General features: G+C 35.5%; 22 protein-coding genes and 1 long non-coding RNA gene across 49 annotated transcripts in view; 13 read left to right on the top strand and 10 right to left on the bottom strand.

Moving 5' to 3' along the window:
* The first annotated feature begins 48,630 nt into the window (after positions 1 to 48,630).
* On the top strand, positions 48,631 to 95,005 carry LOC143221895 (uncharacterized). Its single transcript, XM_076447540.1, has 6 exons — positions 48,631 to 49,378; positions 56,002 to 56,319; positions 58,305 to 58,526; positions 61,188 to 61,408; positions 69,346 to 69,496; positions 88,953 to 95,005. The coding sequence occupies exons 1-6, from the start codon at positions 49,372 to 49,374 to the stop codon at positions 89,243 to 89,245; spliced, it is 1,212 nt and encodes a 403-aa protein (XP_076303655.1). The 5' UTR covers positions 48,631 to 49,371; the 3' UTR covers positions 89,246 to 95,005.
* Positions 95,006 to 95,200: 195 nt separating this feature from the next.
* LOC143221897 (eEF1A lysine and N-terminal methyltransferase homolog) lies at positions 95,201 to 113,538 on the bottom strand. Of its 8 annotated transcripts, none has more exons than XR_013011890.1 (5): positions 112,929 to 113,534; positions 112,728 to 112,853; positions 101,638 to 101,827; positions 101,468 to 101,538; positions 95,208 to 101,346 (listed from the first exon to the last, which is right to left on the bottom strand). XR_013011890.1 is itself a non-coding variant. In XM_076447547.1 (4 exons), the coding sequence occupies exons 1-4, from the start codon at positions 112,996 to 112,998 to the stop codon at positions 101,338 to 101,340; spliced, it is 195 nt and encodes a 64-aa protein (XP_076303662.1). In that variant the 5' UTR covers positions 112,999 to 113,538; the 3' UTR covers positions 95,201 to 101,337. The 8 variants fall into 8 exon arrangements, 5 of the variants coding, with proteins under 5 accessions (XP_076303662.1, XP_076303661.1, XP_076303659.1 ...); XR_013011889.1 differs by lacking the exon at positions 101,638 to 101,827 and having other exon boundaries at positions 95,208 to 100,046; positions 100,396 to 101,346; positions 101,468 to 101,547; positions 112,929 to 113,532; XR_013011888.1 differs by lacking the exon at positions 101,638 to 101,827 and having other exon boundaries at positions 95,211 to 100,046; positions 100,133 to 101,346; positions 101,468 to 101,547; positions 112,929 to 113,532.
* Positions 113,539 to 114,844: 1,306 nt separating this feature from the next.
* On the bottom strand, positions 114,845 to 119,579 carry Naa60 (N-alpha-acetyltransferase 60). The gene is made up of 2 exons (XM_076447542.1): positions 119,149 to 119,579; positions 114,845 to 118,366 (listed from the first exon to the last, which is right to left on the bottom strand). The coding sequence occupies exons 1-2, from the start codon at positions 119,393 to 119,395 to the stop codon at positions 117,789 to 117,791; spliced, it is 825 nt and encodes a 274-aa protein (XP_076303657.1). The 5' UTR covers positions 119,396 to 119,579; the 3' UTR covers positions 114,845 to 117,788.
* Positions 119,580 to 120,916: 1,337 nt separating this feature from the next.
* On the bottom strand, positions 120,917 to 121,958 carry LOC143221739 (protein C19orf12 homolog). The gene is made up of 2 exons (XM_076447211.1): positions 121,504 to 121,958; positions 120,917 to 121,415 (listed from the first exon to the last, which is right to left on the bottom strand). The coding sequence occupies exons 1-2, from the start codon at positions 121,664 to 121,666 to the stop codon at positions 121,153 to 121,155; spliced, it is 426 nt and encodes a 141-aa protein (XP_076303326.1). The 5' UTR covers positions 121,667 to 121,958; the 3' UTR covers positions 120,917 to 121,152.
* Positions 121,959 to 128,442: 6,484 nt separating this feature from the next.
* On the top strand, positions 128,443 to 136,391 carry Rasgap1 (Ras GTPase activating protein 1). Of its 2 annotated transcripts, none has more exons than XM_076447204.1 (15): positions 128,443 to 128,597; positions 129,533 to 129,653; positions 129,745 to 130,014; positions 130,287 to 130,443; positions 130,669 to 130,856; positions 131,201 to 131,536; positions 131,941 to 132,142; positions 132,236 to 132,454; positions 132,529 to 132,643; positions 132,721 to 132,865; positions 133,134 to 133,175; positions 133,263 to 133,369; positions 133,455 to 133,698; positions 134,237 to 134,578; positions 135,835 to 136,391. In XM_076447204.1, the coding sequence occupies exons 1-15, from the start codon at positions 128,543 to 128,545 to the stop codon at positions 136,235 to 136,237; spliced, it is 2,946 nt and encodes a 981-aa protein (XP_076303319.1). In that variant the 5' UTR covers positions 128,443 to 128,542; the 3' UTR covers positions 136,238 to 136,391. The 2 variants fall into 2 exon arrangements, with proteins under 2 accessions (XP_076303319.1, XP_076303320.1); XM_076447205.1 differs by lacking the exon at positions 128,443 to 128,597 and adding an exon at positions 128,623 to 128,880.
* Positions 136,392 to 136,435: 44 nt separating this feature from the next.
* Positions 136,436 to 146,271, top strand: LOC143221737 (uncharacterized). 4 transcript variants are annotated; one of them, XM_076447207.1, is made up of 8 exons: positions 140,929 to 141,382; positions 142,695 to 142,892; positions 142,981 to 143,412; positions 143,490 to 143,782; positions 144,084 to 144,189; positions 144,434 to 144,508; positions 145,146 to 145,703; positions 146,113 to 146,271. In XM_076447207.1, exons 1-7 carry the CDS (start codon positions 141,331 to 141,333, stop codon positions 145,685 to 145,687), a joined length of 1,698 nt encoding a protein of 565 aa, XP_076303322.1. In that variant the 5' UTR covers positions 140,929 to 141,330; the 3' UTR covers positions 145,688 to 145,703; positions 146,113 to 146,271. The 4 variants fall into 4 exon arrangements, with proteins under 4 accessions (XP_076303324.1, XP_076303322.1, XP_076303323.1 ...); XM_076447208.1 differs by having other exon boundaries at positions 140,930 to 141,382; positions 145,146 to 145,699; XM_076447209.1 differs by lacking the exon at positions 146,113 to 146,271 and having other exon boundaries at positions 136,436 to 141,382; positions 143,505 to 143,782; positions 145,146 to 145,687.
* Positions 139,155 to 156,823, bottom strand: LOC143221736 (U2 snRNP-associated SURP motif-containing protein). Its single transcript, XM_076447206.1, has 20 exons — positions 156,633 to 156,823; positions 156,437 to 156,476; positions 156,232 to 156,348; positions 156,045 to 156,141; positions 155,576 to 155,890; positions 154,899 to 154,963; positions 154,123 to 154,288; positions 153,815 to 153,978; positions 152,135 to 152,194; positions 151,480 to 151,523; positions 151,256 to 151,360; positions 150,938 to 151,165; positions 150,318 to 150,560; positions 149,996 to 150,182; positions 149,729 to 149,915; positions 148,781 to 148,914; positions 148,616 to 148,704; positions 148,364 to 148,523; positions 148,134 to 148,282; positions 139,155 to 147,841 (listed from the first exon to the last, which is right to left on the bottom strand). Exons 2-20 carry the CDS (start codon positions 156,458 to 156,460, stop codon positions 147,562 to 147,564), a joined length of 2,814 nt encoding a protein of 937 aa, XP_076303321.1. The 5' UTR covers positions 156,461 to 156,476; positions 156,633 to 156,823; the 3' UTR covers positions 139,155 to 147,561.
* An 802-nt stretch (positions 156,824 to 157,625) lies between these two features.
* Positions 157,626 to 162,960, top strand: Rb (adaptor related protein complex 3 subunit ruby). 3 transcript variants are annotated; one of them, XM_076447574.1, is made up of 11 exons: positions 157,626 to 157,839; positions 157,942 to 158,121; positions 158,417 to 158,492; positions 158,573 to 159,154; positions 159,237 to 159,533; positions 159,630 to 159,897; positions 160,430 to 161,149; positions 161,456 to 161,752; positions 161,835 to 162,106; positions 162,179 to 162,543; positions 162,635 to 162,960. In XM_076447574.1, the coding sequence occupies exons 2-11, from the start codon at positions 157,988 to 157,990 to the stop codon at positions 162,780 to 162,782; spliced, it is 3,159 nt and encodes a 1,052-aa protein (XP_076303689.1). In that variant the 5' UTR covers positions 157,626 to 157,839; positions 157,942 to 157,987; the 3' UTR covers positions 162,783 to 162,960. The 3 variants fall into 3 exon arrangements, with proteins under 3 accessions (XP_076303689.1, XP_076303688.1, XP_076303690.1); XM_076447573.1 differs by having other exon boundaries at positions 157,626 to 158,121; XM_076447575.1 differs by lacking the exon at positions 157,626 to 157,839 and having other exon boundaries at positions 158,106 to 158,121; positions 158,417 to 158,505.
* Positions 162,961 to 163,123: 163 nt separating this feature from the next.
* Rpl6 (ribosomal protein L6) lies at positions 163,124 to 164,737 on the top strand. 2 transcript variants are annotated; one of them, XM_076447576.1, is made up of 4 exons: positions 163,124 to 163,255; positions 163,718 to 163,918; positions 163,996 to 164,269; positions 164,350 to 164,737. In XM_076447576.1, the coding sequence occupies exons 2-4, from the start codon at positions 163,718 to 163,720 to the stop codon at positions 164,694 to 164,696; spliced, it is 822 nt and encodes a 273-aa protein (XP_076303691.1). In that variant the 5' UTR covers positions 163,124 to 163,255; the 3' UTR covers positions 164,697 to 164,737. The 2 variants fall into 2 exon arrangements, with proteins under 2 accessions (XP_076303691.1, XP_076303692.1); XM_076447577.1 differs by lacking the exon at positions 163,124 to 163,255 and adding an exon at positions 163,274 to 163,294.
* A 2,232-nt stretch (positions 164,738 to 166,969) lies between these two features.
* Positions 166,970 to 186,688, top strand: LOC143221915 (uncharacterized). Of its 2 annotated transcripts, XR_013011892.1 has the most exons (6): positions 166,970 to 167,183; positions 167,439 to 167,680; positions 167,925 to 168,302; positions 168,389 to 168,583; positions 186,180 to 186,470; positions 186,533 to 186,685. XR_013011892.1 is itself a non-coding variant. In XM_076447578.1 (5 exons), the coding sequence occupies exons 1-5, from the start codon at positions 167,143 to 167,145 to the stop codon at positions 186,302 to 186,304; spliced, it is 981 nt and encodes a 326-aa protein (XP_076303693.1). In that variant the 5' UTR covers positions 166,970 to 167,142; the 3' UTR covers positions 186,305 to 186,688. The 2 variants fall into 2 exon arrangements, 1 of the variants encoding a protein (XP_076303693.1); XM_076447578.1 differs by having other exon boundaries at positions 186,180 to 186,688.
* Positions 168,318 to 176,483, bottom strand: LOC143221916 (uncharacterized). The gene is made up of 4 exons (XM_076447579.1): positions 176,315 to 176,483; positions 169,406 to 169,725; positions 169,036 to 169,268; positions 168,318 to 168,971 (listed from the first exon to the last, which is right to left on the bottom strand). The coding sequence occupies exons 2-4, from the start codon at positions 169,609 to 169,611 to the stop codon at positions 168,802 to 168,804; spliced, it is 609 nt and encodes a 202-aa protein (XP_076303694.1). The 5' UTR covers positions 169,612 to 169,725; positions 176,315 to 176,483; the 3' UTR covers positions 168,318 to 168,801.
* A 1,120-nt stretch (positions 186,689 to 187,808) lies between the features above and the next one.
* LOC143221917 (radial spoke head 1 homolog) lies at positions 187,809 to 196,257 on the top strand. Its single transcript, XM_076447580.1, has 6 exons — positions 187,809 to 189,495; positions 190,774 to 190,993; positions 191,750 to 191,976; positions 192,065 to 192,172; positions 192,842 to 192,988; positions 194,907 to 196,257. The coding sequence occupies exons 1-6, from the start codon at positions 189,445 to 189,447 to the stop codon at positions 195,063 to 195,065; spliced, it is 912 nt and encodes a 303-aa protein (XP_076303695.1). The 5' UTR covers positions 187,809 to 189,444; the 3' UTR covers positions 195,066 to 196,257.
* Positions 196,258 to 196,742: 485 nt separating this feature from the next.
* LOC143207505 (uncharacterized) lies at positions 196,743 to 199,482 on the top strand. Its single transcript, XM_076421063.1, has 4 exons — positions 196,743 to 196,895; positions 197,698 to 197,841; positions 197,922 to 198,062; positions 199,198 to 199,482. The coding sequence occupies exons 1-4, from the start codon at positions 196,827 to 196,829 to the stop codon at positions 199,336 to 199,338; spliced, it is 495 nt and encodes a 164-aa protein (XP_076277178.1). The 5' UTR covers positions 196,743 to 196,826; the 3' UTR covers positions 199,339 to 199,482.
* On the bottom strand, positions 199,187 to 202,965 carry Mrpl50 (mitochondrial ribosomal protein L50). Its single transcript, XM_076421061.1, has 5 exons — positions 202,805 to 202,965; positions 202,583 to 202,683; positions 200,519 to 200,721; positions 200,313 to 200,432; positions 199,187 to 200,224 (listed from the first exon to the last, which is right to left on the bottom strand). The coding sequence occupies exons 1-5, from the start codon at positions 202,877 to 202,879 to the stop codon at positions 200,091 to 200,093; spliced, it is 633 nt and encodes a 210-aa protein (XP_076277176.1). The 5' UTR covers positions 202,880 to 202,965; the 3' UTR covers positions 199,187 to 200,090.
* Positions 202,966 to 203,036: 71 nt separating this feature from the next.
* On the top strand, positions 203,037 to 248,204 carry Skd (mediator complex subunit skuld). 2 transcript variants are annotated; one of them, XM_076421059.1, is made up of 17 exons: positions 203,037 to 203,179; positions 228,116 to 228,449; positions 232,244 to 232,412; positions 232,535 to 232,680; positions 234,032 to 234,461; positions 236,912 to 237,061; positions 238,370 to 238,937; positions 239,024 to 239,230; positions 239,703 to 241,415; positions 241,485 to 241,827; positions 242,753 to 243,048; positions 243,127 to 243,318; positions 243,751 to 244,062; positions 244,578 to 244,916; positions 245,244 to 245,528; positions 245,619 to 245,890; positions 246,384 to 248,204. In XM_076421059.1, the coding sequence occupies exons 1-17, from the start codon at positions 203,111 to 203,113 to the stop codon at positions 246,514 to 246,516; spliced, it is 5,958 nt and encodes a 1,985-aa protein (XP_076277174.1). In that variant the 5' UTR covers positions 203,037 to 203,110; the 3' UTR covers positions 246,517 to 248,204. The 2 variants fall into 2 exon arrangements, with proteins under 2 accessions (XP_076277174.1, XP_076277175.1); XM_076421060.1 differs by lacking the exon at positions 236,912 to 237,061.
* Positions 248,205 to 253,074: 4,870 nt separating this feature from the next.
* On the bottom strand, positions 253,075 to 258,394 carry C1galta (Glycoprotein-N-acetylgalactosamine 3-beta-galactosyltransferase 1). 2 transcript variants are annotated; one of them, XM_076447459.1, is made up of 7 exons: positions 257,818 to 258,394; positions 257,296 to 257,450; positions 256,444 to 256,538; positions 255,800 to 255,975; positions 255,519 to 255,726; positions 254,848 to 254,986; positions 253,075 to 253,917 (listed from the first exon to the last, which is right to left on the bottom strand). In XM_076447459.1, the coding sequence occupies exons 3-7, from the start codon at positions 256,490 to 256,492 to the stop codon at positions 253,371 to 253,373; spliced, it is 1,119 nt and encodes a 372-aa protein (XP_076303574.1). In that variant the 5' UTR covers positions 256,493 to 256,538; positions 257,296 to 257,450; positions 257,818 to 258,394; the 3' UTR covers positions 253,075 to 253,370. The 2 variants fall into 2 exon arrangements, with proteins under 2 accessions (XP_076303574.1, XP_076303573.1); XM_076447458.1 differs by having other exon boundaries at positions 253,076 to 253,917; positions 256,444 to 256,544.
* Positions 258,395 to 258,665: 271 nt separating this feature from the next.
* On the top strand, positions 258,666 to 260,926 carry Trs20 (trafficking protein particle complex subunit 2). The gene is made up of 3 exons (XM_076447460.1): positions 258,666 to 258,801; positions 258,985 to 259,218; positions 259,326 to 260,926. The coding sequence occupies exons 1-3, from the start codon at positions 258,712 to 258,714 to the stop codon at positions 259,422 to 259,424; spliced, it is 423 nt and encodes a 140-aa protein (XP_076303575.1). The 5' UTR covers positions 258,666 to 258,711; the 3' UTR covers positions 259,425 to 260,926.
* On the top strand, positions 260,752 to 264,620 carry LOC143221856 (beta-1,3-glucosyltransferase). 3 transcript variants are annotated; one of them, XM_076447457.1, is made up of 11 exons: positions 260,752 to 260,888; positions 261,032 to 261,110; positions 261,171 to 261,280; positions 261,350 to 261,532; positions 261,602 to 261,732; positions 261,825 to 262,005; positions 262,427 to 262,562; positions 262,643 to 262,790; positions 262,879 to 263,155; positions 264,113 to 264,273; positions 264,357 to 264,620. In XM_076447457.1, the coding sequence occupies exons 2-10, from the start codon at positions 261,038 to 261,040 to the stop codon at positions 264,266 to 264,268; spliced, it is 1,395 nt and encodes a 464-aa protein (XP_076303572.1). In that variant the 5' UTR covers positions 260,752 to 260,888; positions 261,032 to 261,037; the 3' UTR covers positions 264,269 to 264,273; positions 264,357 to 264,620. The 3 variants fall into 3 exon arrangements, 2 of the variants coding, with proteins under 2 accessions (XP_076303572.1, XP_076303571.1); XR_013011872.1 differs by lacking the exon at positions 264,357 to 264,620 and adding an exon at positions 263,684 to 264,027 and having other exon boundaries at positions 260,785 to 260,925; positions 264,113 to 264,252; XM_076447456.1 differs by having other exon boundaries at positions 260,785 to 260,925.
* Positions 264,533 to 275,912, bottom strand: LOC143221855 (peroxisomal acyl-coenzyme A oxidase 3). Of its 3 annotated transcripts, none has more exons than XM_076447453.1 (12): positions 275,564 to 275,912; positions 267,422 to 267,601; positions 267,221 to 267,343; positions 266,998 to 267,156; positions 266,624 to 266,771; positions 266,261 to 266,551; positions 266,035 to 266,198; positions 265,716 to 265,959; positions 265,403 to 265,636; positions 265,173 to 265,327; positions 264,809 to 265,102; positions 264,533 to 264,735 (listed from the first exon to the last, which is right to left on the bottom strand). In XM_076447453.1, exons 1-12 carry the CDS (start codon positions 275,564 to 275,566, stop codon positions 264,643 to 264,645), a joined length of 2,088 nt encoding a protein of 695 aa, XP_076303568.1. In that variant the 5' UTR covers positions 275,567 to 275,912; the 3' UTR covers positions 264,533 to 264,642. The 3 variants fall into 3 exon arrangements, with proteins under 3 accessions (XP_076303568.1, XP_076303570.1, XP_076303569.1); XM_076447455.1 differs by having other exon boundaries at positions 267,422 to 267,568; XM_076447454.1 differs by lacking the exon at positions 275,564 to 275,912 and adding an exon at positions 267,632 to 268,117 and having other exon boundaries at positions 267,422 to 267,568.
* Positions 269,780 to 275,531, top strand: Ir68a (Ionotropic receptor 68a). Of its 3 annotated transcripts, XM_076447451.1 has the most exons (9): positions 269,780 to 270,090; positions 270,359 to 270,539; positions 270,743 to 270,891; positions 271,637 to 271,945; positions 272,029 to 272,131; positions 272,490 to 272,773; positions 274,151 to 274,489; positions 274,572 to 274,953; positions 275,021 to 275,531. In XM_076447451.1, the coding sequence occupies exons 1-9, from the start codon at positions 270,044 to 270,046 to the stop codon at positions 275,303 to 275,305; spliced, it is 2,079 nt and encodes a 692-aa protein (XP_076303566.1). In that variant the 5' UTR covers positions 269,780 to 270,043; the 3' UTR covers positions 275,306 to 275,531. The 3 variants fall into 3 exon arrangements, with proteins under 3 accessions (XP_076303566.1, XP_076303565.1, XP_076303567.1); XM_076447450.1 differs by having other exon boundaries at positions 269,780 to 270,539; XM_076447452.1 differs by lacking the exon at positions 274,151 to 274,489 and having other exon boundaries at positions 269,782 to 270,539; positions 275,021 to 275,524.
* Positions 275,913 to 276,613: 701 nt separating the features above from the next.
* LOC143207381 (uncharacterized) lies at positions 276,614 to 278,387 on the bottom strand. The gene is made up of 2 exons (XR_013008662.1): positions 277,263 to 278,387; positions 276,614 to 277,152 (listed from the first exon to the last, which is right to left on the bottom strand). It is a non-coding gene; the product is annotated as an uncharacterized LOC143207381 (long non-coding RNA).
* Vap (RAS p21 protein activator vap) lies at positions 278,136 to 284,657 on the top strand. 2 transcript variants are annotated; one of them, XM_076420761.1, is made up of 15 exons: positions 278,136 to 278,786; positions 279,206 to 279,387; positions 279,810 to 279,991; positions 280,083 to 280,480; positions 280,699 to 280,844; positions 280,918 to 281,251; positions 281,404 to 281,747; positions 281,839 to 282,030; positions 282,303 to 282,452; positions 282,538 to 282,586; positions 282,679 to 282,897; positions 282,974 to 283,206; positions 283,287 to 283,428; positions 284,005 to 284,145; positions 284,259 to 284,657. In XM_076420761.1, the coding sequence occupies exons 1-15, from the start codon at positions 278,739 to 278,741 to the stop codon at positions 284,334 to 284,336; spliced, it is 2,838 nt and encodes a 945-aa protein (XP_076276876.1). In that variant the 5' UTR covers positions 278,136 to 278,738; the 3' UTR covers positions 284,337 to 284,657. The 2 variants fall into 2 exon arrangements, with proteins under 2 accessions (XP_076276876.1, XP_076276877.1); XM_076420762.1 differs by lacking the exons at positions 284,005 to 284,145; positions 284,259 to 284,657 and having other exon boundaries at positions 282,974 to 283,211.
* A 2,325-nt stretch (positions 284,658 to 286,982) lies between these two features.
* Positions 286,983 to 288,358, bottom strand: part of Ras85d (ras-like protein 1) — a 2,540-nt gene continuing 1,164 nt past the window's right edge. For all 3 annotated transcript variants that reach the window (XM_076420793.1, XM_076420792.1, XM_076420794.1), the window contains exons 3-5: positions 287,816 to 287,959; positions 287,427 to 287,633; positions 286,983 to 287,315 (exon numbers count right to left, since the gene is read on the bottom strand). In XM_076420793.1, the coding sequence (XP_076276908.1) occupies positions 287,211 to 287,315; positions 287,427 to 287,633; positions 287,816 to 287,959 (456 nt within the window). In that variant the 3' untranslated portion in view covers positions 286,983 to 287,210. The remainder of the gene's footprint in view (positions 287,316 to 287,426; positions 287,634 to 287,815; positions 287,960 to 288,358) is intronic.

Here is a 288,358-nt window from a genome sequence, read left to right as displayed (position 1 = left end):
CCTTTTGTCGACCGTCCACACGGAAGAGAAAAACGCCTTCTGGGCTTTCAGCACCGACCTTATCTCACGCGTTCGGTAAACAATCTCATCCGATTCTTTGCAAATTTCCAACGAACTTTATGTTGCATAATTACCCGACAGCGAATTTTATGCATTTTTTAAATGTTATTTTATGCATTTATTAGACGAATTCGAGGATACTGCTATATTATTTTCAATCTACTACATATTATAAGAAAGTATTTCTATTTAATTGCAGTTTCTTGCATTTCAGGTAGAAAACTTTTTACATATTATTTTATGCATTTATTAGAAGAATTCTAGAATACCCTGCTATATTATTTTCAATCTACTACATATTATAAGAAAGAAAGTATTTCTATCGAATTCGAGTTTCATGCACAATTCGGGTAGAAAATTTTTTACATATTATTTTATGCATTTATTAGAAGAATTCAAGAATACCCTGCTATATTATTTTCAGTCTGCTACATATTATAAGAAGGAAAGTATTTCTATTTAATTCCAGTTTCTTGCAATTCAGGTAGAAAATTTTTATTTTGTAAAGTGCAAATTTTCAACAGTATTTAGATGATAATGTGACCATTTTTCCAATTATTTACATAAATTGAAAACAATTTTAATAATGGTTCTAAATTCGTCTAAATTTTTTGAATGCCTTCATAGTATCGTATTTCATCTACAATGAATTAGAAAAAGCGGTTTGGAACGACTGTACACGATATTTTGTGGTAGTAAGATTCCAATTTTTCTAAACAATTCTTTGCACATTCATTGCACATTTATTGCACACTTACTGCCACATAAGAGACATATGTAGGAGACATGTCGCGCGTAACTGTCGCCACGATTTTTCAGGCACTTCCGGTAGCCAGATAAAAAATGTTTGGAAGAAAATTAATTGAAAGAAGAAATTTGTTCATCAAAAATCAAGTTCCACTGTCATTTTCTAAAATGGCTTTAAAATGAATTTTTTAAAATAAAGATTTGATTCTTGTTTGTTGCAGGTGATGCAGAAAATATTCATCTTGTATAAATACTAAAACTGTTCATACTTAAGACACGAGTTAATAAATATCTTTTCCACAGATTTATAAAAACGAATTATTCGCTGATGTATCAAGTACATACACTGAATTTGATTAGGACCATCGATGTATGAGAAAATTATAATATCACTGCGATGAATTTTCTACAGTTTTCGTCACAATAAATAAATAATTTCGTTTTTGTGGAATGTTTGTAATCGAAACGTTCGACGCACGATTTCAGTTTTAGTTGACTTATCAGTTCATTTAAAAAGAAAGTGATTAACTCGTTAAAGCGTTCAATAGAGAGACGCCGTTTTACCTGCACAGTTCCAATGTGTTTTCGAGAGAGTAAACGAACGAATCACTTTTGTGAATAACAGAGTGTACGTACGGTAGCTCAGATTTTATGACACCAATTACGAGCCTCGGAGAACTTAAGTGGTCATAAGTCGACCGGTAATTGAAACGATCGTTTTTTCTACAAGTAACTGACACGGGACGCAGATTGCCTCTAATCAGTAGCAATGTTGATTAATTTCCGGCAGGATGAAACGGCTCTTCGAGGCTCGCGCATGGACCACGAACTTTATTACCGGCGGACTTTTTTTCGATTTCAAAGGTGCTCAATCCACGAATAATAAAAATATATCTTTTACACCGGGGCAGGCTTTCTTTTCATTTCTTCGCGCCATTGTCGTGAAATTGATTTCATTAACTTCGCTGCAGGTTGAAATATTTTCTCAATTAAGTAATTATACTTCGATGTTGCTTTTCTTTGTCATCGAGACGATGCCAGATTATGTTTTTCGTTTATGCAACTGCATTTAGTAATTTATGGTTGCAATAAATGTCGAGGATAACAAGCTACTCGTTTATGTGAAAAAGGTTTCTTTGCACTTGAAAAGTCAAGCGACTTTTAGGATAATCAACATTTAATGTTTGAAATTTAATGAAGTCGTATAGTTCCAAATGTGTAAAACGTTTAAAATAAATTGTTTTTTTTTTATTTGAATGCATTCTCGGATTTACTAACTTTTTACTGATTAATTTACGAATTGTTTATTTCAGAGAAGGAAATATTACTTCCTATCAATCTGTTTTTTAAGTATAGCACGTTTTCAAAACAAGATAAGAAAAGACATAGAGATTTTGGGATATACAAATAAAATTATTATAAACTATTTTTAGTGTATTGGGTTGGCAAATACGTTCATTCGGTTTTTGTGATTTATTCCAGCCTAAAAAACCGAACGAACTTATTTGCTAACCCAATAAATAAATATATATTATAAAGCGATTAAAATTATTTCATGTTAATGGCGCAATTCCTATTTGAAAAATACTTGTTTAAAATATAATCTCCTTTCACTCAATCATTGTAAGAATCTTTTATTTTGCATAGAAGTCCGCAGTCTAATTATCCATTACCTAAATGGAAACCCAGTTATGGGTTAGGTGGGTTTCAGTACATTACGTCATATAAAAAAAGAAAATTGATTCCATTTTAAGTGTTTTATTTGAAATTGACTTCAAAAGACAGTTCCTCGACTGCTACTTATTTTAAACAATGTTGTTTACTAATTATATTAATTATACCTCTCGAAGTTTGTTATAATTTATATTTGTGGAACTTATATCTGTCTTTAACTAAAAGACAAGACAATTGAATACGTAAACAAAGAACCAAATGCATACAAAAACCCATTTTATTTACATTTCTCTTTCTCCGATGTCGAGGCACACTCAACAAAGGAATGCAAAGGGTTGAATTTGCGAAAAAAAGAAAATTAAGCGAACATTGTTCTATTTGGAAATGACAGGAGGCGCTTTCGATTCTTTCGGACAATAAAAAGCACCTTAAAAATCTGCGATAAAACCATTAAATTGATGGGACCCGTAATCTTTTCGTCGCGTGGTTGATGGATGACAGGCTACTGCAAACGTGTTTAGTGGCCAGATGATTATGAGCGATAGGAAACGTCCCGAACGTGTTGTCAACTATATTATTTTTGAGTTCGGTTGACAAGGAGACAGTTTCGTTTTGCACCTTTAACGTCTTGATCGTGAGAGGGAGCTTCACGGGTGTTTGGTGGAGAACGGTGATCGAAAGAAAACGAAACGAAACGGAACCGCGTGGACGAAACGCGTACGGTTGCGTGGTAATTAGAAACGCGGCGGACGCTTGGTAGGCGTAGGCGATAGCGATCGCACACGAGCCAGGACGAGACGCGTCTGTCCGTGAATATTCAAGCTCCGCTATGCTTCGCAGGATAGCGGTCACCTGCCGCACAGGTGCCCCCTACTCCTTCGCTACCTCGTAATTCAACCTTCAGGGCGATCCTTACCAGCAGTCACTTCCAGGTGTTGAACAGAGAGCGTACCCGATTTCCGCTTTATCTCCTCTTTGACCCTCCGCTTATCTATTTCGTTGCATCTCGCCCTCGAGTCCGTTTCGACGTACAGTGACTCCCATTAATATTCGGACACTTTTTAACACGCATCCGACCGGCATTCTTTCTCTCTTCATCCTTATAAAGAGTCTTCCGTTAACAAGTGCTATTTGGAATTACAAAGAACAATTTTTTACCATTTTACTAACCACGTGTCATAGAGAGACAACTCTAGTCTTCACTAAAAAACGGCGCGAAATTTATAGGTTTTGCACTCGAAATTCACTCTCATGCGAATCAATTTCACCCATTCGGTATATTTAAAATGAATAATTTATTTATTTAGACATGCGCGAACGGTGTCATTACTGCGAGGGAAACATAAATAAGACTCGATACTCAATATGCTTCAATAAATGCATATGTAAGTACCTTCATCTTTAAATTAATCAGGAAATGGCTACAATGAATATACATATGTACAACTTTTCATACATTACAACGTTAATGAATCGGTAATTACATTTAAATAAGTATTTGATGTACATCTTTGCAATAAATAAAATTCTGAATTTTACGTTTTGATTTGATTTTTCTTAGGAAAACGTACTTAAAAATACTTTACTTGTAAAAGGTTGAGATTGATTTGCCAAAGGGTGAGTTTGGAGTGCAAAACCTGTAAAATGACACCTTTCAATGGAAGACTTTTTGCAAGGTATTATAATTTTACTAAACATATGTCGCAGAGCGACAACTATAGTCTTCACAAATCAAAAATAGCGCGAAATTTAAAATGACACGTCTCAATGGATAACCCTTCATGAGGAGTTAGGTACTTGAATAAATTTTTCTGCCTTTTACTAACAAGGGAAGGACCGAAATTGTTCATATCATTAAAACTATTGTGTAACTACACCTAATATTTTGCATACATAATCAGAGATCCATATACCATCATCTCACAAAAAATTATTAAAATCGAGGTCGGACACTTGGGGTCCTTCCCTTGTAAGAGACGTCTGCACCCATACTACCTGTAAGGTACAGCGGTAGCTTAGACCCATTTTTTAAAAATTCATAACTCTCGATTAAGAACAATGTTATCGTAAAATGTTACTACATGTTCTAAGGCTTGTTGAAAGCTATTGAAAACAAGTAAAAATGATTTTCTTAATAATGAAGTCGAGACGTGAGAGTGGTAACAAAACACGGATTCAAAATTGAATACAAACTTGAGACTCAATTTTTCTCACAAATTTTGTTGGTTCCTCGATGATGTTTTGTAAATCGAGGCCTTCTAAATGTTGCAATTTACCGACGCATGCACACACGCGTCCAAGCAAGCGTATACCGGGTGATGCAAATTTTATTCTTTGGTAATAACTTGCCCCAATGTAAGAACAGATTGCCCCACAACGGACAAGAAGCTCCGCTTCGCACAACGACGAATATATGAAAAAATATAAAAAACCTATTAAAATATTTTAATTTTAAGGCCGGAATTTTCAAATATAATTGTAACATTAAATTACTCGTTTTAAAGATGACTATACATATCTCTATTCTCTATTATAAGAGAATAATACTAAAATTTCTACGGAATTTTATATGTACTTCTTTCAAATCAGAACTCTTAGCCCCGATCTTCCCTACGCAGCCCCTGAACGAGCCATCGGCCGCTGTCTGCCGTTTCGTGTGATCATCTGCTTCGGATTCTTAGCGCCTACACGGGGATGAAGAGCGTAAAGAAACAACTGTTTGGCGAAGCACGCTGCTGTATATTTTTCGGATTACTCTGTCGAGTTACTTTTTTTCCCTCGGCAGGATTAGTAGGCTGCCAGGAGAGTAGAGGATTCATAATCCTCTTTTACCGACTTTGTCCTTCCGTACTTGTGATCCTTTACGGCTGGTAGGTGGGTACGAAGAGTCGGGTCTACAAAAAATTAGCATGCATATCGAGAGAGTGCCGTTAGCCGGTTTCGTAAAATCGTAAATACTTCTTTCTGTGTACACATTTTCACACATTCACTGTTGATCCGACAGCCATAAAAATCCCGCGAAACCGAAGCAACTTACTTATCCCTTTGCAGTCGAACGTGTTTCCGGTCATTCGTTCCAGAACCCGTATCGCCATCATTTAACACGGTTGCACGTTAAATTAATAATTTATTCATAATCTCTCGAAATTACCGAGATAGTATTTACTTTTGATGTAGTGGTACGTGAATGTGATATAAACTACGATTCGGATTCGTAAATTCGATTTCAGATCAAATCTCTTCACGGAGAATTAGATGGGATCAATGAAACGAGATATTGAAGATCAAGGTATGTACATCTTTTAGTTTACTGAATTGAGGGGGGAAAAGTTACCGTCTCTCTGCCAGTGCGGGATCAGTCACGTGACATTGTGACGTATGCACGACAGAGACGGAACGCGTCACGTGACCGGGCGTGGCGGAAAAAGAAACGTAGGGAATAGCGTCGAATTAAAACTAAATAAAGATTCAAATAAAATTTGATTTTCCGCAGTGCTACTTTCAATACAATTGGCGTAAAAATAATAATATTAGGTTGGGGAAAAAGCAATCCATCATTTCTCCGCTTGAGATAACGTAAAAATAATGGATTTCTTTTTCCCCAACCTAATACTATGTGAACAATTCTGTGTTACTCTCGTTGAAAGAGATTTTTGTATAATTTACGAATTATAATAATCATCATCACTTTCAAAATTCCTTTGCATGTCATTTAGTAAACTAATTGTTCCAACTTCTCAAAAAAAATCTGTTATTGAAGAATCTATTATTACATATTAAACAAATAATCGTGATTTTAAGTGTCCGAACATTTTCCTGCGATTCACTGTACGTAAAAAAAAAATATATAGAAGAAAGCTCTTTAAAAACCACGCTTACATTAAAATGTACTAAAAAAGAGAAAATAATCTTTTCCTGGTTCTCCCAGAAACTTAATATAAATTTAAATAACATCGTGACATCAGTGACTATAAAAATAAAAGCGTTGAGCGCCCACGAAGATTACGTCAATATAGTTTAGCACACTCCACGCTTTTATTTTTATAGTCACTAATGTGTCATGATTGTATTTAAATTTATATTAAATTTTTTGGAGAAGCAGGAAAAAAATTATTTTTCCTGGACAACGTAGTAATAAATTATTATTAATAGAGTAAAAGGGGATCCTTTATTGATTGCTAGAAGTGAACGCTATCGATTAAGCTCAAGTCCTCCATTGATTATGTAAATAAATATAGCAATGAAACCAAATACATGGACGTCATCGGATAAGTAATTCAGAGTGGTTGGAGACCGATTTCAAGTGCAAGTTATCATACAAGAGAATGATTGCGCAATTTCATTTTCCCCGGCAGGAAGACGGTACAAATACATAGCAGGAAACTCGTAAAACTCGGAGTAGTCCGTTCGTTTTGATCGAGGCCGTTACACAGGTTCTTTGTAATTCAAAAGTAAGAGATCTAATAAGAGTCTGAGACTCGATTTCATATCGGACGACAAATTGTCATTGTCCGAGCACACGTTTCGCGTTTGTCATGCAAATAAGTTCGCTATTAATGTTGTAGAGAAACCGAGAACAGGGACGCCACACAGTGGTCCAAACTGCCGATTTAGGAGTGCAAAAGTCAAAAAACCAAACATGAAGTAGGCATTTAATACTGTTTCTTACATCAACACATAAGTCTGTAGAAGCTGAAATCGACAATATTACTTCTCAAATCAATTATTGTTAAGTGTGGCATAGGTTGAAAGTAGCAGTATGACAAGTACATCGATATAAAGGACATCCTTTTCAACTCTTATTTATTGTCTAGAACGATAATATTGATTTCTAATTATAATAGCCGTGTTCAGAAGCATTGGGAAGATATGAAAAAAAATATAAAACAATTTTTCGGAAATGTTTAAGTAATGTTCCTCAAGGAAGTATTAAGAAATTTATTTTTTAAGTTTGTTGTAGGAAATACTAATGGTATTCGCCCGTATTCGCGCTAATTTTTGCATCAATATTAGGAATGGAATATGTAGTTTATGGTTTCATCAAATTTATTAGCAGGAAATTGCAGATTAGCAAGTCATTTTATTTTCTCTGAAACAGTTCGATGACGAGTGCGCGTGGAACGAAGAGGTTTTAAGAAATTCATTTCTTAAGTTGGTAGGAAATACTAACGATACTCGCCCGTATTCGCGTTAATTTTTGCATGAATATTAGGAATGAAATATGTAGTTTATGGTTTCATCAAATTTATTTGTAGAAAAATGCAGATTAGTAAATTATTTTATTTTTTCTGGTACAGTTCGATGACGAGTACGCGTAGGACGTACATATATAATAGACGTACTATTATAATAATATATAATAGACGATTAATAGACGTATTAGGCAATAATGTGCAAAGAATGCCTGGTGTTGTGGCATTGTTGTTGGAGGGCCGATTGGCAGTTCTTTTTGCGAGTCGTAGAGAGCGTAAACAAAAAGAGATTGATTTTCTATTATTATGGGCCTTCCACATGAATGTTTCCCATTCTTATTGTGTCGAAGAGATCGTTAACAGCTTAGATTGTGTTAGGTTATATAATTATATCTAATTAGATGTAAATATAATAGTATAACTAGATATAAATATTGTTTTGTTTTTATTTTTATTATTATTGTGTTTTTTATATGTATTATTATTGTTGTTGTCGTAAATTTCATTTCTGAAAATTATACTTTTGTAAAAAATGAAGAATTGTGCACAAGTTTTTCTTTTCTAACACTGTACATTAAAACTGGCATTATAAATTGAAATATGTTGCTTCGTCTTTGCTATATTTTAAGAAAAAAAGATATTTCAAAAAACTTACGGAACTCAATTAGCCTTCTTTATACTTATCTAATGTGTATAGAATACATGTAACACAGAATTATCGATTATTAGAAGCGTTTAGACTTTTGCACTCCTAAATCGGCCGTTTGGACCACTGTGCGCCAGTCCGACGCACGCGGATGCATCTGTAACAAACGAAGTGGTGCACGCCGAACGCAATTTTCTTATGCCGAGCCACGTGCCCGCCGTGTATGTATAAGTTACGAAACCGTACCTTCCGAGTCAACTATATTAGTGAATTGCCCGTATTTCTCCTGCCTTATGTAACCGTTGCGAACGCGTTGTAAGGAACATCTACACGACACACGGTTCATTCTTCGTTGGGTGTTACCCTTCTCAGCTCACTTCCTCTCACTGTTGTCTCTCCCTCTCTTTTTTTCCTTGCGTTCACCCCCGTAAAGTTAACCGTATTTGTACACACAATTTTTCGTCCATTTTCTTTCCCAACAACTCCGTAGCATTTTAACCCTTTGCACTCGCACCTATTTTAACACGAAAATTAAATATTTCTCTCCGACCTAGGGTAATTATTCGATTTTTTTCATTTTATGGATATATAGAAATTGATATAATACCTTATGCAATATTTAAATGTTTAGTAGGGGTGTGCGAGATTCCCGAGAATTTTCGGGATTCCGAGATGATTCGGGATTTCCGACAATGTGCGGGATATAGAATAATATTTGGGATTCCCGAAAGTATCGTTATTCGCAATTACTTTTTACGATATTACTAACATAAACATTCCCGACTAATAAGATATGTAATCTTCGAGAAGACAATGGCTCAGATTCTTGTAATTATTGCAAGTATGGAGAAACTTCAAAATGTCGGGAATCACGGAAACTGCGAGACTTTCGGGAATGATACATATACTATGATATAATACAATATAAACATTTATCATATAATATAGCGCTGCTCATATCATATAATACAATTATTTGAAAGGAATAATATTATTTATAAAATTTAAGTAAATTTATATAGAATTAATATTATTTGAAAGGAAAAAAATTATTTATAAAATTTAAGTAAATTTATATAAAGTTAATATTATTTAAGAGGAATAATATTATTTATAAAATTTAAGTAAATTTATATAATGTATAGCTAAAAAGAAGAAAAAATTTGAAAACAGGTCCGATCAATTATAGAAACACGGTAGTAATACCATTTATATGTATAGATAATATATCTTGTGATATTCGAAGAATTTTTAGGAAAGTGGGTATTCACACCATTTTCAATATACCATCATATTTGAAAAGATGGTTCCCCCCTATAAAAGATAAATTGCCTTTAACGAAAAGTTGTAATGGTTTATGAAATACCTGCAAAAGTTGTAACTTAACCTCTAGGCACTTGGACACACGCATGACATTTTTCAGACGCAAAAGTGTCTCTTTGAGAATGATCCACATAAGGATCGAAACGTCGAGAAACATGTTTAAATAATTGCAAATTTGCTAGTTTCTATAAATGATCGAACCTTGCGCCAAAATCATAAAATTTATTATACTCAATTTTCGCGATCGAGAAGAATTCACCTCTAATATAGCTGCTCTCCTTAATTATTGCACCTCTGTTGTCATCACTTTAAATTCATGTAAAATGAGAATTTATAATAAACTAAACTGCATAATAAATCTCTGTAAGCATTAAGGATATGTTTAATCAAACTTCGTCGTGTGAATGTAAAATTGTTTTTGCTTTTCGAAACTATATTATTTCGAATAAAAATGAAGAAAGGGAATCAGGTGCAGTTTACCGCATTAGTGAACTAATTCTGGTCACTACCGACGACTATGAGTGACGGAGGAGAGCTTGGCGCCTCAATAATGAAACTAAATGCGATCGAGCGACACTTTCTTCGAACTGCATCTGCATTTAATAATTCTTATTCGGGATCACCTGGATATTACGTGTTCCCGATTCATAAACGCAGGAAAAATTCCACGCGCCGTCGCGTGGACGTGCACGCACCATCGTGAAACATACCCGTTCCCGTCCCAGACATGCTGCATTAATGTCAGCAAAGCGATTCCTCGTGTGTCCGTTTCACGAATTAATATTCCGCGAGCATTTTATCAAGATTAACACCGAGCAATCCGCCATTCAAATTATTCCGTTGCCTTTCATCGAACTCCGTCGCGTTTATTAATTCGGTCTTAAATCTTCCGACTTTTTCTCCACTGTGACAAATATTACATGTTGACCAGTATTATTCTTTTTTTTGTTTGTTTGTTTGTTTTCCGATATGTCAGTTCAACTGTCAGTTGAAGAGAATATTATCGTAAAATCAATAAGAATCGTGAAATATACTTGAATACTTCATTTAAATGATATAAAGAACGTTCATCACAACAGGATTCATTTAATATTCTTTCATTCGTTCTTAAATGCATCGTTTATAAGTACATAAATCAACAGCATAAATAATTCAATAGTAATCTAAATTTTAATTTGATTCTCTAAGCTGTGCAACAATCTGTATAATTATTATCTTTGTTTCGTTTATTAGGTAAATTCGAGGACAGTGTAATTTTAAAACTGTATGTACCTTCAAGTAAATAATTCATTAATATTCACAGTAACGTGTAAAGTCTTTGTCCTTCCTTTTTCATATTTAAAATTTATTTTATTAATCTACTGTATGTAAAATTGTATACCTATTATTATTTTTCATAACTAATTTTCCAAATGTTTTGTACAAGATAATTTGAAGAATTAATTACTAACCAGCATCGTACCTAATCATGATACAACAATGTTTATCTATAATGGCAAGTATAAATTATAGAAATATATTTACACGTTCCTTATTAAAACGTAATCATTCCACAAAATCGAAGAAATTTATACAATGAAACAAAAACTGGGAAATTAAAATTTATTTAAATGATTGTTCTTTTAACCCGCCTTTATATCTTTAATTTTTAAATCGGCACAATCAATTGCCAACGTAGGCAAGAAAATGTAAACTAAAAGAGGAAAATTTTTATATATGAATATTTATAATATTGTCTAAACACCGTGCCTGCAAACATAAGAAGCTAAACAGCATTGCATTATGAGTCAAGTAGTAGTATAAGTCAACGATTATAGTGAATAGACACCGTTTTTATTAGAGATCGCGGTTTTAAACGTGCTAATTTAAATACATTGTAATTGAATTTCGTAATTGAATTACATTGTATTTTATATACACAGAATTTGAATTACTTTGTAATTGCATTACATAATTCGAATCTTTTATGAGCGTAATCGTCAATTATATCGTAATATCAGAATGGAAACGTATAATATTTCTTGTAAATTTACAAACATATTATAATACTGTTACATTTTGTTTGTAAAGAAAAAAATTGTTACCTATGTACATACTAAAACTAAGTCGACAGATTATTTAATAATTTGCTAAGAGTACACAATAATTTTTGCTTCTTGAAGAAATTATGATCGTTAATTTGTTTGCACGTTTAAACTAGTTTAAAGCGCTAACTACCTGAACAAGAACAACAATCATAAAATAATATTTATTTTTTCCTTCAGGCTAAAATAAGCGATCAAATACTTTTGGGCGTTACTGTATGTAAGTACATCGACAGTTATAAGCGTTACACCTGCTGGTTTTATGAGAAAAGGTAAAACTTAATCATAATTATTCTGCCCATCATAATTTTCTACGTGCACGTGCATGCAACTTTGTCTCGCTGAAAACGCGATACAAATAGTTCCAATGAATACAAACTGACAAGTAAATATCAATATCCTCCCTTTGTTGTGACTCGAAATTAAACTAAATAAACTAAGTAATATCTCGTTAAAGCATCTGCAAATTTACAGTAAACGCAGAATATCTTCTAGTTTTAATCAAATAATTAGACCAATGCACTCGTTAAAAATGTCAGACGTTTATACGAGAAGAACCGCCATTTTTATGGTTCACCGTTTAGTTTCTGTACGATCACATGTATTTTATGGGGCCCCTAGACGATCAATAATATTGTCAAAAAATGTAGGTTGACAATAATATTGGAGCTCCCGAATTAACAATTAATTAGTTAATTGACAATGCGTTTGAACCCCTGCTAAAGGTCAATATGCCCTTTCAATGCGCCTCGTCAATCAGAGTTGTGCAGAATTACAATTGAATTACTCCAGGAATTATTATAATGAGAAAGTAATTGAATTACATTGTAATTCAGTCTTATTGTAATTTGTAATTCAGATCTTCATTCAATTAAATTACAATATGTTATTCGTAATTGCAATTGGAGTACATTTATAAAATACTCTGTAATTAAATTACAATTTAATTCGTAATTGCAATTGGAGTACAATTATAAAATAGCGTTACGTATGTTGAGAGCTGTATTTTAATTATATTGTATTTCAATTACACATCTGATCAAAATATTTAGTAATTGAATTGATTGAAAGATTTGAATTATGTAATGCAGTTACGACGTAGTTGAATTACTATATGTATAAATGAAGTACAATGTAATTCAATGGTGTAATTGAATTACAATGCAATTGAATTAGCACAACTCTGTCTAGGGGCCCCTTTATAGCGTTCGATTTGGATAAAATCCAAAGCGCGTTGATTTAATGGAGAAGATTAAATTTTGTACAATTCACAAGAAAACCACGATGAAAAGTATTTGGTCGAATTCTAACTCAGTGCTCGAACGCTCGTGAGTCATCGTGCTCGTTATTTAAAGTTTACATTAAAATAAATGAACGATACTCGAAGTGTAGTAATCTGGTTGAACCGCTATAAATAGAAAATCGAATGCGCTGTTCAACACGTAACCGAGCCATTTATTATTTAGAGATGATAATATATTCCGCTGTAACAGTATAAGTTAGCGTTTTTATGGATTTCGCGGCATTGACAAGATTGTAATCTTTACATGATTAGCACTAAGAGACATACATACATATCGAGGCAATAACTGTGTCCACCTTGAGTATTTCCGTGTAGTAATATGAAAAATTGGTATATAGTGAAGTGGTATTGTAAACGTGTAAAAAGATGTAAACACTTATTACATGCGGGAAGGCCTAGGACCTAAGATTCCGCTGAGCGTAGGGTTGGTTTCGTGCTGCGGTGAAGCAATGAACAAGAGAAAAGCAGAAAAGGATTTAATTAGAACTCATTTATTCAGACGTAGGTGTAGTTGCTGCTTCGAAATGTGTCACTGGGCCATTTGGAGACAAACTGCACAGCTGACTTTATGTGTACGGCACTGCCAAAAGTGAGGGTCGTACAGACAAGGTCAACGAACTGCACAGCTGGTGGTAGATAACAACCGCGAGCTTCAAATTGACACGTCTTTAGAGATGTTCTCTCTACCGCGGTTCGAGCGACACTGATTGAACGCAAGATTTTTACAAAAGTGTTTAGATAGGGGATTATGCATGTCGATTAGTGGGGTAGTCCGATAAAAAACAGAACACGAGAGGGACCGCTATGAAACTAGAATTTATTGCAATCACATAACAAAACATCGTCTGTCCTTCTTTTAGAAAGTTTTTTAAGAGAGGTATAGGACAACAGAAACTCATGAACACCACGCCCACTTGACATTTGTACCTCTTGCTGGGTAAACGGATAGACCTTTTTTTCGAACAGTTATCTATCGACTCTACGTACCAATACCGTAACATGTGTTTCGCCATAAATTCTAGTCACACAGCGATCCCTCGGGTGTCCTGTCTTATGAAAATTATTTCAGTAATATCTCATTAACTATTAGATTTCAGATATATAAAGTGAATACATTTTTACGCAGAATTTGATACTCTATCGATAGAGGATACAAAAGGTAGGTCTTTCCATTTAAAGAAATCAAGGTGACCTTGAAATCTCTGTAACGCCTTCAGGCGTTTATAAAAAATGTTTACGTTACAATATTTTCTTCTCTACTGTGCGAGTTTTTTTATATATAATTTGTTCATATTACAAGTAATATTCGAGATGGGTAAAGTTATTACCCCACCCTATACAAGCGTTGTGTTCAGAAAAAAATAAATTTTTAACAAATACCACGTTTGTAAAACGGACTAAAACGTATAAAATAATTAAAATAAAAATATATTTTTAACGGTAACGGTTGTAACGGTTAAATTTAATAGTTTATATCTCCTAAACGCATAGGCTTTTTAAAAAATTTGTTTCTAAATATCGCATTGTCACCCAGTTCTGAGCTATGTTTAACATTTCAAGTCACTAGCTCATCGGAAAGTTAGTTTAAAATCAATTGCAAAATTTGTACCGAATAGACAAACGGACAGACAAGAAAGCGAGCTAATAAAAACGTGGTAAAAAGGCAGTCGGAGAGCAGCGCACCTCCATCAAGAAGGAATCAGGTGGCAGGCTTGATCAGGTAGCCTCGGTACGTTTCGAAAATATGTGAAAGATTTGCATAAATCATCAAACGCAAAAAGGTAGGATCCCAAGACGCGGCGCGGCGGTAAATGGGGGTATCGGTTAGGATACGTGTGTAAAATGTCAGAAGAAGGATGGCGGAGTGTAGGGATGATGTGTCTGCTGCCTCGATATCCGTATAATCGTTCGGTTCTTTTAGCGCAATTAAAATCGAATGGCTGCCGGGTAATATTACGGAAGCTATAATAGATTTTGATAACTAGGTGCGCACCATTATAGAGATTTATATGTCCGAATACAGATTGTCGGGAGGCGAGCATGATCCTTTATGACGGTCGATGATCGCCGCGTAAGACGATAATTAGCTGTACAATAACCGTGGTTAAGTATACACTCGGCCCCGGATGATTTTTTTCATTGTTCTAGCGGTTTCTTTGTTCGGGTTCGCGGCTCCCGGCAAAAAAGCGTCGTTGATGCCCGGCGAGCGGTCGTGGTATTTAATTAGTTCCTTTTAACGACACGAAAGTACAGAGAACGGACGTGTAACGCGAGCGCGCGCGCGCGCGCACACGCTCTTGCCACCGTCCCGCGCGCCATCACCAGGAATCGTTTAAATCAAGGGGACTTATCAAGCTGTGCGGCGTGTACCGTCGAGCATTTAGTCGAAATTAGCCGTGGCGCGGCTCATTCCCGCCTCGGGGATAAATCGGCGAAATCATACACCTCGGTACATTCAATTACCCGAGCCAGTCCACGGCTCTCTTCCTCCCTCTTCGCGCTGCTCTTCTCGCAATACGCGTGGCTTTAACTGCCGCCTTAACCTTGCTAAATTTCTACGCAATGCTCCTTTTATCATCGGCTCGTTTCAACCCCGATGTATCATTTCCTCGAAAGGATATTCTCATTTTTTTCCTTACTTCCAAGAGCCGAGCTGAGCGGCGCTGCAAAACTGTTTCAAAACCGTACGGCATACTGTGGGTACTTGGACCGAAAAGTCGATCTCAAAATTTTGGGCAAGTCGTACAATTTTTGCTGTCCGGCGTAGTTGACACAAGATTTACGGGACACGTTATTTTAACGGGATCTAAATTTTTTAATTTACGATTAGAAATTGTGAAGATTCATCCGTGAGGATTTCTTTAACAATTTCATGTCTTTGCGAATATACAGGGTGAGTCACCAAACGTTTGTACCTCAAATATCTTTGTTGTTTCTAAAGATACGTAAAATATGGTAAGGACAAAGTTGAATGGTACAATGGGGCTGACACGATGCCAACAAAATTTTGTTTTTATGTAATTTTTTTTAGAGATATGAAGATCACCTTCATTTTTTTTTAAATGGAATGTCCTATTTTTTATACCATAGATCGATAGAGTATCAAATTCTGAGTACAAAACTGTTGACCTCAACAGGTTTGAAGAAATTACATATTATTCAACTTTGAGCGAATATTGTGAAGTTATTATAAAAGATATTGAATTGATGTTTACAGAAAAAGATTAATTAATAATACCCAATATTGATACTGGTCTGTCTCTACACTTTACCTACCGGAAGCCTATTAATAGGATTTTCGATAATTGTGATGTGCCAAAGGGAAGCATAGACATTTTCTTTTACATTGTGTAATCTTAAATGAAACTATTAGATGACGTTATTGAGGGTGACTTGTTAGTTCACAATGAAAATTGCCGTTGCTATTGAAGGTGCCATTAAAAAGTGTTTAGCTATATGTACCATAGATTTTTCAAAATTATATAATAATCACCGGCCGGTAATGTGTTAACCATATTAGTTTACGAATATAATTTTTCTATCAGAAAGAAAATTTTGGATGTTTTCAAAATATTGCTGTGTCCTAACCCCTTAATTTAATACAATGGGTATCTTAATTCAATAGTTGGTTACAAACTACTTCCCGCATACATCTATGCACCCGTTGTGAAAATGTATTATGTACATGCTCTGCTGGATTCCAATTATCTTCACAATTTTACGAATAGCATAGAATAGAAATAAATGAGATCTATATTCGTTTATTCCCTTAAATTCTGGGCTAGAAGTCGATAAGACTTGATCAATATACAATAACCCGCAGGGGCGGCGGACCATTTTGATAGCATATAATTGACGATCCCTAACACTGTTCACAGCTTTGGTGAATAATTTCTTAAATATATTTTTTTGAAGATATATCTTGTAGACGCATTAGTCTTTCTGATGTCCCCAATGTAATTCATTTAGTTTGATTGGCAGAAATTTAGTACTTAAGTGACGATTTTTATAGTCTGGGACGAAATAGTTCCAGGCACTACCGTCAGAGGATTAAACAGTGAAACACTGTAGTTAATGTAGTTAATGCGAATATAATTGTATGCTTAACAGATGTCTTGATAGTATGAACCCTCAATTGGTATGATGACATATAATCAAATTGTGTAATCCAAACGCAATAGCAGAATTTGCTGTGGATTTTATGCACGTATGACAAAAATAAATAAGCCAAATTTCAAATGTTTAAAAGTGCTAGAAGAATTTAATGAAATTGTTATTGTATATTACTTTCGATTTCATAAGGTGAACAAAAGAGAAAATATATTTTCTTCTAACTTCAGTTCCTTACAATTGTTCTGAACAATTTTTATTTTGCGCAAAACAGTCTAGTAATTTATTCCGACTCGAAATTTCAGAGTGTGCTGGATAAGAAGAAACTTCATCGTCGTTTGAGCAACACGTGGTCGAACATTGCCTCGCAGCTACGTGACTTTGCGGTTTCTCGGACCAGTAAATGGTTTTCTCTCTAATTGATTAACTGATTACACAGTCCAACCGAAATTCACGCCGGTATTAATAAGATTAAAATGAGCGATCGATATCTTCGAAGCCAGTCGTGTTACAAAAACAGTTTACGGAATGTCAACACATGGTGCATCAATACATGGGTGCCAATATACATATTTTGTTAGAGTTTGTAATAATCGCAGCAAGTTTTAATAATGATTAGATAAGGTGAATAGCAGTAAATATTCTGATGCTTTTAAAACGAAGAACAACTTTTTCAATATTGGACCATACGATTTGGACAAGTTCGAACAATTAGTTTACTACAGTGATGTGAAAACAATTTCTTTATGTGGGCATGTGTTGAATATTTAAAAAATACGTGTTGTAAATCTGTATGAGTTATACATATTATGAGAAGTACAACGTTTTTATACTGTAAACAACTTTCAGTATTTTTTCTATAATTCCGACCAATTGAAATTTATCAAAAACATTCAAGTCGTTCAATATTTAAAAAATAGGTCGGTATGTTCAATGAAAAGGAAAGCTGACTTTCATGTAACCTTTATGCGTCTACTCATCAAAAATCTATTTAGACTATGTATTTAGATCACAGATAACAACCGAATATTCAGGTGGCCTTGTTTAGGCAAGTTAGCCTGTATATTTTTATTTTGCAATAAAATGTGTAAACATTTAATGTTACTAATAGTAATATTAGTCGATAGTCAGCTTCTCCTCATACCGTTCTTCACATAACTTTTTCCATGGGAGTCATTAACAAAATCGGCTGTTGTGCCTTGTCCATCAATTACATTTTTATAGGGAGTAAATCATTCATCTTTCGCCGGTCATTACCATAATGTGTATTCAAAACCTTATTAACATCAGATAATTTTTCTTCTTTAATTACAACTCTCTTGGGGGAAGGGGGAGGGGAGTATGCCATTACTGACTTGCATAAACGCATCGGTTTTTCCTCTTTCGCACACTCCTGCATATCCTCCGAAATCAGTTTTATATTTTGCTGTAAGAACTTATATGTTATACATTTTACTAAATCACGTTTTGATATCAAGCGATTCTTGATTTTGCATATCTGACATATTAATTTTGCATAAAGATCCGCTGTCTACTAATTACTAACCCATGCATCAATAACCTGAATTATCATTTATTGATTTTATCAAAAAAATGTCTGAAATTAAATTTATTGTATCCGAGGGAGCTCATACTATACGCTGCCATTTAGGAAGCTCAAGGTCACCTAGAAGTCTCCGAGAATATAAGGCCTCAACCCTTTGCAATCCTTTGTCGAGTATGGCTCGACATCAGCGAAAGAAAAATATAATTAAAACAGGTTTTTAAATGTATTTGGTTCTTCCTTTGTCTTATTTTTTAGTTAAAAACAAATATAAGTTCCACAAATATAAATTACAACAAATTCAGAGAGCTACATCCAATACAATTAGTAAACAAAATCGTTTAAAATAAGTAACAGTCAAGGAACTGTCCTTTGAAGTAAATTTCAAATAAAACAAGAGACGAATCCAAAGACATGAACTTCAAAACGAAGCGAAAATGTGTGGCAGAGTATGTTAAATTGATGAATGAACTGCATTACTTGTTCCCAAAGTTTCCGTTTAAAAGCAGCTGAGCGAAATCTTATATGAATTCTATTAAATGAACGTAAAATCAGAGTCAGTGGGCGACAGGTGGACTCCTATTATTTGAATCACCCGATTATGTGAACCAACTTGTATCCCGACAGAGGTTCATATAAATTCTACTGTATCGTTATTATATTTACCTAGATTTTACTTGTGGGACTGGCCGAAAAAATTCCGGATTTATCCGAACGGCCCTGTAAAAGCAGTACGTCGGTCTACATTAAATTATTGACGGATGGTTCGCAGGAATTTCGGGTAGAGGAGCATGTGCACGGGACGTCGATTTCATAACGGTGAGCTTAAGTAAGCGTTTTAATGGGCATCCATATCTCCCAGCCATCTGATCTTTTACGGTCCTGCACAGAGATTTAAAAGGGCGGGTTCCTTCTGCCCGCTCGTCCAGGAAGCATCCCGGATAACAGCTGATCCCTCCATTAATAGCGGCCCTTCTGCATTCCTTTTATTAAGAACCTCACCTTTCAGCACAGAAATGACTTTCTTCAGCCAACGAAATTTAAATGCTCGGCACGTGCTTCGAATTAGATGATCTTTCAAACTCCGTTCCCTTTGTGACGTCGGCAGAAAAATAACGGTGGCGCGGGATAGTTAACGAAGTCGCTCGAAATGCATGCCAAACATTTAAATCATCGTCTAAAATTTATGCTTTGAATTTTCCGCCCGTGATAACATCTTTTTTTTCCAGGAGACCTTGACTTCTAATTCATTATTTAAAATATTGCGCATTTGCACAGTGTTTTCGACTTGTTAAAACTTTTCATAAAATTAAATACGTTCAATGAGATTTCGATTTTCGATAGAGATAGAGATTTTATTTATGACAATGAATAAGTAGGTCGAATGCAAAATAGTCAGACCATTTAGAGGATTTGTATTTATAAGATTAGAGGATTTAAAAATACTATTGTATTACTCTTAGCTCGCTAAAGTCATTAGGAAAATAAATAAACAACTAGCTCTTGTATGTGTGTTGCGATGAACGTTGAAAATTTTTATTTTGCAGTCCACTGATGAGACTCCGTATTTTTCGATTCCACTTTCTATAAATTAACTCATATTTGTTAACTTATATACTTATACACCTGCCAAGGGGGAACCCCCTAGTAGTGGGGATAAAAAAGTCACATCATCCGCATACCCGAAAGTCACATCAATCGCGGGAACACTTTAGTAGAAATTGACAAAGTATATTTTATAGATTATAATATAAATATTTTGATTTTTTATTATATTTTATAGATTTATGTCGGCTGTACAATTTCGTTTAAGAAAGTTATTCCGAAAAAATCCTTTTATTTTGGAATAGTCTTGAATTTTTGTAGGACAAGGCCATTGGACAATATTTACCGCAACCTATAATTATGTCTGTAACCAGAGTTATTCAAATAAAAATTTTTGCCCAACTCTGGCTCTAACAACTATAACTTTGTTTAAATATTCGCCTTTGTAAACCTATGTACTAACTCTTCCAGTCGCTAACGATCTCTATAAATAAATAAATTAAAAAAAGACTGTTGGACAGAGTGCATCGTCTCGTTGCGCCCGCGTATCTACCGTGAGTGTAACAGTTGGTCCTTGTAATTTTGCACGAGGTCATTCACGAAAACGAGCAAGAGACTTTTACGACTTCATTCATAGCTCGCAGGTCCCTCTCGGCTTAACAGATCCGAGAGCCGAAAGAAGCGCGAACGCTACTACCCTCCGTTTAACCCCGAAGGTTCAATTGTCAATGGATGACGAAGGTGTAATTTCACCCTGTGAATTGCATCGAAACCCTTTACCGCTGTCTTCTTAATTACCTGCGAGGTGAGTATTTCACCGACAACGATCATGTCGCCTCACTTCCTTGACGAAGTTCGTCACCTTTGCATTGGTAACGTGAGCGGAAATCAATAATGAAAATGCAATTAATGTTCCATGTTCCATGTGCACGTGCAGTTGCCTAGATTTTCAATTATACAGAAATAATCCAAATTTTTAAATAGAAAACAAAAAAAAAATGAAGAACGAGTACATATAAGGCTAATCTGAAGCCAAATGAAGCTGCAAGATAATAGAATTTCATGTAGTTTTTTAATGGTTTTCTTAGTGGAAATAATTTTCGATTATAAGGAAACAATACGAAATTTTTCAACAGAAAAGCAAGATAAAAATGAAAAACGAGTATTGTATTTTGTAAAGCTAATCTGAAGCTAAATGAAGCTGATAATACAATTTCATTTATATTTTTATTTCCTCAAATAATAAAATATTCCATACACGTGCAAAGAAAAAAATGGTAGACCTCTCTATTCGTAAGGAACAAATTACTTAAACCTGTTACGGCTCTCGGAAGAGTTATATAATTTAAGATTTTATAAAAAGGGAACAAATATACAGGGTGCAACGAAATGTTTGGTATTGGCTGGCATAGACGTATTCTACATGTTCGGATCAACGAAGATCTGTAAACAAAAGTTGCTGCAAAGTTGTCCTTGATCATGTATTTTACATATGTACCTAAGAATGTGTATTTTACCTACCTACCTTAAAAAAAAGTTTGACCTTGAAATTCAAGGTCAAGGACAATTTCACACACTGCAAATCAGCTACAATTTTCGTAGATTTTTCTAAAATATAAAATTGCCTTCATAAAATATAAAAATCCAGTTAATTTGATGCGAAATAAAAAATGACCAGGTTAATCGTAGGAAATACGAGTTAAATGAGAATGTAATTTCCTCTTTTAATAATTATCATAAGCGTAGAAAAATATTAAATTCTTCTAACGTCATAAAATCCATGTTTCCTATAAAAGCATAAAATCCGTAGTCAGCTTATGACAGAAATGAGTACATAGGTGAATTGCAAAGACATTAGAAGAAATTCAGTACAACGATTATGTCATTAACGAAATCCAGTTTCAAGTCCTGGATGGTACATGACTTCATTTGTACACATCGAAAGGATACTGTCCGGTAACGAACATTAAGATAACAATAAAAATAATTATCGAAGGGTACGATATTATTTATATGTCACATGAAATTAAGATACTCGACAAGGGCAGTGACGAAGCATGGGACGGGGCCGGTATCGCATACAACGTGTTGGAGGGACGGCAGATACAAAGAGAAACATAATTTTTCCAAAAGGAATTAACGGTGTAACATGTGACTGAGAGCCGCGTGGTCAGTTTCCGAAGTACAAGCATATGCATCTAGGTCGGCGTTGCTACACATATGTACAGCTGATCGCAATCTGTTGGCGTTGGATCGGCAAAGGAAAACCTCTCATTAGAGATCGAGGCAACGAGCGGTAGTGTCTCATTAACAGACCCTCAATCGAAGCGGCGCGGATATCTGCTCGTGCCTGGAAAAGAAGCTGAATGGTCAGGTGCAACCTGAAAGCGCATGCGTGCAGTTGGCTACATAATCCTCTTCTCCATTTTGCTCGATCCTTGCAATATCGTAACTTATTCGGTTTCCTTCCCTTTTTTTTTCGCGCTTGCCACGCAATCGACCTCGACGTCGCATGTTTCGGGAAGACCAGCTGAGTGATACTCTTTCGCTGCGAATTTTCTCACTTCGATCTATCGCAACTGATAGGTTGTACCAGCGCCCGCTCTAGCGGCTACGTCGCCCCGGACAAAAAGACAAATTGCCGCCCCTTAAGAATATATATATTTTAAATAAAAGTACATATTTTTGATCTTCAATAAAAATCAAATCATTTTATTTAAATTTTAATAAAAGCAAATTTTCTATTAATTGGGTATTTCACACATCAATATTTTTCTAACAGTTACAGCCAAAATGGCGCCCCTAAATTTTCGCGCCCCGGACAAATGTCAAGGTTATTCCCCCTCCCCCCCCCTAGAGCGGACCCTGATTGTAATTGCGTCTCTGCCGTTTGCAAATAGCTGTTGAAACTATTGTTACGAGCCAAGGTTCAGGCAACGATGCGGGAACCGAGGGGAGTTTGGATTTAGAGATTTTTGGGTCTAGGTAGGAAGGGTACACGTAGGACGAGCCAATGTCTATTTCACGCAATTAACAATTAATCTCCTAGTTTAGTCGTTAATTGCGGTTAACGATTAAATCTCTACTTTAGTCGTTAATTGCGATTAACGATTACATTGCTTTCAACTGTAATCGTCAATCTGATAATTGATTAATGATTAATTTCGAAATGAAATACGGAATCGAAACTTATATGAATACTGACAAAAATGTAATTGAGGTTAGGTGTATTGTCATTTGGTCTATAATATAAACTCTGTTTACGTGCTTTTATGTTTTTTTTCCGATGATTTTTTTTTTTAATCAACGATTAACTTCATTAATCGATTGATCCAGTCGTCGATTTTTCGATTTCTTCTTTTAATCGACGATTGTCGATTAACTTAATCAATCGATTGATCCAGTCGTCGATTTTTCGATGATTTCTTCTTTTTCAACGATTGTCGATTATCTTCATCAATCGATTGATCCAATCGCCGATTTTTCGATGATTTCTTTTTTTAATCGTACACATTAATCAATGAATCATGGTTAAAATTTTATTCGATTAATGCCCAACTCTGGTGGAGACGCCGTGAAGTCGAGGAATCGTGTTACGTTTGGTGTCACTTCAATGGGGAAGATCTCACAAATATGTTGCTCTAGAAGTTTCGTGCAAAAATAATTCAAAGGTCGTGTATTGAGACGTTACCGTGCATTGTAATCAGTATTCACAACAAAGCGATTCTTGTAACATTGATTATGCGGTTATCAATTCGATCATGCTTTCGCCGTAATGCATGCACTCATCGAAGATCGCGTTCCCGAGGGATAAATCATGTATATGTAGACATACGTATTTCTGCAGTCAGAGAATCGGCGCGGAATGGGTATCTGGTGAAAGAGGGCACGTTGGATTTTTCGAATCCGAATGTGCGGATCGAAAGGACCCAACAGGCATACGAACGAAATTATGGAAATTGGTCGGCGAGCTGTATGCGAGCGTCACGAGGTGAGCAGACGACGGCAAGCACGTACAGGCGGTAGACCACACCGTGTATCATTTGCCATACTGAAATCATTATGCGGCCCGAAAACGCGGAACACAATTTTGCGGACATCTACTTAAGTGAATTCGCTTCCAATTAAACGGTACACGTCCACGTTGATTCGCGGTGGCGGCGGCATGCCGCGTTGCTCTACCAAGTAGCGTATGATCATAATAATTCGCATCCTTCTCGCGATTTAAATTCTTGCGAGGCTTGTCCTCGATATCAACTAAACGGAGTCCGTGTGATTCGACGCTCGCTTCGAATAACGGCCGAATGATCTTGTCAATGTGTCATCATTAGGCTGCCGATATTTATGCAAAATAAAGATGATCTGTGGTTGTGGGAAGCAGGGATTAAATATACACTGGTGGTCGAAATGATAAGGCACCTCAAGGTTTTTAGCAATGAACATTCGTTTGTACATTTATACACGTAGAAAGTGAATACTGTAATGTCTTAATTGACTTATATGATTATTATCCGCTTATATGATTGGCGGAAATGAGTTTTGCTATTGAAATTCAATAGTATTAAATATTAAAATAAGTTCATATGATATTGGCACTATTTTCAATAGTATATCTTATTGAATCAACATATATTTTTTTTGTTTCGACAGGATGTTTTTCTCAGTGACACGATGCGAGTAACATTTTGGCCCCAAACGTTTCTCGTACACCAAGATGATAACGAAGATTGACGATTGATAAAAAAAAAATGAAGAATCGCGACGATTCAGACAATTTCCTTAATCTCGTTGATGTACAATGTACATATATCGGTCGCGTGGCTGCACGTGCGCTGTCGCGCTCGACCAATGCCGACCTCCGACAAAATAGTCCGGCACGATGTGCTACCGATGCGCACCTTTCAAGTTCGCCGTGCAGCAGAAACGAGAGAAAAAAGTGGTGAACTTATTGAACGTGGCCATACCGTTAGAAGGTTGTACGAATTTTTTGGCCTTATTGAATTAATGACACAGCCGAAAATACCGAAACATCATGCCAGCCAGTAGCAGCTCCGGGCGGAGGTCCTACCGTGGGCTTCTGGGGTCTTTGTTCCTGCCTACTGCCTGTTTGCACAGGGTGTGTAAACACTGGGAGAGCATCGCTTTCGAAATTATTTAGCTAAACCTCCTGACTATTTAGTTAAACAGTCGAAGGATTCCACAAATATAAATTCTAAGGTTCTTTAACCCTTGGATGTCGGACCATTCTTCTAACTCCATAATTGATGTTTGGCACCATTGGCTGATGTGTTCATCAATTTTTTAAAACATAGTAGCTCTGAAGGTACAACTTGCGGACGACTTTAATCTTTCTGTTGTTGTTAATGCAGTTGTGATACCCCGGGTCAAAATAGACCCGGACTCCGCTGTCGGAGGGTTAACAAAAACAATTTTGTAATTCTCTATCGCAAAAAGGCGGTCATCTGAGTTACTTTATCCTCAAACATTTTTTCGGATAATTTGTCTTTTCTGTGCACCAAATGCCTTGATTTTCAAAATATTCAAAGTTGAACTTTGAGATCTTTTGCGATAGGGTATGGGGGTAAGTAGTACATGTTTTTGAAAGGTGTGTGTCTAAGCTTCGAAACGCAGTTAGTGGCAATCGTTTGAAGCGTGAACAGCAGTCAATTTTTCGCGTGAAAAATGTCGACTTTTGTTCCAAGCAAGCAGCATTTGCGGGAAGTCATGTTGCATTATTTTGTTTTAAAGAAAGATATATTTACTATATTATATTTATTATATATTTACGGGGACGATGCTCCTTTTAAAACCATGATTTCGACGTAAGGGCAAAGATTACTTGGCAGCATTACTTGGTGGAAATCTACGTCAAACATTTAAAGAACTGTCAATTGAATTAAACGTCGATCGAACTACTGTTGGAAAACGTTTACACGTTATGGGTATGGTTTATACGCTTCTTTTCAACAAAAAAGGGCGGAAACTTATTCCCATACCCAATACAATTTTGAAAATAAAGACGTTTGATGCAGAGTCGCTAGATGAGGAGAAGAAATTGTCTTCTCTCTGCCATTATCAGTTTTGTCACTTGACACATAGGAGACGTGGGGAAATGGCGTCGTAGAAGGGGAAGGTAGAGTGGGGGGGCACACAAGTCTTAAACGACACTGCATTCACCGACGTATTTACCAATTTTTTAATTAATAGTTTTCACTATGCAAAACTCTATTGTTTAGTTCATCAACTTCAACATGAAATTCGACGTAGTTACATAAAGGAAAAGAAATATGTATTCGGAGGCCGGAGAAAAGCCACCCGCAGACTTTCAACGACCAGTTCATTATGTGTCCGCATTCGGGAGCCATCTCGTCCAATTAAGACATACGAAACGCTGCCATAATGATGGTTCTTTTACGGAAAATACAAGCTAATTCACGCCGCGAAAAAACTGGTCCTTATTATTTTATAACCGGTGCAGCAGTCTTCCGAGCGTAGAGCACGCGCGTCCCGCGTTTGAGAAAAACGAGCGACTAACGTTGACAATGTTTCCTTGCGAAAAAGTTTAACCGGGACGAGAATGGACGAAAGCGCGGCAAATGAGTCGAAAGAGAACGAAACACGCGCGTATTGATAAGCGGCGCAATTCGTATCTTTACGGACTCTCGTAATTACACTTGTCATGTCTATTTAAAAATGAATGTCTCTTACTCGGCCCGCTTAACTGTCTCGAAAGGCGGACCCGAACGGACCAGCACGGAAGTTTCTCTCTTCCTACGTACCGCCAAACAAGAAACGTACATTTTTCTTTTATCTCGTTATATTCGCATATATTTTCTTAAAGATGACTTTATCAGAAGATGCTCGTTCTCGTCGCAAGAAATTCTGTAAATAACGACAAGTAAGTAGACTGCGGAGTTTTGTGTAAAAGTTCTCTGCATACATTGCACGAAAATGGAGCCAAATAATAAACTGTGCTCTTACTTTAGTCATTTTAATATGTATGTATGTTGAAAATTACTGCTTTTAATTCTGTCTATTTATTTTTGTGCATAAAATCCGTGAAGCTTAAAGTAAATCAGTAGAATACAATGCAATAAAAAAAATTTGACATTGAAATTCAAAGTCAAGGACAATTTTGGCTGTCAAAATCTAACATTTCTTTACACTCTGTACATAATGTATTTTCCACGCTTATATTAGCTTGCCGAGTTGTCGATGTATGCGTCAAATCTTGTAATCGAATTTTAAATCACTTCCCGATGGGCTAGAGACTTGAAACTTTGAACATAGCTCAGAATTGGATGACAAAGCAATATTAAAAAAAACAAATTTTTTAAAAATCTGTGCGTCTAGGAGAAAAAAAGTTTTAATATTAACCGTCTCACACCTCGCCGCGTTACGCTCGGTAATACGTGATCGCGTTCAGCGATCCCCACTCCGAGCGCCAGCGCTCCACTACGCGCTCCCACTTCGACTCATCCCCACTCTATAAATAATACTATACAGGGTGTCCCAAAATTCCTTCAACAGCCGGAACAACAATAAGCCGCGGATAACATTTTTGCAAAGGAAAATGTTACTTCAAATGATCTGAAGAAGCTCCCATTTCCGGCTGTTGATGGAATTTTGGGACACCCTGTATATAAAAGCGTGGAGCGCTAAACTATATTGACGTAATCTTCGTAGGCGTTCCACGCTTTTTTATTTATAATCACTAATGCCTAAAAAAATTATTTTCTCCTTTTTAGTGCATTTTAATATAAGCGTGGTTTTTGAAAAGTTTTTTTATATATATATTTTTCTGTGAATATACTGTGAATGAATGCATGAATGAATGTACACGTGTAAATAATTAATATACTCTTAACTTATGTAACGAATATTTTTAACTGGTAGTAGCAGTACTAATTAAATTTTGTTGCTTTTGTGGAAATTGTTAAGGTTATGTTTCATACGTAAACATATAAAACTGTCTCCATTATTTACAAATAATAGAGAGAAATCTAAATAAATCCAGTCTCGTAATTTTTATAAAACAACGTATATAGATCAATCACATTTTGTACGGTTAATGTTAATAATTGCGATGTTAAGAATAATAATAAATTATTTTTGAATTCTGTAAAGACATTAGGTGTACAAATTAATTCGTGGTCCTCAATTATATCCTACTCGTCTGTAGGGCTCGATTGATTTGTTTACTTGTTTCTTGAGCCTGTTTTGCATCACTCTTATATTCCCCATCAGTGTCAATTTCCGTCTCTTCTTCGGTAATTCGGATTCCTTCCGATTTCACATCGAGCCCTGCGCAATCGATCAAGCTGTTTCTTTCGATTGCTTTCAATTAAAACGGAATGGGCCGAATGGCTGTCGACCGTGTGGGCACGCTCACCTGATTAACCGCCCGAAATCATCGAAGCGGATCTTACGGTTTACCTGTACAGTTGGCCGCATCAACGTTGATGTCCGACTTTATGTTCACAGCTGAGAACTTTGCTCTCGTAGTTTTTTGTGCAGCCTGTTCCGAACGTACATTATACGCGCGCACAGTTCTTACACTTTACGAGCTTGCTTGCTTGATTAATTACCAAACAATTAATTCGGCAGTTTTATATTAATTAACAATGAAAAGTTCGTTTCTTTCCCGTTTTCCCGATTATAAATTTAACGTATGTAAATATAGTAATGTATAATATAATGTATGACTGCGGATCTTTATGCATTTCTGGCTTATGAAAATGTTCAAAAATTTTTGTACAATTTTTATTTGTTTTAAAAGTTTTAAAAGTTCATTTCTTTTTCGTTTTCACGACCGTAAATTAATGTTCGGAGAACGTATGTAAATAAATAGTACTATGATTAATATAACACAATATGTATTATATATTGCGTGTAATGTATAATGTACTATTTAAATTTTGTTTCTCCTATTTTTGTATTGCTTTCATGGGTATTGGCATGACAGTCGACGTGTTGATAATATTGGAAAACGCGTTAGGAGACAATTGTAGAAAATGATGACTACACACAGGGTGGCCGAAAATCCGTAGACCATTGAAAATTCGAATTTATTCTCGTAAAAGAATATATGTGAGTTCTTAAAAATAATAAGATCATTTGAAAATAGTTTAGAGACTTTTGGACCACCCTGTAATTGAATAAGAGTGCAACTTTAACGGCCAGTGTTTTATAATATTTTCAAATGGAGCACGAACTTTCCCAATCGTCTAAAAATAACGAACGAATCCTTCATAGAACTTTTCCGTGGAAAATCAGAGAGAATTCTAGACTCGGTAAAATAATTCGAGGAGTATGCCGAGCACACTGTACGTGTGCAGCCAAATCGGTAGACTCGACCGTTATGTGGAGGCATACGATGCTCCCAGTTCGACGTATTAAGTGGAAGCACACACACCGGCAGGAGACAAAACACCCATGTGTTTTCGGGTTGCTCTGCTTGCCAGATGACACCGAGCAACTCTCTATCCAACGATGGCACGCTGCCTCCGACGAGCACACGCGCGCAACATACGGGCCCTGAAGAAGGCCCACCTTCCCTACCAGTCTTCTCCTTCCCCTACCTTTCGCGTGTGCCCATCGCGTGTCTCCCAAATCGTTCTTCCGGCCCCCGGAGAATCTTCTTCCGGGATTTTCTGACCGTTGACCTATCCTTTTCCCTGTCATTAGGTACTCTTTTTTTTTTCTTTTCTGCCACTAATAGATGTCGGAACTAATACTTGTACGTAGGGTTGCCAGATCTTCTATATTCGTAGCAGTACCTGTCCACTTAATTTGAGTGCACCACTCGAGTATCTCCGAGATTATTAATAATATTGGAAACTGTTTCAAACAAAAGTTATATGGTTTCGTAGGGAACATAATTCTATGTTAATAGTTGTTACAAAGGTGGAGGAGCAGAGGTCACTTAAAATTTTTTTAACGAATATATTTTAATACCTCGATCGATGCAGTTCGTTATTTCCCATGAAATATGATTAACCTCATATCGAAAAATGTTTCAAATAAAAGTTATATGGTTTCGAGGGTGAAGGAGTAGTCTTGAAATTTTTCTAATGGAGCCACGTATCTCTCAATACTCCAATCGATGCAGTTTGTTATTCCTAATAAAAAATAATTAACCTTCTCACATAAAAAAATCACTGGTTGATATAATATTAGAATTCCAATTTCCCTTCTAATGGGACACCCTGTATCACCAAGATCGAATTGCCACGTTATTAAATAAAAAAAAAAGCTTCGCGATGGAAGTTTGTCCTGCCTCCTCCGCCCCGTGCTCGACTTAAAGAATATTTATGTTAATGTTGATTAAGAACAGGTGTAAATGTTTGGACGAGTCTCACAGTTTTACGATCAAGCACAAATCATCCTCCGCGCGGAGTGAAGTGGTCGGTTGACCCTGACGTTTCTAACGGTAATAAAGGCGGTTCGCTATCGTCGGACAAAGCGACAGTAAAATGTTACTCGAAACCAGTACTCGCGAGTCGCCATAAAGCGATAAATGAATAATTCCCGAACTCGGAAAACGATTCCCCGGAACGGGGTAATGCTCGCCAGCAAGTGACAGCTTTACTTTTGTCGAGTTCACGTGGCTCGGAACAATTAAGATCGCTGGTAAAGAACGGTCCCGGTCGACCAACTTCGCGATGGCGTCTCTTATGGTTCGCCGTACGGCACTCTGTTTTATTGTTGTCTTTTGATAGTATCGACACACCGTTCTGCAAGCCGACGCGCGAATGGCTGCGTCACTGCCATTTAGATTGGACAGATTACTCGTAATCTACAGCATCGAACAAGGATGCGCGTTTTGCTCGACTTGCCGTCTATAAGGAACGTGACGCAATTGGGGTAAATAAGGATGATCGTAAAATGTTGTAGACGACGACGACGGTATATCGGAGTTGAAAAACTCTTGCCGTGGAAACAGCAGCGTTTCTCGCTTTATGACAAGTTCATTTACGGTCTCAGACCAGCGTCGGGTAAAAATTTAATCAACGAATTGACGAATATATTTCTACTTCGATCGTTAATCGCAATTAACAATGAAACTTCTACTTTAGTCGTTAATTGCGGTTAACGATCACATTCTTTTCAATTGTATTCGTCAATCGGATAATTGATTAATGATTAACTGCTGAAATTTCGAAATGAAATACACTCAGTACAATAAGTCTTTAAAACACCCTTTAAAACAGAATAACTTTTTTATAATTGTGCTGTGCGAAACTTTCAGAGCATGTGTATAACTAACATAGATCTACGAAACATGTATTTTAAATTTTCATCAGGGACCCAAATAAAAAAATTTTAGAAAACCCTTCTTATATTTTTTACATGTAACCTGATCAATTGTAATGTTTGGAAAATCTTGTTTGCACATCGTGTAGTAAATCAATTCTTCTAATTGCTTACAAAATATCACAGGTCATTTGGTATAATTATAAAAAAAGTTATTCTGTTTTAAAGGGTGTACGGAGACTTATGTTACCGAAATGTAAACTAAGTTTTACCTTTTTAATCGTACACGTTAATCAATCAATCCTGGTTAAAATTTTAATCGATTAATGCCCAACTCTGTCTCAGACAAACGGGACGTTTTAATCCTCTTCGGATCAAAAATATTTTAGCTAAAAATCTTAAAATTTGTGTGTAGCCTAATCTTTCTGAGAGTGATCCTCTTCTTAGACTTCCATTGCTTAATATTTTACAGACTCTTAATTATCATCAATCATAGTTGAATAACAGAGAGGATTGCAATTCTGTGGACATGAAGGAAACATATTTTAGTCCCAATTCACTGGCCCGGTACTTATGGCAACGGGATACGAGCAAATTATTATCCGTCCACCCTTCTATTCGCGAGTTGTCCGGCGATTCAACTCCCAACTGTTGGTTAATAATAATCCGAGCACGAGTTGGTGGAATCCCTTGGAAATATGGCGCGGCTGGAGATAGAGACCGGCCTTCCAAACCGTCGGTTGAAGTTTCAGAACTGGGTGTAGAGTGATGGGGCGTAACAGTGTTTTACGGTTGGTTTCCATTGTGAATCGTGGTGCTTCATTTAATCACCCTGCAGGGGATGAACGAGCGGCGCGGCGCGGCGCACACGCCTGCCAGGCCCTCTTCGGAACGTAGGTGCCCGTTCCGTGACACCGGCTCGAACCAGCTGCTGTTGTCGCCAGGTTAAGTGCTCGCCAGTCAAAACGCCACGATTTCAAATCAACTTCGCTGTATAGTCCGTTACTTTTCTTACCTTTATCGTCGACCATGTATGAAATTACACAGTTAGGACCTCGCTGGTTGCACGAAACCGAACAATGCGTGCAGAAAACGTGGTGCAACGAAAGAGGCGACCAATCAGGCGGTTTGTAGCGTACATCTTATTCTATTTCTAGTACCCACCACAATCCCCACCACTTCTAACAACCAGGGCTTCGGAGTCGGAGTCGGAGTCGTGGAGTCGGAGTCGGAGTTTGGGAGTAATTGCTGATCACTGGAGTCGGAGCCGGAGTAAGAAAAAGCTATACATCGACTCCCGGAGTCGGAGTCAGAGTCGAAAAAAAATATATCGACTCCGACTCCAACTCCAACTCTTTTGTTTATAAATCATTAATAGATATGTATACATAAATAAATTGCTAATATTCGATCTACAGTATAGACGTATTGTATATGTATACATCTACCTCGACACTATGTAGAGGAGAAACAGTTAAAGTTATGGTAGTAGTATTTTCAAACTATTGCCTGAAAATGAGAAAGTAACAGTCGTGTTGTGTTGTATGTTGTATCAGAGTTATCTGTTCCATATTCTTAGAATTTATTACAATATTTCAACTATTTATTCAGTTTTATTACAACTCTTAATTATTTTGAGTACATATTTTTTCAATTTGTAAAGTCGGAGTCGAAATCGGCGTCGGAGTCGGAGTCGAATTCGGAGTCGGAGGTAAAAAAAAGAAGAGTTGGAGTCGGAGTTGGAGTTAAGAATTTTTTCTACCGACTCCGAAGCCCTGCTAACAACTCCTGATGGGGATAGCTAGCATGCAACGAACGAGGTCTCCCCGCAATAGACGAGGTTGCAGCGAGTGAGTTTATACTGGATCTATTTAGCTCCTAATTCATAAATACGATTCTATTTTATATCTATTTTATTTATATGATTCTATTTAAAATGTAGCCTAGTTCTATTATAGCCCAGATTCAAAATTCTACTTTGGCATCGAGTACTGTATAATTATATCTTTGACGAGCGTTCTATAAAATTCGGTAACTCAAGTTCTAGTTGGCCAATCGACTTGAACGAACCAACATTCTTAAAATCCATAAATTATTTCTTATATTTTGATCGTGCTAAATGCCGAAAAACATTTTGAAACCTCGACAATTTGGTCCGGACCATAATCACGTCTATATTACCAGATTGCGGATGTTTATGCAATTTTCAATTTTTCTAGACAAATTTTAAGAAAGTGGCACCAAATAAAGTTCTATTTTCATTGGTGATAACATTTGTGGGTCCAAAATAAGTAAAAATCATACGAAATTCAGTCGTACCTTGTATCCCAGCAGATTTTGAACATTTTCAAAAGCTGTAACAAAAAGAAAATATATAACTTATATAATTTTGTTTATGTTTACTCGCAAAAAGTCACACGTGTAATTGAAACAGTGATGAATATATGTACGAAATCTGAACGCAAAAGGTTCGACAGCTCCTCCGAAAAAAATTCGTAAAACTTCACGCGGGGAGGCGGTCAGACTGTCTGCTTAACAATAAATATTGCAGCCGTGAGATTTTGGTAAAAGTGGCGGCAAAACGGATCGGTTCGAGCGTGGTGGAAGGCGTCATTTAATCGGCGCGGTGGCAATGTCCGCGAAGCCACCGGGGATTCACATTGACAGTATGTGTGCGGGTGTAGCATGTGGTTGCACGAGGATCGGTGCAGCTGCCGATCCGGTGTCCCTCCGGTGTGCAGAGGGACGCGTGCCCCGTGTCCCGTATCTTTTCGGTGCAATGACGTCAACGGCAACGCACTGGCTACACGCACGCACACTGCATACGGTGCATCCACCATACACCTAAACACGGGCCGAGCACGGGAACCTTTTGAATAATGCATAGCGCATCGGGGCTACGAATGGCCAAGATTTTCGGATGCTTCTTTCTCGATAGACACCGGCACCGAACAAACCGATCGCAACTTTCGCGAAAATCATCGACGCATTGTTCTCCTGTCCACGCATCGACACCTTGTCGCAACTACACGACGATTTATGCATATCTAAAAAATCAATCAGGTTTCGACAACGCGTAAGGGGGTAGACTCCTTTTTCCAGGATTGCAAGGCTGTCGGATTCGCCTTCTCATTTCTCGATAATACAAACACGGGGGTTTTCAGTAGTCAAAAACGCTAGATAACAGATCGATCTAGTGCGCTATCTCCCTCAAATGTTCTATTTTTTCGTTCACGAGGCGTAATTTGCATTATTCGGAAGCATACAACTGCGCGTGGTGACGATAATGTATTATAATGTATATATAATGTATTATATAAGATAATGTATTGATAAAACTATGGTTTTAAGAAGCAACCGCTTGTGTTTTATTGTCAAGTTATTTAGTTAATCTATTCAGCTATATCTAGTTAATATCTAGTTAACTTATTTTCTGATTTTCATTGAAGATTATGTTGTAAGAAATAATTGATTGATACAACAAGCTGTTTTCGAAAACAGCCGCTCGTGTTTCATTTTCACCAACTTTCGCAGTCATCTAAGGAAATAGTAACAGACTATATAGTGAATTTATTGTTTGATTTCCATTGAAAATTACGTTGCAAGGAGTAATTGTTAGTTGTCCTTTATCTCTTGCTCTTATTCGAAATAGGGACATGTTAATCCCTTGCTTGTTAAGAATTTCTATTATTATTATTGTTTCTTCATTGTTGTAGTTTCTTTATTAACATAATCGCCATCCCTTATTCATAAACGCCTAGTTCTATTATAAAATAAAATTCTACTTTGAATGACAAAAGCAAATCTTCTTGTCTCCGTGACGACTATTTCATTAACTGAAGAAATTGCGAGGGTTAATCGAATATCCGTACACGCTAGATAAATTCGATTTTGTGTGCAACGTAAAGGGTGTAGGCAGAAGTTTTTGCACCGGAGTGTACACAGTGCGATTATTATTCAGCGGAAAGCAGCGAGTGATCAGTAACAAATCTTACAAAAGAAGTAATAAAGATCATAGATGAAAGCGATAAGGAAGTAACAAGCACGGGTCAGAGGGAAGAGAGGAGGGGAAAAGAGAAATTGCAGATTTCGGTTGAAGAGAAACGCTGCGGATACGGTGGAAGAAGGAGGTAGAAGGGGATATTCGAAGCGAGAGGGAACGAGATAGGTGATGTGCGTGTGTTGGAAATGGGTAGTACAGAAGGGAGTAAGAACAAGGAGAGCCGGCAGTGGGGATGATTCGAAGAGAGAGAGATAAAGAGGGGAACGAGTGGGAGAGAGAGGGGAAGAAAGGAGCATGTTTTCTGTGAGAAATGTGGCGCGTGCCGGCGCGTGCCCCGTAGTCACGTGCTGGCCATCATTGGCGTAGTTCGCGCCATTTTCTTCGCCGCGTGCTTCTCAACGGCTCATTTTTCCCTCGGGTTTAAGCTTTCACTTTTCAAAATCGTCGCCGCGCGGCATCGGACGCGTTACTCCGTCCATTTTTCAATCAATTCTAACGATAAATTAATACTAAACGCACCACTTTAGTTTATACAATAATTTCATATTTATTATTATTTTATTTTAGGTTATATATGGATATACTGCGTATATTGTTTTGTCTGATATTATTTTATGTTATTTCATTTCATATTACATTTTAGAAATTATGTTGACAAGGCTAATAAGAATTATCAGTACAGAATGATCAATTATATTTTTATTTAAACTCTTCTCCTCATAATTGACTCAGAAAATTGTTATTTTGCATAAAAATCCGTAATCTACTAATAGTAAGTAGATTTTATGTATTTATGACAAAGATGAGTAGACGAAATGCAAAACAGTAAAGGCATTTAAAGGATTTAAAAATGTGATTGTATTGTTTTCTTTCTATTGCGTACTTCTGTACCTCGGAATTTAAACAGACAGTTCCAATTTTGCATGAAAATCTCCGCAGTCTGTTAATAAGTTAATTTCAAGATACATTGTTTTTTGTCTACATACTTTTATTAGTAATGACATTTTTATCTGATGTGACAATAATTCCTCCAGAAAAATCGACCCCTCCAGAACACACGTCCGTTCGTGCAGTTTTAAAAAGATACAAGCTCGAGAATTGATAATAATTGAACTGACATGTTTCGAGAATCTCCGCCCCGTGTGCAGCGTTTCGAGACGATGCGGTAGATAAAATCATTGCACCGGCGCGGCGTAAAGCCGTTATCGCCGAAGATAACAGGTTCGGGATTGATGGAATCCGTGGAACCACTAATCCCGGCATCTGGCGATTGCATCAGAATTCAGTAGATAATTCCGTGTGGGACGGAATGACAGGTGGTACGCCAATGGACGATCTGCTAACCGGGCAAAGGGAAAGGGAAGTCGGGTGCGCTAGGCTGGACTCGTCGCGTCGCGTTGCGTCGCATCGCGTCGGGTGCATCGGGTGCGCGTTCCGCTTGGCGCATCCTTCATGCACGCGCCGCGCGCCTTCTTGACCGTGCGTGACCACCACATTCTTGATAAATTTACGCCATCTAACTCCGATGCGTTTTCACCTTCGCTTCATCGAATAATCGAACTGAACATGCACGCTAACGAGCACGTTACCGGAGAAATGTGCCCTGCGATGTCGAGCTAATTACACCGGAAACGGCCAATTAGACGAATTCGACTAATTGAAAGGATTCTCGGCCGCGTGCTTCGTCATTTCGATCCTCCTCAACCTCCCAACCAGGTAACTCGATTCCTAAAATATTCCTACCTGTAGTGATATTTTATCGATCATTTTGTGAGCAGTCTTTCCGTTTTCTATTTTGTCTTTGCGTCAACATATTCGGCAATAATATTTTAACGTTCATATAATATACTATACTTGATTATACATATACAGCGAGGGACTAAAGCATTCGTACACCCTTTAAAACAGAATAACTTTTTTATAATTGTACCAAACGACCTGATTTTTTTATAATCAATTAGAAGCATTGGTTTACGAAATGATATGCAAAACAGATTTTCCAAAAATTATAATTTACTTCACTCTTCTTGTTACCCAATGACACAATTTTAGGTGGGGTTGGGTGGCGTGAAAAAAATATCGCAAAAAAAATTTCATCAGGTATAGCTATGGTCCACCCTAATGTGGCACGTCTTCCCGACGTCCGATTGATCTAAAACTTTGGATATATCATTTTTTCATGAAATGGAACGTGCCCGAAATTTCATGGTCGAAAAATAAGGTCCACCCTAATGAAGACCCGCATCGATTGGTGCATAAAAAATATACAGTTCTGTTCAAAAAACCAAAACTGCCCTTCAAATCTCCTAAACACCTCCACTCATGTTGAAATTAACCCACCCTGTTGAAATTAATTATTTTCCTTTCAATTTGTGCTCCCTCCCCCAATCTGACGAGTCCACGTTGCACACAATAAATGGAAAGGACAAGTGAGTCGAAATATCTTCCCGAGTACTTATGTGACCAACAGGAAACGGTCGCAGATCGCGAGCCGCACGATTCCAATGTCAGCCCCGATCTGTCCGTTCGGTCGCCAATAATTACGGTTGACCATTAATTACCTCTCGCACACCTACTTTTCCTGCCGTTCACTTCGCTGCAGCTGGAACTGAAGCAGCATCGGATTAAACACATTTCCGTGAATGTGTATCTTTTAAGCGCACGATCCGACTACAGTCGTCTTTCTCATAAACCAAGTTTGTTAAACAGAGTGAAGTCGCTTAACCATTTGCATTCTTTTGCCGAGTGTGACTCGACATCAGATAGAGAAAAATGTAAATAAAACGGGCCTTCAATTGTCTAATTTTCAGTTAAAAACAAAGATAAGTTTCGCAAATATAAATTACAATAAAGTTTCAGATCTATATATTTAACATAATTAGTGAAGAAAATTGTTTAAAATAAGTAGCAGTCGAGGAGCTGTCCTTTCAAGTAAATTTCAAATAAAACACTTCAAATATAGTTCGGACTTGTTGTTGCCAACAAAATTGAAAAATAATTCGGAGAATGGCTGAATGGCCCAATAGTGTAATATTGCTTCCCATTTTTTTTCAAATGTTGCATATACAATGCCATTTTTTAAATGAAATTATCATAGTTCAAAGGTTGACAATTTCTTTAGAATGGGAGTTTTGTAATTTAGATCGTCTGTACATAAGCATCTTAACGAAAAAATAAATAAATAGATAACAATTTAAACCTGTTGCTGAAAGATTATTTCAAATCGAATATGTCTCTAACTGTGGGTCGAAATGGACCCAACTCCCGCCATCCGAAGAGTAAGTAACGCAACGTATACGTATATCTACGACACATATTTGCGAGAGAGAAAGGCAAAAAAATGAAATTGATTTGTAATCAAATTAAAGCATTGGCAAAAGTTGCCCGGGCAGAGTTGACGTCACGAGCGCAAGCTGTTCCGTGATAATTGTTCGTACTCGTTAATTATTCCTTTTACTCCTGAACCTCACCCCTCAAGCTGCACTCGCTATTAGGTATTCTTCTTTGCACCTGCATTTTAAGCACCGTTTGGTAACGATCGCTGTGTATCTCGGCGACAGATTAAAAGCTTTGGCCCGAGCCAATTCTGCGTGTACCATGCATTGTAAAAAGATCCGTTTACCGTTACCAAATTAGCTTCCACGAATATTCCGCGTCGTCTACGTCAGCACCTTCGGCTACGAATTACTATATGTATTATTCAGTCACAGAGTTGGGCAAAAATATTTAACACTAAACCTACCGCTACCGGTCAAATGACCGGTTTTATATTATTCATCTTACAATTATTGAAATGATGAAGTTGCTTACATGGAAATTGAGCCGATGAGTTTCATTATCCAAGCACACATTGTCACAAAAATTGCACAAAATCGAACTAAATAGAGCCTTGTCCTTTTTGTCAGCTGCAAGTAGGTTTAGTGTTAAATAAAAATTTTTGCCCAACTCTGTTCAGTCGGAGCAGTACAAAGATTATATCGATACGCATTTTTCCGAGGATACTTATGCAGGTCAAAAACTGGCGACACGTTTTCCGTCGAAAATACTCCAATTTGAATCGTCCGTGAAAGCATGAAAACATTTTTCTCCTGATTTTATTGCCACGTTTATATTAACTTGCCGTGTTGTTGTATGCGTCAAATCTTGTAATCGAATTTTAAACCTCTTCCTATGGTCCAATCTTGCTGGAATTTTGTATACACACTTGCTTCCGATGACAATAAAAGTAGAAAATGAAATATATAAAGAAAACTTTTTAAAGACCACGCTTACATTAAAATGCACTAAAAAGGAGAAAATAATTTTTTCTCTAGTTCTCCATAAAATACCGAATCCTGTTAAATGATTAATAATATTTTTCCTCAAAATTTTAAGCAATTAGTTCAAAATTTCTTCCGTTATAAAATTAGTGTCGGAACAGATGGAAAAATTTAATATAAATTTATATAAAATCGTGACATTAGTGACTATAAATTAAAGTGTGGAGCGGTATAATAGTTTAGCGCTCCACGCTTTTATTTTTATAGTCACTAATGTCATGATTTTATTTAAATTTATATTAAAAGAAGTGTGGTTTTAAAAAGTCTTTTATATGTTTTTCTATCATAGATTTGAAGATTGAATATTGTTCTTTACAACTTTAAAACTTCCTGGATTCACGGTGTATTGCTTCGACGCAGAATCGAAGGATAGCTATAATACAATACGTGGACACAATGGGAAGCAATCATGCGTGCTAATTAAGAGAAAATTGATCGCGTTACACCTGGCCCGCGCGGGATATCGGCTTGGCGCAGGTAGAGCGCGTCGTGTAGCAAGTAGCAAGTGAGGTGTACGTTCTCGGTAGCCAGACAAACACCTTTGAAGGCTCTCGATGCGCTCTTTCCGCTCGATTCCGAGACGCTCGAGGAGGGACTGATTTCATACATCCTTTCCAAATGTCAGGAAAGTTTGCGGTCGGATCATGAGAGACGTCCATTCATACGGGTCCGGCGTGCGGACACGCAACGTGCCAAAACTGTCAAGACGCATGTCTGAAGAAACAGCTCGGCCGATATACATGTTTCTTTGAGGGACGAAAATCCTTGGACACTCAGGAAACGACGCGCGGCGCCGGTTTTCACTTTTTCCAAGTGTGCGAGAGCCCGAAAATTTCGGGTGCTCGATGCTTCAGTCGGGTCGGAATTGTTTGTGTCGGACCGGGTCGGATTCTCGAGAGTAAAAGGTATACCAGGTGTGTTACAAAAAACAATATATAAAAAAAACTTTTTACAACCACGCTTATATTAAAATGCACTGAAAAGGAGAAAATAATTTTTTTCCTGGTACTCCCCAAAAATTTGATATAAATTTAAATAAAATCATGACATTAGTCACTATAAAAATAAAAGCGTGGAGGGCACACAAAGATATCACGTCAGTATAGTTTAGCGCTCCACGCTTTTATTTTTATAGTCCCTAATGTCATGATTTTATTTAAATTTATATTAAATTTTTGTGGAGAACCAGGAAAAAAATTATTTTCTCCTTTTCAGTGCATTTTAATATAAGCGTGGTTGTAAAAAGTTTTTTTTATATATGTTTTTATTTTCTACTTTTTAGTCTTTTTTAAATGGAACACCGGATATAATAATACTGGTATGAAATAGTAAGATATGTGGAGTCCGAGAGACGACGTCTCCTTATGAAGTCCGAAATTGTAGGAAATGGAACTGCATAAACGGAACTCCACATTGACAATGAGCTCCTTCGGTGCGAAGTGGGTCAGTGGAGTGGGGATGAGTCGGAGTGGGAACGCGTAGTGGAGTAGGGAGCGCTGGCGCGCGGAGTGGGGATCGCTGAACGCGATGACGTACTCCGAGCGTCGCGCGGCGAGGTGTGTGACGGTTAATATTAAAATTTTATTACTCCTAGACGCACAGTTTTTTTTAAATTTGTTTTTTAATATTGCATTGTCATCCAGTTCTGAGCTGTGTTTAAAGTTTCAAGTCCCTAGCTCATCGGGAAGTGGTGTAAAATTCGATTACAAGATTTGACGCATACAACAACGACAACATCGACACGGCAAGCTAATATAAGCGTGGTAAAATAATAAGAATTTTAATTTTTCGGAAAAAATGTTATTCATTCGTCTACATGAATGTTATCCCCTTGAAACTAGTCTCCATTAGATGCTACACACTTATGTCAGCGCTTCTTCCAATATATTGGAAGTTATCCAGTATATTGCCAATATATTGATGGATTTCGAATTTCTTGTACTTTTGTCTCCCATTGTACCTCCAGAACATCCTTAAGGTTTTCTTTATTTTTTGAGAACAGAAAAAGATTACACGGGGTCATGTCTGGTGAATATGGAGGCATCATTGCAGTGTTGATTTTGGCCAAAAGATCACACGAAGAAGCAATGAAGTGTGAGCAGGTGCATCGATCGGATCCATTTTTTCAACAAGTAAGAAATCGAAAGCTGACAATAGACTAAAGATTGAATACGAAAACCAATGTACAGACACCTTCCAAACATGTGTACCAACGCAACAAAAAAAAATGGCGTAAATCGGAGTAATACAACCGGCGAAATTACAAAATTATTATTATTATTATTATTATTATTTATTATGAACGGACCGAGGTCCATTTACACAAATGTGTACAATATAACAAAGACTTAACATAAATTACTAAGAAAGGACATGCATAAAAAAGAAAAACTGTTGGTATACATAGAGGTACCGATATTATAAGTTAATCATGCGTAATTTTTTTTTTTGAAAGTGTGAAACGACCCATTAAAATAATCTATACTATTATTATAGAGTGTTGGAGTTCGCAATAATTCGATTTATAGGATTTTTCAATCCATATGTGGATTTGCATTTAAGTGTTTGAAAACCTGCTCGAGATCTCAAAGCACGTTCAGGTGCATAAAAATTGATTTGCATAAGGAGAGAGGGACAATCTATATGGTTATTAATTCCCGTTATTTTTCCAGCACACCTCGTACAGGCGTTTAGATCGAATAAAAACCCCTCGAAAATCCTGGCCCGAAATTTTCGAGCTCTCGCGGGCCTCTACGTTTTTCTACGTTTGTGTGGCGGACAATCGGCCGTTTTCCCGTTCGGTTGGTACGTCCACGCGGACGTTGGAACGTTGAAACGTCGAAGAAGGTTCGACGCCGCGCGCCGGTCCGATGATCCTCCGGATACGATCGTCTCATTCGAAGCACACTTGTTGAAGAAGCCGGCGCGGCTGGGCCCGGCCGGTCGGCCAGGCGCACGCACGCACGCAGGCACGCACCTTGGAACCATCGCAGGTGCAGTTACCTGCTGGTCGAGTTCTTTCCTCGTCCCTGCTACGGCAGCCAATTATGCAAGTTTCACTTATCCGAAGTAACCAGGTAGCTCGTTATCGCGAGACGCGAGACCACGAGTGGGTTAAGGACATCGGGACCTGCTTTCAATACATTCCTCGATATACGCATTTGCTTACTACAAAAGCACCACCCCGGTTCCGGTAATAACCCATTTTTCTCTCTTCTCTTTCTTTTTCCCCGTTTCGTTTCGTTTTCTGCGGTTTTATTGCGAAAGCGTTTTTCCTTTCCGTTTGCTCGCTTTATTCTCACAGCGAACTGATTCTTCGCGTACAGGATGTTTCGGATGCGCACCTACCGATCTCACAGAATGAATGGACCTGTTTCGCAAGCTGCCCCGAGAAAAGTAATCTGTTTCTGCGTGTCAGACAGGGGCAGGGAGCCGAGCGGTACGTAATAGCTGTCCGCAACGCTACAATCAATCTGATGTAACCCAATAATATGTATCTGGGTATTCGGAGTCCTGGAGACCGCCACTGTTCTTCCTGCCGAGAACGGACCGCGCACCCCTTGTCCACAGGTAGATATAATTATCCCGAAGTCTGTATACTTGCGGCAGAAGCTCTGGACTTCTATGGCGGGACAGGTATAACATGAATATATGTATGTATGCAGAAGGAGGACAGTCTATTTTAATGCGAGATCAATGGAACACATATACACATTATGATCGCAGATGAATAGGAAGCGGGGCAAATTCAAATGGGTGTTTAGCAGCCTTTCAGCCGTAGACAAATATCCTCCGAATTATGCACATAACTTTCAGTTGAGTCGATTTATTCATGCCCCTCCTGGACTAATTTCTATTGTCTCGTTTACTTGTATAACCTTGTCTAGTTAGACTGCGGATTTTGTGCGTTTTCGACTAACAAGGTCCAATTCGAAACAATGAAGGTGTTCGAGGAGTTTAAAACAGATTAGTAAGCAGCATTTGGTTCATTGCTGGCCTCCATTGTTAAAATGTTCTACGAAATGTATCTACGCTATGAAATACTGAAATAATTTAGCAGAAAAAAAGAGTCAAGGAGTCTCTAAATATTATGCTGTGTGTATTATGGCTTCAGATAACAAAGTATAATGAAATTAATTTGACTATCTTTAAACTGCACATACCTAAACAACTTATTCGAATTGTTAACAGAGAAAATATAATTTTATTCCATTGCTGTTTCTTATTGTTGACTTTAATTTTGTTTTGCAAACAGATTCTAGGAGAGATAATTCTATAAAAGATAATTGAGATTCTGAAAAAGGAGTTGGTCGCTTTCTGAATTAATAGAGAATGTTCGTTAGGGATAAACGAATGAATCCGTTATTCGTTAAATAATAAACAATTCATTATAAAAGTCACCTGTGAGTGATTGATTTTTAGAATTATTCAACCCCCCCCCCCCCTAAAGTGTCAAAACTCGATTTACGGATTTAGACCTGTAAGCAGAAGAGTACTGTGCATAATTCATGTGGCACATGCTGTAGATATTGTAGTTACCGCCACTTATGTAACGATTCCTACCATACGTTTCGCATTGTGCTGCCGGATTATACTCATTAACTTTCGATGTACAAACGCTCGCCTGCAGCCAATAAATTCTGTCGCAATACATTGAGATATTTAAAGCGGACCATGGCGTCAATAATAAATGATCGATTTACCGGCGTTGGTGCCGCAATTTATGCCGGGGTTTATGTGTGCATTGTCGTGTCTAGCTTTTGCCCGCGAACGTCCCGTCGTCGAGACACTCGTCACACGGAAATAAATATTCATCGGTTACAATTTACAAGTATATTTCCATTTTCCTGAAACTATTACGCATCATTCCCATTTATCAGATCAGCCAGTGATAAATCAACGAAGAAAGGTGGCGTTCTCGTGTAAAAATATGTTTTGCGACACCTAACCGAGCAACTTCGCCATGTATCGACATCGACCTCGTAATTTTAGAGGCCTGACTAAAAGATACGCGCGTTTGTTGCACATTAACACCTTCAAAAAACAAATATACACAAATATTAACTATTAACCAGAGGTGGGCATTATTTGGCGAAACAAATATTTCAAATACTATTTAATATTTTAGATTTTATTTTGCTTAAAGAAAATATACTATTTTAAATAAGATATACAATTTCGAAAATAAAATATTTCTATTTTAACAATCTGTGAACCTCAAAATAAAATATTTCTATCCTAACAACCAGAAACACGAAACAAAATATTTTACTTTTTGCATTGTTATATTATCGTTAAGAGACGATTTACACTCATAAATGTATTGAATTCGAACCATTATTTTCAGCAATAATATATAAAATTGAAATTGAAAATATAGACAAAATATAAATATTTTCAATATTCTTCAAATAAAATACTATTTTCAAAAAAATTACTGCCTCAAATAAATTATTTTATTTCCACAAATTACTGCGTCAAATAAATAATTTTATTTTCAAAAATTATACTGCAGCAAATAAAATGTTTTATTTTCAAAGTTGTACACATACTTTAAAAAATAAATAGGATTATTTACTATTTACTATTTAGAATGCTATTTTTCCCAGCTCTACTGTTAACACTAAACCTACCACCACCGGACAAAATGACCGGTTTCAGATTTTTTATTTTGTAACTATTGAAATAATAAAAATGATTTCATAAGAAATTATTGCATAGATATATTTGGTAGAATACGTAATACAATAGGAGCCGCACAAAGTCTAAATAAAATTAATCTTGTCATTTTTATAAATAGACAGCGGATTTTTATGCAAAATGAAGATTTTCTACACGAATCGCAACAAACCGGAGTGATCTAGACATTTATTTTCTTTCTTAATGTGTTCAATAGGTTGAAAGTAATATAAAAGTATTTTCGAATTCGTCTAATGTTTTCAATATTTTAAACTACACCTACCCTCTTTTTGACACTGGAAATTACGAAAACCCTTAAATTGTTCTAAATACTAATATATTTATATTTAAATAATAATATATTTGCGCCGCCTCCGAAAAGATTGTATTGTATTTAAGTTCGTGTGGATTCACATATATTAAATGGAAATTATTTTATACTTTTTAGTGCGTTTTTTCGAAGTCGGTTTAATTTTTTTTTTAAAAAGTTTTTTTTATTTCACACGCGACGTCGCGTCGTTACTGTTCCTAATGTCTAACATTCAGCGGAGTTCACTACGGTATCACCACCCTACATTTTCGCAAATAAAATCATAATTAATAAAGAAATGTAAAATCTTTTTTGCACGGGACCATCCCGGGAACATACTTTACAAGATGCAAAAGGTTTCGTTCCGATTGGTCCATCCATCTCGACGTAATCGGTGAACATACATAGAAAAAAAAGCGAAAAAAGGCACATACAGATCGAATTGAGTAACCTCCTCCCTTTTCGAAGTCGGTTAAAAATTGGGTCGATTCATGGATAGCGTGAAAAGATGAAGCGTTCTTCCGACGCGGTATCCGGATGCTGCCAGAAAGATGGGAAAAAGTAGTGGTCAGCGATGGACAACTTATTTGGCGGAGACTTATTTGTGCTCCCAATATGTTCTACTAATATTTATAACTAGACTACTAATGTTTATGCATTTACAGCAAAATTGAGTAGAAGAAATTCAAAATTGTTGGAAAATATTAGAAATTGAAGATGCCTCCTCTATTAAAATCATTAAGGGAAGCAATAACGTTCGATTCCGTTTCTATTTCTCGCAATCGATTCAGACAATTAATTTCGCATCACGATTCGCAGTCTAATTATTATGTTGCAACTCAGATGCTGTTTACCAGCCCCGGCCTCCCTTACGTTGCATCCTAGCGGAAGGGTTCGCCGCGTTTGTTCGGCGCGCAACGCGAAAACGCGGAGGATCGCGTACGCCAATGGTCCTGACCTACATCGGGACAAAGTCGGTTGTAGAGTCGCAACAGTTCGGCACGGCTCCCATTCAATACACATGTATTTACGACGCGGTGTCGCTGGGAGGCTTCAAGGTCACCGATTGGTGCCCACCTAATCTAGATCCGACTAGGACGATTCACGGGATCATCGAAGGTGGATCCGATTCTAGGAAGGCGGTCCAATAGAACGTGTCGAGTTAGCGCAGACGCACTGGCGGCTCTCCTTCCTCGCGGGACTCCCGCCGAATCAAATCTACTCGCGACGCTAGTATGCGCGCGCACCTCTCTCGCTTTACCATCCCGGCTGCCTATTGGTCTCACTGAGTCGTCCTTCTCTCTCCCTCTCTCCCTCCCCCCCCCTGTCTCTCTCGATCCGTCAACCAACTTATCATTATCCACATAATCATATCGCACACCGACTAGTCTCCTCTCTCTATCGTGATCCTATCGCGCGCCATTTTCCGCTTGGTCGCTTCTCCTTTTACCACCTTTTCAGATTCATTGCAATTCAAACGGCTGTTTATCTCTTTGATTAGGTCGCTTTGGTCTCGAGCTAGATCTAAACCTTTGGGATAATGATCGATTCTTCCTGTACGGTCGATGTTGCGCAGTGATACTGATGTCACCACGATATGTTGACTAATTCGAATTTTTTGTACGTTGTGCGTATGTTGTAGACTTTCTACAACGAGGTGTTTAAACTTTAAAGCTAATCGTCCACTCGTCCCAACAGTTCATAACCTGTTTCTAATCAGTTCAGAAAGAAGAAGATCTAGACCAACTTCAAATGCTTTCTGAAGTTGAATGCTCCCCAAGTTAATCGTCTATCTGAACAGTACCTCATCCCAACAAATCATAAGATTCGCGATGTAGGTGTCCCCAAAGATGATCATCTACCTTGACAGTACCTTACGCCAACGGTTCATAATCAGTCCACAACCTAACTCGGATCAAGGACTTCAAATTCCTGAAGTTTGATGCCCCCCAAGTTTACCGTCTGCCCCTACCTCACCCCAACAGATGATCAGTTCATAGCCTAACTCAGACCAAGGTCTTGAAATGCTTTCTGAAGTTGGATGCTCCTTAAGTTAATCTCGTACCTGAACAGTACCTCATCGCATCAGTTTATAATCAGTCCACAAAGCTGCGAATACACTAGCAAGTAACTTGTGCCATTGTCTTGCAAGAGCAACTTGCAGAAGCGAGTCACAACTTGCTAATGTATTAAGTTGTCCGAAAAATGTTCCTTCAATGTTGCTAAATAATGCGATAATCTTTACGTTAACGTTTTAGTACTTCCCAACACGAATTTGCATTGTGTTTGGGATTTGGGACAACCAAATATCTATTTAGCAATATTAAAGGAACACATTCCGAAAGAAACTTTTGCGGCAACCTAATACATATTCGCACCTTGAACTCCGTTATCTAGACGTCGCCTAAGATAATTGTCCACCTTAACGGTAGCTGTCAACATTTCATGACGAGTCCATAACCTAACCCAGGCCAGGGTCTTGAAATGCTTCCTAACCGTCTACCTCAACAGTACCTCATTCCATCGATTGGTAATCAGTCGATTAGCTGTAGGACCGGTGGGATACAAAGCCCGCTACGTGTATTTGCGGAAGGACGGCGAGGGGAAAGCATAACCGAAAGAAAAAGAAGAAGATAAAGAAGAAGAAGAAGAAGAGGAAGAATAGGAAAGAGAGTGTTTCCTGGCACGATCCAGGGAAGGCAGGGATGAAGCGGGTGCCCCACCACCTCGACGGTTCACGTGGGCTAAAGTTAGTCGCGTGTGAGCGCGGTAGGCGTGGCCTCCAGGTAGCGGAGACGTGCTAGAGAGTGAGGTGCCGCAGGTGAGAAGAGAGAAACGGCCGGGCACGTAAACGGCCGAGCTGCCGACAGACCACGACGCGCGCTCCACGCGAGACCGTGCGTGTACCCTCCTCGGCCAGACCGAGGTCAGTCAGGGTCCTGCTCTTCGACAGGACACTCCGAGAGAGTATCTCTTCCTGCGAATCGAACACACCGGACAGCTGTCAACCTTACCTGCTGCTGTGTTGCTGCTATTACATCCTCCTTTCTTACGATCCTCACCACCCCCACCATCCCCTCGTCATTTTATCGAATCCCTCTCGGATCAACCCGAATCCGCTACCCGCCGCAATCCCCGTTTGCGACCCTCTTTCCGGAACAAGTGTCGCGGGTCACAGTACCAAGATATACACCTTGGCGATCCGAGGATCTTTATCGATCCGGAGCAACGAACCGAACGGGTTTTCGACACGTGCGCCTGGACCCAGGCTACCCGCGACCTTGGCGAACCACGTGGAAAGAAGAACTCGCGAACAGATATATATATATATGTATATATCTATATACTGTATATCTCCGAGAACTACCTGTCCAGTGAACGGAGAACACCGACCCGACCGTCGCGCGACGCCGGCTCCCTGTCTCTGTGTAATTGATTGATTGTGCTAAGATTTTTGTGCGCGCTACCCACCGAATCGCTGATCTAAGTGTCCGCAGACTTACGGTGGAGTTACGGGCCCTATCCATGAACTGTCGGAAGATTTAACGCCAGCACGACGATCAACGAGTTGGACGCAATGTGCGGTGAGCTTCTTCTACTCTTCTCTTGTTTTGACTACCCTTCGCACGCTGAAACGCCAGGCACCGGCTTAGGACCGTATTTCGTTGGGGGATTCTTTCTGCTTTTACTGTTTCGCACAGACGAATATTTTCAATTTGATTTGAAACTTGAGATCTTGATCGTGGACTTCGAATTCTCTTTTGGTGAACTCGCTGAAGATTGGAAAGACGAGGCAGACCTTACGCATCTTTTACCTTACAAACTGATTGTCGAAGTTCTCCACACGAAATAACAAACGTGTGTTTGTTACGTGTATGTATTATTAGCGATTTTTATCGTAACATATTTGACAGTGTCGATTATCGAATATTGATATTAATCCTCCGAAGAGTATCTAAATCTGACCAAGAGTATCTAAATATGTAGTCAGTCATGCACTCAATTTTTTGAAAGTAATAATAAAGCTTTTGCATTGGGAATAACACAAAGAGTGCGGCGTTTTTGCAAGAAGTACCCTTAAAAAATATGTTATACACAGTTAACAATTAAAAGCTGTAAAAACAGTCAATTATACATATAATTAAAAAAAAACTCGGCCGATCGATGGTTAAAAATATGATCTAGAAGTGTCCAGTTAGATAACCTGTATACGCAGTGCACAATTCCATAAATGTCTATCGGGAATTCGATTCGAGCTTGAATTACAAAAAAATTACCATACGAGACTATTTGTTTAACTGTCCATGTACTAAAAGTAATTTGTGGTCTTGCATTTACAAGATACAGGCATTTACAAGATAGTAGCCGTGAAACATGTTCTTTTTATTTTAAACAAGCGTAAAATAGACTGAAACACTAGCAAGAATAAATATTGAATTGAGAGCCGAAGTCCAAGACACAAAGTATTTTACACTTCGGTGATAACTACTTTGCATGCACTGCAATAATAATGCTTTGTGTCTATTATAGAAAATATTCATAAATAACATTTATGTAATAGAACTAAGATTATTCTAATACACACTGGATTATATCTTCATTGAAAACAGTAGATCAAAATTAATTTATTAACAGAAACGTATATTTCCATGTAGACATCTTGACCGGACTGCTACGGCAGAGCCTGGGTCTATCTTGACCCAGAATATTAAAAAGTATTATCTGATCACTCAATTTGTGGGGATTAAATTAAATGAACCAGCTGTTACATTAGGAACAACAGACATGTTTACAAGAAATTTCTCCGAAAATGTTTTACGAAAAGTTGATAAATAAAGCAGTGAATAATCATCAGTTATACAGTTGTAAGGATGGTCCGCATCAAAATATTTGATGCGATTAATATTCTTTGCAAAAATATCTTTCAGTGGTCTTAACGATAACGGCTTAGTAAACAAATATATTTTTGGAAAAATCTGTAAAGCGATTTTAAGTTGAAATCACTACAAATCTACATCGTCGTTAGTTAACCGTCTGATGATGGAGCTTGGGTCCATATTCACTCAGAGTTAATGTTTCTTCTAAATTTTCTAATCTGATTCTAGAATAAGATTAATGGTGACCTGAAAAGGTGGATTCAAAAATATATAAAAACAATTGATTAGAATACAGCGAACCTTTATGCAAAATATAAAAATGTTCTGGAAATAAAGCGGAAAAAATTTTTTAATTCTTCTAAAGTTGTTACTGTTTTAAAATGGCATAATGGCAAAATGCCATTTTTACCGTGTAACCACGGTTGCTATAAAATCGTGAAAAGCATCCTTGCAACGGTTGAGGTCTACGCGAAAAATGCTACTAACCTATTTTGTTCTTTTATCACTGTATAATATACAAGCAACATATAATATAATGTGTGTGTGTGTGTATTATATGTTGTCATATAATGTATGCTATACTTATCACTGTATCTTTGCTAAACGAAGCAAAAATAGAACATTTAAAATTCCCACGTATTCTTAATTGTTGCTAAACGTTATACGTTTGACGAACGTCGGTTTTCCTACGTCATACAATTGTTTTCCACTCGAGCAACTTGAAATTCTCTTCGCTCGAGAAACGTGTTTGAAGAATCTGCTTCGCAGTGTCAGATTTTAACGGATAAGTTGTCCTCGTTATCGAATCTTTCGACGTCCCGAATCGTCTGCCGGGAAAAAGGGAAGAAACATTGACAGTTACTCATATTGAACACTTGTTTATACATTTTTCGCCGAGCGTCTATTGATACCACGTCGCATATCCGTCTGGTCGATTCATTTTGAATCTTAAAGATTTCCAAATGTTCCTTGTTACATTCCTAATTAGCAGGTAAATAACGCGTCATTAAATCGACACGAGAATCTGTTCCCAAATATTGTACTTTCGCAATTAGATCACGGGCTGCCAAAAGAGAATATGTTTAAATATACATAGACGGTGTCCGAAAAAGGTTGTACTCCTCCGCGGCTTTGTTAAGGAGTTGTTAATGAAAAACACGCACCAATCAGAGCATAGGTCGAGCCGGAATCCGTCCGCAATGGCCCCGATGTGATTGGTCCGTAATTTTTCGTTAATAACACCTTAACAGTGCCGCTGAGAAGATTTTCATGAAGGAAAAAGCTCCTTCAAATGACCTCAGGAATCCCTTTCAGGGAAGTACACACTTCCGGGACACTCTAATCTAATAGTACATACTATAACTCCAAAGTTATCGCGCATTCTCAATTTACAAACGTCACTTATTACAAGTCGAGACAGGGTAATTTGCATTTTGTTGACTGTATAGAAAACTTGTACTACTGGATTATTCAAAAGATAATATTTTGAAGAATATTGAAATTTGTTTATCGGTGACATGCCACAATCCGCCTTCGAATTTGTTTATCGGTGACACACCACAACCCGCCTTCAAATTTGTTAAAAGATTGACACCCGGCTCGACTATGCTTCTGCTCGTAAATACGCGCGCATAACAGGTTGCAATATGTATTGAGCGTGTCGTCGGTATACGAAAAAAAAGTGAACCGTAACGTTCTAAGGAATAATGCGTGGCATGTTCATATTGGCGATAAACAACGGCCGGTGATTGACATCAAACTTGGGTATTACGTTCCGTTATCTATGCTAAGCATAGAGCGTCACATGTACTATATCTCCCATAGACGTGTTTGCAAATCGCATTACAGATTTATTCAAACATCGAGCCACGATTACTGGCCACGCATATGCGCAAGTACGCTCGTTATCTATTGCCAGAAAGCCTTCGGCATAATTACCAGCGTGTTCTTGGTAGCTAATACTGCGGAGCTAACTAGAAAATTCTTTCTTTCCTCAATCGTTTCGATGAATTAGCAATAATAAAGGGGGTCCCAACGAGAGTGGAATATTTATATTTAAATTCCGAAGGTAGACATGTGGGAATTATGTATGGAACAACACATCTGGTAAATACCATACCAGAATATTTAAGTGAGGAGGGTAGAGAGGATAATTAAAAGCTCTTAGCACGAGTTAGATGCAGAAATGCAGAAAACTGGAATAAACACTGGCTGGAAGACGAGGAGAGAGGATGCGACCTTCGCGGGGACAATTATGGAAGTCTGGAACACTTGACAAGAGAATGGAGGGTAATGGAGGGAAGGATCAGGATTGAGAGAAAAAAGGAAGCATAAATCTACCAAACTGAAAACAAATGTTAGGGTATAGGGAAGGGTGCAATAATTAGGTTACGAATAGTGTAGGTCAGAGTAGGAACGAGTGAGACAGGCAGAGAGAAAGAGGGAGGGGGAGAGAGAGAAGGTATGATCCGATTGTGTGAATAAGATAGATCTACAAAGTTAACCAAGTCACATTTCTTAGCTGTCAAGCTGAAATGAAGCAATAATAATAAAAATAATAGTAATATAATATTTAACTATGCAATCTAATCATCGTTTCGATGAATTAGCAATAATATACAGTCGGTTTCATAATTAACGGCTTCTAATATTTTTAATGTATGATTATTGAGAATTTAAAGATGACAGAGAAGAATTATTCAACAAATTTATTTCTTGTTACTTTTATGAAGTAATGGAAAATAGACCCAGTTTTAGTGCTCCGTAAACCAAGTGTTAATGGCGTACACTTTAAATCTGAATAACTTTTTTATAAATGGACCGAACGACCTCAGTTTTCTGTGGGAAACTGGATGAGTTAGTTTACTAGACGATATTTGATAAAAATTTTTAATAAGGAAAAACTTGAAAAACTTGGTTTTTACAACTTTTTTATATGGGCTCGTAATGAAAATTTTATAAATGTGCTTGGTAGATTCGTATGAGTTATGTACATGCTGATAATTTTATCGAAATTCTGAGACATCGTGAATCTCACCATTTTTAATCGTTAACGAACTCGTAAACCATTTGACCAATTTCGATGAAATTTCCAGCATGTACGTAAACTCATATAAACCTTTATGAGCTCAAATAAAAACTCTGTAGAAAAGAACTTTTACCTTTTTTTTTGTAATACAGACTAAACGCAATTTTTCCGAAATTTCCATTACACATCGCCTAGTAAACTAATGCATCTAGGTTGGTGATAAAATGGAAGTCGTTGAGTCCATTTACAAAAAAGTCATTTAAATTTAAAGTGCATGCCATTAATTATCAGACTGACTGTACATTGGTATTCCTACATTCATTTCATCTTATCACTGGTTTGAATTTTCTTGTCTAATTTTTATTATAAATGCCTAAAATTCGCAATCTCGGGGTAATCGGAATTGTTGGGGGTGCAGACAATTCACAATTTAGTTTATTCTATTGTTGAGGGGTTGGAACTGGTCGGTAAGCATTGTCCACTGTAAAGCGCGTAATAACTCATTAGAAATAAAGCACGATGTACAATTACACCTATTTTAACGTGCAATCTGTTGATAATTCCGCCTCGTGTGGCTCAAATGGCTACACGCACGCGCGTTTTATAGTATACGTTGTGTATAATTCATAGGCTTCGGCCGCTGGACATGGAAGAGAGCGTTTGTGATTTTCTCTATAAATCTGATAGCCTGGCCTATCTGTGGCTCACTGGAATAATGCATAAAAACAGCGGAAACTTTTAAATACAGCAAAAGCTCGTACTGAGACTGCACATGACCGTATTCCACCAGCGACAAATATGTTATCGTTATCGCTATAATTGCGGATTTTTATGCAAAATTAAAATCTTCTATTGTGACAAACAGAAATGAAAACTTTAAATTATTACAGTAGACTCATATGGAACGCAAGTAAAAAATTGTTTATGCAAAACTATATATACAGGGTGTCTCAGCTGAAGGAAATATCTCCTTTATTTTTAATGGCACAACAAAAATATTTGTGGCATAATTTAAATCGTATCGAAGCAGGAATATCATAGAAGAACAATTTTTTTGTCCGGTTATTTTTTCAGTTTTTTCAAGATCATCGTTATTTCGGGAAAACTTTTTTTTTATTCCATCTTGTTAATGACTTGAGCATATTCAAATGTATTTTCTCAGCCGCTATAAGATGGAAGAAAAAGAATAAGTTTACCCGATAAAAAAATAACGATGACCTTGAAAAAATAACCGGACAAAAGAAATTGTTCTTCTATGATATTCCTCCTTCGATACCATTTAAATTATGCCATATGTATTTTTTGTGCCATTAAAAATAATGGCAGTAAATGTACAGTAAAAATAAAGAATTTCAAGAAAAGAACCGACGATTTTTCAAGTAATATCCTTTGTTTGTTAGAGGTTTTCAGTTTTATGCATTTGGTAATCATTAATTTGCATGGTTTTGGAATTATTATTGCATTTTAAAGCGATAAGATAAAGCCTTCTCCGAGCGATGAATCTCATATACTATGTAGACTAGAAATGTTTATGCAAATTCAAGTGGCTATGGACTGATTCGCGAAAGCGAATGGAAATGTAGTTTCCTTGCAAGCTCATCAGATATGCACTTTTAACGACGAATGTGCACAATGCAATGATAAAACCTAAATTTCCTTTAAAGCACTCTTATTTCCGTTCGTTCGACCCCGAAAAAATATTAATTCAGTCTTTCTTCGCATAATGTAACTTTCTTCTCTACGTATAGTGTTACTTTTTTTTATCCTCCCTATTAGGGGGTTCCCCCTTGGATAGACAGTCGCGCTATAATGTAACACGAGCCTATATTTTGGTTTTAGATTGAATTTTATTGGGCCTAATTTGTAATATAATTTTTTTATGTTTCTAGCGAATTTTAATAAAACACAGCTAATTTACGTAATAATTCAATTTACCGAGTATAGCGCAACTGCAAATATTTCTTTCCAATCTTAAATTACATACTTAAATCTATCTCGAGAAATTTTTACAAAATTTTATAACAGTAGAGTTCTCACCCCCTAACTTTGATTGCTATTTTCATCCCCTTAACATGAACGTCAGCGGCTAAATAAAATATGTGTGAAATATTTTTCAACAAACTATACCGTGTACGAATTTGAATAAAATCGGCGTGTTACACTTTTACGCAAGGGTTTAATTCTTTGAAGTCTGCTTTATGCTCCGCCTATTCATTGTTGTCAGAACTGCGCAAAATCTAGTTTAGTAATTAGCTGTCATAGTCGTAATGAAATAAGTGTTATTGGTGGTTTTGTGTATCAGAAACGGTACCACGGACTTGGTACATGAAACCAGAGCTTCATTGTACCGGTGTTGGAGTTCCGGCGGGTGCTTTGTCACCCCCAGCTACACTTTCACCGCCTAGTAGCCCCAGTGCAACTCTGCCGCCTTCTCCTTGGAGTCCTGGTGCAACCGGAACCGGCTCGAACACCACGACATCCTCCAATCCGTCTTCGATCTGTTCTTCGGGTATCAATCAGCCAACATCGGACCGCTTCAGTGCTTTCACTCTCGTCTCGACGTACAATCCCGAGGCGAGACTCCAAACTCTGCCGCCCACAACAACCACCGCCACGCAAGGTAACATTCGTAAACCGCATTGTCGTTTAAACAATACAGGATGTCCCAAAATTCCTTCAACAGCCGGAAATAGGAGGTTCCCGAGATCATTTGAAGCAATATTTTCCTTTACAAAAATGTTATACGCGGCTTTGTTTAGGAGTTATTAACGAAAAACACGGACCAATCAGAGCGCGACCTAGACGCGAGTCGGCACAGTCGGCCAATAGACAGTTGGCGCGCCATGACACTAGGTCGCGCTCTGATTGGTCCGTGTTTTTCGGTAATAACTCCAAACAAAGCCGCGTATAACATTTTTGCAAAGGAAAATATTGCTTCAAATGATCTCAGGAATCTCCCATTTCCGGCTGTTGAAGGAACTTTGGGACGCCCTGTATATTCGTGACATTTTTCTGATTAAAATCAGTCCGAACGTGGCATATTTCGTGCCATATTTGCTTGTTCAATTCACGATTATCGTGGAATCTCAATTATCCGAACAGGTGATATTCGAATTTGACATTATTCGATTGTAAACATCTCGGTTTAAAGCGACCCATAAGTAGGAGTGGGATGAAGCACCTCGCAAACAGGTTCAAACCTTGATTGATGGAATTCGAACTCTCTATAAGTACTTCGAAAAAAAAAATAGTACTCCCAAGTATACTCGAACCTTTGCCAGACAGTTTCGAACCCTTTACAAGTAGTTTGGTAAACGGAAATAATACTTGCAAATATGTCCGAATATTGGTCGAACAGATTCGAAACTTTTACGAATATCGTACCGGAAACTCACTGATTTTTCTAATCATTATTGTTTTTACCTTTAAAATCAATTATGTTGTCCTCTAATGCATAATTTAATTCAACATGTATAACTATAAGTTATCACAATCTATCGGAAATATTATTCTTAAATAGTTACGAATTTAATAAAGAAAATGCTTAAAACCTACTATGCAGTTTTGATTTCCAAGATTCGAGTACTACTTGTGAAAGTTTCGATTACTTTCGACATCGAAGTACTTATAAGTATCTTTTCGAAACTTGTAAGTACTCATTCCGAGTACCTACAATAACCTATAATAAATATAAATATTTATTTTATATTTTTTATAGAGTAAACTGTAAAAAAAAGATCGTTATTGATCGCTTCTGTTATACGCTCTATACATAAGTTTTAATTTTAGTTATACGTCAATGCTTAGCACATGAATCTCCACGGATAACATCGAATGAAATGCACTCATTGTTGACGTGATGCATGGAGATTTTAATCAAAGCATTTATACATATATTCAATAAACGATTTATACATGTGTTATGCGTATAATATCAGTATATGTTTATCGAAGACTACTAAAATAAATCTCTTACGTTAAACGTTATAAGAAATAATTTTAGATTTGACTTTTTCCCGTATTGTTTAACTGATTTTTACATACTTATACGTTTATACTTCGTAAAAGTTGTTGAAAAACGGTTACAGTTATTAAATAATACAAGTTAATAAATTCATTAAAAACATGTTCGTGCATCGTCAAGTAGATTAAACAAATGTTACAGGAGAGTCATTTGAAAATGACCTAAAATTGCCAATTTTTTTAACGCGAATCACCAACTTAGAAATATAAAATAAATTGTTGTTATTTAAATACTGTGTTAATCGTCATGTACATTAGCTATAAAGTACACCACAAATTATATGTATATTTATTATTACACATTTTTTATAAATATATTGAGTACACTACTCAACTTTTAATTAATGAATGAACAAGCTGTAATTGAATATAGTAAAAATATTTAAATGGTCTGAGAATGTCAATACTTTTGTTATTATTGTTATTATATAAATAAAAAACATTCTGTTCAGTTTCCGTCCCTTGCAACTAACACAGAAAATGTCTGCTTGCCATAAAGATACAAATAATGAGTTCAGCTCGTGAAATGTAGAACAGAGTCGATTAATAGACTCGTGAAAACCGAAATTTTGTGGGTTCCAGAATTACGGTGTGGTCTAATGTACGGGGGTTATGGTTCGGGAGCTACTACCTGGTGGGCCCGACACGTGAGCCTCTTGTTACCCCATTCTCTGCTTCCACCCCCGAGGATTCCCACCCAGCAAACCACACCAGTTACAAATTGTTCACCTATCCATCTGGAACCCCTCAGCCCATCCAGACCGGGATCGCCTCGAGGATGCACACCGGAAAAAGCTAAATTCGGTAAGACCTCTCTACAATGAAAATTCTTAGCAACAAACACTAGTATTTTTAACACGTTCACTGTCAACATCACGCATGGAACTTTTTCCTTCACGTAAGAAAAATCAAATTAAGGGGGTAGACTCTTTTTTACAGGATTGCAAGGGTGTAGGATGCGCCTTCTCATTCCTCGATAATGCAAACGATGGGATTTTTCAGTAGTCAAAAGCGCCAGATAAAGCCCTCAAAAGTCTGTTTTTACGTTTACGAGGCGTAATTTGCATTATTCGGAAGCATAAAACTACACATGTAGCTATTTTCATAAAGCTGCGACAGTTACATGCTGCCAAATAATGCAAATTACGCCTTGTAAACATAAAAATAGGAATTTTGAGAGCGATTCTGGCCTAGATTGATCTTTTATCTAGCGTTCTTAACCACTGAAAACCCCTATCGTTTGCATTATCAAGAAATGAGAAGGCGTATCCCGCACCCTTGCAATCCTGGAAAAAAGAGTCAACCCCCTTAGTGCGATGCATGCCGTTATTTAACCCTCGCAAGATAGAGGCTTGTGGCAACCATGGTCGGATTTGTTCAAATTCTTGTGCATAAATTTTTTACATATTTCTTTATCTAGTTCTTTGGCATCCACGTTGATCTTCTTATTAGATCTACTATAAATAGTTACTTTGGACTGAGTACTAGAAAACAAGAATTTAGGTAGAATGTTTGTAACTCAGGGTCGAAATGAACCCAAGTTCAGTCATCCAAGGGTTACAATTGTGATGTAGAGCAGTTTTCTGTGACAAAGTTCAACTTTTCCTTCAAACTTGTCTGCATTTAATGCTTCTTAGGAATATACGCATCATTTTCTATAACACGATTACGCCATCGGTCTGCATAAACGTTCATGCGAAATTTTAAAGAACTTGGAAATTAATAAAAACAATTACAAAAACTTAAATGCTCATGATCCACATTATATTAATTGCCAATCTAATTTTTAACCAGCAATGTCTTACGTGACAAATTATTTCACCGATTAATTTACACTCATTTAATTAAATACCGTCGTTAGTATTCCATACTAATCGTAAACTAACTGATTAACCTAAATTGAAATTTGATAGAATTAATTCTGTACGATTATAAATATTATTTAAGATGTTCTACCAGTTGTGGCCTTGTCTCTAAAAATATTTTGAAAGAAGAAATGACCCCGCTTTGCTAGTAATTTGCAAGCCACACACTATCATGCTCAGTTTTTATGCATATCGTTATCAGCAAGAAAGCTGTAATTTCCACGACGACAATTTCGAATCCTTTCCGCGATGACACGACGTTTTCGATTTTGATAATTGTCAGCGATTACGTGACGAACTTTCCATGTTGCCTGCGATAGATAGCTAACAAATTACGTGCCTGTTGCGATAACAAACTACGTTTAACAGCCAAGACTACCGGCAATTTTCGTTTTCCATTGTTCTATTTTCTATTAGAATAATATCGAATTTTCAAGAAGGATATACATAATACTGCGATCGTGTCAGCGAGTGTGTTACACTAGATCTACACATCACTAAAATTAGCTACTTCATGTTAGTTTATATGCAGAAATACCAAGAATTTATTTATTCAGATTTTTAGTACAATCTAAATCTATTAAAAATGTTTCAAACGAAAACTGCTTGATATCGAGTGGGGAATAGAATGTGATCGTTAGACTGCGGATTCTATACAATTATAAACAATTAAAAACAGTGGAAAGACTAAAAGATTAAATTCATTGAAGAAAGATAGAAAAGTCTCTTCTTCTACTTGCAATCGATGCAGACATTTTTATTTTGCATACAAATCTAGACTAGTCATCGATGTAATAATTAGTTTTTTAACGTCTCGCTATTTTATCGAGATACGAAGGTGATTATGAGGTCTCGTATTACAATGTGTATAATAAATAATAATAAAAAACCGTCAAGACTTTTGGGGTGAAGAACGTCTAATAACCGAGATACTCTTTGCTCAATCTTCAATGTAAGCAATGACTCGAAAGGATCAAAACTGTGCAGACAAAAAGTCGATGAAGTTGAAGAGCATTCCAAAGAGAAAAGAATTGAATAAATTCCGTATTAATAAAGGGTGTCCAAACGAGAGTGGAATATTTAAATTCCAAATAAAATACAGTTTCTTTATTTACAACCGAAATTTTTATTTAATCATAAAGTTGACATGTGGGAATTATGTATGGAACAACACATCTTTCGACGAAATTTTCAAACACATTTTGGCATAATCTCCTTCTTCAAGGCTTGGGTGATCGTGGGCTTGTTCACATAAACTTTTAACTTCGAAAAACTCCAGAGAAAGAAGTCCAAAGGCGTTAAGAGAGTAGACTCGTTCCCATTCCTCGATAATGCAAACGACGAGGTTTTTCACTAATCGAAAGCGCTAGATTTCCACCATTTTTGTTGTGTCGAATAGCGATTCATTTTTAATAGTGCGAGACTGTCTACCATTGAACTGTGATAATGGCTTGACTCTCAAAGCACAGCAGCATAAACGGCGCGAAATTTAAATTTCCCGCTCTTGTTGGGACACCATTTATGTCTTTACAATTTGAATAATTCTTCTGTAATTAGTTGTTAGTGTTAAACATGTGGAACGTTTCAATGCGCGTTTCAGAAGACGAGGCGCCACTGAATTTGAGCACGAAACCCAGCGACATTTCGTCGACCGTGGAGCGTAAAAGTAAAATCTGGTCTCCCGGTACTGTCTGCGAGAGGGAGGCCAAGGAAACCAGGGTGCCATCTTCGAGGAGTCCGTCCGTGACACCTGTGGTTACCCGGCAAATGCACCATCATTCGCCACTGACACCGCCATCCTCGTCGGAAAGAACTTTTCAGGTAAGTCTCATCTATCTTTCATAGGTTATTACACATTGATACTCTGTCGTACCAACCTCTTGACAGAATTCGTTATAACTAGCGGATTTTATGCACTTGCGGGAAAAATGGATCGGTGTAATTTAAAATAATAAAGATATTACGAGAACTTAACAATGTCGATAAACTTGAATGACAAGAAATACATTTCTTGAAACTTAATAAAACCACTAAAGGGACAAATAAATTCCTATTTGGTTCCTACGTCCTGCAAATTAATTCAAACGATTTGCATTTTGCATAGAAATCCGCAGCCTACTTAATAACATTTTTAATACACTTTAATATTAACAGAAACTTTTATTTTCGGGGACCAAAAATAACAGTTATTCTAAAATTTTCTACGATAAAAATCATTAATAGAAAGTTGATTATTATTGAAATTTAAAAAATTCGAAGAACAAAATGATTAAAAAATGTCGAATTCGATGTGATCGAATTTCTTTTCACCTGTTCATAATAATTATTGATGAGAAAATTCAATTTGGTTGCTTATTTATTGCTTATTTAGAGCAAGCCTGTGACATTCATTGAGAAGGTTTCGTACAACAAGACGAATCAACAGACCACAAGAACAACACAAAATCTGTTTGTTTGTCACATTAAATTTTGATTGTAGCGATTAATTTTACGAATAAAAAATGTATGGAATAATTAATTGTCTACCATTTGAAAGTTGTAGTATTTAATAATAACTATTACAAGTTTCCTTCGTCAATAACTGTTATGAGCGCGATCGAAATAAATTTCTCTCATTGATAACTGTGATAAGTGATCGAAATGAATTTCTTTCAACGATAACATTTATCAGGTCATTAAGCATGAAACTTGACAAATAAAACACAAATTTCAAACACATTTGTCAAGTTCGATGAAATACTTGTTACTCTATGACTGTCTTTCTTTTTGGTTATAACAGTTATGGTCCCTGTTTATTTTTTATCATTTTCTTTCCCTAGCTAAATGAATTAATTCAGTAGCAGCAATGTATCAAGTGTGCCGATTGAATCAATTACGAAATTATTTTTAAATATTCCTCCACCATTTTGGAATTATGATAAAAATGGGTGGGTGTAATTTGAGACAGTAGAAAGCCAAAAATAATTTGATAGTGTCAATATATTGCTTACAACTTAATAAAACTGCTAAACAGAGAAATAAATTCCTATTTGGTTTCTATGTCTTGCAATCAATGCTAACGATTTTTATTTTGCATAAAATATACATATATGTGAAATTGTTTGGTTGATAAATAGAGCTTACTTGTAAATAATTTAATATTCTGTAATAAAGAAGAAAGTCGTTGGAAAAAATTGAACCGAGCCGTGAAGTAACTAACCGTTGAATAGTTTCGGGGAACGCCATGCAGGTATCGCTCCGGGAAATCTTGGCCGATCACGTCAACCAACTTGTCTAAAATAAATATTGGGGATTTCTGCCTTTCCATGCGTTCTCCGCTTTACGAGCTTCTGTTACTTCATTTTCGACCTCGTAAACCAGACCACGATCAACTGGAGTCGCACGCTATAGTAACTCCGATTTAAACTTCATATTTTCCAGTAGAACGTCGTAAGTAGAGAGCAGATTTTAAACATTTATAACAAAAATGAGTAGGTGTAATTTAAAACAGTACAAATATTAAACGAATTTAAAAATACTGTTATATTATTTTCAACCTATTAAACATGTCAAGAAAGAAAATGAATTTCTATTTCAAACCAGTTTGTTGCAAACCAGGTAGAACATTTTTATTTTGCATGAAGATTCGCTTCAAGGACAAAATCCGGTTCCATAGGTTCCAGGCTCGGGTGCACACATTTATTTAAAACAACAATTTCGAATGACAAATTATTTCAACTAATTTATTATTTTTACTTTACGAACAAGATGGCAAAAGTAATTTTATTTTGTGTGAATTTCAAATGCACAATTTCTAAATAATTTCTGATTTATTGTAAATATATGAACTTATTCAATTCTTCATGAAATCATTCAAATGAAAGAAGAAGTAAATTAAAACAAAAATGTATTCAATAATGTATTCACTGTCCCAAATTTCACATTTTTCATATAAAATGCACATTTTGTTATAAATATTACTCGTCAACACTGCGATGCATTCGAAATGAAACGAAGCAAGTGAAACATTTTTATTTTGCACGAAGATCCACAATCGGCTTGTAACAAATGCACGAATGACATTGCTGCAACTTCATTTCTCTAATCGAGACGGACACTGACACAACAAAGACGAGCACTAAAAGGCAACCGTGTCGGGCGATTTGATGATTTGATGAACTTTCGATTTCTCGCTCGCCATCCAGGAAACATCGCGCATTAAACATTCCGCGATCCATTGAAAGTACACTTCAATTTTCTAATTGAAAAGCTACGTGTTCATCGATTCTGTAAAGCGGACAGTTGGCGTCTCACACGATTCACGCATTTATCATATTCAATGGGCCGCAACAATTTAAAAAATGAAACGCGCTTTTTGAAATATTGTTTCACGCATCCGAGAAAATTGCCGTTTAATTGGTGACGTGGGTTTAACGCGGGGATGCATGTCCGGTCGTTGTTGCACGTGTTGCCGACACGACGCGCGACGACTCGAGGGGACAGTCTCACGCAAACGATGCAAGATTTAACAAGTTTCAAGAATTTTTTTCTGGACAATCGTACGTCTAATGTTACCATTTTTTTTTTGTAATTGACTTCGCTACTATTTCTTTGTACAGAACAATTTTTTTTATAGTTTTAACCCCTCAGTCCTTTCAGTGCAATCCCCTCATATGGGGATTGTGAAATCCATCAATTGAATTTGTACTGTTTTAATCCCCCTAAATTATATTTGAATTCTTTCCATGAAGTTGTTATTGTATTAAAGAAACTTTCATGTTTCTCTGTGTGGTCCGGATAATCGAGGTTCCATTGTACAAATATAATATTAAACGTAAATGTATCCTACATCTTGAGGATCCATTTAAGGGTTAAATAGTTCGACTCAAGACGATCCATAAACAATCTACTGTACTAATCAACAGATTGAATCCGTTGTGATTAAATTATTATTTTATTAGACGAACCTCCATGTTTTTCTGCTTGATCCGGCTAATCGAGGTTCCATTGTACAAATATAATATTAAACATAATTGAATCCTACATCTTAAGGGCTCAGTTCAGAGTTAAATGGTTCGACTCAAGACGATCCATAAACAATTTACTGTACGAATCGACAGATTGAATCGATTGTAATGTTCTGTTAGACGAACCATGTATGATTCGGATAATCGAGAGTCTGCTGTACCTAATAGAAGAAAGAGATCGATTTTTGACCCGTCCAGGTGAGACAGCCCCCTTAATAAGTGATTCGGCCGTGGAAGAGGGATCCGTTTCGTGGGACCCGGGGTTCCGTCGAATCGGGTATTTGCATACGAAGAGAAATCCGACGGAGTCACGCGATGGGAGTTTCGCGGTGGCGCAAGTGCCCTAAAGTGTACCGTGAAGTGTCGAAGAAGGAGGTCAAGCGTTTGACGAATGTCGGAACTCGACAAAAGGCAGAGCGGCGCAATTACGGCTGATTGAATGGAAGTAGAAACTTGCTCGGCCACAGTTTTACGCGCGACACGTAACAGCCAGTGGACATATTAGGATATCTGGGGCACACGCGCGTCATACGATCCTGATTCCGACCGACAAAAGCTCTCGCACCCTACCTCTCACCCCGTCCGGGAACCTGACCCTGTATCTCTCTTTCCGCCGGCACCTTCAAATTTTTATCGAATCCCGCCGAGTATTCTCGAACGGGGGGGACCCGAGAGAGAACTCGAGAATCGAGAATCGAGACTCGGCACAGAGCGGAATACGGAAACACGGGAACCGGGCAATTGCCACTTTGCCGCGTTTCTTCGCGTGAAAGTGATACTCTGCTATCATTCGACCACGTTTACGTTTCCTCTTGTCCTCGTGTGAAAGTTTAGGGCTGGCCGAACGGACAATTTCGGACTTTGAGGCTACCATCACGCGAACTTTTTCAGACAACCATTTTGTATCGCATGCTTGCGTGGCTAGGATCACAATATTAACCCTTTGCACTTCTTTGTCGAGTGTGACTCGACATCGGAGAAAGGAAAATGTAAATGAAACGTGTTTTTATATGTATGTATTTGGTTCTTCAATTATTTAAGTCGTCTTTGTAGTTAAAAACAAATATAAATGACAACAAAGTTTCAGACAGCTATATTTAACACATTACCGACCGGTGATTATTGCATAATTTTGAAATATCTATGGTACATAACTGAACACTTTTTAATGGAACCTTCAGTAGCAACAGCAATTTTCATTGTAAACTAATAACTCCCACTCAATAAACGTCATCTAATAGTTTCATTGAAAACTGCAATGTAAAAGAAAATTTCTGTGCTTTGTTTTGGTACAGCGCAATCATTAAAAATCCTATTAATAGGCTTCCGGTAGGTAAAGTGTTGATATAATTAATAAACAAAAATGAAAAACTTAAAATAGTTGCCAACAGAATTGAAAAATAATTCGTAGTGCAACGTACTACAATAATTAATGTTTCTTTGTCCTCGGTTTAAAAGCCGACAAAACCGATAAAATTTGCAATCCTCATTTATCTTCTTCAATTCTGAAAGATCGAGCTCTTTATTTTAATTATGTCATTAACGACTATAATTATCGTGTTCAGCAGATAAGACAGTCCTTGAAAATCAATAGTATAATTATGGCATAAGCATTCTTCAGGAACGAGTTAATTTTATGAATAAAATGACTATGTATGACGAGGAACTAAAAAGAATTTTATTTGAAAACTGAAGACAATACAGAACAACTAACTATAAAACAAACTTTGACTAAAAAGAAGATTTTATTCTGTATGAAAGATTTTACTTGAATATTGCGGAAACAATACGAACCTGTAACATTGTATACAAAAATATTGTTACTCTGCCAGCGCGTAACAAAATAAACGAGTAAAAAGAATAAATAAAAATAGATTTCGAGTAAAAAGAGATTTAGGATAAAAGAAGATTTTTTGCAAAAGAAATTTCATTTTAAAATTGGAATCAACTCGAAACCCGTCGCATCGACTGCAAAAAATATTACAATGCAAACGCGTAACTAGTAACATTCAGTACAGGGAATGTCTTGCAGCATCTTTTTTGAAGTGTTTCGAACTGTGTCTCGTCCAGCACAGTGGTGCATCGCGTTATTCCGAATGCGGCTCGCAATGCAGCGCATACTGCATTTGGACGACATCGAAGAAGTACACCGAAACTCGTTCGCGTGTCCCTTTGGGAGACCGCAGGACGTGTAATGGCTCCTAAAGAGCTTATAAATCGTCAATTCCGTAGTTTCTTCTCGCAGGCACGGCTGATCGCGCAAGAAAACACGTCGAGTTTTGCTCGGTTTAATTTCCTTTCGGTGCATTTGATATTCGAACGAGACAATCTTAAGCGCGTTACATTCGAATTAAACGGTACGTTATGGCTGAACTGTAAAGCTGCAATTTATGGAAATGCGCCTGAAAACTCTAACGAACCTTCGATAGATTCTTCTATCTTCGCCGTACTACACGAAAGCTTTAATAAGTAACACTACGTTACTTTTCATCGCGTTTTCCTGTTCCCCTTCCTCGAAATTGTATGTCGATTTGCATACAGATTTACAATTACCGACTATTGTCTTCGTACACGATACTGTGCTACACAATAGAATGTAACTGCATCGATAAAGAATTTCCTGGCGTCGCACATTTTTGTTTGATTAGGTAAACGAGTGACTAGATTTTCATTTCCAGACTTGCAGCGGACCCAAAATATATTTGAACACTAAAATGATTCCCGAGAAATATTTGAACTATGATATTTTAGTTAAAAAAAATAGTACAATTGTTGTTGACCCATTTTAAAGCTTGAAGCCTCTGCTTTCGCACAGCATTGTTCATTTTTTGTTCTACGATTCCCTTCTACGATTTCATTTCGTTAATTCATAATCAGTGTTTCATTTGATATTTACTTCAAAGGACAGTTCCTTTTGACTCCTACTTATTTTAAACAATTTTGCTCAAACTTTGTTGTAATTTATATTTGTGGAACTTATATTTGTTTTCAACTAAGAAATACTGCTTAAATAAATAAAGGAAGAACCAAATACATATAATATATGACTTTACATGATGAATTTACAAAATTCATATGGAAACACGTTTCATTTACATTTTCCTTTCTCCGATGTCGAGTCACACTCGACAAAGGAGTGGAAAGGGTTAAAATAACATACACTTTTGATTTCATAATGTTATAGCCGACGTTAAGACAACTTCAACGACCTACTGCGTTGGGGAAAAAGTAAATTCAGTATTTTAAGGTGAAATAAAACCGAAAGTTCTTTATTCAAGCGATGAACTTTAATCAGTAAAATATTTTCTTATTTATTCTTTTTGGCAAAAGATCATCGTACAAAAGGGAAAATATCTTATTCATTAAAGTTCGTTACTTGAATAAAAAATTGGGCTTTATTTCACCTTGAAATACCGAAATTACTTTCTTGCCAACCCAATTCTATATTCTTACGAGACTTCGAGCCCATAAATAACGCTAGAATAGTTTTTCCAACTTTTCAGGCCAAATACCCGACTTTACGATAGTGTTTAGCGTTCAATTCGCAAAATCGATCCCGCTAAACCGATTTGGAGAGCGAGAGCGCGCATCGTTGTTCGCGCTAGGTGAGATAAGTGGAAGTCCATTAAAATGATTAGCGATGTTCTTTACATTACGGAGAGTTAATATCGTTGGCGGTATCGTTTCTTATTATTGATCGGAGGGGGTTATGAATCATGCGTAGTGGTGGCTCGCGTCCACCGTTACCGGTACACTCTCCTAACACAGAATATTCCGCGACGGCTAGTTCATACGCGATTCTACGCATGTACCCGTGCATCTACCATGAAAAGAGACACGCCTAAGTCGACAGCATTGTTAGGACTGGCGCCCATGCGACAATTACCCGAGGAGAAAAACCGAGGCTCTGTGAACACAGGTGCGCCTGACGCGATCGTCTCACGACCGACGCTCGTCTCTTCCTCTTCGAACCGATTTCGACTTCAATTCCGTTTCCGATTCCGACTCCCATTCACTGATCGACCGACATATCGTTCGATAGCAATTAAACAAAATTAATTATTTACACGCATTGGTTAGTAAACTAATTTTCTAACATCTCAAAAGAAAATCAAGCTGTGTGGTTGACATTTGAAAAATTATTTGTCTGTTATACGATTCATGTACAGTCTCTCAGGTTTAAAGTGCCAGACTTTGTCAGTATATTCCGTGGGTCTGATTAAGTAAAAAATATTATATAAACATAGGTTCAATTCAACGCTTTATTAAAAAGTTATAGACGAAAATATGGTGTCTTACGACGCTACTTCACTTGTATGTGTGAGGAACTTTGAAGGAGAAAGTTTATAATACATGAACAAATACTCGTAATGTACCGATGCAATGAATTAATGATTCAAAATACGAAATGAACTTCGTGCAGCAATAAATTGCATTTTGAAACGCTGTCGATCTTGTATCGCTGAAGTCGGTGGCCATTCTGGAATGAAGTGTTAGTTGACTGTACAATAAAATTATTCTAGCTCGGAAGAAATGTTTAATTTTCGAGTCAAAATAGCACCGAGTGCAAAGGGTTAATACATGACGTAAAAAAGAAATTTTGAATAAACTGCAATTGGTCGGAATTACAAGAATTACTCTAAAGGCTAAGGAGTAAGGCTAAATAGGTGCGAAAACCAAAGATCAGCCAATTTCGCGATCACGCGGAGGGGAACAATAGCAACATCGTAAACGTCTCGATATTTGTTTCAGTGTAAACAATGCGGGAAGGCTTTCAAGCGTTCGAGCACCCTCAGCACTCACCTCTTGATCCACTCGGACACCAGACCGTACCCCTGCCAGTACTGCGGCAAGAGGTTTCACCAGAAATCGGACATGAAGAAGCACACGTACATCCACACCGGTGAGTTTCTGACGAAAACTATTTACAGATCGAAATAACGTATCGTCTCTGATCGGGACACAAAACGAGCAGACTAAGGGGATGGTTCCGACGAAAGTTTTCACGCAGGGTATTCTATCGACTCGGCAACGATGGAACTTCCTCCCAGGTGTGCGCATCTAAACGCGTTCCCAACTTTCTAATCGAAGAAACTTGCGATGGTCGTTCTTGAATTGTTTATGGGAGCTGTCTCGTTCCTAATACGCTCGTTCACTGCATTATTTAACGTACCATTGTTGTCGCGGGTTCGTCGAAACCTATGCGCATACAACCTGCACTCCCTCGAACACCCTTGGACATGTGTCTAGTTTGCAACTTCTCCAGTTCTTCCACTTCTTCTTCACTTCTACTTTTTTTTCGTCGACTAAACACGTACTGTCAACGATCCGCCATATTCGAATAATTGAAGAATTAAAGATCCCACTTTCCGTCGTGCGATTGCAAGAGCTCGATTCGAAAATACAACGCGAGCAGTTACATTTTCAAATGAGAGACTTGTGAATCGATTCGTGATTGCATCAGTCGACGCCATTTTCTACAATCGTCTCCCAACGTTTTAATTCGTACATTTAATTAATTAATTAATGTTTCGTGTTATCTGCAAAAGCGGCGAAGAGAAAAGTGGTCATGATAAACGAAACACCCTGTGTATTAGAAAAAGCTTCATGAAATATTCATGAAACCTTATACGTTATCAGATTTGTTTGTATTGTATGAACTGTGTAGATGATTTATTCACAGTCCGAACAAATTTTTCACAATTTATTCAGTACGAACAAATGTTTAAGAATCTAGTCAATCCAAAGAAATTTTTAACAATTCAGTCACAATCCCAAAAAGTTCATTAATACAAAAATTCAGTTTTCAGCTGTGCTGCGAATAGACAGTGGATCTTTGTGCAAAATAAAAATTTTCTACCTGAATTGCAACAAACTGTAGTGGAATATAGAAATTTATTTTCTCTCGTAATATAGTTAGGAGGTTGAAACTAGTATTTTTAAATTCTTCTAATGTTCTTACTGCTTTAAATTACATTTACCCACTTTTCTTATAAATGCATAAAATCCGCAGTCTAGTATGCATAAAGGGAGGAAACAAACCTTGAGTCGAGGGGTAAAACATTGTTTTGAATAAGTTTGATGAGAAAGGTGGGTAGAAACAACCACAGATAGAAGAATTCATCGAATACTAGGAGTTGCGTTATAGAGCGTATAAGTGCACATTATAGATAAGAGTAATTTTCATGGTAGCATAAAATCCTTTCTGTCCGGCTGATCTGTGGTTACAAATACATGTAGCGATGGCAACAAGAATCGTAATACGCTGGTGGGTGCGAGACCGCGATCCGTGCGTGATTCACGGGCATATGACACTCATTGTCAGGAAATGGTCGCGATACGTGTGTACACACGTGAAACAGCTGGCCAGTAGACCGTAGGAGCGACGAGCGTGGATATGTGGATATGCACCCCGTCGAGGATGCGCTCTATTACGAGTATATTGTATAGTGCACGTTAACATGCACGCGGCGCGTGGATCAAAAAGGCTTGGTCTATTCGACGGGCCGCGACACTACAGCTTTTTCGGTATATGTATGTATCGCGCACGTTCCGCTCGGCGAACCTGCATGCCACGTACCCGACACGATAAGCGTATGCTTTCGTTCGTCCCGCCGATGATAAAGGATACCAATGCGAATATTCGGCGCGAAAAATTCGCGGCAGTCCATTAAAGGGGTAGACTCGTTTCTCTAGGATCGCGAAGATAAGATAATGCAAAAAGGGAGTTTTTCAGTACTGCAAAGCGCTAGATAAAAGATCAATCCAGGCCGTAGTCGCCCCCAAATTTCCTATTTTTACGTTCACGAGGCGTAATTTGCATTATTCGGAAGCATAAAGCTGCGCATGTACAATAGAACGAATTAATATTCGGACGCTCTAAAAAAGACGATAAGTTTTTCAATATTGTATTATACGAATTGAACTTTCTTGGGAAGCTAGAGCAATTCGTTTACTGCAGGATGTGAAAAGAAATCTTTTCAAAAATTACAATTTATCGGAATTGTAGAAAAAATACTACAAGTTGCATTTTACAACTTTTTTATGTGGGCCTATAATGAAAATTTTTTAAATACGTTTTGTAGATCTGTGTAAATTGAATGCACTGTGGAAGTTTCATCGAAATCGGTTGATGCTCACATAATAGATAGGCCTACGTGAAAAAGTTGTAAAATGCAAATTTTAGTATTTTTTTCTACAATTCCGACCAATTGTAATTTTTGAAAAAATTTCTTTTCACATCCTGTAGTAAACTAATTGCTCTAGCTTCCCAAGAAAATTCAGATCGTATAGTGCAATATTAGAATAGTTATCGCCTTTTTTAGAGCGACCGAATATTGATTCGTTTCGCTGTAGCTATTTTCATAAAGCTGCGACAGTTATTTACATGCTGACGAACAATGTAAATTACGCCTCGTAAACGTAAAAATAATTTGAGGGCGACTGCGGCCTGGATTGATCTTTTATTTGGCGCTTTTCACTACTGAAAAACCCCATCGTTTGCATTATCGAGAAATGAGAATGCGCATCCCGCACCCCTGCAATCCTGGATACGAGAGTATACTCCCTTAACCTTCGGATATTTCTAACCCATACCAATATTTCGCTGATACAGTTTTAGTCCGATATAAGACGATGGCTCGGGATCTGCTTTCGTCGTATTTCGGATGAGGGTACTTCTTCAGGGAAGCTATTGAACCTTTTGCATTAGGATTCTGCACACATTTTTATTGGTATCTGGAGCATATGTATGATTTTCTTCGAGTAAAAATAATCAAAGTCACGTGAGTTGGATAATTTTGTATAAAAAATGAAGTTGTACATTCATCAGTATGCTCCGAATCCACAGAAATTGAAAATATGTGGATTTTAAAAATATTTTCAAATTATTACCAGACAATTACTCGGAAAAAATACGAATTATTTTCTATTTTCAAACAATAAAATCACCAGTCTGAATAATCATAAATAACCAGTAAAGCTGTGAGAACAAATACGTGGTCATTTATGTGTTAACAAATAAATGTAATTATTTAATTCAGTGTGGCATTTGTACGATATATTTAGTATGCAAAACAGTCACTTGAAAAGTGACAAATTCTCTTCGTCAGTCGAAATATAAGAAGAAACGATTGGAAGACGTTTTAATTAGTTCTGACCGGTCGTAAGCCGGAAGAGGAACAGATTAGCATAATAAAAGCAGATTAGGCTTTTTGATTCATGCGAGATACGTAACTGCCATTGGTACGTGACAAATATATCGACGAGGTATTAATTAATTTTATACAATACAGTACATTTCCAATTAATGAAATTAAATAGACATTTTATTCTATGCTAGATCCAATAGGAACCAAATAGAGAACACGTTCTTTCTTTAACAATTTTAACGGTTTGGAAATACATTAATATTCTTAAATTTTTTAAATGCATAAAATTCACAGTCTACTTATAAATTTCTTGACTAACGAAGAAACGTGACTTCAGCAAACTAAATGTTGCTTAACCCTTGATCGACTTAGCACTAAAAGTGACTATTTTACATCACTTTGTAAAAATAATATAACTGTGTTTATTCCAATTCTTTGAAACTTTTCACCACAATATACAGACAAAGTTGAATTGTTTAAAAAATTTATAAAACGTAAAATTTGGAACCCGTCATTTTAACAGGTTTTGTAGTTCCAACCTTAAATTAGTCCAGGCAATGGTATTTAGGAAAAGACTCAGAAAAATCGAAGGATGAACTCCGTAAAAAGTTTGCAAAGTGAAAGTTGCCAGAAGGGTGGTCGAAAGTATCGAATATATGAAACCCGAACCCCACGATCGCGTTACACCAGATTTTGCTAATTTTTTTCAATTGTCTGCAAGGTGCAGCTACTCGCAATGTGATTTCGCGTGTTTTATATTTTCCGTAGCTTTCCCACCTGCACGTAATTTGTCGAGAAATCCTGAAGACTATATTTATTTGGAGATCCTCGCAGCATTCTTGACTTGCCATTAAAGCAACATGAAATATGCAATACGTTGCTCTAACATGATTAGTGTACTTGACAAGAGGTCCGTTGAGACACATAATCATGAGCTTCGAAGTATGTTTTTACAAAACATCAGAACTCGTCCTCGTCGATTACCATTTCTCAGGAAAAATAAAAACAAATACATTTAAAAACATTTTGTGTACACAGTTTGGTGGACAGTTATTACCATGTAACTTTTAATATTGAAATATTGATTTCACCCCTTTAATGCGAGAAGTAGGGTTGTATCAGGCATAACTTAATCTACTTGTGTGCAAAGTTTCATAATTTTTGAATTTACTGGCTCGATTTTCCTTGCGAGTATTTGCTGAAGAATTATTCTACAGTAATGGCAATTTTACATATAAACTAACAATGAACCCTCAGGATCATAATTCAATTATTTCTTCAAAGAATAATTCAAAGCTCCTTTTCAATATACATAGAACAGTCATTGAGAATTATATTAATACGCTTCATCAAATTAAATAAACAAATTTGAAGAAACACATTTATTCAACTAAATCTTGTTCAAACTTTTATGATGTTAAAGAAACAAGTATCTAGTACATCAACTATTAATAATTGACTATAAATAATACTGCTGCATTATATTATAAATTGCATAATGAACCGCAAATTAAGTTAGTACATAAAATTCGCTCAGTAAATACAATTTCTAAATCCCTAAACCTAATTACCCTGTAATATAACTATGGGATTTAAATTATCATTAAACCCATCTAAAATGTAATTTCGCTAAAATATTCTCTAAAAAAACTTCCCCAATTCTTTAATTGCATCAATTCAGTTATTGTATATGATCAATTTATTAAATCGAATCTTTTAACGTGTCTCTGTTCCAAGATTATTTTATAGTAATTCGAATCACAAGCAGAAACCGGTGGGAATGGAACGAAAAAGTAGGTTGCATGTAAAAAGAAACTCGATATGGCGACAGAAAGTTTTTAGGGACGATTTAATCGGGATCTCCCATAGAAACGACCGGAAGGAGCGCACGAGTGATGGGAAACGCACTGTTTGTCATGGTCTATAGCAGTTTCCGGTGGGACACGTGCCCGCCACGAGCCTCATGTCCTTTTCTAATTAGCACCGGCATAGTAAGGGCTGAACGTATGCTCCCCTTTCTACCCAACCGTGTAAACGTTTCTAGCCCCTGCTCCACAAAACGAGTAACGCAAACTTAAACGTTCGTCGTCGCGATTTCTGTTCAACGATTCCTTTCCAGCATTCATTTTAATCAAATTAACCGCGCCGTCTAATTCGAAGGCTCCATTATCATACTAGGAAATTACAGTTGTCCCTAGGGTTGCCAGATCTTCTATATTTGAACTTGATCTCCTGTATCATATTTGAATAGCATCTAATTTTCAAAAATCTTTGTTTGAATGAAAATATATCATATATTTTGAACCTATCTCATATATGTATACATAATTGCAGTTTTCACTACTTCTTCTATACTTGGATAAAACATTTCTGGCAACCCTAGTTGTCCCACTTTTTTACAACACGAACAGATCGTCATTTATCGTCGATTTATCGTTTTCAACATGCAACGAATTCAAAATGTATGGTAATTTCGTTATAAAATACTATAACAATACACCAATATACCTAAAATTATATTGTTGTGAGTTTTTCCAATAGCTTCAGAGCTTTCTCTGAAATTCCAAGATAGTTTGACATTCGACAACTCTAAATTCAATCGATATTATTATAATAACAGTTTAAGAGGCAACTCAACAGTCTGAAAAAATCCATAAATTGATTTATTGAATGGTGGACACTTGATTTGTTTGATCGAATAATTTGACAGATTATCGTTTATCGTCGATTTATCGTCTTCAACATGCAATGAATTCAAAAAGTATGACGATTTTGTTAAAACATAGTATAACGATACACCTCGACTCATTTTCAAGCTTGGAACTTTTTATCCAAGATAGTTTCGCATCACACAACAACTGGGAAACCGAAGACGCTTTTTCCATCCGAAATGTTACAAATTGGAACGTATGGAAATACATTGAACAATTTTTCTCGCGACTGAAACCACCGTTGATTTAAAGATTGGAGCTCCCCCTTCGCGACGAATGCTGGAAACTTGATCTACTGTTTTCTCTAGTCGATTTATCGAGCTTTGGATGACAGGCGTACTGTCATCTTTTACACCGCCGGAGCTATTCCTCACCTTTGTGTTCTATAAAACGGACAAAAGAATCGCGAATTAAGTTTTAAGCAGTCGTTGTAAAGGAACCAATTCAATTTTCAACCATTGATTAGCAGATAGCGTACAAGTAAACTTAAGTACAAAAATTAAAGTACAAACATTATTCTTTCAATGATCATTATCATATTAACGGATCGAATATTTTTGTTTGAAACCCGAGCCTGGATTAGATATTCGTCGTTCGAAAACTGTCCGCGGATTCTCGCAAGGAAACGAAACTCGTTCGCGTTGTACCGTTCAGAACTACACGTCGCATAATTAACGGTTAGATAAAATATGTCGCGTGCATTGCATAATGTAACCCTGGAGTACGAAGCACACACTTGTATAATGGTTCTTCTGTTTTAAGTGTACCACAAATCGCTAGTTAAACGCGCACACGTTTCATTTGACATCAGCACATTCGATTGTGCTTTGATAGAGGCAACCTTGGCGGATAATGGTGCTTAATTGCCAGAAGATTATAAAAACACATCGTCGCCAATATTCGAGGATAACTTCTGCTGAAAGTACAGAATGATTACGCTAAGTGTACCTCCTAAATTACATTGTAACATACAGTGTGATCATTAGTTTTCTTCTGCTTTCCTTTTTTATCGAGATATGTAGGTCACCTTTCTAAATTTTACTCTTGTGGTTGAAGAGAGAATTGAACTTTGAATAAAAAACTATAGGGGTATACGAGACGAAACACTAATAGTTACAGAGGTATATCTACCTACATACATATAAAGAATTTTTCATACAAGTTATGCTCAAAATGTTCTCCATTACAATTGATACTCAATGGCGAGACTTAGGTCCATTTTGACTCAGAGCTGGAAACGTTCCATCTGAATTCTTATTTTCTAATAGCCAACTCGTATCATTCATTATTTATAATATTATCTATATCATTTTATTACATGAAAAGCATCAACGTTAATCTCAAAGAATTCTTATTATCTAATAACCAACTCGTATCATTCATTATTTATAATATTATTTATATCATTTTATTACATGAAAAAACATCAACGTTAATCTCAAAGAATTCTTATTATCTAATAACCAACTCGTATCATTCATTATTTATAATATTATCTATATCATTTTATTACATGAAAAAACATCGACGTTAATCTCAGAGAATTCTTATTTTCGAATAACCAACTCGTATCATTCATTATTTATAATATTATCTATATCATTTTCGTAAATACATAAAAAACGTCAACGTTGATCTCAAAGAAGTACATACGTTCAAAAATATGTGAAATAAAGTTGGAGAGTTAAGATTTGGATAGATCTAGCCATGGCTGCAATTGCCACATGCATTCATCTAGATAAACTTTGTTAGTTAAACACTACAGACACCAATACGCAATAGAGATTCATTTAGTTTACCCTGTGTGTTCAATTCCGCAAATTAATTCCTAATGGTTTCCATGGTCTGTGTCTCGAGAAAGAGGTTGAAACCCTCATAGTCATAATACCTGTCCACCTCACTCCCAGTACTTCAGGCTTGAACATAGGAATGAAGTGGACATCTATTATGACTATGGATTTCAGACAATTCAGACATTTCAAAAAACGGATTATAATTCGAAGAATTCGAATACTGTAGTACCTACAGAATTTAAAAAAGCAGATGTTAAATAAAATCGGATGCCTTCTTTCGATTTTAGCTGAAATCCATGCACAAAATTCGAATTCTCCAAATCACTTTTTCTTAACAAGGATTAGTAGGTGCTCTTTCAATGTAACGTCAAGTTTTGCGATGCTTCGAAATCCATAAAAAATCCACAATATCGGTTTCGCAAACCGTCTCATTTTTATTGCACTTTATAAATGCATATAGGCTATCTAGAGAATAATATTTTCCGGCTGCCGCGCGTGCTAAGAATTTGAATATGGAAAAGGCGGGAACAGTTGTCGCATGAAAAGGAACGCGAAGAGATACGACGAGCAGATCGATATCAATTTATTTCCAGACTCCCCTGTTAATTCGTAGACCATTATCGCACACTTCCTCGCATTAATTAACTCTAATTATACTCGAACCAATTCACTTGCTGCATAAATTGCTTCGACACAAAGTGACAGGCGTTACTGACGTAGTATCGTAGCATCTCCTCTGTTGTACACCTCGCATTGAGAAACAAATAATCAGACACCAGACAGCAGATTAACAGTCCGTCGAATACTGTCGTGTCTGCGTCACGAGGTGCCAGAGTTTTGCTTCTCAAGAATCATGAAGTTCGCAAATCTTTATAGAAAAAACTACAAATTTTCTATTGCAACAAGTAAGTTTGAAGCAGAAATTCATTAACAATTTTAACAGACTGAAATTTATGTAACACCATTTTTTAATTCCTCTAATGTTATTGCTGTTTTGCGATTCTGACGAAGACTCTGAGCAAAGTCCAATAAATATGTTATTTCCTTCAAACAGAAAGAAAATTCTATTTTGGTTTCGTTAATGGACAGCTATAAATTTTCTCCTTTTTTAAAAATATTGCGAAAAACAAAGATTCTAATCACTGAAACCGTAAAATAAGTCGTATACAAGAAATATATGTTTTAATCAACAATTTTATACGTGTAATTCATGTTAAAACTCAAACGTGTCACTGTAATAACTAGACTGCGCAACTTTATGCGAAACAAAAAGTTTTTACAATCGCCGGGAAATCACTTACTCTTCTTACTGTTTGAAATTACCGTTTTCTACCGTAAATGTATAAAATCCGGTGACGACAAATAAAGAGTACTTAATTAAATGATAATGAGAAATTTTTCACGGTCCAATATCATCCAACAACGTGATATTCGAAAGACCCATGTGATTCTGTCGTGATTTACTCCGATCGGAAATCGAGCAGACAGTATGTGTTTAGAGCCGATTGCGAGTTCAACAAACTTTTTAAGTGTACGCTGTAATAATAGTTCGGGGTTGTACGAAAGCAGGGCTGCGCGTAAGGGTAGTCACGCGGTGCTTGTCAATTTTTTAGCATAGTTTTCTCTGACGAAACCTTACAGTATAAATAATTCCTGTGGGAGGTGCAGCAGACCTTATTGTTACAAGACATATGTATAAAGCTTTGGGGACTATAGCCCGAAACTGAATGTATATGTAACTACACAATATTCTCCACTGAGAAGTAGATTTCCGAGGAAATCTTTTTTACGTACAAATAAGTAATAATACAATTTCTTAATGTTTTTTTTCCAATTTTAATTATTACACGTGCCTGGTGCTCTTCTTATATACATAGTAATAATAGTAATAAATAAATCTTTACGCATTTTATGGTTTCTGAAAATTTTCAAAAAAGGGTAGAATATAAAATTCGACAGAATTTAGTACAATTTTCATTTATTTCAAATCTGCAGAGGTTGCTACCACTGGAAATGAGATTTTATTTTATTCCACTTTCTTAAAATTCGTCTGTAAAAATTGAAAATTCAGTAAACATCCGTAGTATCCATAGTAATAAGTTGACTGCGGATCTTTATGCGAAATAAAAATGTTCTGCATCATTTGTGGGAGACAGGAGTCAAATGAAAATTCATTTCATCCCTTAATGGCGTCTTTACATTGAAAACAACACCATTACCACAAGAAAGTAACACCATTGTTAGATTTTTCTAATATTTTATTGTTCTACATTTCATCTGGCTAATTTCTCCATAAATGCATAAAGATCCGCAGTCTAGTAATAAGTCTAAAATTATATTGTTGTGAGTTCTTTTAATAAACACAATAGCATAGCTTCCTCTGAAATTCCGGGACGGTTGGCAACCCTAATTCGATATTATTATATTAACACTCTAAGTGGCAGCTCAGCAGTCTGAGAATATTCATAAAAATGATTTATTGAATGGTGGACACTTGATTTGTATGTGATGCGTTTCGACGTCGAAACTGCAGCAGGAAAATATCGCACAAAGATCCCTAATCATTATCGAAACAACCGGAAATGATAGGTACGGTGACCTCGGTGCGCGCATCGGTCAATTTCGAAGAAAATATTGCACATGGCAGAATATTATGACCGTTTTGAAGAATGAGCGTGTGTCTTTTATGCATCTGTCGCGAAAATAAAGATGTAACGTCCCGGATCGAGTTCCCAACAGAACAGTAAGCTACAATCGAACAAAAGATACTTGAACAAGAAGTAGAAGGTTATCGATAAAATTTTACTCTTGTATTGCTGTTTCTTCGCTAATGTACCTAGCCATATTGTAGGAAATTGTATACTCCTGTGTGCCCGCATTCAGGCAAAGTGTATAACGATAGCTAAAGAAGAACCATCATCATGTCCAAAACGATAGTACCATCGCAGAATTCCGCGTTCGTACTTGAAGACAATTGAGCATTCCTCCAGTTCTTTCGAACCAATTGATGCCATTACTGCATACATTGTGCGATTCTTCACGATTTACTCGATCGCATGACCTCGGCGAAGTTTCTAGCTTCGATTACGATTCGTACGGTAGTACGTAAGTACGCATAAAGACATACAGACGCCGCGGATCTTTATGCTAGATAAAAATGGCCTCCGTGCATCGTAAGGCATTAGAGACAAATAGAAGTTTCATTGGAACTTTAACAAATTCAACAATTACATAATTATAAATTTTAGTATTTCAGTATTCGAAATTTGAGCCACTAATCCTAAAAATTCTAATAGAAGCACGAAACTTTCTCTGTCGCACGTGTCGCCATTTTGAAGGTCCTTAACTCATTTGATCTTCCCACTATTCTAAATTTGATCTACTAAAATTGATCTACTAATTGAAACTACTGTCTTTTTGTTATCAAACGTGTCGCCATTTTGATGGTCCTAAACTGTTTCCACATATTTTCGTTCCAAACTCAAAGTGCAAATTTTATACATACTTTAATAAGGTTTTATCAGTTTTAAGAAAACGCTCCAATTTTACAAGATTCAACTTCAAATTAAATATAAAATAGCTAACATAAAATATTTTCTTCCTATTATACATCGCAAATCATAAGTTAATGTAACACCAGCAGTACCTACCGAGTAATCAAAATGATTATACTCGATTACATTGCGAAAATTAGAAAAATATATTTATTGAATATAGTATAAGAAGGCAAAGAAATTATAAAAAATTATTGTAAACTTCTTATGAACTTCCTTATTTTTAATTAATCTTGTATAGAACTATTACCAACATGTTTGTGACATTTTTCTGGTTGAAACGACACCAAACACGACACAATGTGGTGGAACCTCGATTATGCGAACTAATCTAGGGGGCGTGAGCGTTCTGATTAGAACTTAGCTATAATGTGAAATTAAAAATTCATTAATTTGCACAATAAATCGTGTTGTTCCATGAAATCGGCAATTAAATCAGCAAATGTAATTTAAATTGCACCGTGTTTGGGGTCATCTTAACCAGCAAAATGTCACGAATATGATAGTAGAAGCGTCAGAAACAAATAATCGCGAACAAAAAAGTTTTTAATTAGACGATAGAGCCTGTGGGGATGAATTCGTCAGAAATATCGGACACATCTTTTGCGCATAGATCGAGGCATTACTGTACACGCGAGAGTGAATTTTTCCATGTCGATGAAGAAGCATCTCAGTCGCGGTGGAAAATCAATATGTCCACTCTTGGTCTCGTAATCTACGCGACGCCATTATATGAAGTTCATGAAGCGATCGTTGCATAATTAAACAGGCGGGCTGCCTACCAAAACACACGTACGCGAGCGCATACTCGGTGGAACGTATCCAGTGCTATCATTAAAATCGGCCACGAAGTAAACGTTTCAGTCGGTAAATATTTAAACCGGCCGGTAAGGGTTCGGTAATGAGAGTCGAAATGGATCGATAGAAAACGACGACGTACTCTTACATACACGTTCTTCGGTCGCCGACACTCTCGATAAATATTATCCATCGGCTAAAATTGCTTTCCTATTTCGTCCCCTCCTCGGACGCGCTTACATAATTGTCAATAGCAATTAATACTTTACGAAACGACTGTTCCGTCCTCGAGAACCGAACACTTCTCGTTCGAAGATCCTTTCGATTGTTCGAACACTTCTGAATCTTTCATGAACCGTGCGGAAATACAATCGTGGTTTAAAACCTTCGCAATCATACATATTGTATTTACCAAAGACACTTATTGTTAGCTACAATGAAAATAATGCAACATGCAGCAGTCTATATTCGCAAATCGATCCCTAGGAAATCATCTATTTTTCAGAATTTCTTACGCCGAGGGAAAAATAATACGAAATTGTTCGATAAACTCTTGAAACCTTAATCTTGATACGTCATGACGAAGCTATCGAAAAGTCTTAAATTGTCTTCGATGTCTGGTTTTTAAATCATTCCTGTTTGACGTCTTTGCGCTGCCCGAGATGTCCTAAATACTAAGCCTAATTCCCCCCAAAATAGATAATCCCTTTTTAATGGGCTTTCGTCTTGGCATAGACTCCACTTCACGGATACGTCAACTGATCAACATTTATTTATCAAACTGTACCACTTTGTCCAGATTTGGCCACCCCAAACACTTAACATGTAACTACTTAATAATAAACGTAAATAATTGAGAATTTTATTCGTAAACTCTCATTTATGGACACCTTAATAATTTCAACGTTGAAAGTTTTCATAACATCGATGGCAAAATAATATTTAATTAGACAAACAAAGCGTCTGTAACAACATAATAAAAATGATTAATCCTCGTATAGACACAGCTGCATAAAATCGACTTGTGCATGTCACAAATGTTTAAACAATCTTGTCAAAATTACTTGATTGATTATGTTAACGTTGAAAAGTTTTCCTAATTTCCATAAACCAAGAAGTTGTTTTGAAATAATGCGATCCAATAACTTCTTTTCTGCAGATTATGATTTAAAACGAAATTATTCAGCTTGGTTTAGATAACAATAGAGTTTGATAAATTTTTGGTGTGTATACCAGAACCAGAAAGTCGCCATTTCGCAATGACAGAAGCGTTTAAATAAAGTTTCATGAAAACGTAAATAAAAATATACATATTAAGTTTTCGATAAAGGAACCATATAAGATATTCTATGTATATCATGTCGCCGCATTGGAACAAGCGTCGTTTATAATTTTTGCCAATGACGTTCACTCTGATCGCCATTTCTGCAACGTTCGCCGTGGCATCGCCCGCATACGTTATCTCTCGTACGTGTAAACACAGACGGGAATTACTTTCCGAAACAGTTATGAAAAAGGAAAAAAAAGAATCGCAGCACCGTACGGGCGACGATAAACCAATTCGCGGTGTACGTCAATACTCGTTCAAGTTCAAGTTGATACTTCCACACCGGTTGAATGTCGCCAGTGTACATACAGTGATTCGAAAACACATCGTATTTATCCAATCATTGCCAGTCTTTTTCGAACGACTAGGATATATCTACAGGGTGTAGCTGGTGGAACAACCGAATACATAGAAATCCCGCAACCTTGCAATCCTGGAAAAACGAGTCTACCCCCTTAAGTAATGGAAGAACGGATTGATTGGCCGACGAACAAGAAATTGGACTGGTCTAGGCTGTAGACTTGATTGTCAAGTAATAACCAATTATACTTGTGTGTGAAACATACAAAATTGAACGTGTTTAATAAATCAAGCAATTCTGAGGGTTGTTTAATAAGATTAATAAGATTGAGACGACAGAGAGGCGAAGAGTTGGAAGGAGAAAAAGAAGCCCATTTCTAATAATGAAAATGTCATCAGTGTTGTCATTGTCATGTCCGAACCCTGTTCTTTTTCGAGATTAGGCGCGCCATCGATTTGCACCGATACAATAATCGGAGTTGAAGCCTCTTTGCTATAAATATGAACAATGCCGAGCGACGATGACGCCTTGTTATCACAAGCATATTCGTTTGTGTCACCGCTTGGTACGGTGCCGAGAAAAATACCATTATCGTAATTGTTCGGTCGGCTTCCGATCTATAAACCCTTTTACAACTAATGAAAGATGGTTGTCTACAAGCTTTCTGTATCCGCAAATGCTTCAATTACCATTTCGATTTACACGACTATAATTATTTGTAGCGAGATATTTGTATGCTATGACGAGACAGCGGTTTTTGATGGAAGATAAAAGTTTTCTACCTGAATTGCAATAAAATAGAGCGGAATAGAAATGTCTTTTCTTTCTTAACCTTTTCACTACAATGGACGACATATCTCGTCACCATGATTTCTCGTGTATCTTTATTACTGATATGAAGTGTTCTCATTGTAAGTTTGACACAAGTAATCGATTTTTAAGACATGCCATCGTTGGTGGAAAGTACTTAAGGATGATAAATATTGAATACTCCATATTTGTGCACAATTAAAGTTTCTATTGTTTGTATGGAATGCTTGCAAATATATCTGGTTTCCTTCCACCGGCCATTTTCTTCTTTTTGCAAACTACACATTCTAATGCTGTTACTGCTTTAAATTACACCTACTCATTTTTGTCATAAATGCATACAATCCGTGTTCCTAAAAAATTTATTAAAAATTGTTTTAAAAATTTAAAAGAAACCAATAACTGGAATTATGACGTAAATAATCGTCACATCGAATCCCCCTCGAATACCTGTTGAAGAAATGATTTTCTTGCGAATAATATCAAGATGCATTATGCGGTGCAATAAAAACTATGTGTGTCCATTTGTGAAATAGTCGACGACCTTCATATTCATCTAAATTAAATAATCCTCTAAATAAAAAAAAAACTATTAACGTCCGAATGTGTCCCACCCTGTATACATTATTTTCGAACGCATATTAAAGCGGCCAATAAGGAAAAGAAATTTCCATGTAGCGTCTGTATCTTGCGATTCGACGGAGAAAATTTATATTTTGCATTAAGATCCGTATTTTTGTTTTCCATTAAAGAATCGTGCACACAGGAGAAACTCGCAGAGCGGATGGGACGGGACGCCGTTGAATCAGTCTCGTTTTTCTATTCCGATCACAGAATTCCCCCCTTTGCATATTAGAAGGATAGCATATTCCAGCGGAAGTGTAATTTCATTGAACACCTCTTTCCACTGTTTAGAACACAAAGAAGACAATCTTCATTTCACAATTGTATAGAGAAAACGTCGCGGAATACGGCGATAAAATTTTTCATTTTCGATGCAAACAACTCTGTGCAAACTATATTCTCAATAATTAACAACGTGACGTAAGAACACGGTACGTCACGCGTTTATTATACATATCACTTTACATGTTGACGTAAAATATTGTTCAATATTAATAGGGAAAATGTCCATTTGCATTGCAACAACGTATCTGTTTCGAATTTACATGAAAATGCATATGTTAAAAGATAACTTCAGTCTGCTTGTCTTCTCCCATCCGTGACCTAGAAAAATTTGTTTTTTTTTATTTAGAGCAGTAAATTATGTAACAACATATAGCGCATCGGCAAAATAAAAATGAGCATGCTCGGTCAGGAACGTTAATCATTTCTCATTCGAAAGTACGAATGCTAAACAGAAATAAAATTTCGAGGTCGACAGAGTATTTCAGCAAAGATAATCGGTAGACCGCGGATTTTTATGCAAAATAAAAACTGTTTGCATTAATTATACGAGATACAGAAGCCGCATAGACGTATGTTCCTTTTTCTAATGATTTGAAGAAGTTGAAAATAATACGAGAGAATATTGTTTCGTTGGTGAAATCAATTTTTCCTTGTTCTAGTTTCTATGAAAATAGTATTCGAAAATCAGTTTGCACAAAGATATGTAGTCTACGTAGTCTCGTTTGTAAATATGACGAACAGTGACGATCAAACAGCGACAAACAATGACTTCATGTATAATAAACAGATTTTATGCGTTTATGGTAAAAATTAGGGGAAAACTGGAGAGCTCTAGATGCACCATAGAATTTAAGGATGCGCATTCATTTTTAACTTATTAACATTATGAAGCAAAGAAACGAATCTCTATCTACCTCCCGTCTTTTGAGATCAGTGCGAAAACATTTTATTGCCCATACAGATCCGCGAGTTAATACTAAAATATGAAAAATATTTACTTATGTCGGGCCAGTCCAACTCAGTGTCGCCAGATGAGGGAGGGGTTTTCAAAGTCGCTTTTCTCGAAAGCAAAGCCTTACATGAAAAAATGTTATTCTACATTCTCGATTCATTTCTCTATGTGGAAACGCACTATTTTCGGTTGTTCCACCAGCAACAGCCTGTATATTCTACTTGTTCGAAAAATACTGGCAATGAATGGATAAATTACAATGTTACGTTAACAATTAATCATTATTATTAATTGGGAACGACGGTCGACTGTGAGAAGCGGGCATGACTTTTAAATAAGGAACAGGAATGAACAAACAATTCAATTTCTACTTTAACACAATACATATTGCGAGAGGAACTTTTGGGACAATTTAATACTTTCGGGAAGCGTCAGTGTGATATTTACAAAATATTTTCGTTGCAGAATTAATTTGAAAATGGGAGGATCCCTCCGACAGAGGTCGTTGGAAGAGATCGATAGTCTCGCCGGAAGATGAGTGGCTACGCGGACAATTTTTTTCTGCTGGGTTTTGCGCACTTTAGATAAGTTCTTCGGCACAATAACGCGAAATGGCCGGTAGCTTCGCCCCGAGTGAAATTAATTTCTTCTCGATAGAATCTTAACGACAACCGGGCTCCGTCGTGCGGCTTACCCACGGAGCCCTTTTATCAGCGTTTCACAATCGTGAAAAACCGTTCGCGCGATCGTCGTTAGACGACTAATCGAGGACTCTCCGAACGAGTTTACACTTTATCGGCAACCCGATCCGCATGAGAGATGATTCTTAAACGACCCGATAATAGTCCCGGCGCAAATATTTGCGTTTCAACGAATTTCTTGCACGGCGAACAAAGATGTTTCAGCAAACTCGGACGGACTGTGTGCTCGCTCGATGTTGCCATAGGTGAAAAAAAAATGTACCTGATAGTGGACGTAAATGCATTAAACATTTGTGTGCCTACTGGTAGAACATGGCAGTGTTTCTACAGTAGACTATCACATCCGAATTTCTTTGAAATGAGATTCATATATATATATATAAACCGATTTCTTTTTCAATAAAACGATGAACAACAATGAAATTCTGATCACAGTAATCGTAAAATAAATTGTACTGCAAGGAGTAATCATTTAATCATTTTATAATTATAATGGTTATAGTCTATCGCCTTCTTGTGCAAGTTTTCTTCGCTTTCGATATGTCTAAATAACTAATTTCATTGTCGACTGGTCGCATACCTTCGCTGGTGAGTGTGAATAAAAGTAACTTTATGTATTTAAACATACAGGGTGTCTCAAAAATGTATTTCCTCGAAAAGGATGATTCTTAAGGTTATTTGAAGTCATTTCTTCCTGAACCAAAATGTTCTTCGCGGCTTCGTTAACGAGTTATTAACGAAAAACACGAACCAATCACAGCGCGGACCTGCCGCCGAGCCGGATGTCGTCCGCTGTGTTGGTCCACGCTCTGATTGGACCGTGTTTTTCGTTAATAACTCGTTAACGAAACCGCGGAGAATGTTTTCGTAAAGGAAAAAGTGATTTCAACAAGAACGTATTGTTCATCCTTTGAGATGAGAACAAAGTATTTCCCCAACCACTGAAGAATTTCTTACCACGTGACCCTAATCCCGAGGCTATGGATCTTCGTGCAAAATCAAAATTTCCTACCTCAATTATCAAAAACTGAATGGAAATGTATTTTCTGCCTTGGTAGGTTTAATTGATTGAAACTAGTACTTGAAACAGTATTTGAAAATTCATTAACAGCTTGAAAATAACGTGACAGTATTTTGCAAAGTTGCATTGTCAGTAACAATGGCAGTAATAAAGAAAATATTGTAAATATTTACGAATATGCAGATAAGAAAAAAGTGACAACTCAAAATATATTTTAAAAATAAGTATAATAACAAATTCTTCATCTTTTTAGCAGGGAAATTATTTCTAAATGCGGATTGTTAATGCTGTTACACGAATCCACGACCCTGAAAAGGAATATAACTGTTGTCACGTGAACATTATACAGAACTAAAACGATTCAAACTGGATATCGTGTCTGGCACGTTGAACGAACGTTTAGCTGCTCGAACATAGATCATTAAACTGTCAATGCTCGAACCAGTGACGCTGTTAAAGTTTGTTCGTCGTGGAGAATCGTTTGCAATTCAAGGAAGAAAAGTGTGGAAGATCTATCATGTCTCGAAAAAGGGACTTTGCTCGTCTCTGACGCAAACGGATTGTTCGAACCGTCGCGCGCGTCGACGACCAAATGCTCGTTCACGATTTATCAGTTGACCCAGGTGTGCTCGATTCACCTTGACTCATTATTCGAAATCGCGCTTCTTCGTTTTCCTCGTTAGTTAATCGAAATTGCATCTTGCTGGGAGACTGCATTTCGCTCGAGCAAACCAATTGGCTAGTAATTGATTGGCAAATTAACTGGCTTCACTGATAATACGAATATGCATCGCTTTATTGAAACTACGCTGGAAAATGATTATTAAAGAAGTTTATAGAAATTTCAATCCCTACACATGCCAATTTCAATGATCATTCTCAACCGACCCGCATTTTATTTGTAACTGTAACAATAGTGTAGTGTATAAATTGTAAACTATGCTTTACGTGTACAGTAATATGGGCCAAATTGCATTTTGTTTGGTGTGATTTTAATCAGCAAAATGTCGCAAATATATTGGTAAAATTTCATTAGAAATAAGTTAAAAATAGTATTGTCTCACCGATACGCTCTATTTTTTGTTACGCCTTCGACCGCACGTTCGTGTTTACATGCTGTCCTTTTCTACGTTCGGCGCGGTCGACGAAGCCACAAAAAACAGTGTCCTGTTTCCGATCTATGTCACACCACAGAACCGAGAATTGACTTGAAATGGAACATTACTGTATTTCACTCTTTTGACTAACGAGTTCGCCAACCACTGTTCTAAAAGAATGGAAGTTGTGTTTGTCCAAATCACTAAAACGGGCCGTTTGAAATTTCTGTTGCAGGCGAGAAACCGCACAAGTGCGTGGTGTGTGGCAAAGCGTTTTCTCAGAGCAGCAATCTGATCACTCACATGCGCAAGCACACCGGATACAAGCCTTTTCAATGTGGCCTTTGCGACAAAGCTTTCCAGAGGAAGGTGGACCTGAGGAGACACCGGGAAGGACAGCATCCAGCCGCCCCCGCCCTCGACTACCGTTCTCTTCAGCTTCCCTCGCAACCAAACACCGTTCGACACTCGCCACCCCTCCAATCCCCCTCCGCTTATCATATGATACCAATACCCGGCAACAGTTGAGATAGTTCGACGATTGTTGTACGATCGTCCTTGCTTGAACTTTTGTGCAACTAGATCTCGTCGCGTGTGAAGTGCGACCGTTCGATCAACGAAGAGGAACCACATGGAGCAGCAACGGTGACCGTGGTGTCTTTACGAACTGTACTTCACATTGGCAGAATTGTCGCTCGCGTATGTAAGTGTCGAAAGCGTGACGTCGGGTGTCCCTGGAAATGGCGTTCATCTCGAAAGAGCACAACGAATCGGATTGCAATAGTTTCCATCGCGAAAATTGCCAAATCGAACAACCCCAGCATGGCTACAACGCTTTTAACGATTTCATGCCTGCCATGATTAGATTCATTTCAATCTTAACAAATAGTTAAATGAAATGTTTGTAATTCCTTACATTGTTTGAGTCTCCTTACATTCGACTGCCAAAGTACTCGATCGATGCCTAATTTCGACCGGAAATTTTTACAATAATTAAGTCCGATTGCTGAAGACGCAAGAATTGAAAAGCCTTTCGAAATAATTGTATTGAGTCTACTCTATACTATTTCATCAGAATTTCTCTACTTTTTATTTTACGAGGTTAATCGATTCGGCAAACGAGCAGCTCAAATACGATCATCTACTGATTATTTTACAGTATTTTTATTTCTATAATATAGAACAAGAAAATCATGACGTGTACGCTATTTCATCGGACACCCTAGCGCACGTGCTCTAACGTTATTTATAATGAATCAAGTGAAGTCCCTTTTCTCGCTTCGATATCAAATTTCACAATGAAAATCGATCTCTGCCCACTTGTTGTTAACACGATTGATATGTTTATACCAGAGTCGCCCGATCAGGGGAATTGACTCGAATCGAGAGGAAAAAGTTACCCTCTCTCTGCCAGTACCGGATTAATCACGTGACATTGTGACACATGCGCGACAGAGACGTAACGCGTCACGTGGGGGAATAGAAGGGGGTGACTCTGGTTTCTACTGTCAGGGCGTAAACGTCAGTAAACGTAGTTCGAATTCAACGAATCTTCCCGTCCTTGTGATCATTGATAAGTAGACTGCGGATTTTATGCATTTATGAGAAAAATGAGTAGGAGAAAAAAGAAACAGTAGAAAGATTAAAAGAATTGTGGGATTTTGATACAAGTAATTTTGAACGTCTTTTTAAATTATTAAAGAAAGAAAAACATTCCCAAGTGGCTCTTTGCGAAAGGATCCGCAGTTTATTGATAAGGTAACACATATTACTTTGAAGTTGAAAGCAATTCTGTGGAAATAGTAGATTTACTGGTCGATGCTCCTAATTTCTTCGAAAGTTGATTATTAGACTGCGGATTTTAATGCAAAATAAAAATGTTCTGCATTGATTGTGGCCATCAGGTATAAAATAAAAGTTGATTTCATCCCTTAACGACTTTGATGCATTAAAACCAACATTACAATACTCTGAAATTTTCCTGATCTTTTACTGTTTTATACTTCACCCAACAAATGTTCTCATAAACGCATAAAGATCCGCAGTCTAGTTATTATTATTCTTGACAATTGAACGATGTCTTTTAGATAGGGAATCATGAACCGTCCATTATTGCAGTACTTTCGGTATGTACGTACACGTGTATATAAAATAAGTATATACTTGAGACAAACAAGATATAGATATACACTAAAATAGATGCAAAAAAGTTATATGTATATACACACGCGTATACTATGTGAATGCAGTGTGAAAACATGCGTGTGAATGGGAAGCACGACGGGATATATTCGAAACTAGGTTAATTGAATCAAGTCCACGAAGTTAATTATTCCATAGGATTATGGAACACGAAATTTTAGTCAAGTTAGTACGTAACTGGTCTTACGAAATTCGCACTGAAATCTCAATCAAATTTTATTACCGTAAGTTTCCTACAGAGGTTTATGCAAGCTGCTTTTTCTAATGTTAAGAGTTACTTTAAAGCCAGAAGAAACTAAAAAAATCCACTTTTTCTATTCGAAATTTAAGACTATCAAGACTGCAGTGAATTGCATAGAGAGTCTCTGACAGTCGTAAGGTCTTACGAAAGTTGTTTACAAAATTTTCTTCTACCTAGTCGAGACACGATTGAACGCAGAGTCGCCAGATCAGGGGAATTGCCTGGAATTGAGGGGAAAAAGTTACCCTCTCTGTAAGTACCGCATTAGTCACGTGACACATGCACAACAGAGGCGAAGCGTGTCACGTGAGCGGCCCGAAAGCGTAGGGGAATATAGCATCGTGGAAGGGGAAGACAGAGTAATCTGGCCACTTTGATTGAACGTTCGAATAGTGTGAAGACTACAAAGTTTGCGCGGAAAACCCAAGTGGATAGTAATGGAGGAACCATGAAGAAAGCTCCTATCTTCTCATGGAGCTCACATTACGCACCTGTATGTCTGTTAGGTATGTACTTGCGTAGCCCATTTTATGCGAGTGTGGAAAAGAATGTTTGCGTTTTTAATTTCGTATATACGATTCAGCGTTACCATTTGCACGTGCAGGGTTTTTAAATACTTATTATGTACGTACACTTATTTATCGAGGCGATCGTTAATGATCGCTAATCGCTTAAGTGGCAGTAGGAAATGATGCGTGAACGAAATTTTGTAAATAATATCGTTCGATGTGAACTCGATCTGCTGTAACATAGACCAAGTTGAATTAGAGGGAAGAATAATGAACAGACTGCGGGTCTTTATGCATTTTTGAAGCACGAGAAAACATGGACAAAATTGTCGATATTTCAGTTGTGATTATTTCGTAAAAACAAATAGCACAGCCATAAGCCTGGACTCATTTTATAGCTTGAAGCATCTACTTTCGTAATCCATCGCTCATTTTATTCCTAGATTTTTTTCAAAAAATGTCGTACTTCCTTGAACCGGGTGATTCCTGGGGTCACTTGAAGTGATTTTCCTTTGCGAAAATGTTCCCCGCGGCTTCATTAAGGAGTTATCAATAGACAGCGGGTTTTATGCATTTATGACGAGAATAAGTAGGCGTAATTTAAAACAGTAAAAAGTATATTAACAAACATTAATAACATCATTATTCTAGTGCTTACCATAAGGAATTTTGTAGTTGACAAATCCGATTTGTTCCTCATCGTGAATTTCATGAAATAGTCCAGGAAAATTGGAATTTGCGTAAAAATCCGCAGTCTGGTAATTAACAATACCTCGTTTTAGTTGGGGAGAGTTAAACGACGGGTTTTCATTGCGAAGAACGTGCCACTTAAGAGATTAAAACCTACCAGTTAATGATTTCAGAGTGTGTTTGAAAAATCTCTACAAAAAGCGGTACGTCGGGAGATGATATTTCCAAATGCAGAGTAACAGTGCCGCAATAATCGATATATCATTGCTGTTTGCATTCTACACTGCCCGCAAAACCGAAAATCATTTGACCTCCGAAAATCGAGAGTGAGTACGGCGTTGGTGGTCACTATATTACAAAATCAAAATGCAAAATGTGCCTTACAACAATTACAAACGTCCATTTACAAACGAATCGTCCAATTGTATCATATATTTCAAGCATTCCGGAACAACAAAGAATTTAGAAAAAGGAACGAGTTGCACGAAGATGGCGTCGAGTTTCACATTTCTTTCATTGGAAGCAGAATGAAATTGTGTGTACGACAAGTGTCGTACGGAGAAGTGTCTAGTTTCTATTTTTCCAACAGTGCTTCCGAGTTGTAGTTTCACTTTCGATATTTTTTTCTTCTCGTCGCTGCATATTTCGATAAACCTCGATAGAATTTTGACACGCGTATCGTCAATTATGAGTGCAACGAGTATACTATTTGCGGCGTTTTCTGACACCAAAGTAATCCCTGATCTTTATACAATCGACTTTAGTTGAATTCACCTCGAAGCACAAGCAACAGTGCCACGGAATCGAAATTGCAAATCGGATGCCGTTGCATCGTACGCTACATTTCCGGCCTACATTTTTGGTACATCCTGTATTTAATTCGAAGGCAAGAATATTTATTATTCCAGTAACATGAAATGCAAATGTTCCCGATGACGAATCACATTGAAATGGCAGAACTGACGAGTTTCTTTCTAAAATAGAAAGTGTTCCGTGTACCGGGCGTTACAGCATGGGTAAAACAATGCGTTTCGGTGGAATTAAGAAAGGAAATGGACGGTGGATGCGAGAATGATTGGAGAAGTTTTGTAAAAAACGAAATTCGATGTCTGGCAACGAATCATAGCGGCTAGAGGACCAAAGATAGAATAAGTTGGACCTAGTTGCGCGGTACTGTTTCCGGGTTCTCGCGTGTAAAGACGAAAGAAATTCGAGACATTTGAAATTTAATCGATCGGTTCAGCCAATCGAGAACCCGAGATTCACCGAAGACTTTGGTCCATCGTGCGTACGTACAGATTGTATTATACATATACTGATCGTTTATCAGGAGATGGCAGCGTTTTCGACAATGGGGCGCAGGGTAATCTGCGAGGCCCCATTCTTACGCTTAGGTTTTGGCAGGGATGGTCGACAACCCTAGTAGCACTTATGGTTGGCCAACGGTGGCCAATGGTTGGGAGTTGGATGGTGGTTTTGTCTACAAACCCCCAACATATTCTCTATCGAGAAAACGGACTTGCATAACGACCGGTTTGCGTTCTTCGCTGCGCATCTTCGCCCTAATTGATTCAAGAAAATGAGGAGTAAGTAGTGGAGTAAGAAATGATAGGCTCGCTGCGCCCCTACCATCTAGATCAGCTCAGGAAGCTGCACAGAACGAGTCCGTTTTCTTGTAGGATGGAGTATAGGGACTACGACGAAACTTTATGACAATTTTCCAACGAATATCCAACGAATAGCCTACAACTATTATAATTGGTTAATTAACAAGAAATTTACGTATGATAATGCTACATTGACCCAACATATGTTTACCACCATATAAAACATACATGTAATATAATCATTATATTCCAAAATTATTTCTTTTATTTGTTTTCTTATTATTTTTGTATATATTCAAGCGATTCGGCCAATAGCGGAAGATGTGTAGCGCGGAGTAGGGATGTCACGTGGTCCCTATAACTGCCATCTCCCGATGGACGATCAGTACATACGATTAAGCTTATCGTTAGACAATTAGGCGCGCGAATTTCAAAAATCGAACGTATCACGCGCACGACCGCGTCATACAAATTTCATATTTTTTCAAGCCCCTTGCGACAAGCGCCGACGAATAGCTGGCATGGAAAACCAACTGTCGGAATAATTGTTAAACAATGCGATCGCGTTCTGCGCTGTTACCGTTGTAGTCGTAATGATTAAAAATCGATATAGGGATCGCGATTGATTTGATGTACGTACTTCGAAGAGATTTGTGTAACTAAACGGATAATCGACTACGAATTTGCGCATTTCGTTAACCCTCGAACTATTTCGCCTGCGGACGACTAATTGCGATTAGCTCGAATTCAATTCTCGTAGTCTGATTGAAAAGATGTTGAATCGTAGACATGTACGATACACGTGGGAACGGAATAGCGGAACTTTTATCGAACATGATCTTTCATGCTTGATAGTTTGAGGGTTAAGAGCGAATAATATATATGTATATTAACGGATAGAAAGTGATCGAGAGGCATCGATAAGCAGACTTATCGAAAGCATGAGTGAAAAGAGAGCGAATGGCGACGTGTGCGAGAGTGAATGACAGATTTGTGTTAATCGGTAAAACCAAAAAATATGTTTATAATTGGTATAAAGACGGTATCGATTGAATAAATTGTTTTTCTTATAAACTGTGTAGCTCATTGCGACCTGAAACAAATTATATCCTCAACCATTGAAGAATTTCGCACCACCTTACCCTAATCACAAGACTATGGGGATCTTCGTGCAAAATCAAAATTTCCTACACCGCGATTATCAAAAGCTGGATGGAAATATATTTTCTGGTAGGTTTAATTCATTGAAAATAATGTATAACACACACACAAAAGTGACAATTCAAAATATATTTTTGAAACAAGTATAATAGCAAATATATAAATCTTGGTGTACTTTATAGTTGATGTACATGACAATTAACCCAGTATCTAAATAACAACAAATTATTTTACATTTCTAAGTTGGTTAGGATGCGATAACAAAAATAGGCAAATTTTAAGTAATTTTCAAATGGCTCTCCTATAAAATTTCTTTTTTTTTCACTTATGTCACTTTTCTTCGGAATGAACGATAGAATCGCTTTTGAAATAGACTTGAATTGTTGCTCCCGAAGTAGCGTTACGTGAATAGAGGAACTCTAAATGCTTTTAGGATCGATCGTAAATCTAACGAGCGGAGTTGAAATTTTCCGGAAGTTTAGTAGGTTTTATTTAACGGAAGACACCTGGGACGGAGTCAACATTAATAATTTCTTGTTCCATTCCCTTTGGCAGTCACGTGAAGCGACGAGCAGGTATAGCGAGTGCGGGCCTGTGGTGGCGTTTCTCTTATCTTTCGCGTACCGGTTACCGGTTAACGCAGTTCGCTGCGACAACGCGACACGGTGCGGTTATTACCAATGCCTTCACTATATAAATAACGAGTCGGTAAACAATACCGTTCTCCTCGAGCAACACGCAACATGCCATGTGCGCCGCGAGTCAGCGCGATTACTCTGCTCTAGAATCACACTCGGGATCACTGTTGCAAAAACCGTGCCTGCGCTTTCAACGTCCGGCTCTTTTATCGACGATTATTTACACTTTGCCCGATTGATAAAATCATTTTATTGAAAAGAAACCTGTGCAAGCGAACTCCAAGCAAGCCCCGAACTGCTCGAGTTCTGAGCCGCGGATCGAACGGGATATGAATCTTTTCGATACAGTCGGGGACAAAAAGATAGGATACCCTATATTAACCCTCTGCACTCCTTTGTCGAGTGTGACTCGTTAAAATCAAATAGAAGTTTCACAAATATAGATTACAACATTATTAGTAAACAAAATTGTTTAAAATAAGTAGCAGTAAGTAGGAAATTATTGGCAACAAAATTATATTGGCAGTAAAATAAGACGGAATGCAAAGGGTTAACTTGTCAATGTTTATCTAGTACATAGAGATAACATAAATAAAATTTCCTGAGGTCATTTCAAGCAACATTTCCTTTTGCAAAAATGTCCGCCTCGGTTAAACTTTCACTCAGGGGACCACAAATTTCCAACTTTTCTGAATGTAATATTATGAAATTCGAAGAAAAAAATGATAGAACTTTAAATTCTAGTGCGAGCAATCTGAGACATTTGTTTTATTTTTTTTTTGACGAGGTGGGAATCCTGATTTCGAATTTCCCGCCTCTCCTGGGGGAGGACGAAGATGCAGTCAGAGTTGTGCTAATTCAATTACGTAATTGAATTACATTGTATTTCAATTATAGAGTAATTCAAGTACGTCGTAACTTAATTACAAAATTCAAACCTTTCAATTAATTCAATTACTAAGTATTTTAATCAGATGTGTAATTGAAATACAATATAATTAAAATACAGTTCTCCAAATTATAGCACAAAACCTTGAAGATGTTTCAAAATCAAGCAACCTTAGGGACAAGATGTTTGAAAAAAGAGTATTCACAAAAACTAATTTAAAGCTGACTGATAATTAAAATGAACCTGTAATCAGTCAAAGTGATCCTATTATTGGTTAGTGGTAAGCTAAATTGTAATTTCTGGAAAATCTTTTTCGCAGATCATTTAGTAAAGCAATGCTTCTAATTGCTTGCAAAACATCAGGTCGCGTTTGGTACGATTATAAAAAAGTTATTCTGTTTTAAAGGGCGTACTTTTATGACTGACTCTAGTCATCAAGACCTAACAAGTTTCTCATTTCCATCGCTTCTGTACAAAATTATAGTACACAAGATATACTGCAATACTTGAAATTGAAGCTTATAGAAAAATGAATTTGACGGAATTGAAAGGAAGAATAATCTGATTCTAAGAGCTAGAGCTAGAGCTCTAAAAGATAGAGAGCAAAAGGATTGTTTCCTTTAAAAGCGTTTTGGTGGCAACTATAATATTGTTAAAACATGAAACCATCTGCAACGGAACGAAGACATAACTAGGTCGAAAAATAATATATTACCGCGGTAACATTAAAGAAATAAGAATGTAAATGGGTCGAACGGACAAAAATAATATACCGTCACCGTAGCATTAAAGAAATAACAATATGAATGGTTCAAACGAACCAGAGAAACGCAACAGTGTTAATATTCTTTCTTATAGCGCGATATAAAATGATATATATTTCCATAAAGGATCGCTCTCTCGCATTAATGCTGCTAAACGTAATAAACTTTTAAGTGTAACTGCATGTGTTTGCTTTTCAAGTTATCAGTAGGCAGCGGATCTTTATGCAAAATAAAACTTTTCTACACCCGTTGCATAAAACAGAAGCCATTTCGGAATTTCTGTCTTTCCTTAATCATTTTAGCGAATCGAAAGTAATACATCGATACTGCGAAATTCTTTCTATCTTTCTACCGTTTCTAATTGCAGCTACTCATTTTTCTCATAAATGCATAAAAGTCAAGTTATTATTTGTTATTATTTTGAACAAAAATCATATACAGCTGTCGTCAATACGGCTATTTCGTCACTTATATAAAAAGACTACATAAGAATCACATTAGTCAACATTGAAATAATATGTATAATAGCAGGCATAGAAAAATCTATTTTCGTGGATTCTGACGCATAAAACTACATAACATAAAAATCACATTGATCAACATTGAAATAAATTAATAGCAGCTATAGAAAAATCTGTTTTCGTGGTTTATAACGCACGGAAGGAACACACATAAAAGCTGCACGATACTGAAAACACGCGAAACGTTATAAAGTGCCCTGATACGTACCATGAAGAATTCGAAAAAAAAGTGTCAGTTGCACTAATGTATAGAACAACGGTATGGTGTAAAGTAACGAAGTTAGTTATCTTATCGAAGTTGCCACTTGCACATAGAAGAAAAGTAGGGAAGTAGAAGGTCGAGTAATCGCGAAAGTATGAGCGAGATATTCAAACAAAATTTTACGCCATAAATCAAGTGGTACCGATTGAAATTAGGATAATGTTATTCTCAGACACTGCCTTTCCACTACAGTGACTCCCACTAATATATTCGGACACTCTTAAAAAGACGATAACTTTTTCAATACTGCACCATATGATTTAAAACGTTTGAGAATTTAGTAACAATTAGTTAGCTACACAACGTTAAACAAATTCTTGAATAAAATTGCAAGTTGTCGGGATTGCAGAAAAATATTAAAAGTTATATTCATAGATCTGTATCAGTTAAACATACTCTGAAAGTTTCATAAAAAAACGCTTAAGGATGATAAGAATTGCAGTTCTTCACGACTTTCGGTCTCTAACTGCAATAAATCTAAGGATTCTTACATCTTTCGCAGATCTACGAAACGTATTTTTTAAATTTTCAATATAGGCCCACATAAAAAATTGTAAAATGCAACTTTTAGTATTTTCTCTACAGTTCCGACCAATTGCAATCTTTGAAAAGATTTCTTTTTACATCTTGCAGTAAACTAATTTCTCTAACAGCTCTAACTTCTCAAGAAAGTTCAAATCGTATACTCCAATATTTAAAAAGTTATCGTTTCTTTAGAACGTCGAAATATTAATGGCAGTCACTGTATTTCGAAATAGTAATAGAAGAAAGACAAATTTCAATGAATTTCTATACAATTGCATTCTACTCGTTCTGGTAGCCATATTTGATTTGTTATTCAAGCTCTCACTAAACTTTCTCACATATTTTCATGGTAAATTCCCTCAAAACATTGACATACTAATTTTCGGTATTAATTCGAAGCAGTTGTTTATTTACTCTAAAGCGATTTAATTTAGTTCTGTAGGTGTGCAAAATTCTAATGCAAAAATTTCGAAAAATTGGTGAAAGAGAAACGGCCTTGAAAACCAGAGTACCCCTCTGAAATCACAAATAAGATCTGTTAGTTTATACTAAAAAACTGAATATTTATAATAAAAAAAATACATATTAAATTTTGTATATTTCTAATAGGAAACCCTAAGCGTCTTGTTCTGAATCACCTTCGAACTGAATGGTTTAATTGAAACGTTCCATTTTTAGCTGTGCAAAGCCTTCGAGCGAGGCAGGTGAGGTACAGGGAAAAAGAAGAGTTGAACAGGATCGGCGTAATAGATTATCGACGATTATCCTTCGCCGTAGGGACAAATTACCAACGGAGGACGCCTTCTTTCAAAAAATAAGCGATGAAAGCGCGATAGAAAAAAAAGATAAATTGCCGAAGATATCATCTTGCTCTTTTATTTTAGCCGACGAAGGTCCCTTGATTCTTGCACGGACGTGTTACTTTCTCGATATAACAAACACTGTCTTGCATGCCACGCGATTAGCATAACAATGATACATTTCCAAAGAAATCTTGAATTTTATAGTGTCCCGAAAGTAGAAGTTAAGATCTCGCAAAAATATGGAAATGACAGAAAATTATACATAGCACAATCATTTAGCACTTTTTCCACTTCATTGTTTCGCATAAACAAGGGTATGCATTTTTTGGTAGAACTTTTATTGCAACACGAATATAATTTACATCGAAAACACTGTCGACAACACTCGTTTCGTATATCCACGGCTGTTTTTATATTTATTCATTTCTGAGACGTTCGAGTGGTTCACTTCAAATGGGGGACATCCTGTATACCGGGTGATTCACGAGAAACAGAACTCCTGAATAGCTTCGTTACGCTTGAAGATAAAAGAAAATATTTAGAAGTTATCATTGCTTTATCATAAATTTTCTAGTTCAAGGAGATTTGAAGGTCATAGTGTACCACGTCATTGATCTCGTCTTGACATCAGCTACAGCTGTTTTTCGGATGGAGCAAGTCTGTGATATTCATTGAGGAGTATTCGTACAACAAGACGAATCAACAGACCATAAGAACAACACAAAATCTGTTTGTTTGTCACATTAAATTTTGATTGTAACAATTAATTTTACGAATAAAAAATTTATGAAATAATTGATTGTCTACCATTTGAAAGTTATACTATTTCATAATAACTATTACAAATTTCCTTCATCAATATGTACCTGTTATAAGCGATCGAAATTAATTTCTCTCATTGATAACTGTTATGAGTGATCGAAATAAATTTATCTCATCGGATAACTGTTATGAGTAGACTGCTGATCTTTACGCAGAATAGAAAATGTTCGCATTGATTGCGGGACACAGGAGCCAAATAAAAATTGTATTCTTCTTTTAATTATCCTATTTTGCTGAAACTAATACATTGATATCCTTAAATATTTTTAACATGTCCACTGCTTGAAATTGTACGTACCCACTCTTTTCATAAATGCATAAATCTGCTGCACTGGAAATCTATCGAAAGGGGCTACAACGACGCGAAAGTTTCGACGAAAGAAAGGCGATAGAGATTGGTTTCTTATTAGGAAGCGTTACTATTAAAACTGTGCACGTGGTGGAGAGACGCTAAGAAATCGGTAGATCGTCGGCATCGTTGGGAACTGTACAGTAGTATAATTTCTGGAAACAGTTTTTACAACGCGCCGTTGATAACGAATATTTCGGTACAGACAGATGCCGCTCTGGTTTCCACGTCTCTGACTTTATAACCTATAATTATAGGTGCAATAAATCCTCCTTGTAACGCAGTCGTTTGGAAACACAGCTTTTCCTTCGCGTTGTTAATCTCGCCTTGCCTCTGTGTTTGGCTTATTGTGCTTTTACGCTTCTGTGCTTTTACGCACTTCGGTTAGGTCAGCTTATCATGCGTCCGCAAATTACAATCGACTATACAGGGTGGTTCACCAGATATTACCACCTCGATTTTCGTCATTATTTATTATTCGTAGCGAAGAATCTTCGTATAAGGTTGAATGGTTTCGAGAGATGCATACTTTGGTGTTGCGAGTTTTCTTGTAGGTGGACGCGTAGGAAAGATATCAAGGTCATCGGTATTTTTTTAATGGGAGCGTATGTTTTTTCCTGAACCAATCGATGATGCTTCAGATTCTCTACAAAAAAGTATTAAACATATTAATATCGAAAAACCGAAGAAATTAGTTAAGGAGATATTTTATTGTTAGTGTTGTTACGAAATCACATCTGTCTTGATAATGTTACGAATTCAAATACCTTATGGTCATTTTTATATGATCTGTCATTGCATATTCGACAAACAATGTGGCTCCAACAGGATGGTTTCCCTGCACATTATGAAAGAATAACAAGAAATTAGTTAAATCAAATATTTCCGAATCGTTGGATAAAACGAGGTGGTCCCATTCATTTTCCGGCAAAATCACCTGATTTAACACCCCTCGACTTTTTCTTAGGGGATTACTTGAAAAATAAAGTATACACCGAGGTTCCGACTACAATAGCTGATATGAAAGATCGCATCATCACTGAATGCATGAAGAGATATCGTGAACACGCATAGAAGAGATATCAAGGTCATCAGTATTTTTTTAAATAAGATCGTATGTTTTTTTCCTGCACCAATCAAACAAAAAAGATATTTTATTTTTAGTGTTGTTATGAAATCACGACTCACTTAATAATGTTGTAATGATTTTATTCACGAGAAAGGTTCAATGGTGTTTTAAGTGAACCAGCCTGTATAAGTGCGATTTAATTTTTCTGTCTCGTCACGAATCCTGACTTTTATTTAAAACGTACTTCACAAGACAGTTCCTTGATCGGTACTAATTTCAGCAATTCTTTCTACTAATTATCTTGAAAACAACTAAACGCATATGCAGGGTGTCTCAAAAATGTTGTTCTTCCTTAATAGAGGTGATTCTTGAGGTAATTTGAAGTAACTTGTTTTTGTTCCAACATTATCAATTCATTATTCAATTCCAACATTATCGTAAAAGAAAAAGTTACTTCAAATCACCCCAGGAATCACCCCTTTGAAGTACGAGATTTTGGAACACTCCATACATCGTTTATCTAACAATAAGCAAAGCAAAAGCACTTCAGAAGACATCTAAAAATAACTAAATACATATGTATATATTGTTTATCTCGGTAAAAACTAAAAATAATGCACATTTAAAGTGGCAATTATAAATGTCGAGTCACGCTCGACGAAAACGCAATACCGTCTTTAAATCTCGATAAAAAAAACGAAACGTGAAAAAATGAATTACCAGAATACATAAGTACATAGTTGTAGAACATTTGAAAGATAAGTAAATGTTTAGTTAGCTAAGAGACTCGTTCTGCGTGTTATTAAAAAATGTAGCTAGATGTTTTGACTTTCATCGAAAGCGAAAGTATACAGTGCCATACGCCTAATTGGAATCTAGAAGCCAACAAAGCACAATGTCGCCGTGTAATTTCGAAAACACTGCCGCAACTACAGATTATTTCCGTTTGAATCGATTCGAGAAAATGATATGTGTAGGGAGAGCGTTATTAGTTGGCAGAAACACAGCGATGAAAGAAGTCAGCTTATAGTTTATTTAGCCGTCCCTCGGGGACAATTCTCTCCTGGCATTTATCGAGCATTTCTTGCGACATATAAAACAGGCGATTAAAACAATTCTTAGGAACGGAATTCCCTCATGGGGAAGCAGATAAATGTTTTCGCCAGAGTCTCCACGGGAACCCACGTGTTCCGTGTAAAATTTTTATTTTAATCGTCTGTTTGCAGATCATTTTAGTCGTAAGTCACTCTCGTCGCATTCGGTATTTATTACAAGAGGCAGACAAGCACGCGTAACACGGCTAACAAACAATACGTTCAGCTAAACACGATAAACCGTGCCAGTTTGCTGTAATAAAATGTCACAAGATATTCCAACCCCTATTATCAACACCTATGAAATGTTGCAGTACAATTTATACTATTATGTTAGAATCATATGTTGTCACTATACAGCGGATTTTATGCATTTATGACAAAAATGAATAGGTGTAATTTCAGACAGTAAGAATATTAGAAGAATTTAAAAATGCTGTTATATTATTTTCAACCTATTAAACATATTAAGAAAGAAATTTAATTTCCATTTCACTCCAGTTTGTTGCAAATCAGGTAGAAAAATTTTAATTTTCCATAAAGATCCGCTGTCTATTTACAACTAAAAATTCCCCGTAGCTGAGTCTACTCAAAACCATCGCTCGGTTGAATGCTATTATAGTGATTCGATATAATCATGGACTTGGCTATGGAAGCTGTTAAACTAGCAATGTTGAGTGCTATTAGGCTCTAATTTACTATAATCATTATTTTACATTAAACTAGCTTATCTATTTACCTAATGGCCTATTTTCACCTATTTCATTACGCACTATGGTTCATTACAAATTAGTAAACACTTTGAAAGCTGATAACTTCTTTAAAATTGGATCAAACGACCTGAGTTTTTTTGAGATGTTGGAAGGATTTCTAAGTAATGTATAGAAAGAAATAATTAAAAATTGGCCGACACTGCAAAGAAAAAAAAGTAAATTTTTTAACTATTAATTATTTAACGGTTAATAGTTAATTTTAAAAGGTTCTCTACTTTTTTATCTGTGGCTATAACGAAAATTTAAAATATATGCCTTTTGTACATCTAATTGTAAATAAGTTATACCATTTCCATTTTTGAATTCTCATCTGATATAAAAAAATACGTAGCATTCCATCTAAAAAATTGGAGGTCACCTTCATTTCAAACAAAATAATGCAGATAAAACACAACTACAGACACCATTACATTGCTTGCGAAAAACATTTATTGTTTCCTCTTTCGTTTTCTCAATTCCGAGGAAAACACCTGGCAATAACGCTAGTAATAATGCAAACTCCCTGTATAGTCGCAGAAAATTTGATGAATGAATAAAGTTTACGGGAATCATTGCATTTTTAATGTACACTTTAAAGGACCACTTAACAGTTAAAAGAGAATATGCTTCTCTGTCCACTATAACCTACATATTCGAAAATTAATACCTGAAATCTATGCATCAGTGCATTGACAGTTAGTTGAACTCGTACCGCATATTCGAAAAGAGCGGAAAGACCTAATAGGATGTAAAAAATCCGATACGCTTTGCAAATTTTATGACCCGGCATACCGTGAAGTCATGAATTATCTTGTCGTAATTGGTTTCTTGTGCAAGAACGGAATATTAGTTTATCGACCATCCGCCTACTTAAGCCACCCTTATCGATTAGTTTAATATCTGACGCCCGATGCACACATCAACCGATTAATTAGAATTCACCCATGCTATAATGCCCAGTAAACGGAACACTTTCTATTTTAGAAACAAGCTCGTCAGTTCTGCCATTTCAATGCGATTCGTCATCGGGAACATCTGCATTTCATGTTACAGAAATAATAATAATGTAGCGTACGATGCAACAGCATACGATTTGCAATTTCGATTCCGTGGCACTGTTGTTTGTGCTTCGGATTACTTTGGTTTCAGAACACGCTGCCGGTTTTTATTGAAATTTTCATTAACAAACTTTCATTTATTCACGAAAAACACGCCACGCTCAGCGGGACCTGTCGCCCATCCGAGGTGTTCACATTACGCTCGAAATTCCTCGAAATTCCGAAGTCTAATCAACATCTATTGTACTTTATATGCACACACACTACCGTAACATGGTTCGGTCCTTAAAGAGTCAATTCTGGAAGAACCTTCGTGTTTTCTTTGTGTAGGTATACGTATAGAAGCTATTCAATAGAAATCATTTCCATCTTCGTTCGAAGATCGTATCTGAAATCTACGTATACGGTAATTCTTAGACCTTTCAGCTTTTATCATGATAATTATATCCTCACCGGTGCAAGATCAGTTCTAGTTCATTAATTCCGGGGACAACTTGTTGCATTTGAATCGTTCTAAATTTTCACAAACAAAGCAATGAAAATATTGGACGAATATCGAAAACTTGTAAACGTGTACAGGCACGTGATATTAACACATTTTATTCAAGATTTCTATTAGCTAGTTAGTTCTTCAGCTCTATCAATATTCTGTTCAGTTTAATTCCTTAGCGTTATGTCATTTGAAAATATACTAAACTTTTAAATCATGTTGTACTAAGTTTGGAATCATTGTTTTTTTTTAATGTAACTAATAAATATCTAACTAAATAAAGAATAAAATCGAGTAGATTAAGTTATTTATTTTGACATATTTTAATGATGACTGCAATATTTATTTTTCTGTTCTAAATATGTTACGTACTTCTTCTATTAAATAGTTCACAATAATGAATTTAATATCAGCTCAATAATAGTTTAATAAACAAGTTAAACTGCTGGTAAAACTGATGAGATCAATGTTCCTCGAATGTTATTGTTCTCAACGAAATTTATTTGATGAAACTGAATATAGTGCATAGGTATATGATAATAAAATGTTTCACGGTACGAGTTTAAACTATTGTACCCATTGAAAGGCCGCGTTTAAAATATTCATGTTACGTTACACGCTTCAGTAGAAACATGCTTCCTAAGGGATCCTCTGTTGCATAAAACACCACTCGTGCTCTAATAATGCAACGAGGCACATTTTATTCTCTCGGGAGCAAAATTAATCGTCTAACCGAGCGAGACACGTTTTCGTGTCGCCAGTTTCCATAAATTCCTGTTGGTCAATGAATCTCGAGGGAGGCAATTACGATAAAAAATGCATATTTCTCTTTCCGCGTCTCTGTTCATAATACAAGAAAAATATAAATAATAGGAGGATTATGAAAATTCAAATTCACTGTATATTGTTATGTAGCACATCTATGTACATATTCTTCGGTATAAATTCCATAGTTAGAGCTTTGTAACTCTGTATCGAGAGTTCTACTTAAATTTAAAGGGGTAGACTGATTTTTCCAGGATTGCAAGGGTGCGAGATGCACCTTCTCATTTCTTAATAATACAAAAATGGGGTTTTTCAGTAGTCAAAAGTGCTGGATAAAAGATTAATCTAGGTCGGGATCACCCTCAAAAGTCCTATTTTTACCACGCTTAAATCTTGTAATCGAATTTTAAACCACTTTCCGATGAGCTAGAGACTTGAAACTGTAAACATAGCTCAGACCTGAATGACAATACAATATTAAAAAACAGATTTTTTTTAAAAACTGTGCGTCTAGGAGAAAAAACAAATTTTTACATTAACCGTCACACCTCGGCGCGCGAAGCTCGGTAGTACGTCATCGCGTTCAGCGATCCCCACTCCGCGCGCCAGCACTCCCTACTCCACTACGTGTTCCCACTCCGACTCATCCCCACTCCGCTGGCCCACTTCGCACCGAAGGGGCTCAGTGTGGACAGTGTGGTGTGGTGTTCCGTTCATTCAGTTCCATTTTGGACAATTTCGGACTCCATCAAGAGACGTCATCTCTTTCTATCTATATATCTTACTATTTCATACCAGTATTATCATACTAGTCAATTTTTCCTCTTCTCCTTTACTCCTTCCACTATCCCCTTCCAGCACCATGAGCATACTCCAACATCCCCCACCAGAGATATACTCTCTGCCCCCACTAACATAAAACCGCAGACGGTTATCAGAGAGGGACTAGACTGTATTCCCCTCGATTTCCTCGATCTGGCGACACTACGTCATCGACTCTCGGAGCACCAGTTATCCAGGCCTGATGTGAATGATTGTGATTGAATCGATTACTTCTGAAATTCCACAACCCACAAATAGGCCATTAACAAAGCTTATGATATTGTTAGTCCAACAATGTCCCGGATTATATAATCCACAGAATTTCACTTTTCGAAAGGACCTCAATTAGGATTAAAAAAGGGATTTCTCGCTAGTTTTGACATTGATTGTATGGCGCGTTTTCCAGTCTCGAAACTGTCAGGCACAAATTCGGACAACAAATGACTACGAAATATAACGAATCGTTCAGAAATCCACACAATACGGGTGGAAATCAAAAGGCAGTTCTCTCTTTTGTCGTGCTAATAACGCGGACATGACGCCGCGCCCTTGTTTGCATTTCCTCGGAGGACAACGTGAAACTAAGAATCGGCCAATATTCCGCGAAACAATTTTCTATATCTTTATATCTCATAAGTAGACCGCGGGTCTTTATGCAAAATAAAAATTGTTCAAATCAATCGTAAGAAGCAGAAGTTCAATAAAAATGCATTTCCTCTTCTAATGCTTTTAATAAGTCGAGAATAATATAGCAATCGTAAAATGAATGCTTCATAAGAACAATGTTCCATCCTTCCGGATATTAAAATCGATTCAAGAGTAATTCGAACCGTGTAAAAAACAAAATAATATTTGTCATGTTGGTGTTAGCGTGCATTTCTTCAATTCTAGCCCTCCCCCTCTCTTATTTCTAAGATCGTATTTTATGTTAAGAATAATTGCAATTTTTGAAAAAATTTCTTTTCATATCATGTAGTAAACTAACTGCTCTAACTTCTCGAAAAAGTTCAAATCGTATACGGTCCAATATTAAAAAAGTTATCGTCTTTTTAAGAGTGTCCGAATATTAGTGAGAGAGTCTTTGTATATTACTCCTTATACATTATATGAGGTATTGTCATTTGGCAAATATTCCCAACAAAAAAAGGAAACGAAAGAAAAATACGAACACTGTTGTACGTAAACGTAAGCTTAGAATAACGTCTGTTGGTCGAGCAAGATAAAAACAGCAGGTGGCACTGCTTTCGGGAACGCGAAAAAAAATGTGTAACGATGAACTTTCACCGGATAATGAGACGTTAATGTAACAAATGACACACCGAGTTTAAACTTTGGCTTAACGAGAAAAAATGTCGATCGAGCTGGGCATTCATCTTAGAATGATCATTTAATAATTAAGAGCGTACGGGACTTTCGCTGATGCGTATGTATACGCACATGTGCAATGTACATTATACATGTATGTATCCGAGAGAAAACGCGAATTTAACTAAAACAACTTACTGCGATTCCCTCCGGAACGAATTAACCTGTGTAATTTGTAAGCTGGCAATCTTGTAACCATTTCTTAAACCAAATATTTAATTTACTTGTCTGTTAAATTAATGAGTTTTGCACTGTGAGACTAATTACGTGACAAATGAAACGTGCATACACTTTTTAAGTCTTCAATTTCTTCTGTTCCCAGCGAAGTTCAACTTCCGACTAGAATTTGCGAAGTTTTAATGATTAGACTACAGATCCTTATGCAAAAAATAACAATTGTCTGCATCAATTGCAAAAAACAGAAGACATGTTAAAATCTCTAGTTTTTTAATAGAATTTCCTTAAAATGTGTTGATGGACGTGCACTAATATAGCCAATGGCACAAATCAAAGCTACTCTCTGATGCCAGGAGAAAAATAACAACGTATCTTGCAATTATGTAGACCGACCCCTGAAAAATGTTACCATAATCTTAGAAACGCAAATTAACTGCAATGATCTCGCACCGAGGAAATATTACGGGTGCGTAAGTGTATTCCATGAAAATTTCCTCGTAAAGTAACCAGGTTCTTGGTAGAACATTTACTTTAAGTGTTTCTCGCGGCAACGTATGGGGATTGATTTACTAGTGAGAAATTCCGCCTCCCAAAATAGTCTCGCATTGTTCAGTTAACTGTCGAACAGACAGTAATTAGTGCCACTCATATTAAAACAATCATTACCCTAGATATATTTAAAGAATAAGAAAAGATTCTGAATTCTTTAACGTACCGTTACGATTCCGAATTTAACGATTCCGAATCTGTCCTTAATTTTTCTCCTAGACGTACAGTTTTTGAGAAAATTGAGTTTTAAAAAAAGACATATTTTTCAACTTTGAACAAATATTGTAATGTTATTATAAAAGATATTGAATTGTTCTTTACAGCAAAAGATTCTGTAGACTTTCCCGAATACAGTGATATCCAATATTAATACATTATGATTGTTTAAACATGTTTAAACCATAATTAAAGACGAAGAGACACCACTTTTGCACCAATTTTTGCGGATATTTTTGAATTTATCTAAAATTTTACGCTAAACCCTTATTTTTTTAGATAAATTCAAAAATATCCGCAAAAATTGGTGCAAAAGTGGTGTCTCTCCGTCGTTAATGATTGTTTAAACATGTTTAAACATGCTGTAAAGAACAATTCCATATCTTTTATAATAACATCACAATATTTGTTCAAAGTTGAACAATATGTCTTTTTTAAAACTCAATTTTCTCAAAAACTGTACGTCTAGGAGAAAAATTAAGGACAGATTTGGAATCAGTACGAAAAACTCTATAAGAATCGTATAGTGGGAATCGAAATACTTTTTGGCTGTTGGACAGTGTAATCAAAAGAATTATAAATATTATCACTCAATTTGTATTTAATTGTTACGACTAGTAATTTAATAGCAACATTTCATGCATGACAAATTTTCACTTCGTTCAATGCCTATAGTCTCGAGAATAACTATAGTGACTATTATTAATACTTAATTTTCGTAAATAAATCTTAATGGGAACAACATTTTATATGAATATATATTCAAGTCGTGTTACAACGATTGAATATAAAAACGTTATCCATTGTTGTCCATTGAAAAATTCGCGCATAAAACGTTGCGGGCCAATTCCTTAGATGTTCTGAGAAGGCGGTAGATTAGACAAAGGTAAAAAACAGAGCGAATTGTAAAAGGCATCGTCGTCACTATTAGGAAGCACAATCACCGACTAACAATAAGTACTTCGAATGCAGGAACTCGGAAGGTAACGGAGGCGCATAAACCTCGGTTATAGCATGAAATAAGCTCAAGTATAATCCTGGTATGGTCAAGACTCTGAAACCCACGAATTTCACAAGAAGATACTAGTGGTAATTACAAAAGTCGTTGGATTCCTCGAAGAAAACGTACCGAAACGGGAGTATGTAATAAACCGGGGCATTGATTTACAATTCCGTTCTCCCCTCCCAGAATTCTACGAACTTCTTCGTAAGTTGATTCTCAACTCCGCTACATCCAGCAAATAAAACCACGTTCTGCCACGTTACTTCAAATCCGGGTGAAATTTTTTAAGTTGAATCTACAGTGAACCACGAAACAGTATAACTTCTATTTAATCTGACCAAACGCAACCTGACTTTTTTTGAGCAATTAGACTGAGCAAATAGATTTTGAAAAAAATTGCAATTGCTAAGAATTACATGAGAAAGTAAAAGAGGCGCCATTTATAACTTTTTTATTAGGGCCCATAATGAAAATTTAAAATATACATTTCGTAGATGTATGTTAGTTATTTTCAAAGCAGAATCAGTTTTCTAAAATTGCACCAAATGATTTAAGCCCTTTTGAGAAGTTCGAAAGAGTTATTTTTTAATTTTGGAAAAATTGCAGTTAGTCAAAATACCGAAGAAAATACTAAAGGTCATTTTTTACAACCTTTTTTTACCAAAGTATATGTACAGAAAATTTTTAAAATACATTTTACAGATTTGTTTCATTGAAATCGGTTAATAAAATTAAAGTACATGTGCCTTATTTGTTATATACAGAGTAGAATAGTTCGCAAAAATTAATTGAGCAGTCGTTTTTTTTTATTAGATTAACCGATATATATGTATAAAGACTGCATACATTGTACTATTATATAATTTCTGTTACTTTAAATACTAGTAAAGTCTTACAGTGATATCATTTTACTCTTGTCGTTTAATGTACATAAAATTACAAATAGAAGAAACAAAATAGTAAATCGTTAGAAGTATTGGACAATCTGAATTTTCTTGAACACAAAGGAAACTTTGTTTTGCATTTTCGACCTATTTTTTTGTAAGTAGAAACGAACAAGTACAAGTTTCACAACTTGTTAAGTGATGCCCAGAATTTTAATTTGTCTTTGCTAACATAAAGAATTAATTGTTTTAAACGACCTTAAACATTTTCGTATATTCGTTTAAAATTCATTCAACAATAAACCATGCTCTTGTCTCCTGAGTAAGAATAACTTGAATAGACAAATGTCCACAACAAATCTTTTAATTAAGAATTTACAAATAAAATTTACATATAAGGCGACAAATCCAACATATCTGCATTACAAACTAATTCTCTCTTAGACATTGCGCCAATTTTAACTATAGTAAATTTTATCAAATTGATTTTCCATTTACTTAAAATACATGTTATACTATACATCTGAACACAGATATCAGACACATTCTTAGCCTTTTTTCTTCGTATTCTGATATTAACTGACTAGATTCAATATAAAAACACCATCGCTCGTTATACATTCTGACACTGATTTTATAAATGGCATTCTAAAAATTATTTGGGTGGACAACTCATGCCAACTGTAGTATATTTGCTATCCACATAAAAAAGTACAGCTTTAAATTTCTTTTCAGCTGTCGAGGTTTCTTTAATAAACTGAATTCCATCAGCGATTTCAACTTTCATTCTAGCGTCAAGGGTAAGCCCAAAATAGTTGGTTGCAACTTTCAGCATTGCTTCATCAATTTGGACAGCAATAATTTTAAACTGCAAAAATTAAAAATGTTTTACTATCTTACAACAGATTTACAGCAGACTTCATGCATTTATGACAAAAATGAGTAGGTGTAATACTTAGACATACTGTATAGTTAAAAATATAGTTAAAATATAGTTAAAAATACTGTCATGTTATTTTCAGCCTATTAATCTATCTATTAGCCTATGTCACTCAAGTTTGTTGTAATTCAAGTAAAACATTTTTATATTGTATAATGATCCGCTGTCTAATAATTATGATATCTTATGCTAGGTGTTCACGCTACTACTAGCCAGCGTTTGTTAGTTAAACAAAGCATTAATGTCATGCATTTGTTTAATAACAATATGCAATATGTCAACATTAGTAATATTCCTGTGACTAAACACAAATGTATTTCAATATCAATCTCTTTATAGACAAATATAGTATTATGAAAAAATTAGTTTTAGACATTTGAAAAACATATAAAATTTAATAATTGATCAATATTGCTCTGAATAATACATATACTTGACAATATACAGTAGAAACTCCTGTATCTATACCCCCATTATCCGAATACCCTAATATATGGACATTCTATTATCCATAATGTGGATTCCACAGATGCTAGTACCAGTAGGAAAAGCAAAAATAAAAGTGTAGATGATGCTGTCTTCCAACGGTTTCGTAAACAAAGAGACAAAGGCATACCGATATCTGGATAAAAAATTTATGTGACTTAGCAACTAAAAATATATGGGACCCTTAGATGTTGGAAGAAACTCAATTTTGTTCATTTCTACTTGAATAAATGATGTTTAATGCAAAAGAAAGCAATTGTTCTATTATCTGAAAATTCCACTATCCGGCCACTTTTGTCGCCCTATTAGTTCGGATACGGTAGTCTCTACTGTACTTTCATTAAACATTAATTTTACCTGTAACCAGCATCGTACAAGCTACACATACTAAACGTTGAATTAATGCAACCAACAATTAAAACATTGTCCATTATTTTTATGAACTTTAAGAGTATACAGCATAATTCTGGATATTCTCCATACCTGAATACAAGCACAAATACCATAATTTTAATAAATTACATCTATAAGTTACTTATAAATACAAATAATACGTACCATTCAAAACTCTTTTTACCAAATTTTTTGAAAAATGTGTCCCAGCAGTCGTCTTGACTGAATTCTTCATGAGTTTTTGGTAACAGGTTCATGTTTTCTGTTTTTTTTAAATATAATTCTAATAACATATATAAATATGTTTGTTTGAAATCGCTTGTTGTCTTTATGTTTACGAAACTTAGGTTAAAAATATAGGTTAAATTTTAGAAATAAGAAATGTTTCTATATGTAACGCTATTAGAATTTCTACAACACACAAATATATAATACTAAATACAACAGTACTTTTTACTATCTTAATTTATTGCAAATCAGTAATATGTATCACATTCTGTTTTAGTGTATAAACAATAAACACTCAATGTCCTAAATATGTTGTCATTTACTTGTTCTGTCATAAAAAAATGAAATGAAAATTCGAGAGCAAAGAAGAATCACGGGTTCATATTATCAGCAGAGAGGATACTTATCAGTTCGTTTCGAAACTATTTATGTGCTTATAAGTAATATACAATATTTATTTAGTTTGAATTGAACGTTCTCCCTCCCTTATATATTTAGTGTCGCTGTGTCGCACTCTCTCCAGTGTTGGGATATTGCACGGTTTTTTCGCGCATGCGCGACCAAATACAAGAACGTATTGGAACGTATGTATGTATTGCGTCCTAAGTTTGTGGGAAATGTAGTCGGGAACTATTGGGAACTATTACCGGTAGGAAAGTACCGGAAGAGTTCAGAAGTTTATATGTTACATATTATATGTACATACACATTAAGTTTTAATATAACATACGCATGTTAAACATCCATATTTGAAAATCGAAAAACAAAATTTTACGAAATTATGCGGGGTGACCAAGGTACCCCATTTTAGCCTCACTTTGTACTTTACTGATGTTAAAATCGTCGCGCATGCGCGAAAAAACCGTGCAATATCCCAAAATCCCAACACTGTATCCTGCTGTACTGCTAAATATATAATATAATACTGATTATTACTGCTGTATCCAGTATCCTCCGAATTGTATGACGTTATTGAGAAAAAATTATGAATTTGATTCAATTGATCGCATATTTGCGAAATTTTTGTTATATTCTTGATATACACCAATAATATACTCCAGCACACGATGCATTATACCCGTCCCCACATTTCATAATAAATAATCAATCACACAATTATATAAATATACGATTTTACTCTTAGAACGGGAATATAGGGTGTCCCGGGTATTTCCGGCCAAACATATAATACGGGAGCGTATTCTAGAAGAGGAAATAAGAAAAAAATGTTATTTGAAGTTCGATTAGGAACGCTTCGTTACAAAGTTATAAACAAATGAAGTTGAATTTGGTAACGGCGGATTTTACTTCACAGAGTATGAAAATTCGAACATGCTTATCTTATTTGTCGATAGTTATCATATGTTTACTATCTTGGAGTGATTCAGCAGTGTCATTTTTACTACAACACCTGTTAGAATCTGTTAGATTAAAAATCGTGAGGAAATGCAAAGAGTCGTGTTATGATCAATTTATATTAGATTTATATTCGATATATTAAATTAAAAGCTAATGAATTATATAGAATATTTTTATATTACAACATTTAATGAAATGAACCCCTCGGATTTTATAAATTCAATTTCAATTATTCTTAGTGTTTACGCATACCGTAGACACACACACAACCGATTGGGAAGTATATTATAATTCTGCACGCAAAAGTGAATCGAAAAGAAAGAAAGAAATTTTTTTGTTTGACGCTTCGTTTTCGAGAAAAACAAAGTTTTCCAATCGATTGTACATGATATGCGGGACACCCTGTATATGTATATATGTCACCAATTTTATTCCCAAAATTCCTAATTGAGAATAATTATTCCTAATAAAACACTAACAAATAGTACAAAACAATTATAACATGTCAATTTATTACAAACAAGGTCAATACACTAATGTGTATGTACAGCTACTCTGATACATTTTATATGTATACATATATGTACATTTTATATAAAGAATATGCCCAGACATTCATGACTCACATTCGTATATATAATTTAATATGTTATCAATATAAAAGCTTTTCTCTACGATTATACAGGTGTAAATAACGTTATTGATTTCGAATCAATGATCATGATTAAACAGAAACAAGAAATTCGACTATATTTTCAATTATACATACAATACATGCACAGCCTTAAACAAGAAGCAACTGTTCTTCAATTTTTTCCATCACCATTGAATATTATTTCTATAAAACTTTCATTCAAACTAAATTTTCTTGTAAAGCTTTGGTCTAACTTTTTCATGAAAACCTTATTTGAGTGTTTCTTACACAATGAAACATACTTGATAGCATTTATACAGTATAATTAAAGAATATGCATATGTTGCACATTCTATTTTATTTGCATTATACTTGTTTATACACAATTACACAATAAACTGGTAAGATACAAAATTTTCTGTATATGCTATTTATCTTTGCTTAATTTCTAACAACATATATCTTATTTGTTTTGCAATTATAAAGTATAATAATAAAAAGACAGTATTATCAAAGGTATTTAAGAGTCATTAAATATATCTAAATCTTTCTCTTTAAGTATTTTAACAGTATCCACAACAACAAAATAATATGTAAATTGGTCTTAGAATGTAAAAAAAATTAAGACGAATTTTAATTTTTATTTTAAAAAAATATTATAAATACTTATAAATTACTCATTACTATAATTTTACTTCCATTTCCTATGTAAGTAAATATATTTTTAGTAATATGAAAAATTTCAATCTACGTCAAAAGTCCAAGACAGAAATATTAGCATAAACATTATATACCTTATAGTGCAAAGAGAAATTTTACAGTAGTTTTTACTCTATCCATTCCATTATTATGGGCCTTTTAAATTACGTAAAAATTGAATTTTTCAGCTGCTGTGTTATACCTTAAAAATGAAAAGGTAATATTAAATTATTTGTGTACTTTCTTTCAGATAAATTCTATTTAAATTTATATAAATGACTGTGATCGCATTGTGCTCTTGAAATAAACTAACATCGTCTTAAAAATATAACACTGCTATAATATTTGTCACAAATCAATGAAAATGTACTAAAAAATTGTATTAATCTGTTTTCTGCAAAAGACAAATAGTTATATTTATAGAACAAGCAAAAATTACTGGCTGCTCAAGACTAATGTGGATTTCTTGTGTCTTTTGTGTACGTTTTATAATATAAAATTTGGACACATAGAGCTTATATATTTTCCATGTCAGTTACAGTTATCAAAGCCATGAAAAATCCATTAATTTGGTGAGAGACTTCATCTCTATTGGAAACATTAAATAATAAATAATTTTGAATTTTTATCTGATTCATATTAATTATAAAAAAAAGGACACAAAATTTAATTCAAACATTTAATCCCTACAAAAGTAATAATGAGAATTATAGTTGTTAAAACTCCAAGCCGTATTTAATAAATAATTATATGTGCAACTGAAAAAAAGCATTTTAGAAATGACAAAATTAAATTTAAATACATTATATTAAAGCATTAATATTATCAAGTCTGGGAAAAGCACAATGGAACGAAGAAGCACCATGATTATATGATGACATATTTTCAATAACAAATAATAGCAATGACTTCAAGGAACTTACAATATTAGATTGTGTTGATAGAATATATATATGAAATGAATATATGCGAAACTTTCATTTGATAATACATAAAAAGAATCAAGTTAAAGTATTTTCTGGTGAATTTTTGAATTACACAAGTGAAATGAACATATATCTAACAGTGAGTTAAAAAAAACAAAAAATCGTAATTAATTTGTTCTCGTAACATACTCAACAATCTCTTAATGAAAAAAATGATCACCAATTAGTTCAGTTCAATTGCAATATAAGAACTTAATTTAAATAATGGCACTAAGATGAACACATATTAAAAACAAATTAGCATAGTATTGCTAAGATAAAAAAGAAAGGGGACAGTTTGCTGTACCAACAGTCAAAAGTGTCAAGCTTTCAAATTCATTGATGTTGTGTAATGATAACATAAACGAGAAAGGCTAGTATACTGAGAAGTGATGTGAAAATTAAAATTTTCATAGAATTGTGACCTAGTGCTCAGTTCAATTGATAATCAATTTTAGTCTCAGGGCTTTTTATAATAAGTAGATGCAACTCCACGAGTAAATCAACCGCATACAAATAATGAAAAAAATGTATATACTAATTTGTCCTATTTCATCTTGTTCCTGAACTGTAGTAGTTAGGGTCAAATAGTCTTTGTACTTATATGACATTTTTCATTATTTGTACATCCCTTATTCATTTCTACAATTGTGCCTTAATCTTACAGATCAGCCAGTAAAGTGTAATAAACAAAATATAAAATTGTATACTATGCATGTATCATACATAAAAGGATATTGAGATAAAATTATTTTGAACTGATCAAATGCCCTGGCAGTTAGATGTTCCATGTTGTATGTCCATTTATCTTAAATAGTAAAATAGATAATTTAATATGTTCCATGGTGAAAGAATCACAAAACTTCGAATTCGTGATTTCTTATAAAAAAGATACTATACAAATTTTTAGTTGTATCATTATTAACCGAGTAGAGATTGATACTTGCCGATACAAGTATTGTCCAATCAGCGTAAATTTAATTTTTACAACTATTTAATTCATAAAATTTTAGAAATAATTATGAAGTTAATAATTTTATTGCTCGAACAGGCACAACATCCAATTGGCAGATACGTACACATTTCAAAATATAAAAAGAAACAAATATTTGGTTTAACATTGGTAGTTGTCAAAATGTATCATCTCTGATATGAAAGAATAGTAGTAGCCCAAAGAAGCCGCTGCCAAATCCATCGTGGAACTCTGCACGGTCCAAGACTAGCCATTGCACTTGCTATATGACGTAACCAATCCCAGATACCCCATGGTGCATGTCCTCCGTTAACATAAAGGACATACGTAAAGCCATCTTTACATTTACCACGAATTGAATAATAATATGGTAAAAAACTATGCAATCGAAAATGACATCTCTGGTAAAATAAAATAGCAGGTGAATTGCTAGATAATACATGTAGGAAGACTGCTTTTACGGAAGAACGTTCTGGAGCGGTAACATGTGCAAGTAATTGTTCCAGCAATAACGAAGCAATTCCATTTCTTCTATATGCACGTCGCACTCCTAAACTAAGAATGTAACCTACTAAACAATCTTTCCCTAAACTTGAACACAAAATACCACGATCCTCTGTGTTCAGTATGGCATAAGGTTTTATTTCCGCAACAATGAGCCCAATTATTACTCCACCATATACGGCTGCAAGTGCATAAAACCGTGAGGAACTTGTTATATCTTCATACCACGAATAAGGGTAATCTAAGACAAAATAAATTAATACACATATTAAAAATAAGCAATTTATAAAAGTAATTAATAGATAACAAACTTCATATCTACTTCTCTATTACTTTTATTCGTTAATTCTTTCTATATTAATGTCTTATTTAGTTTAATGTCAATAATTTGATTAATATTAATATGTAAGTATTAAATAGACAGTTAACATGCCATTGATATAGGTTAACATGGATAAAACACAAATGGCATTTAAAAAATTGTACAATATAATCAAAACAATATAATAAAATATAATTTTATTATGTCTATGTTTATTTCTCAAAACAAAATATTTGTATAAAACACATACTTTAAAAAAATATCGTTTTATTCAATAGTAGATAACTATCAAATTTAAGTAGTTGTGAAGTCGTAATATAAAAAGTCTAAACTGTACATTGAAACTTATTAGACAAGTATATAATTAATCGTGTACAATTAATTGTGAGTTCAAAAATCAAAATAAAAAGCATGTTTATTGTCTTATGCAGTTGACAAACATTTTGATGATAACTGAGTTATATTAATATAACATGTAATGTAATAAGCTGTGAAATATGTGTGTGTATGTTTCCAATTACATTATTATTTCATATAAAAGAACTTATTATTTAAAAATTAATAAAATACGTAGCAATAAAGTTTAGTAATATTGAACATAGAACAATAAAAAATTAATTATGTCAAAAGGTATCTATATCTTACTTTGCATGTGACATAAAATTGTAAAACTGAATTTTAAATTTATGAGAACCTCGTACCAATTGGGAACCAATCTTGACAAAGTGCTCGTACTTCTTCTAAGTCGTCCGGACAGAGGAAACGCAACTGAACGTCACCCAAGACACACAAGGGAACAGTTGCCGCTGTCACGGAGGTTTTCTGTTCATTAGGCGAATTTCTGATAGTATTCTCATCCGTATATTTGTGTTTATTTTCTTGAGATATTTTAAATTCACTTTTCTCAATTTCCGGTAAAATAAGATATCGATTAAAAGATACGGCCATCACGCCACACTTTTTGTATCATTTGATTAATCATTTCTTGAGCAATGTCAAGCATCTCTCGCTGCATATGAACCTTTGCTAGTAAACATATCGAGAACCGCAGACATTTTGTTTCTACCCCTTCTACTCTTCGCTGTATGTATTCGTCTCTTTCTCACTCCATCCCTCTCCGTTTATGTATTCATTGTATGTATGTATATGTATATATAATATATATATATATATATATGCCAGTAAATAATATATCTTATGCATTATAAAATGTATAATAGTATTGTATAGTATTATATAATTAAGGAATTAAAGAAATTTTGTATTGACAGATTTGAAAATATTACAATGTTTACTATAAACAATTTCAATGAACATCTCCAATGCAGTGTTGCTAGATGGTACGGGAAAACTCGCGCATGCGCGACGATTCCAGCGTCACTGAAGTACGAAATCGGGCACCTTGGTTGCCCCGCATAGCTTCGCACAATCTTTTCTTCTCGATTTTCAAACATAACGTTTAACATGCGTATGTTATATTAAAATTTGATGTGTATGTACATGTAATATATAAATATATTCTAATTGTATATATACAGTAACGGACAAAAGTTCAAGACCGCTCTAAAGAAAACTTGCCCCACAAGCTACGGACTGTAGAACGCAGATACGTTCCTGGATTCGCCGCGCATGCGCGAGTTTTCCCGTACCATCTAGCAACACTGCTCCAATGTTCCCATATCGCTCAAATTTGATCCATATCTGTCCATATCCATCCATATCAGAGAGGATATGAGAGTGCTCACGCCCGGGTCTAACCATTTGGCACGCTCACGCTTAGCACGGAACAGATCCCACACCCACAGCAGAGCCCATTTTTACCACGAAACAGAGACCACACCATGCATACAGACTGATACAGACATTGCATCTTATGGACTTTTTTGTCTAGGCTCCGAGGGGGCTCTTCCATTTCGGTCACTGATTGGTCACTGATATATTTTTATTCGTTATTTGACGAAGATAGCAAACGAGCGTATTGAGTGCGACTGCAATAGAGCGAGAAAAACACGGATCAATCAGAGCGCGATTACAGCGGACGGATTTAGGCTCAGCCAATAGCATTGCACCGTTCAGCGGGATCTGTCCACTAATATTATCAGTGGATTTGTCGCTGAGCCGAAATCAGCCGAAATCGCCATGAAGTAGCCACGTTCCACCACGTTCTGATTTCTGATTTATCCGTGTTTGTCGTTATTTTCATAAAGGAAACAGTTACTTCAAATGACCTCAGGAATCATCATTTTCAAGGAAGTACATTTTTGAGACACCCTGTATATCAGTGGCTTGAAATTGAAATCTACATGTGTATAGCAATTGCTAGAAACTTTGACCCATTTATTTTGATTTTCTTTCTTGTGGAGGCCATATATTAGAAATCGTAGGCAATATCTTATATGTTAATATTTGTGTTTTACTTCTCAAACTCCTTAATGCTTATATGAAATAGATAAAACGTTTGATTTAAATGTGTGGGAACATTCAGTTAAATGTGACCCGATAAAAATAACTTTTCTTCGTTTCATACAGTTGTTTACACAGAGTACACTATAATATATTTATACTATATTAGAGATATTATACTTATAGATATTGAATGATGTTATGTAAAAACATGACGTTTATCAAAAACAATGAGAAAGTTTATTTCAAGTTAATAATTACTACTAATAAATACTACATATTTATATATATATAATACAATATTACGCTACCACCTTATATTTCATCTCAGAAGATAAAAACATTATTAACAATTGTATTATGACTTGCGTAAATTCTTTGTTACTATTCATTGCAAAAACGAATTCTTTAATGGTGTTTATATTCTTTGCATTAACTACTTTAAAAAGTTCTTCAGATAATTTGTTCCTCTGTTCTGGAGTGGTTTCGTTTAAAAGTATGCTTGGAACAGATTTATATTTTCCGTATGACACATAACCTGCTATACAACCGCTCATTGCACCACCTGCAAAAAACATTTGGTATTTACAATTTGTATTATAGATTGCTTAAATTAACGCTAAATTGAAATATTTTATGTAGAAAGTAATTACCAATTGCCAGTCCTATAGGTCCACCAGCAATTCCAGACATTACTGTCGCTACTCCAACTAGAGATCCATATTTCAGTGAATTCGCAACACTAACTTTTAATTGATTAACACAGTCAAGTTTTACAACTTCTTTTAGCAAACTATCCCCAAATGAAGACATCATTATTCAGCAAAATTGCAATAAACTATTTATACCTTACACCACAGTAGAAATTTCCTTTCTTATACATACATATATACATAAACATATATGAACAATCAGTTAGTATTAATAAGCCGAACACGTCATACGATATACGTATATATACACGTAATTAGATATTTGCAAGCAGAACAACGTTAATTTATTTGAATTATTTACGAATTTCGCATGGTGTTTACATACGCGTATATACAGCAATGTTCAGGTTCAGGGTAATCCCGTGGATGGGATGGAGTACTCAAAGGCAGGTGGCAGATGGCAGGTCTACCACTAAAACATCATAATGATAATATCACAATTGTATCATAATGAAAAACGTTTTTTTCTGTTGGCTACGCGTGTCCGCAATAAATAGTGATGGCGTGCAAAATCACTAACTGTGATTTATCACAGTGACCGCACGATCACGGTCGTGGTTTTAACTTCACTTACGCCGTGATCGTGATTTTTTAATTTAGAATGAATTTACTCATTATCATCCTAATTCTTCATCTCGATTGAATTAGTTATTTTTTTAAATACATCAATTAGCTTGCATAAATATATATCTGCATATAACGTGTAAATTTAAAATTACGTTACTTCTTTTCCGTACCTTATTTCGGTGTTTAAAAAAGAAAAAAAATGAATTCTTCCTCTCGATTTCGAAAGCGTAATATTTGTTTAAATAGTATAAAAGTGTAGACAATATTTCTTTTATGTTTATGTATATGTATACAAATGCTATGCGTAAAGTTTTACAAAATACCGACGTACTTAATATACTTAACAATTAAAGGAAACGCAAATGATAGTTTGAGAAACGTCTTACAAATCTAATAAATTAGATAAAAATGCGGTGTAACTCGCAATTTTGTCGGGTTATGGCTCTGTGACTTGCGCGAAGAACAGTTATGCTCTCCGCCAATCAGAAGCGATCACGAAAATCACGAATCACTGTGAAAAATCACCGGGATTGGGAACGAACGTGATCGAATCACGAGTGATTCAAAAGTAACAATTCACGCTATCCTTAGCAATGCGTGCCTTACCAGCGTGCATCCTTTGCTAACTATCGGAGAGTAGCTTCAACTCTGTCGCATTCGAGTGGCTATATTAGCACAGGTCTAATTTCTTACAAACGAGTAAACAATTTTATTATCGAATACTTTTTGTTTTCCATGATATAAATTGCTCGTGTTACACATAGATTATAAATATTCTTCATGGTTCTTATGGTTACATTTCATCGACGTTTAAGTCCTAGTTTCACAAAAGTGAATTTGAGGCACTCCCTGGTGTAATACTTCCCACCGAACTATTATCGAAACAAGGTGGTGACCTCGTTGCACCCTTATGAGATTTTCTCACAGACTTTCAATTGTTTCACGGAAATTATATTGTTTTTCTTAAGAAAATTTCTTTGCAATGCTTTCCTTTCTTTGAACAAATAAACCTTCAGTTCGGCTAGTATGTAAAGATAAATTAAACACTACAAAACGCCCTTTCACATTTTAAAGAAAAGTACATTTATATTATAAACGTGTGTTTTGAAAATTGAGTTTTCTGATCTGGCCTAGTTAATGCTACCGAGATTATGAGGATTATGATCCGTAATCAGGAATTACCGTAGCTGAATAAATGCGTGTTTATTATTGGTTGGTCTACACGGCTGCAATGCTTCATTGAAATTGAAGCGACAGCCGTGCGTGACCTTTCCTTGCAAGCTCGAACATAAATGGTCCCGATTAGGGGTGAAAAGGGGTCGTTTCGCTGTTTCATTCTCACGTTTATGCATTTTCATCTATTTTTAACCTAGTGATCTTTATTCTTTAAATAGTCACCGTTTTCTCCAAAACTATTATTTCAATCAAACATTCATCAATTACAATACCGATTTGTTAACAAGCATTTAAGACATTTTTTCGGTATGCACTAGAGGTTCCCATATTGTAATATTTTACATCTCAATTCGATCAATTGCCTTTTATTCATAATCCCATATTTTAAAGAAATAAAATATTTCACAGTATATCTAATATAAAATGTATGTCAATTTTGATCCGAAGAGCGTATGAAGGCTAATATATTTATATTTCACTAATATTGATAATAAATTAGTTGCCGGTGAACAGATATAGAACGCATAAATGCTTGAACATACTGTCCGTTTATCATAACTTGATATTATCCGAAAATTTCGATATCCGAACATATTTTGCTCCCTAATTAATTCGGAGGCTCTACTCTACTACATTACAGAGATTATTGCCGTTTCCACTATTTAACTTGATATTAGGGATAATTGGTTTACTTCGATCTTCCGGTAAACGGTACATCGGAAATGCTACAAATGCAATACTACATCAGGAAAAGGAGTACTGTAAACCAGGAACACCGCTACCAACGGTGACAAAGGCTGAATCACATCGAAAGAAAGTTCAGCTCATTGTGTATGGTGGGATAGAAGAAGCCCAGTTTATTATGAACCAGTAAAAGAAGGTGAAACTGCTCACTCTGAGAAGTATTGCCAGCAATTGAACAAATGAACTTCCGTATTCCAGGACGGAGTGCCTGTACTTGATGACTGAGAAATAATTCCTTCTTAGCTAGTCAGAGGGAAAGAAAGATTGTTGCTACCGCCATGTCACTTTATCAAACTTGATCAAACCAAATAATAAACGCGTCACATTGACTTACTGCATTTTTAAAGATCTTTCAATCGGTTCGCGTGCTTTTCATTAGATACACGATTACAAATGCAAGAAACAACGTTTGATGAATCAATTTGTTTACCTCCGTGTAATGTAATCTTCGCCACGACATGCAAAATTATGTTCGTACAATACTACTGTGGCTTCCGGATGACCTCGAACTAAAAAATTTAGGATCGCGCAAGAATATATACATACCGCGAAGTAGTGCAAACATAATGACTGTCCAACTCATTCTTTATGTGCTGTAACACGAATACTTAATGAGAAATTTTCAAGTCATTGGATTGGCCGTAATAGGTTCACATCATAGCCAATTCGCTCGGCACATCTCGCACTAGTAGAACACGTTTTTCGTGGGGAAAACTGAAAGACAGTTGTTGCAAAAATCATATATTTGAATTCGCGTACGATCTCACTTTTTCTAGTCGCGAACGGTGCATCCGAGAGTATAAATGTATTGTGCATAACGGAGCTTCAAAGGAGCTCATAAAATTGGTTTCATGCGTTTATGCTATCCCATACGGAGAAAGTGTGATATACAAGTGAAAATTACACATTTTCACTTTGTTTCGCAGATCTCGCAGCCGCGATAGGTATTTTGCTAATTATAAATGTGCTTGTTAATTTAAATATATAAATTTTTACAGATGTAAAAGCATTATAGATCGAAACATTTGCCTCGATCTTGAAAGTTAAAATTGTGGAGGTGTATATTAGAAATCGTAGGCAGTATCTCATATGTGTTTTGCTTCTTCAATGAAATATAAGGGCCGCATTCAGATAAATGCGACTCGATAAAAAAAACTTTTCTTTCAATAACTTGTAATCGTCTAATACAGTTGTTTAATATAGTTACCATGATGTATTAATTAAGCTACTATGTAAATTATACATATTGAATGACGTAAGCTAAAAACGTGTAAAAACATATGACGTTTACTAAAAAAGTTACATTACTGCTTCGAACAGATCTTTGAATTTTTTTATCTCACCGCGGTATAATATAGATCATTAAACTTATCATACGTTTTACACATATGTGAGGAAGGTCGTAAATTATTTACAAACACATATCTAAAACTTTTGTTATATTTTTATGCGAGTAGCGTTATTAGCGCTCGACAAAAATGTACAAAGGTGAGCCATAACTACAGAATATCAATTCGCGTCGAATTCGAAAATTTCGACTTTAAAGAAATGACGTCTTCATTTCCGTGTATAATTTTTGTTATTATAGCTTTTATTCTTACCGCTAGTATATCTTCACTATCTGAGAAAAATAAGGCATATAAATATATACACCTGCGTTTGAGTGAGAAACAGCGTGAAAGTTTCACGAAGCCCTAACTTATTATGTGGTAATACTGGTAATGCTTTACTGAGACCACGCTAGAAAACCATTTTTGGTATGAATTGCTGTACAATGTGAACAAAGAAAATTCATTGTGTATTGTATTATCATGAATTATCGGCTTTCTTTTCTTTCCTTCACAACTGCGTACGTACACACAATCGTTGAGAATAAGCACCCGTTTAGGAAGTATCGTGCAACTGGTTTTTGCTATTATAAACCTCGTTAATTATTGTGCGATAAAAGTAATTAATTAGGTTGCTCTATAATTGCAATTGCGATGATTAATGAAAATTCGTTTTTTCCAAGTTTGAATCATTTTTCTTGTACATAATTTACAAAAATGGATGTTTAGATCAACATTTACGGATTTCCATCCGTAGCAAACACTATTTACATTACTAATTTATGACAAACAAACTTCAATGTCGGCGAACATTGTTTTCCAATGCTAATTTTAACGGCTTCAAGAAATTAATGAATCGGAGACGTAGTTCCACGATATATAACGAGCAAACGGAAGAGAATGGAAAATGCATTGGAAGTTTATTTGGAAATGTTACGATCTGTCTGCGATGTTGTGTTGACAAAAGATTTTTTTTAAATCATTCACAAAAATGGATATTTCGATAAATATTCCCATGCATTTCCCTTGCAGATTTTCATCCACAGCAAACACTATTTACGTTACTAATTTATGATAGCTAGAGCGTGCATCTCATTCATTTCTGACAAAAATGGATAGATTAAGTGTAAAATAGAAAACACATTTAACGCATTTATAAATATACTGTTGTATTATATTACTGACTCGTTAAGATTATTCAAAGAAGAAGAAATCTTTCAGATATCTTTCATATATTTCAAAAAATAATTTTCTTGAAATTGTAGCTAAGAAGAAATTGCTCTAATTTTAATTTACAAATAGCATATACATATAAAGTCTGATGATTAGACAGCGGATTTTATGCATTAATGGGTAGATGTAATTTAAAACAGTAAATACATTAGAAGAATTTTAGATTACTGTTATACTATTCTCTCAACTTCTTACACATATTAAGAAAGAAAATAAATGTCTATTTCACTCCTGATTGTTATTGCCATTCAGGTAGAAATTTTAAATTCTGCATAATGATCCGCTGTCTACTAATGATAATCAAAACTTCCGTGTCGACAAAGTTCATAAATTTCCAATGCTAATTGAAGAGACTTCAAGAAAATGAATGAATCGAAAGAATGAAAACTGCATAGAAATTTTGATTGTCATTCACTCGTTTGGAAATGTTACGATCCGCGATGATGAATCGCGGATGGATTTGTTTTTCGTGTTTTTTGTTTTTAATAATATTTTACAGCAGTAACGACGTGGAAAGTCAAAAGGAAGAAGGGGAAAGAAAGGGACAGCACAAAAAGGAACGAGAGTAGAGGAAGAAGGAGGGAGGGGGAGGAGGAGGAGGGGAAGGCGATGTGGTCTATAGAGCTCTACAAAGAGTGAGGAGCAAAGAGAAGCGCAGAGGAGAGGAAGCGGGCCATTGCGCCATGAGGAAGTGGCTCACCACTTACACGAGTGTCGTTAACTAACATGTTCCAACGCAGAGGTTTGCTCCCATTCCACCACAAGCAGCAAACTTAACACATTGAGATAAGAACGGAATATATAGGCACCGGCCAAAAGAGTGGCGCGACGAGAAGAAGAGGGAACGCGCGAATGATGGTTTTATCCTGTATGTGTGTAAATATCGACCTCATCGGGAGAATGTCTTTACATACCGAATACTGGGTACATGACAATCCCGTACTTGAATATCGCAATGCCACTAGCATTTGTACAATTCAATGAAGTAATCTCGCCTTTTGGACACACAGCCCCGTCGTTCGTAGTCTACTCTTATGACATCCCTAAAACGCTGATCAACAGGCCGAGGGTCTGATCCGTTTGTACGCACGGGAACGCGTCAAACGTAATTCCACAAAAACGGAATATTTTATCTCATTTGACACTGAATAAACATCTTCCACGATGGAGCTGAATTTTTTTTTCTCGTTCACCGATTCATGAATTAATCCTACGATGACTTCAATTTCCGCGAAGACTCACCGTTGACTCATTAGGCACCTGCACCTTATGGGTTTTCGGTCTCGTTATTTTTCTTCGTGCTTTCGACAACGAACAATTAGAACGTCATTTTGTTGTCGCCAAATGTGTAATTATACTCGTTGTCAGTAATTTAGAATTCACAATACGCTGTCCTATATGTATAAATAAAATATCGTTAAAAGTTTAATAAAGTGATTCATGTAAATAGAAAAGTATTATAATAGTACATAAATTTCTATAATCCGTTTAAAATGTTTTCACTGGACATTCCAATATACATATATTTAACGTTAGGCACTTGAATATATAGTTATAATTAATTATATATTATTAAAATCCGACATTGCAAATGTATATATTGTCATTACAATAATTATAAGTTATTAAAATTATATTTTGATTCGATATTGAAATTATAACAAGTAGCAGTTATTTATATGTGTATTATATAGATAAGGTAGACATCCTGTTCCCTTATTAGTCGATCGTGCCTTTAAATTTACACACCACGATTAAAAATAATATGTTATTACACAATAGGAAATTTTTTCGGAGCTTTTGATTCATAAATAAATACGGAACAGGTGCTCGAGTAAGAAAAGTACGGCCCTGACTAGAATCCATTCACAGAATGAACGAACCGCCTGCATTCTGTTCATGTAGTTACTCAGTAGTGTCATGGAGTTAACATGGCCGAGGAGACGCGCCTAGTTCGCGTTGAAGAAAGATTAAGGATTAAAATCGGTACGCAAACTCGTCAGAAATATCGTTTAACAACAATGTGAAAGTTGACCGAGGTGTATGCTGTGCCAGAACCACAAGAATTTTGTTGTTTCAAAAACCCTGATATATTCACGTTCGCGTGCTACTGTTCGTTCGGGATGTCACCTAATTTGTCTCCTACGATTATTCAACTTTACTACCTAAACGAAAAGCATTGTTGGCCCTTTTCTAGCATCGATCTACGATTCATTTTACGTTTTCTTCTGCGCGACCAACGAATCCGTTCTACAGTTACAATACAGTGGTATATTTTCGAAATTTTAATGATCATATATGCGTACGCGTACATTTTCGACTCCCACGCATTTATCGTCCTTACACGGAATATGTGATTTTTCATAGTTACCATTAAATCATTTTAACTACACTGGCTAACGCGATCATATTATGAAACGTAAAAAGTGTTCAGTGCGTTTACAACGAACAGCTATCATCACTTTCCCATTTACTTCAGATTTTCGTCTAACGTGTCCCATTATTCTGCACTTGTAATGTGGTTTTTGTTAACGTTATGATAGAGATGGAAACAGAAACGTCGGAGAGTATCATTCCAAAAACTTGTTATATGTTTCATAGAGGATGATTTGTATGAAATTTACTGTTCTTCAAATGAATTATTACAGTAACAACAGCATCGCTTGTGATTAACTATTTCTTCTTGTATTTTATTTCATATTTTGTGTATAGTATTATCATTGGAAAGAAAATAATGTTAATAACACAATTTTGGATACAATTACTTTAGACACAAATACTTTAGTCATGTAATAACATTAAAATATGAATTTATTGTCTATTATATTCTAAAGTTTGTTTACTGCCGTAAATGAATGATTTCAATTTGGAAATTATACTGAAGTACGCGAAATTCATATCCTTTTATTATTTATATTCAGGTGAAGTAAAAAATCTACAAAGTAGAAGTCATGGATCTCCAGGTGCAAGAGACGTGTATTGTGCATTGTCCCTTGATCAAGAAGAAATATTTAGAACAACAACAATGGAAAGAACTCTCAAGTAAGATCGATTTATGCATATCTTTATGTTACAATATAATGCTCGTCAAATTTCACGACACAATGTATTTACAAAAGAATATTTCGTGTAGCCCCTTTTTCGGAGAAGAATTTCAGTTTGAAGTACCTAGGAAGTTTCGCTATCTTGGCATTTATGTTTACGACCGAGATAGACATTTAAAACAAGATAAAATTCTGGGCAAAGTTGCAATAAAAAGGGAGGATTTAGCAACATATCACAATAAGGAACATTGGTTTCCTTTGAGGCCAGTTGATGCTGATTCTGAAGTTCAAGGCAAAGCACATCTGGAACTTGCTCTCCAACCTCAAATCGGACATGCTCAATCTAAACTTACTGTGAGGTATAATGCGCAAACTGTTTAAAGTCAATTATATCTGATAATATTATTACTTTATAGATACATATATAGATTTCTGATGTTTCTTATTGGATACTTACAACCAAAAAGACAATTAAACTTTAAGGTTATAATTGAATATAATTGAAATTAGTAACTATCTCCTTCTATTATCTTATGGAACTCTTCCTTTTTTTAGTTGTTTCTATTTAACTGCAAATGCGCAGCGTATAATCATCCGAAGATCAATATTTTCATACTTATTATTTTTGTAGAGTGATAGAATGTAGTGAATTAACTGTTAAAAATGGAGGCTGTGATCCATATGCAACTGTTATGGTCATCTATAGTAATGGTAAACAAATAATAAAACGCACAAAAACTAAGAAGAAGACAGTGACCCCATATTTTAATGAAACATTTGTCTTTGAGGTAAATTCTGATGATTTCTTTACATTAATTGCTTATATGAATTATGTATTACATGCAAACTGTAATTTACGTTAGCTTATTAAATATAAATCCATCAATTTATATGAAATTTGCATATATATATACAAATCCGACTGTATATTTTGCTACACATTAACTGTTAACAAACCGCAAGTTTATTTTTACGTTGTAACTGTACAATCATTTCCTAAATTTTATCCATAGCCTGAAATACCAGAATCCAAAGAGAAGGATGTTTCTCATTACCCTATTGAAAGTGGAGAAGTAGGTGAAGTAGTTGTAGGTTTATGGCATGCATCTCCTGGTATGGGAGAACAACCAGCTTTTCTTGGTGAAGTTAGAGTTACATTGAGAGGCCTACAAAAGCAACCAACTAGTACAACAACTGCGTGGTACTTATTACACTTATTATTAATAAAACAAGTTTGATTATTAGACTGTGAATCTTCATGCATTTATAAGAAAATTGAGTAGATGAAATTCGAGATTGTTGGAAAATTTTGAAAACTGAACATGTCAATATATGATTTCTCCTCTATTAAAATCGTTGAGGGAAGAAATAACATTCAATTTTGCAATAGATGCAGACAATTTTTATTTTGCATAAAGATCCCCAGTCTATTTATTATTTATTTGTCAGAATCTTTAAATATTTTACTTCTCCGTAGACTTATGAAACATTATAAAATAGTTATCTCTACAGGTGTATAATTAATAAAATTATTACTGTTAATAGGTACTTTTTACAACCTAGAGCAGCAAAACATCGCCCGAGTAAAGTCTCAAGCACTTCTACACCATCTGCTGTGCTACCAGGTTTAGGATCTCTAAGATTAAAAATACATTATACAGCTGATCATGTTTTTCCATCAGCAATGTATGACAGACTTAGAAACTTATTATTACAAAGTGTTAATGTTCAACCAGTCACTTCATCCGCTGTTTATATTTTGGGAGAAATTGTAGCGAGCAAAATGGAAGCTGCGCAACCATTGGTTAGAGTATTAGTACATCATGGACAATTGGTTTCCGTAATGCAAGCTTTAGCTAGTCATGAAATTTCGAAATTAACGTAAGTATACAAACTACATGTTTATTTATATAAAAGAAAAACATATATACAAAAATGAGTGAAAAACATAGATTAAAATATCTTCATACGAACCTCGTTTTCGAGAAAGTCAAATTTAAAATATTTTTTCAGTATTAGAACATTTGGCTAACTCTTGACTAAATATTTGTTGATTCTGTGTTTGACTTACAGTTGCTCACAAAAGTATTCGAACGCTCTTAAAGTCAGGTCATTGGGTCTAATTTTAAAAGAGTTATTTTCTTTTAAAAGGCATTCGAATACTTTTACGAGCAACTGTATTTTTTATGTAGAATTGCTCTTGTTCTGATCGTAACTAGATTTTTCTGAACTCTGTATAATATCAATCATATTATCTCGTGCTACAAAATACGGTTTTTTAATAGTGATCCAACAACGATATTCCGTGGTAACACATTAGTAAGTAAAATGATGGATGAAGGTATGAGATTAGCTGGCCTTCATTACCTGCACAGTACGCTAAGACCAGCTATGGAACAAGTCTTTTTAGAAAAAAAACCATGTGAGATAGACCCAACAAGAGTAAAGGATGCGAACACAATTCAAACAAATTTATCAAATTTAAAGGTACTCAGAATGAAATAAAATATAAATATTGTCTTGGGGCAATTTTATATTTAAGTTAACTTGTACGTTATACATTATTGTACCGATCAACAGGAATACGTTGAAAGAGTTTTTACTGCTATTACAACGTCGGGCGTACGATGCCCGCCTTTAATGTGCGAAATGTTTTGGTGCTTAAGAGAACTCGCAACAACGCATTTCCCAAAAAATAAGGAAGTAAGATATTCAGTGATCAGCGGTTTTATTTTTCTACGATTTTTTGCTCCTGCGATATTGGGTCCAAGATTATTTGATATTACAACCGAGCAAATTGTAAGAGCATTTCCATTATCAAACAAACAATAACATATTTCGTAATAATAATAGTGTTATTATTTTCATTTCAGGATTCTCAAACCAATAGAACTTTAACACTGATTTCAAAAACTATTCAGAGTTTAGGAAATCTAGTAAGTTGTAGGGGTGGAGCAGGTAGCGTTTGTAAAGAAGAATACATGGAATGTGTGTATAGGTATACAGAAATAAAATTATTTCAGAATTTAGTTTATGAATAAACAGATTTCATGTATTATTCATAGATTATTTTTCTAGAGAATTTTACACGGAGAAACACATACAAGCAGTTAAACAATTTCTGGAACTGATATCGACTAGTAGCAACAGCGGAAGTGCAAAGCAACGACCGAGTGCCCAGCAAGAACAACCAGTTGTGTTAAAAGAGGGGTATGTACATTTAATTCTATTAAAATTGTCTAATTCAAAGCTTCCATGCTCCCTTACATTAATTTCTATGCTTACTATTTCTATGAAATTAACAATATTTTTAAGTATTTTGCAACGTCTACCATAATACCATATAGGTTACTAAATTGTGCATCCTGTGTGTTAGATTATTACTTTCAGTGAAATGAACTTTTAATATTACATACCTTTTAACATTACTGACACATGTATACATATAAGTATTATTAATAGAAAATATTCCTAATAGAACATATTTTCTCTTCATGCATACTGCTGATTGTGATAAGAGGTTTGTAGTGACATTTAATGATTGCTACATTAAAATACACGATGAGTATGGAAATGTGAGTTTAACGTTCTTGTTATTCAATTACAGAATAATGATTAAACGAGCACAAGGCAGAAAGCGATTTGGACGTAAAAACTTTAAACAAAGATATTTTAGACTTACTACTCAAGATTTGACTTATTCTAAAACGAAAGGTAAATATAAGTGCACTATGAAAACAATGTATTATTAGTTGTAAGATGTGTTAATCGATATAATACATAGTCAACTATTTCTTAGGTAAAGAACCTTTATGTAAAATACCACTTGAAGAAATTTTAGCTGTTGAAAGACTTCAAGAGAATTCTTTTAAAATGAAAAATATGTTTCAAATTATTCAGTCGCAAAGAGCATTGTACGTTCAAGCTGGCAACTGTGTCGAAGAAAAAGAATGGATTGACATTTTGACAAAAATTTGTCGTACAAACAATAATCGTTTAGAAAAGTACCATCCCAGTGCATACATCAACGGTCATTGGCTTTGGTATGTTATTCTTTTGTCGCTTATCTATAATACGTAATATATGTAATATATATGTAAATATATGCACTTGGTAGTCAATGTATGCACATATTAATATCATAAGAAAATATAGTCGCAAACATTGAAATTTAAACTTATATTACACGTATTTAATTTTTGCTTCTAATATCAAAATAGAGAGAAGCAACATGCAAATCAAGTATGCCTGAATTCATAAAAAACTGCTAAAACCTGAGTATTCGTAATTTTTTAAAAATAAATAATTTATTTATAATAAAATAATATATAAATCTACATAAAAAATTCAGACTCGTAATGTTATGTTTCTAAATAAATACATTTATTAGGAATAGTAAATATCTTTATATTTAGTTAGTTAATAGTATAAATTATACATTTTAGTTTAGTTAATAGCTTTGCTAAAATTGTACACAAATTTATATATTGACTAGTAAGCGTTTAAATTTGCTAAATTACGTTTCACGTTTACTGTAACGTATACGATATATGTTCAATTATTATTCAATGTTTATCACAGCTGCAAAGCAGTGGCTGAAATTGCTCCAGGATGTAGCGAGGTGTCGCCTGGTACAGAAGCTGGATTACGTATGGTACTAGATCCAGATAGAGATTTGCAGCGAATACATTCACTCATATTTACGAACATGCCAAGGCTTGAAACGTTAATGAGTGCATGCGAATGTCAAGCTGTTTATGGCGCCAGTGATATGTGTGTTATATCAGGTGGTGGATCTCCTATAGAAGATGTACCCTCTTGTTTTAAAACGTTAACTGCATTAAGAGAAGCAGCGTATGCTTTACAACACGAACATAGAGCCTATTTTAGAAGATTAGCTCGCGATACCAAATATGGAAGCAAGTAAGTTTAACATATGTGAGATTTCCACGAACATATTTTATAATCTATAAAATCCTTTAAATCTTCAAATTTAATCTTAAAATCTATAAAATTTTTAATCTATAAAATGTATCTAACAGTCGGGGAGAAAATTAAGTGGACGGAAAATCATAATATTGCTATACAGGGTGTTCACACTATTACTAGCAAGCATTTTCTTGTAAGTAGTAAATATTAGAAACAAATGAAAGAGGAAAAAGTAGTACTGTTTTTGATTTATGATGATTTTTATGTCTATACTATTTTGTTAGATATGAAGGTGACCTTCAATTTTGTTTCATAGAATTCTGTATATCTTTTTATATCACATGAAAGCGTGTGTCTAGACGAATTCATGCCAATGTATATTCCAAAATATTTCTTCCATTTCTGACTTAGCATTTAAAAAATTGAAGGTCACCTTCATATCTAACAAAATAGTATAAACACAAAAAAATTACATACGCCATTGTGTTGCGTATAAAAAACAGTACTACTTTTTCCTCTTTCATTTTTCTCTAATATTTACCATTTACAAGAAAAACGCTGGCCACTGATAGTGTGAACACCCTGTATACGTACAGTCAGCGGCAATCATAAGTGGACACCCTTAAAAATCGCATAACTTTTTAAAAATTGGTCCAAAGGACTTGAATTTTTTAAAGATGTTAGACCGGCTAGTTCGCTAGAGAATAAGTAAACAAAAATCTATTACGATTGCAATTGGTAGGAATTATACAAAATTTTAAAAAACTATGTTTTGTCAACTTTTTTATCTGGGCCTGTAACGATAATTTAAAAAATGCGTTTTATAGATTTCGGTAACTTATATGCATACTGAAAATTTCATCGAAATCGGTCGACATTGCAATGAGCTGCATACGTTTAAAGATGAGAGCTTAAGGGTGAAATTTTCAGTATGCATATAAGTTACCGAAATCTATAAAACGCATTTTTTAAATTATCGTTACAGGCCCAGATAAAAAAGTTGATAAAACATAATTTTTTTAAATTTTGTATACTTCCTACCAATTGCAATCGTAATCAATTTTTGTTTACTTATTCTCTAGCGAACCAGCCGGTCTAACATCTTAAAAAAATTCAAGTCCTTTGGACCAATTTCTAAAAAGTTATGCGATTTTTAAGGGTGTCCACTTATTATTGCCGCTGACTGTATACGATGATTTATGTTCATAAACTGATTCTATGTAATTGTAAAATTATTACCACAATTTTAGACAAGCTCCAATTGGTGATGACAATTACCTCCATTTAGCTGCCAGAGCTGGGTTCGAGAGTCAGTTAACAAAGTATACTTATGAAATGGATAATTTAAATCAACATTATATCGAGACAGAGCATTGTTATGAAAGTGGATTTTCAAGGCGAATAGAGGATCGACGATACGACGAAACATTTAGAAAATGTTTAGATTCTGATTCGATACATCGTAGGTATGAAAACGAAAACAATTTATTACGGCGGTACGAAAACAATACTGACTCCATAAAAAGTATCCAAAATAATCTGAAGAAATACGATCATAGTTTACATAATACGTTAAGAATAGATAAGTTTGAGAAATCTGCAAGTTTAGAAAACAGTAGAAGATTGGACAATTCCACGGTATTGACCACATGATGAACTTAATGTATCGGGTACATTATACAAAATGACCAACAATTACGATCATAGCGAGATATTGATTGAATATACAGTGAAAGAATTGAAGGATAACATAAAACGACATATCTTAGAATTTTTTAAACGAACATGCCAATTAGTAACTCATTCGAAGTTTGGAAATAAGAATTATACGTTTCTATGAATTCTTCTAAGAAATTTTTGTTCGTATATTTGCATTACTTGTATTTTAACAAGAATGTGGATTTAAACTCATTTAAATTATATAAAAACATATTTTTTAAAGTAATATATCAGAAGACTGGGTACACATGCATCATGTCTCAGATTATGGTGAATGTAAATAACTGTTTTCTATAAAAGGTGCTAGATTTAACGGGAAAAAGTATGGCAATGAGTTTATCCTGAAACACAATAACATTAGTTCTTTTAAATGAAACTATAGTTCTGTTGCCTCAGTTCCGTTATACATTCCAAGACTGTATATAACATATTATCACAAGCAATAATGTAAAATGTTGCATAATAACGATTTAAATATCACATAATTGTTATATTGCATGTTGCAAAATATTGCATAATAATAATTATTGTTATTATTTTATTAACACCGCTTGTGATTAATATTAATCGAGTAAGGAAATTATTCTTAAGATCGTACATATACATACATAATAATCAGGAATAACGCATTAACGTTTAAATTAATTTTTATTATAAAATTACAATGCTGATTTAATGTCAGTGTTCCAATACTAACAATTAACAAACCGATATATAGAAGGTATAAATTCATTACCACATTTTATCCTTTGAAACGGCTATATTTATGTGCGAACAGTCTTTTACATTTGAAATACATATCTTCACTTTTTTTTTAATCGTAATAAGATTAGACGTACTGTTTAATTGTTTTTGTTTAGTATACTATTGACTCTCCTTTTATAAGGAGTCATATTTTGTATTTATATGCACATGTCTTTATGAAACTTAGTTTGTGAAAGTTAGTTTTGGATTGCATAAATTCTATGTTATTAAACACAAGTTCTTAAAAAACATGTTGCTAGCAATATTTTAGGAGGTAGACAAACGTACTTCTTGATTCGCATTATTATGCTGCATATAATATAATATTTTTTGTCAATGAAGATATCTTTTATTTATTTATTTATATCTTATTTTTTGAAATGTTCGAGATACATGTGCATAAAATGTAGTGGTAAACTAAATTATTAATAATCTGAATCTGTAATCTCAATAATGAGGAAATTAAATTATGCAGACTCTGCATAACTTCGCATAAATTAATTGAATTATTGCTTCATAATTTCATAAAATTATAGCATTTTGTACTTGATGATATGCTATTAGTAAATACTATTCATAGGTAATTTACTGCTAGGTCCTTGTAAATAACACTAAAGAAGCATTGTATATTAATGATAGTACTTGAATATTAGAAAAATGTAACATTGGTCGTGATCATTTTTACATTCTCAAATCAAAATTTGAATTTTAATATATATGGTAGCAATATAAAAACTGTTATAACCATGATTTTCAAATTTGTTTTTATATTTACATATGATTTCGACAGGTCAAACATGTATAAAAACTTTAAACGTATTTAAATATAGCAATTTTTTCAATTTTCCAGTGATTTAGTAGAATATGTAAAATTTTATGAGACACGAAAAATGTTTCTGCGTCTCACTGTGTCTTGCTTCTTTTCATATGTTTTAAAGTATTACATGATTTGAGAGGAAAGTATGATCTTTCGCTGCATTTATCTTTGTGAAAATATCTTTACTCCGAATCGAACAAGTGCCTAAAATTGCTTAAGATGAGTTTATATCGATGTCTTCTGGCTTTACATGTGACAAAGTACATAAAAATCCATATGTGAACATTTTTTATTACGTTATCTATTAAATCGTTGTTAACATTTTTAACATTTAACAAAGTTCGAAAAATGAAAATCTACGATTCATCCAGAAAATTGTATCACAAAATCTTGATCTTATTAATGTATAAGTAAGACTGCTACTTCAACATAATTATATTATTTTAATTTTATTCTGTTTATTAAATGTAAAGGATTAGTAGTTCATTTATTGCAACCAATATTCACTAATGTACATAATTGTGATAACTTCGTATAATTTACTTTTATAGGTACACAAAACATGTAATTGGCATTTAGTAAAAAACTTTGTCTTTCATAAACTACATTTAACATTATACTCAATAGGTATTGTAGATATGAACAATGACACCTTTCTCTTAAAGAACTCAATAGTATTTGCTCATTATTTCATAAAATATTTTTGTAAAATCAAACTTTAATATTATTTTTGCATTAATGATCTTTTTACCTCGAGTAAATCAGAGGGAATTTTCGAACGGAATCCACAAGAGAATAAAATATAAATTTAAATTTACATGAATGATTTCTTAACATCTTTTGACCATGAAACCAATTCTACAAATAGTAAAAGTATTTATGCTTCCAGAATTTTAAAAATAGTAATAAGTAATGTTAATCTCTCTTTTAAATAAATTTTATAATATTTATTTTTAATAAAAGAGTAATATTTCCGTAATTTTCAAATATTCTATTAAATAACTAATAATTAGGTATTCGAAAAGTAATGTTGTACTTCTATTTATAGCAAGCCATACTAAAATATCCCTCCAAAATTAGTGCATAAATATATATGTAGTTCATAATGTATTATAAATAATACATAATTTATAGATTTTATGTGTACAGTATATGCAATTATATACTTTATTGACAATTGGATTATGATCAAATTTTTTATTATCTTCTTAGACACAAGGCGAGAATCAAGATTAAGGAAGCTATAGATTATTTGTTAGATATGTAGGATTACTAAATTATTTAAATATCAAACAATTGTATATAACTTTAAACTGAAGTATAACTTTACAGTTTGACACATATATTGACACAACAGTCTTTTCTAGTAATTACAGTGGGTGTACAAAGTATTCGTACACCTTTTAAAAACTAATAACTTTTTTATAATTGTACCAAACGACCTGAATTTTTATAATCAATTAGAAGCATTGGTTTACGAAATGATATGCAAGAAAAATTTTACAAAAATTATAATTTACAAGGTTACATGCAGAAGTAAAAAAGGCAATTTTTTAAACTTTTTTATTTGGGCCCTTAATGAAATTTTAAAATATATGTTTTGTAGATCTATGTTAGTTATACACATGCTTTAAATTTCATCAACATCGATTAACATACACACGAGCTACAAGCGATTAAAAACAGTGAAAATCGAAGTTTTACACGAGTTTTGATCAGTTTCTGCTTTAAATCCACAGAATCGTTCGTCTTTCGATGCGTGTCGTTTTTTCCTGCATCAACCGATTTCCATAAAATGTTCAGTATGTGTATAACTAACATAGATCTACAAAATATATATTTTAAATTTTTATTAAGGGCCCAAAAAAAAAAGTTTTAAAAAATGCCTTTTTACTTTTGCATTTATCCTTGTAAATTACAATTATTTGGAAAATCTTTTTCACATATCATTTCGTAAACCAATGCTTCTAATTGATTATAAAAAATCAGGTCGTTTGGTACAATTATAAAAAAGTTATTAGTTTTTAAAAGGTGTACGAATACTTTGTACACCCACTGTACAAATTTTATTCGATAAGAGTAGATATTAACTTTATTGTAGCAAAGCATACAGGAGCAAACGTGCTTGATCATTTAAAAAACAGAATTAATATTCTGATGTCTCTGATCGCGTAATGCATTCAAGTAGTAAAGTTAGCAGAATATTATAAATTGACATTTATAAAAAATCTATAATAGTATCATGACATGGCGTAAGGGCACAAGAATTACTTGCATAAATGGTTAAAAACGAAAACAATTTTTGCACATGTAAAAATAAAGACTTCTATTTTACAAATCTTTCTATAGTCAAATCTGGTTATAATACGAATAATTTAGATGTATACTACTGGTAATGATTACTAATTTCCAGAGCTATACATATAGTAAATAGATTTTGTAAAGTGAACATTTTTTTGATCATATTAAAACGATACGGATTATAATATTTGAATCATGCAATAGAGCGTCTTGAAACTTCTATCGAATACGTACTTTATTGTACATAATACTGTAATCTTTTCTTACATAATTGACTATAGTTATGTACACTATTCTAGATTAGAAATGGTATTATACATATATGTTGAAATCATACTAATAATTATTTTAATCATACTTTTTTTATTCTTCTTTATTGTGTTCATTTAGTTAGTTTTCGTTTTCCTTTGGCAAAAATCTTGAGTATGACTGCGTTTTCAAATATGTTTAATAGTTGAAAATTTCATAAGTAATTATATGTATTTTGTAAATTATTTATTGAAATTAAAAATGAGCTATGTCTTGTATTAAACGTACTATGTATTTTAAAGTTGTACATATGCTTATTAAAAGTAAATATTTCTTAGTACATTGAATTTAAGTTTATATTTTGTAACTCGGAATGTTAATAAAATGTTTATTATATGAAGCGTATCGCGATAAGAAAATATTTTCGTTTCTAATAAAGAGATATGTGGAATATTGTGTTTTATTTGAAACATGCATTCCAATAATATTTATGTGATTTCGTATCAAACTGAATTTCTAATAAAGAAACTGTTATTATTTACTATATTTCAATCTAGTAATTCCTGAACTATATTATGCTGCAACTAACAATGTTGAATATATATTTTATGTAATTCTTGTAATTTATCGTTTCTAGTTTAAAGTGCTTCTGATGTTACGTGTTTATCCTATGCTCAACAACTATATAAGTTTTTCTAATTTTGTAAAAGTAACAAAAACTTGAGAAACACTGCATACCGAGGGAGGAAATGTTCAATTTAAGTCGCTAGGGATTTTCACATTATGTCAACACTTGTTAAGATCATTACAAATTAAATTATCGCAGACGCGGCACAGTGTTCGATCGTTTTAAAAATTTAAATTCTTTGTGTTCGTTTATTTGGAAAAAGTATACACGTACATTTCCTCGTTGAAGATGTCTGGGGATGTACAAGCAAGAAAACGGAAAGAGAAGAGACGTAAAAAGGGTAAAAACAGACTACTGAAATAGTGTGAGAATTATTTTAACTTCGATTCTTACATTCGCAATATTTTTAGCAATGTTTACTTTTTTATTTTTAGCTTTGGTGATACATGTTACATATCTTACATCTAGAAAAAAAAATATATTGTTTGTTCTTCATTTTTTAAATTGATTTCCGTATATACATCGCGATCTATTTGTATATATTATAATTTCAGTTTAAAAAGCTATATGTAAATGATCCAGCTTCGTTATTACGATTACGAGATTTATTTTTTTCAAGCCATAAAATATTACATAATTGATATATGATCTATACATAATATTTATGTATATGTAAAATAATTTTGTACAGTTAATTGATAGCAATTTTATCGAAAGTTACAGACCCGTTATTTGAAAAAGTTTTCAATATTTCTATATGGTTTGTACTATAATTTTTCTGTCATTCTAATACATGTATCCATTATTTTAATGCCGATTTTTCGTAATATAGTAAGATGTTAATGTAATCATTTTTGCCTTATTATGCAACTAATTTACTAATATAAATCAGTTTTATTCAAAATAACATTTTAATTTAACATTATATCTTTCTTATTTTAGTTAAGGTAGATATTATTGCGCGTGTGTTATGTTAAATTTATGATTTTTGGTACAAAATATAAGTACATATAATTTACGAAAATTTAATTGTATATTATTTAGTAACACTGTCGCACGCACTTATGTTTAATATATCGTTGTTTAGATACACTTTTCAGAAATATTATTTTATGTGTGACATTTCGGATATTTTAAGACATATTTGGCAATGTTGCTCAAATTAGAAAATACAGGGTCTTAGAAGCTTGATCAGCCTAGCTTTTAGCTTTCAAAAATAGAATAACCTATAATATCCATTCCAAAAACATATTGCTCTTATGCATGTGTATATCAGTGTAATATTTGTTGTACATTTTAAAAATTATGTTCGTCTATAGCACAACACATGACAAATTCTATGTTTTTGTCGAATAATCGAGAAACATAAATTTAACGAACCTCGCAAATATTTAATAATAAAAGTTACGCAGAAAAATATTTACAGATCCAAGTGTCATAAATACAGACATTCTTGTGTGTATAAAACATATATATGTATATATATATATACGCATATTCTTCCACGTTACAAAATGTATGAAGTAAAACTTATTTTTATATATGTTTATATGTATGTTTACATGCACAATTTCCTGGCTGTAAAAGCAAAATATTTTCACGATTTTACATATTTAGAATATTTATTGTTGAATCTATTATATTATACTCAGATGAGGAGGATAGTGCTACGGTTGCACCTACTATTGCAACTCCGACAGAAAATTTATCAGACAACGTCACTATTCATATTTATAAAGAAAGTATCACAGGTGGACATTGGTGTGCACGAATTATATTCTTTGTCATATTAGCTGCTCTTGTTGGCTTAGTTGGTGTAATTATTTTTGAGCACAGGGGTGCTACAGATGGTAAGTAAATTTGAAGTATACTTGTGTAATATGGATACGACAATTAAGATTCCAGATTATTCATACAAGATATATTTCATGTTATAAGTTGATACGCCATTAGAGTCATCACGTTGGGCTTTCATTTTTGATGGGTGGGTAGACGATTCGCTATCCTTACATGGCGAATTGCATGATGAAGAAGAGCATGAAGAGAGTACAGAAATTGAAAAAGATGATGTAGAGGACGAACACGACGAGGCTTTAGAGTCCGCAGAAGCAGAGACTTCTCAAGAAGAGGAAGAACAAGAGGAAGAAGATGACGAAGAACAAGATGATGATGATGACGATGAAGGAGAACATGAGGAAGAAGAACAACAAAGTGAGGAAGAGAACCAAATTGAGGAAGATAATGAAGAAGATGATAGAGAAATTGAAGAAGGAAGCGAGGAAGAAATAAATAAATACGAAGAGCAAGAGGAAGAGGCAAATGAAAATGAATCAGACGAAGAACAGAGTAGAGGTTCTCTGGATAAAGAAGGTACTGAGATGTAAAACATTGCAATATAAACAAATATACAAATTGAAGATATTATTATGAAATTTTAATTCTAACAGAATATATTAGCACAGAATTAGATGAGCAAACAGAATATGAAGACGAAAACCTTAGAAAAGATATTGAAGAAGATGAAAATATTAGTCCACAGAATTTTTACGATAATGATATATTAGAAGAGATTTATGATGCTAGTAAAGAAGAAGAAAGTAAAGAAAATATGTTATACGAATCAGACAGTCCGTTTGAAGAAGTCATAAGCCCCCTCGCAAGTGAGGATGTGTTTGAACGATTTGTAGACATTCCTGGTATTAATGATATTAATGACGACAATATTGAACCCTTAGAAGAGGTAAGACTAATATAATTATATTTCATTATTAAAATAGTAATTTTAGAGAAGAAATTAGTAAGATATATAGATATATCTCTAACATAACAAACTATATTTTTTAAATACTCAACAATGTTATATGTAGATTTTGTAGAGTACAATTGTACCAAAATTATTGAATTTATTTAAACAGGATATTTGTTCTTTATAAAGTACATTAAATTGTAGTATGTATATATATTTCGTTTCTTCATGTGTATATATTATACACTCTTTTATATATAAATTATAAAGTAGACTTTAACCATTTTTGTACTAGGTAGAAAGTATAGAGCCTGACGAATATATTAGTGATGTAGATAAACAGCCGGATAAAGAAGATGAAGAAGAAGAAGATGAAGAAGACGAAGAGGAATCTATTAATGGTAAGTCAAACATGAGTATACTCTCTAAGTATATTTAGAGACACTGATGTATAGAATGGTTGTATATGTAAAACCAATGTATATATACTTTCATGATCCTCCATGCTCTCATATGTTTTCGCAAATATAAGCATATCATATAAATATATAACATAAGTATCATAATTTTTATAACACTCAAATATTTCTGACATTTTTCTATGATTTTCAAGCGTCAATGAAGAATTATGTTTAATGATTGCAGTGGCGATGAAGTTTGGAGTTGGTGTGGCACTTGTTATTGCTGCACATTTTGTCCTTGTGAAACGGTGGAACAATGGTAAATTTTGTATTAGTTATGTTTTTCAAGTGTTATGTCATAATCATAAGTATGCATATATATATATTTATCAGGTCGTTAAGAATGAAACTTGACAAGTGTCAAGAGGCTTGCGTTTTCTTTGTCAAGTTTTATACGATCTGACACGACCTGACAGTATAAATTTCTATTGCCTTTCTTTTTTTGGATTGAAAAATTAAGTAATTATTCCTAATTACCTAATTCTTTCAATAATTATTTATACAGTATCATGTTTTTTCTAATAATTTATGTAATCATTCAAATATTCATGAAGTAACGAATTCTATCTGAGTAATTAAAATTCATTTAATGTATGTTGTTATAAAACATTTTCTATTGTAAAAATAACAGCATATTATGTTCAATTAGTATTGTTATAAAATGAATTGCATGTTCTAACATTATTTGTAGGAAACGCATTTAAATATTAATATAAAGGTATATAATGTGTTTAGAGAAAAAGAGAAAACTGATAAATTTTTACACAAATATATATAGTGAACATAATCACATATATTTTAAGAAATATATACTATCAATTTTATTGTTGATGGTTACTAAAATAGATACTGAAATATTAAAAAAAAAATTAATGATATACTTTTCTGATGTTTAGAAGTTGCGTTAGTTCAAATTGAACCTCAAATAGTTTCATCTGAGAAACAGAACAGAGAAGAAAAAATACTTGCAGAGAAGGAGAAAAATTCTGAAATAGCAGTTTCTAAACAACAAGTGTCTAAACAAGAAAATAAAAAGACTGAGAAAGAAAAAGAAGAAGATGAGGAGGAGGAAGAAGAGGAAGATGATTTGGAGATGGAAGAAGAAGACGAGGAAGAAGTAGATGAAGAAGAGGAGGTAGAAGAAGAAGAAGAGGAAGAAGTTGATAATGAAGAAGAAAATTATTCTGAACATGAAGAATTAAAAACTGGACGAGAAATTAAAAAACAAAAGAAAGAATCGGAAGAAGAAGAGGAAGAAGAGGAGGAGGAGGAGGAGGACCAAGAAGAAAGTGAAGTTGAACATTTTGATGACTCAGAACTGATTGCTAAACTTGAAGCTAAATACGGAAAATTAAAAATTGTACCAAAAAACGAAGAAGATTCGGAAGAAGAGAAAGTAGTGTCGAGTAAAAACGTAACGAAAAGGAAACGTAACTAAATGTTTTAGACTGTATGTACGTTTTCTCTAAAGTATATGTGTATAAAGTTTAAGAACAGACTTTAATATATATTGTATAACTTCTACATTCGTGTTATCTTTTCTTTTTTGGTATTACAAAAATAATAAATAATTGTGTAATAATAATATTTGTATGACTTTTGTTGTTTTCAACAAAAAATGAAAGAATGAACTTGCATCAAGATAAAATTGACGTGTACGAATTATGACTAATATGAATTATATATAAAAATTTGATAAAACTTTAGCGAGCATGGAGGATCTGTTATATTTTTGCATAATCAATTAATTAAACAAAATTTTACTAAACGATGAATCTTTTTGCTTTTTTACCATAAATATCACGCGTATATACATATATGTATGTTTGATTCAGCATAATTCTTCTGTATATATCATTACAGCATCCATAAATATAGTAGCAGAAATTACAACTACGATAAAAGGTAATGACAATATGAAGATAGAAAATGTGATGAAGAACAAAACTAGCACAAAGGTGCATAATGTATCGAACAACTAATTTTACTGAGAAAGACAGTGATTATGTTACATTTATCAGGTTAGTCATAATTTTGAAAATAATTTTGGCAATTATAACAATTTTTCATAGATCTCTATTTACACAATACATATATTTGAATATATACATATTGTGAAAGTATAATAGTTTTTTATCCCTTCTAGGAACAAAATAACAAATTGTTTCTCTGATTTTATATTATTTACTGCCATTAATGGTAGGAATAACACGTGTACTGTTTTTACAAGTATGTATATGTACATCACAACTTTTTACATCCATATATATCGCCATTTATTGAAGAAGGAAATAATATTGCTTCTACCTAATGCCATGTGTGAAAATATACGTAAATATTTCCACCGTTGACTTCTTCATACACATGTATGTATATAAATCCATATAATGTATATTATTTATTTTGCTATGGAATTGATCTTTGGATTAGATGTTGTTGAAGTATTTTATTAAAGGATGTATTTACATAGAATCTATTCATGTATTTAATAACAACTGTTTAATAAAATACGTACTATAAGCCTTTGTTTAAATTTATAGAAAAAAGATATAGGAATTTGTCTAAAATTTACGACCCAATTTAAAAAATATTAAACTGTATGATACAATTCTACATTACATAAAAAAAAACTTAATCAGAAATTAATTGATTATGTTGTCATTTAAAGTAGAAAATGCTAACATATGAAAATTTATTACGAAAAATACCTTTAAAATGATTAATCTATGCTTTGAGAGCGTTATGATCTCTCGCAGATAATGTCAGTATAAGAAACACTGCCATTTAAAGTTTTCCTATGAGGTAGAACAGATTATACATTTCTCCTAAATGTTCATCACACCTGTTTGGCCAATTCCTTACTCCAAACATATGTATACTAAAATAAAATAATAAACAAGAATAAAAAGACCATGTTTTCAATCTTATGTCTGTACATATTTTTTAATAACTCTTAATATAATTACATACTAAGAATACAGAATAGGGACGCACAATTCTCATAATATTTGACAATTGTGCCATTATGTTTCTTATTCACACATTCATCGTATTATCACAAATACAAATTTAGGTATATAAAATAAAATAGTTTAAGAGGACTTGGAGAAAGAAAGAGTATTAGAATACTTAGAATCGGATAAAAATATCTTACAATATTGAATGCGTAAGTATTACTGCATTAACTAAGTTTGTTTTTTTTATTAATGGTAATATCATTCTGTAATCGTATGAATTTCTACATACACATTACAGAATTAATGGATTGATTTATTGTTATGTAACAATATAAGAAATGTAAAATCATATAACTTAATACTTATGCTTGTGTCTATGTTTACGTGGAGATGGAGACGGTGGACTATTAGCTCTATGTTTCGAAGCACGTGGAGGAGGCGGCGGTGATAATGATGGTGATCTAGCTCTTCTTTTTCTGTCATTTCGTTCATTACCTGGTGATCTACGAGATGTTCTGGATGAAAAGGAAGGTGAGGGTGTCCGTCGAATACGTGGTGGTGATGGAGTCACTGGCACTCGTTTTTTATACGGTGAACGTGATCTACGTTTTCCTCGTGGTGATCTACTACGAGACCTAACAAGAAATCTATATTAGTGTCACAAGTTTGAAACATTCGTGCATTCTAATATTATCAAGTACAGAGAATCGTGAAAAAACATTATTATACTTCTTTACGTTTATCAGAAATTAAATAGACCGAAGTTGCATTATTTTCGGATATAACAGAGATTATATAATACATTTGTCTTTTAAAAATATATTGGTATTTGAATTTTGAATCTATAAATTTAAGATAACACGGAACTTCGAACATTATAATCTTTTCTAATAAATTTTTGTAACTTGTATTCAAACATATTTTTACCTGTATCTATTACTTTTAGACGATGGACTCGTAGATCGTCGTCGATCTCTATAATGATTGGGAGATTCTGGAGTTGTACTTCGTTTCTTTTCTCTTCGTCTGTCATCTTCCCGTTCTTCACTTTTTGCATCCTTCATTTCTCTCTCGCTCTATACCAAAACATATTTCATTGAATAATATAAATGTATAAAAAAAAACCCTTCAGAAATAGTCATACTTATAATTCTCACCTTTCTTATGAGCTTTTTTCGGTAATGTTCTACTTGTCCTTGAATCGTCATACCAGATTTTAACGTCCTTCTTCCACTTTCTAATTCATCTTGGTATTGCATTATTTTAACTTCAATTTCGCGCAATCTGGTTCTTCTTTCTTCGTTATAATCTCTGCCACTGTGTAAATTTATATTCTTATAATTAACTGAATTTGATTGTGAAACTTAAATTTAAAAATCGTTGAAATCGTCTCTTTGTATGTACGTTACCTGGAATCCATACTAGTATCCTGAGAATTAGAGTCCTCATTTTGACCCAACTCCTCCCATTTACTAGTTGTCATAGCTTGCGCTTCTACCTAGTGTCGAGCAATTTGTTTTACTAGAGTAAAACATTTTAATCGGATAATGGTAATTTTTATAATATTCCTATACCTGATCGGGGTCTACAGTTTCCCATCGAGATGGCACAAAACCAGCAGGAATCGATGGTTTCTTATCATCTTCTTTATTTCGAATATTTAAAGAGTCTTCTTCATCCATAGGAACACCATCGATATCTTCATCCACTGAAAATAAACGTGTAAAATATTAGTACACAGTAAAACTATGATATGATAATTATTCCCCCCCTCCCCCCGGGTCTCGATTATCCATCGGGTCCTCGATTTATCCGGGCTGTTTGTCCCCCGATCAAACCGGTTAATGGAGGTCCTACCGTATATACAGGGTGTCCCACGTAGCTGTACCTCCTAAACGGTCGGGAATAGAGGAAAATGTTATAAGAAAAAGTTGAATGGCATCAAACGGTGCATACTACGCAACTAATTTTATGCACTTTTGTGCATCGGTGCATCAGAAAAATGCAACTGCACTTTTATTTAAAATGGAAACCTACATTTTTGACTGCACCAATCGATACAGTTTGTTGTGCTCTACGTAAAAGTACTAACATACTTATGCCCTAAACTTATTCGTTAGGAAGTTATCGAAGCTAAAAGTTCACTGAATTATTTCAGTCTTGGCAAGTGTTTTGGAGTACCTACGTTATGTTCCATTATAAATCAGAGAACTTCTAGCTTCGATAACTTCCTAACGAATAAGTTTAGGGCATAAGTATGTTAGTACTTTTATGTAGAGCACAACAAACTGCATCGATTGGTGCAGTCAAAAATGTAGGTTTCCATTTTTAAAAAAGTGCAGTTAAAGTGCAAAAAAATTAGTTGCGTAGTATGCACCAACGTTTTCTTATAACATTTTCCTCTATTCCCGACCGTTTAGGAGGTACAGCCTGTTTCAGTTGCATGGGACAACCTGTATTATAAAGCATAGTAAAGATCATTATACAATTGATAATTATAAATATTTGGAAAATATTCTTACTAGGAACGCCATCGATATCATCATAATTAGAGGTTGTCTGTGGAGTTAGACCATGTTTCATAGCACCCTTAAGGAGAGCAGCACCGTCTAATGGTACCCCATCCAGATCTTCCGCACCGTCTCCATCCACATCGGACAAAGGTGCTCCGTCAATATCTTCATCATTTTCTGGTTCAGGTTCATCCATCTAAAAACATACAGTTATTCTTGTTCCCTTTTTTATCGTAATTAATAAGAAACATCATCGTATAAAAAGATTTAATTTACCAACACAAGACCTAGAAAAGTGTTCTGTAATTTAACAAGAAAATCTCGTGAATAAACTGCCCAATCTTCCCATGCTCTAAACATTCTCATTACACGAACTTTAAATCCTTCTGCTTTTAATCTACTATCAAATTGTTTATAGGCTTGATGAACTTCACTAAATATATCCAATAATCGGGTTTCAAACCTATATTATAAGCAAGTTTCATAATATTAAATTTCTGAACTACATTCATATAGTAATGGTAATACACAATACCTATGTAATTAGTCAAATCGTACTATATAAGACTGTCCTATATCTTTAATTAATATAACTTACGCTTTTCGATAAATAGTAGCATTATTGACTTTAACGCCACAGTTATGTAATATATCTGATATAAGGTACAATCTCGCAATTTTCTTATTTACAGGAGTTTGTAATATCGATAGTGATTCTGAAATACAATCGCAAATCTCTTCTGCCGCTTCTGCATGTTCTATACAAAATACCATTGCTTCTGCAACTTTTATTCTTTCGGGTGATATGTTTCGCAACAAATCTTCTAATCGATCACGCTGACTATAAATATGAAATGTTGTATCAATCAAATATTAATATTGTTCAATGGAAATGATAACATACGCTGCCCGAAATTTCTAGAAAGTCACCTTCATTCTCGCGGACATTTTGAAAGTATTACTAACTTTGTTACTCCGTTCTATCTGTATTTATATTTTGTTACTCTATTCAAATTCTGGAAATAATTGGCGTATTTGTTTTGTGAAACGTATACGCTTCCTTTAATTAATTGCAATACGGTGCCAAACATAAATTTTTAATCGGTACAGATTAATAATAAGAATTTATCAAAAAACATGGTGGCTTCATAACAATTTCGGGCAGTGTAATGTACGATAATATAATCAATGTTTCTTTTATATCATATCTATCATTACCTGTTTGACAAACTACCTCTTCTAGGTTCTTGTCTTTCTTCCATCTCAATCAATTCATCAGGCATTCCTTGTGTCCACGGATTGATTGGTGGCGGTCTCCATACACTTCCTCCTTTAAACATTCTAAAATCTTCTGTTCGCCATTCTTTCTGTCCATCTCCTTGTAGTATGGAATACAATTTCCATCGATAATAAGTATGTGCGGGAGAATAATTTTCGAATAAAAATCTGAAATTATAAGCGATATCTCGTACAGCTTGAAATTTTGCAAGTATTATTCGGTATATCACAATTCTACAGAATCAAAATTCTACATACCTAAACATTGGATTATTTAGTTCTCGATTCATAATCATTGCTTCAAACATCGGACCTTCACGAATTACAAATTCTACCATTCTATGTATTAACATAACTAGATTCCTACAGTACAGAATTTCGTTAAAAATTGGTCATAAATTGGGTAAGTGTTTATTATCTTTACAGATGATTATCTATATATTTTGAAGTGTAAGTTTCAAATTATTGAAATCAAAATATACCTTTCTGTCGGAATAACCACTTTGACAACTGCATTCTGCAAAACCTGTGACAATTTCCATTATATTCCCATTATAGCACGGCAATTACAGTTGAGTGGATGTTCCAATTCAAATTAATCCATCCCATGTACGTTACCCGCCAATTTAATACAAATTGCATTGTTTATAAACGTTTAGATTACGGTTAATAGTCATATATTAATGAAAGACAGTCATATAAAATGAATGTTTCTCACTGTTACTCTTATATTTTATTTAATAATGATTACACGTGTCGCGCGACCCAGAAGTATTTATAAAAGTAGTATTTATTTTTGTAGCACTTAATATATTTACTTGAAAAATGAGGTTGCGTGGGATGCTTTAATTTACTTTACAGATTCAATTTTGCTAGGAGAAATCAAAATATGAACGTTGACTGGTTTATAATATTCGCTGGAGTTATTAATAACCATCGGAATTGTTTGAATTCATTTTTATTATCAATACTTTTAAAAATATGAAATACTATGATAAGGCAGTGTTCGTTAAATATATTAATTAAAAATGTTAAAACCATTAATGTCAAGATAGAATGGCTGTCTAAAGGTTTATTGCATTGAAGCTTTTTACACTGAAATAGAAATATTATTTTATTAAAAGGAAATAATGTTACCTTTTCAAAGTTTTCCTTTTCTTGAGGATCTGTTGTCTGAAGGTTGCGAATACGAGGTACCTGATATCATAGTTAGAAATGATAATATTACTTATATATGAATGTACGTTTCCTACATATTTTCAAAACGGATAAGTAGGATAGAGGATTCAATAAAAGGCTCATATTTTAAAATGTTAGCAACTAACAAATGAAAATGTAAAACATACTAACACGCAACAGAGCTAATAGAGAAATCAACAAAAATCTTAAAGAAAGAATATGAATAAGTAAACGTAAAGGGATGAGAGTATAAGTAAATCACACAGAATAATGAAAACTGACATTGTAAGGTAATATTATAATGTATTGTAAATCAACTCCAGTTCATAACTGTGAAGCTGAAAATTATAATAATATATACATTGGGAAAGTTACAAGAAAGAGAGCTTCAATATCTCTGTTGGCTTTCAGAATAAAGAAAAACATTCAAGATAAAAATTGTACGGTTCCACGAGGCAAATATGGTGCTGTAAACAAATTCTTTGTTTAATGTTATTTTCACAATTATTTAAAGGTCGTCGAGATGTGTTTTAAAGGCGTTATATAATTTACTTTTGCAGGATATATCAAGACGAGTTCAACGACCTAGTATACTATAATTTTGAGATTACTTTGAATTGAAAAAACTACTTTCGATCAAAGGAAATACTAGTATACAATATGAGTCATGCATTATTTAGAAGAAAAAGAAAATCTAGTGCATTTCAAAGACATCAGTGATCTTTGAACAATCTTGAAAAGATTTAAACCTTCAATGGTACAACATTTGTCTTAGAGTTTTTCTTTTATTTGTAATGCCATCGAGGATTGCTTGGATGTTCTGTTTCTCGTGACTCAACCTTCATGCAGGGACTTGAAACTGGTATGATTCTGATACCGGTATTGCTCTAATAAGGCTACACCGAAACCGATATCATACCGAAATAAATACAGGTATTTTTTCGGTTTTCCTTTTGCTACGAAATCGTAGCATAGCTGTGGACGCAAGATAGGGTAGAATGTTTAGTTTCTCGAAGCCTACCGGCATCGGCCACGCAGGTACCGATTAGTAGTGATATTACAACATTATACGTATAAGATATGTCAACTAGTTTCCACTCGCAAATGTAGTGATGTGCGAAAACCCGAAATATCGGGAACCCGATGGTCGGGACGAGTCGAGCCGGGTCGGGTTCCCGAATATTTCGAGAATATTACATATGACACTCTTGAAAAGAATTCGTGATGGACACCATTCTTTCAATGAAAAGAGTTTTATATAATAATTAAATATTTATATTATATTAAATACATAATATATCTATAAATATATGAAGAATAAATTATATTTCGAGAATCCCTACTTTTTCGGGTACCCATCCCGATCCCGAAAAAAATTCGTGTTCCTGACCCGACCCGATATTGTCATAAACATAATTTCATAGGAATTATGGTACTGCATATCAGTTTTGGTATTTGCTAAAATAATACTGGTTCTAGAAGTATTCCGCTTAAAAATATTTCGGAAATTATAGTGAAATAAGGAAACCGAAAAAATTACCGATAAATACCGGTAGTTTCAAACAGCGGTATGACATCATACTGATATTTGATATTTCGGTAGAAGTCCCTGCGTGCATGCACGTTTAATTCATATACCTTATGTCTGTCCCGACGATGCGGTTGAGCATTGAATGGAAGACCAGATGGAGGTGGTGGTTGCGTGATTTCCATTAAAGCAGGTGGAATATAAATAGGGTAAGGTGGAATTGGTACACTCTTGCCCCAACCTAATTTCATCTCATACTGCATTATATCACGACCTATAACACAATAAAAATAAGATTTAATCATTAATGAATGAATTATCTCACTTCTAATAAAAACAAAATATTTATGAAATGACTTCAACTTTTCTTTTCATAACAATAGGAACTTAAAAAAGTAGACCTAAAAAATTCTCTTACCATTAAGATTTTTTAAAGCACGTTCTCCATCTTTGCGACTCATAAAAGCAACAAAGCCACAGTTTCTTTGTCTAGCTTTTTCTTCATCGCTACGCGGCCACATAATTTTAATACTAGCCAATGGTCCATATTTTCCAAATATTTCCATTAGTTGCTGCTCTGTAATCTATTACATATGAGAATAATATAAATTACTTTATTTAGTATATATGTATAAATAATAACTATTTCTAACAATCATTCCATGAGTTACTACATGTATCGCAGTATTCGTAGAAATTTAATTATCATTTCAATACAGGGTCATCCGTTTTTAAACGGCCAAACGTTAACCAGCTGTAGAGGACCCCAAATGGAACAACTTTTACCCCTATCACTTTTTTTGTTTCCATGATCCAAAGGTCATACAAAAAAGTTTATTTAATAAAAAAGATGCCCCTACTTATTTTAAACTAAACAAAGGAAAAACCATCAAGATTCATCATTGGAGTCCTGAGATATTTAATTTTATGTAAACTCAAAAAATGATGGTTTTTTGCAATTATCTGGAAATCAAGGCCGAAACAAAAAAAGTGATAGGGGTAAAAGTTGTTCCATTTGGGGTCCTCTACAGCTGGTTAACGTTTGGCCGTTTAAAAACGGATGACCCTGTATAATAAAACAAATGACACCATATTGATCCAGCGAAAAAGATTAATAGGGATATTAAAAAGATATTCAAAATCGTAATATATCAGATACAACGCATATTAATTAGTTATAAAAGAAAAGTATACCTTTGGATTCAAATTTCCCAAATATAAGTTTGTGGTGTTAGGATCGCCATTATCAAATGATCCATCTGTAAAAGACAAGTTCTTTTGATTTGTCATGTATGTCACATAGTTATAAAAAGAAACAATGGGAACGAATTAAAGGGTATTGTTTTACCCTCATAAATCAGGGCTAGGAGTCGGGGATCATCAATAAGGTTATGTAAGTTGGCCTTTCGAGGATCAGGATATGAGGACATACCTATCGGAAGTTTTAACAAATTCAAATTGTTAATTTTAAAAAATAAATACCTCAGAGATATTGACTTTTGTAAAATATTTTATAATGATATAGTATCAGTATTTGATACATTGAAAAACAGAAGAAATTAACTTCAGAAAGGTTGCTAATTTGAATCATTTAAATTACAAACAGAAGCGAAGATCGATCGATCAACCTCTTTCGGATAAGAATTTATGAACACTTCAATTAAAGAAAATTTCTGTATGGTGCAATTTGCTACACACGATTGGTAGGCTGCCAAGGAATGCATAGCTTCAAGAAAACTTGAATGAATAGAAAACAAATGGCAAGATGAGTCAACCATTTCTAAGGAGCAGTTTAGCAACATATTAATCGCACAAAATATACTATACGTTGTCAAAACTATGTTTTAAGAATTAGATTATGAAACAATTACCTTCAACACATTTTAAAGCTGCCATCATTGGATCCTCTGACTGAGCAGAAATGACAGTTTTCACTACTCCTTTATATTTATGTCTTTCTTCTCGTTCTTCTTGGATCATTTTCAATTCTTCTTTAAATAATTCAAGATTGCTCTTTTTCTTTTCACCTTCTTTTTTCTTTTTTCCCAATCTGTCCAATTTTCGTTCATTTGATCCAAGCAATCTTGCATACTCTTGTGCTTGTTCAGCTGACGATCGACTATCAACCAACTCTGATAGTTTTGATTGAGGTTTGTACAGCTTCCCTTTCTCTCTCGTATCTTCCTCTGTTAAATAAACATTTATATAATCATACAAGTCTAATTAAAACTGTATTTTTTATTCGTTAAATACTTTTGGAAATTTAGTTGTTTAGAAGTATAGCAAATATAAATAGGTAACAGTAATACATAGAAACAATGATTAGTATAATGAACTCACGTCGTTTCCCAGCATCGTAGGTACCTGCCTTCACCCAAACTTTGCTTGTCGTTTTACTAGGTGTTTCTTGAAACGTTGCTACGAATTCTTCAAATGCCTATACACATAAATGACAAATAGCATTAGCTTTTAGAATTATAATCATATAAATCTTTCCCTTGAACAGAGTGTTGCTAACATTACGTACTTGAGCTGCAGCTTGTTCTTGTTCCTTTTTACGTTGTTCTTCTAATTCTTTTTTACTCAATGGTCTTTTACCCATTGTGCCAATAGAAAATGCTTTTAGCTTTTGCTCAGCAATTTGCTAGATATTTAAAATAATTATCATTTAAAATAGTTTCCATTCCAAGATTACAGCAACACAACATAAAAGTAATTTGTGCAATTTGTACCTTCATAATAGCTTTGTCTGCCATCTGTAGATATATTAACCTAAAATAGTAAAAGGGGATGCATGAATAAAATTTGATCAAAGAATAATTATTCTACGTGAAACGTAGTAATGAATTATATTTTTCAAAAGAAAATATCGAATGGAATCAATAATGAATGATACTGAGCCTTCTAATAAATATACGGATACTTTACTTTGTTTGCAAGAATTGAAAATCGTATAAAACACAGTAATAATCATTTATTCATGTAACAGCCTTCAAACGACGTCCTCACAAATTTCTATAGTCAGACATTATTATAAAACGCATGTTTCAGTATTTCATAAAATATTTGTGTTCTAACACATTTCACATCAAGGAACCAAATGATTACAAATAATGTAGGTATACCGCTGAACATATTACTTGTTCACCCCACTTTTGCCACCCCAAAAAACGATACGAAAATCAGTAGTCCTATCTACGACATGAAGTTCTATGACACGGACACGGACCACAGTTTACGGAAAACCATGAAGCATGAACCAGTCAGCCAGGCCGGCCTCGAGCAGATATCGAGCACAGCCTGCAATCGTACGATGCCAGCAGACGGCGAACATTATACTGTCAGAACGCTATTCGAAGCAGAGGATGCTCGGAATCTGCTCGATTTTGGACAGAGCACCCTGTCGATACTTATTGTGACGCAGATATATGGCATTCTGCTGGCAGGGTCTGCTCGACAGAATGCTGGCAGCTGGGTCCCGAATTCTGCTTTCGTTTAATAGAGGGCAGCACCGAATTCAGGACCGAGCTGCCAGCATTCTGCCGTCAGCTTATGCCGGCACACCCTGCCAGCAGAAAGCGATATTTCTACTGACGCAGACACCCGCCCAAAATCGAGCATTTTGCTTACTCTCTGCGGAGTAAGATCTCACCCTTAGACCATATAAACCTATAGACACGGCAGAGATACTTTTCCTTGAGGAAAATCTCTATAAGTCTGTGAAGAAAAGATGAAGTAATTGGTGATGTCACATTTTCCAAAGATGCCTTGAATATACTGGAATCAGGGATATTATAGGAATATATCCTATATCCATGACTGGAATACATACACATACACACCACACACACCATTACACACTGTCTGGTAACGCTAGTGTGCAGATCTGCCGCAGATACAAAAAAGTCTGAAAAGTCACTGTTTCTATTTAGTAACTTGTTGGCACTGCTCGTTCGGCTCGTTGCTTCGTGAAAGTTTTAATATTTTACTATCTTGAGATATATTGTGAGCTCGTATATTACATTTATTTTATTTATAAGTAATAAGTAAAATGTGAATATTTCTAAACAATGGTAAAATTGCATATCGAATAGTGTTCGATACATTTCGATATTTGGAACGAGAGCATTACTGCGTGAGTGGATCGGATCTAAACATATCTAAGCAAGATGGATAGGTGCTAATCTTCGGTGAAGGCATCCTACTGTCAATTTTTAAAGGATTTTGTGAATTACAGACGAATTCGTATCAAAATTCATTGGTGTTAAGTAAAATCTAAGAAAATGTTGACCGCTGCTGCAAATTCAATATCGAATAACGGAGGATCTTACGGCAATGACAGATCGTCAAGCACTGCGGATCCAGAACTCGCAACTGATCCTGCTTCTGGAGGATTTTTTCACTCTGATTATAAAAAGTAAATATCTAATTCGACATACGTATTGTTCTAACCATCAATATTTTCTTTGTAAATGGTACTTTTACATATTTAGATCAGATGCTACTTTCGAGCATAGTACTTACATATTTTGAAATAAGCATAAATGTTTTAAAGAAAATATTTGTGTTTTCCTGTCTTTATTTCATTGTTATTGAATTCCTTATATTTAACAGTGTTCAGTTTTATTTCGTTAAATGAGTGTGCATTGTAATAAGTTGCGGTAACGTATTGTACATAGCTATATACTTCTAAACTATTGTTTTCACATTAGGCACGATGATTTGAAACAAATGTTGGATAGTAGTAAAGATGGACTTAAGTTGGAAGCAATGAAACGCATAATCGGGGTAACAATATAACGTATAATCTTTTCTATTACATTGATCTAATTCTAGAGCAACAAATAAAATAAAATGTTTTTTTACAGATGATAGCGAAAGGAAGAGACGCGTCAGAATTATTTCCTGCTGTAGTCAAAAATGTTGTATCAAAGAACATCGAAGTGAAGAAATTAGTTTATGTTTACTTAGTCCGTTATGCAGAAGATCAGCAAGATCTTGCATTGTTATCTATTTCTACATTCCAACGAGCTTTGAAAGATCCCAATCAATTAATAAGAGCCAGTGCATTAAGGGTACTTTCAAGCATACGTGTATCTATGATCGTTCCTATTGTAATGCTTGCTATTAAAGATTCAGCTAGCGATATGTCGCCGTACGTTCGTAAAACTGCAGCACATGCTATTCCTAAACTATATTCGCTGGACTCAGAGCAGAAAGAAGAGTTAATAAGTGTTTTAGAAAAATTGCTTTCTGATAAAACTACTCTAGTTGTGGGTTCAGCAGTGATGGCATTTGAAGAGGTTTGTCCTGAGAGGATCGATTTGATACATAAGAATTACAGAAAGCTTTGTAATTTATTAGTAGATGTCGATGAGTGGGGCCAAGTCATTATAGTCAATATGCTCACGAGATATGCGAGAACACAGTTCATCGATCCAAACATAGACGTGTGTATAATTCTTTGTAATTACAGGAACTGAAGTATATGTATACATGATTTATTTATATTTTTCGCAATGATTTTTATAGATCGTAGAAGAAGATGAAAACCGGCCGTTTTATGATTCCGACTCTGATTCGTCTAATACTAAAAAACCGAAAATGTCGTTAGACTCTGACCATCGGTTATTACTAAGAAACACGAAACCTCTTTTACAAAGTAGAAATGCTTCTGTGGTAATGGCAGTATCTCAATTGTACCATCATACAGCACCACGAAGCGAAGTAATTACTGCAGCTAAAGCACTGATACGGTTATTAAGAGGGCATAGAGAAGTTCAGAGTGTAGTCCTTCACTGCATAGCTAGCATATCAATTACCAGAAAGGTAATGTAAGTACTAGTATAATGTACTAAAGAAAAATCAATTATTTTCTATTCCATGAAATTCGTACAGAGGGTAATGTTCAATGTTTTTGTGTAGGGAATGTTCGAACCTTTTCTTAAGTCATTCTTTGTAAGAACTTCAGATCCTACGCATATAAAGCTTTTGAAGTTGGATATCCTGACCAACTTAACAACCGAGACTAGTATTGGGGTCATATTGAGAGAATTTCAAACGTACATCTCTAGCAGCGACAAAGAATTTGTAGGTGCTAGTATACAGGCAATTGGTAGATGTGCGAGTAATATAAAAGAAGTAACCGATACTTGCTTAAACGGACTAGTTTCACTATTGAGTAACAGGGATGGTAAATAGAAATATAATGCCTACTATTCATGATCATTAGACAGCGGATTTTATTCATTTATGAGGAAAGCGAGGAGGTGTAATTAAAAATAGTAAAAACATTCGAGGATTTTAAAAATACTGTGATATTAGTTTTAACTCATTAACCATATTATGAAAGAAAATACATTCCTATTAAGTTGGCAAGAAAGTAATTTCGGTATTTTAAGGTGAAATAGAGCCCAATTTTTTCATTCAAGCAATGAACTTTAATGAATAAGATATTATCCCTTTTGTTTGATGATCTTTTGCCAAAAAGAATAAATAAGAAAATATTTTATTGATTAAAGTTCATTGTTTGAATAAAGAAATTTGGTTTCATTTCATCTTAAAATACCGAAATTACTTTCTTGCCAACCCAATATTTCACTGCAGTTTGTTGCAATTCAAGTAGAAAATTTTTATTTTGCATAGAGATCCGCTGTCTAATGATCATTCACTTCGATCATTGTTTTATAGTATTTCTCATTACCTTCTTCTTTTTTTCTATACAGAGGCTATCGTAGCAGAAAGCGTTGTTGTTATAAAAAAGCTCTTACAAACTCAACCGAATGAACATAAGAATATCATAGCTCATATGGCCAAGTTAATGGATTTCATTACTATACCACAAGCTAGGGCATCGATATTGTGGCTCTTGGGAGAATATTCGGACAGAGTACCCAAAATAGCGCCTGATGTTCTTCGAAAAATGGCGAAGAGTTTCGTGAACGAGCAAGACATAGTGAAATTACAAATATTAAACTTAGCTGTGAAATTATGCCTGAATAATCCTGTACAGACGAAACCGTTTTGTCAGTATGTTTTCCAGCTAGCGAAGTATGATCAGAATTATGATATCAGAGATCGTGCTCGTTTTTTAAAACGTTTTATTCTCGACGAAGATAATCCAGAAAAGAAGCTTCCTCAACTTGCGAAAAGAATATTTTTAGCTCCAAAACCTGCACCAACTCTGACATCCAGGTTCAAAGATTCCGAGTTTCAGTTGGGTACATTATCGCATTATTTGGATATGCCATGTGCTGGTTACCGTCCGTTACCACCTTTCCCTGATGCAGCTCCAGAACCATCTGTTAGAGATGTTCTTGGTCATATACTTGGTGGTGATATGAGAGATGTAATGGAAGAATATTACAGAAAAGATAAGAAAGACAAGAAGGGAAAAGAAAAAGAGAAGCCCTTTTATAGCGATGAAGAAAGCATTACAGGAGATGGTAAATTCTAGAAGTATTAATATTGTAATTGTATTAGGTTGGATCGAAAGTTCGTAGCGTTTTTAAATCAAAATTCAAAGATAAAATTAAGATATTTATCGATAGGTTTATCGAATAGCATGATAAGTCATCTAAAAAATGGCAAAAAGTAATAGAAGAGAATGGAAAATATGTTATTGAACAGATCTACGTATAAATATCCTAATTTTATCTTTGTGGTTTTATTTAAAAACGCTACGAACTTTCGTTCCAACCCAATACTTATTGTGATAGTTTTTAATCAAAATATTCTATATATACCTTTAGCTTTGGCCAATGAAAATGAATCCTCGGACACCTCGTCAAACGATTCTTCTTCAGATGACAGTGATTCGTCCGAATATACGTCCAGCTCGAATAAATCAGAAAATGATGACGAGAAAAAGAAATCTGCTAAAGGATCCGATGAGTCAAATAGCGAGTCTGAAAGTGACGAATCAAATTCAGAAGAGTCCTCCGAAGAGTCTGAAGAAGAGAGCGAAGAAGAAAAACATAAGGCTTTTAAACAAGATACAAAAGAAAAACCGAAAAGTAACATTGATCTCCTTCTCGACTTAGACGATGGTATGATATAATATTAAAATTAATGGAAACAAACACATCTAGATGATAATATGTGAACTTATATAATATATATTGATTGTAGTTATTCCCATGACACCTGTGATGCCGTTAAGTACCGGGAGTCTTCTTACTCCAATGAATTCAATCATTTCAAACGACGTGAGAGAGGTGTCATTATCATTTATTCCAACAAAAAAGTCTGAACTGTTAAATAGTATTACAGGTCATGGTTTAAAAATTGAGTATAGGTTTACAAGATCACAGCATTTAGTAAGCGCTCATTTAGTTAGTATTGAATTAATATTTTCTAACGAAGGTGGCACTGCTATCAAAGAGATTCATATGGGGACAAAGGTAACTAAACATAGGTTTACCATATTAAACATTTAATTCATTTATCTCTGACTAGTTATTATTCATTTTTAGAATGTACCAAAAGGCATGCTTTTACACGACTTTACACGAATACCACTGTTGGAAACCAATTCGAATTTGTCTGCTACATTGGGCATCAATTTTAATGACTCTACTCAGCCCGCAAACTTTAATATTGATTACACAATTAACGAGGAAACATATTCGTGGCCAGTAATTATTAAAGCACCAATTGGTGAAATAATAAGAGCAGTACTTCTACCAGATGATATGTTCGTTACTGAAAAAGCGAAGTTGAAAGGCATGAATGAACATACCGCAAAAGTGCAATTTACAGAAAATAAAAAGAACATTCCTCAAATGATTTATGAGATTGCAAATGTTGCAATGATATCGAGTACTGACGAAGAAATGAGGTTGGTGCAGGTTTACTATTCGTATGAGAAATATGATGTTCTATCTATGTATAATCTATATGATAAATAATTAACTTGATTTCGGTTATAGATTTACCGCTCACACTGTAGCCTCGAAATCATTGGTATTGGTGACAATAAAGATTCTCGGGAGCGAGTCTTTGGAAATATGTGTAAATTGTGAGAAACTAATAATAGGTTCTATCTTGTTGAATGAATTAAAAAGTAATTTAAAATAAATGAGATTTTATACTTACGATTATATAAATAAGTAAATAAATAAATATATATAATATATATTTACACTTGTATAAAACGAATACAGAACTTTTATGTTAATTAAACATATATATTTACATATACATTCAACTCTCAGAAATGTATGTTTACTATTAAATATAAAAAAAAATCAACTATAATAGTTTGTTATAATGTTATTAAAGTTTTTATAATAAATTGAGATTACTATATATTTAATAAAGAGGAAAGACGCCAGCCTTTTAAGTTATTTTTGTACTCTCTCAATGCTGTGTATTTAATACATAAGTAGTCTGAATTTATTTACAAAAATACGACAAAATACATCGAGTATGTTGAACTATCGAGAATTATCGAAAATAGTCGAAACGTATATCGATTTCGAATTTTAGCTACAGAGTACACCCTCTAGGTGAAAACACTGTAAACACTCCTTTTAGCAGCACGGTTTACGGTAAGGAGGAATGATATCAACAGGCCTACTAATATCGAAGTAATCTCTTATTTCAGTAAAAGGAAAACCGTATATTTTCATAAATATTACATATTTCGTGAACGTTCTTTCAGTCGAATGTTATATTTTTTTCCTAATGTTGCAATTACATTAATTTTAAGAACTTACCGTATTAGGTTATAGTTTGACATTTCAGTGTTCTTGTTAATGAATTGTCGATATTTTCTTATAATTCGAAATTCTCACGATACTTTGCTTCATTTTACTTACATTTCGTAAAAGTTCCTTTGTAATTTTGTTTTTAATTTTGTGAAAACGTGACATAACCTGTAAGAAACATGGTAAACATGCTCAATAAGAAATTACAGTAATGGAGGCCGTATATATACACCTGTATATTTCCATTTAAGAAAAATATATGTTCGTTATTCCCTTGATTAATAGTTAATATTAATTTCGTAGATGACAAAGGTGAAGGAAGATAAGGACACAAAAGTAACGTCCCAGGAGAAGAAATCTCCTACGGACCAAAAAAGTGGAAAGAAGGGACGCATCAAGCCAAGGAATTATGATTTAGGAAATGGTGTTTATAGATTCAGTCGTACTCGCATGTTCCACAAGAAAGCCATCTACAAGTTCATGGACAAAAAAACTCCAAAAACTGTATGTTTTGTAACAATACATTATTCGTTTGTTGTTTTCATTTATGAACATGTACTCATAGAAATGTTTAATGATAGGTTAAGCCCAAGAAGCCAGTAACTATTGAGAAGAAAATCAGTGGCGACAAGAATGGAGAAAAACGTATTGTATTATTGAAGAAAAGACGTGCAAACTATCCAACTGCAGATCCAGTGACTGTACACCATGCTAAAAAATGTTTCCGTGAACATCAGCGTTATCTGAGGCCAACATTGAAACCAGGAACAGTTTGCATCTTGCTTGCTGGTGCTCATAAAGGAAAACGAGTGATTTTCTTGAAGCAACTCAAGAGTGGCTTACTCCTTGTTACTGGTAAGTGTAACATGCAATATTATATTAAAATTTAAATAGAAATTGTTCTATAATATTAAATTTAATGTTTTGTGTAACAGGCCCATTCTTGATTAATGGTTGTCCACTTAGAAGAGTTAGTCAGAACTACGTGATTGCCACATCTACTTGTGTTAATATTTCGGGTTTGAAGGTCCCAGACCACGTTAATGACGATTACTTCAAGAGGAAGCGTGAGAAACGCGCAAAGAAGGAAGAAGGTGATATTTTCACCAAGAAAAAGGATAAATATAAAGCAAGTGAACAGAGGAAAACTGACCAGAAAGCAGTCGATAAGTATATTATTTCTGCCATCAAGAGAAACAAAGAAAAGAAATTGTTGTTTACTTATTTGTCAGCTATGTTTGGCTTGAGAAGCAGCCAGTATCCACACAGGTTAAAGTTCTAATCTTTTATGATTTGAATACAAATACACAATAACTCCTGAAATTATTGAGTATACTTCTTATTTATTACCTTACCTTATTGTAGTATTAAAGAGCTCGAGAGAGAATCGCGTGGATGAATTAATATAATATAATTGTAAGAGCAGAGATCGGAAAATTTTTATTGAAATAGACATTTCAAACCGCGATTAAGAGATAAAAAAAATTATTTGTAAAAATTAAAATTTTTGGCAGGTCACGATATCCCGTAGGGCTGGCAGTCTTTAACAATATGTATGTCGCTGATTGTTGTGTCCCCTTTCTCTTCCGGGTATTTCACGAATGAAATATATTATGGCATAATAATAATGCCGCACGCGGTTCTTGTATTTTTGAATCGCGATGGTAGCTTTATACAGGCTGTACCAAATTAAGTGTTAATTCATTCATTTCCACTGACTTGGAACGGTCACTACCGTCGAGCTTAGATCGCGATTTTATTAATGTATACATACCTCTTATTAAACTAAATAGCATTTAGGTACTTGAACCTTTCTTGTTTATTGCGCATAATTACAGAGTTTATTGACGGTATGTACATATATAGTATTTTCCTACTAGTGTACTATGTAGTAGCAGAGAGCCCAGATAGCCAAAATGCTCGATTCTGGGGAGGGCAGTTATGACCGTGTGGGCTCGTGGACGTTCCCTCGGCACAAGCTGCCCCGCGGCCCGTCGGTCCTGATTTCTGCAAAATTTTAAGTGCGACCTGTCCTGCATAACGACATTCGCCACATTAATGCGATTGTGCTGCCCTCTTACAATCTCGGACCTATACTTAAAATTTTGCAGAAATCAGGACCGACGGGCCGAGGGGAAGCTTGTGTCGGGTTTGCGCCGAGGGAACGTTACGAGCCCTCACGGTCATAAGAGCCCTCCCCAGATTATAGCCATCGTGTGCGTTTTGCCTGGTTTTGCCCATTCAAGCGACGTTCGGTCCGTCTACCAGACCCCGCCACGCCGGGCTCGATCTGTGCGCGAGGATCGCTTGGCTATCTGGGGGTGTGCGGAAACCCGAAATATTTTCGGGATCGGGACGGGTACCCGAAAATTTCGAGATAGCCGAAAAATAGGGATTCTCACATAATTTATTCTTTACATATTTAATGTAATATAAATATTTAATATCATTATACAAAATTCTTTTCATTGAAAGAACGTTGTCCATCCCGAATTCTTTTAAAGAGTGCCACATATGTCATATTCTCGAAATTTTCAGGAAACCCGATTCTTTCGGAAATCTCGAAATTTTCGGGAATTCCACCTCTTCCCGACTCGTCCGGACCATCGGGTTCCCGATATTTCGGGTTCTCGCACACTTCTATAAAATACACGTGTACACGTAGCACGTGAACCGTTAAAACTCCGTAAATTGGCGTTTATATGAGGCGAATATGGTAGCGATGGAGTTGGCGCGAAAATGTTGGTGCCACCTCCCTCGATATTATATGTATTCTCCTGGTCGAAACGCGAAAAATTCAGTAGTATAATCCAACGACAAGCTGGAAGGCTAATAAATATTCAAAAATTCAGTAGTGCAACTCAACGCCAAACCAGACGGCCAAAAATGTTTTGGAAACTTCGAAAGTCGGATTTTGTATTAGAATATGATAAAGAAGGTGGTGCGAAAATTCAGTAGTGCAACTCAACGACAAGTCAGATATTGTTGTTTTTCGAAAATGTGTTTTTGCAATTCCAAATCAGTAGTGTAACTCAATGACAAATTAGACAGGCACAAATTTTGGCGGAAATCAGTAGTATAACTCAATGACAAGTCGGATATTTGGGTAAAATTGGTGGTTCAATAAATATATATACGCAAGATAGAGGATGATATTCCATGGATATTCCAAATAGCCGCCATGAGATATAGAATGAGTTTTATGCACATGCGCGTTCATCGCAGTAACGTATTTACGTCCTATACATATATATAGTCATTATAGATTTATAATATATCTTATATTATATGCACATCTATGTACATTAAATTATAATATATATTGGGTTGGGGCAAGAAAATAATTTCGGGAAATAGAGCCCAATTTTTTGAAGTAAAAATATTTTCTTATTTATTCTTTTTGGCAAAAGATCTTTGAACAAAAGGGAAAATATCGTAAACATTAAAGTTCATCGCTTGAATAAAGAAATTCGGTTTTATTTTACGCAATATTACGGGGTGATCAAGGTACTTACCCCAATTTATTTAAACTTTTCCTTGCTTTATTCGCCGCGCATGCGCGAAAAAAACCCGTCCCATATCTCACTCTCACTGATTCCAACATTTCCAACTCCAACTGCGAGCAAACGATTCGGATATTTCGGAGTTATATCCAAATATAAACAATTTATTACTGAAAAAGGTACATTTAAATCTTGAAACAAGTTAACAGGGAAACATATCTCAAAATGGAGGATAAATTGCGACAGATGGAAGATGAAATGAACAGGTAATGTATAGCTATAAGCTACGTAAATACTCTAACCTTTTCAGAACTCTTATGTTATCATTTCACGTGAACTATATTTACGTTCTTGAAATGATCACGTCGTTTCTAAGTCGCATACTATGTTATACTGAACAGCTTGTTTGTTAGAAAACAAATAGATTAATACAAGTGCACATACAGGTAACCATATCGCTAAACATTTGTATGCGATGCAGACATTAATTTAGCTAACTATGAGATGAAACAATTTTTTAGATTCGAGGCTGAAATTGGTGGTCAGTTAGTTACACCAATGGTTAGACCTGTAATCGGTGCAAATACATATAATCAAGTAGCTAGACAATTAGAACAACACGAACTACCGACACCAGTTGTTGCTGCAGCAGCAGCAACGTTAGCTTTTCCACCGATGATTGGGTTTCCACCACCACCACCTCCACCGCCCCCACCACCTCCGCCTCCTCCAATGTTAATACCACAGCAAGTAGCAAGACAAGGTAAACCATCATAAAACTATTGTCGCTGTCTTATAACGTGGTACCAGGGGCAAGGAGAGCGAAGCTCACCATCACGCGTCGTGATATACCTGAAGTAGCAGTGGTAATCTTCTCGGCGAATAGCAAGACATTTGCGACACGACTTCTTTCGAGTACCACGTTATGAAACAGTGACGATACTTGATACATAAAGTTATATTTGTATGATACGCACAGATTCTATAAGAATATTTTTGTGATACAGGTACGGTTCCTTCTATTACGACATACTCATCACCCGCACAGATAAGTAACCCGTATTTACCAAACATGGTGGACCCGTGTTTAACTGCCACTCCAAAAACATATGAATCCACGTCAGCACCAATGATTCATCCAGAAATTATTGAACAGATTATCAATACAAAGATCCCAGAAGATGAGAGTAAAAAGAAACCAAAGGTGAAAGGAGTTAGCACTGCAGCAGAGTTGGCAATTAGTCAAGGAAAAGCAAGCTCTATTATGGCAAATGCCAGCGCAGAAGAGACTCATCCAAAGGGCAAAGGAAAGAAAAATAAGAAGATTGTTCGAATGGCTGGTGGACAGATATGGGAAGATCAATCTTTGTTAGAATGGGACGAAGGTGATTAATTCAACATTATTTGTACTGTTTATGAATTTTCTTTTTTGCTTTACATATTGTCTACAACATTTTCTTTGTACATGCAGATGATTTTCGAATATTTTGCGGAGACCTAGGGAATGATGTCACGGATGAAATGTTGGTTCGAGTGTTCGGCAAGTATCCCAGTTTTCAAAAGGCGAAAGTCGTTAGAGACAAGAGAACGAACAAAACCAAAGGATTTGGATTCGTTTCCTTCAAAGATCCTCAGGACTTCATCAAAGCAATGAAAGAGATGAATGGTGAGTCGAAAAACAATTGCATTTTTATTTATTTTACAATTCCTTTTTATGTTGCAAGAGAGAAAGAGTCCTTGAGGTAGAGTTTATGTTCGGATGAAAATTGTTCTTAATCAACTTTTTATAGAGGTACATCTAAAAATTTCTAAAGTGACTCTGCGATTGCCAAAGTTACGAGATCATTCAGTTCAGGCTGTAGTACGTCGATTGGTCGATTTTCATCATTTGCCAAATGGGCCCCATCCGTAAGCTATAAACAATTGCGGTATTATCGAGTATCTTCTTGGCTGTGAGGAAGCTCCATTGCGCAACGCGATGCGATAATCAGGGTGTGCCGCAGAAGGTGTAGAAGCGTCGTTCGATTTTGCCATTTCTTGTTGTTGTGCAGTACCTTGAACAATTCCACATGTGTTAAGACTTTATTGGTTCATAATCTTTAATATGTATGTCCTTACTGGCATAATTTCCACGAAGACTAGGGGGATTCATGTAAAGAACGGAAAACGGCATCCCGCCAGCACCCCAGCTACGAGACATAACTGCATCCTTTTTCGGTAATCTATTCCTGTTTTGTTTAGTATTCTGCAGCAACGTGTGAGCCCTTTTATCTATGACAGGAGCATTTTCGCCCCAAGATTCTATAATCGTATTAGGATCTACATTCACTGCTTCCCTTCGTATGTGTATTCTGGAAGTCATGGACATATTTATACAGTTATTTCAAACAAAGTTCTTGGTATAAAGATTACAAATCTTTTTAACTTTAAATTATCTATTGGCATTACGTCAAAGGTATTGCGAAAATTAAATGGTTGAAATATATACTTCGGCAGATCTTCCTGTATAGGAATATTCCCGTGAAGTTCTTCGACTGGTAATAATTCCCAGCAAGCTTCGTTAGAAGAACAGGGGGATACTACAGTGTCAATCACATTTCTGTTCAGATTCTTGACATCGGTCAGGGGAACAGCCAAAGTCAAAGTCGAAAGCGCAGTTAGTGCGGAGACAAAGATAACAATCGGGAGCATCATTTTGGTCAGGCTTTTCGTTCGTTATCGATCTCGTATTCGTCAAACGTTTCTTCCTTGAAACGCGTATCGTGGTTTGCATACAGCGGCGCGTCGTTTCCTTTCTCTTTTTCGACCCTAAAAAAGAAGTAAAAGTTTCAGTTTGTAAATTCCTCAATGTAACATAATGTAACAACCAAAAATATGGAAGCTAAATATCCATCGAAGTTTGCATAATTTGGTGTGTCAATCTAAAATCTATTCTTCGTTGTCTTTGCCGTAAACGAATTTTCGAAACTTTTAACTGCGCGACTCTTCAGTCACGAACATTTACGCAGATTCAACGTGAGGCAAATTAAATTGACATAACAAAAATGTTGCCACGGTCAACGTAAATACATATACAACAAAATATAGACAATATAGTTTACAGTTTACACTTGTGTCGATATTAAGACACAATAAAGTGAAAGAGTTATTTGTTAACTTTCGAAGAAAATTACAAATTTTCGACGAGTACAGTAGTCGGGTGGCTCTTATTTACTCTTGACAAAATTTCTTTTACGGCGCCCCGCATTGTTCCCCAATTGTCCTAAATAATTAAATAAAAATCTATGCAAAGTTTGAGTGTACACAGATAAGATAAAATAATTGAATGCTGATAAAATAGTTTTTCTCGAATATCTTCTAAACTATTTACCGCGTTCAATAATATGTTAAACAAAACCTGTAAATCTGAACAGGCTTGATTTTACGATCATTCACTTTTTGGTTGTACCATATGCCCTGCTACGTCTTGTATAAAAAAGTTGTTCAAAGTTTATTTAAAATTTGTGTTATATAACAAATGGAAATTTAAATATTTCCGATACGTTTATGTTGACCTAAACAGGGTATGGTGGTTAAAAATGATATTTCGATCACTTCGGAAATTCAAGCACGTGGGCCTTGGCAGAGTTGTTTTGTTATCCTGAGCTAAACCGCGATTGTAAATTGAATCAAAAGGTGGTGACGCTGCCAGTAGAAATGCGTAAGAAGATTGCGCTGTCTCGATGACTGTTATTAGGATGCTCGCAAATTCCCTATTCGACGACAGAGGATTTGGCTGTTTACATTTTCGAGATATTTCTGCAATGGGTGCGACTATTTATACAACATTCCAGCTTAATTTAGTACATCGAAACTCCCACACTTGCCGATTTTAGTGACTGGGCCGCGACGAGGAAAGGCTTTGTCATTGCCACGTGAACGGTGATTGATGGTGAATGTAGAATATGTTTTATTGGTGCTTTTATATGCTAATTCTTGGAAGAATAGAATTATTCAAAGAATTACATTACATCCGAGAGTAATACACATTAATTTTTCTGTATATACGCAACTCTCAATAATCCCGATTACCGCAGGCGGTAGGGTGTTCGACTGCGAAACCTCCTTTGGGCAGGATCGAATTTATCTACGCAATTTATTTAATAAAATATGAATTACGAAATTATTTTAACACTAAACCTACCACGAGGGGTCAAATGACCCATTTTAGATATTTTATTCGACAATTATTGAAATTGTAAAGGTATTTTCATGGGGATTTGTTGAATATATTTCTTCACTCCAGTATATGTTATAGCAAAAATCGCACAAAATATAAATAAATTTAATCTTGTTATTTTTATAATACTATACACATCAGTCACTTTTGATGGTCGGTAGGTTTAGTGTTAAGATTCATTCAATCTAGTAAAAATTAATCTTCAATTCTGGAGATGTAACTCTGTCGCCCAAGAAAGAATGACATGGCTGGCAACGTGTTCAAAGAACTTGAAAAAATATGTATTTTTCGAACCATTAACCTGGTTTCTCCTCGGAACAGTTTGTGATGATGGCAAACTGATAAGGGGTGGGAAGTGTCGACGAAAAAAAGCGTGGGTGACTTGGATAGGTCTAATCCGAGACGATGAGAGTTCACTAACCCGTAAAGTGTATCTTATAAAGGTAATTCGACCGTGCGTAGGATTAATCTTCTTTCAGAAAAAAAGTGATTAAAATTCGGTGGGTTCAATCCCCATGGGCCTATATTTGACATAAAATTGGATACCCTTCTCCTGTTTACATTATCAATTTACGATACACATTATACAAGGAATTTGCATAGAAAAGTAAATTAGCTTTCACAGTTAAGTTAATTAATTTTTACACTCAGTTGTCGAAAGAAACACATTTTGTTAAGTTATTTGAGATCCCAGAAGATTAAGCAAAATTAATGTTAATGTTAATAGACAACTGATCTTTATGCAAATTCAGACCTTAAGATGTTGACTTACACAGACTGTTCGGTAACTGGCGATACAACTGAACAGGGGGCGATTTTACATAAAAAAAGAAGTCGAAAATTTATAAAATTTTTTCATACGAGTATTTATTTTCAATCGACTATCCAATAGCACGCATATTCCTAGAATTTTCAAATTCGATTGTCTCGAAAACGGAGTCTCATATGAAAAAATCTTATTCTATATTTTCGACTAATTTCTTTCATGTAGAATCACCCCCTGTTCGGTTGTACCACCGGTTATCGACCACCCTGCATAAACAGCAGTTAAGTTTTCAACAGTTAAGAATCCTATTGAAACGCAAAATAAAATGAACGACAAGCTAATTGAATTTCATTTGAATTTATCATATCGTTACTGGTATATGTTCGCAGTTGTGATTGTTCATGTTTCAGTAAATGTCAGATCTGTGAATCAATTGTAATACGGTCCATCGATCACATTCGCGGTCACGAAATTCGTATTAGTTGCGGATGGGTATTGAATATTCCTGTTATACGGAACCTACAGTTCCCTAATATCCGGACGGCAATTAGCAATTATTAGGTTCAAAATGTCAGAGGAAATTTCGCGCAAGGGTCGCCGTAATTGTTCATTATTCAACTCGCCTTCTAACGAGAAATTTATGAACGATTATGTAAAGTAATGTCTGTTTCTTTCGTCGCGACGGCTTGCTCCGTCTCTAGACTATTCATTGAAAGACACAATACCCTAACTAATTCACTATGTACGTGTAATCACGTTAGGACGTGCCGTCGCATTTTCCAGTTTAAATTTCTCAGAACATCCGAGAATTGCATGAATTCCCGACCCTTGTCGAACACCGTTTATCCATTTCTCTTTTAATACCATTTCCTCGAAGAAATCTCGTTGGAAAAGAATTCCATTCAACTGTTAGAAGCTCGGCACCTCTGGAAATATTCCATTTACCATTTAAACTGTGGTGCCCAAGGTGGTTCGGAACCCACCTTATAAAAACTGTAGGTCCCGTCGCGACAAAATACTAACAGGATTAAGTGCGACGTATAAAATAACCAATAAAAAAAAACTGTTAGAAGCTCGGAAGCTCGGAATTTTTATCTTAACACATTACCGATCGGTGATTATTGCATAATTTTGAAAAATCTATAGTGCGTGGCTAAACACTTTTAAGAATGGCTAAATAATTTTAATAGTTTATAAAATAGAGTTCAATAGTTTTATAAAAACTAAGTTTCATTTAAGATTGCAATGTAAAAGAAAATTTAAGTGCCAAACGGCGTGGTGGTAACGTTGTATGTAGATTGTTACGGGGAAGGCCAGTGTTCAAATGTAAAAGAAAATTTCTATACTTTCTTTTGGTACAGCAGAATTATTGAAAATCGTATTAATAGGCTTCCGATAGGTAAAGTGTTAACTTACAATTATTTACTCAATATTGTAGAAGATATTGACGATCAACAGCTGTGCAAAGATACAGTTGTGTCTAGCGTTGTTATTTACAAGTATCGCCATGGCTCCAGTCGTAACGTGTTGGAATAGTACGGTTCAAATTAATCACATTTTGCATACAAAAATACATGACAAATGTTTTATTGTTGTTTGCAAATGTTTGCAATAGAATCGTAGAGAATATTTTATTCAAAGTATTTTCCATCGTTAGAATACCCTGCATTGATCGGAATAAATGGTAATCTGATGAAGTATTATAATATCTGGTGCATATGGTGGATGTGGTAAGAATCCCCTCCAAGCATGTGCATCAGTAAAGGGCAAAAACTTATTCAAGTACTTAATATTTCATATAAAAATTACATTCAGGTTAGTTACTTGTTAAATATTTCATCAATTTACTAATTGGTGTATTATAATATGTATTAGTGAAATATTGGCGTGGGTCAGAAATGACTCCGCGATAGGCTTAGAAGACGCAGGAGTCCGAGAGTTAATCACCATCGTTCATATTGAAGGGTTTGAAAACAGGTGTCACGGTTTGGGGTGAGAAATCATATTTGGTCGAATATCTCGGAAACAACTAGAACTAGGGGATGGTCTAAATGGCAAAGTTGTGTACCTTTAATAAATTAATTTGTTTAAACAATACGTTAAAGGACAATATTTTTTGTTAATTTTTTCATTTACACGTTAATCTATTTTCTAGAATATTCGTGTGTGAGAAGTGCATACTCGAATACGAAATATGGGTGAATTGAAATTTTGGTTTTTGAAAGAAGTTATTATAATTTACATTCTTCGATGTTTTCTATATACATATAAATTACATTGTATAAATACTAAATGTAAAAAATTAAGAGTCCTTATAGAATAATATTTAATTTATTCGAATTAAAAATGTTGGAAAGTTGCACTGTATAATTTTATAACCAGTATAAAAGGCTGAACAATGTTTATTATGATAATTTGGTAGATAACTGTAATTTCCAAGTAGTGTTTTTACCGTAACCCCACGATTCGCTTAAATATCGTATTCCTGAATTTAGAATCACTTCGTCCACCATTGATACCACTAATCGATGTTCAGTCTGCATACTACATATAGTGATAAGAATTTGACAAGTTAATGGGAAAATCTCTTTATTTGAATTTTCCTAAAAATGGACACGAATTTTATAATTATTTCATTCTAATACTATTTCTTTTGTAATGTATTATGCTATACAATAATAAGTATAACAAATTTCCCAAATAACAAACAATATACTAAATTCAATAATACTATTATTCCAGCAAAATTCGTAAGATGAATAAGACTATACCAAAAATTGTATAAATAACCAGTCAATGAACTAGAAATCTTCGGACAGCTGTACAAAAAATTTCGAAGAAAACAAAGAATATTATATTTAATTTCAAATAGTTGTTCTATATTAAATATGAACAATAGTCAAGTATACAATACTGTGCATATTTAAACAAATATGGAAAATAAGAGATAATCATGTTTTAGAAAAATAATAAATAATAAATAAATTAAATAATAAACTGCACAAGAAAATTATAAATTATAAATTCAATTGCATGACAAAGTAATAGGACATTTTTTAATTATTTCTAACGCTCACGATGACAATAAGCATTGCCATAAAAATGTTCTGAACACTTGAGGGTAATAAACCTTCCCTTAAACCAGCGTTTAATTTGCTCATTCTGTACATTGTGAAAAAAACAAACAAATTCATTGTTATACAATTATTTTCTATATATATGACGACAATTGTCGTTAATGGGAATATTTTCTACATTGATAATACGCATAATTACAATGACAGACACTTGATTTGTTTGATCGAATAATTTTTACCGGGGGTAGTAGAGGGTGACCTGTCCAGTGAATGAACATAATTCGTATTAAACGAGAAAATAATATTCATGATGCCCATCTATTGTTGAAATAAATGCAGTAATTGTATTGTAAATTCATAGATGTCCCGCTAAAGACATTTAATTTTTCTTTATAACCTATTCGCTACTACATTAATTTATTTAGCGGTTGTTCGAACGACATCCAAGAAAAATTTTCTATAGAATTATTTTAACCTATAATTAAACCCCACTGAAATTTAATTCCATTAAAATATTCTAAACCACCTAGTCAATTTAATAGTACCCCCCTTAAAATTCAAATTTGAGAACAATAAAATATTCTTCACTAAATTTAATTATTGTACTAATTAACTGTATTTTATTAAAATTTATTAATAATATAACGATCTGAATGAAATTATAATAATATACTCTCTGTAATATTAACATTTTCTATAAAATTATTGCAACCTAAAATGAATCCCCTCTAAAATTTACTGTCATTAAAATATTGACAATAGAAAAGAAAAATAGAATTAATAAATGGAATTAATTGTATTTTATTAAAATTCATTAATAATATAACGATCTGAATGAAATTATAATAATATACTGTCTCTATTGAATATTGACATTTTCTATAAAATTATTGTAACCTAAAATGAAACCCCATTGAAATTTAATGTCATCAAAATATTGACAATAGAAAACCACCTAGTCAATTTAATATTACCCCCCTTAAAATTCAAATTTAAAAACAATGAAGTCCTCCTCACTAAAAATCATTATGCAAATGAACTATATTTTATCAAAATAATAACATAAGGATCTGATTTAGTCGATTTTGGATACAAACTACAACCACCAAATATTATTAGACTTGTGTTCTGAAATGCAAGAACTAGCAATGACAGAGCCTTGCGAATTTCAAGAGACATGCGGAAGTGTCCATACACTGGACAGATCACCCTAGCCTGAACGTTGCGGAATGTATACCTTAAATTTCATTGGTTCCGAGGGAGGTTGAAAATTGTATTTTTTCGCGTTTTGACGATTGTGGGGTCGAATAGTGTGAATGGCTGGGAAAGACTCACCTTCGTCGAAAGACACGACCGTCTGTTCGTTTCTCGATCAGTTGATCCTTTTCGCTCGGTTGCCCGTCGACGACGATTCTCGGCTCTGGATCGTTTCGCCTTCGCCGGAGTCGGAGCAGTCGGACATTGGTTTGCCCGTCGGGGTGATGGGGACGGAGTGCGTCGCGACGTCGGACGTCCCGCTACTCATTCAGCAACCCCTACCCCTGGCGGTGCTCCTCGCCCCCGTCGGCGACCCCTCCACTTGATCGGGAACAGCCAATCGGCTCTCTCCGAGTTGCTCTCCTAGATTTCTTCTTCTCTGCCGAGATTCCTCCGCATCTGTCTCTACTTCTTTCTTTCTGTTTCGCTCGCGCTCGTCATCATCGAGATCGTTGTCATTGTGTGGTTATCGTCCTCTTCGGTGGTGCGTCGACAACGTCATCGAAATTCCGCATCGCGTTGCTCTCATGCTCGCGTTTCCCTCCACGGCATTTATTTTGCTTCTTCTTCTTTTTCGTTTTCCTCGAGCTCTAACACCAACTCGGTGTCTAACTCTAACTCAGGGACCATAACTGCTATAACCGAAAAGAAGAAGAGTCGTGGGATAACAAGTATTTCGTTGACTGAAATCGTATCGGTTACAAATAAGGATTATAAGTGACCGAAATTACTTTTATTCTTGTTGGTAAATGATCAAAAATATCGATTTTCGAACTTTTTCGTTACGAGTAACAGTGATCAGTAGACTGCGGATGTATATGCATTTATAGCAAGATTGAGAAGATGAAATTGAAAATTGTTGGGAAATTTTAAAAATTGAAGATGTCAATATACGATTTCTCTTCTATTCAAATCATTAAGGGAAGGAATAACGTTCAATTTAGTTTCTATTCCTTGCAATCGATGTAGACAATTTTTATTTTGCATGAAGATCCGCAAGTGATCAGTGTTCAAAAATTTGGATCCTTCTTCGATAACTGTTATCGATGAAGAGAAACTATTTCGATCATTTGTAATAGTTATCAATGAGAGAAATTTATTTCAATCGCTCATAACTAGACTGCGGATCTTTATGCAAAATAAAAATATTCGGCGTCGATTGTGGAGAGCAGTGGTAATAATAAAAATTCATTTCATCCCTTAATAGTCTTCTTTTTCACGTTGAAAATAACATAACAATATTCTTAGATTTCTTATAATTTTCACTGTTTTATATTTCATGCAATTAATTTCTTCATAAATGCATAAAAATCCGCGGTCTACTCATAACAATTATCGATCAGAGAGTTTTATTCCAGTCGCTCGTAACAGTTATCGACGGGAGAAGTTTATTTTGATCCCTCATGCCAGAGTTATCAATGAGAGACGTTTATTTCGATCGCTGATTTTGAATGAAAAATACGAGAACCCGTTATTCTAATGGGTGCCATAAACCTGGTGTTAAATAGGTACAAATTGTGTCGTCTGCGGGCCGGTTTACTCACAAAGACCCTAACTCGGTCTCCAACTTGGACTCGAAAGTCGAACTCCTGATTCGCGAACAGAAGCGGTCCAGATGAATCAGAGTCATACGCGAATGCTCCGCTGACCACGCGTTCTCCCATTTGAATACCAGGCATATTTCCGTCGATATATTTATTGTAGGCCGAGGGACACACGCTCGATTACAAAATAAACATATTGTCTCCCAAGGTGCTCGTATTTCAACTGCGAATCATCTCGGAGACCACGCCGCGTCGCGTGCTCGCTTCGTGCGTTCCTCGTGGTGAATTGAAGAGGTAGACGAGAGAATCGACTCGATTTTGAGCCATGTGTGGGCAATCGAAATTTCGAGTGGGTCGGAAGGTATTTTTTCTACACTTAGTTTTTGCAGATAGGCTAAATGGACCTGTTACTGCGGGTGTACGTTTTACTGCGGTGTTTTTCCCCAAATGAGATTCAAATACGTAAAAATAAATATAGGGCATGTCAAGGTCGTAGTATACTAGACCAGGGGTCGGCAAACTACGGCCCGCCGCTAGTTTTTCATCCGGCCCGCGGGATGATATTGTTTTTTACATGAAAATTAAGTCAAATTACGCGCTATTTAGTCCAGTCAACGAAAAGTTGTAGAGGGAAATGAAAGGAATACAATTTTTAACTTTGAGTCTTTGTTTGGACTAGTGAGGAGGTAAACATACTAAAAGTCCCCACTCCTAGGAGGTGAGCGGAGTGCAGGGGGCACATAGAAGGTCCCCTTTTTCGGTTTTCCGCGTATATCTCGGAAACTATGCATCCTAGCGATAAGACCATTCTATACAAAATTAAAGCTGGCAACATGTGCCATAAGATTGATTGTATTCATTTTTTCGTTATCTTGTATAGTTTACGAGATATCCGCGCTCAAAGTTCACTAATTGTGAAGTTAACTCTTCAGCACAATTACTGCTCCTTCTTTGCGTCGCAAATTTTGATCGTTCATTATTTTTTCCATGATTTTCTATGATTCTATCATTGAAACAATTGGCTTGTGACAGCTACAATATGATATAAATATTCTTGATTAAATTTTTGTATAAATGTCTTGCAAATACAGGATCGAGAGTTGTTCCTGATCTTGTTGTCACTTCATTACGATTATTTACCATTTCCAATCTTAATTTACTTCTAAACATTACTAGACTGCAAGAAGCTTTTTCATTCTAGAGAAATTGTCGATATTTAAACTGTGTGATAATTTGCAATAATGTACAGCAATGAGCAGTGTCATTTTAAAGTTTACTTTTACTATTGAAGCGTCTCTGAAACATCGACAAATACATATTTTCCGTGAATGAATCTTCCGTGGATTTGAAGATTGGATCTCCCCTTTACGACGACATAAAAAAATTTTATTAAGGTTTAAATGAAAGATGTGTAGCCAGTATCATAAAGCAGTGAACGAATTTGTGGAAGATTCTTTCGCAAACATTTTGTTTTCCACGTTTTTCTACAGAGTTTTCAAATTATAGCATGTTTTCGGAAAAATATGTCTTGAGTTTCCCACTCGCCACATCATGTCAGAATATCTTAGTGGAAAATGAATAATGGCGTGCGAAAGTAGAATCTTCAAGCTTTAAACTGTGTCCAAGTTTATGATTGTACGATTATTTATTACGGAAGTACAACAGGTTAAATATCGACAATTTCTCGGGAATCAGAAACCGTGTGTAGATCCACGGTAAGTAATGAAAGCCAAACAACGAAGCTGAAGTAGCAATTACGATAATTGCTGCTTCAATTATTGTTCGCTCTACGATTGTTAATAAACTTTATTTATCTATATTTACTTCGCAGTTACTTCGCCAACTCAATCCCATTGAAATTCGAGAATTGTCTTTTTTTATCAGATTCTGACGCAGAAGATATACAGTAGAGTATGCAAAATAAACGTAATTAGTTCTAGACCATCCTTTGATGTAGCATTGAGGTGCATTGAAATATATACACGGTTGCGGAGTAATCTGTTCGAAGCCTTCAATCTCCGACCAACTTATCTCGAAATGCGATGACTGAAATAGGACAGCTTTATGGAATACGTTATCAAACGTGATATACGAAAAATCTCGGTGTAAAGATGATGTAAAATTAATTGATTTATAGTTTATACATTATGCAGAATTTTAAAATATACGTACGTATATATACAGTGGATCCGAAAAGTATTAAAACAACGACTTCTTAAAGAAGCAAATGTTTCTGTAAAAGTTTTACCAAGCTTGAAACAAAATTTAATATTTGCTCTTTGTTCCGTCGTGTTTTTGTGACGAGGAGACTGATGGTACTATCACTTTATGCGCTATATCTTGACAATCCGTTGTTCGATTGTAGTGATCGTGTTCTTGTTTTGTAGAGGAAACTTACAACTTTCAGGTTATGTTTTGTTCCAATAAATTAAAGAAGTTCCGTTACTTTCCGGACATACTGTGTACACTGTACGTTACTGTGCAAAAGAAGGAAGCACCCGGCCATATTTAATAGAACAGCGTGAAAATTCAAATAAGAACACAGTAAATAAACTTATTTATATCGATCGTATTATTGTTAATAACAATTGTTGAATAATATACAAAAAAAAACAAAAATTAACTAAGCAATTTTGCTAATTTTAAAATAATCGTAGTTTCGGTCACTAATTTGGACCATTTCCAAGATTGAATTGAATTGCGTCTGTAAGAAAAATAAAATAATTTCTATATGTAGAATAACATACAATTTTCAAAAAGTAGTATACTATTAAATGTTTAAATGTATGGGAAATTAGTGACCGAAACGTCGATTATTTGAAAATTAGCAAAATTGCTTAGTTGATTTTTGTTTTTTTGTATTTAACGATCGAACCGTAGCGCCGATATCATTCAACAATTGTTAAGAACACAGTAAGTTTTGGAAAAGGATGCCGCTGTTTAATCTAATACTTTAAATGCAATAAATCAATCATATTTACACATCATATCATTTGCACAGTAGTGCACATATACCAAAACAAAAACTGACCCACTAACCATTATACCAAATTCGATTTTCTGGAAAACGGAGCCTGATATAGGGACAAATTTTACTCTACATTTTCGACGTATCTTTTTTTTTTTATGTAGAGTCACCCTCATTTCGGTTGCACCCCGTAGTAAGAAAGGCATGCGGACGTCGAGCGCGACAAGTGGCGCGCAGAGTATTCGGTCAGACGCAACAAGTAGTTTAAGCACATGTAGCGCATGATCCAGCGCGGCGCGCCGCACAGTGGGACCTTTCGTCCAAATCGGAGACAAAATCAAAGAACTTTCGATAGAAATGAGGTAGAGCGATGAAATTTTTTAAAAATTAAAACTGAAACTTTGCAGAATATGGGAAAAATAGGGAGATTATGGTACGATCGTTTTTTAACGTTGAGAAAATTCGTTAAACATGTAGAATTTCAAGAAATCGATTTTGCAATATCCTGAGGTCGTAGACAAATTTTGAGACCAGATTTGGAATCAGCGTGAAAAAATCTACGGGAAATGAAGTACAGCATGTTAAAAAAAAAATGTTTTCCGGGCGTGGTATTGGAAAAACCACAATTTTCTTGAAATTGTGAAAGTTTAACGAATTTTCTCAAGGTTATAAAATGTTCGTTCCATAATCTCCCTATTTTTCTCATATTCTGCAAAGTTTCAGCTTTAATTTTAAAAAAATTTCATCGCTCTACCTCATTTTTATCGGAAGTTTTTTGATTTTGTCGTGGATCGTGGATCGCGTGTGATCCTCGATCGACCCGATTCACAGTGGTCCAGGCGGCCGATCTAGCAGTTTATTTGGTAAAAAAATGACTTGTCGTTTCAATTGTTCAGCAATGCCGAAAATGTCGATATTAATGAAATTTAATCGAAATTATCATTAGAACAAGTATTGTAAATTAACATTTTATGAACATGATGTTCGATCGAAAAAATGATGAATTTCCTTTTGTAAACCTTGCCGAACTTGGGCAAGGAAAAACTGCGCGACTGGTTCGCAATCGCCGATCAATTTGAACAAACGCGTCGTCTAGAAAGAATTCGTGGAATTCAAAGAAGAATACGTAAATGTGTGGGTGGCCGATGACGAATTGCGCGAGAAAAAGTTGAAAAAACAGAGTTACCGTTCCCATTAAATGTGACAACTGTTATACAGTGATCGTCGATGGTTTCCCCCGTGGCTGCTTCGATTTGCGATAAATGGGGGTCGCATGAAATGGAAAATATTTATGTACTTCAGTAAAACTTGCATAGAGATAATGAACTATTAAATAGAACAAATTTTAGAATTAATATTACTAATTAAAAGATTTTACTGGTTTGGTATTTCTAAAAGTAGAACCACGGAGATGATGAATCTTTGAACGGATATATGAGTGGTTGTTTGAGGTACCTGGCCTCGGTCAGGTGGAACCTTGCGATCACTTTGACTATGTCTACACACCTGATCCGTGGCTCTGCTATAATTATTTTAAAAAATTCTTGAACGTTTCGAATATTTGTACGTACGTGAATTATCGTCAATTCCTCCTTGAACTTTTGGGTTTTTAACGCGAAAAAATCGGAGATCGTAAAAGTTTTTGAACTGTGGCAGGTTCTACTCTTAAATATGTCTTAACAAATACTGCGAAACTTTTTTTTTTGGGAAGTAGTAGTTTTAGTTTGAATAGAACTTACAAGATATAGAAATAAACATTCTTCTATTACAGGGATGAATTCACCGTTCATGAGTTCACCGTTATTAAAAGATTGTTGTAACGAATACTGAATGATATTCAATAGGTAGCACTATACCAATATTAAAGAATTATTACAGCTCCTCTTATGGATCTGATTTAATAAGCATTCTAAAATAAAATACACATTCTAAAATTACTAATTAATTTCATCTAGTCAATTTCTAATCAAGTTTACCGCTTGACTGGTCCCAAGAGGGATCCACCCACTGCTGAGGATAATACTTTTACAGTTACGGTAGAGACCTTTGCGACACTTACGGAAATAATACTGTAATCGGTAAATTAAAACTATTCTTTCCGTCCATTTGACGGCTGGTCTTAAAAATGTGTACGGAGGCTTTGTTGACTGAATGCAGGTTACAGTTGAAATTGTTGTTTTGATATTTTGTTGAGAAAGACCGAATCGAAATGCGTAGAAGTCTTTAGAGTTTACAGGAGGCTGTGGCGGGAGGAGTCACGCGTCTTTTTGTCGTGTTTCGAGTTACGCGTTTCCAAAAGAGACGGAAAGTGGAGGAATAGATGGGTGACGGCGTGGGCGATCGCGAAACAGCTGAGAAATTGATGGTTGTGTTCCGAGGTCGCGTGCCTTTCCCAGATAGAACCGTTCTTACTGATGCATCTCGAAGAATATTTTTGGCTTCGGGAAGATCCTGCGATGCATCGTTCCGATAACTAATTTTTAGAAACAGCTTTTACTTTCTCTTTCACACTCTTTCTTCGCCGCTTCTTTTTTAAAATTCTTTTTATTCCCAAATTATTATTCAATTGATTAGTTAAGTTTTAGCAAAAACATTTTAACACTCGGAAAACGTTTAAGAATTAAGGACCAAGGTAACCAAAGGAAAATAATGAACGCACGATTACGAGCTTAAACTTTTATTATATCCTGATATCTTGTATTTAGATCATGAACTTTCATTCAAAATAAACAATTTAGGGTTTAGGAATTACATAAAAATTTATTTTGACTGTTTTTGATTAGTGAATTTATTAAATTTATGAGAAAGATTTAATATTAGAATGTAAATTAGAAAGTTTATTATATATAATTTAAAAAGAGAGGTTAAAATTATATAATAAATTAGTTTTATTATTACTATAATTAGAATTTATTGCGAAATTTAAGGGACGACTTTGAGGCATCATTAAAAATTGCTACATCATTATTGAAAATATTATTCACATTCGCAAATTTGTTCATCTTTAAGAAACTACTAAACATTTCAGTATTATATGAATAAATTGCATCAGTTTCATATGCATGTAATTATTCTTTTTAAGTCACCGTAAGTATCATTACTTAATCATATGGTATGGTATGATCAACACGTAATGGTATGATTGTAATTGTTTAAAATGGAACTTTCTATTCTGATGGCGATTTAAATTGGTAGAAAAACAACCCGCAATTTATTCTTCGAATGGCTCGTGGAAGAATCGAACAGAACTCGTACCTACCTCTTTAACAGGGAAACATTATGGTGTTATTCTAGTCTAAAACCAAACAGTAAGAGTACCGTGGCATTTTCACGAGGTGAAATCATTTGTCTTTTCCCGTGAATATTCCTTCCATTTTTCTCATTTTTATAAACCCTAAATTAAGCCCATCTCAAATAGATCCAAGTCATTCTCTAAATTTTACACATAAAAAAGTTGTAAAAACTAACCTGTAGTATTTTCTTCGTGATTTCGAGAAATTCTTTCGAAATTTCCTTTACATGTCCTTTACCCTCGTAAACTGTAATCGTTGTATTTTCTCAAAAACAAACAATTCAAGCCGTTCAATATATAATTTTAAGAAAAATATTCTGAATATTTTAAAAAAAGTCCTTGTATGTAGGTCATATAAAGATCCATTCATTTTTACGCAGAACTTGATACTGTAAGGAGGCTCGATACGCCGCACAGTGGGTAAATTTGACCTAACTCGATTCAAAATCAAAGAACTTTCGATAAAAATGAGGTAGGGCGATGAATTTTTTTAAATTAAAGCTGAAACTTTGCAGAAAATGGGAAAAATAGGGAGATTACAGTACGAACGGTTTTTAACCTCGAGAAAATTCGTTAAACTTGCACAATTTCAAGAAAATGTGGTTTCTCCGTTACCACGGGCTGAAAAAATTTCTTTTTTAACATGCTATGTATCATTTCCCGTAGATTTTTTCGCGCTGATTTCAAGTCTGGTCTCAAAATTTCTCTACGACCTCAGGATTTTGCAAGAAATCGATTTTTGAAGGTTGATGTCCCCCCCAGTGAATACAGTATTTTACATTTACGGAATAGGTGCCAACAACCGTAGTCCCGTTGAAAGCACCGGTTCTCGTTAGATCACCGAAGTTAAACAACGTGGAACGTGATCGGCACTAGGATGGGTGACCGTCTGGTCAAAAACCGGAAAGTGACCCACCAGGGGTGTTTTTCACGTGTTGTTGGCAAAAGGTGGTTCGGAACCCACCATAAACAGTAGGTCCCGCTGAAAAGGCGATGGTGAGAGTGGAAAAAGGAAGAGGATTGGTAAATGAATTTGAAACCCTGAGGGGACCAAATATCATGTCCATACCATACCATACATTTACGGAATAGAATGCTTGAACTTTAAACGTATGTAGAGATTACAATAAAGTGACAGATTGTGTAGGTTGAGTGACGAAGTCGAAGGAGCGAAAAGAGAGAACACTTACAAGATACCCCGAGGCTGTTAAAAACAAGGGAGAAAACGTAATAATGTGTTTATAATGATCGTGGGTGTTGTCTATCTTGAGGGGGAATAATAAAGTCTGTAAGAATTTGCTCTGAATATCCAGGAATACACAACATTACTCCCCCCTCCCCCCCAACAATGTTTTCACAAGGGTGCGGAACCTTGTAATTTGTTTTTTATGAAAACCACTTTGCCGGCCGTTTATTTACCCCTCCACGGGTTCAGGAGATATCGGTTTCCTGCTTTGAGAAACATTATACGGAATGTCTCAAAAATATGAAATTTCTGGAAATATGCACGTCCTCGACTTTCCTCATTGTCTAATTTCAGTTCAAGTGACGTTTCGATTGTTAATATTTTCAACAGAATGCTAAGCTTAAAAAATAGTACAGATCTTTTTGATGAATATAGTTAGGGTTGCCAGATCTTTTATATTTGATGCGAGTCTTCTATATTTGAACTTAATCTTTACGTGCCTATAGGAATTTTCAAAAATCTTTGTTCGAATAAAAAAGTTTAAAATGTGCTGTGTATACCTCTTTTACTTGAACTCCTATATTTTGAGCCTGTATATACATAATTGCAGTTTTCACTACTTCTTCTATATTTGGATAAAACATTTCTGGCAACCCTAAATGTAGTTGATCGAAAGTTTGTTTTATGCAATTTTCAATTTTTGTAGACAAATTTTAAGAGAAAGTGGAATAAAATAGAATCTTATTTACCTTGGTAGTAGTCTTTTTAGATCTGAAGTAAATTGAAATCGTATTAAATTCTGTCATATTTTATATCCTAGCATTTTTCGAACATTTCCAAAAGCCATAATTGCATAAAGATCCAATCCGCAGTCTACTCATCACTGACACGGTACGGTGTCTCCCAACCATTGCGGAATTCATTCATTTGATCAGAGTAAATTGTGATTTCAGGACGATACGTGGGTTCCCGACCTATAAAGCTGCGCAAGAGCTCCTGGAAGCAGCGAAATTTGGAGTCGGTCCGGAAGAAGGAGAAAGAGAAACAGGCGTTAATTGGTCTGCTGACCGGCCGGTGACGCAACATAACCCTCGTTCTTCCATTTCCACGAGTTACTGTTGCTTTCATCGCCATGAACACTTGTCTCGGAGCATTCGTCACTCGAGCCATCTCTTTAGCTGTGAATCATTAAATTTACTTTTCTCGTTCCGGCACACTTCTGGCGAGAAGCTCACCGCGCGAAGGTGATGGAACTAAAATTCTACGACAGTCTGATCGTTTATTTCATGATGTTTTCTGTGTACAGAACGCTAAAGCTTCAAATTGACGTGACAAGGATCCTTGATAGTCAATCAACAGATTTGCTTTCCCGAAGTTTCGTTAGCAAATAGACGATTTATTGTTTCTAGAAGTGCGATTGACTTCTCTGTAAAATTTTATAAATTAAGGAAAATAAATTCTTATCGTAACTCGATTTTTTCCTTTTTAACCGACTTCGAAAAAGGAGCCTTTTCTTTCTATGTATGATCATCGATTACGCCGAGATGGATGGACCAATCGGAACGAAACCTTCTGCATCTTGTAGAGTATGTCCTCCGAGGTGGTCCCGTGAAATAAAAATTTTGCATTTTTTTATTCCTTACGATTTTATTTGCGAAAAATGAATTATTTCATGTATGTTCACCTTTTATCAATAGTCAACGAAAAGTTGTAGAGGGAAATGGAAGGAACACAATTTTTAACTTTTGGTCTGTGTTTGGACTAGTTAGGAGGTAAACATACTAAAAGTCCCCACTCCCAGGAAGTGAGCGGGTGCAGGGGTGCACGTAGAAGGTCCCCTTTTTCGGTTTTCCGCGTATATCTCGGAAACTATGCATCCTAGCGATAAGACCATTCTATACAAAGTTAAAGCTGACAAAATGTGCCACAAGATTGATTCGATTCAGTTTTTCGCTATCTCGCATAGTTTCCAAGATATCCGCGCTCAAATTTCACTGATTATGAAAAAGAAAATAGCCGGGTGAAATTCGCCCCCGGCGGGATTTGAATCGAGCTTGAACCATTCGATAGCCTTCCCAAAAAGCTCCCCTCTCTGACAAGTTTCAGCCCCATATCTCATCTGTAAGGGTAGTTATTGAGAAAAATCGAAATGCCAGTTTTTGGCCCATTTTCCCTATTTATTGACAATTTAAAATTCTGGAAAAAATCTGACACATTTCGGACACCAAGCCACATATCAGGTATCATTTCCAGATTTTTCCGTTGCAAGCTATGGTCGTAAAACATGAAAAACACGAAAAAAATCGAAAAAATGCAGATTTCATATAAAAGTAGGTCTCGTACCACTTCAGAATTAATTTATCAATGAGATATTATCAAAAGTATTATGCTCAATTTTTTTCAGATTTTTGTGAATGGTGCAACAATGTTGAAAAAAATAAAAACCCCTTTTTTCGGCGTTTTTCCTAAGTTACACTTATTTCTTCTAGTAAAAATAATAGTAGTGATAGTAGAATAATAGTAGAGTAATAGTAGTTTTATGAAGTAGAAAAGTGAAGAATTTTTTTTATTCCATTTTGAAGATGCAAAACAAAGGTAAGTGTTATAGAGGGTGTCCCAAAAAATGTTGTATTCTCTTGAAAAGGGTGATTTCGAAAGTCGTTTGAAAGGATGCCGAACTAGAAAAAAACAGCATGCAAACATGGCAGTTTGAGCTTCTTGGCCCCTGGCGGGGATGCCCCCCCCCCCCCGTGGAAGGAGTAGGCGAAGGGACAGTGATCGTGGAGATCCTCAGGGAGCTAGATCGCGACTTTACTGTATTAGAAAGTACAAAAAAATATAATTGTCTATATTCACTCTATCTTTCGACTCAAAGCTGAACTGTCTCGCATGTTTAGTTTTCACGCAACACCTCATTTTTTATCAAAATCATGCATTTTTGAAGAATCAATGTTTTTCGAAAATGGTGCAGGATAGAGCAAGTTTACGTAGAATGACAAACTCTGTAAGAATCACGCAACAGTAACTGCTGAACACGAGAAAAGTTTTATATTATTGGACTCTGTGTTATTTTTCATTTCAACCAATCTATATCGAAAGAGAAGAAATATACAGTAATTTTTCAATGATTGTTATGTTTCTCAATTTTTGTCAGTGGTTGCCATCCTTTAATACTGATAATAATCCCTTATTACTGCGTACTTGGAAGAAGAGATTGACGTAATACATATATCCGTCCGTTCTTTTGTTACAAAAGCAATTTCGTAATTCTTTCAGCAGCACGGTTGCACTTCCGAGAAGAGAAATCAAGCATACAACATACAGGGGATCCAAAATGTACTCGGAACCAAACAACTTTTGTCTGAAGCATTTCTTCCTATCAAAAAATGTAGAAGTTATTCAAGTGGCTTGTCTTAGGTGACTCACCCTGTGCGATATTGGGTTGGCAAGAAAGTAATTTCGGTATTTTAAGGTAAAATAATACCGAATTTCTTTATTCAAGCGATGAACTTCAATCAGTAAAATATTTTCTTATTTATTCTGTTTTGCAAAAGATCATCGAACGAAAGGAAAATATCTTATTCATTAAAGTTCATTGCTTGAATAAAAAATTGGTTACTCCATCTCACCTTAAAATACCGAAATTCCCTGCTTGCGAACCCAATACATATTTATTTCTCCTTTAGACATTATGTGAAATGTAATTATTTGGCGTCCCAAATATTCCCGCGAGAATTATAAGAATTTTCAATGAAATTATCGTAATTTAAATAACGACGAGTTCACAAGAATAGGAAATTTTCAAGGTTTAAACAATTTTCGGATTCACTGTATACAGGGTGTCCCAAAATTCCTGCACATCCCGGAAATGGGAGGTTCCTGAGACCATTTGAAGCGACATTTTTCTTTGCAAAAATGTTATTCGCGGCTTTGTTTAGGAGTTATTAACTAAAATACGGACCAATCGGCGCGCCAACTGTCTATTGCCCGTTTTTCGTTAATAACTCCTAAACAAAGCCGCGGATACCATTTTTGCAAAGGAAAATGTCGCTTCAAATGGTCTCAGGAACCTCCCACTTCCGGGATGTGCAGGAATTTTGGTACACCTTGTATATGTATGCCCGATGCTTTTACTTTTTCAATCATGTGTGCCGTCCATAGCGCACGATCCTTCTTTTATTAGCAGGTTATGAAATGAAACTGTCAACTAATTGAAATATGTCGGAATATCCTGGCGAGAAAGGAGAAGAGGAAACAAATCCTTTGGGAGTAAGTGTCCTTTATTTAAAAATTTATTATTCTAATGTCCCGTTGGAATAATATTCTCAAAGCACAGTACGTAGTGCCTTTTACTGTAATTCCTCTGCCTAGAGAGACTACGTAAAAATAAGTCGAGTTGATAATAAAGATTTTCGTTTATTATCCGCTTTGAGAGTAATCATGATATGTAATATAACTTTTGTTTGATGCATCAAATTCGTTCCATTTTTAACACATAATAAACATGTCATGTCGAAAGTTTCTGAACACACATTATATATGATATTTATTTTTAATGGACTGCGCATTTAATACAAAATAGTCGATCATTTCCATACGGTGCAGTTTATTAAAAAAAAATTCATTAACGTACTTGTTCAAGTTTCATTTCATTTACAACGGAATATATATTGAACAAGTCAGTTTCAGGTCCAAATATAACATGAAATAGGATAGAAGCAATACTTGCCCTTCTACTTGTTGATAGGTTCGTTTACAATTGTGAATAAACAATTAAGAATAATAAACACTTAAGAATAATTCAACTGCTATCCTCACGCAGAATTTAGTATCTGTTAGACGTTTATGAGATATTCTAAGAAAAAAACAAGTAGACATGTTCTTAATTTATTCGTTAAGTAACGTCTCTTGACTTTTTTTATGGGACTACTTAAAAAATAAACTTGCACATTAGAATCTGACGTCAGATTGCACCTATTCTTTAAATAAAATCAATACAACATCGACAGGTCAGTCATTATTTTGTAAGAACAATAAAATTAACATATCTCCTATGTTCATAATTTTATAACATAAGTAGGTTAACACATTTCAATTAATCAAGATCATTCAAGGTCATCTCGATTTTTTTTAAACGGGACCATCCCCTTTTAAACACCCACGATTATATTCCCTTTCATTAAAAATTCAGTGACGATTATTACTCAAGAAAAATTTCTTGCAACACACTTATCCACCCGCTCTTAAACTCCAATGCGAAATCTGAATGTTTCCTGATTTTTTCGAGGTTCTTTTTATTTTATACGATCAGGGTATTTGACATCTGTTAGATTTTTTTCAGAGTTTTCGCGTATCATTAAATAGGGAAAACAGGCTAAAAACTAACGTTGGAAAATGGAGAACCATTTTACTCCATAACTAAATACCTCCCCGGTGAAGATATAGGGTTAAAATTGGTTTATTAGTCTTTTAATTTGGTGCAAGGACATTTTCGCCCTTGCCCATTTTGCCCATTGTCAATTGGTAAAACGAAGAGGCTAATTCCAGTTGTACGATGGTGAAAGGAACGACAAAGGTGATAGACATGGACAAGGAAAAGCTTTGCTCCCGAATGGCGACATGTACGTAGGTCAGTACTGCAAAGGTTTGCGGCACGGCCGAGGACTTTATGTGTTCAAAATTGGAGCCAGATACGACGGTGACTGGAGACACGGTGTAAAGTATGGCCAAGGAACCTTCTGGTACCCTGACGGAACACGATACGATGGTACAGAATCACCTATCAATAAAAAAATATATAAAAAAACTTTTTAAAAACCACGCTTATATTAAAGTGCACTAAAAAGGAGAAAATAATTTTTATAGACATTAGCGACCATAAATAAAAGCGTGGAGCGCCCACGAAGATTGCATCAAATATATTTTAGCGCTCCACGCTTTTATTTATTGTCGCTAATGTCTAAAAAAAATTATTTTCTCCTTTTTAGTGCACTTTAATATAAGCGTGGTGTTTTTAAAAAGTTTTTTTTATATATTTTTTTATTTTCACTCCAATTGCAATTACGAATTACATTATAATTTAATTACAAAGTATTTTATATAATAATTGTACTCCAATTGCAATTACGAATTACATTAGAATTTAATTACAAAGTATTTTATAATTGCAATTACGAATTACATTGTAATTTAATTACAAACTATTTTATAATTGTACTCCAATTGCAATTACGAATTACATTGTAGTTTAATTGAATGAACTGAATTAAAATGTAATTCAATTACTTTGTAATCATAATTCCTGGAGTAATTCAATTGTAATTCTGCACAACTCTGCCCTCTAATAACATCGTCTAATAGTTTCATTTAAGATTGCAATGTAAGAGAACATTCCTGTGCTTTTTTTTTCGTATAGCACAATTATTGAAAATTGTATTAATAAGCTTCTGGCAGGTAAAGTATTAATTTTTGGTGACGCCTGTAATTTTATTCGTAAATGTCTCCGCTTTTATTTCCTTCGCAGGTGAGTGGAAGCGAGACATGAAGTACGGCTTCGGTGTGTATTATTACGTAAATGGCGACATTTACGAAGGTTCCTGGAAGAAGAACTATCGGCATGGTATGGGATCGTATCTTTACGCGGACACGAACACGAAATTTATGGGCACATGGATCGCGGATCGTATGCAAGGGGCTGGTCAATTAATACACCCCCGTCATAGGTTCCACGGATTCTGGGAGTTAAATTTGGTAAGACCGTGGGTGGTTCCGGGAAACGACCCGGTCCAAGAAAATCTAAAAAAAATATATCATGTATTCATTGAAAATACAATCGCAGCCTTATGGTCGCGGTTGCTTCACATTCGAGAACGCGTGCATGCAACATGGCCACTACATCCACATTAAAGATCCTGAGCACGATGAAACGCAAGGGGAAATTACCGAGGTAAGATAATATTATAATTACACTGTCCAACAGTCAAAAACATGTTTAAACAATCATAATGTATTAATATTGGATATCTCTGTATTCGGGAAAGTCTGCAGGATCTTTTGCTGCAAAGAACAATCCAATATCTTTTATAATAACATCACAATATTTGTTTAAAGTTGAAAAATATGTCTTTTTTTTTTTTAATCTCAATTTTCTCAAAAACTGTACGTCTAGGAGAAAAATTAAGGACAGATTCGGAATCAGCGCGAAAAACTCTATAAAAATCGCATAGTGGGAATCGAAATACAAAAAAAAATTTGAAATTTGCATTATTATGCATTTGTCACAAAAATGAATATTTCCTGAAATATTCCTAGTATAATAGGCCCGAAATTTTCAACCCGCCCACCTCTAATGATTGCAAGATAGCATGCAATATAATAATTGGTTTTTTGTATTTCAATTTTTTTGTCGAGTGTCTTTATTGTAATTTATTTATTTATTGTAAGTTTTGATCTGGTTGTTAAAAAAGGAATTGAACACTAAATACAAGGCTATTTATATAAATAATATTCGGAAAAAATGAACGTATTGTCTGCTGTTAGTGAACTTGAGATTTCGAATAATAATAAGAACAAAAGTTCAGTGTGATTGAAGTTATATCATTCATACCGAACACAGGATAAGATAGAAGATGAAAACAAGGATCCAACGGCAGTGGAACCGATTCCTTTGAAGACAGGAATTATTGCTGTATGGCGAGCACGCTGCATTACGCCTTATAATCCTGATCTGCTCCCACCTGAACCGGTACCTCTACAGGAGGAGGTAATAAACTATTCCACAAACAACCGAATCTTCGTTAAACTCCATTTTTACTTAAATAAATATTATGTGCGTTATTTGTCGCGTCCCACCAGTTACGAATAAATTCTTCCCCCATTTAACACTAAACCTACCACCACCGGCCAATATGACCGGTTCCAGATTTATTATTTTACAATTATTGAAATAATAACAATGATTTTATGAGAATTGATTGTATAAATATCTTTAGTAGAGCACGTATTATAATAGGAGTCGCACAAAGTCTAAATAAAATCAATCTTGTCATTTTTATAAAGTGTTAATGTTGACAATTGACAATGACAACTGCGGCAATAAAGGGGAATTTAGGTTGTTCACTTTGGATGTTCATCCCGATTGATTCATCCATTAATTCAATCAACAAACAATATAATTACGAGGTCAAAAAAATAGTAGAATTACACGATTTAAGAAACAGCACGGGCCCGAGGGTTTTTCTTAGATCATCTTTCACTGTCACTGTGGATGGTTCGTCCGCGATGTGCGTCTAAAGTGATACAGTGTAAATTCGCCATTCGCATGTTAAAAACAGGCACCCTATACATCGTCCAGTTCGGTTTTAAATGAATATCGGAAAGCTGTTTCACAATATCCGGTTTCCGGGATCGTAGCAAATTCGTCTATTGCTTCGAACACTCCGGAAAGCGGAAGTTCTCGGGAACAAGGACGACAAGATGATCGGTCTAAATAGATTGGAAACGGTCTAACGAGAATTTCCGGTCGCTTTTATTTCGATCCCACAGCGTCTGAACAGAGCGCATTCGTTAATACAATTACAATATCCGTACCTTATAAATGAATATTAAGCTAACAAAGAATGTGCGGTTACCTGAAGGTATCGACATTGCATAAGTTTTGCAAGTTTATTCTTTATTCGTTGTTTTCAGTTACTTTTCACAGTTCTTTGGTACCCTAAAGTAGGGGGAGTTCCCCTAAGTTCACCGAACACGTAAGGGGGTTTTCTTAAATATATTACAAAATATTTACATATGTAATTTCATTAGTTTTTCGATTATTTAACCCTCGCCCTAATTGGCAATGCTGAGAACCGTTCACAGCTCTGATTAATAATTTCAAACATTTACTTTTGGTGATATCTCGTATTGACACATTAGTCTTTCCGATATGCTCAATGAAACAGCTATTCAGTTAGTTTAATTGCTACAAATTGAGTACTTAAATGACAATTTGGATGTTCCCGGTCACAATAGACTCAGGCACAGCAGTCGGAGGATTAACTATGTTTTTGCAACTGTATGTTGCTTGCAACCCCCACCACTAAACAAGTTAATTTTTTTCTACCCTTCATAATTCGCTCACAATTGCGAAAAAAAATGTATGAAATGCAAAAGGGAAGTTCCAGTATTTCCGCTTTTTCCATCTTAATATCTTAACTGACAACCCAGAAAAAAATGATAAAGTTACACGTGTTCACCCTCATATTATCCTTATATTAGGGGTTAGCGACATAACATTTTTTGGGAATTATCTTTCAACCTAAAAGCATTGCTTTGTACGCGATATGTACCAATCAAAATTGTCGTTGTTTTGGCAATTATTTACATAATGGTTTTGTTTTTCGATTCTGATTAAATTTAAATGTGTATAAGTACACATGATAGGCTGTCTCTTATAGTTTTTTAAATATTTGCAAGAAACTGTTAGTAACATTACAGCGAATACCGCCATTTTAGTCGAATGTTGGTTTGGGATGGGGGCGGGTGCAGGGGAAGGGGCTTAATATTTGCATGCAAAAAAAGATTCTTTACTTAAAACAAAATTACATTCAGGTGATCGAACTTCGCTTGTGAGATAAATTGATCAAATTATTCTATCCTGTAATTTCGATGCACAATTATTAAGACCACACGTGTTCTAGGTTTCCTTGGATTCGCTGCCTGATAAATGTTCGGAAGAGTTGATGGAACGAGAACAATACTTAAAATATCCTGGGGAATATCGCGGGGAAGGCGAGGAAGACTACTACGAAGGAGAGAATTACTATAGGTCGATTGTCAATGCAGCACAGGAAACGTGAAATAAGAGAAAATAATCGTTCCTTTTTCATCTTGTATACAGGGTGATCCAATACCTTTGACCACCTTGAATATATCCTGTATATTTTGTAACACTATGAAAAAATTATGTATACAAAATTTGTTTGAATCTCTGTTTTGTTTAAAGTTTAAATCTCTGGTAAAAAATGACAAGCTTTCCTGGTAAGGGAAGTGTTAATGAAAACCGTGCTCGCGAATACGGTAACAAGCATTACAGTGGTCCCTCTCGTGTCCTGTTTTTGAAAGTTCTAATTAGATCTCTGGTTCACTGCTTCACCGCGACGCGATACCAACACTGCGCTCACTGGAATCTACCGCCGGACCGGATTATCCACGCTGCGCAATCGCGCGTTGAGGCCGCGCTCTACTGGTCCGTGTTTTTCGTTAATAATCTAATTCGTTAATAATCCTTAACAAAGCCGAGGCGGACGTTTATGCAAATGGAAATGTTGCTTCAAATGACCTCAGGAACCGCCCCTTTCAAAGAACTCGAACATTCTTGCGATACTCTGTATAATAATTTTATTTATTGGAGTGTAACACCAATTAATTTGATTATTTTCAATATTTAATTTATTAACAAAGTAGAGAATTACTAATCAACCAATTATAAATAGTTTTTATTTGATCACAATTTTCTGGATTTGAAATGAACCACAACTAAAATATTAAAATTAGGATGTATTTATAGTTAAAACACTTATATACGTTCGCCTTGTATCATATTTCAAACACTAATGAAGCTAGACTGAGGATTTGTATGCCAGATGAAAATTTTCTGAATCAATTCTAACAAGAAACAGAAATTAAATAAATATATATTTTTCTCTTAATAATATTAATACACCGACAAGCTCGCATTCCTAATGTCTTTACAATTTTGTATTTTACTGATTCAGTTTTGTCATGAATGTATAAAATGCGCAGTCTATTAATCACGACAATCATAAAATTTAGAATGTTAAATATTTATATTATTTCTATGTTGCAAATTTTTGTGTAACGTTTAATTTTCCTAACACCTAATAAGTAAACTTCCGCGGTATTAAATATTGCTATATACAGCTTAGTAGAGTGGACAAACGTTTAAGGAAGCTTTAAAAAAGACGATAATTATTTTAACATTGTAGAAGCTAGAGCAATTAGTTTACTACAGGATGTGAAAAGAAAGTTTCAAAAATTGCAATCGATCGGAATTGTTGAAAAAATACTAAAAGTTTCACATCCTTTAGTAAACTAATTGCTCTAGCTTCCCAAAAAAGTTCAAACCGTATAGTACAATATTAAAATAGTTATCGTCTTTTTCAGAGCGTCCTTAAGCTTTTGTCCACTACTGTATATCGCAAACAATATATTCCTACTGCTGATGCAATAACTCCTGTTCTTTTATCTTAATTATTTCCGCTCTATTATTGAGATCACAATAAAGCTACTTCTGTTTTTGGAAAAATCAGGATGTATTTTATTCTGCGCAAACGTTTTTGTCTTTGCCTGGGGTTTATATAATATTTTTCTGATGCAATTCAGTATAATTCTCACGATCTGTAATTGATACGGGACAAGACAACACGCAACCAGTGTCATAAAGCAGTTCAGACGATTTAATTGTCGGATAAATTGATTGTTATACAAATATTCAAACGCACACCGACTCGCGTATCACTTTAAATACCGGAGGTTTGTAAAACCAAGCACAGTGTTGTTTCATCGACTACCGACCAGTCGTACTGTACAGAGTGACAATGGCAGCTCCAGTGACGAAATTATTATTTCTGTTTTTACTCGGTATTACTTCGTGGTCGCGTTATGTGGTGAGTTAACTCCAAATACTATGATTCCAGATAAAATCAATGGTTTGAAATTTTTATGTCACAATTTCACTGTTTAATATACATATAGACAGTGCTTTATTGTATATTTAGTAAAAAAGCAAAAAAATTCACTGTTTTATTAATATTTTTCTAAAATATCAACTCTTATACTATATTTGTTATTTACTTATACAATAATGATATTCACCATTTTCATCGAATATTAAATCTATCGAGACGAGTGTAATGCTATGTTAAAGAAGATGTCTTTAAAGTTGAATTGAAGAACGCAGCTTTTTCGAAACTGTTTATCTCGAAACGATACATAACAATGAAAAGGAATTGCTATCAGAAACGCCTACGTAAATTTAGAAATTCGAAAAAACTTAAAATACATTGCATAGCTTTATTACAATCTGGTTATAATTGAAACTTGGGTCTAGAAGGATAAGCGTGGGCATACATTTTAATTGTCCTCCCATTTTTCATTTTTTTGCGTGCTAGACAATAACGTTCTTTGCCTAAAACTTTACATTTTATTTTCTCAGCTATTACGTAAGATGAAAATGGAACTATTATATCGGATATTTTTCAAAATTTTAAGTCTGTTATTAAGGGTTGAAAAAAATAGTTTAACTTGCAGGGATGGTCGACGCAAGCAACCCTGTGAGTGAATTTTGTGTCATGCAGCTATTATGCCTAAAAGTTGTTCTTCGTTACTCATATTGGGCCGTTAACGATTGTTAAAATTAACATTTTTACTTGTTGAGTTGAAAATGAAATGTTTCTTTCCATTTATTAGGCGGCGAAGGACGTTACAGTAACAGATTTTACTGCAGAAGTTCCTGATGGAAACGGAGTAATCGAATCATGGGACTGTGGGATCGAAGACAACAACTTGAAGTCAGATATTGTTGTTGTGAAGCATTGCCCAGGTGTGGTGCAGGTACTGAAAGTTCGAATTTACACGTTTATCATACACTAATTAATAGATGAGCGAACGTAACCGATGAAATCTCGTCTTAGTTTAATCTGGAGCTTCTGAAAGATGGTCAGGTTGTGAACACTGCAGAAAAAACTCTCAAGCAACCGACGAAAGAATTAGGAGAAATGTGTGAAGAAATTGAAGGCCCGGATCCCGACGATGATTCGTGTTCTATTGCTGAAGTAAGGGACTATATTTTAGCACTTTCCGGTCCTAGCTCCTTTCAACATTTCGTTCTGGCTACTCCGCATTTATTTAAAATCCGATATTTTGGAATCTACAGTCGGTGTACAAAGTATTCGTACACATTAAAAAAACGAATTACTTTTCCAAAATTGGGCCCAACAGCTCGAGTTTCTTTTCAGACGTTAGAAGGATTAGTTTACTAGCTAATGTGTAAGTAACTTTTTTAAGAAATTGTTATTGGTCGCAATTGCGAAGGAAATAGTAAAGGTCACGATTTTCAAATTTTTTATCTGTACCTGTAATGAAAATTTAGAAGGCGCCTCTGGTAAGTCTAAGTCAGTTATATACTTGTACAAAGTTTCATCGAAATCGATCAAGGATGTTATGAAGTATAATTGATTGAAAATAGCAAAAATCGTAAGAATCTGCGATTTAAATGAATAGCAAATTGTAGATTCAAAGATTTTTACATCTTACAATGCCCATAGCTTTTTTATCTGTCAGCCAATTTCACACACACACACACAATGAGAAACTTTGTACATATATATACCTTACTTAGATTTACAAAATACATGTATTAAAAAATTTTCATTACAGGACAGATAAAAAATTTAAAAATCGTAGTCTTTACTGTTCCCTTCGTAATTGTGACCAATAACAGTTACAAAAACAAATTATTTACACATTAGCTAGTAAACTAACCCTTCTAATGTCTAAAAAAACTCAAGCTGCCGAGACTAATTTTGAAAAATTTATTCGTTTTTAAAAGATGTACGAATACTTTGTACACCGACTGTATCTAAATAACGTATTTATACTAGTGCTTAGTGCTCAGCTGCGCGCAGCTAAACACAATCACAGTTGTACCCCTCGAATTATAAAACGTACGTAGAAGACGAACAGAATCTTAAATAAAGCGTATACAATCGTGATAACGAAACATGCTTGGAATCACCAGCACAGATTAAACATAGATAAAAATTCTTATGTCGAGAGCAGCTCGACGTAGAACTATAGTTGGAACGAAATGCGATATCGCGTCGGATACGACACAGGACTGGAAAGAATTAATTTACGTCGAAATTTTTTAAACTTCGATGGGCCGGTTACATGAATCCTATTGTTTAGGGTACCCACGCAGTCTCACGTTGTGACATGGCATCAAAGGCCAATGATTTGGATGCTGGAGACTATGAGGCTAGGATCAAGTTAAGCATAGGTGGTGATACAATAGCGATCCTCGTAGTGAAATTCAGAGTTACAGATTAATAAGCAGATAGACAGTCGTTTTTTGAAAAACTGTTCTCTCTGTTCAATATTTTGAGAACGTAAAACAGTCGCGGAGACCAATGCACGCTTTATGGTATTATGTATAAGGTAGTGTGTTTCATTAGCAATAAATAAAATATCTAGCACATATACGTAATGTTATTTCTCTGCGTCCTCTCCAAATTTTGCAATTACCAACGTTACAGTCATTTGTCCACATCACTGTCAGTTCTTGAGAAATCTAATTTTGACAAAAGTCGAATTTTCAACTGCTATAAATACAGTGGATTAATATTACGATTTCTAATGGGTTAATTATAACATTATGAACATTTAGCATTAAAGAGAGCGATTCTCCTAACAGTAGATTTACGGAGCACTAAATTTTACATTTCTTCATCAAAGTAACAAGAATACATCTATCCAAATTTTTAACAATTTTTTGATAACTGTATACCCAAAGAAATAAATTTGTTTACCGTCTTAGTAATCATAAATTAAAAATAGTAGAACCTAGTGTTAAACTGTGTATTTACACTATGTGCTTATACCAAAAGACTATGCTGAATAAGGAGAAGTAATAACTTCGACAAAGCTAAATGAAACTTTAGAACGTCTTCGGAAATTGATCTTTAGAAATATGAACCCCATTCGCAATCTAATAATCACCTAAGACAATACTTAAAAAGAAAGATATTTATTAATCTTCTACACAACGTAATTAGCGATATTGTAAGTGCACATAGCAGTCTTTAGATTTTAAGTAATTGTTTAAGGTATGGATCTTCCTGTTGATGTCCTGGGTACTTCTTCTTATATTTCAAACCAGTTACTATAGTTGAACTCTTAGGAAATGCTGTTTTACCACCGAACATTGTGTCCGTATCTGAAATAATATGAAAGAACCATATTTTGTTCATTCTTGCCAAGATAAACGTAATCATTAATTATTAATTACTAATTGATCAACTTGCCAGGGTGGAATCGGTGATATTCGTAATTAATATGCAAATTCTTCGGTAAATCTACGTCGCGCATCATGTCCAGAGGGTTTTTGGTATTCACAGGCGTCTGATAGAATTTCTTCAGATCACCTAAAAATACGAAATACATATAACTTTTCAATTGATCGAAGTCACGGAAATAGCGGTACACGGATTAACATTTCCAGACATCTTACCTATTGTTTCAATAGTGTATAGCATAGAATTAGACACGGAATGTTGAAGTTCTTTCTCGCACGCAACGAAAAGTTGAAAACGCTGAAACGGATCATTCAGTTGCGTTTCATTGCCCGTTGAAATTGATTGATTCTCACAGATTTTATCTATCCGGGAAGATACATTCGCCGGAGGATCGTAGGATTTTTCATACCTCAGGAACCTGAAACAGTCGCAGTAACGTGAAAATTGTTGTGTTCTATGTACAATAAAATAAAACATTAAAAACAATAATAACTATCCTGTAACAATGCATCTCATACATTTCGAATTGTTTCGAAGCGTTTAAAGCGAATTATTATTTAATTCCGTTTACCCTCGATTACATCGAAACTTGAAAATATCGATTTTGCAAGGGACACCTAGCTTTCCTGTTTCGTAAAAAGTGTATTACTGGAAAATATTCTCGAACGTGATTTCCGGTTAAATTGTCAAAGGATTTGTAATCGCTACATGAAAAAATGCTAAACAGATTTGCGTCAAGTTTCTAATCGTAGATGCCGGTGATGTGTGTATGTATATGTATGTATACAAATGATTTTTGCGGCTGCCGGTGGCGTGCGCCCGTAACGTATGTAGCAGCGAGTTTTCGAAAATTCTATTTGTCGACGGCGAATGATATAAGCGATGCGGATCAATATTAGCAGAGTTAATTGATCTCTGGCTAACTCGCGCCAAATTTTTCGTATTGCGTGAAAAATTAGCAGTGTAGTGGCGGCAAGGGAGGCTTCCCTTACAAGACGAGGGTAATGGTGTAAAGGGGGAGGGAAGGGGAAGGGACAAGATCGATGTCCAACGACCGCACAGTGGTGCCCTCAGTTGTATTTTCTCAGGATACAGTTATGGCCAATATTGGCCAGGAACGAAGTCCGCAGTGGAAAAACCCCGTGGCTATGGAAACCTTCGTACACGCCGGAGAAAATTCTTCGCGGAATCGAAATTATACTTACTCCTCGAACCGATTCGCGAATATGTCAATTCTACCAATTTCGAAAGAAATTTGTTGTTTAGAAAAATTAGAGCGCAATTAACACATACACAAAGTTTCATCGCGTAAAGATACTTTGCCAATGTTAATTACAAGAACAGAGAAACTTGGTCTAGGAAATAGGTGTTCTCCCTGAGAAACAGCGTAAATGTATCGACAGGAAACGAAAACGCGTCTCCCACATGAATCCGTTTTCCTTTTATACATGTTTTCCTTCGCCGCTCCATTTACTTCATCAGATTCGTCTGGAAACGGAGCTACTTTTTTACAAGCGCAATCGACGAACGTCGAGTTTCGTTTATTCGCGTTGAAAGAACTAACAGTAAGCGAAAATCATAGACGATTGATCCTTTTCTTCGAAACTAGGCGTCACGAATAGTTTTCCAATAAACAACAACATTTCAAAGCAACAGAATCGGAAAAAATGATAAGTGGGTAAAGGAGGCTCTCCTATAGTGGCGTAAAAGGGTATGGCTAGGCCGTTACGTCACACGAAAAAGTGGACTCTAGTTCAGTGCATAGATACCGATCAAATAAATTCGTGTCCGTTCGATGCTGATTTATGATTTGACTAAATCGAAACAACGTTTTTACGAGAAAACTTGCGTTCCGCTACGGATTACTTCCAGCACTTGATAAAACGAAGCATACGTATCACGAACAATTAAACATCGAGTCCGACGATATAGTAATTGTAGCGAATCCGACGAGATATACTTATCGTAGCGTGTACGATAAAAATAAATGGTGTGGGTTAGATATTTTGTATATACCGATGGTTCCGTTGTGTCGAAAGGAATGACATTTTGAATAGTTTATATTATAGTAAACAATTCGAACGTATCCCGTGGGGCGCCAATATCGCGAGCGTCTACCCTGGGAACTTGTCAAATCCGAGCGGCGATTGGTCAGCGCGCGGAAGAGAGATGGTAAATGGCAATATGGCGACAGTGTGTCCTCTAGCTGTTGGGAAGCGACGCGACGTAACGCGAATATTTCGTTTGAAACTCGTGTTCGTGTAAAATAAATAGTTTACCCTTTCGTAGCGAGAGACTTCTTCTCATCTTCGAAGCGGCGGACCGGTTTGACGCGGGGCACCTTGCTCTTCGAACGAGTAACATCGTGTCGCAAGCTAGTCTGTAAAATGACGGTGATCTTGTTAGTGATTGAATCGTACTTATCGAACTACAGTGCTCCCGGCGGGGGGCGTTCGGCGATGCGAGTGTTTAAAAAGTGTACGTGAAGTGTCTGCACTGACCGTGTTCACGGCAAGGATAGATGATGTACTTTTCAAGTGATTCGCAAGTAAACCATGCCTGATGAGCGCCGCCATCTTCTTCCTCGTCGTCGAAGCGAACTGCGCGAGTGAGCGGTAGGGGTCGCCTCGGGCGGCTGCGCTTGTTGTTTCCTATCGTCCGCCATTTTACGGTCGCCATTGAGAAGTGAAAACCCTCCTAAATGTTCTCGAATAATAGCGGCCTCGCCGTGTGATTTTCGGGGCTGAGAGAGGCGCGCCGCCGCGAGAAGTGTTACTAATGAGTGTACGGCGTACGATGGAGAAGCCATGACGCATCCGTCGCATCAAACGAACGGCGCTAGCCTGGAGGACTGCCACACAAATTTCTTCGCACTGGTGAGTGATCGGTGGAGCCCACTCTTGCCAAGAGAGTCGGGCCCGCATATCTTGTCTTGTCTGTGTTTCAAGTATCGAACGAACGGGGCTTCGACGTCGACGGACTCGGGGGCCTGTTGTCCAACGACCGCTTAACGGTACCGCGTTACGTCGCGGGTACAAGTCGCCCGGGTTAACCTATATATCGGAGAATTCCCGTGGGCAGTACTCGATCGTTCGTTGTCGACGTCGGTGTTGTGTATCGCGGCACTCCCCTCCCATCCCTTCCACTCCTCCCTTCTGCCACTGCTATATGTACACATATTCGTACATATATACATACATATCCATATATATATATATATACACACACACACCTGCATATATATGTAAATATATATGTATGTGTATATATTCGCACATATTATTGCATACACACATATACGTAGGAAAGCGCGTCAATGGGATTTGAAGTTTGCTACACGACTATCTAATGTCATGCCTGATTCACGTCGGCCCTGAGTTTTCTGCTCGTTAAAGTATTACAGAGGTTGCAACAAGCAGGGCTGACAATCGGCAGAGCTGTTGCATTTATTGCAAGGGAATATCGTTCGATTATCAACGATCTCTCTCTCTCTCTCTCTCTCTCGCCGAGCCTTCGAAACGCGACGCTCTCGCCTCCTCTCTCGATAAACAACAAGATCTCGTTTCTCGTAACATTCCTTTCGCCTTTCGACGTACTTCGAAAACTGTGTCAGACATTGTTTCCACCGCCTCGAAAGTCCTCCGGTCCCAGCGAGACTAGGAACGAGACGGAGTCTCGAACTCCGATAACCTCGATCGTCATGCTGATGCGATACATACCGACCTAGCCGTATACAGACTATGCGTTTCTACCTGGATACAGGATGCCTTGGGAATAAACGCGATCAACAGGCAACGTTTAAACATTAACTCTCGAGTTTTCGTTCCACGGACAAGGAATATTCAGCGGTCTCAGACGTTTCTCTGTCAACTTCTGTCACTTGCCGCCAAGCGGTACCGCTCGAACGTGTGACGAGACAAACGGACGTCATCTTCTGTATATGAACGTCTCCGTTTACAGTCGTTCACAGCAAAAATCGTACAGTGTGGGTTGACGGATATTTTAACTAAGTTCAATTACATAGTTTCTCATACAGATATTCCCACAACTTGTGCAGAAACTGAAGAAATTACATAGTTTTTATTTTTCAAAGACGTGACCGAAATTTACCTCTCGAAATCGTACAATATGTCAAGCATCATTACGTAATAACACTGTAAAAGACGAATTTTTATATTTGGCGGGGTATTCTTTGTTATTTATCTCGCTTGAAATCGCCATGACATTGACTTTACTAATTTTTTAAAAAATTTGGTTCAATGCTTAGCCACGCGCAGTTTTAATTGATTTTTATTGGGTAGTTCAAATTCCTTTTATTTTATTTTTAATTGTTGCCAAGCGTTCTCTATTATATTTTATTGCACCGGTATTTGAATAACTTTGGGAAGTGTCGGATAGTGATCGAATTCATATGCTAAATTAAAAGTTTACGCTCTGCAATTGTTTGCCTCGTATGTTAATTATTTCAATAAAAATCATTTCACAAGTGCGTACTCAATGTGTATACTAAATTAAAGGAACAAATTAGAAACACAAACGAGACATTTGCTCAACGAAACGCGGCAGATTCAAATGTATGATTATCACCGTGAGTGACGACTGTACGTTGGATCGTCGCACGTGAACATCGATTTCGATTGACATTTTTCGTAATCCGTGGCGAACGATTTCACAGCGTTTTAGCGATTGACTACGACGCGATGTGTAAACAATATGTTCGCTTATTTGTGAAGCAGATCGATTACGAGTTGTACCGCACTTCCCCCACCTAACCTTTCAAGCGAGTAATGTCGCACGGCTTGACTATTGGCGCAGGCGGTAATTAATTTGGGAGAAATTTCATAAAAAGAAAACTACTTGACACATAACGTTAAATCTTAATAGACTATGAGGTTATATGGACTAGATTTGTTACTTGAAATATCATTTGTTTTAAATGATTATAAATATTTTATTTTATGTTGTACATTTTATATTATGAATAATTATTTTAAATAATTATGAAATTGTTCTTCAATATTATATCATGCGACCTGATTATTAGGTTTGACAAGAATACATTATTTAAGATTCCTGTTGTTGCACAAACGGATCAACATTGTTTTGATGTTCAAATAACAGTGCGAAATAAATTATTTTAACACGTTCCGTGCCGAGCTGTTTTTTGCTCGATTTTTCATTCAGACCATTCGCTTTGTTCTGTACTGCATTTTTTTATAATAACTCATTCTTCTGGCCGGAATATTTTACAGTCTTGAGATGCCTCCAACTGACTTTACAATAAATTTTGAAAATGTTCTTCGTTTGTCAATGTGAATTCCAATCGGCCTGAACGGAAAGTTCACGGCACGGAACGTGTTAAATATTAGGTTGTCCCAAAAGTTTCTTCCGGAATGTGTTCCTTTAATGTCGCTAAATAAATACAAACAATACGATAATGTTTATGTTAATATTTTAGTACTTCTTAATATGAATTTGCATTATGTGCATGCATCGAAATGCAACTTTTGGGACAACCTAATATTTATTTAGCAATATTAAAGGATCACATTCCGCAAGAAACTTTTGGGACAACCTCTAATAGTTATTTTCTATTTTCATTTCAAATCTTTACCGAGGTCTGATGTGGACGTGAATACGCGTATACGTCAAACCGGCTTGAGAGGTTAACGGGGATGCGTGGTACATACGTGCCTTGTGCGTTCGTCCACCTATTTTAGAAGCAGCCTGTATGCAATGCCTCTAGGCTCTCTCCCTCTTTTCCAGTGGTTTTGACGGTGCAGTATCCACGCCACTCACGTAGGTATATGCACATACGCGCTCGTCGTGGGTACAGCTGCGAGACGGACACATTTTTTCACTGGATCAGAAACATACTCAATGAGTTTACGGTGTTGCTCTTATTCCGGTTCGACCGCATATCTTTCGTAATCGTTGACCGATTTTGCACGACAGGAGGACCGAGTTACTTAATATTCCCAAAAATTCTCTTCGTTTATATGTACTTTACACGGAATTTCGATGAAATCCTACGGAGAAAGTAAGCTAACCTGAACATGGAGATTTTAGCGTGTACATTTCGTGCACAATCACGTGTGCAGGAATATGTATAACGAATGTTTCGTAAATAACGCCTAGTATATAGAGTGATCGCTTATATATCTTTTTATATGAAGAGGTTAGGCAATATTTTAATTTTATTTTCAGATATTTCTTGTGCACGTCATTATTGGACAGCGGATTTTATGCATTCATGACAAAAATCACTAGGTGTAATTTAAAACAGTAATTTAATTTAATTTCACATTGACAGTAACCGTACCACGACTGGTTTCACATTTTTTTTATTTTTTAATTATTGAAATGATAAAGATGCTTCCATAAAAAATTATTGAATTGATTTCTTTATGCAAGAAGATATTATCATAAATAAATAAGTTCAGTCTTGTAATTTTGTAACGCTTGTAGTGTTAAGAAAGAAAATAAATTTCTATTTCACTCCAGTTTGTTGCAATTCGGGTAGAACATTTTTATTTTGCATAAAGATCCGCTCTGTCTAGTTATTACACTTTATGTGCACACAAAATATTGTTAAAAAGGCGCTTTTCAGGTTATGTGAATACACGGGGTGTGCCAAAAATGTCGGAGAACCTTGACAGTGGTGGTTCCTTAGTGTAACTTTTTGTTTGGTGAAAATTTCCGCTTCGGCTTTGTTAAGGGGTTATTCAAGAAAAACACGGACCAATTAGAGTGCGGCTACAACGTGTTTTTCGTTAGAATTCTTTAACAAAGCCGATGCGGATATTATTGCTAAGTCAGTTGAATGAAGTTTGTCATTCTATTTCCTTCAGACACTTCAATGGCAAAAATACTACGCAGTGGTGCGTATAATCTGGTCGGGTTATAAATGAAAAATATTTGTCGAAATCGAACGGAAAAAATTGTACAGCACAGAGATTGACGATCTGTTGGTATTGACCAGTAAAATCGGAGCTGCGTCGAGTAGACAGAAGCAACGCACGGTCGCAGCGGTGCTCAACCCGAGCGTACGTGTGCTTCCGAAATGCGAGCGGCACGAATTCTCGCGATAAGCCACTTTCCTCGGTAAAATCTTTCGATATACGTTGGTTTCTTCGACGCGGGAACGTAGAATGTTCACGCGATGGAATTTCACGAATTTCGCAATACGCTGCCTTGCGATAACCGGAGAATCACTGTTACGGATCGCAACAAGGAACAGCGTGCTAGGGCAATAATAAGAGGAGCGTGAACTTCCTTTTACGTTGACGACGGACTGGAATGACTGAAGTGCACGCAGTCACGTAGCCTTCTACAACCTATACGGGATTCCATCTGTACTGTTATTTTTCTCGACGCAAAACAACCTGCTGTAGGCATTTTCAAAACAGAATTTTAAAGAAACTCTTTAACATACTTGAAAGTAAAACTTGTTCTATAGTGGGGTATACGCGATACTGACAAATGAATAAATTCGTCAACATTGTTATACGAGTGCGACGACCATGATATCCTGCTGCTGACGCACGGAGAATTGACATCATTTTGTTCGGAGGAATTTCATTGAACTTATTCTATGCTTCATAAAGAGGACACGTCGCGCCGCGTTTAATAAAACACTGCGAGCGTAAAAACCGTTGGGGAAAGAGAGGATGATGGCGAACGTGTTAAGAAAGCTTGAAATGAATTTTCCATGGCGGCGTGTTTAGAGCGAGGTTCGCGAAACGAGTGTTGCCGAGCGATTCTCGTCCGAGTTTTCCTTGGTGCGATTGCACGGAAAAACAGAGAACGAGGATCGCCGAGAAGAAGAAGGTGCACCGAGGTCACACCGGTAAGCAAAAGTGGCGAGCTAAAACCGAAGGAGCGGTGCGTAAACCTCTGTTGTAGTCTTAACACGTCACGTCCTCGCGGTGCAAGGCTTTCACCTAGCTAGGCTGCTGAAACCCCCCTCGGCTTCTCCTGCTTCCCTCCACGGAGCACCAGTTTCAGCATAATATCCTAGCCGCTAGTGACTTGTTCTTGTTCGACGAAGAAGCCGCGTGCCTCGCGTATCTCGCTCAAGAAATCGCCAGATCCGCCTGATGTAACCAGAATAAACGGTCCTCTCCACGCGGCTCCCTCCTTTCTTTGCGATCATCTTGCCCGCGAACAGGGAAAAATCTGTCACAACACGCCCGATGGTATGTCGGTCGCCACATAAATCGTCCGGACCAACCAGTTCAGTACCGTTTTCAATATAAAATTTCGAATTTTCCTGTAACCTTCGCCATTTTCTAAACCGGGCCAAATTTTGTTCGTGGCGAACAAAAGACAGTTTATAATAGCTATGGTCAGTCTAGCAAGAAACTCAGATTTAGTACAAATCAGATCGAAATCAAATTAAATTTTTTATTATTTTCTCCGCGTTATAGGAAGTAATTTAGTAATTTAAATCAGACATTGGAGAACCTCTTCATTTCCAAATGATAAGGAAAAATTGTGTGATGATAATAAGGATAGAGAAAAGTTATTAGTAACTGTGATCAACCCGAGTCCTTTCCCCACTCCTTGGGGTCAGATCCTTTTAGAATTTAGAACATCCTCAACACCCTACAACATTACTTCGGCGATAAGGTGTCGAATTCTTTGTTTTCATTCACAAGTTAACACAACGTTGGGTTGCTTGCTGTCCACTTTCACTCGCAATTAGATTCCGAGGATCTTTATGTAAAATAAACAGCATCCGTATCTCTTGCAAGAAAGAGAAGCCACTTAGGAATGTTATTCCTTCTTTTATAATTTTAGTTGATCGAAAGTATTACACGTCTCGATACTATTTCCTTCCGGCGTGTTTTCATACAAAGGTGTTCATTCTAACGGTCGCGCCGATTTTTGAGGCGTTTAGGCAAGTCTGATAAAAAATGTTTCGTACTTTGATGGGAATAAAGTGCAGTAATAAAAATTCCAAAAGCATTTTTATTCGATACAACACAGGTTACCATGATTTTTTTAAACAGCACGATGTATTTCTAATTTTATATTGTTATAGCTGAGGAAAAAACGAATTCAGCAGCCTACTACACAATGGCCTTTCGATGACCATGAGCTCAGAAATTCACAGCAATTAAGAAAATACGTTTTCTACGTGTTAATGAAACGTAATAGTCGATGGTACTTTAGAACTGAATGTAAACACTCTTAACCTTGACCTGTGCGTTTGTTTTGTTTACATTGCACAGAGCTCTAGCTTGCTTTGGTTTTGAATTATCAATCCTGATCGACCTCTGCTAGTAGTCGAACTATGTATTCCAGTAATAATAATTTACTGTTTACATTCAGTTCACATATAGGCAACTTTTTCGAGAATCTTCAGAGTTAGTTCCTACACGCATTTTTCTCAAAATTGACCGGTCACCCGAGGCTGTAATTACGGCTACGTTTATTCTAGATGCAGACGTATCGTCCCACTAAGTTTCATTGAAATCGTGGGGGCCACATGTGAAGCACTACTTGTCAGTCTCAAGCATCCACATTCAACACCGCATGCAAGCTAAAATCCTACCATAAATCCCTCCGTAGACAGAATGGCACCTTGCCATTCTCGACTTTAGTAAACTGTGCCGACGTTAACGTACAAAATCAAATTTTTAAAAAATTTCTAAACTAGATTGGGCTTAACCTTTATGTGAATATGTACCGAACATTTTCTATGATGTTCAATAACATTATGGTCGTTAGACTTCACAGTTTTAGCGTAAGGTGTACGTCAATTTATAATTCTCGATGAAAATGGAAATCTACAATTTTGCTCATTTTCAACAAGAACATAAACAACATTTTGGAGGAAAATTGAAAGGTGTTCACTTCAAGTGTAATGCCCTGTACACAGGGTGTTCATCCTAACACTCTGATGATGAACTCAAGGTCATTCAAAGGTCATTGTATAGTAGGACGCTGAATTCGTTTTTTCATTAGGTATAACCTGTTTTTTTTTTTATTGAATAGAACATTTTTTCGGAATTTTTATTATTGCACTTTATTCTCATCAAAATACTGAATAACTTTTATTCGAAACATTCTTTTTGTCAGATTTGCCTAAATGCCTGAAAAATCGATGCGAGTAAAATATTTTATTTCGTGTTTCTGGTTGTAAGAATAGAAATATTTTGTGTGGATCAAAAATTGTTGAAATAGAAATATTTTATTTTCGAAAATACTATTAAAATACTATTCTCTTTGGGCAAAATAAAATCTAAAATATTGAATGGTATTTGAAATATTCGTTTCACCAAATAATGCTTACCTCTGATACATATGTACTACGTTTTTGCTTTTTCGACCGGCTCGTGCGCGAGAAAAGAAGAGGATTCCGGTTGGTTACGCGGGCGAATGTAATGCTCGTGCTGCTTTAACGGCAATCACATAAGGAGGGCAGTCACAGAAATGGGAAGTCGCAGCGACGCTGTGTTATGTGCGCAAAAATTAGCTCGCGCCGTTTCTTCCGTTTTCATCCACAACGCCGTCGCTCCCTCCCATTGTTCCCCGCTCGGTCTTGATCAATAATTCGATGTGCGTTTTGGGGACAATGCTCGGACTAATATGAGGATAAATGTTAATGCAGGCAACCTCGTTATAACGCTGCGTCGTATCTACGACGTGGTTCAACAAATTTCACAGTGTGCCCTTGGTACATACGATAGAACGTACCGTATAGTCTTTAGTTACACACACACACACATGTTTTTAACGGCATTTTAGATATTTTATTTAGATAAACGATATCTGATAGGGTAATTCATATTCCTAATCGAAATACATGGCCACATGAATACGGTGTGACGATATATTTATCAAAGTATGTATTATGTAGATGCAGCTCGTAACTTCGTTCTTCGTGTATTTTTATGTAATTCTACAGAAGGAAAAAACAATAGTTTTACGCCGACACTAAGGTTGAATTTTCGCCTTAAACTTTGGGATTTCGCTCTCGGTACACAGTCGCGAATTTATTGTTAATTAGTAGACTGCGGATCTTTGTGCAAAATAAAAATTGTCTCCATCGATTACAGGCCAAATGAATGAAATAAAAAATTCGTTCTTCTTTTAATTATCTTATTAAGGACACTGATGTCCTTAAATCTTTTTAATATGTCCACTGCTTTAAATTGTACGTTTCTATTTTCGTCATAAATGCATAAAATCCGCAGTCTATTAATTAGCATCTGGAGAGCGGCATTTACCAATTTCCGATTCCATGTAATTTTCCATACCTATAAGAACAATTTGTTACTACAGAATGTTAATTTCTGCATTGTTTCGTCTCGTATTAATTGATACAGTTTGCTTGTTTGTTAATTAATTTTAAAGCAATGTTTATGCATAAGAGACATACTCACTCTGTTTAGGAGATTGTCATACATAGTATCGCAGAAGTTGCATTATTAACAAAACAGATTAACTATCAATTGAATAATCAGAAACAAGGGAGTGGCGCATTAAATTTATGAATAGAACTATTGTTACGTACACCTGTTAAGAAAGCTATTCACTCGAATGGTACATTTTTATTTGCTAAATCAGGTGTGAAAATCGACTAGTAGGAGTTTACATTCCGTTGTTCCTGAATAAATTTGCTTATGCATAAACTGACTACTCAGCATATATGTTTACCGAATTAGCACATTTACCGCAACTACTACAATATCCACGGACTGTTGTAACTGGGAAATGAGCACTTCACTCTTAACTGTACGATACAATCATAATTTTGTATAATTGTTACATAAAAATGAATACATACACGAAATATGTTGCACCGTCTGCAAACTATTGTATTAACCTTCCCGACGGCGGGATCCGGGCAGTGTCGCCAGACGAGAAGAGGGAGCACGAATTGAGGGGGAAAAGTTACCCTCTCTCTGCTAGTACCGGATACATGAACGGGGAATAGCGTCGTAGAAGGGGAAGCTAGAGTAGGGACATGAGTCTCGATCTGGCGACATTGTGTCCGGTTTTAGTTTGACCCAGGCTTGAATTAATTAAATGAAGAATTACTGCAAATTAACGTGCCTACGAGAAGCACCTCAAAAAATGTTTTAAAAAATTGATAAGGATATATTATTTGATACGAGAATGTGTTGCAATGCCATAAATCTGGCGACATTGTGTCCGGTTCTAGTTTGACCCAGGCTTGAATTAATTAAATGAAGAATTACTACAAATTAACGTGTCTACGAGAAGCATCTCAAAAAATGTTTTAAAAAATTGATAAGGATATATTATTTGATACGAGAATGTTGCAATGCCATAAATCGTTAGTGCTCGTTTGATCATTGCGAAACCAAAAGAATCGATATCTTTAAAGTGGAAGAATTTCGATAGCTGTTCGTGTGCAGGCAGAGTGAACTGTTAGATTTCGAGATCGGTGCGATTCGATTGAAGAATGCGTAACAGTCGGGAAATCTATATGTCGGTCAATGTGTATATGTATAATGCTGATGCTAATGAATTCTTATCGGTCACAACAGTGTCTGTGATTTTAATGTATCCTTGCAACGGCCGGGTCTTTGGACTTGATGCTGACTCATCCAGCGAGTTCACTGTCGTCTACACAGTACGGCGTACGTTTGCATCGTTCCATTCAGAAAGAAACAACTGGTACTACAACCAAAAAGGGGAGGGAGATTCTACAGAAAAAAATAAGTCGAAAATGTAGAATACAATTTGTTCGTATGAGAATTTGCGCTGTTAAATAGAAATCTTCTGACGCGAATTTATTCAGGGTGATCTAGTGATGCACAGGACTGAGTGAGCTACGAAAAATCACTAATGCTTATTCAATAGTATGCCTGCTTCATGAACGGAGTCTTGTATGACAATTTTTCATACTACAATGTTCTTAACACTTTACCTACCGGAAGCCTATTAATAATTCTGCTGTACCAAAAGAAAGCATAGAAATTTTCTTTTACAATGCAATCTTAAATGAAACTATTAGATGACGTTATTGAGGGTGACTTGCTATTTCACAATGAAAATTGCTGTTGCTATTGAAGGTTCCATTAAAAAGTGTTTAGTCATGTACCATAGATTTTTAAAAATTATGCAATAATCAGCGGTCGGTAATGTGTTAGCTTATTCTTCCGCGCAGTATCATTTGTTCCTTGACTATAGCATGAATTCCGGGACACCCTGTATATCGCGTAAGAATACGGTCGACGTTGACTGCCACTACAAGGGGTGTAGGCAACTCGTGGCGTGGTCGGCGTTTGACCCACTCGCGACCATAACACGTTTATTAAGGGGGCTATACCGTTTGAACCCTGAGAAATACATTTAAATACGTTTACAACATATGTATATTTTTTTTTCAAATAATCCGTAAACCTCTTTGCTACAGGAAGCATAATTTTTATTACAATTTTGGCCGTGACACGCTGTACAAAAATTTACACAATCTCGTTCAAACACAGAACACGTTAGAACAATATTTGGAATCAACTTTAAAAATCCGTAAAAAAAATAAAGATCACAACATGCCAATTTATACAACTGTTGTATTTGAGTCTGAATACTGCAAGTATATTTCCTATACTGCGCACACCAGAGTCGTCAGATGAGGGAAGGGGCACGAATTGAGGGGAAAAAGTTACCCTCCCTCTGTCAGTGTCGGATTAGTCACGTGACTTGTGACATAATGCACGACAGAAACGCAACGCGTCACGTGACCGGGCCGTAGCGCAAGCTTGGGGGAATAAACACATTAGTGTGCCCGCAGATATCGTGCTCGTCCATATTTGTTATTAATGTACCGTCCAAACATTGTTCCCTTAAAAACTGATACTCTCTTTAAAATAAGTGTTTAGATGTGAAGAGAATTAAACAGTTGTTTAGTCCTGTTAAACATTGCTACCTAACACCTTTTATGGCCATTGGTTTAAAAAGTAAAAGCCAAGTTTGAATAATTTAGCCCTCCATGTAACTCTTTAAAAATTAAATAGCGTTCTTTTAAACTAATTTTTACAAACGCTTTTTTCAGTATTGCAAGAGGTATTTCTAACGAACTTGGCCGTATTTCGTTTGATCTCACAATTTTTTACGGCCGTAGGAACTTGGTTCCTGTTTACAGGATGTTTTTCTTAGGATTTAAGACAGCATCTGGACCACTTTTACAGCTCACCCCCAATTTTCTATCCATTACGCTCTACCACAAATTTCACATCCTTTAACAAGCATCTTTCCGTTTAAGTTAATCTTGAGCCAGCTCTTAAGCCACAACTCACACAAGCACTTCTCTAAATTGCGCGAGGGGTTTCTACATATATCAAAAAGAAACGGAAGGTTTCTTGAGAAATATGACATGGCCAGCAGAATCTCTAGACCCTGAACCCAATACAGCTTTTATGTGAAGAACTCGATCGGAATATCCGGCTGCACTGTTCAACATCACAGATATAAAACACATATAAAATTAGAAACGATCGAAAAACTAATTGTCAGGATCTTTTTTGATAAAAAGACAATTTGAAGCATAATACGTTTTCCTCTACAGAAAAAAAATAATACAAACTGTAAACCATTCCTCGGTTACTCTAAATGCATTGATTTTTCTTACAAATGTTCTGTATCTCTAAATTTACGTAGTGATTCCAAACGTTTGGCCGTAAACCAAGCTAGTAACAAGTGTTTCGATAATTAAAGCTTCCTCGGTTACTCTAAAAATGCATTAATTTTTCTTACAAATGTTCTGTACTCTAAATTTACGTAGTGATTCCAAACGTTTGGCCGTAAACCAAGCTACTAACAAGTGTTTTGATAAGTAAAGCGTCCTCAGTTATTGAAAATGCATTAATTTTTCTTACAAATGTTCTGTATCTCTAAATTTACGCAGTGATTCCAAACGTTTGGCCGTAAACCAAGCTACTAACAAGTGTTTTGATAAGTAAAGCTTCCTCAGTTATTCTAAATGCATTAATTTTTCTTACAAATGTTCTGTACTCTAAATTTACGTAGTGATTCCAAACGTTTGGCCGATAGTATACCTCCGAACATCGTTACAGAATGAAAACGTTTGTGGACAACAAAGGAAATGTATTATCACCTGAGGAAATAGTATGTGTGTTTGTGTGTACCCCTGAAGGTGGGACGCAGAACGCATCGAGAGAGGATCGAAACATGGAATATGTATGTGGTAGGAGAATCGGAGAACGAGCGGAGTAGGAAGAAGGCGAGCGAGTGCGGCGCGTGGCAGGATGAAACGAGGGAATGTAGGGGATCCGCGCGTTGAATCCACGCGGGCGGCCTTGCACGTCGCCTTGCTTGTATTGATCAGCAAGCTTGACAGTCCCGTGGCGTTACGATGGGCGCCTTCACTCGCCGATTATTTCGTCGCGACAAGCGGCATCGAGCGGCGTCGAATCTAGTCAAGCCGAGTCGACACGCTGGGCGCCATCGCTTTCAAAATCGATTTTCTTTTTCCCTCCGGCCATCCAATCCGATCAAACTTTTCTGTCAACGTTCAGCCGTTAATCGATTTCCGTATAGAACCTTAAAATACAGTAGCGCACGGTTAACGTTACGTCAGCTCAGCAGTGCATTCTCGCGAGCAGAACATCGTTTTCTTTTCTTTGAAAAACCGGGAAAGGTAGATCGCGACTGAAAGAAAATAAACGGTAAAGGAAATTTCATTTTCAATGTAAGACTGACCTTTTTTTGTTGATTGAAGTACATAATTAACACGCTGAACTTCTTTAATTCCGCGAATGCAATTATTATTGTAACCGTGCTTGCAGATAACAAGTGTACATTCGAATATATCAAAATACTTTTATTTTCAGTATATTATAAACTCAAATATCATATTATACATACGTATACAGTGATTCTTATTCATATTTGGACATTCTTAAGGCGGTAGTATACATGAAATATGGGTTTGCGCGCTTCGGTTGTTTGACCTTATTTGAGCAGATTTTGGGCTGGGTAAGGGCTCATTCTAAAGAGGAAGGTTCATCACAGTGCGCTCTGGTCATCATATAAGTCAAAAAAGTCTTTTAGAGACAGAAAAATGTATTGAAATCTGCGGTTTTTTTTTAGATTTTTCTCTACTTTGGGCCCTCACATTATTGAATATAAACATAATCTCGTTAAAATCATGACCAGAGCGCAGTGTGATGAACCTTCCTCTTTAGAATGAGCCCTCACCCAGCCCAAAATCTGCTCAAATAAGGTCAAACAACCGAAACGCGCAGACCCATGTTTCGACCCAAAATCTAGTAAGATTCTAGTCCTTTTCTAGTTACAATCCGAGGGTATACTACCGCTTTAACACTAGAACTACCGAGCACTAAACGTAATTGGCATACATTGCCTTATAATAATGACAATATTGCATTTGTTTAGATTTTGTACCAGTTTTGTTCAAATATGTACTTCAATGGAGAAGTTGACTAAAACAGTTTCTCCGAAAAACATATTTATAATTTTAATATTTCTAACAGAAGAAATCAGGAGCAAGTCATTTTGACTCATCCGGTAGTTCTAGCGTTAAAACAACTATAACTCTTTCGATATTGGAACCATACGACTTGGATTTCTTTTGAGACGTTAAAACAATTAGTTTATGACGTGAAGAATTTTAAAAAAATTCCAATAGGCAATCGGATAATCGCTGCTCTACTGTAATGTAAAACAGTCACTTTCAGAGATCCGTAAACCCCTTTGGTAAGAATTTCCGTAAGAAATTACCATAGAAGCATCCATCGCGACATCGTCAAACGCCGATTTGGTAAATTTTATTTACTGCTTGCTTATCTCGAGGCTTGTTTGGAGCCTGGCGGAGTGTTAAGCGCTCGAAAGCGTGGCAAACGGAATTCCACGGCGCGTTGCGTTCATCGTTTGAAAGGGAAAGCAACGACGATGCTAATTAAATTGAAATTGACGCGTTAACGAGGGAGCCATGGGTCAACGGACGACGAGTCCGAATCGGAATCTTGCTGTTATCGTGCGAACAAATTTGTTTGTTCCTATGTTGTTCTTTGTTTCTCTCGTTGTTACCGTTGCGGGGTTCGATAAAGTATGCTCGATAAGGGCGGAATTTTTCGTTCGTTCCGTGGCGAACGGTATCAAGTTCTCGGCACGTATTTGAATTTGTTCCGGTTATATCAGCTGGCAGTGTGACGTAAGAAGATGCACGCGTTCGATTGGCCAAGGAACGCGCGGTACGTTCGCGATTGCGCGTGCCTTTATTGCCTCGACAGACGGCGTCGTGGCGCCATGCGGTAGACGGATTCGCACTGGCGCCGTGATTCATAGAATATTCTACTGAATAACCAGAACCCTAGAACTTCGCTTCCTCCGTTCGTTGCTAGACAACGCTTCTGCGTGGGAATTTGCGTTTTTCTCGACCAACTCTCCAGGTTACGAGGCAACGAATTGTTTGATCAACCAGGTACCCCTCTTTGGCGACTTCAAAGAAATAGGACAATTTTTATATTTATTTCGCTTGGACGCTATTTGATAAACAGTCAATTTTCGACACAGTAGAGGACAATAGCGTTCGGATAATATGTAGAATAGTTTCTTAGACTGCTAAACTAAATCTATAATAAATTGTATAGTAAATCGTGATGTAAACAGTTTCATACTGTACGTAGAATGTATCCAGACAATACAGGATTCGGTTAGTGGAGAGGTTCTATGTACTGCAATTTCCATTCCAAGCCATACGACCCACGCTATTATTTGTTTTGTCTCGCAGAATTATTGACTTTTTTTTACCACGCTTATATTAGCTTGCGGAGTTGTCGTTGTTGTATGCGTCAAATCTTGTAATCGAATTTTAAATCACTTCCCGATGAGCTAGAGACTTGAAACTTTAAACAGCTCATGTCGCTAGCGACATGAACGACATAGAAAATTTTCGACACTAAACAATTAATGATCTGAATATTAAATGGTTTACTTGAAATATAATCATTGCGTAAGCAGTCGTTTCCTACAGAACCGTCCGCAATACGATGCTTGAAAAAAATTACTCGCTAGCGATTTTATTGTGGGTCATTAGGTTATTAGAGTGAATACAGTACTGGAAATGTTTATCGCATCAATTGCAAATGTACGTAGTGTTTATAATACACGAAATCCTTGAGTAACACGGTATCTCGACTGCATCGTTTTCAAAGTTTCACCAAAATTATTCGGTCGTTCGGAAAGTCATTTCGTTTTCCAAAGGGAAAATGAAAGCCAATTTTTTACCGTTCAGAATAAGTTCTATGACATTTTGTTCCTGTGATCTCTTGCGATTTTTCCGACAACTTAAAGATCCCATGCCGGAGAATTTCTGTTTTTTATCAGCAAAATATTGAGTTGTATGACTTTTCTTGTTTGCACGACATAAAAAATTTGCACCGCATAAAAATGTTGAAAAAAAAGCGAAGAAATAGTAATCGATGGTACTTCCTCTCCTTAAACAGCGCACACATTTTTCTTTCGTGTACTGCACTTTTATTCTTGCGGTAATAGAAAAGCAAAAGGTGATGGAAATGCGTACTTTGATTTTGCATATTTGATGCGACGATGAAAACATACTTGTAAGATTAGAAAACACTGCAAGGTAGGAAGAAATGTCAGCTGTTAAGATATACGTACCACGATTTTGCGATTTAAAATAAGGTTGGTAATAACAAATGGAAGCAATGTCATTTCTACACGAAAAACGAAATGACTTTCCGAACGACTCAATATCTACAATTAATACGTGAAGAAACTCTGAGGGCTATTTTCACCCCCTTAACACGAATTTAGCAGCTAAAGAAGCTACGTACATATCAAGTATTTTTTGGAGTACTATGTCATATACCGGGTAATTCACCTAACTCGACCACCTTAAATATTTTTGTTGTTTTTAAAGATACGTCAAATGTCTGAAGGACAAAGTTGAATGGTAATTTTTTGGTACCGTATGAGCCCCATTTTACCATTCAATTTTGTCCTTCAGACATTTGACGTATGTTTAAAAACAACAAAGATATTTAAGGTGGTAAAGTTAGGTGAAATACCCGGTGGAGTAACTTCTCTTGTCAATATTACGCGTCAAGGAGTTGACAATTTTAATGAGCTATGTTTAAAATTTCAAGCCTCTAGCTCATCAGGAAGTTAGTTTAAAATCAATTGCAAAATTTGCCACGGAACAAACAGACAAACACACAAACAAGAAAGCGAGCTATGTAATAAAAACGTGGTAATAAGTCGAAAATAACAGAACGTCCTCGACTTCTTGTAACGTCTCTACAGATTTGTATTCCAGCCATTCGTCTCCCTTATGAACGCATAAAATCCGCGGTCCGTTAATCACCCTCTGAAGGGTTATAGGCTGCAATTTTGCCACATGGTCGCAGTTCTCCAAAGCAAGATTCCGTATGCCCAAATTGGCATGAAATGGTTATGCCGTTAAGTGGGCGACAGGCTCGGGCGACCGGCAGCGTGCAAATCAGGTGCAATGGAGATAGATATCCCGTATCAGGGTGAACGTACTCTCGTCAACGAAGATAAGACGTTTCCCGTGGACGCTGACCTTGGTGCATAACTGGATCGTGAATCAAGTGTTATGCTTTTTACCATACCTTCTCTTTTTCCATCTTATCGGGTGAAGTTCATTGACGCGTATATTAACGAGTTCGATGCAAATATACAGGGTGATTGGTGACTGGCGGTACAATCGAAAAGGGGGTGATTCTACATTGGAAATGTAAGTAGAAAATGTTTTGTCTTCCAGAAAGTTCAGTTTGAAAATGACCTATCTTTCTATTTCTCCCAAATGTTGAGCACGTACGAAAAAATTTTGTTCTACATTTTCAACTTGTTTTATGTAGAATCGTCCCCCCTACGGTTGCATCACCAGTCACCCATCACCCTGTATACATAATATCAGACTCGTCATCGAAATTGCCGCAGAAAGTGTTCGACGACCCTTCCGGCAAGTTGTGTTTCTCTTGTGGAAAATCTCCCCGTCCAAAAAGTTCGTTATCCGCGGAGCGAATTTCACCGGTCATGGTTAAATCGGCGATTCGTTATGTTGCGTGATAAATGGAAATAGAATGCGGCGAAAGTTCAAGGACCGACCTTTCTCAACGGTCAACGAATGTTCGATACCGTGTCCTGCAGTCCTCAACCGGGGCTCGTTAACTCGCGAGACTTTGTTCGGTTGCTCCAATGGTTTTTCGTTAAATCATTGTTTTTAATAATTTTTCGATGCAACTTTTAGTAACATATTTTTGCGGGGTTTATTTCTGATTGAAATTACGTCACAAACATAATAAAATTTGGATCGTATTTACTTGCTTAATCCACGATTTGATGTGGAACCTCTATTATCCGAAAATATCAAAGAAGGATACGAATTTTCGAATAGCGATTTCCGCCAAAGATTTATTACATGGTAACTTTACGGTTTTTACCAATTGGTGATTGCTACTCAAGTTTAATGTATTTGAAACACTTTATTTAATCAAAAATTGAAATTATTTAGACTTTTAAAATAAAATTATCTTTTTTTTTCATCAGTTCGAAAGTATTAATGGTTTTAGATCGAAAATGTATTAGTTTTACTATTACTAGAATTATTAGAAGACTTTTCAAGAAAGTACAACATTTTTGGGATACCCTGTATAAGGAAAATTGGAGATCTGTAAGGTTAATTGGTAAATCTAGTACAGCTCTACGCATTCTTCGATAATTGTCACATTGAATTGCCAGCCGACTGAGACTTTGAGATAACCGATTGTCCATTGTTTATATGTACTTAACGCCTGCGGATTATGCACGCAAGGCTTCCTATTTGTATGCGTGTCCCGTGGACGACTAACAGCTGTTAAGGAAGCAGAGCAGTGCTGTAAACAAGCGGAATAGTAGAGATTAATCATCGATTGCCTTGACCGGTCAAAACGCATTGATTCGAGTACCATAATTGCTTGGGCCGTGACACGAACAAAGTAACAAATAGTTGTAAAACATCGTGCACAATTAATACTATGAGCAGCTTTTTATTCTCTATGAAAAAAGTATAATATTCTGTATAAAACTGATTAGTTTAGGAGTTATTTTTATTTAAGGATGTTCTGGAGGTATACATATAAAAACGCAACAAAATTTTTGAAAATTTGACAAGATATAATTCTTACTAAATATTAATGCAATTACCAAAGTTTGGGTTCGATTCACTGCACCGTTTAAGAATTATAGCGACTTAAAGTTTGCACATTTTAACACGTCTTCTTATGGAGAATTCATAAAATTTCACTTCAAACCCTATTTAAAATTTAAACCTTGAAAAAACGTCACTAGAAACTCCAGTTTTTTTATATATATAGTAAAAATTATGTAATTATTTATGTTCAAAATTTATTAGGATTCACTAAACAGTTACAGAGCAAAAAATTATAAACTGTTACAAAACGTCAAGATTTATCGTGTTGTCGTCTCACTAGCATGGAAACGCGACAACAGTGTAAAAAAAGTATGCAAAATATATTCATGAATGGCTTTCATTGCCAATATATTGATGGATTTCGAATTTCTTGCACTTTTGTCTCCCGTTGTACCTCCAGAACATCCTTAAGTATTGCTAAGAAGAATACATGGTTTTCTTAGCGATAGTTAAATTGAAATAACTCCTGAAAATCATTTTTATAGAGAATATGTATTATAATTTGTTTTTATAGAGAATAAAGAGCTGCATCGATTGATGCATACAAAAATATACGGTTCCATTTCCAAAATCAAAGTTGACCTTCGTAAGTCCTTGACTAACAGAGGACCTGTTTATGCGTCATCATCAGCCCATAAATTTTCAAACATTCGTAACTATCAAAACGACTACACAATTAAAGTTTGTGATTAAATTTAATTATTCGCATTCTGCGTCATTTTTCAGCCTGTAGCCGGTTAAGGCAGGTACAGTTCCTACGTCATGGTAAAAGGGTCGATTGCCGTTGACGTAGTTTTATACTTACAACGCCATAAGCTGCGCATTTCGTATTTACCCGAATCATCCACGTTCATGATTACCGCTGGAATTTACAAATTTATGTAGTCACGTGCATCTATTATTATGAACGATTATGTATTTTTCCAAACCTGCATTCATGAGGTGCAAGTTGTTTTGAACTTGAAACGGAAAGTGGTTACAAGTACAATAGAGGATGAAGCAATACTTCTTATTTTCACTTTCAACTTAATGGCGGAACCTTGCGGCTCCCAGCTATAGATTTTTGGCAATCGTAACAGTATCCCCTAGTGCGCAGTACATATCACGAGACTTTCGTCAGAATGCGAAAGAAAAAGTTTTACTTTCACTTTTTGCGGTAACCATTAACCAATGAAATGAGATTATATTTATGTCCAGTACTTTCAAAATTTGCTCACAACAATTTAATTTTGCATAAACGCGTCCGCAGTCTGCATCACATTTCTGCGAAACTTATATTGGATTCACTATAGCATCGACATCATTTTGGAGTTTCTGCCAACTATTCTTAGTAATCTCTGAAATTTGGTATAATCCGGAATCCTAACTAACTTAAATAGCAGTGCATGAAAATAATAACCGTATAATCATAACACGTGTGAATAAATTTTTAATAACATATTTTCATTTATAGTTTTCTCGAAATTGTTCGGTAGCATTGTTCCGCAGATATCTACGGAAATTTGTAATTGTATCAACATGTGTGGTCTATAAATAGTTCTATAAAATGTTAAACAATCCATACTATCGATTCAGGATAATAATGTAGGTTAAACAATTATTAATGGAAGCGTACGTCTATTATTAGTATGTAAATAACAAATCACTGTTCCTTCGATAATGTCATCTGCGAGAGGGGTGGTTTTGTATGAAAAAATCAGACGGAAACAACAATTAAAGTCTTCATTTGCACACATATTATTATAATTAATATATATTATTCCCCTAACGTATGTTTTTATTAAATTCTTACATACTATTAAACAAGCTAAATAAAATAAAACCTAAAAATACTGTAATTTTACAACATTTAACTTTTAACATTAATTTAAATTTTAACATTTGTTAGCCCAGTGCCGCCATTTAACGCTTCACAATTTCAAGTTAATATCTGTACTTACTTCGGAGAAAACAGATTATAACAATCTATCTTCCCCACTCTGTATGTTGATAGGTTGATAGTTTCAATTGACTATCTTTGATATTTAACACTAGAGCTACTGAGCACTAAACGTAGTCGATATATCGGGTGATCATTTGAACAAAATTCTCCCCAACAATCATATCTTCTTCTACCAGTTTTCTATCTATTTTCAATAATAAATGAGATATTTGAGGCGATCAAGTTAGGTGGACCAGTCTGTAGGCCAGGTCTGGGCAATTTGCGGCTTGCGAGCCGCAGACGACTCCTATCCCTACTCCTGGGTCCTCCCCACCAAACTCCTGTGGAGTGTAGGAAGAGGTTGGAGAGATTAGGAGTTTTTGTATACATAGAATAAGTATAGGAGGCCGTATCCTCGCGTTTACGCGAGGCTTAGCACGGTAGGAGCAATATGGAATAGTTGATAGAGTGAGGGAACTGGTACACTGGTAGTGGGAGTCGTGAAACGACAGCGAGGAAGTGGAATGTGAATCAACAGCAGGTTAAATCACCACATCTATTTTGAGAAAATAAAAAATTTCAAGAATTAACTCTTATCGGACGAATATCACCCCTCATCTGACATTATACTTTTTACCAGGGACCAAAAATAACAGTTATTCTAAAATTTTCTACGATAAAAGTCATTAATAAGAAGTTGATTATTATTGAAATTTAAGGAAGTGTACACAAAGTATAAAGAAAAAAATTCGAAGAACAAAATGATTAAAATTGGATCCTCCTCGACGACTGTTATCGATGAAGAAAAACTGTTTCGATTGCTCAAAGCAGATGAGGGAAGTTCATTTCGATCGCTCATAAAGTTATCGGTGATCGAATTTCTTTTCGCTTGTTCATAATAATTATTGATGAGAAAATTCATTTTGGTTGCTTACTTAATTATTGAGTTGTCTACTCTTTCGGATGGAGCAAGGCTGTGAAATTCATTGAGAAGGTTTGATACAACAAGACGAGTTTGTTTGTCACATTAAATTTTGATTGTAGCAACTAATTTTACGAATAAAAAATTTATGAAATAATTGATCGTCTACCATTTGTACTATTTAATAATAACTATCACAAATTTCCTTCACCAATAACTGTTATGAGCGAAATTAATTTCTCTCATTAATAACTGTTATGAGTGATCGAAATAAATTAATTTCTCCCATCGATTACTGTTATGAGCGATCGAAATAAATTTCTCTCATTGATAACTGTTATGAGTGGACTGCGGATTTTATGCATTTATGACAAAAATGGAGGAGCACAATTTAAAGCAGTGGACATATTAAAAAGATTTAAAGACATCAGCGCATTGGTTTCAGCTTAATCAGATAATTAAAAGAATAAAGAAATTTTTATTTCACTCCTGTGTCTTGCAATCAATGCGAACATCTTTTATTTTGCATAAAGATTCGCAGTCTAGTTATAAGTGATCGAAATGAATTTCTCTCGACGATAACATTTACCAACAAGAGAAAAAATTTTCGGTTACTTATAATCCTTATTTGCAACCAATACGATTTTAGTCGATGAAATACTTGTTATTCTGTGACTTTTTTCTTTATTTATAACAGTTATGGTCCCTGCTTTTTACCATTGCGGACGATGGTCGCTTGTTGCGAGACATAGTAAACTATATCGATCAAGTGACGATCTAGCGGTATCTCAGGTCTGAGAATCTGACGTCTGATAACGGTTAATGATAGTCTTGATTGATTAGAAATTATGCTTTGTACCACCACTTCAATTTACATGAATTACATCTCTTACAGCCGCCTTATATACAACACGTATTTAACGAGATATACACATAAAGCATTTCTCAATCCACACAAATACAATCCCTTAACATTTCCATAATAGATCTAATTTTATCCTATCCTTAATCTACCCTCGAGATATTCGACACTTGACGTTTTCGATTTAGTAAAACCGAGCTTCGATTTTGGTCGTTTCTGGCACGAAGAAGAAAGAGAGAGCGAAAGAGAGAGAGAGAGAGAAAGATAGAGATGAGAAAAGGAAAGGCGGTACTACGCGGATGTATTTGCAAAATTGCCTCAGTCCAAAAAAGTAAATTTTAGGGGAGTCGAAAAAACGATTTTGCTTTACACGGAGATTTTTTCAAACTATGTTTATATTCAGACACTAATTAAAGCAGTTAACAACAAAAATCACCCTCAAACCGTACAAATTGAAGTACCTCACAACGCGAAGCAGAAAACCCAATTTTCATAAAAAAAAATGGACCTAGGCAGTTTTCATATGATGCCGACGATATGTAGAAATTGCATTCAGTGAGGTTTACGACACGGGCGACTAAAATCCGCTATTTTTGAGGAGTTCTGTACGCGCTGTATTTTCAGCTTTCTTTTTGTTAGTATCGGAGTCAAGCTATTATACCTTGTCCAACGAGACGAGGCAGTAGACGTAAACATAGCCGCTCGAGTGCGAAAGAGTTGATGTTACCCTGCTCAGGTAAGCTGCGAAGGACGCACGCTGGTACATATTTACTTTACCGAGTCGTACTCGTTGGACAAGGTTGTATAAGTTATTTGTTACGGTACGTTTTCGTGAACACATCGTTCATTCATTAGAAAAGTGACACAACTCAAAATATATATTTAAAGAAAGAAGCATAATAATAAATATATAAATTGTGGTGTACCTCTCTCATAACTAGACCGCGGATCTTTATGCAGAATAAAAAATGTTTGCATTGATTGCAGGACACAGGAGCCAAATAAAAATTGTATTCTTCTTTCAATTATCCTATTAAGCTAAACGTGTCCACTTCTTTAAATTGCACGCGTCCATTTTTGTCATAAATGCATAAAATCCGCAGTCTACTCATAACTAATGTACAAAGACAATTAACTCTGTGCACTCGAATGGCGAGTCCGAGGCGCCACTAAAAATTGCCATACCATTATTCAAAACAGTTTTAACATTATTAGATTTGTCTGTATTCTATAAATTGTAAAAAGCTCAACTGTTATATATAAGAAATCAAGTTCAATTTGATGTGCACAATGTACAAAAAGATTACATAGAACAAACATGATCTGGGTTGAAACAAATATCTTGATTTTGGAATTCAAATTGCTTCGGGTGCAAAGGGTTAACCCAGTATTTTACAATTCTAAGTTGGTGATATACAATTAAAAAAATTGGCCATTTTTTTTTAAGTAATTTTCAAACGACTCTCCTGTAAAATTTTCTTTTTTTTTTTTACTCATGTCACTTTTCTTATGAATGAACGACATGGCGCTTCTAGGGTTCAGGCTTTGAACTCGAAAGCGATCGACGTGTCATAAACCTATGGACGCTACGCAAGACAATCGAAGGTTCGCTAAGCGCGTGACCACACTTGGATCTGGTACTACTTGGGGTCACTTCGTCGGGTCAATTTCGACCCCACCGTAGGCAGAGGGGTGATTATTTTACATCTCTAAGTAACTGCTCACGAGTTAAGACAGCATTCAATAATTGTTCAATTACAGGGTGTCTCAAACAATCGAGGAGCAAGCACAGTGGCGATTCTACATGCAAAAATAAAGTTATAAATATTCGATGCGCACATTCGTTAATTTATCAAACTAGATTTACTTGAAAACGAGAAGATGCTACTCTGTTTTTCGACTTGTTTCTGAATGTAGAATCTCCATCCAGTCGCGCTTGTACCACGATTTCGGAAACACCCTGTACAATGAAGGGTCACACAACCCTATAGCAGTCGGATATTATTAGGTTGTTGCATATGAAATGTACGATTTTTTATATTAACATTGAACCACAACATTTTCTTTAAATGAAGCTTACTCAAATTCGAGTAATATGTAATTCAATTTTCTACTCGTCCACCTTGTTCGTTTATGAGATTGTCATCGTTATTTTTGAGATTTTTTTTTAATCATTGATTTACAGTGACATTTACTACTACATTTTGATTAAGCATCGCACAATGTTGTCGTCGATATGTTCATATTCTTAATCGTATAAAAGGACCATGTCGATTGATATCGAAATAAATTTTATTTAAAAGTAAAGTGGGATATTAGCTTTGTACCTTCAAATAGTACACAGGATGTACCCACCAAAGTGATACAAGCTATTTTCTCATGAAAGCTAATACATATTTTGGTATATGAAATTTGGGGGGAGCGACATTTTTTTAAATGGGTAGTAGTATTGATTTTTGTTATCCGAATAGAATTTACAGAGTTATAAAAGAAAGAAGAAAAAAAAAATAGTATTTCTTGCTCAATCCACTTCACAGAATTTACGTTCTGAAATCGATCATTTCATATGCAACGATCCAACACACAGTCGGGATACAAGCCGAAACATTGTTGAAAACTACAAGTAAAGCCTGTCTATAAATTCATTTATTCGTTCTTTACATCGTTTCATTGAATGATCGGTTCACCATTCATTCCGGCTATCCTTTATATTCACCTCGCCCAAGTGTTGACGAGTCCGCACTCAGCGGGCTCACTGTTATTGTGGAGCATTGTTACGACAAAGCAGAAGAAGGGTAGACGACGACGATAGAAGCCCCGTTCACGAAGCTAGTCTCTAATGTCTGATTTTCTAAAACATGGACGTTTCAGTTGGAAGTAATATGAAAATGGTTTGATGTGGTAGACGGACCTCTGCGGCATCAAATGGAGGAAACTCGTGTGGGGCGAAGTGGCCGGCGGCTTCGGTGGCACTCCCCTCGAGGACCCGGTGCTCTCGAGCTTCTCGCGGTGCCTCGCGGGTGACATTCTCTGCGTGTGGCGGCGGGTCGCCGCGACGCCGGCCACCTCCGGCCCGGCAACCGCCTCTGCGACCGGAGCTGGCATCTTCGACCTGGGCATCGCACCCTCCCCCGCACCGCCACCCCTCTCCCTCACCGCCGCTAAGGAACTCTGGATTTTCTGGTACGGCGAGGAACCTGATCTCTCCGGTATCGTGTCACCGGAACTGATTGCGTGCGGTGAGTAATCCACCTTGCAACCGACCCGCTACCATTTTACACTATTCACTCTACCTTCCCTATACATACACGGTGTCTCGAGAACCTTTGCAAACTTTAACAACCTACATCCCGCGACAAAGCTATGAGACACATTATACAGAGTATGTCCCAAAGATATGTTGTACTCCCTTGAAGTGGGCTGATTCCGGAGGTCGTTTGAAGTAACTTTTTCCGTTGCGGAATTGTTCTCCGCGGCTTTGTTAGGGAGTTATCAACGAAAAACACGGACCAATCGGAGCGCGGTTACAGCTGATGGATTTCGGTTCGGCCAATGCCAACGCCAGGCTGATTGGTCCATATATTTCGTTAATTACTCCTTAACAGAGTCTCGGAGAACAATTTCGCAAAGGGAAAAGTTACCTGAAATGATCCCAGGAATCACTCCTCTCGAGGAAGTGCAACAATTTTGGAACATACCATAGACAAATCTATAAGACGCTATAAGAGGATTGAAAATCTAGTCGAGTGAGAATTTTCTTCTTCCTTCGTTCCTTAATGTCATTATTTACATCGTATAGTAACACTCGTTGAATAGTTAACGAGCTGTATGATTAGTTAGTTAAATAGTGTAATGTCATAAATAGTTAAAAAAAATACCCCGAGGAAAAGATGTTAAATTGAAATCAGCTTGATTAGGAATTGACTCGATTAAAATTATTTGAAGAAGCCGTAGTGCGATGTACAATTACTTGAAAAATTGTGATGATTACGGTAAAAAAACAACCGGGTGGTCCTCGAAAAGTCTCGAGCAAAAGATTGCGTCAAGTTCTTCGTTAACTGCCAGGCAGATACTGTCGAAATGTGATCCTCGCACTAGGGGTCTCCCCTTGGAACTAGTCAAACGGTAAAGACGTTCGACGACCGAACTAGCAAGGGATCGAGTATCGGTGAGACTCATATTAATGCAAGCGAAGCAAAAGATTGTAAATCTTCCAATGTTTTACTTCTTTTATAACACTTTTACCATCGTATTCGTCTCGTTTTTCTAATTGAAATGACACCAAACGCGCTATAGGTACTCCTTAAAGTTCTAGGCGTGAAAGAGGACGGCGAACGGGAAAGAAAGGAAAGCAGAGAGTCAAAACGTTCGGAAAAGCTGAAAGGCCGGTGCGAGAACTCACAGACCTTTAAATAAAAAATTAAACCTTCTTATTTTTGGTTCAATAAGGCTACTACATACTACAGTCCACCCGAGACATAATCGTGTGCGTGCCTCGAGACAAGCCAAAATTTAAAGGCAGAAGTCGTCGCTAGGCCCGTACGACGGCATCGTCTCCCTTTCCATTCGGATCATAAATTTGAAGTTGCAAAATGTGAAAGAATACCTTATATCCATTGTTATAAGAATATTAATCCTGTATTATAAAATGTTACCGTATTTCACCGTTCCTCCAGCGGATTATGCGATATACCTGTAAAGGACGTTATACATAGCATGCAAAAAACGTGCGACAACACGTGCGACGGACCCATCGAATCGACGAGCGGACTACCCTCATGAATCACATCATTGATGGCCGTAGACAATGCCAAAAGGAATTTCTTTGACAGTTTCCCCACTTCTCGACCTAAAGTCCTTCCGACACACCTCGTCCAATTAACAACCTCAACATTTCCCCACCTAAATCATTCCCGAGAAACCGGGGTAACAACCTCAGTACTATTTTGGCCGTGATCGGAGTACCTTCTTCCCGTTTGTTGTCACGGTTTCGGAAAGTGTGTTGTGTAGTGCGCAGTGATTGTGTAGAAGTGTGGTGTTTTGTGCTTCATCGTTAATAAGACGTATTCGCGCAAATGGTAGTGTCCACTTGATCCGACGGAGAAACAGAAGATTCTGAAAAATTTGTAAATGTCTATACTTGACATTAATGTTTTATAACTCGGTATTAATATTCTTATGTATAAAAATGGATATAAGGTATTCTTTCATATTTTGCTACTTCAAATGTATGATCGTAATGGGCAGGGAGACGATCACTTGGTATGGGCCTAGTGACGAATGTCTCTTTACATTTCGTTTGGCTCGAGGCACGCACGCGATCATGTTCTGTCTCATGTAGGAGGTTTTTGTCTATAAGTTACTCCACACAATCTAATTTTGCAAAAACCTTAACAGCTTGTATCACAATAACTATTTGCTTGCGACATGTGGCTCCTTCCAAATAATTTTCTTTGTTATAATTACACAGCGGATCTTTATGCAAAGTAAAAACTTTTTATGTGAATTACAACCAATTAGAATGAAATACAGATTTATTTCCTTTCAAACTATGTTCACCGATCGATACGTTGCGCGCCGAAAAAGTAAACAGACGCCGCGCCGCGCCGGAACAGTCTTACGTTGCCACGGAAATTCGTAACGATATTCATAAAAAATTTCGAAAGTTTCGAAACTGTTCGACCAAGATTCGAGTATACTTGCAAGTATTATTTACGTTTACCACAGTACTTGTAAAGGGTTCGAAACTGTCTGGCAAAGGTTCGAGTATACTTGGGAGTACTATCTTTTTTTCGAAGTACAACTTATAGCGAGTTCGACATCCATTAATCAAGGTTCGAACCTGTTTGCGAGGTACTTGATCCCATTCCAACTATTGGTAAAAAAGATAGATCAATATTATATTATAAAGATAGACTAATATAATATCAAGGATCTATTACATATACTAAGGATCTATTTCATGGATCTATTACATATACTATCTTCACATTATTTTCCAGACGCAAAAGTTTACTCTTGAAAAAGATCCACATCAGGTTCGAAACGTAGAGTTTCTAATTAATTTGCAAAATTGCTGTGTTTCATCGCTGATCGAACCTGTGCGCCGAGATCATCACAATTTGATTACCAAAATTACGATCGATAATCACATTTAATTATTAAATACGTTCTCCAGGGTATCAATAAGAAGACGAGTCATCGTTCAAACTACAATTTTTGAAAAGTCCCATTGATTTCATCGTTTTCGAAAGCGCTGAACATTTAGAAAGTGATATACATTTGAAAACGGTCGACATGAGAAATTTGATTTTTCAGCAAATGAACAGCTAATTGATTTATTGGGGCGACTGTGGTGGGGAATAGCATCGTAGGAGGGGAAGGTAGAGCGGGAGCGCGAGTCATAATCTGGCGACACTGGCTAGGCGCGTTAGATCGGCTAAAAAATTGGTCTCAGCGAAAATTCTGCATGGTTCCGTTTCGCGGAAAGAAGGTGGTGTGCGAAGCGGTGACGCCAGCGAGACCGTGTTTCTCTCTTGACGGGGTCGCTGAACCGTGTACTTGGACTCTGCAAACTCGGTGCATTGCAACGCGAGGATCCTTTATTGTGGATCGGGAGGAGTGCACCGATCGCGGAACCGAATGCTACACCGTTAACCAACGTGTCGAACATTGCTACGGAGCAGGCCGTGGTGGGGGGACAAAAGGGGGAAGAAAACTGTGATTGATTTCCCCGAGAGAGAGAGAGAAAAGAAGGAATTTTTTTCGCTGGTGGTCGCGCGTCGCGGCGGTCGTGTCGCACGCAAATCGCGTTACTTTCACGAGAACGAGCATCGCCTCGATTCGCCCGTGGAAGTAGATCGCGGGAAACTAACAGGAAATCTATGCTGCTCTTCCGCGAGAAGGGAATCCCATTAGAACACAAACTACAATTGAAACATCGAATGAATTTGACACACGAGTATCCTTGCACGCATCCCCGTAACTCTTTCCCTCGAATGGATAATAATTAATTGTACGATTGTAATTGCAGAAAGTGAACAGGGCTCTTGGGAAAGCGGATTATCGTACGAGTGCCGGTCACTACTTTTCAAGGCTCTGCATAACTTGATCGAACGGTGCTTACTGTCACGTGATTTTATTCGCTTAGGAAAGTGGTTCGTACAACCTTACGATGGCTTCGAGAAACACCGTTGCAGTAGGTAAGATGTTGCATTGTTTTCCTTTTCTTTCATTCTTTCGAGTCTTACTCCTACTTATGCATTATACTTCACCTGTTGTTCTTTGCGCTTCGTTCTAAGCGAGTGTACCTTTTTATTTGCAGTTGTCACCTGTCGTTCTCGTTTGCATTCTTCGTCCATGGAGAGAGCACTGTATGCGCTAGTGTGGATGTTAGGCAGCATCCTGCTGTACGACATCTCACCAGAGCTTGCTTGCAACGTACCCAGACTTCCCAATCTGGTGTTAAAGGTAGCCGTCATTCGAAACATTCACTTAACGCGTTCACTGTGCAAGTCCGTAAGCGTCGAGTCGATGAGACATGATGGAACTAGTCACACACCGTGTATACAGTTCGGTTCACTTATGACAACAAGTCGTGATGCATGAGAACGATATAATAGATGATACTACAGAACCGTTCACGTGAAGGTTCTCGGTACCCTTATACGGCAACTTCGAATTCTCCATTACTCGTTTTCCAATCTGGCAACAGTAGCCTTATGCTTTCTGGCTTAACTTTCGAAATGTTTGACCTGTTCAAATATACTGATTTGTTATGATAATGGTTTGAAGCTACTTATTTGGTTATCGAAACAATGTATTTTAATTGACCTTATCGTGGGTATTATAGTGCTCCCACTGTCCCAAGTTACTGCATATATTTTTGACAAAATATCCCTCGAGGAAAATATGGTTTCTTACCAGCTTATATTTGGGTAAACTTAATGCATATCTCACACATAGAAGAACATTGTCACAGCTCAAAAGATTATTCTTCTATCCAGTTCTGGATGACTTGAGTGATGAATGTTAACACAGTTACTGAATATCTGTTTAAGGAACATTATAAACTTCAATATATCCAAATATCACAACTTTAATTGCAATAGCCACGTCACAGTTCAACGAAATTTAATTGGAATTTTGTTTCTCCTGAAAACTTGTATTTTCTTTTTATACCTTTTAATAGATATGTTCATTCAAGTGCATACGATAACAAAAATTTTATTCGAAGTAAATCAAAATGCTTGTTGCTATTATAAAGTAATACAATACCAATCCCATTCAGTGTTCGGTAGTGAAAAAACGCGTAGGAAAGGTTATTCGTACTATAATTAGAGACAAAAATAAAGTTGGAATGTACACGATAATGTGGGGCATAGGGAGTATAATTTATGGCTAGAATCTCCAGATAACTTGATAAGCAAAGCTATTGTCAAAGACAAATTTGAATACAAATACTGCATACATTTGTATATCTCTGGATAACAGGTTAAGGGGTTACATACAGCTAGGCACTGAAAGGACAGTGTTATTTCTGAGAATTCTTTTTACTATTCTATTATTTGAAATTACATTTTAATAGTAATTGCGGAAAGTTAAATCTTTTGTCTCCGACAGTAGCACATTTATATGAACTTGTATTTGAAAAATCGATTTTTCTTCATGCGTATGTAACCCCTGAATATTCAAGTTCTAAGAGCATGTATAGAGAATCAAATGACACAGGTCTGTTCCAATTTGTTTCTTCAGTAAATGTTCTCTCGCGAAATTTAATGCGATTGCAGCACACATTTACCAAGTATCTGTCCGCATGCAGTGATTCTAGCTCCGTATGGGCTAGCAGGCACTTTAACCGGTCCAGTGGGACGAACAGATAGTCAGCTTCTGGAAGAATGGAAACATTTCTATCCGATCAATGGCAACAACATCGAAGCAGGACTTCCACCGTTGGTGGAAGTACTTGTTGGTGGTGTACGCATGCGATATCCTTCCTGTTATGTCTTGGTCACTGATATGGACGACACTCCACCCGAAACTCCGCTTTCTCCGCCGAGCAGTCCTGCTAGCTGCGAACATCCGCTCCTGGGTCAGCAGGAATTACGAGCAGCTACGGAACTACCGGAACGCGTATGGGCAGAATGTACTTCGAGTTCACCGATCTCTGCTTCCAAAACAGAATCTTCCATCGAACAAGGAACCTGGAGCTTCATTGATCCAACACAAAAGTCTTCCTGTACCTGTTCAAAGTGAGTAGAAAAATTTGAAACAATTGCCTTTCGCAGCAACGACATTCCCTACAAACTTTTACTGCATTGTACTTTCACCAAAATGCTACGAATAATCTATAATTATGAATATTTTTCATGCATGAATTCCTGTTACAGGTGTGCGAGACGGGTCGAGAATTTTAATCGGGACATCGAGACGGGTTCTCGACAATTTCGGGATTCTAATAAATATAAATCGGAATTCCCACGAATGAGCCCGTAAACTCTCGAGAATCCCGACACATTCGAGAATCTATCCAGTAAGCAATTTGCTATAAATTCGCTACCAAAATTCGTCGACAAATACCGATCCATCTGTTTTCGCATTAGGCCGTCGTGAAGAGGGCAGATCGGTCGCACTAAGAGCGGACCTAACCTTGCTCTAAGAGTAAATATCGGGCAAAATCGGAGTAAATTTTGCTGTGGGAGAGAAAACAGAATTAAATAATAAGAAGATACACAGTGACTCCCACTAATATTCGGACACTCTTAAAATCACCATAACTTTTTTGATATTGGACTAGAACTTGGAAATTGGACTGGAAGCTAGAACAATTAGTTTACTACAGGATGTGAAAAGAAATTTTTTCAAAAATTGCATTTGGTCGGAATTTTAGAGAAAATACTGAAAGTTACGTTTTACAACTTTTTTATGCGGGCCTATATTGAAATTTTAAAAAATACGTTTTGTAGATCTGTGTCAATTATATGCACTGTGAAAGTTTTATAGGAATTGGTTGATGCGGGAGAAAACGACAGGCATTGAAAGATGTAAGAATCCTTAGAGTTACTGCAGTTGGAGGCCGAAAATCGTGAAAAACTGCAATTTTTCCCATCTTTAAATGTTTGTAGCTCATTACAATGTCGACCGATTTTGATGAGATTTTCAGAATATGTTTAATTGATACAGATCTACGAAACGTTGTTTTCTAAATTTTCCATATAAGCCCACATAAAAAGTTGAAAAGCACAACTTTTTTAGTATTTTCTCTGCAATTCCGATAACTTGCAGTTTTTTCCAAAAATTTTTGTCACGTTGTGTAGCAAACCAATTGTTCTAACTTCTCCAAAAATTTCAAATCGTATATTCCAATATTAAAAAAGTTATGGTGTTTTTAAGAGTGTCCGAATATTAGTGGGAGTTACTGTACATGAAACATAAAATCATATAATCTAGAAGTTTAAATGAAATTCCGTTTGTTCTATTACAGCAAGATTTACTCCGATTTTTCCCGATATTGACTCTTACAGCAAGGTTTTAGTGCGACGAGGGCAAGGTTTGGCATGGAATTGCGCCTGCAAACGGTGCACTCGAATACCTAGCCATCTGTTTCCACATTAGGCTCGGAATTTGTCGACAAGTTCGTGGCGAATTCATAGCAAATAGTTTTTTCAATGGTAAACAGGTCTTGATAGCAAAATGATCGCCTTTTGCTCGCAAAGAACCATTACAAACATTGGTCAAAATTTTCTCGAAGCAGATTTGACTAACTGGGTAAATACTCTCGAAAATCCCGATATATTCAAGGACCCGTCCCGACCATCGGATACCTGAAATTTTCGGAGTCTCGCACACCTCTAATTCCCGTGTAATTCTCAACTATAAATCTATAAGTAGAAAGAGTATTCTAAAACGCAGCTGAAAATAAGAAAACAATGCAGTAACAGTACTCAGAATGGTACCGTCAGGTTGATCCAATTTATTCTAGTACTATGCAGAGAATGTACTGGTTTATTATTATTATTATTTGTCAAAGTTGTATTTCCTTTGCACATTTATTCATTGTAGCAGTAAATTATTTCTTTCAACTGCATTCTATGTTTATCTGATAACGTTTAAGATAGTATTATTCACAATTATTATATTGGTTCTGTCTGCATGTTATGGCACAGTTATACGAAACGTAGGTCTCAATTATTTCAGTAAATGAGTAGTAATTTGATTAAATGGCTCTCGCAACATGTGCATGTGAACTTAGTTTTTCCATTTTTTCCTTTTTTGTTTTCTTTTTTTTTTGAGGATGGCTCAGATGCGATTGTTTCTTTCAAATTAGTTGTTTGTTTTGTGCAATGGAACTATCCTATTTTAAACATTTCCATTCGGCGAAGAATGTCATATTTATTGTGGAAAGTACATGGTAAGTCCATGATGAAGTTACGTCAATGGCATGAAACTGATAGCCATTACGATTAACGCATTCACATGAAATTATCAGAAAACAAAAGATCTTTGGTATTCCCATGTCAAGGGACAAGAAAATATATCGATAGTTTACAAATATATAAATAAAGTTTCAAAATTAGATAAGCGGTTAGCGATTCCAGATGACAAGAAATTTCTTTCTGTAGGATCCTCTGACTTCGAATAACATAAATTAAAAACAGATAGACGTAGGAGAAAAACAAGATGTTAAATACATCGGTTGCAGGTATACGACCCCCGGGGGTTGGAAGAGCCTGGCCTCCTCTCAGGTTCAGAGGGAGAGAGTAGATAAAGGTGGACGGAGGGTCGTACCATTTCATCGACGCTCTACCACCCAGTGGGATGCTTGTCCCTCTGTCCCTGCTAATGCCCCCAGGTGGGTAATCTCTGCCCCGATATCAACTGGAGAACCATTTCTCTCATATCTTAATAAATCACCACAATAATGCCAACTTCATGTGATCGTTATGATGCCATAACGTCATCCTTTAATTCACATTGCTTTTTAAAGCTGCGCTACTTATCTGACATTCCAGTAACTAAATTAAATGCACGTATATCGCATTAATCAAATATCGTTGTGTAGTTTTTTCTTCTAATTTTTTTTTATCTCATCCTTGGAGAGGGAAAGGGATGTCTGGATTAGGTCTGAGATCATTAGCAAATTATATATGCATATAAATATATACATATATTTGAGAAAAAGATGACACTATGTCCATTTTTTTCTGCTGTTAGAGAAATGCAGTCAATACGAGTATTTTATGTACAGTCGCTGACTAAATTGAGTGGACACTCTTTGAAAATTGGATAAAAAATTGAAACCTTTCGCTTCTATCCACTTAATTATGTTTCCGACTGTATACGTACACTTGGAAAGGTGGTATCCATTGCGTATATGTATTTATTAATGTACTATAGTAAGTATGTTTACATGTATCTGGTAAACAGTTATTCATGCACTGATAGGTCATACGTATGAATGAAAAAGAATCTCATAATAATTAACAAAGTCGCGATTGTAATAACATATATTATAAACATTAGTAATTAATAGATTTTCTGCTTTCACGTCTCAATAATGCTCTATGCTTCTAAAGGTATACTTTGCATGAATCATTAGTATTAATAGAATCAGCATGTACTCCGTAAATGTAGTATTTATGTATATTATGCTTTTTATCCTCATCTCTCTAGCATTTTTCAGCTTATCAGTGTTAGTTTTGTTCATTAAGTTAAGATCATTGTACTAGTGGAAAGAGGTCGAGACATGTCTAGATTAAGAAATTTTTATACAATACCTAAATAGATAGATGATAGAAACGTATAGAAACATGTTTAACCCTTTGCCTTACAATATCGTGTCAGACTCGTGACGAAGATTTTGAACAGAGTCTAATAAATATGTATGTTATTAATCTCCTTTAAACCGAGATGAAATTCTATTTCGGTTTTGTTAATGTATAGTTATTGAAGAGCATGTAGGCATAAAATAGATATAAATTTTCTCCTGTTTTTAGGTTAGAAAGTTGTAGATTGTAGGTTGTAAGTTGTAGGTTAGAAAATAAATTGTAGGGCAAGGGGTTAACATTAAGATGCCTTCGCCTGTATTTCCTAGTACAATGATAATTGTGCTGGTTTAATAATGGAATCGAATTAATAATTTTATGTTTGACTTGAACAGGTCTATACTGAATAGAACAGAGGCACCAAGTACACCACCGGGTGGACCTCCCTCTTATTCAAGGGGACCACCAACCGGAGGGGATTGTCTACCAGTTCCATCTGTTGGCTCGCCAGGTTCCCCAGCACCTTCACCTCTTCCAACTCCACATTCCGAGCCAGCATCCGTTCCACCAGCTGAGCCTACAATGCCCACTCTGAGTCCTCAGCCACCACCCAGTCATACAAACACTGCCCCACCGTTAACCCCATCTCAAGGTCCGAAGTCAACCTCCTCTACATGCAATAATCAAGTGCATAGTCCAGCTCCTGGGCCAACTTTAAAACGACCAGTCTTAGTCTCCAGAGAATGTGAGGATATGTATTTAGAAAATGAACAGTCATTACCTTGGCTCTATGATTACTCGATGCAAGAAGCATGGCTCAATCATCCTGTGAAACGTTTTAAGGAATCTAATAGTAGTCCAGTGAATGCACGGAGCAATACTTTGTATCCACCAATGAATTCCCAGGTTTCTCAGTCACAGATTCCAAAATTAGAAATAAAGCAGGAACCAAATGTGAATGTTGTAAGTTGTTATCTAACTTATCTTCTTATCGTCACATGTATTATCGATTAATTGTTTCTACAGAAATCGTATGTGATTCTTATCAGGGGGATTGCACCGGAAGAAGAGCAGATCCTTACGAATTTGACGCCACAGGTGAAGAAAACGGCACAGGTGTCGATGGACTTAGGCGACAAAGAGACGACCCTACCAAACCGGGATCGTTATTTACCAGCGAGGGTCTTCAAGCATCCTACAAAGATTTGGATCAAATCTTTGATAACTCTGATCCGGATACTTCTAGCGATGAAACTGTACGCATTGTCTTGAATCGTTTTATGTCTTCAACTGTTTCTATGTCGACAAGCGCCAAGCAGTGCGATCGCGCCGTTTTCTCAATCACTTTCGCAGTTTTCGCACGACCAATTGAGCATTGGCGAGCTAACACCGTGGCACTCGCTGTCCGACATGAAATCTGAACAGCGCGCGATCACGCTGCGCGGCATTGAAACGATTAAGCTTTAACACGTTAGTCGCCCAGCGTAATTAGGCTAAGTTTCCCGCGGGGCCCTAATCCGACCGTCGCGTCGGTACGCAGAACGAAAATAGAGCGATAAGCGGGAATTCATGTTGTATATCCTATATTTCATATCCTACTTTTGGGTGACAGGGGCCCCCACGGAAGCATACCCGTCACCCATATATGGGTGACGTGGCGACCAACGTGTTAATGAATTATTTTCTGTTGATCGAATAAATCACATAGTATTTCTTTTTACGAATCAGAATTTGAACCAGCTTCAAGTACAAACCCCGCCGGAGTCGAACAGATCCGGTGGACTACATGACGAGACCAGGGCGGATGCGAATAACAGACATAATAACCGTGGAGTAGGCGTTTTACGACCAGAAGAACTTTCGAAAATGTTTCCGACACCACCATCCCTAGAGCATAATCCGGTCGCTTCACCTTGTCAGTTGAACGACCCTTTAATGGACCAGACAGAACTTTCTGTACCTCAACGACCACTCAGGCATCTTCCTGACATCTATCCAAACATGGGATCCCCTCAAGAAGAACCAATCGACGATTGGTGGTCCTACGTGTTCAAGCCTACACAAATTTGTAAGATGGTTGGTTCTTCCAAGTATGCTCCTCTGACGAATTTGCCCAGCCAATCTTTACCACCCGTGACACTGCCATCGCACTGCGTATACAGACCTTCCTGGCAGTGCAATCCAGCTCCGAACAATACAGAGAAACCGCTCCCACCAACTAGACCTGGATCGGTTCAACAGCAACCCTGCCCACCTAGCCCAGCGCCATTGGGAGCACCGTATCGCTCGGCAACTATTTCTGGGAGACCGCCACCGCCACCGTACGATCAGCCGAGTCCAGCAACATCCACAACTTCTTCATATCTCAACAAAAACCTGAATAGTATTGAAGCGGACACTCCGGGACCTACGCGCGCTCCAGAATCGAACTCTCTTATAGTGAACATCTTATTAGGCGATACTGCACTGAACATCTTTCGCGATCACAATTTCGACAGTTGCAGTCTCTGCGTGTGTAACGCTGGTCCAAAAGTGGTCGGCAATATCAAAGGTGCCGATGCAGGAGTTTACCTGACACACTCGTGGTCGGGTGGAGCTCTGTTCCAAGATGACGATCAGATCAGATGTAGTTGCGGGTTTAGCGCGGTAGTGAACCGACGATTGGCCCATCGAGCGGGTTTGTTTTACGAAGACGAAATGGAGATCACCGGTATCGCGGAAGATCCCGCGGAAAAGAAGAAAGTGTCTTTGGTTGCTGTGGCATGCGGAGGAGGCAAAGCATCCGAAGGCTTGGACGTGATACCACCGAACGTTTTGGAGTTGCTGAGGGAACAGTGTTTGATCGTGCAGAGCTCCGCGAGTAGTCTGTACAGAGCGTCTAGGATTTACGCGACAATGAAGAACTCGATGCTCGCGCCCACAGTGAATATGTTGGAGTTTAACGACGGAAACGAAGTGTCGCTGGCGGCTCTCGATCAGGGTAAAATCGACGGTACGCACAACGAAAGGACTAATCGCGTGAACGGTGTGCATCGGTGGGTATTCCTCCGAGCGAGGGGTCCTCAGTGTAGCGGTGATATTGTTAGGATGATGAGAGCACTGCAGCCGCTCCTGCAAGACGCGGTACAACGGAAATGTACCACTCGAATGTGGGAAGCACCGTACACCGTCGCTGGTCCTCTCACCTGGAGGCAGTTCCATCGTTTGGCTGGTCGTGGAACCGACGATCGATGTGAACCTCAGCCAATACCTGCGTTGGTTGTCGGTTACGATCGAGATTGGCTGTCTTTGTCACCCTATGCACTGAGTTACTGGGAGAAACTGCTTTTGGAACCATACGCTGGACCTAGGGATGTCGCTTACGTAGTGGTAGCGCCGGATAACGACTGCGTCGTTAATAAAGTGAAATCATTTTTCCGCGAATTATCGACCACGTACGAAGTAAGCATCTCATACTATTGCAACGTATGTTGTTTTATTTTCGGTATCTAACGCGACGTACTTTTTCAGATCTGTCGGCTGGGAAGGCATACGCCTATTTCAAAGGCACTTCGTGATGGTATTCTTCGAGTTGGTAAATCGTCCGTGCAAAAACAAACCAAACTGCAAATAGACGACTGGTTTAAATTATTAGGCGAGAACCAATTGGGAGAGCTGTTGCGGCTATATGCTCAAGTCTGTAACCATCGATTAGCCCCATATTTAACGCAGGTTATACAAGACCGAAGTCTGTTAGATCCTGGAGATTCGCAGCCAACCAAGCAACAACAGCAACAGCAGCAAACAACTATCCCTGTTACTGACACAATGCCAGCAACACCTGACGTAATGACAAATAAACCTGAATCCGTTGGTAGGTATTCATGTTAGATGTATTCTTCAAGGTAAATATACGGGGTGTTCTGCGAAAGGTGAAAGAATGAAGATGTCAACAAATTGGTATATTCGGCAAAAACTGTGGGTAGCTTGAAAAATTATATTTCGTGGTTCAAGACTTTTTAGATCTTACAGTTCGAATTTTTTTTGTTTTTGTTCACTGGATCGAACGCTGTGCATAAATTTCACTAACAATACAGTGTGCATGCGAACATGTAAACATTTTCATTTTTGATATTATAAACTCAAATATACTGGGTGTACCAGATAAAGTGTTACAAGCTGTTCGTTCGGAATTTTTTAAAGTAAATGGTTAAGGAGGGCTAATATTTTAGCATGTATTCAATTTTTTTGTGGGAGGAAGGGGGCCTCCAGCATTTTTTAAAATGGATTTGTTTCTGTATTGATTTTTTGTTACTCTGATATCTCTCATTAAACTCAATAGCATTTGCTTGAACGTTTTTTTATTGCGCATAGTTTATTACGCTCGGCAGTCAACGTGTTAAGAATCACGCCTTAAATTTTCCTTCACCTATTGTCAAACATCCTGAATAATGAAGTAGTAAATGTATCAGAACTTCAAACAGAAGCTTCTCTTAATGGGATTTGGAACAGTTGAGATGCTCAGGACCTGAACCATCTTTTTGCTACTCCAAATGCTTTAAGACTGGTCTGAAATGGAAATTAATTGAAGGGAAAAGGTTGCTTTAAGCAATTCGTTGTTATACTATATTTTTTCTACTTGGTAACCTTTTTTTTTGTTTGTTAGATGCAATTTGTTTTTCTTTACGTTTCCGTTGCCTTTACTACCTCACTATATTGTTACCTGCAAGCGTATACGTTTGTTTCTATGAATATGTCGTATTGTCTTGCAACAAATAATACCCGAATCAATATTTTAGAAGGAGAAAATCCTAGAAGTGATACTCCGTCGAACACGGCAACAAATTCGAATTCTAACACTGGTAATACAACACCAACTTCTCAAACTGTCACGATACCGACGAACAACTCTGCGGGTCCAGATGAAGAGGAAGTCGAACCTCCGGCTGTGGTAGTTTATTTGGTTGAACCTTTCTCACTAGGAGGTCCCGAGGATCCCGACCGTCGAAGACTCGCAATTTTAGCTTTATTACGCGCATACTCCGCAGCGGTGAATAGCATGCCTGAAAATATTAGATCAAACATAAATGTTCAGGTAAAATATCATGTTAAACCATCGCTTGGTTTTCAGTTCGACTTACTTATTAACCACATGGTGCGTTTTCATTTGCAGTTAATATCCTTGGAAAGTATAATGGAATTAGGGCGAGCTAGAGAAAGGCGAAAAATACAGGATGAAATGCGAGCGTTAGCATTAAACGTGTTTCTGCAAGGCCGTCGATTACTAAATCACAACTCTACGGTAAAAAGTCTTACTGGCTTTGGTACTGCTGCCGCCGCAGATCTTTTCCTTAAGAGTAAAGATGTAAGGCCCCCGCTTATACTTCTGTCCCGCGAATGGTTCTTTACATTAAGGGGGTATACTCGTCTCCAGGATTGCAAGGGTGCGGAACGATGTGCTTTGTCATTTCTCGATAATGCAAACGATGGGGGTTTTCAGTAGTCGAAAGCGCTAGATAAAAGATCGATCTATTTTGACGTTTACGAGGCGTGATTTGCATTATTCGGCAGCATGTAGTTGTCGCAGCTTTATGAAAATAGCTACATGCGCAGCTGTAAAAAAAACCCCATCTATGCATTATCAAGATATGAGACGTCTAGAAACGAGAGTCTACCCCCTTAAATGAAGTCGCTCGGTTGCTTGTGCTATTTCGTAGAACAAGAATAGCAAACTATATACGAGCTGTGGCTCGGTCATTTCCATTCGTATAATAATACTCTTGCAACTCCACATCAGGAACGGAACAGAGCACCATATCGGTTGTACGCGCCGGCCTATGTCCTGGCTCCTCTTCGGGCAAAGAGCGAAGCACCCGAGTCTTTCGGAATCGCTGGGCCTGAGGAATGCGCTGTACTTTATCTGAGCTATTGTCTCAGCGAGGACCAGTCATGGCTGCTCGCAGTTGCGACCGACGATCGGGGTGAGATATTCGAGACGGCCACCATCAACATCGATATACCCAATCGGAAGAGGAGAAAACGAGCGTCGGCCAGACGAATTGGACTACAGAAGTTAATGGATTTCATTCTCAGCGTGATGTCTCAAGGCGTAAGTACACATACTATTATTTTATTCTACAAGTTTCGTTGAAAATATACTTAAAAAAGATTCAAATGTTATCACTAGACTGCGGATTTTTTATGCATTCATGACAAAACGAATAAAAGGAATTAAAAAACTGAAGTCTTCGCGTGAATTTAAGAGTCTTCTTGTATTATTGTCAACACATTCAAAGTATTAAGAGAAGGAATACATTTGTGTTTAACTTCTGTTTCTTAAAATTGATTTACTCAATTTTTATTTTGTTTGAAGATCCACGGTCTAGTTATCGCTTTGAAGGATTTTTGAAATGAAAAGATAAGTCTAGTAATAACGAAAATAATCGAGGTGATACTATGAAATATAAATATGTATTGTTTTAAGTCCCTAAACATTATACAGTTAAATACTATGCGAATCAGCAGTGTTTCAATACTTGATGGATCCACTGTACATAATTTGTAAAAATCAAATAGAATGAGATATACGTAAGAATATATAAATATATGTACACTTTTTTGCAGGTACAACCCTGGAGATTAGTAGTAGGCCGCGTGGGGCGCATTGGTCACGGCGAATTGAAAGGATGGAGCTGGTTACTATCCAGGAAAGCACTGCTGAAGGCGTCGAAACACTTAAAAGAAATCTGTGGCCAGTGTGGTTTGCTTTATCCGTCAGCAGCGCCTTGCGTTCTCAGCGCTTGTTTGGTTTCTCTAGAACCAGATTCAACTTTGAGACTGATGGCTGATCAGTTCACACCTGATGAAAGATTTAGTCAGGCGTCGGTAAACTGCCAATTATCTACACCACAGGATGTCACGTGTACTCACATTCTCGTCTTTCCTACATCTGCAACTACTCAGGTGAATTTATCGCTCAAGCAAGTCTGACTTTTGATTGCGCGAAACGAAGCATTCGTCGTCTAACTCAGTAGTTACATCTAGAGTCCGGATCTTTATGCATACACGTACAAGCTTATGGAACACGAAACAGCATTTATGTTATAGGACAATGACAGGTTCATTTTAAACTCCCTACAAAGAGCCTTGTAATCAACGAAAGAAGGTTTTTTGAAAAATGGGAAATTGCATAAAGATCAGCAGTCTAACTATATCTAATTCGCGTATAGTAGATCAAAGTTAATGCTATGTTGTAGTGGTTCTAAACATGAATATTTTCTTTTTCTACAGTCATCACAGACTGCATTTCAAGAGCAACATATTAATGGACCAGATTTAGGGGATGACGAATTGTTTTCCGCTTTGAATGACGACATGCCGGAAGGTATGGAAGGTATGGGAGACTTCAATGATATCTTCAACGTATGGCCAGAAGCTGGGACCGGTGGAGGACAAAGTCCCGGAGCCAGTCCGCATAGGCCAGAAGGATCCCCCTTGGGTGGAGATGGCGGTGGTTCGGGTTTAGGCAATCACGATGGTCCAGGAAGCCCATTCCCGTGTAGTAACACGCCAAGAGTAAGTAGAAATCAAATAAGAATGTGTATTTCATAGCCGAAATACATATATCTTTCGAATGATGATAACATTCAAATTGTTGATCTATAGGCAGCAGTTGCTGAACAGGCTGAAGAAGTAGGGACGCTATTGCAGCAACCACTTGCTCTTGGTTACTTAGTATCCACTGCGCCAACCGGACGTATGCCACCATGGTTTTGGTCAGCTTGCCCCCATCTCGAAGGCGTTTGTCCAGTGTTCTTGAAGAATGCCTTACATTTGCATAGTCCAGCAATACAGCAGAATAGTGACGATCTGTTACAACAGCAAAGTGCACTCACTGCTCATCCGCTAGACTCGCAGTATACCACCGATGTGCTCAGGTTGATACATTAACTTTTCATATATTTTCCTGGAAATATGCCGACGACGTAATTAAGGAGGATAGTTCATGTAGCACGGTGAACATAAGGCAACTTTTAGGAATTTATTTTAGAAAAACAGCACGTCGTAGCGTTAATATTTCAAGTCGGCTGAATGATTAGTTTCTCAGTTGCACTGTACGCCAATTGAAGAAACGCAGTTTCGAGAAATAGTTTGAAATAATGAAAAGTGCTAGCCCAATTTCATACAATAAACCTTCCTCTTCCTTATCTTCGACATACTTGCGTGACGCGTAGTTATAAAATCAATTGTGACTTTGTCAATACTTCGAATTTCCGTATCGAAACATTCGGAACATATTTTCAATATATAGTATTATTGTTCCATGTAGAAAATTTGATCTTTTCAAGTGGTTACACGAGTTGCCCTCCTTAATGCTTTCGATTATATTAGAATGGAATGTAATATTTAACCGAGTTTTACCATTTTCAGATACGTGTTGGAAGGATACAACGCATTATCGTGGCTCGCTGTAGATGCGAACACGAAGGATCGACTATCCTGCTTGCCAGTGCACGTACAAGCGCTCATGCAGCTCTACCATGCAGCGGCAGCTCTCGTCTGACCCACACCCTCTCCCTTCGTAGTGCAGTATGTGCACCTCTCTCACGCACTCCTTAACCGTACCATCACTTGGGGCTTTACGAGAGCAACTGGTTTCCTAGATCCGTCTTCAACTGTTACTGACTCTGAAATTCCTCGAATAATTGGGATAGAATGATCCTTCGGCCATTCGTCGATGATTCTTCGACACGATCAACACCGAGATCTTTTTCCTTGCTCGGCTTCTTTTTACTCTTTCGATTCATATGACAAGGTGAGATCGAGTCACGTAGCGATGACACTTGCCGTAACACGCTCGATTGACGTAATTTCTCTTTTTTCGTTTCTTTTTTTGTTTTTAATATTCTCCCATCCGTATATTTGTTGACAGGCGGACAAACCGAGAAATAAAGTAGATTGTACTTTGTGTTTAACCAGTAATCGTGACAAATAAAAAGAGAACACAAAGATACTACTAATTAACGACCATGCATTACCGCATACCAAATGGAGTCTGATGAATGAAAGTGGGAATTGCATGCAATAATATATATGGGTAAGGAAGATTGAAAGAACGAATGGAAACTCGAGAAAATGATAGTGAAATATGGGGGTAAATGAGAACGAAAGACAACGTGTGGAAGGAGAAGAGTGATTGTCTGTGTAAGCGGAAACGACGAGCAAACGGTAGACAGAGAGAAAGAAAGAAAGAAAGAGAGAGAAAAAGTGAGAGAACGAGAGAGAGGGAAAGAGAGAAAAGTGTGCGAGGGAGAGAGAGTGCGTTAAAAGAAGCTAACTTTCGATTGCCTCTCTATCAATAGATAGTTCAATTACAAATCAGAATCTCTAGAAAATTACGTAACCAAAACGTTTTTAATTGTAAATTGAATTTTGTACAAAGCTTTTATTATTAATAACGACGAAGTAATATAAATGATATTACGTTGTTTTTTAATTTTATAGAGATGATATAAATGAAAAAAAAAGAATGAAAGAACAGAAAGGGAGGCGACACTTCTTTTTTACAAGTATATTGCCTCGTACAAGCCCCTGGTGTGAGATAAGTATGACAATTATATAATATTATATTATATTATGCTCGCGCGGCACTGGGTCACTGTTATCATGTTTCCTGGACCCGTTAGCGCAATTTTTCGATGCTGTTTGACAAATTTTATTCGAATTAGGTGACCTCTATATATTATACATACATTAATAGTGTAAAATATTGTTTTTAAATAATTTATGAAGTGAAGAAAAAAACATCGCCGATGTATTAGATTATTGAGAATGAACGAAGGGAGCGAGAGAGAAAAGAGAATGAGAGAAGAGCACAGTTTTGTTCCCTGCAACTTAGGAAAAATAATTTAAAATATACAAGCAAAATGAGCAAGCGAACGAAGCAAAAAAAAGAAAATATATGAGGAAAAGAATAAAAAGACAAGAGATAAGAATACAGGGCGCGTCTGAATGGAAGCCAATGGTGGCTAGTTGCGTCAGTCGCATAGTACAAATATGACTTGTACATAGCAATCCCTAATCCTCCCCCTTATAAAGTTATTGGTTAATTTACTCACACACCACACTCACACTGTATCTATAGTATTTATTATCTGGGTAGAACATCATTATTGGGATTATTATTATTAATTATTATTATTACTATTATTATATTAATATTACGAAATACAGTTTTATGTGTATATATAATTATATACCTCATTTCACACGAAACGCGTATCTTACAGTGTCGATGTTGCAAGCATAATGGAAACGCCGCGCGACGTTTACGTATTTCCATGAACATTTTCATAGATACAGAAGTTCATTCTTGTTCTCCTACTTGGAAATCCCACAAGGAAGGTGCACCCCCTCAATTACGCAGAATAACAAATTTCCAAAGGCTATCATTAGATGATATTCTTTTTTTTTTTTATCTATTCCATTTGTAAGGGATGCTACAAGTATCGCAACGTTTTTAAATAAAAAAGACGAACCCATACGTTATTAATTTTTTGGGGGAAATTAATCTTTGGAGAACTCAATGGTCTCAATACTGTTTTTGTTTTATTCTAAGAAGAAAATATCTTACAAGTTTGTTATCGATGACTAAAATATTATTTTATTATGTACGTAATAAGTATTACTGTATTTGCACATTCGTAAGATAAAATAATCATCACTCGCCGATAATAATAATAACGATACAATCGCATTTCTGATATGCTTGTAACATGTATATCAGTAAACCCTATTTTATTCATGTAATGAAATTACAAACTTCTCATCATTACGCATAGGTATGTATAAATGTTATACATGATGTCTGGCTACAGGTCGAACAAATTTTAAGGGGTATTCTACATATTAAAATTGAACGAAAATCAAAAAAAGCACAAGTTTCGGATTAATTTTGAAAATTATTCATAATCTGCCAATAGAGCGACGTGCGTAAATGATGTCAGTAGAAAATACAGTCGATGACTTTACGATATCAAATAATAGACGCTTATTTAGAAGTTATATCATCGGTAACTTTAACATTTTATAAAAATTCGGACAGATCATTGCACGATATTAAACTTACTTGTTCACTGGAATCTATAGCAACATATATTATCTATCTTACTGAATTTTCAACTAAAAAAAAAAAACATGAAGCTCTTTTACAATATCCTACTAAATCTCAAGAGAATTAACCAACCGTACGCGTGCAAGCGCACAAGTCATGAGTGTCAGTATGTATTATACACTGCAATTATAAACAAACAAAAAAAAAAGATATCCGTGATTATTGCGTATGACGATTATCTTGTTCGTAAGCGTCCATAATCTGTGAACGAAACACAAGCGGTACTGTTACTAAACTCTTTCAACTCCGCCTAAATTAAAGGATTACAGTCTGCTAATAAATAGAGTTTACAAGTCGGGACCAACAATGATGTAAAAGACTAGAAACAGACTGCGTTTTCGACCGAATTTATTTGTGAAACAAACATATATGATTCACGGTTGTGTTTCTATTTCCTAAATGCCAAACAAAACCATGCACAACCTATGGCACACATGATCACTGAATTGAACAGAAATTTTTCGTAATTTAATACCTTCACAAGTATAGTAACTATAATTATTAAATAAAGGTGATTAAATTATTTCTGTTCAAGTCTTGAAGTCCGTTGAAGTAGGACTAAAATCTATACATACGTTAATGGCAATATCTTCATTGTGCACCTCTGCTTGACAGAAATATCTTTTCTATAAAAACAGATTGTCTTTTATAATTTTGTTTAGTTTCACTTTGGTTACGAATTTAGTTCGGCGTTACTGTATACAGGTGAATTGTACGTTGTAGTATGTCAACTAAAAGAAAGAATGCACACGAAACATTCAAATAATTGACAGTTTCGGTCAGACAATTGCAATGTGTAATAAACATTGACATTTTACAATTGATTAGATATCCGAAGGTAAATAAATCTAATGCTATACAATGATTACTATGAGCTTTTTCAAAAATAGCGTGGAACCTCAAATTACAACTCCCAAGTAAGTATATTTGACTTTCACATTCATTATTGATTAATGAACGACAATCGGAAAACATTCGAGCAACGAATGTGGATGGCCCAGCAAACAGACCAGATAGCCTTCCTGAGGCTATTCCGAGATGATTATTATTAACACATTACCGACCGGTGATTATTGCATGATTTTGAAAAATCTATGGTACATGGCTAAACACTTTTTAATGGAACCTTCAATAGCAACAACAATTTTCATTGAGAACTAACAAGTCACCTACAATATCGTCACCTAATAGTTTCATTTAAGATTGCAATGTAAAAGAAAATTTCTATGCTTTCTTTTAAAAGGCTTCCGGTAGGTAAAATGTTACAAGAAAATTATTCTGATACCCACGATGGGACAGAATTGGCACGCGACCAATAAGACATCGCTCGTTAGATTAATTATCAATTATAGTCTTTGTTCTGGAAAGTACCAGACGTCTTTTGAATATGCAATACTATATTATGATATGGTAATACTGCTTATTGTTAGTGCTGGTTCTGTGGCTACAGAATTCGCGTTCATTAGGCTAAGTTTAGAGAAACGAATTAAGTACTAGGGTGACATTGTGCAGGTCAATATTCAGGGAGAACGCGGAGCCGAAGATCCAGCAACTATCAAAATTCAGTAACAATGTTTAGAACTCAGGATAAACCGGGAGAACAGGGTGCCATGCCCATGTCCGCCCAGAATGCCAGAATATTAGAGTTCAAACGCACCCTCGAGAAAAACCAATACAGCGCTATACAGACCCGGATGCGTCCGAGAAAGAACAGTTTTATCTTTGTGTGTAGAATCACCCATCATCTGTAGCACAACATCTTGTATATATATATACATATATAATTATTTATATGTATATAGATTATATACAGAGTGAGGCGCCAGAAACAGGCCACCTGAATAACTCGGCTGCTATTGGTGTTAGGAAGAAATGCATCAGATGGAACTTACTTGGTTTCGAGGGGGCATTAATCCGATGTTAGTAGCTTTTTTGTAGGTGGACGCATAAAGGACATATGAAGGTCAACTTCATTTTTTTAAATGGAATAAGGTATTTTTTATTACATCAATCGATGCAGCTGGACATTCATTATAAAAAAGTACTAACCTATGTATGTCGAAAAATTAGTAGTTCAGGAGATATTTCAATTTAAATAACTCTAAAATACCATTACTGTCGTGTGTGTACTAAGACGTTAGTGTTTACTTACTTATGTAACGTCTTAGTACAACAGTTATTTAAATTGAAATATCTCCTGAACTACTAACTTTTCGACATACATAGGTTAGTACTTTTTTATAACGAATGTCCAGCTGCATCGATTGGTGTATTAAAAAATACCTCATTCCAAATAAAAAAAATGAAGTTGACCTTCATATGTCCTTTACGCGTCCACCTACAAAAAAGCTACCAACATCAGATTAATGCCCCCTCGAAACCAAGCAAGTTCCATCTGATGCATTTCTTCCTAACACCAATATCAGCCGAGTTATTCAGGTGGCCAGTTTCTGGCGCCTCACCCTGTATACAGGGTGAGTCTGATAACGTGACGATCTCAAATAACTCGTAAGTTATTTGTTGTACGAAAGATAATGTTCCAACAAATGTTGCATGGTTCCTAGGAGGACATACAGTGGTCCAATATGAGTTTTGTTATTTGAGATCGTCACGTTATCAGACTCATCCTGTATGTGTGTGTGTGTGTATACAAATATACAGTGTATCTTAAAAGTATGAGATCAGAAAAAGCATGCATTCTCCTGACGTTCATACAAATGGAAAGCCTTAGACCTATTGTTAGACCATTTTTGGTTCTGAAACTGACTTATTGTTTACACGCGCGCGCACACCCTCAGAAGTGAAAGGGAACATCTTACAATTAGACTACCAGAGGTTTCAAATGTATAGAATATAGAACGCAACGAGGGGTCACTGACCTGGATGTACAGGGTGTCCCAGCTAACTTGATCACCTTGAATATCTTTGTTGTTTTTAAAGATACGTCAAATGTCTGAAGGACAAAGTTGAATGGTAAAATGGGGCTCATAAGATACCAACACAATTTTTTTTTCGTCAAACACGTCAAATTCGATCAACGAATTTTCAACTGTTAATATTACAAAAACGATGTCTGTACTTTACAAACTGGTAAAGGATTTTTCGATTCGTATGCGTGTATGTGCATGATTCTCCTAGCCTCGTATTTTTTAAAGATCCTATATACGTATATTAAACTATTATATTAGATATCACACACTTTATCTTTCAGTGAATACAGTCATGATTAAATTCGTTGGCCTGAATGGACTAGCGTTGTATACCTAAATACAAGAATACGAAATAATTGTTGGTGCTTACGATTGATAATGAGGTTGAGCACACAAGAATTGTGCTGAGTTTAGAGCTTTAAAATTAATTTTCCCAGTAAGCAATTTGCTATGAATTTGCCACCAAAACTTTTCTACAAATTCCGACCCATTTGTTTCCGCGTTAGGCTCGGTATTTGAGTGCAAAGTTTGCAGGCGCAAATCCTCGTTCTCGTGAAGGGGGCAGGTCGGTCGCACTAAGAGTGAACCTAACCTTGTTCCAAGAGTAAACATCGGGAAAAATCGGCGTAAATCTTGTTGTAAGAGAGAATTTAATTATTGAAAGTACATGAAATTTAAAATCATTTAATTTATAAGTTTAAATAAAATTCCGTTTTTCCTCCTACAGCAAGATTTACTCCGAGTTTGCCTGATATTCACTCTTAGAGCAAGGTGCGACCGACCTGTCCTCTTCGCGAGGGCAAGGTGTGACCAGGCTTGCCATATTCCGCGCGTGCCAGGCCCCTTACCGCTGTGCCCCTCGCCACGGTACTACGCTGAGCCCGCCCCACTCTTCCCACTAATACTGACGCGTACCGCTAACTTAGCTTGCTCCACGCGGTACGCGTCAGTGTAGTGAGAAGAGTGGGGCGGGCTCAGCTTAGTACCGTGGCGAGGGGCGCAGCGGTAAGGGGCCTGGCACGCGCGGAATATGGCAAGCCTGGGTGTGACATGGAATTGAGCCTGCAAATTTTGCATTCAAATACCAAGCCATTTATTTCCGCATTAGGCTCGGAATTTGTGGACAAGTTTTGGTGGCAAATTCGTAGCAAATAGGGGCCAAATTCTGCTCCAAGCATGTTCTTGGCACCATAATGGTCGCCTGTTGCTCGCAAAGTACGATTATAAACGTTGGTAAAAATTAGCTCGAAGCAGAATTGGCTACTGGCTTGTTTTTCAACACAAGAAAGTGTTTACATTAAAACAATCTAAAGACTAGTACTCCGTTGATACAGTGATCGTCTGATCCGCAGTAAGTTTCTCTACAACGTGTGTAATGCCGTATGGCCTTAAATGATAAATTAAGTACTCGAGAACATACATCATATTAGGTGACACGTAGTGAAACGATATCGCGCTATCAGAACAACAATTGAGACCATCTTTGACATCGTAGTAAATGTACTTCCAGTACCAAAAGTTCTTATCTACATGGTTGGGTATTAAATGGTGTTCCGGGACGAATGGGAAAAATCTACCGCGACCATGTGAATCCCGAGTATCCATCGCTTTGACACCGACCTTCTCTAAGCATTTTCCCATTTCCACGTCTTCAGCACCTCCGTGATCCTCGCGACATTTAGTCTTATCGGGCAAACCATCTTCTACGAATTTACGTAAAGCCTCCTTACTAAGTACATATCCTGCACCACCGCTCATGTATCCTTGCTTAACGAACGGTTTAAATCGACAGCCAAAGTACAGGGGCGAACTTGGATTGTAATACGACAACATGTACCGCAGATTTTCTACTACCACGTATCTGTAAGTTATAATAATTGAATCAGAATTTATATAATCCATATAGTTGAACCATGATCGTATCAAATTCGATTTCATTCTACAGTAATATCCGACTATAAGCTTGGTGAAAGCTCAACACGTTACCGACCGGTGATTATTGCATAATCTTGAAAAATCTATGGTACATGGCTAAACACTTTTTAATGGAACCTTCAATAGCAACAGCAATTTTCATGGTGAACTAACAAGTCACCCTAGATAATATCATGTAATAGTTTCATTTAAGATTGCAATGTAAAATATTGCTATGCTTTCTTTTGGTACAGCACAATTATTGAAAATCCTATTAATAGACTTCCGGTAGGTAACGTGTTAACTGTATGTCGCTACGCTGCCCATTCCACTGGGGGGCTTACCCCGTGGAGGGCCTAGAAGCTCGAACTGCCTCGGTGTTCTTTATTTTTTATGGGACTTTGACCAACATATTCGTGGCATTTTTCTAATAAAAATGATACCAAATATGATATAATTTCAATGATATTTACTTGTGTAATGAACCATGAATGTTTCGGACGCGAGGAAGAACAGCGTATGGGAAATGCTTTGAACTGTGCCGGCGCGCCGTGACTCTCCGCGTCTCTCTCTTTCCCATACGCTGTCCTTTGCGTCGAAAACTTCCATCGTTCATTACACAAGTAAATATACATAGTAGGAATTATATCATATTTGGTATCATTTTCATTAGAACAATGCTAAGTTTTGTTATTGGATTAGTTCTGTTTACACTTCGAGGCGCGGTCTTTGAAACCACGAAAAAATAGTGTCCCGTTTATACATATGTAGGTCGCAACACAGAACCGAGAAATGACTTACAGTCGGACATTACTGTACTTTCAAATATCAAACCGCAAGTATGTAGTAATAAAGTTGTAATTAAATATATACTAACGTATCATCATCAGCCTTCATAAACCAATCTACTTCGTCTTTGTACTTTTCATAGGCATATCTAAACGCTTCTTTGGTTTTCGCCCACAAATTTTCCCTCCCCTCTTTTACTGGTAGAACAACTGTGGGTAACTTGTCATCTAAACAGAAAAAGTTCAATAACGTTTCAAATGTGTTCCTTTCCCATGAAAATCACCGACACAGTTTTCACTAACTCCAGATTTGACCGACAACGACTTTGACTGTCGACAAATTTAACCGACAACGATTTTAGTCGACGACCGTATTATCCGATAGTAACATCGTCTCTAAAGATGGTGCTGACATTTTTTTCTTTAACTATTCTGCACTGACACTTTTACTTTTATATAAAGATATAATATTTGTACCAGAAGGTGTTAGATGCAGTCGGTTAACCTAAGTTAGGTTAGATTAGGTTAAGTCTCCACAACAAAACTTGTACCTTTTAACAATAAGTACCTTTGTGCCTTGTTCGTAAACCCGCTTACAGTCGGTTAACGTTATTGTCAAACGATGTTAATATCGAATAATACTGTCATCGACTAAAGTCGTTGTCGGTTAAAATCGTTGTCGGTCAAATCTGGAGTCGGCGAAACCTGTGTCGGTGATTTTCATGGAGCCCGTTCAAAACAATGCAAGCATATAATTTACCTTCCACAGAACTCATAAATAAAAGAATGTTACATCGTTTGCCCCATGTTGCTTTCACGTGCTGCGCTTTGCTTTGATGATTCTTTGGACCTGTCATCACCCAGCAAAGAACACGTACTTTCTTTGCAAGGTTTTGTGCAACTTCATCTTCGCCTTTGTGAAAATCTTCATCTTCGCCATGAAATTTTACCTCTGTTTGAGGTCCAGCCTGTGTTACATACGTTCAAGTTGGTTGAAAAGACATTTTGCTAGAACTATATAATTGTATCTAGTATATTTACTTCTCCTTCCAGTTCCGAGTAATGATGGGGATCTCTAGACAGCATCGATCCACCAGAAAACCAATTAAAAACGTATGGCACATCTCTTGTAGTTGCTATTAAAAGGCACGCGGAGAGAAATCCAAAAATTACACCCGCAATAAGAGTTACAACGAAATGTCTACCATTTCTTATACCTGCAAAGGAAAATAGGTATTTATTTAGCTACAAATCTTACTATCCACACAATAGAATGTTTTCACATACAGGGTGAACCACGAATTGTGATCAGTGGAGATTACTCTGTTATATATATCAGCAGTCCGATCAAAAATGTTTTTATCACATATAGCATGGTTTCAAAAGAATTTTCACGTGATTATAGAAAATCTTTTGTAAAAAAAGCAATTTTTTTATGTTATTATACTTATCGAATTCGCTTTGAAATTCTCTAACAGATAAGTGTAAAAAAAATTACAGGTGTATTTGCAAAAAATTGAAGGTGACCTTGAAAAATTATGAAAAAAAAGAGTTGACAAAAAATAATCACGTGAAAGCTCTCTTGAAACCATGCTATACCTGATAAAAACATTTTCGATCGGACTGCCAATATATAAAAGAGTAATCTCTACTGGTCACAATAATATATTTTAATACATACACACCATTAAAATTTGGGAGCCTTTGTCGCACCATGATACATGATAAAAACATGTAATTTCAATTATGCAACAAGACAACTATTGCAGGCTGTCTTCCTCTGTTACTAGGCATAAGAAAAACAATACATATTTAATATTTGTATTTTCTGTTCAGTTAGCTATTAAACCGGGAATGCTATGTAAAGGTCATTTCACACCAAGTTTTATGCACATGTGATTTTGGATTTTCGTAAAACTACATAGACTATAAAACTACCCAATTCAGAACAGACACAAATTGCAAAGTAATAATCACTATTTTCCGTTTGAATTTGCAAACTTGAAACTCGTAATTCACTTAATTAAAAACGAATTTGTGTACTTGATAAAACGGTTTCACGAAACATTTTGGTTTAAATACTTCGACAGGCAGCACTATTTTGCTTTATCTATTATCAGCAGGTACAATCACAGGAAACTTGTGTTTGTACTTCGTTATCTCGGTAAAAGATTGCAAATGATATCACAGAAATATGTCGAATTTTGAAGAAGTTTCTTCTCTCTAGGTCATATTTTTCGATATTTCAAAGTCATCGTCATCTTTTTAAAATGGAACGACGTATTTTAATTAGAGTAACGTTATAGCTAAATGTTTCGAGTAGCCTATAAAATTAGTTCTTATTAACAATTTTTCTATAACTTCCTTGTTGTATAATGTATAAACTTATTACTCAGTGTGCTTACACAGAAAGTAGTACACGATATGTAGGATTTACAATGTTTGTTATATAAAATATAGAAATGGACGAAGTGTTTTGCCCCTTTTCTCCCACACTGTATCTTCATAATTTAGCTTTTAATACAACTGTACAATACCTAAAAATGTTTGCATAGACAACTGCAAATCCCGAATTGTCTTGACTGTTCCACGAATGATGAATTCCTTAAATAAATGGACATGTCTTTCGTTGCTACTTTTAGTATTAAGTGCATGAAAACTAGCAGCTTCTATAAATCCAGATCCTGTAAAGCTGAAAGGAAAACATATAATTTAATCAATAATAAGGAAGCTGCAAACTTAATTGTACGTTATGTAACTGTTGCGATAATGCAATATAGTACGTTAAGGTGTATACTCTGACAGAATCAACGAGTATATATGTAAAGTCATCACAATGTGTAAGGTGATCCATAAAATTTGAATTCTATAGAAACAAAGGTATATATACACTCAGCAAAAACTATTTAGAGATATAATCTTGAAAGTAATTATACTTTACCTTCACATAAAACAAAAGAATATAAAAAACTTCTTATTATTTATATTGTAGAATTTTCGTAAAAAACGTCACGCAGATATAATTTAAATTAAAATAACACTATAGTAAACATCCTTACCTATTTTCAATCGGAATTTGAAGCGATTTTGCGTGTGACACGTCCAAAGCAATTTTACGGTTTGTTCGATCAAGGGCACTTTGTTTAACAATGGGCTTTGACACGTGTTTTGTTCTCTTCTGGCACCTGTGATCTGATTATAGCTACTAATACTTATGACGTTTAATTTACTTATTTACACAGCCGAGCAAATATATGCACACATGGCAAAACGAAAATGAGTTTAATGATAACGATCACAGAATGAAATGGTCTTTAGGAAGCTATGTATTTTAAATCGTAAATATATTTCAAAAGGCCGGGGTATATGTCATAAATCATTTTTCACTAATAACGCATTAAATCGCAGAGAAGATATATGCTTATTTTATTGAAAACCGTCGCAATACTATATAAACTTTAAGTAATCGTAAAAACTTCAGCTTTATTTAAGTTTGTCGCTTTCGTGTCATTTCGCGTGCAATGGCTTCTATAATATAACCTGTGCAACGATGTTTATACTAAAATATAGTAAATATGTATATGTTTGTACTATATTTTGATTCATGTTTAATGCATTATTGTTTACAGAAAAGCTTTAATTGCAACGTACATCGGTTATATCGAACATATATCTAAATACAGAATACATTTCGAGTTAAATAGTCTGAGTCTGCAATCTGTCAGTCCGGAACAGTGTTTTGTTTTCATTCAGTTGATAATATGATAAGACAATAAGTTTCGAAGTTTGTAAATATATAGCAATGTAAATAAGTACTTACATATGTATACTCGAGTTGGAGCGATAACGATTTGGACAAGACAAGAGTTGTCTATTTATTTATTTTAAATAATAACATCAGCGTGCATAGAAAAATATTTGTCATTGACATAATATTTCACAAAGTTACTGCAATGACAGCTTATTATTATTTTGTAATTGTTGGTCATGCAGATAATCCCTTATTTGAAATTGAATTCAACAATTCTGGAAAAGATGCGAAGGTTTGTTATATATACATATATAGGTTATATTTAAGTAATTCTTCAATATTTAATAAATATTGTAAAAAGATACTTGCCTTTTCATCTAAAAAGTATAATATAATTTCATACAATTAATTTGCCTGTGTTTATCTCTGCACGTTATCGTTTAACATGAACTAATTACATTTTTATTTTTAATAGAAGGAAGATTACTCGCATTTGAACCAATTCATTGCGCATTCTGCATTAGACCTTGTAGATGAGCATACATGGAAAACAACAAACATGCATTTGAAAATTGTGGATAAATTCAATCAGTGGTTTGTGAGCGCTTTTGTTACCGCGACTCACATTAGGTTCATTATGGTACACGATAGCAAGAATGAAGATGGTATAAAAAATTTCTTCAATGAAATGTATGAAACATATATAAAAGTAAGAAACTGCATTTGAAATTCATCTTGTTATATGTCTTAACAGTCTAACTTATTACAATATTGTGTAGAAGTTATTTATTAATTCTTCTTAAATATTCCTTCTAGTATTCTATGAACCCATTCTACAAACTAAACACACCAATTAAGTCTATTGGGTTTGAGAAAAAGGCGCAATTGTATGGCAGGAAATACTTATCATCATAAATTTTGTAAAATATTAGTAATAAAATTATATCTATAATGTTAGATAATAATTATTTTCTATTGTACATGAATTTTGTTTTTGTAATCTCACTGAATAGCTACTGTTGCTATATAAGTAATTTCTTAATAGATTCATATTATTTCAATATTAATATGATTTCATGTTATCAGTAAATCTCAATTACATTTCCATTCTACATATTTTATAGTTATTCAAGTCATAAGCTTCAATTTTGAATAACATAAGAGCAATTAAGATCCTATATATGTATTTATTAAAAACAAACAGTATTATGTAAAAACATGTTATTGATCTTGAAATCCCTTTCATTTCTTTTATGCACAAAAGGAAGAATGAAACCAAAATTTTAGTCTCCTGAACCACTTAATCTTTATGTATTGTTTTTAAATATTACCAATATTTTCGAGTCTACGTTTTTGTAAAACATTATAGAATAAATATTGAGTATTGAAAATAAGCATTGAGTGAAAGGAAATTGGGGAAATAATTTTATAATATTATAATCCGCAAATTAATCGAAACAGTTCGAATCCGATTTTGTTGAAAACAAAATATAATGCAACGATCATATACGATATGAAATATTTGTTGGTTTTCAATTTTCTTATAAAATTCAAGCCTTTAAGTTTTGTGATTTTTGTCAATTTTTATGAAAATATACTGTACTTATTTTTACGTATTTTATATCCTTGTTGCACTGAACTGTTATTTTAATTTAATTTAGAAAGTTTGTGCTACTTTCATCTTTTTTGTTTTAATTGAAAAATTAATTTTTTTAAATATTAAAAATAATACAGAGAATTGTTTATTTTGTAATGAATTTTCTTTACTTATTTGAATAAGTAAGGACAATTGGCTCTGCTACCCGGAACAGTTTGCAATATCTACAGGGTGTCCTAGAAAGAGTGTAGGAAAAAGAAAAAGGTGATCTTTCTTTTGCTAATTCGCGCCAAAACGCTTTGTTTTCGAGTTACGAAAAACACGGACCAATCAGAGCGTGGCGTTGCCGTTGGCCGAGCTGGAATCTGGAATCCTATCGCTATAGCCGCTCGCTGATTGGTGTCTGGGTTAGGTCTTTCATTTCCTACACTCTTTCTGGGACACCCTATATGCGTGAAAAATGATGTATCTTTATTTAAAATATCATTTAGAGAAATCACAGATTTCTACACCTTCTTTTCAGAATGAAACAATGAAAGTTCGCGTGGTCGCATACAATAATTTTTAAAAATAATTTTCTGTACGCATGCGTGGATTGAACAGAATTCCGTGAATGTAGCTTCTAAACCATTCTAAACTTCGCAACACAGTCACATATATATAGGTATCTATGTTCATGTGGTCGTGGTCTCGAGCAATCATATTCAAACGAAAACTTGTAGAAAATATTTTAACAACTTGATGTTTCTAATATTATTCAAATCTTGAGAAAATATGAATAGGTAAATATGCAGAATTAAAGGAAATTTTGACATTGTGGTATGTATATGTATAATTGTACTTTAACTATTTTTGTCAATATTTAAAATATTTATTAGACATTTTAGAACTATATACTTACATAAATTCATTTTTATTTATTTAGGAAATAATGCCTTTCATACATATTCTACATTCGTTACTTTTTCTTCTATGCCTTGGTACAAGTGATACAAGCATTTTAGGTAAGCTATACATTAGAATATGTTATCTAAATATTTCATAAGTATTATTTCTCTTTATAGCTCCTAGCGATACAACATTTATTGTCTTGAGTCAAAAGGATGGTTATCATATAGCACATGCTGATCTTTTGAAAAAAGATATTATTGAACAAGCTAATATCCTTGATGAGGTATGCATAAGCTATTACTTATTATAATTAGTTTATTAGAAGTTATAACCTTGTGATTGTACATATTAGGATCCTCCTGAAATAGTTTTATCTCACGAGTTGAACATTAATGGATCATGGACGATACTACCGCTATTGGAACATTTACTAATTACACGTCGAACTTCCAAATGGTTTTTTTTTTGTTTGGAAAGTACTGTAATTAGATTAAGTAAACTATTGAATGTTTTCTCGAAGTATAATCATCATAAGGTATGGTTATTCTTTTATAAAAAATGGGTTATGTGTATGAATTGTTACTCTAGAAACTTTTCGTTATAGGATTTATGGATTGGTCATGCATTATATGATCGTGAACCAACAATTATACATCATTTTGCAGAGCACAATAAAAAACTTAAATATCCACACATAGCTTCAGGTTTTGCAATAACATCAGCATTGATGAATAGGTAATTTATTTAAACGTTTGATTGTAAACCTACTGTTTCATAAATTTGATTGAACGATACTGAATAACAGAAATTGTACTTTTCTTTTTCAGTCTAGTAAAAAAACTTATTGCAGGGGAAGGACCTAAGGAAGACTTTTCAATTGATGCGTCCTACGAATTCGCATTGTTTGTTCTCCATGGTGACAAGGGAGTACGATTGACACATGTACCTGACTTGTGTATTGTATCTACTTCTGATTGTGCCACTTATCCAAGATTTTTCCATCCTTGTGTAAGTTAATAGCTTTATATGAGAACCCTGTGCTTTATGATTTTACTTGACATTGTATGCACCATAGTCAACAATGGTAGTCTCGTTTCCAGGACTGCAAGATCATAAAACATCATTTTTTAAAATTTTGTATAATTCCTACCAATTGCAATCGTAATAAATTTTTGTTTACTTATTCTCTAGCGAACTAGCCGGTCTAACATCTTAAAAAAATTCGAGTCCTTTGGACCAATTTCTAAAAAGTTATGCGATTTTTAAGGGTGTCCACTTATTATTGCCGCTGACTGTAAGTCACCAGACACTAATTCAAATTTAGATGCAGACGATTTTGTTTTATTAAAGGACCTATATTACGAAATAAAAATAGTACTTATTCTTCTACTTACTTATCATATACTAATGGAAGTTTAAATAAATACAGGATTCATCCGTGTCTTCCAAGAACGCGTATTTTGCTGTAAAAACATGTTCAAAATATCATGTTGAAAGAATTGCTGTGATTAAGAAGTTATGGACAAAACATGTTGAAAACATTGGTTACTTCAGTGATGCAGCTGGTATGACCAATTATAATTACTCGTAATATTACTCGAGTTTACTGCTTATTACGTGGGTAATACGCCATTCTTTGTTGTAGATAAACATTTACTTGAGGCTTTCATCGTGCCAAACACAACACACGGTCACTGTGAAAAGACTTATAATATTTTAGTAGAAGCAGACAAGATATTAAAGAAAAGTAATTTGAATTGGCTTGTAATCAGCGATGATGATACAATATTTAGGTAAATTACTCCCTCTGTACTCTATGTAAATGTATATTTCCATTCATATGCCCGTGGTAATAACATTATCTTATTTATTTCACATTAGCGTAGCACGTTTGATGCGTTTGTTAACATGCTACAATCCCTACATACCACTTGCAATTGGGGAAAGATACGGCTTTCGTTTATGGGACAAACTTTATGGGTATGACTACTTAACAGGTGGCGCTGGGCTCGTTTTATCCAAGCCTCTAGTTCATCAGTTGGTACAACCAGGCAGGTGTGATTGTCCATCTCCTACAACTCCAGATGATATGTATCTGTTTGGTGCATGTCTGGCACGAATCGGAGTACAACCTATTCATTCACCGTTGTTTCATCAAGTATGAAATGCATATTACTGGAGGCATGCGAGAACCCGAAAATATCGGGTACCTGACGCTCGGGGGTCCAATGAAAATCACCGACTCCAGATTTGACCGACAATAACTTCTTTAACTGACAACATCTTTAACCGACGACGACTTTGACCGTCGACGAATTTAACCGACAATGATTTTAGTCTTTTCATTCTTTAATTATTCTGCACTGACACTTTTACTTTTGTATAAAAATATAATTATTGCAAAATATAGATGCAATAAGTTAACGTTGTTGTTAAATGATGTTAATATCGGATAATACTGACACCGACTAAAGTCGTTGTCGGTCAAATCTGGAGTCGATGATCTTCATGGGACTACGGTTGGGACGGGTCGGGAAGATATCTCGGGAGTCACGATATATTCTAAAACCCGCCCGACCCGACATTTTCGGGTTCTCGCACACCTTTACATATTATGATTGTAGTTTTCATTGTTATCTATTTTATCTACTTCATCGATACACAATTGTTTCTTACGCACGGCTAGCCATTTAAGAGCATCTGAAGATTGTATACTGTGGTTATCCTAAGAAGCTGTAAAGACCACATCATGTAACGTGGCTCACAAGTATTTAGCAATACTTATCGTACAATATATAGTTCCATGGTTTGTTGGATCCACAAAAAAATGGGCACATGTATTCTCTGGTAATTATTTACATTACGGGACCCCTCATCGATTTCGATGACTTCTCAACTATGTTGTCGAGTTCAACACATTTCAAAGTCATCGAAATCGGTGAGGGGTAAGGTAAATAATTACCAGAAAATATAATGGTACTAGAGAGAGCAGTGGTTAGATCCAGAATGCTGTAGAGTTTAAAATCTCAGGCAAGAGGGAGTTTTACAATTGGCAATTATGTCGAAGAGGTTTAAGTTCTCAGTTTACTTCAATGTCCCAATGTATTTATTCCAGGCACGTCCGTCTGATTATGCAACTGCCTATCTCGCTTCTCAAGAACCTATATCTTTTCACAAGTTTTGGATGATTGAACCACAAACGGTTTACACTGAGTGGTTTGCAGAAGCAGATGAATCTCTAATTACAACTAAAAGACATACCGAACTGTAATTTTGGTATGTATCAATTATTATACTACTATTATTGCGAGCTGGAAAGATTTCACTTGGAAGAAATGCAGAAGAATTTTCGACTCTAGCGAAATATTGGCCAAATCGTGACCATAAAAGCCTGAACAATGTAACTACGGAAGCATCAATGGCGAAGACAGGCGTGCCATGCGAGGGAAGTAGTAGAAACAGATTCTATAACTCATTGTCCGATGGGAACGCGCATATGTATACTGGCATAAGTGAATTATTCTTGACTTCCGTATATTTTGTAAGAATAATATATAAAAATTTTTTATTTTCCTAATATACATATATATATATATAAAAATATAATATTATAAAAATAAAAAGTTAGTTAAATATATGTACATATCACAACTTAGATCGTGTTATTTCGTTCCACCATGTAGGTCGAGCAAAGTTTTCTTTGTCTTTAAAAATCCATTCTTTGATATGTTTATATACCTATGTACAGAACAACATTATAAGAAAAAAAAAAACAGATTGGAAAAAGTAGGAGACAAATATATTTATATACCTCGCCATCTGCCATTCCCAATGGTGAGTTTATGATAAAGTCTGGTGGTGCTAGAACGTCTACCAGAGCTACAGCATCATCAACTAATTCTTTACACAACATTATGATGCCGTTCCGCAGAAAGTTCTCCATGTTACTCCTAGGCGTTGCATAACCACCAGCATAAAAGTCTCCCAATCTTTTTTCCAAAGCGACAGCTCCATAAAGGGAACATAACTTTGTTAATGCATTGCGTTCTTCAGATCTCCATGAAGGATGCTGAATACGTTCTATAAAGTATTTCAGTACAGCATGCTGCGAGAAAGAAATATTACCGATGTTAATATAAGTGGAAGTCTTTACCATTGAATATACTTGACGTTACCTGGGCATATATCAGAGACAAGGTTTGCGCGAAAAACACTTGTATATTATTTCTAATTTCAAAATCATCGTTGCCATTGCTTTTTAAATATTGCGTCCTTTTGTAAGTCCTTTTCAAGTAGTAACAGATTAGCCATTGGAAGGATGAAAGTAAATCTGTAAATGATATAAGCTATGCATTGCCTGAATGGAGAGAGAACTCCATACAATTTTAAAAAGTTGTTTTCGTACTTTCTATTTTTAATGTATCTTGAATGGTCGTATGCTGAAACTTTTGCAGTATAATTTTGTTGGCATCATTTATGAACGATGCTGTTCCGAGAGGTGAATTAACAGACTTTCCATTGAGCATATTCGACCATTGGTTCAGTAACCAATTACTGGCTTGTTGAATTAATACATTGTTTTCCCCCTCATACGTACAACTTGCGTCATTTTCAGACCTTAATTCTCCCAAGCGTGACACTATTATGAAATAAATTTTAAGTAACATATAATTAAAATGTCGAACTTTTCACATGCGCCAGCTTTAATATTTACATACTTTTCAGGTATCCGTGGCCTCCGCAGGACTCACGGCAATCTTGAATAATATCTCGACAAGTCCACGAAGAGAGCGGCTTAGCTGCAGAAGATAATGCATGGATTTCCATACCTTGGCTATCAATGTTATCCTCGTTCATAGCATTCGTTAGATTCAGTTGAAACTCAGACATCTGATTCACAAACGTGGCTGAGAAGATTTTTAATGCGTATATTTCTGCCAAGTGTGGGAACAGTCGCCATTGCTACGCGTTCACAACAAGTTTTAGATGTGCAACAATGTTTAACTTGAAATCGTTTCATTTGATTACTTTAAGTACCTGTGCTTGATATTCTAGGACTGGCCATTCCTCAGATTCCGAGGGCCCAAATTGTTTCCGTACAGCGCAATATCGAATCGCAATTACTATTGCGACGGATCCAACGTTCGAGGTTATAGATGTAATCGTAGCACGACCCGATGACAATGCACCCAACGATGCACCTGCACAAATCCCAATGTAAAGTTTTCCCATAAAATTGTAACGCACAGGAGAACCCACTTACCAAATCTTTTGCTCTCGTTCTTTACTTTTATTAAATACTGTCCATCTTCTGTAACGCTTGCTGTTTTATTCAATAAGCACAATCGAGGAACTGGATAATTATCGAAAATTACAAATCCATTGTCCACGCCGTTTATTGCAATTTTTTCGCCCATATCGCCAACAGTCACACCTGGTAGAGGAAGATGAGTATCCGGATCCCGTATGGGTACGACGAATGTGTGGAGACCATGATTATGCTTATCAGGTGTGATCAATTGAGCAAAGATGATAGCGTGTGTTGCAGTTTTTCCTGAAAGTATAATTTATTTATATACATATTATTTTACTAGAAACCATTTCCGACTTATCTCTTGCTAATCACCTAAACCACCAGCCCAACACTTTGCAGCCTCAAAGTCTGGAGTATGCATGATAAAGCATTTTGATTGTGCGTCGTATGTTGCTGTAGTTCGAATGCCCTTTGCATTTGTTCCATGAGATATTTCTGTTAGCGCAAAACAGCTTGTGTACTATTAAGAATAATTCTGTTAATACAAATCCAAACAATATTTATAGAACGTATATATCAACTTGGATATGCTCTTATATATTTCTTTGGTTTGTTAAAAAGTTCGTACTTGTTATTTGTCCTACAATGCGAAAGTAGATGGATCGGAATATGCCAACAAAAATTTTTGGGAGCAAATTGCTTATGGTGGGTAGAGAGTCACAATGTAAAACATTATGTATACTTACATAGCCTTCTTGAAGTTTCTCTGCAATATCATACTGATCTTTTGTGCCCAAAGCAAAAATTGCAGCTGGCACCATGCCTTGCATTACACCCATTTTTATGGGTATCGAGGCATCATATTGGAAAATCGCATTGAACCAGTCTCTATGAGTCAATGGATCCTGTTAGAAAAATAAAACGTTAATTATTTTTTTCACCTATGCAAGAAACGCGAGTAGGATTTACCGCAATGTTGTTATCAATTAACGCCTTGATCCGAGCGTTACAGACTCTCCGTTCTTCGTCTAACGTCGGGGAAGCGAGTCTTTCAAATACCGGTGTCTTTCGTATGAAGTCCCATAGATTGTTCTAAAAGATAATCAAAGTTTCAAATTAATTCAAAATCAAATTATGTACAATGAACTAGATTGACTTCTGTCTCTTTACCTGGAAGTCTACGTAGTCTTCTCCATCCAAATTCAGTTTCAGTAACTTCCAGTCAAACGTTGCGCGTTTTCTATAATAGTCCAGCGGGCCCTTCGGCATGTCGGCAATCGTGGACTTCATTTTTACTAATCTTATGGATCGGATCACCTGTACGTTCAAACGGTTACTAACTACTGAAAGCTAAAAATGAATGTATGGTTGACGCGTTACCGTTGAGCATGTATTCATCATTTCTTATATACGATGTGAATGGAATAAGCTTCCGATAAAATCGTTCACCTCGTCGGTGACGAGTGGACTTCGGTAGATATCGGCTCGTCGAAAGGCATGCGATGTGCTTGATTAACGGACTCATGGAATTTTCATGAATATCGGATTGCATATGTATAATTCAATGGTACTGGATCAAGACTTAACGAACCGTGACTTTAATGTTTTATTTGAAGAAAGTGATATGTCATGTTTAATGCAACTTTAGATATAGAAGATTACATATAGTATCTCGATTATCCGAACCAGTGAATGAGAGATTTCGAGAAGACAGGCTTCGATGGTTAAAACAAAAATTGAAGATTACTTTAACAAATAAATTTTGTTAATATTAACTGTATATGTATAATTATTATATATCCTATGCATATGTATATCTTGAGTAATATACAGGGTGGGGCAATAACTTTGCCCACCTTGAATATCTCCGTTATTTGTAACAATATGAAAAAATGTTATGAGCAAAATTTGCACGGTACAGAGGGGGACATTTTGTAACACGAACATTTTCTGCGTGGGTGGAGGCATAGAGAAGATTTCAAGGTGACCTCGATTTTTTTAAATCAAAAGACCTACCTTTTGTATCATGAATCGATAGACTATTGAATTCTGAGTATAAAAGTGTTGACCTTCATATATCCTAAATGTAATAGTTAACGAGATATTATTCAAAGAAGAACGAAAATGATTTCGATAATATCTATAGAGATAATATCTATATAGAGGTCAATACATTTTTACTCAGAATTCAATAGTCTATCGATTCATTATACAGAGAGTAGGTTTTTCCATTTTAAAAAATCAAAGTGACCTTGAAATCTCCTCTATGCCTCCACCCACGCAGAACATCTTTGTGTCACAATATGCCCCCCTCTATACCGTGTAAGTTTTGTATATAACATTTTTTTATATTATTACTAATAACGGCAATATTCAAAGTGGACATAGTTATTGCCTGTATATCACATTTCTAATTACGTATTTAATTAGTCATTTTAAATTATTTTAAAATCACTTAATGTACATAACGTCTCAAAAAACGTAACGTCTTATAAGATATATACTATGTCGACAATTAATCGTATGATTAATGTAATAATATAATTTCGCTATATGTATTGCATTGACATTATTTTAAAATAATATTAAGAAAACTAGAAAACACATTATAATTCTAAAACATTTATTTGAACCATGGACCAAAGATAGTGTACAGATAAAACAAAGTTATTTTTAAACAAGTGATCATTCACTGTTATCTTGAGCATTTCCATTTCAAATATCACAGAAATTCCAATCTGAATTCCAAACTTTAAATTAACGAAGCTTTAAAGTTACGCGAAATTAAAAATAAAATAAACACGGTGTATTCAGGATTCTAATGTACTCTTTAAGCTTTTATGAAATGCATGCGCTAGACTGCATTACTGTAGTAGAATTTAACAAAAAGGCAAAAACACTTGCCAGAAAAATAATGTGCTTCCTGTATTATCGTGGTTGAATATAATTAGCTCGGCTCTGTATAATGACATTGAGATTTATTATTCATCAGTTCGTTGCTCTTTTGTTATTGACAGATACTTTTTCATACACCTACATAGTAATGATTTTAATAATAATCTAATGTAGCTTGTAAAATGTGTAGCAGACAATAATATTTGAGTTGTATATAGGGTGTTCCATTTAAATAAGGACACCTAAATATCTTTTCAGGTTATTGTGATGCAAAAAATATTTGTTACGTAATGTGCATGGTGTCAATGGACCAAATATCTGGCAAGAATATTTGTTTCCAAAGGTCATTTTTTTCAGGGTTATCAAGGTCATTGATGTTTTTTGATATATAACTACATTTTTATTTTACTGCATCGTGTAACTGATCGAAAAATACATTCAGATATGTATAATAACATGACCTTGAGTAAAACTGTAATTTTCGAAGATCAAGGTCAATTCAAGGTCATGTTATTATACATATCTGAATGTATTTTTCGATCAGTTACACGATGCAATAAAAAGAATGTAGTTATGCATCAAAAAACATCGATGACTTTGATAACTCCGAAAAAATATTCGTGCTAGATATTTGGTCCATTGATAATATGCACATTGCTTAACAAATATTTTCGCATCAAAATAACCTGAAGAGATATTTAGGTGTCCTTATTTAAACGGTACACCCTGTATCGTTACAACAGCCATTGCTAACTCGTATTTCCATTATCGATGATCTCAATTTTCTCCGTAAATTAGGTGATTGAATATTCCATTCCACTGTCAATCAATCCCATAATCGGCTAGTAACCGGTGAACTAACAACTTTAATCGAAAGATAGTTAAGATCGAGAAGAGATGCTCTTTATTTTGTTCCTCAAAATCATTCTCGTAGCTGGTAGAAAGTAACAATTATTTATAAATTATACAGTTTTCGATCGTGCAATAAGTTTTTAAAATACACTTATTAACTTAAGTTGATTACACGCTGCACCGTGTGTATATTCAAGTGCATAAAAAATATTCATTTTATTTGCGACTGTATTCTGTGTATTTAAAACAGTATCCAAATTATACCGAAACGAAAAGTGTAATTTAAATGCAACGTTGTACTTTCGATAAAAGATATGATCCGAATAAATTTTTGACAAATTCATCTGTAAAATTTCACAGTGGACTTTATGAAGAACATGAATTGGAGAGGAGCGACGAAAACTTAAAACTGGTTATTGAAAAAATCGTGGAGGAGATTATGGAACAAAAAAATTGTATTGTGTTTGTTACCGATTCCGTTTATCGAACACTCGTGGATATCATGCATATCCAAAGTCCTTCGATAATATCGAAGTACGAGGTAAGATAATAAATGTAGCCTTTTTTCGATCTTCTAATATATATATATATATATATATATATATATATATATATATATATATATATATATATATATATATATGTATATACATATAATATAATATATAATGTACATATATAATATATAATATAATATACATCTAATATATAAATATAAATGTATATATACATTTATTATCATAGATTACGTTACGAGATAACGAACAATTCTCACGACCGAGGAAACAAATCCGAAGAATTTTGAACGATAGTAAGGCAATCGGCTGTAATGCATATGTTATCTTGATTGCCAATGGTTTTGTGACAGCTGAATTTTTAAAATATACAGAGAAGTAAGCATATGATGATAATATATTTGAACAAATACTTGTTAAAAATATTTTTACTTTTATAAGATAACTAATCCGCTTAGTAATAAATGTAACATCGTGTATATACAGTGTGGAGCACGAGAGAAAAATATTTTTTTCGCCAAATAATGCCCACCTCTGGTACCAAGCCATGTTTGAAGCAGAATTTGGTCCCTATTTACTATGAATCTGCCACCAGAACTTGTCGACAAATTTCGAGATTAGTGCGTTAACAGAATGCAAAGTTTGCAGGCGCAATTCTATGCTAAATCTTGCCCTCGTGAAGAGGACATGTTTTGAACATGTACTAAAATGTAAATAGGGATTTCCAGTCAATATGTAAATCCGAAAAATAACAGATTTGGAACCGTAATCGAAACAGATATTAGCTGGAACCGGTTCTTCGTAACAGTTATTCCAAGTAAAGGTTCTTCGTAACTGTTTTAAGGAGCCATTTTAACTCGGAAATTAGAAATTCCTTCCGACCTAGAATAATTGCATTCTATATGACTTTTTTTGATTTTATGGATACGAAATTGATATAATACCTCATACAATACTTAAATATTTAGTAATTGAATAGATGCCGAAAATTACGTCTGCAAACTTTGCACTCGAATACCGAGTTTAATCCGGAAACAGGTAGGTAGGAATTAGTCGACAAGTTTTGGTAGCAAATTCATAGCAAATTGCTTAGTTGAATTAATTTTGCTTTAACCATTTTTAGTGAACGTCTAATTGATGCGTATGGATTATTTCTGTTTCTGTATGACGACCGTTTATTTCGACCAAATTTGTACTACATTTGGAACAGAATAATTAATGTAGTCTTCATACGACAATATAATGCATATAAACATCGATCTGGTGAGAAAGCGTTTAAGGAAAAAATTGATCTATACACTGTCTATTTCCCTTCTCGAGGAAAAAGATATTCTTCCATGAAATGTATAGACACTTGGTACCATAATAAATTGCAGTATGGTGTAAACCATTTCACAAAAACAACGTCCAATCTACAGAAAAAACATTTGAGGTTGGTACAGAAATAACTGATAAGCATCATTGTTATTAGTACCGTTGTAAAATGAACTACCACTATATTTATTTGTATTTTAGAGTTGCTATTTTTGAGCACATTCCATCAGTAACAGAAAGATCAAGAGCTTATTATAATGAAAGACCGAACAATATTACACAGGCTTTAGGAGTAGAATTTGAAGTATGTATTAGAATTCACATTAAGGGTGTAGACTCTCGTTTCCAGGACTGCAAGATAAATTGCAAGTTAGATGTGATTATCGATCGTAATTTTGGTAATCAAATTGTGATGATCTCGGCGTAGAGTTTCTAATTAATTTGCAAAATTGCTGTGTTTCATCACTGATCGAACCTGAGCGCCGAGATCATCACAATTTGATAAATTGCAAAATTGCTATAATACAAAGTTGGGGGTTTTCAGTAGCTAGCCTAGCGCTTTTGACTACTGACAAACCCCCGTCTTTGCATTTATCGAGAAGGCGCATCCCGCACCCTTGCAATCCTAGAAACCAGACTACACCCTAAATATTACGTTTCAGTTAATACAGACTATCTCGAAAGCCATGAATTTCATACCAAAGTATTATATGCCACACAACATAGCGGTTGAGAGATGGGGAACAACAGACGTTAATGAGACCACAGGTCTTATAAATGAAGCCATCCAAGGAAAAGCTGCATTTTATTTGGGTGATCTACATTACACATTGCATCATTTAAATTATTTTGACTTGAGCATTCCATATAATACTGAATGCCTCACTTTTCTAACACCAGAGTCTTTGACAGAAAATTCATGGAAGCTTTTAATACTTCCGTTTAAGTAAGTGTGCAATTAGGAATAAATATAAATTATTCGCGCTTGTGAAAACTGTTCTAATATCGGTTTCGGTTCTTAACCCTAAGTGACTCTTGAGACACCACTAAAAACTGCTGCACCATCTCATTCAAAATATTGTTTACATGATTAAATATATTGGCATCTAATCAATTACTAAATATTTAAGTATTGTACGAGGTATGATATCAATTTCATATCCGCAAAATAAAAAAAAAGTCATATACAGTTGTTCCGTTTAAATACGAACACCTAAATATCTCTTCAGGTTATTGTGATGCAAAAAATATTTGTTACGTAATGTGCATAGTGTCAATGGACCAAATATAGTATGTGGCACGAATATTTTTTCCCGAGGGTCATTTTTTTCGCAGTTGTCAAGGTCATCGATGTTTTTTGGTACATAACTACATTTTTATTTTATTGCATCGTGTAACTGATCGAAAAATACATTCAGATATTTATAAAAACATGACCTTGAAATGACCTTGATCTTCGAAAATTGGTGTTCCTTTGCGTGGTTCATCTCTTCAGGTTATTGTGATGCAAAAAGGAATTACTGGGTAGTTCCTTTTATTAGGAATTCAGTGATTATAATTATTCAAGGTCACTCGAGGTCACAGATAGGAGAAATGTACAGGATTTAAAATGTATAACTTTTGTTATTTATTACTAGATTACGGATTTTATGCTTTTCTGATAAAAACGAGCTGGTAAAATTTAAAACGGTAAAAAGATTAAAAAATTTTAAGAACGCCATTCAACATTAAAATAATTAACTATAAATGCTCGTAAAATCGTTTTCCTCGAATATCTTCTAAATTATTGACCGTATCGAAAAACATGTTGGGTAAAACCTGTAGACCTTGACAGGCTACGTCTTTTATGTCCTATTACTTTTTTTCGTAAAGCAAACGGTTTCGGAAAAATTGGGAGAAATGTCGGAACAAAATCAAAAATTTTTTTCTGGAATTTGAAAACTGAAGTGTTTTCATTAGCTTTATAAATAAACATTCACGAGACATTTTATATTTATGTAATGGTTCATTTTAAAGGGCTTTCCGAGACGTAACTCTTTGTACAAGTTTAATTTTATATTTACCCTTGATAAAGTGGAACCTGAAAATGTTTTTGAATACTAATAAACGAAATACCTCCTTCAGAATAATATGTAATTAAAAAGAAGTAAGTTCTGCAAGTTGAAGAAGAAAGATACACACTTTTCGTTAATGTTTATTGATAAAATATAATGAAAACACACTTTAGTTTTCAAATAAACAGTTATTTGAAATAAAGGTTCTTCATAACTGTTTTAATCGGGAACTTTGTATAATAGTTTTATATATGTATTTGAATTTGTAGGCTTTATACCTGGATCGCACTACTTTTTACTTTAGTCTTGGGAGGTATTGCATTTCATGTCTTATCACTATCCTACAAGAAATATATAGGTTTATACAAAACTCAAATGTATGTTCCAATTACAACCATGGAAAAGGAAGGAAAGGGTTTGTATTTGTTCACTGAAATACAGAACAGTCTATTATATACTTATGGCATGTTGCTTCAAGTTTCATTACCAAACTTACCCAATTCTTGGGGCTTGAGAATATTTATTGGATGTTGGTGGATTTATAGCATTCTAGTTGCAGTTGCCTATCGAGGTAGCATGACTGCAACTCTTGCAAATCCATTTGCCAGGTGAATGTGACTACTTTGTTAGAATTTGGTACTATTAAGAATTGTTTCATTAACAAAATTGATATTGGTCATTTAAATTCAGAGTTACTATCGATTCATTGGCACAATTGGCCAAGAGTTCTATAGAAGTTGGAGGTTGGAACAAAGAAGATAAAGAGTTTTTCTTAATATCAGCGGATTCAAATAGTCAGGAAGTTGGTAAAAAATTTCAGTTGATTGTAAATGAAGAAACAGCTATTGAAAGAGTAGCAAATGGATCTTTTTGTTACTATGAAAATTCCTACTTCCTTCGCAATGCTCGAGTTAAAAAACAAATATATGAAAAAGAACAAGTGGATAAAGGAATCTCGAAAACTACGACATCAAAGCACAATTTGCATATAATGGAAGAATGTGCAGTAAATATGCCCATAGCGCTTGGTATAGAGAAGAATTCACCACTAAAACCACGTGTTAATATTTTGGTATGGTTTATTCTTAATATTAAATATCACAATACTTTATGGACATGATTAACAGTGATATTTCTAGATAAGGCGTATAATAGAAACTGGATTAGTTGAAAAGTGGTTGAGTGATGTTATGGAGTGGTCGAAAATCACGGAAATACGACAAGAAACTGAATCTGAAAAGGCAGTGGTTAATCTTCATAAATTGCAAGGTGCTTTTATTGCCATTATAGTTGGTTATTTTGTAGCTTTTATGGTACTAATAGGAGAAATTTTATATTGGAAACACGTAACCTTGAAAGATCCAAAATTTGACAAGTACCATTTGGATAAATTCTATAATATTCCGAATAATGTTAAAATATAAATAATCCATTTTATTGCATAAATTATTCCATTAAAATCTAAATTTTCTGTATTATTTACAGTAAATTATAAATAACCATCTGTAACATGCATTTTTAAGTGACAATTGGTTACAGGTTGTAAATGTATATATATATATATCTGTATCTAAATAGTTTGTTAGTATAGTACAGTTATTACACTAAATACACGAAAGTACATACACATATTTATGTATATGTACATCAATTTTCTAGAGTATAATAAATATATAACATACCATAAATTCAATCCTCAGTTTTTCCTGGTTTTTCTACGCACTATCGTTAGGTCGTCACTACTTCATCGGCTTTCTCTCTCCTTCCTCGGAATATTACACACGTCAAGTGCTACTTTGCGTGTAAAATCATTCTTTTACATGCTGAGGTTATTCTACATTTAATCATACTTTGCACCTTACTTTATCATATTCTACACATATTCTCGTTCATTCTAATTCTCATTCATTGTATTCAAAATTTCTTCCTCATATAATGTTCGTTATTTTCGTAATCTTGCGTGTACATGGTAAATATACAGGGTGTCTCGAAAAGGTCGGAATATCTTGGAAGGAGTGGTCCGTAAGATCATTTGAAGTGGGGGTGGCCCAGAGTGGCCAGCATAATATGTCTATAGTCAAAGCCTACTCTATATGGTACTAGCCAAAAAATGGCAACACCGCGGGAGTCGGTTGTCATATATATATCAATATACCTAACCCAACCCACTCAACCAGACTCCCAATCCCAATCTCTCTTACCGGCCTCTCAGTTTCCCGCGTAGTTTTCAAATGTTCTCATCAATGTGTAGTACACATTGTTTACTAATTATTATGTAGCATAGCTAATTTTCGAAAATAAAAAAGTGTAATAATGGAGATAAGTATTATTTATTAACTGTTTAGGTCTTTATCTTTGTGTGTAGCACATTTATACTTAATAGAATCTATTGTTCTTTCAATATATTTGAATTTAGTATTAATAACATTTTAATGGTATCACATCTAAAGTTTTACAAAATCGTATGTATTATATACATAAAGAGTTTTTCGAAAATTTGTTGTACATAGTTCTTTTCACAAGTTTTATACTATATTTATTAGTTAATAAAGTTAATAAGTACGCTGAAAGAAAATAATTATATTTCTGTATTTAAATTCCCCAAAGATGAGCAATTGTGGAAAAAATGGATGGCTATTGGATCCAGCAACGGTGTACTGGAGAATGTTTTGTTCAGATGTCCAAGACTTATGATAGAGCGCAGGGAAAGAATAATTGAAAAGCATGAAAATTTAGTTATAGAGTTTATTGATTCTGATTTAATTAATGGTTTCTTAAAATTAATGAACAATTATAAAGAAAAGCTTGTAATTTCGAACCATTGGAGTATTAAAATAACAAATTCAAAAATTTATTTTTGCATGCTTGTATGTAGTGATACTTTTGATTTCTTGGTACTTAAAACACAGAGTGTGATTAGTGATGACACGAAATTACAAGTTTTTCAAGAAAGTAATGAATTATTATTTCATGAATTCTCTCTCCGATGATGATAGTACTGATCTTCATAATCTTTCTGTTGACGTCAGCGGTTTTTCAGAAATTTTTGACACTGATTATTTATCCACTTGTATTGTTGATCAGTAACTGATTACCCAACCTCTTTGACGTAAATATACACGCAGTCACTTAACCTCTTCGACTTCGTCACAATAATTCCGTCTCTTTCAGGTTTCTATTGACTTATATATCCCTTCATTCATTTTCAAATGTTGCATTTTAGTTCAAAGATGATTTCCCATTGCTTCATGCTTCTATTTTCTTAAAACCACTGAAAATATTTCACATATTATGTATCACAACAACAAACTATTCCGAGAGTCCACAAAATGTATACCGCATTTATAAATACTAGTATGCTTTAATATCACTTCTACTTACCATAGTTATAATATTTACATATTGCTTAAACATAATTAACAACGAACTATGTATTTTAACATAATTTTCTATGAAAAAAGCGTTAATTATAATCTCAAACACAAGACTCCCATTATTGAAAATCGGACTCTCGAACTGTAAACACAGCGGTGTTGCCAAGTTGTTCAGCACGGCTAGTATTAGTACTAGAGTAGGCTGTGGTCGTGCGCGATCGTATTGTGCGCCATAGAGCCACCCCCGGTAAATTCCTAGCGACTTTATGTACAGAATGCAAACGCGCGAAATTTAAATCGTAACATAGACGAGGTATAGTCTGTCCCATGATAACGTAATCCCCTTACCATTTTCGTTTCGCCTATTCGTATGCAAATGAAGCGATGCAACACGCGAAACAACGATTCAAAACAGAAATAGACTTTTAAATCTAAACCGCGATCCTGCTACATTCCAAGAAAATATAAATATATGATCGGTATTTGAGTACATGAGACACGAAATCCCATAAGACGATATGTAGACTGCGGATCTTTGTGCAAAATAAAAAATGTCTGCATTGATTGCAAGAGTTATTTTTAATAGACGAGAAATGATATATTGACATCTTCAATTTTTAAAATATTTCAACAATTTTGAATTACATCTACTCAATTGTACTATAAATGCATAAAGATCCGCAGTCTAATGATATGTCTATCCTTATAGCTCTTCAAATCATACAGATCTTCAAATATTGCCGCGCTTTACAAGGTTTCCAATTTCTCACATATGAACTTTGCTTCCTCTTTCGTCCTATGTTCCAAAGAATGGGATAGAAATACCAACTGAAAGTGATGGCAACATGGCACATATATAGTATGTCAAGGTCACCGAATTCAGGAACACGAAAATGGAAGATTCTGACCGAAGTTTCATCTCTGGTATATTTCGCGATAAGTGTGCAAGTTTAAACGTTTTAATGCCGCTTCTTTTGTGTTCTCGATTACATTGATTTCGCATAGTGTTCCCATGCAAACAATGATATCGCTCGGACGTATTATCGGCAACATTCGATAACAACTACAAATCATCGTGTTGTACGGGTCGCCTGACTCTCTATACGCGCATTGTTGATGGCGTATTATTTATAAAAGTGTTTAGAAGGAAATAGTAACCGCGTTCGATGCACAGTCGATCCCTGAACCGATGCCGGTGTACAAATACTGTTGAAAACATGTCGTGAGCGTTTAGTATAACATTGAAAAGAGTTAGCGATATCGAAATAAATCCGTTTCCCGAGTATACCGATCACGACCACCGCGTGCAGTAGTAAAATGGCTGCCGAGAAACGTCAATACATTTTATATCAATAACAAGCTGTCGTTGTAAATAACCGCGGACAAGGGGGATTGCAATAAAACGGATGCCGTTCAATTAATGTTTCAATTTTCCTATTTTTCATAAACGTGTGTGCGTGAAAGAGGTGCGTGTGAACCAAAAATGGCAGAATTTGTGCGTGGAGGCCCGAGCGTGTCGAACAGTGCTAAGGTACGTTCGAAGGTATTATTCATCCTAGATTATTCATCCATGACTATTGTGTCGTCGAAAGAAATTTCAAGCACCGAATAAATCCAACGGAATTGTACATCTATGTATTATCGAACGTACGGATAATCTCCGAAGCTTGGGATTTCCGCACAGTTTAAATTTTTTTTCAATATTTTTTCGGAAGATGTTTCTCAAACGATTCGTCGATTCGCTGGTAATAATTTCAAGCACAAATACTGAATAATTATTTACGAGTAGTATTAGTGTTTTATTGACAAAAGTATTTGTTATTTAGAATATCTTGATATGTATATTGTATGAAAACAAAATCATATGTGTAACGAATTTATGTCGTAGAATTCAAATGTAATAGAGTCATAATAGTCAAATTGTTTATGTTTATGTTGTTATGTCTACAGATGGATCACAACAGTAAAGGAGGATCGCCTAGCACTGGTAGCGAAGATGGGGGGCAGAATGAGTCTATGAACATGGAAAACGAATTTGATCCATTTCTTGAAAATATTCCAGATGATATACAGGACACCGAAGAACCTGATAGCGCCAATGCAATAATATTAACAGCTCCTCCGGAAAATCAGTGAGATAAAATCAGAATAAGACCATTTAATACTTTACCGACTGGTAGAAAATCTAAGCCGGAACAAAGCCGGTATCAGAGATATGTTTACAGCCGAATGACCGGTGAGAATTGTATAGGAAGTTCAACTGCCACCAGTCGGTAAAGTGTTAATTCAGCGGTTTCCAACCTGGGAGGCGTAAACTATTGCCAAGGAAAGCTCCAAAAATTTTTAATAAAAAATGAATTATCATACCAAAATGTCTACAAATAAATAAAACTTCTTATTATTTGAAACGTGCCTATATTATTATATCTATTAAAAAGTAAAAGGTTGTAGCATAAAGGTTGGAAACCGCTGATTTAATATGCAAACATGAGTTCGAACAAGATTCGTAAATACACTGTTACATTTTGATACATATAGAATGGATATTTTGCAGGTGGTATCATGGTAGACTAGATAGATTTACGGCAGAGGAACGGTTATGGGACGCGAATAAAATGGGTAGTTATCTAGTACGAGAAAGCGATAGAAAACCTGGGAGCTATGTGTTGTCTTATTTAGGAAGGACTGGTATTAATCATTTTAGAATAACTGCTGTGTGCGGAGATTATTATATCGGTACGATAGACGTTATTCAAATTCTAAGAAATACTTTTATATTTTAACGTGCTTGTTGATTACAAGTAACGAAAGAAATCTGTCTTTATAGGTGGTAGACAATTCAATAGTCTGTCAGACCTTGTTGCATATTATACTCATTGCTCTGATCTATTGAAGAGAGAAAGACTTATACATCCTACCCCACCTCCTGAACCAGTGAACGATAAGAAACGAATTGTCGCGATACTGCCATACACAAAAATGCCTGACACAGACGAGTTGAGCTTTCAAAAGGGTGATATATTTTTCGTCCACAATGATATGGGAGATGGCTGGCTATGGGTTACTGCCCACAGAACCGGAGAACAGGGCTTGATTTTTCGTGAATTGGTGGAAGATCTGGACGATTCGATCGATCCCAATACCGTATTCTCATGGTTTCATCCTAATGTCACCAAAAGCGAAGCTGTTGATATGCTAGTGAAAGCAGGACCTGGAAGCTTCCTCGTGAGTTCACGCATACACAATGAAGAAACTTTTAACGCGACAAAGTTATACTATTTAAATGGACACGTTTGACGATCATGGAAACGATATAACTTTGTCCAGAAAAGTTTTTTCACATGACTATAGATAAGCCAGATATGTACATAGATTAAACCACAGTTTTTTATCAGCTGAATACTTTTATTCGTTATTGAACTGAAACGAATTTTTGTATACAGGTCAGACCGTCGGACAATAGTCCAGGAGATTATTCGCTTTTCTTTCATATAAATAATCAAATTCAAAGATTTAGGATCGAGAAGAAAGGAGTACGATATCTTATGGGCGGTAGAACTTTCGAGTGTCTCGATGCTGTGATCAATAGGTAGAATATGTTTCTCTTGGCACGTTGGATTTCCCGAATGTTCAAATTGTTGTCACTAAGTCGATGTTTAAAGGTATCGAAAGGAGCAAATAGTGGAAGGCCATACGTTGGGTCAAGCGTTGGTAACGGAACCCGATGGCAGCGTAAGAGTCAATAGAGAAGTGCAGCACGCGGAAAAGATATACGCGACTCTCAGGGAATGTCGCGAGCAATCTGGAGCGAAGAAAAACAAAGGGATAAAAATGCAAGGGTATCTAGAAAAGAAATCTGAGAAAAATAAGAAATGGAAAGCACTGTATTTTGTACTCTTAGTAGACGCTACGGATACGCACTTGTATTTGTATGACAATCCAAAAAGAACCAAACCTAAAGGTCTCATAGACTTAAGCTGTGCTTATTTATACCAGGTACATGAAGCTCTTTAGCCGGATACAGTACACGTATATCGTTTAACACGTTTTTCATTACCATCGAGATTAATCGCACCAATGTCGACTAACGTTAATCGCGTGCATGGCGAATTATCGCAAGATTCGTCACTGAAGCATAGATGTTTTAGGTCCATGAAAGTGTATTCGATCGACCTCATTGCTTTCAATTAGTTGAACGTGCTTTACCATGTTTGGCCACGATAACATACTTGGCAGCTCCGAACTCAGAGAATGCTTTAGATTGGATTAATGCCTTAAAGCCATTATGTGTATCGCAACTGACACGTGCTCCAAAGGTTGCCCGACTTCGTGAACTGCGTTCGTTACATCTCCATATTTTAGATGCACATAGACTTCCATATAAACTAGTACCAAACCCCTTCATCATAGTGGCTCTAAATAATGTAAAAGTAGCTCGCACCAAGGTTAAGACTGGTTTACATCCGGTCTGGGACGAAGAATTCATTCTGGAGTACGTATACGATTGATTATCATGCAACGATCGTACTGTCATTCCTCGTTAATGATTAAAGCAGATGCTTTAACAATTAATTACCCGATAGGGATGTACCGCCCGATGTTATGTCGTTCTCCTTAACGTTGTACAACAAAGGTAAACGCAGCAAAGACACGGAGGTGGCAGAACTGACCGTAGAATTGGCAAGTTTAACAAACGGCGAAGAGATGGACGAGTGGTATCCGCTGTCAGGAGTTACCCCCATAGGAGAATGGGGTGTGCTACGTTTACGTATAAGGTAACACACTTCTGTTACAAGCAGGGACTTAATACCGGTCAAAATTTTTATAGTGGTATTATGCAAAGAGGCTGTACCAAAACCGAAATAATACCGAAATGGATGAAAATCGAAATCGTTAAAATAGCGGTTTCGATATAACCGATATTCTACCGAAACCGATATAAATACCAGTATGATACCGGTATTTTACGTATCGGCATAAGTCCCTGGTTACAAGCTAGAACGTTTTTTAAGGAATCATTGATTCTTACATGGTTGTTAAATTACAGATACCGACACGATTTGGCGATGCCTCCAGACGAATACAGTCCGTTGCAGCAGTTACTACTAGATCCAGAATTACATGTTGTTAGGGCATTAGCGGATGTGTGTCATTTGGATAGAGTACCATTGGCAAATAGTCTACTTAGAATATTTAGGTACACGCGGAACTTTATAATCGATTACAGGTATATTATGTACTAATATATGTGAATGTATATATATGTGTGTGTGTGTGTTTAGGCACGAAAGAAAAGAAGCTGATCTGTTAAGATCTCTAAACCAGACAGAAGTAAGTGCACTTATGTTGTTTACGTATGCCTGTTCAGAAGCCATTCAGTCACGCATTCGCTTCCATTGCAATTGTTTCGCTGTTTCGTTTAGGTAGACAAAGAAGACGAAACGCCAACATTATTTAGAGCAGCCAGTCTTACAACTACTTTAATGGATTTATACATGAAATCAGTTTGTACCTCGTTTCTAAAGGCCGCTCTGCGCGACACGATAGTGAAATTGATTGAAAGTAAACAAAGCTGTGAATTGAATCCAACCAAAATGGATTCCCCGGAGGACGCATGCAGCAACGCTGAATTTTTGCTGCAGGTATAGATATAACGGAATGGGAATTCGAAAGAAATTCCATTTGAACAACGATCGATTTAAATCGACGGTATTTTAGGTTCTAGATGAGGTAACATTAAGCATTTTTACGAGTCCCGATGCTTGTCCAAGGACTCTTCGATATATTTGTGGATGCTTGCAAAGAGCAGTCGTTGCCAAATGGCCCCACGAAAGACTAGTCAGAACGCGAGTAGTCAGTGGATTTATATTTTTACGTCTACTCTGCCCTGCCATATTAAATCCTAGGTCATTTAATTTAATAGCAGAACCACCACCTCCAGCCGCTGCAAGGTAGGGTAGGTCTATATTTAACGTAAGATATTTCGATCGTATAGTAATTATTCTTTATCTTGTCGTTCGTAATTTTATAGATCGTTAGTAATGGTTGCGAAATGTTTACAAAATTTGGCTAATTTGGTAGAATTTGGCGGTAAAGAGCCATACATGGAAGTGGTAAATCCATTCATTCTAAAGAACAAGGAACGAATGGTTGTCTTTCTTGATCAGTTATCGGTGAGTACAGATTTACAGTAAAGTTGCGATCTAGCTCCCTGAGGATCTCCGCGATCACTGTCCCTTCGCCTACCCCTTCCACTGGGGGGCATCCCCGCGAGGGGCCGTGAAACTCGAGCTGCCTCAGTCGCGCGGTCTGTGTTTATATATATGCTGTTCTTTTTTATAATAGTTTACGAAACTTTAAAGTCGCTTTTTAAGAAAACGGTTGAATTGGGACCTATAGTTTTTTTTAGACTTTTGTTCGTTGCGATGAGAATTATAGGATGCAATAAAAAAAACATTTTGACCTTGGGATTCAATGTTAAGGTCAATTTTGCGGTCCATTTCTTGAACAAATCTCCACCGATCCGAAGGTGCAGAATCACGCTATAGTGGTCACGACATATAATTTTGATACACCCTGTACTTTCGGCGCGGTCGTCACAGTAAAAAAAAGAAATAGTTTCCCTACACGATCTCTATCCCTGCTCGGAACAGGCGATGGGAGTTAGATCGCGACTTTACTGTATCAATTTTGACCATCTCCAGCGACAAGTATTTGACAATTACTTGAGCTTGTTTCGTACCGCGTAGAACGTAACCGAGAAACCGGAGTCAGAAGGTGCAGATCCAAGAAACAAGAGTTGCATATCAGACACAGCAAGAGATCTGGCCACGTTACATCATATTTGTGTTTCACACTTGAAAGAGTTGCAAGTTCTATCCAAGACGCAGGTAGGTGTCGGCTGTTTCGCCATTCAGATCCATGAAATAGCATCGTTCTCTCTCAAAATGACTGTAACAATGAATTGATCACTGAATCGTATATCTGCATACTTTCTTTTCAGCCAACAATAAAGCAGTTGGTGACTGTGACTGAAATGCTAAGCAAACACAAACAAAAATACATGGAAATGATACGGTAGTGCTAAAGCTATACGCCATGAACAATGCCAAACGTAACAAAACAATTTATAAGATTTGACAAACAGATACGCAGTAGTATTTAATAATTATTATTAAGTGATTTAAAAGTAATTAAACGTACAGACTGACGTGCCATATATATTATTGTATACACACAAGCCTACATTTACCATTTCGTATGTAATTAGAAAATAGCTTATACGTATAGTAAAACAGTAACATGACAGTGATATAGTAACATACAGAATCATATAGGCGTATAACGATTTTATATTTACCTAGGTGCTCGAAAATAAAATACAAATTAAACCAAAAAAAAATATTGCGCTACCATTTATTGCCTGCGAAAAGATGTCTTTTTTTTATTGCGATTTGGGTAAAAAAGTAATTTTACGTTCTATACGTATAAATGTTGGTTTATTAATATGAATAATGTTATAAACTATTCCTTACATTTTTATCGTTGCAGTGGTTCTATCATGCCATTAAATGACGGATATTATGTTAAATCCTACCAAGTTAATACAAAGACTCTTAGAAAATCTGTTAACAAAAATATACATTAATTTTTCAGTTAAAAAATTAAGAAGCATACGCGTATAGTAACATTTTTAATACACTGTACTGTATATTACGATGTTGAACAGTGTATAAATTATTCTATTACTTCATGATTATGACGTAAGTTGTTTTAAATAAGAATGATACAGACTTATCCTTGTATTGTTTCCAGAAATGAGTACTGTGCAAATCTCATGAGCGTGGAAGTTCGTAAATGTAATTCACAGGAAAAAAAGAAAATTTTCGCATTACAATTTGTACTTGATATATAGATTTTGTATAATATTTGTATTCTTTCATTTGATAACAACAAGATCCGAATAAAATGATATATAAAGTATGCGTGTGGTATTATATGCATCATCATTTTTCCAATGTAATTTATATATATACTAGTAAAACTTTGATGAACAGTAAGGTTGAATATTCGAACCTAAATAGATATGACACATAGATTTATAAACTTTGATTTAGAAATGTAATCTTTTTTTTTTAATAATATTTTAGGACCGTTTGATTCGAATAATGTGTCTTCCTCTTTTTTTTATCACGCGAATAACATCCGTACGAATAAAATTAATTGAAGATTTGTTGATTGCTCCGTCAATGTTATAAAACCAAACAGCATAGATGGCTTACAATGAATACATGTATAAAGACAATCATTCAAAACAGAATGAATATAAAGAACACTTTTTGTACAAAGTTTTTTTTTATGAATTTAAACTACATAACACCTATGCTGTGCAATTTTATATATACACATTTTCAATATTTAAAAAAGCTAGTATTACAATTGTACGCGTTCACATATACGAGAATATTCGCGAATTGTACTATTTAGATCATTCGGCAAAGTATTTAACCCTTGATTGTTCCAAAATTGAATGAGATCCGAGACATGACCGTTTCAGCGGGACGACGAATGTCTTGGGAAGCATATTTGGATTTACTTTATAAAAAACATCGACTTCTTTGCAGTTTCTGACAGAGTCATGTCTCGTCCGAATCAGATAACATTATTGTCTGAACAAATGTCGAAAGTATACAATTATAACGAGATTTCAGTTTACCAGTGATATTTGTAACGTCTTCAAATTGCGAACCAGATTTCTTGTTTCAAATTTTGGATGCAACATTGTCGTTATAAAATATCTACCTTTGTGCAATAATGACAGTACGGCAAGCATAATTATTTAAGGATTCAAATATCAATGTAAACTTTCACTTCTCTTTTGGCGCGACAATATTCATAAATGATGTTTTTTTATAACAAGTGGAGTAACAACAGCGAATGAAAAGAACGCTTAAACTAGTACAATCGGAAAAATAAATTCCTATCTAGTCAATTTGTTTTATGCGAACATATAAAAATATCAATGTAAAAAACTAATCGATTACTGTATCATCTTCGTCATATGCAAGAGCTTGTTTCGTTGATACATACAAAGAGCACGAAGTATGCTTTTAATTGCACTAAAAATGAAAACACGAGCGAACTCGGCCTACCTACCTTTAAACTGGTAAATAGGCGTTTATATCAAAATTGCATACTTAATCACAATAGTACTTCCTAGCTAGCATGGCATGCTTAAGATTATTTAATCACAGCACAAAACGAGTTATCCATACTGTATTTTTCTTTGAGTTTTATGGCTTTTGTTCTTCTTTTTTTTTTGTGGAAATGGAATTCTTTTTAACTATGCAGAGTAAGGTATGAAAGTAAAGATTAAAAGTATGTTCAATCAGTGAATTATAGATGTACAATTATTTTAACAAAGCATGCAATGAATGTGTCTATTTGTTTTTACCCACAGTCTTTGAGCTATGCAATCATTCTGTGGGATAATACTTTTCGTTTGTGTGTTACGTTAAACGTAAATTAAACGATAAAACGAGCGAATAGTCTTAAAAATATTTTTTCACAGTGACTATTCTATGCAATCAAGGGTTAACATTCTTTTGCAAATGGAATATTAAGAGTTATATGGCAGACTGTTGAACAAACAATGTTTTTCTTTTATGAAATTGAACTTTAAGAGTAAAAATGTATGCAATATTATACAATGATATTACATACTTTGTTCTCTTTCTCTCTTCCTCTCTCTCTCTCTTCCTCTCTCTCTCTCTCTCTCTCTCTCTCTCTCGCTCACTCTCTCTTCCAATGTATAGAAAAAATTGTGCTTGAAAATTAGTACAATATTCTATAGAATAAGCTGCAAAAATGTGCGTAAAGTGAACATAATCTAACGCTTTTTACAATTTATTTCGCGTTAACGTTTCGAATGAGAAGAGTTATGGTATTCAGTGATTTAAAACAGACAGCACCGACGTCTCCTATGGCTCGAGTTACCTGCTCTCATACTTTTCTTTTTTGCTTTGCCTCTGTGTTCTTTATCTTTGCGTATTTCTCTGACCTATAATTCAATAATTTCACCTGATCAAAAAATCCGTTACTAATGCACCGAAAGAGTTCTGTCAATTGATCAACTGTTCAAAGAATCTTGTTCCTAGTTAAGCATGCTTACCAAAGTATAAAAAGCATCGTCTACGCCCATTCTAGTTTTTGCAGAAGTCTCAACAAAAGGCACACCGTATTGACGGGCAACTTCTCTTGCTTGCGACATATTTACTGCCCAAGATTGTTGTAGATCACATTTGTTTCCTACCAATACCATTGGCACTTCTTCCGCATCCTTCACTCTTTTTATTTGTTCCCTATATGTGCTTATGTCCTGCAACATTAAACGCATAGGAGCCCATTTGTTAAAGTTCCTTCACAAAATTTACTACTAAACAGGGAAATAAGCGAAATCGTTGTCTTCGTAGATAATGGAGTTTAACCCGTTATTTACATTTTACACTTTTCTTTCTCTGATGTCGAGTCACACTTGAGAAACACTGCAGAAACACATACCTCAAAACTTTTAGCAGAGTTCACAGCGAACACTAACAAAAATCCTTCGCCTGTCCTCATGTACTGATCCCTCATCGCGCTATACTCCTCTTGTCCAGCTGTATCCAATATATCTAAAAGGCATGTCTCCCCATCTATGACTACCTACGTTGAAAATATTTTTTTAGAAAAATTCCTCGGAGATAAGCGTTCGTTTAACGCTAACTGTATCGGGTACAATATTTATATTGTTTTATAAATATGACAAGAGTGAATTTATTTCGATTTTTCACAATTTTTATAATAATACGTGCTCGAACAAAGAAATTTATTGAATAATTTTTAATGGAAGTATCTTTATAATTTCAATAATAAACTCTTGTGTAGTGAACCAGGTATTTCTTTCAATAATTTGTTAATGTTCCTCTAAAAAATATTACAAAATTTCTCTGAAAGTTCATTCTTTACTTGCTGCTATATTAGTTTATAGTCTTATAATAAGAATTTGTGCAAACACGTTAAATATAGACAGGTTTTTAAATGATCTATACATTTTGGTTGACT

This window comes from Lasioglossum baleicum, chromosome 3, assembly GCF_051020765.1.
Source record: "Lasioglossum baleicum chromosome 3, iyLasBale1, whole genome shotgun sequence".
NCBI classification, from domain to species: Eukaryota; Metazoa; Arthropoda; class Insecta; order Hymenoptera; family Halictidae; genus Lasioglossum; species Lasioglossum baleicum.
Note: the sequence above shows the minus strand (reverse complement) of the source record. Positions and strands in the feature narration are given on the sequence as shown.

Bases quoted from the DNA above. Each gene is read 5' to 3' on its own strand.
- Naa60 (XM_076447542.1), bottom strand. From the start codon at position 119,395: ATGGCCGTATCTTTTAATCGATATCTTATTTTACCGGAAATTGAGAAA. The intron at 118,367-119,148 runs GTACGAGGTTCT...ATTTTGTCTTAG, and splicing joins TCAAGATTGGTTCCCAATTG to ATTACCCTTATTCGTGGTAT.
- Rasgap1 (XM_076447204.1), top strand. From the start codon at position 128,543: ATGGCCGAGGAGACGCGCCTAGTTCGCGTTGAAGAAAGATTAAGGATT. The intron at 131,537-131,940 runs GTAAGTATACAA...GTTTTTTAATAG, and splicing joins CATGAAATTTCGAAATTAAC to TGATCCAACAACGATATTCC. The intron at 133,370-133,454 runs GTAAATATAAGT...ACTATTTCTTAG, and splicing joins GACTTATTCTAAAACGAAAG to GTAAAGAACCTTTATGTAAA.
- Mrpl50 (XM_076421061.1), bottom strand. From the start codon at position 202,879: ATGGCGGCGCTCATCAGGCATGGTTTACTTGCGAATCACTTGAAAAGT. The intron at 200,722-202,582 runs GTAAACTATTTA...CGACTGTTTCAG, and splicing joins AAGTCTCTCGCTACGAAAGG to GTTCCTGAGGTATGAAAAAT. The intron at 200,225-200,312 runs GCAAGTTGATCA...ATATTATTTCAG, and splicing joins ATATCACCGATTCCACCCTG to ATACGGACACAATGTTCGGT.
- Rpl6 (XM_076447576.1), top strand. From the start codon at position 163,718: ATGACAAAGGTGAAGGAAGATAAGGACACAAAAGTAACGTCCCAGGAG. The intron at 163,919-163,995 runs GTATGTTTTGTA...GTTTAATGATAG, and splicing joins ACAAAAAAACTCCAAAAACT to GTTAAGCCCAAGAAGCCAGT. The intron at 164,270-164,349 runs GTAAGTGTAACA...TTTGTGTAACAG, and splicing joins TGGCTTACTCCTTGTTACTG to GCCCATTCTTGATTAATGGT.
- LOC143221739 (XM_076447211.1), bottom strand. From the start codon at position 121,666: ATGATGTCTTCATTTGGGGATAGTTTGCTAAAAGAAGTTGTAAAACTT. The intron at 121,416-121,503 runs GTAATTACTTTC...TGTTTTTTGCAG, and splicing joins ACCTATAGGACTGGCAATTG to GTGGTGCAATGAGCGGTTGT.
- Vap (XM_076420761.1), top strand. From the start codon at position 278,739: ATGGCAGAATTTGTGCGTGGAGGCCCGAGCGTGTCGAACAGTGCTAAG. The intron at 281,748-281,838 runs GTACGTATACGA...ATTACCCGATAG, and splicing joins GACGAAGAATTCATTCTGGA to GGATGTACCGCCCGATGTTA. The intron at 282,587-282,678 runs GTAAGTGCACTT...TGTTTCGTTTAG, and splicing joins GATCTCTAAACCAGACAGAA to GTAGACAAAGAAGACGAAAC.
- LOC143221856 (XM_076447457.1), top strand. From the start codon at position 261,038: ATGCCTTTCATACATATTCTACATTCGTTACTTTTTCTTCTATGCCTT. The intron at 261,533-261,601 runs GTATGGTTATTC...TTTTCGTTATAG, and splicing joins CGAAGTATAATCATCATAAG to GATTTATGGATTGGTCATGC. The intron at 262,006-262,426 runs GTAAGTTAATAG...AAATAAATACAG, and splicing joins CAAGATTTTTCCATCCTTGT to GATTCATCCGTGTCTTCCAA.
- C1galta (XM_076447459.1), bottom strand. From the start codon at position 256,492: ATGTTTTTATCATGTATCATGGTGCGACAAAGGCTCCCAAATTTTAAT. The intron at 254,987-255,518 runs GTAAATTATATG...TTTTCTGTTTAG, and splicing joins ATTTATGAGTTCTGTGGAAG to ATGACAAGTTACCCACAGTT. The intron at 253,918-254,847 runs GTTAGTATATAT...TATAACTTACAG, and splicing joins ATGAAGGCTGATGATGATAC to ATACGTGGTAGTAGAAAATC.
- Rb (XM_076447574.1), top strand. From the start codon at position 157,988: ATGTTGACCGCTGCTGCAAATTCAATATCGAATAACGGAGGATCTTAC. The intron at 158,493-158,572 runs GTAACAATATAA...GTTTTTTTACAG, and splicing joins CAATGAAACGCATAATCGGG to ATGATAGCGAAAGGAAGAGA. The intron at 159,898-160,429 runs GTAAATAGAAAT...TTTTCTATACAG, and splicing joins ACTATTGAGTAACAGGGATG to AGGCTATCGTAGCAGAAAGC.
- LOC143221855 (XM_076447453.1), bottom strand. The intron at 267,344-267,421 runs GTAAAGAGACAG...ATTATCTTTTAG, and splicing joins AAGACTACGTAGACTTCCAG to AACAATCTATGGGACTTCAT. The intron at 266,772-266,997 runs GTAAGTATACAT...TATTCTTAATAG, and splicing joins AGAAACTTCAAGAAGGCTAT to TACACAAGCTGTTTTGCGCT.
- LOC143221737 (XM_076447207.1), top strand. From the start codon at position 141,331: ATGTCTGGGGATGTACAAGCAAGAAAACGGAAAGAGAAGAGACGTAAA. The intron at 142,893-142,980 runs GTAAGTAAATTT...TCATGTTATAAG, and splicing joins GCACAGGGGTGCTACAGATG to TTGATACGCCATTAGAGTCA. The intron at 144,509-145,145 runs GTAAATTTTGTA...TCTGATGTTTAG, and splicing joins TGTGAAACGGTGGAACAATG to AAGTTGCGTTAGTTCAAATT.
- LOC143221897 (XM_076447543.1), bottom strand. From the start codon at position 113,056: ATGTTATTAGAATTATATTTAAAAAAAACAGAAAACATGAACCTGTTA. The intron at 112,854-112,928 runs GTACGTATTATT...GCTTGTATTCAG, and splicing joins GGTAAAAAGAGTTTTGAATG to GTATGGAGAATATCCAGAAT. The intron at 101,548-112,727 runs GTAAAATTAATG...TTATTCTTTCAT, and splicing joins TTGTACGATGCTGGTTACAG to AATGTGCAGGGAAACCATCC.
- Trs20 (XM_076447460.1), top strand. From the start codon at position 258,712: ATGACAGCTTATTATTATTTTGTAATTGTTGGTCATGCAGATAATCCC. The intron at 258,802-258,984 runs GTTTGTTATATA...TATTTTTAATAG, and splicing joins ATTCTGGAAAAGATGCGAAG to AAGGAAGATTACTCGCATTT. The intron at 259,219-259,325 runs GTAAGAAACTGC...TATTCCTTCTAG, and splicing joins TGTATGAAACATATATAAAA to TATTCTATGAACCCATTCTA.
- LOC143207505 (XM_076421063.1), top strand. From the start codon at position 196,827: ATGGCAGCTCCAGTGACGAAATTATTATTTCTGTTTTTACTCGGTATT. The intron at 197,842-197,921 runs GTACTGAAAGTT...ATCTCGTCTTAG, and splicing joins ATTGCCCAGGTGTGGTGCAG to TTTAATCTGGAGCTTCTGAA. The intron at 198,063-199,197 runs GTAAGGGACTAT...CCTATTGTTTAG, and splicing joins ATTCGTGTTCTATTGCTGAA to GGTACCCACGCAGTCTCACG.
- LOC143221736 (XM_076447206.1), bottom strand. From the start codon at position 156,460: ATGGCAGACAAAGCTATTATGAAG. The intron at 154,964-155,575 runs GTAATTGTTTCA...TGTCTTTTACAG, and splicing joins AGCTTTAAAATGTGTTGAAG to ATGGATCATTTGATAATGGC. The intron at 147,842-148,133 runs GTAAAAATATGT...ATTTCTTGTTAG, and splicing joins TCTAAAAGTAATAGATACAG to GTCTCGTAGTAGATCACCAC.
- LOC143221915 (XM_076447578.1), top strand. From the start codon at position 167,143: ATGGAGGATAAATTGCGACAGATGGAAGATGAAATGAACAG. The intron at 167,184-167,438 runs GTAATGTATAGC...ACAATTTTTTAG, and splicing joins ATGGAAGATGAAATGAACAG to ATTCGAGGCTGAAATTGGTG. The intron at 167,681-167,924 runs GTAAACCATCAT...TTTGTGATACAG, and splicing joins ACAGCAAGTAGCAAGACAAG to GTACGGTTCCTTCTATTACG.
- LOC143221916 (XM_076447579.1), bottom strand. From the start codon at position 169,611: ATGATGCTCCCGATTGTTATCTTTGTCTCCGCACTAACTGCGCTTTCG. The intron at 169,269-169,405 runs GTATATATTTCA...CATGACTTCCAG, and splicing joins ATACAGGAAGATCTGCCGAA to AATACACATACGAAGGGAAG. The intron at 168,972-169,035 runs GTAAGGACATAC...GAATTGTTCAAG, and splicing joins TCTTCGTGGAAATTATGCCA to GTACTGCACAACAACAAGAA.
- LOC143221917 (XM_076447580.1), top strand. From the start codon at position 189,445: ATGTCGGAATATCCTGGCGAGAAAGGAGAAGAGGAAACAAATCCTTTG. The intron at 189,496-190,773 runs GTAAGTGTCCTT...GGCTAATTCCAG, and splicing joins AGGAAACAAATCCTTTGGGA to TTGTACGATGGTGAAAGGAA. The intron at 192,989-194,906 runs GTAATAAACTAT...CACGTGTTCTAG, and splicing joins CGGTACCTCTACAGGAGGAG to GTTTCCTTGGATTCGCTGCC.
- LOC143221895 (XM_076447540.1), top strand. The intron at 56,320-58,304 runs GTAACATTCGTA...TGTGGGTTCCAG, and splicing joins AACAACCACCGCCACGCAAG to AATTACGGTGTGGTCTAATG. The intron at 61,409-69,345 runs GTAAGTCTCATC...TATTTGTTTCAG, and splicing joins CGTCGGAAAGAACTTTTCAG to TGTAAACAATGCGGGAAGGC.
- Ir68a (XM_076447450.1), top strand. From the start codon at position 270,285: ATGCAACGTTGTACTTTCGATAAAAGATATGATCCGAATAAATTTTTG. The intron at 271,946-272,028 runs GTTGGTACAGAA...TTTGTATTTTAG, and splicing joins CTACAGAAAAAACATTTGAG to AGTTGCTATTTTTGAGCACA. The intron at 272,132-272,489 runs GTATGTATTAGA...ATTACGTTTCAG, and splicing joins CTTTAGGAGTAGAATTTGAA to TTAATACAGACTATCTCGAA.
- Skd (XM_076421059.1), top strand. From the start codon at position 203,111: ATGACGCATCCGTCGCATCAAACGAACGGCGCTAGCCTGGAGGACTGC. The intron at 232,681-234,031 runs GTAGCCGTCATT...GTCCGCATGCAG, and splicing joins TTCCCAATCTGGTGTTAAAG to TGATTCTAGCTCCGTATGGG. The intron at 237,062-238,369 runs GTGGGTAATCTC...TGACTTGAACAG, and splicing joins GTCCCTGCTAATGCCCCCAG to GTCTATACTGAATAGAACAG.